At 43.1% G+C, this 268,831-nt stretch overlaps 9 protein-coding genes and 2 non-coding genes across 30 annotated transcripts; 4 read left to right on the plus strand and 7 right to left on the minus strand.

Moving 5' to 3' along the window:
- Window positions 1–5,909: 5,909 nt before the first annotated feature.
- LOC118389032 (ubiquitin-associated protein 1-like) lies at window positions 5,910–41,547 on the plus strand. Its single transcript, XM_035778725.2, has 7 exons — window positions 5,910–6,093; window positions 28,493–28,533; window positions 28,632–28,756; window positions 32,634–33,410; window positions 33,591–33,743; window positions 38,211–38,312; window positions 38,655–41,547. Exons 2-7 carry the CDS (start codon window positions 28,500–28,502, stop codon window positions 38,793–38,795), a joined length of 1,332 nt encoding a protein of 443 aa, XP_035634618.1. The 5' UTR covers window positions 5,910–6,093; window positions 28,493–28,499; the 3' UTR covers window positions 38,796–41,547.
- Window positions 41,548–49,576: 8,029 nt separating this feature from the next.
- LOC118389033 (DDB1- and CUL4-associated factor 12-like) lies at window positions 49,577–73,792 on the plus strand. Of its 3 annotated transcripts, XM_035778726.2 has the most exons (10): window positions 49,578–49,998; window positions 56,547–56,837; window positions 57,018–57,290; window positions 58,663–58,723; window positions 62,879–63,072; window positions 63,186–63,251; window positions 63,519–63,681; window positions 68,195–68,206; window positions 68,794–68,972; window positions 70,760–73,792. In XM_035778726.2, the coding sequence occupies exons 1-10, from the start codon at window positions 49,939–49,941 to the stop codon at window positions 70,916–70,918; spliced, it is 1,458 nt and encodes a 485-aa protein (XP_035634619.1). In that variant the 5' UTR covers window positions 49,578–49,938; the 3' UTR covers window positions 70,919–73,792. The 3 variants fall into 3 exon arrangements, with proteins under 3 accessions (XP_052383299.1, XP_035634619.1, XP_035634621.1); XM_035778728.2 differs by lacking the exon at window positions 68,195–68,206; XM_052527339.1 differs by lacking the exon at window positions 70,760–73,792 and having other exon boundaries at window positions 49,577–49,998; window positions 68,195–68,931.
- A 14,273-nt stretch (window positions 73,793–88,065) lies between these two features.
- Window positions 88,066–135,430, plus strand: LOC118389035 (ubiquitin-associated protein 2-like). Of its 2 annotated transcripts, none has more exons than XM_035778729.2 (27): window positions 88,066–88,192; window positions 93,789–93,926; window positions 98,991–99,068; window positions 99,960–100,070; window positions 115,144–115,312; window positions 115,771–115,911; window positions 115,999–116,065; window positions 116,187–116,290; window positions 121,405–121,463; window positions 122,261–122,331; window positions 123,087–123,252; window positions 125,641–125,932; window positions 126,078–126,334; window positions 126,709–126,902; window positions 127,205–127,478; window positions 127,837–127,873; window positions 127,971–128,139; window positions 128,384–128,414; window positions 128,531–128,807; window positions 128,971–129,062; window positions 129,447–129,497; window positions 132,560–132,650; window positions 132,864–133,244; window positions 133,345–133,449; window positions 133,735–133,805; window positions 134,642–134,824; window positions 135,066–135,430. In XM_035778729.2, the coding sequence occupies exons 2-27, from the start codon at window positions 93,831–93,833 to the stop codon at window positions 135,159–135,161; spliced, it is 3,663 nt and encodes a 1,220-aa protein (XP_035634622.1). In that variant the 5' UTR covers window positions 88,066–88,192; window positions 93,789–93,830; the 3' UTR covers window positions 135,162–135,430. The 2 variants fall into 2 exon arrangements, with proteins under 2 accessions (XP_035634622.1, XP_035634623.1); XM_035778730.2 differs by having other exon boundaries at window positions 115,771–115,860.
- Window positions 135,431–136,304: 874 nt separating this feature from the next.
- LOC118389036 (nucleolar protein 56-like) lies at window positions 136,305–141,621 on the minus strand. The gene is made up of 12 exons (XM_035778731.2): window positions 141,465–141,621; window positions 140,463–140,552; window positions 140,249–140,363; window positions 139,848–140,012; window positions 139,411–139,609; window positions 138,965–139,152; window positions 138,542–138,693; window positions 138,252–138,352; window positions 137,763–137,911; window positions 137,392–137,513; window positions 137,025–137,156; window positions 136,305–136,788 (listed from the first exon to the last, which is right to left on the minus strand). Exons 1-12 carry the CDS (start codon window positions 141,465–141,467, stop codon window positions 136,570–136,572), a joined length of 1,635 nt encoding a protein of 544 aa, XP_035634624.1. The 5' UTR covers window positions 141,468–141,621; the 3' UTR covers window positions 136,305–136,569.
- Window positions 137,249–137,314, minus strand: LOC118389654 (small nucleolar RNA SNORD57). Its single transcript, XR_004826785.1, has one exon. It is a non-coding gene; the product is annotated as a small nucleolar RNA SNORD57 (small nucleolar RNA).
- On the minus strand, window positions 138,782–138,906 carry LOC118389666 (small nucleolar RNA SNORA26). Its single transcript, XR_004826797.1, has one exon. It is a non-coding gene; the product is annotated as a small nucleolar RNA SNORA26 (small nucleolar RNA).
- An 8,612-nt stretch (window positions 141,622–150,233) lies between the features above and the next one.
- On the minus strand, window positions 150,234–160,057 carry LOC118389037 (neoverrucotoxin subunit alpha-like). Of its 6 annotated transcripts, XM_035778738.2 has the most exons (9): window positions 159,706–160,047; window positions 158,647–158,756; window positions 154,830–154,921; window positions 154,394–154,482; window positions 154,160–154,240; window positions 153,895–154,068; window positions 151,953–152,111; window positions 151,316–151,365; window positions 150,234–151,215 (listed from the first exon to the last, which is right to left on the minus strand). In XM_035778738.2, the coding sequence occupies exons 6-9, from the start codon at window positions 154,065–154,067 to the stop codon at window positions 150,641–150,643; spliced, it is 957 nt and encodes a 318-aa protein (XP_035634631.1). In that variant the 5' UTR covers window position 154,068; window positions 154,160–154,240; window positions 154,394–154,482; window positions 154,830–154,921; window positions 158,647–158,756; window positions 159,706–160,047; the 3' UTR covers window positions 150,234–150,640. The 6 variants fall into 6 exon arrangements, 5 of the variants coding, with proteins under 5 accessions (XP_035634631.1, XP_035634630.1, XP_035634628.1 ...); XM_035778737.2 differs by lacking the exon at window positions 154,830–154,921; XM_035778735.2 differs by having other exon boundaries at window positions 154,394–155,247.
- A 10,873-nt stretch (window positions 160,058–170,930) lies between these two features.
- Window positions 170,931–203,128, minus strand: LOC118389038 (retinol dehydrogenase 11-like). 5 transcript variants are annotated; one of them, XR_008144675.1, is made up of 7 exons: window positions 202,753–203,128; window positions 195,041–195,280; window positions 194,120–194,209; window positions 186,897–187,085; window positions 186,386–186,495; window positions 178,529–179,139; window positions 170,931–171,005 (listed from the first exon to the last, which is right to left on the minus strand). XR_008144675.1 is itself a non-coding variant. In XM_052527343.1 (6 exons), exons 1-6 carry the CDS (start codon window positions 202,913–202,915, stop codon window positions 171,435–171,437), a joined length of 972 nt encoding a protein of 323 aa, XP_052383303.1. In that variant the 5' UTR covers window positions 202,916–203,128; the 3' UTR covers window positions 171,339–171,434. The 5 variants fall into 5 exon arrangements, 4 of the variants coding, with proteins under 4 accessions (XP_052383303.1, XP_052383302.1, XP_052383301.1 ...); XM_052527343.1 differs by lacking the exons at window positions 170,931–171,005; window positions 178,529–179,139 and adding an exon at window positions 171,339–171,614; XM_052527342.1 differs by lacking the exons at window positions 170,931–171,005; window positions 178,529–179,139 and adding an exon at window positions 174,565–175,401.
- Window positions 203,129–218,767: 15,639 nt separating this feature from the next.
- Window positions 218,768–227,414, plus strand: tpgs2 (tubulin polyglutamylase complex subunit 2). Of its 5 annotated transcripts, XM_035778744.2 has the most exons (8): window positions 218,939–219,002; window positions 219,189–219,268; window positions 219,453–219,595; window positions 224,925–225,012; window positions 225,122–225,259; window positions 225,488–225,601; window positions 225,820–225,983; window positions 226,750–227,414. In XM_035778744.2, the coding sequence occupies exons 3-8, from the start codon at window positions 219,518–219,520 to the stop codon at window positions 226,966–226,968; spliced, it is 801 nt and encodes a 266-aa protein (XP_035634637.1). In that variant the 5' UTR covers window positions 218,939–219,002; window positions 219,189–219,268; window positions 219,453–219,517; the 3' UTR covers window positions 226,969–227,414. The 5 variants fall into 5 exon arrangements, with proteins under 5 accessions (XP_035634636.1, XP_035634635.1, XP_052383306.1 ...); XM_035778743.2 differs by lacking the exon at window positions 219,453–219,595 and having other exon boundaries at window positions 218,768–219,002; window positions 225,494–225,601; XM_035778742.2 differs by lacking the exon at window positions 219,453–219,595 and having other exon boundaries at window positions 218,771–219,002.
- On the minus strand, window positions 226,226–240,575 carry aqp7 (aquaporin 7). The gene is made up of 6 exons (XM_035778741.2): window positions 239,175–240,575; window positions 234,563–234,689; window positions 234,287–234,424; window positions 233,920–234,038; window positions 230,806–231,023; window positions 226,226–228,098 (listed from the first exon to the last, which is right to left on the minus strand). The coding sequence occupies exons 1-6, from the start codon at window positions 239,298–239,300 to the stop codon at window positions 227,900–227,902; spliced, it is 927 nt and encodes a 308-aa protein (XP_035634634.1). The 5' UTR covers window positions 239,301–240,575; the 3' UTR covers window positions 226,226–227,899.
- An 8,544-nt stretch (window positions 240,576–249,119) lies between these two features.
- LOC118389042 (interferon-induced protein 44-like) lies at window positions 249,120–258,098 on the minus strand. 4 transcript variants are annotated; one of them, XM_052527347.1, is made up of 9 exons: window positions 257,940–258,098; window positions 255,560–255,638; window positions 253,238–253,315; window positions 252,690–252,723; window positions 252,004–252,208; window positions 250,542–250,691; window positions 250,211–250,382; window positions 249,951–250,051; window positions 249,120–249,696 (listed from the first exon to the last, which is right to left on the minus strand). In XM_052527347.1, the coding sequence occupies exons 3-9, from the start codon at window positions 253,293–253,295 to the stop codon at window positions 249,514–249,516; spliced, it is 903 nt and encodes a 300-aa protein (XP_052383307.1). In that variant the 5' UTR covers window positions 253,296–253,315; window positions 255,560–255,638; window positions 257,940–258,098; the 3' UTR covers window positions 249,120–249,513. The 4 variants fall into 4 exon arrangements, with proteins under 4 accessions (XP_052383307.1, XP_052383309.1, XP_052383308.1 ...); XM_052527349.1 differs by having other exon boundaries at window positions 255,560–255,629; window positions 257,940–258,078; XM_052527348.1 differs by having other exon boundaries at window positions 255,560–255,605; window positions 257,940–258,035.
- Between the last annotated feature and the right edge of the window lie 10,733 nt (window positions 258,099–268,831).

Here is a 268,831-nt window from a genome sequence, read left to right on the forward strand (position 1 = left end):
GGCCAGGGCAATGATTTGAGTTGTCAATTAATTTAGGCCTGCTTCCATACCGCCTGCCATGCACTGCACTACAAGTCACAGCAAGCACTGCCAACGGGCTGCACGTCAAACCACAGTGTATTTCCACACACCTCATCCCAGACACACACCTTCACATGAGGAATCTTCTACAAGACTGAAAGTTTAAACATATTGTAGGCTAAAACATTTCCTTGCCAAGATTCGGTTCCAACGGGTTATTGCTGTAGCCTACAGAAAATGTAATCTTGGTTGTCAAATAGTTATAAGATAAAGGATTCACACATGGTTATAAATTACTATTAAAGTACAATAGGACAAACACGCTAGTATAAATGAGACAACAGTTAAGTCATCTACTTTATGAAATTACAGCCTGATGGCTTCCATTGGTGAATTCAACATAACTTGCGCTGCTTTCGTGTGTCTCGGATATTTATTTGTGTCTGTCTTTAATCCTCATGCTTATTGCTTGTATTTCTCATATTGCTTCATAAATTATTAATAGCCTACCTGAGAAGAGAATATTTCATCTAAAAGCTGAATTGCAGTATATACAGTACCAGTCAAAAGTTTGGACACACCCACTCATTCCAGAGTTTTTCTTGATTTTTACTATTTTCTACATTGTAGAATAATAGTGAAGAGATCAAAAATATGAACTAACACATATGGAATCATGTAGTAACCAAAAGTGTTAAACAAATAAAAAATAGATTTTATATTTGAGATTCTTCAAAGTAGCCACAGTTTCCCTTGATGACAGCTTTGTACACTGTTTGCACACCTCCTGTAACGGCTGTTGGAAGGAGAGGACCAAGGTGCAGCGTGGTATGTGTCCATATTTATTTAATGAACACAGAAATAACTACAATAACAACGAGAACAACCGAAACAGTTCTGGCTGGTGCAGACACACAACAGAAAACAACTACCCACCCCCATAGTGGGAAAACAGGCTGCCTAAGTATGGTTCTCAATCAGAGACAACGATAGACCGCTGCCTCTGATTGGGAACCATACCAGGCCAAACACCTAGAAATACAAAACATAGAACAAAACATAGAATACCCACCCACATCACACCTGACCAAACTAAAAATAGAAACATACAAAGCAATCTACAGTCAGGGCGTGACACCCCCAGGCTGTGTAAGGGCTATTTGACCAAGAAGGAGTGATGGAGTGCTGCATCAGATGACCTGGCCTCCACAATCTCCAGACCTCAACCCAATTGAGCTGGTTTGGGATGAGTTGGACCGCTGTCTGAGAGAATACCAAGAATGTGCAAAGCTGTCATCAAGGCAAAGGTTGGCTACTTTGAAGAATCTAAATTATAAAATATATTTTTATTTGTTTAGCACTTTTCTGGTTATTACATGATTCCATATGTGTTATTTCATAGTGTTGATGTCTTCACTATTATTCTACAATGTAGAAAAGAATAAAAACAATGATAAACCCTTTAATGATTAGGTGTGTCCCAGCTTTGACTGGTACTGTATATCGCACATACTGTACATATAAAGAATCAACTATAATACATTTTATAAAACCCAATGGACAATATGCACTATTTAATTTGATTTTTTTGTAAAATGAAAGAATATCAAGAAATATTGGCAGATTATTTTATTCTCTCACACACACAGACACACACACACACACACACACGCACGCACGCACGCACGCACGCACGCACGCACGCACGCACGCACGCACGCACACACACACACACACACACACACACACACACACACACACACACACACACACACACACACACACACACACACACACACACACACACACACACACACACACACACACACACACACACACACACACGAAACACAGCTGTCTATTTAGTTTATTGCGTTGAAGGAGGTGAGGTGTGGAGGTGTGTCTCTCTCTCGACAGTATAAGTAAGAGTTATTCCTCTGGGAAGCCATGCAGACAAAACCCTGACTGGAACTACATCCCAGTAAGTACCCTACTTCTAAATATTCCTTATTTTAACACTTTAATTTAAAAAGAAACATGTTTTTTTTAAAGAGACTTGTAAACGTGATTGATAGAGTTTAACAGATCGCACTTTGATTGAAGTGTTACAGTACTTTGAAGCTATTGGAGACTTTTCTAGGCGTGTAGATATTTCAACATGTCCAGGTGATAACAAGGCTTCACTGGAGCTTGGTTCCCAAGTTTGTAAACTATACCAACCACATAGCCGCAGGTAGTAGGGGTGAAAAACCTGAAAAAAATATATATACAGTACCAGTCAAAAGTTTGGACACACCTACTCATTCCAGGGTTTTACTATTTTCTACATTGTAGAATAATAGTGAAGACAACCAATCTATGAAATAACACATATGGAATAATCCAAAATATATTTGGATTTGTTTAACTTTTTGGTGTGTTATGGGTTATTTCATAGTTTTGATGTCTTCACTATTATTATTTTTATTCTGCATCTCCCCCCTCCTTGATCAAAGCATTGGAAGGAAAGGAAGTCCAGTTTGGCTGATAGTACTATTAAAGGCACAATCTGGGATATTTCCTGTTCTTCAATGGTAATTTCAATTAGCTGATAATGTTGTAGCGGGCTTACATCAACACCCAGCAATCTCGTTAAGAGACTCGGATTGAGACCCCACGAATTCACTATATTGGTGTTAGAAGTGGGATTTTCACCCTGGTAAAGTATGTCCCCAAGGTAGGGCCACAAGGGACTTGTGAGAGTGAATTAAAGGGACATGTTAGTACAAAAACTAACCTGGACCTCTTTGTGTAACGGTTAAGCTATTGGACTAACAGTCGCAGGGACCTGGGTTTGGATTTGAGAGTAGTTATATTTCCTCAGCCCCATGCTTTAACTTTATAACAAACCAAGTGGTGGGGCTGCTGTTGGGCTGAAACACAAAGTCAAGGACTGTGGCTTCAAAGAAATTTGTAGTCGGGATCAGATTAAGATATATGCTTTGTCGCATGTGCTATTTCGTTCTGAAAACGTCATCATGCATAATGCTGAATTATCTCATGGTGATATGCTTTTGCGCAATCTCCTACCCACATTGGATCCCCAAGGTTGGTTTTATAATCTAGTCACTGTTTTATGAAAATTATCAATAAACTCAACGACGTTGGCAATGGGCGCTCAAGGGAAAACTAGCTGTCCTTTCCAGGCCTATAGTGGTCCACGGAAACACTTGACTGACTAGCCATCACATTCTCCTGACCCCAGCTCAGAATATATTTCATGGGCTTAAATAAGTAATGAATCCAGGTTAGGGTGACACAAATCTTATAAAGAAAATGTTTGGGATGATGGACCCAAAAAATACTATACATTGCACTGGGATGTGAAAAAATGTGGTTGAATTGTTTTATGATTTTTTAAAAGAACATTTTGTATTTTCTGAGAGAATGACATTCTTTGTACAATTTCTGTCATGTTTGTGTAATACAAAAGTGTAGCATTTCCCACTTTTTATTATATTTTAGAAAATAAACATGCCGAACTATTATGTGCAATTCAATTGAATGTTTTATCATTTTTATCAGAGAGAATACTATGAATAAAATTGCATGCCATCCTTTTTTACATTTAATTTTACATTTTTATCAACAACAAATATTATATAACACAATATAGAAACATATCTTACAAAACAGTATACCAAATAACAGAGACTAAATGTATACACAGGGGTATACACATTTAAACAAAAATACAGGGTTTGCTTTGCTTTACTGCTTTTCAGACTTTGCAGCATTTTCAGATCCAATTCAAGACCAATTAAAAATATTTTGCCTACTTGCATTTATGTATGTATGTAATACTTACCTTACATAATGAAGAGATTCATTATACACTACATGACCAAAAGTATATGGACATCTGCTCGTTGAACATGTCCTTTCTAAATCATGGGCATTAATATAGAGTTGTTCCCCCCTTTGCTGCTATAACAGCCTCCACTCTACTGGGAAGGCTTTTAACTAGATATTGGAATGTTGCAGCTGGGACTTGCTTCCATTCAGCCACAAGCGCATTAGCGAGGTCGGGCACGGATGTTGGGCGTTTAGACTTGTCTTGCAGTCAGTGTTCCAATTCATACCAAAGGTGTTCGATGGGGTTGAGGTCAGGGCTCTGTGCAGGCCAGTCAAGTTCTTCCACGCCGATCTAGACAGACCCTTTCTGTATGGACCTTACTTTGTGCACTGTGGCATTGTCATGCTGAAACAGGAAAGGGCCTTCCCCTTCCCCTGTTGCCACAAAGTTGGAAGTACAGAATTGTCTAGAATGTAGTTGTATGTTGTAGCGTTAATATTTCCCTTCACTGGAACTAAGGGGCCTATCCTTCCTCCACCAAACTTTACAGTTGCCATTATACATTGGGGCACGTAGCGTTCTCCATATTTGTCCGTCGGACTGCCAGATGGTGGAGCGTGATTCATCACTCCAGAGAACGTGTTTCCACTGCTCCAGAGTCCAATGGCGGCAAGCTTTAGACCACTCCAGCCGATGCTTGACATTGCACATGGTGATCTTATGCTTGAGTGCGGCTGCTCGGCCATTGAAACCCATTTCATGAAACTCCTGACGAACAGTTATTGTGCTGACGTTGCTTTCAGAGGCCGTTTGGAACTTGGTAGTGAGTGTTGCAAGTGTCAGCACTCTGGGGTCCCATTCTGTGAGCTTGTGTGGCCTACCACTTCACGGCTGAGCCTGTGTTGCTCCTAGACGTTTCCACTTCACAATAACAACACTTACACTTGACCAGGGCAGCTCTAGCGGGGCAGAAATTTGACGAACTGAGTTGTTGGAAAGGTGTCATCCTATGACAGTATCACGTTGAAAGTCACTGAGCTCTTCAGTAAGGCCATTCGACTGCCAATGTTTGTCTATGGAGATTGCATGGCTGTGTGCTTGATTTGATACAAATAGCCGAATTCAGTAATTTGAAGCGGTACTTTTGTATATATATTGTATATACTTTGTTTTGATCTACATCCTTATCATCAAACAAAAGTCAAACATTTTTACCATCAAGCCAAACCCGAGCATCAGTTGATCTAAAAAAATATCTTATTACAAATACATTCAAAGAATAAATTACTTATAATTTCATCTTCAATATTGCAGGGCAAATCTCCTACTTCCGAGTTCAGTGGGTTGTTGTTATTTTAGTTATTTTATTTAACCTTTATTTAACCATGCAAGTCAGTTAAGAACAAATTCTTATTTACAATGACGGCCTACCAAAAGGCAAAAGGCCTCATGTGGGGACCGGTGCTGGGATTAAAAATACAAATTAATTAAATAAAAATATAGGACAAAACACATATCATGGCAAGAGAAACAACACAACAGTACATAAAGAGAGATCTTAGACAACAACATAGCATGGCAACAACACATGACAACACAGCATGGAAGCAACACAACATTCAAGACCACTGGAAACTCGGAAAAAAATAGTTCCGACTGGGGAAAAAAACGTTGTGAACAGTCATTCAACTAGGAATTTCAAGTCGGAAACTTTGGCATCTTTCAAGAGCTCCGACTTTCCATCCGGATTATCACCGACTTCATGATTTGACCAAAATGATTATCCCCGAGCTCCCAGTTGTCCCGAAAGCACCATATGCCGCGTTCAGAACAACTGGGAACTCAGAAAATACGAGGTTAGATCACGATGTCAGTGATCTTCAGGTCGGAAAATCGAAGCCCTTGAATTAGGCCCAAGTTCCCGAGTTGGATGACCGTTCACATCGAATTTTCCCAGTCGGAGTTCCCAGTAGTTTTGAAAACTCGGATTTCCGAGTTCCAAGTAGGTTTGAACGCAGTAATATTTATCTTCGGCTGTGTCGTCATGATGTGAAAATGTGACATCAAACAGGAACCATAGGAAGGCTGACAAATCAAGATGGCGTCCAACGATGAGGCAGGAAAGAGATTTCGATTCCAATAAAAACGTACTTCTGTCTAGAGAAAGTTTAAAAACAGTTTTTTTTTTGCCGGGGGTGTAAATACGTTTTTGGAGACGCAAGACGGAGCAGATACTGGTAAGAGGACTCGTGGAAGATGTTATGTCAGTTTTCTTTCAGGGGCGGTGGCAGGGGGAGTGAACGAGTCAGCAGCAGGCCAGCTAGTTAAGTAGCTAACTATTTAGCTAAGATGTGGACATTTGATGTTCTGTATATCTGATTGTATTCGTAACCTAGTTATGTACTTAGTTAGCTATGTGCCATTATTTTGGCTAAGTAACGTTAAGGCCTGCGCGTTAGCTTGGTTATTTAATATCATCCATTTAACGTTGTTACTCGTTTGCCAACTAATGTTAACTGGTCATGAAACTGTTAACATCCCGACTTGCTAACTAACTATATGTCGTCCTCTATGTTAATCTACTCGTCAATTTAATTGTTTTCCAGACATACCCGCCAGGTACCTCTTGCCTTGGTCGCATTACAATGAATCACTCATTCAAAACTAGATAACGCTACCAGTAGCTAACCAGGCCAGGCGGAGCTAGCAAGCTAGCTGTCAAAGTGGCTAGCGGGTTAGCCCTTACTGCACTGTAGCCTACATCATATCTACGTTTTCTACTAGCTTGCTAACTTTACACTGCAGATGTCTATAATGATTACCTAACTGTCACCTTAAAGTTGTAGATACTCTTGCTAACCTCTGATGCAGGTGGCGAGTCATGCAAGTAACGTTATGACTCGTTAAATGTTTCCCCGATGAGCTAACACAGTTAGCTATGTACTTCAAATTTTCAGGTGTTTTTGTTTAGGGTTTGAGTAAACTACACTACACTAAGCTATGTTGCTGTGGTGGACATTGCATTGACTGTTTATAGATAGAACATTCTGGCTGATCGAGCTAGATCTCACTCCATGGTACGCCAATGAGTCCTCTCATGACAAACTGTACCTGGGGGCCGCCTTATGTAACCGTAAAATAAAGGCGATGGGTCTGGGCTTGCTGAACAGTGGTGTGGGTCATTCAATTAGTCTTGCTCCTCTCACTTACTAAACTTTGTGTGTTGATTTCTGTTTATGTGCGTGCCAGGTTTTTACTCAACCCATCCAATCCATCGCCTTGTCAATATTGAAAAACTTCTCAGTAGCCAATAGCCACAGGCCCTTAAACCTCAAGCTATAGGCTACAGCTATTTTGCTGAGTGTAACACATTACTGTCATCTCTAGGGGCCTATTTTCGTTCATAGTAGCCTCCTGCTGCAAAAAGTACATTTTAAGTCCACAATTTGTTGTCAAGGGGATGGAAGCTCAAACTATTAGGAAGGTATGTGGCAGACCAAGAGGTAAAGTAGGTTTTGTAACAGACATTTGCCGTTAGCCTATGTAAAAGTTGACAACAATTTCCATTACTTTCTGATCACTACAAAGGATCTTTCACAATAAAATGTTTTTGTTAGGGACCGGCAGATTTCTTGGTTAGTTTTTTTTGACTGGGGTGAAAATGCAATCACTATACATGCCCTCTCAGTGATGTGGTTAATTATACTAATACTCATACTAATAATATACTAATATATACAGTACCTGTCAAGTTGACTCATTCCTTTTATTTTTTACTATTTTCTACATTGTAGAATAATAGTGAATACATCAAAACTATGAAATAACACATGGAATCATGTTGCTGGTTGAAGTGTGCAAAGCTGTCAAGGCAAAGGGTGGCTTCTTTGAAGAATATAACATATATTTTGATTTGTTTCACACTTTATATCTGAGGTTTCAGAGTTGGTGGAGGAAGTTGTAATGTATAAGTCTATCTAGATTTGATGGTCGCTGACACACTATCTTGGCATAGGTCTGACCCATAGCCCCTCATCAATTGTAGTATTCAAATTGGATTCCCCTCGCTGTCTTGACTTATATACATCTGGTTTTGGGTGTTGTTGCATTAACAATGAGTACACTCTGGATATAAATCTATGAGTCATGGATATCATGGAGTAGTTGTTCAATCCAGCAGTCTGTTTTGTCACAGGTGTGTTTATGAATTTCATACCAAGATCTTACTAAATTGGGTGGTACATTGATTGCTCGTTTTTGTTAATATAGTATTACTCCTGACATCATTAAGAGCATACATTTCCATCTGAGTCCACAAAGGGGCTGTTTCAGTTGAGAATGAAATGAATCTGATATGTGCTGCCCAGTAATACATCTTAAAATTTGGTAGCCGGAGACCTCCTAGACCATAATCCCATGTTAATTTGTCCAGACTCGCCCTTGGCGTTTTACTGTTCCACACACATTGTCTTATGGTCTTGTTAAGGGACATAAAGAAACTATTAGGTAGAGATATGGGTAAAGATTGAAATAGGTACATAATCTTACTCAGAACGTTAATCTTAGTACAGCTAATTCTCGCAAATAATGTAAGAGACAGATCTATCCACCTATTCAAGTCATCCACCACCTTCTGAACCAAGACAGAGTATTTAAGCTTGTACATTAAGTCATTATCAACAATGATTCCTAGATATTTGAACCCCTGTGGCGAACATCTGAAGGGACTTGTTCGTTCGCAGATGCTGTTGTCAAAGCTAGTCAGTGGAAGCATTTCACTTTTGTCCATGTTAACTTTGTAACCCGATATAGAGCTTTATGTACCCAAAAGCGTCTGAAGTCTTGAGGGGTCGGGTCCGAGAGGAACAAAATACTGTTGTCTGCGAACAATGAGATCTTGTGCGTTATCTGGCCCACCTGAAAGCCCTTTATGCCAGGGTCCACTATGGCCTCCGCCAGGGGTTCTGTGGCTAGCACGAAAAGGAGTGGAGAAAGTGAGCAGCCCTGTCTACCTGTAAAGAGTGGGAATATGGCTGACATCATGCCATTAGTGGTGATCTTGGCTTGCGGTTTATGGTATAAAGTGTTCACCTAGTTGACAAACGAAGGACCAAAGTTCAATTCAGCAAGGACATTGAACAGGTATGGCCACTCCAGCCTATCAAATGCCCTTTCAGCATCTAGCAATACTGCTATACTATGATCGCTCCTTCCACTGGCCATGTGAATCACTTTGAATAACCCACGCAAATTATTGGTGGAGGATCTTTTCTGTATGAAGCCCGTTTGATCGGTGTTAATCAGGTTTGGCAAACATTGTCCTAATCTACTAGCCATCGCCTTAGAAATTGATTTATAGTCCACATTGAGGAGTGAGATCGGCCAAAAGGAAGAGCATTGTCGGATGATCTTTATTTTTTGTAGTATAATTGTTATGACAGTGGAAAAGGATCGTCTCCTGGTGATTTGCCAGATTGTAGAGAGGAAATTGCTTTCTCTTCCTGTGTGAGGTAGTTCAATAGTAGGCAGAAATGTGGCTATCATTGCTGGTTCCGTTCTATCAGAAGTGTATAATTTAGATTAGTATTGTTTAAATTAACTAATCATCTCTTCCGGGTTGTGAAACGTTCTGTGTTGATGGTTCTCAAATTCTCCGCTTTTTTCTGCCAGGCTAGGGCTGGGCGTATTTTTACTATATATTTTACTATATTTTACTATATACCGGTATTTATGCATGGACCGCTTTGGTTTTTACTTTACCTTCTATAACGCTATTTTAATGTTTGATTTAAATGTGATACGCTGTGTACAACATCCATTTTTATAGTTTACTCTGCTGCTTGGGTCATCCCTCTCCGCTCTCTCTCTCTCCATGCCGCTTTCCACACAGACCTAGTCCCACCCCCTGTCACTCAAGGAGCGCATTTGTTGTTGCTTGACCACGAGACACTTTCGTTCAGTCTGCATGGTACATGCAGCAATGATGATGACAACAATGTTTCTACTTTGATCTTAATATAAATCCACATGCGTTCTATAATTAGAATATTAGTTTGTTTCTTACATCTGCAAACAGCTAGTTTCTATTTAAGGAAGTTGAGCTAAATCGTGTTGGCCACTAATGCTAATCGCTAGTTAGCTGGCTTGAATTGAACAGTATAAAACAATCCAAATGGAGAAAGACCCATTGAAATCATTTTGAATATATATTGCCACCCTAGGGTCACACACTCCTAAAGCAATTTTAGAACTTTTAATTATCAAAAACATAAAATACCATCAAATTTGGAAAAATACCAAAATATGATATTTTGGCCATATCACCCAGACCTATGCCAGGCCAAGACTTTGTGTTCCCCCCCCCCCAATTCATAATACATTTGCCTAGTTCTAAAAATAGCCTTTTCAGTTTTGTAAGTACTTCAGGTATTATATACTTTATTCACCATGACCGGTATGTTTCTTCAGAGTCAGATTTTTGGTGTTATTTCTGTAGTAAAAGGATTTCATTCTCTAATTCAGAAGTGCATTTTCTTTTTGACCTTTTGGTATAGGACATGATTTGACTCCTAAGAAAGGCCTTTAATGTATCCCAGATTACAAAACTAGAGGGAGAGGATGGACAAACTTTATTTGGTGTTTGATAATTTGACAAAATTCTGCCTACTTCAAAAGACTTGGGTTTAGGCGGCATCTATAGGTCCCTTGAACTCCGCCTGGAATCCATGCTCCTCTCACACGTTCTGTTTGATCTGAGATAGTTCTTGATAAATACTAAGTTTCCACAACTCTATGGGTTACCTGTGTTGATAGGAGAAAATAATACATCTGGGTTATGCGGGCAGGAGTTGAATGAGTCATCCCTATCTTGGGGGTGGAGCTGTCGCCATGTGCCTTTTCAAATGGAAGTCTTTCATAAATGATAATACATTTGGCTGACTTGGTCAATAAGGTTGCTTTAGTTGAAGAGCTATCCAGAATCAAATCCAGACAAAAATCTAAGTCGCCCCAAACTAAGTGTTCCCTGAAATTCCACTACCTTGAGGAATATATCTAGAATAAAAATGATGATCATCATAATTTTTTTATTTTTTTAATTTATTTTTTTAACCTTTTATTTAATCAGGCAAGTCAGTTAAGAACACATTCTTATTTTCAATGACGGCCTGAGAACAGTGGGTTAACTGCCTGTTCAGGGGCAGAACGACAGATTTGTACCTTGTCAGCTCGGGGGTTTGAACTCGCAACCTTCCGGTTCCTAGTCCAACGCTCTAACCACTAGGCTACGCCCATAGGTGCATATACATTAAGGTCCAAGATTCAGAATACATTCTTCCATGGACCACTACTTAACGTCCCAGTGGCTCAATAATGGTTTTCGTTACACAGAAGGGTACATTTGTATTAATCAACACAGCTACTCCCTGTGTCTTTGTTTTATATGAAGAGGCAAATACCTGGTCAACCCATTCCCTCTAACTTTATTGTTCTGCCCCTGTTAGTTGTGTTTCTTGTATAAACGCAACATCCAGTCTTTAGCCTTTTCAAGTACATATGGTCTCGTTTTCGTTTAACAGGTCCATTCAATCCATTAACGTTCAATGATTTACTGTCTTAGCCATATTGTTATGATTTGATTATTTCTATCAAGTCAAAACTTGGTTGTAAAAGTGGGCCAGGCTTTTTCAATAACATTTTGAGGTTGATGTAACAATCATTCAAAAAAGATCTTGCAGTTAAAAGGTACATATATATATATATATTTTTTTTTAATTAAAAAATGAATTGGTGGAATTAACCTCATCAGAGACACTCAAGGGCCCTCATTGTGATTGTTCTTTTTGACTGGGATGAAAGTGCAATCTGCCCGGTCCCTAATAAAAGCATTTGCTTGTGAAAGATCCTTCATAGTAATCAGAGGAATTAACATTTTCAACGTTTAAATAGGCTAACGGCAAATTTCTATTGAACGTCTGATATAAAACCTTATTTTACCTCGGTATGTGGCAGAAGCATTCATTGGAGCAGTTGCTTCTGTTTTATATCTCAGTATCAATTGCACGTTGATATCTGTAATGCTATAGCCTACTTAGGATACAGCTGAAGCAGCACCCAACGCAAACTCCAATCAAATCTGAACATTTAACACACACGCCTCTATTTATAATGCCAAGGATTGTGGCGTGGCGTGTGGCAGAATAACCAATTTACCGGTTTGTGACTTCAAATGCAAATCAAAACACATTTTCACAGAAAAATAACCTCAGGAACAGAAAGAGGAATGTGCAATTACTATGGCAGATATGGTTCTTCAGTAGCGCACTGTCCTTGTTATGCTCTGGTCATGCAGATATAAAAGGAAAGCCCATTACTTCACTGATTTCAACCAATTTTCTTGGGGACTGAAATACTAGGCTATTCCCCAGGATGTCAAAGGAGCACTAATGTCATAAGGGGAGTTTTGTCAGATGAAACAAAGCCTCATTGCTCACTACTCCTACTTTTTAAAAATGTGGATTTGGGCTTGAAATGTGCATTTCTCATTGAGATGTTTCCTGCTCAGTTGCATCTTTGTGAAAGTTCCAATTTCCTTCAGAAAACATCTTGTTTGGGTCAAACATTTTGGGTAGCCTTCCACAAGCTTCCCACAATTAGTTGGGTGAGTTTTGGCTCATTCCTCCTGACAGAGCTGGTGTAACTGAGTCAGGTTTGTAGGCGTCCTTGCTCGCACATGCTTTTTCACTTCTGCCCACAAATGTTCTACAGGATTGAGGTCAGGGCTTTGTGAAGGCCACTCCAATAGTTTGACTTGGTTGCCATTTTGCCTCAACTTTGGAAGTATGCTTGGGGTCATTGTCCATTTGGAAAACCCATTTGCAACCAAGCTTGAACTTCCTGACTGATGTCTTGAGATGTTGCTTCAATATATCCACATAATGTTCCTGCCTCATGATGCCATCTAGTTTGTGAAGTGCACCAATCCCTCTTGCAGCAAAGCACCCCCACAACATGATGCTGCCACCCCCGTGCTTCACGGTTGGGATGGTGTTCTTCGGCTTGCAAGCCTCCCCTTTTCCTCCAAATATAATGATGGTCATTACGGACAAACAGTTATATTTTTGTTTCATCAGACCAGAGGACATTTCTCCAAAAGTGTGATCTTGTCCCCATGTGCAGTTGCAAACCATAGTCTGGCTTTTTATGGCGGTTTTGGAGCAGTGGCTTCTTCCTTGCTGAGCGGCCTTTCAGGTTATGTCGATATAGGACTTGTTTTACTGTGGATTTAGATACTTTTGTACCTGTTTCCTCCAGCATCTTCACAAGGTCCTTTGCTGTTGTTCTGGGATTGATTTGCAATCATCTCTGGTAGACAGAACGTGTCTCTTTCCTGAGCGGGAATGACGGCTGCGTGGTCCCATGGTGTTTATACTTGCGTACTATTGTTTGTACAAATGAACGTGGTACCTTCAGGTGTTTGGTTCATCCTTGGGATCAATTTTCAGACTTATGGAGGTCTACATTTTTTCCCCCCGAGGTCTTGGCTGATTTCTTTTGATTTTCCCATGATGTCAAGCAAAAGAGGCACTGAGTTTGAAGGGAGGTCTTGAAATACATCCACATCTTCAATTGACTGAAAATATGTCAATTAGCCTATCAGAAGCTTCTAGAGCCATGACATAATTTTCTGGAATTTTCCAAGCTGTTTAAAGGCACAGTCAACTTAGTGTATGTGAACTTCTGACCAACTGGAATTGCAATACAGTGAATAATAAGTGAAATGATCTGTCTGTAAACAATCATTGGAAAAATGACTTGTCATGCACAAAGTAGATAACAAGAAATTTGTTAACAAGAAATTTGCGGAGTGGTTCTAAAATGGGTTTTAATGACTCCAACCTATGTATGTAAACTTCAACTTCAACTGTATATGCAGTGGTTGCTCCACTAAAACTTCTGCGATTATGCTGCAGGCTTAGTACTGTACCCTGCGTTTAGTACGGTACGCTGCGTCACCACTTCATTCCTCCAGACCAGCGCAAGGGTGAGTTAGAGCACTGATTATGCTTTTTGGGTCCTACTGTGTCACTAACTGACAATGAATGGGTGACATAAACCTAAATAGAAACTGATAATTGTGCACGACTTCAGTATTACTTACTGAAAGGGCTATTACACTAAGGTTTTTATTATTTTATTTTGTTAGGATTATTTTGCTCTTGCTGTAGTACTGTAGGCCACTCCCGACCGGTCACGTTGTACAGTGTGTGACGCAATGGTCTAAGACACTGCATTGCAGTGCAAGCTGTGTTGCTACAAATGCTGGTTCAATACCTGCGCTGGCCTCGACTGGGAGACCCATGAGATGACTGTAGACCCCCCACCTATGTAAGCACAGAGCAACACTAAGGGACATTGCACAAATAATGCAGCTGACTTGGGAAACGTTCCCGCTCTTCTTAGTTCCAGTCTGCACGTTCAAACTAAAACAATGTAACTAATAATGGCATCTTTATGCTTTCGTTAATAAAATAATAATAAAGACTCTTTCAAAATGCAGATTTATTTTGTTATGGATCCATAATGAATTACTATGGGAATAAATATCACTTAATACAGAAATATTAGAACAAAGTTGTCTAATGATGGTGAACAAATTGTTGCTTACTGGAAAATACTCTTTCAAACACATGTTCATGTTGTACAACGCCATTTTGTCTATTAGCAGGTAGCTGGATGGTAGACTTGCCTAGAAGGAGGGTAGGGGGAGAATTCTAGCTTAGCCAACTTATCGTCAAATGTATTTCTATCACAACCGGCTGTGATTGGTTGCAATTTCAATTTAATCCACCAGAAAAGACCAAAACAAATAATACAACAAGTATTATGTATCACATCGGACCGTGATTGGGAGTCCCATAGGTTGGCGCACAATTGGCCCAGCTTTTATCTCCCTCTTAAAACAGAAATAAATGTATTGGCCTTTGGCCTTTTATTCAGATTACAATCGTTCACTTCCGTATTTTTTAAAACAAAATAACATCATATATAATCAAGTTGATGGCACAGTCATATAGCCGGCACCTACATAAAGCTGTGACTCGCTCATTCAAAAATAAGTACCAACATTCTTTAATGTTTTGGGTATCCTGACCTGGACACCATGTACAGTATTATAATAGCCCATTATGGCCTATTAGAAGGACAATATACCTTTAACAAAAACACTCTGTATTTTTTATACTTTGTGGATGGGGGCTCCCACAGTACAAACAGGTGCAGGTTCTATACCCGTGCCGGCCAAAACCGGGAGACCCATGAAGTGGCTTTTGGTTTTAATTTAGAATTCTCCAATATTCTATGTAATTGATGGCGGCGAGTCACGTCGTATTTTTTGATATACTCTAGGCCTACCGTAGGCAACAGTGTTGAGTAATGTGGTGTAGGTTTTATTTATTTAAAGAGCATATTGAAGTTGGAAGCAATACTACACTGCTCAAAAAAATAAAGGGAACACTTAACCTGTTGATCCTACCCCCTACTTTTTCGAACATTCTGTTAAAAATCGCGCAACATTTCAGCGCCCTGCTACTCATGCCAGGAATATAGTATATGCATATGATTAGTATGTGTGGATAGAAAACACTCAGATGTTTCTAAAACTGGTTAAATCACGGCTGTGACTATAATAGAAATCGAAAAGCGCAGGAAAATCTGATCACTGAAAACTGGAAAATATATCAATGCGCCACTTGAATGTATTGTTGAATAGAAACCACATTACCTGGAGCCGAGGTTGCAATACCTACAGCTTCCACACGATGTCAACAGTCTTGTCATTTGCCTAGGATTTGTTTCTTGGTCAAACGAACAAGAGACAGACCATTTCTTCCGGTTTCCAACAGGATATTTTGGTTGAGATTTACCCGGACATTATTTCGAGACGTAGAGCTATAGAATATACATCGCCCGTGATCAATTTGATAGATTATTAACGTTTACTAATACCTAAAGTTGCATTACAAAAGTATTTCGAAGTGTTTTGTGAAAGTTTATCGTCGACTTTTTTAATTTAAAAATGACGTTGCGTTATAAAACGCTGTTTTTTTCCTTGATCACAGTCTTCATAGATCGATATCTAGGCTATATATGGACCGATTTAATCGAAAAAAAATACCCAATAGTGATGTTTATGGGACATCTAGGAGTGCCAACAAAGAAGATCGTCAAAGGTAATGAATGTTTTATATATTTTATTTCTGCATTTTGTGTAGCGCCGACTATGCTAATTATTTTGTTTGCGTCCCCTGCGGGTCTTTAGGGGTGTTGCATGCTATCAGATAATAGCTTCTCATGCTTTTGCCGAATAGCATTTTAAAAATCTGACTTGTTGGCTGGATTCACAATGAGTGTAGCTTTAATTCAGTACCCTGCATATGTGTTTTAATGAACATTTGAGTTTTAACGAGTGCTATTAGCATTTAGTGTAGCACATTTGCATTTCCAGATGTTTAGATGTTACGCCTGCGTGTCAGGTGGAGGTAAGATTAAACAACACAATGTAACTCCAAGTCAATCACACTTCTGTTAAATCAAACTGTCCACTTAGGAAGCAACACTGATTAACAATAAATGTCACGTGTTGTTGTGCAAATGGAATAGACAACAGGTGGAAATTATAGGCAATTAGCAAGACACCCCCAATAAAGGAGTGGTTCTGCAGGTGTTGACCACAGACCACTTCTCAGTTCCTATGCTTCCTGGCTGATGTTTTGGTCATTTTTGAATGCTGGTGGTGCTTTCACTCTAGTGGTAGCATGAGACTGAGTCTACAACCCACACAAGTGGCTCAGGTAGTGCAGCTCATCCAGGATGGCACATCAATGCGAGCTGTGGCAAGAAGGTTTGCTGTGTCTGTCAGCGTAGTGTCCAGAGCATGGAGGCGCTACCAGGAGACAGGCCAGTACATCAGGAGACGTGGAGGAGGGCATCAACCCAGCAGCAGGACCACTACTTCCGCCTTTGTGCGAGGAGCAGGAGGAGCACTGCCAGAGCCCTGCAAAATGACCTCCAGCAGGCCACAAATGTGCATATGTCTGCTGAAACGGTCAGAAACAGACTCCATGAGGGTGGTAGTATGAGGGCCCGACGTCCACAGGTGGGGGTTGTGCTTACAGCCCAACACCGTGCAGGACGTTTGGCATTTGCCAGAGAACACCAAGATTGGCAAATTCACCACTGGCGCCCTGTGCTCTTCACAGATGAAAGCAGGTTCACACTGAGCATGTGACAGAGTCTGGAGAAAGTTCTGCTGCCTGCAACATCCTCCAGCATGACCGGTTTGGCGGTGGGTCAGTCATGGTGTGGGGTGGCATTTCTTTGGGGGGCCGCACAGCCCTCCATGTGCTCGCCAATGGCCTGACTGCCATTCGATACCGAGATGAGATCCTATGCTGGTGTGAGACCATATGCTGGTGCGGTTGGCCCTGGGTTCCTCCTAATGCAAGACAATGCTAGACCTCATGTGGCTGGAGTGTGTCAGCAGTTCCTGCAAGAGGAAGGCATTGATGCTATGGACTGGCCCGCCCGTTCCCCAGACCTGAATCCAATTTAGCACATCTGGGACATCATGTCTCGCTCCATCCACCAACGCCGCGGTGCACCACAGACTGTCCAGGAGTTGCAGATGCTTTAGTCCAGGTCTGGGAGGAGATCCCTCAGGAGACCATCCGCCACCTCATCAGGAGCATGCCCAGGTGTTGTAGCGAGGTCATACAGGCACGTGGAGGCCACACACACTACTGAGCCTCCTTTTGACTTGTTTTAAGGACATTACATCAAAGTTGGATCAGCCTGTAGTGTGGTTTTCCACTTTAATTTTGAGTGTGACTCCAAATCCAGACCTCCATGGGTTGATACATTTGTGATTTTGTTGTCAGCACATTGAACTATGTAAAGAAAAAAGTATTTAATAAGAATATTTAATTCATTCAGATCTAGGATGTGTTATTTTAGTGTTCCCTTTATTTTTTTGAGCAGTGTATTTGAAGCAATAGCCTACAACTATGTTAGCACAGTTTCGTGCTGCTTTGAGACAATCATGGTGACTGGTGTTGATAAATCAATGAGAATTTTATTTTCACTGTTCTCCGTTTGGGTATTGGTTAGACTTCAATTAGGGTGTAGAAATGTTATGCTCTTAGTGTAAACTTGATTTAACTAGGCAGGTTAGCTAAGAATAAATTCTTATTTATAAGGACAGCCTACTCCTTCACCGTTGGGGAATTGAACCCCGGTCTCCCGCATCCCGCACGACACAGGGATTCTTTAGCTAAATAGCCAAGTACTGTAGTCTACTCCCGACTGTCACGTTGTACAGCTCTATATTTTCCGTTCCATCCTAACGTATACTGAGGGCTTTTCATTTTTCTTGGAATCAAAACACCATAATATTAATCAAATGAATTCAGCAACATCAGTCCCGTATACTATGTTCTTGCAAAAAAAGGTTTTAAATTCTCTAGTACAGCCACTATTGAAGGCTATAAAATGCTTCTCATAGATGCCCTCCGGTCGTCTAACTAGCATTAATGTTACCAGTGGTTCACACTTAAATAACCTGCCATAGAATTCTGCGGCATCATGCAAGCTGCGCTGCAGTACGCTGCAACGTTTAACTTTTTGCGTCGAGCAATCCGGGAGCGTAATCATAGCCTCAAGCTCATTACCATAACGCAACGTTAACTATTCATGAAAATCGCAAATGAAATGAAAGAAATATATTCACTCACAAGCTTAGCCTTTTGTTAACAACACTGTCATCTCAGAATTTCAAAATATGCTTTTCAACCATAGCTACACAAGCATTTGTGTAAGAGTATTGATAGCTAGCACAGCATTAAGCCTAGCATTCAGCAGGCAACATTTTCACCAAAAACAAGAAAAGCATTCAAATAAAATAATTTACCTTTGAAGAACTTTGGATGTTTTCAATGAGGAGACTCTCAGTTAGATAGCAAATGTTCAGTTTTTCCAAAAATATTATTTGTGTAGGAGAAATCGCTCCGTTTTGTTCAACACGTTTGGCTAAGAAAAAACCCCGAAAATTCAGTCATTACAACGGCAAACTTTTTTCCAAATTAACTCCAACATGGCAAACGTTGTTTAGAATGGCAAACGTTGTTTAGAATCAATCCATGTTAGCCTCTAATGATTTTTGTTAGTTAGTTGGATGGCTAGCTAGCTAGTTAGCTAAAATGTAATAGGTCAGATAGGATTTATCTGATATCAGCCTGATTATGAGTGCTGGTGTAGGCCTCGATCAGCATGTTGTTGGTGCAGTACAGGATATTCTAAATCAAAGCGGAATAGACAAAGCATGACTATGTTAGCTAGCAACACGATGAAGGGGTATTTAACATTGTATAGGGTCCCCTGGGAAATGCTGACCAACACCTTTTTAGGTATTATTGTGGAAGGGTATGACAATCTGGCTTATTCATTTGTCATGTCAAACAACAATGTATTCATAGTGCTGCCTACTATATGTGACCGACCGCCTTGGTTCGGTCTTATGTAGCAAAATTTGAAATTGTCTCTGCTTTTAACCAATGTAGAAAACACACAGAGCTACAAAATGGTATATCATACACAGCATTTGAGGAACAATGGGAAAGTTATTCTGCTTCAAAAGTTGATAAACTTGTAACCCCCACTTTGGCTCTTGAATGTTTTGGTACACCTACTGTAGAGCTCTTTGTCTACACCCATTCAGCATTCTTCACAGCCTCTTAAGCCAGCCCCACCCATCTCTTTAAGGATTGTGAGGTCATGTACTAAACAGTGAGTAGTGTAGTAAAGATTTAAGACTAAGTGGTAAAAGTAGTAGCCTGCAATAGGGAACAATTTCAGGTAAACAAAATGTCCAGATAAAAATGTTTTATAAATATTAGATGACGCACTTGTCTAAATTGATGGGTCTTGTGAAAGATATGCTATAACCCCCAGACGCATCTTGCTAAGTGTATGGGTCTCTACAGAAGGTGTAAACGGTACAGCGAACTGGTTCCTTGCATAGTAGCAAAATCAAAAATAGTGTCAATGCCAGTAGAGAAAGAACATAATATACCGTGTACAAGAACAATATAAATAATGAAATCAGTGATATGGTAGATGAGGTAGTTATATCAAGGGAGAAGTGGCTGAGCAGCAGGACAAAAGAGAAATTGTAGCATACCATGTGTGTGTTAGGAGAGAGCCATCGGAATAGAGGCACTGCATAAAGTGATGACTGGGAACTCGCCCCCAGTGATGAACTGGTCTGTCTGAACAAGGGATCTATATTCGGAGATCCTGTTTCTGTCCTGCCCTTGACTTTGGTGCAGGGCCTGAGATGTCCATCGCCTCTTCATCGCAAAATTCCATGATCTTCTCAAAAATATACGTTTGTCTAGCTGTGTCCAGTCCAGGTGGTGCTTGTACATGCAGACCATCTATGGGAGGAAGGATGTCAGCGTTGCGCAGCAGCTGAAACCTGGTCCCGACTGAGTCCAAACGCTCCTTGGAGACAACACCATGCTCCATCCAGTGCATTGAAGCTGTAAAATCATAACTTTACAAACATCAATTCACCTCCCAAGTTTAGATAAGAAGAATAACCTCACGCAATGAAAATGATATTCACCTGAAGTGCTGGTACTGCTTGATCTGTGGCAGCGTCCTGAAGTACGAAGTGAGGTGTTGTTGCCAGCCATAGCTTTCCACCAGCACCATACAATCCTCCAGTCCAATCAGCTGTGGGATTTTGACCCCTGCCACAGTGCTGTCCTTCACAACCCCAGCAATCTCAGTGTTAACCTGGAAATTTCTGAAGTGCTGCTAGATGAGGCTGATGCACCAGTCGGGGGGGATGCATACTTGGTGTGGCCTGTGAGCAGGAAGTGAAGGTCCAGACTGCTGGCGCTTGTGCATGGTCACGATCATCCTCGCAGTGGCAGACCACGTGTAACAACACCTGCACAGGATCGGTACATCCGAACATCACACCTGCGGGACAGGTACAGGATGGCAGCAACAACTGCCCGAGTTACACCAGGAACGCACAATACCTCAATCAGTGCTCAGACTGTCCGCAATAGGCTGAGAGAGGCTGGACTGAGGGCTTGTAGGCCTGTTGTAAAGAAGGTCCTCACCAGACCTCACCGGCAACAACGTCACCTATTGTCACAAACCCACCGTCGCTGGACCAGACAGGACTGGCAAGAAGTGCTCTTCACCGATGAGTCGCAGTTTTGTCTCACCGGCGGTGATGGTCGAATTCACGTTTATCGTCGAAGGAAGAAGTGTTACACCGAGGCCTGTACTCTGGAGCGGGATCGATTTGGAAGGGGAGGGTCCGTCATGGTTTGGGGCAGTGTGTCACAGAATCATCGGACTGAGCTTGTCATTGCAGGCAATCTCAACGGTGTGTGTTACAGGGAAGACATCCTCCTCCCTCATGTGGTACCCTTTCTGCAGGCTCATCCTGACATGCCCCTCCAGCATGACAATGCTACCAGCCATACTGCTCGTTCTGTGTGTGATTTCCTGCAAGACAGGAATGTCAGTGTTGCCATGGCCAGCGAAGATCCCGGAGCTCAATCCCATTGAGCACGTCTGGGACCTGTTGGATCGGAGGGTGAGGGCTAGGGCCATTCCCCTTAGAAATGTCCGGGAACTTGCAGGAAGAGTGGGGTAACATCTCGCAGCAAGAATTGGCAAATCTGGTGCAGTCCATGAGGAGATGCACTGCAGTACTTAATGCAGCTGGTGGCCACATCAGATACTGATTGTTACATTTGCTCTTTAACCCCCCCTCCTTTTGTTCAGGGTCACATTATTCCATTTGTTAGTCACATGTCTGTGGAACCTTTTCAGATCATCTCAGTTGAATCTTATGTTCATACAAATATTTACACGTTAAGTTTGCTGAAAATAAATGCATTTGATAGTGAGAGAACGTTTCTTTTGTTGCTGAGTTTATATTTTGTGTGCATTAATCAGTATAAAGGAGGACATATTGCTTACTTGTTTAGCAAAATCAAAGCTGTAAATGCATCCTGATTTCTTTCCTTGCTGGTTCAGTAGGGCCCACCCAGAGACAACTGTAGGTCTTGACAGGTGGTCTTGCAGTCAGCAACCATCTTCAGCTAGATAGACTGCTCACTGAACAAGTGCTTGGTTGGGCCAGCTCTCTTTTTTTGATGGGAGGCATTAGACCATTATCCTTGTATGACTGGTGGATAGTCAGATGTGTTCTATTGATGCTGAAAGACAGATTCCAGATACAATAGATGGCCGTAATCACCGTCAGACACACCTGGCTAATTTGAGGGGTCATGTTATCATCAAGTGGAGTCTTTTTATTTAGACGTGTAGCTCGCTAGCTAAACAATGAACCATCATCCCAATTTATAGTTTACTAGCAATACAAACCATTTTGTCATAGCTAGCTAAAGTTAACCAAATGGGTCTAATGTTAGCTAGCTAACATTAGGCTATAACTAGCAATGCGAATGGCTTCGAGATACTACTCCACAGATCATGCACGTAATGTTAGCTAAGCGAGCCAGACGCCTAACGTCAGCTAGCTAGCTAACAGTAAGCTTTAACTTGCAATGAAAACAACCTGACAAAATTAGAAACGCATAATGTCTGAAACTGTAGCTAGACTCTTACCCGTATACATGGATGAACACTTCATGGCAGACTGCAACCCCTTTTATTGAATAAGACATGTCATTTCCGGTTTTGTTTGTACAGCTTGCTTGGCCCGTTGTGTCAAGTCACCCTGGTTCACATGGTCTGATTCATTTTCAGAGTCTGAGAGAGCCAGCATGGGAAGCTTGTCCTCCAGAAAGTAGTCCATCACAACCTTTTCCCACTGACCTTTGTTCGATAGCGCCTGATAAATTCAGGGCAGGAATGTTATTGAGAGCCATAGCAATACTTTTGCCGTTCACCATGGCTTAACCTCTTGCTCCTACCTGGCACGCAGGCGTCCCGTCTAGACATCTGGAAATGCAAATGCGCTACGCTAAATGCTAATAGCACTCGTTAAAACTGAAACGTTCATTAAAATACACATGCAGGGTATTGAATTAAAGCTACATTCGTTGTGAATCCAGGCAACAAGTCAGATTTTTAAAATGCTTTTCGGCGAAAGCATGAGAACCTATTATCTGATAGCATTTAACACCCCAAAAGACCCGCAGGGGACGTAAACAAAATAATTAGCATAGTCGGCGCTACACAAACCGCACAAATAAAATATAAAACATTCATTACCTTTGACCATCTTCTTTGTTGGCACTCCTAGATGTCCCATAATCTCTATTGGGTCTTTTTTTCAATTAAATCGGTCCTTAAATAGCCTAGATATCGATCTATGAAGACTGTGTGATCAACAAAAAAAAATAGCGTCTTATAACGTAACGTCATTTTTTTTAATTAAAAAAGTTGACGATAAACTTTCACAAAACACTTCGAAATACTTTTGTAATGCAACTTTAGGTATTAGTAAACGTTAATAAGCGACCAAATTGATCACGAGGCGATGTGTATTCTATAGCTGTCTGTCTGGAAATAATGTCCGGGTAAATCTCAACCAAAATATCCGGTCGGAGACCTGAAGAAATGGGCTGTCTCTTCTTCGTTTGACCAAGAAACAAAGCCTAGGCAAATGACAAGACTGTTGACATCGTGTGGAAGCTGTAGGAATTGCAATCTCGGCTCCAGGTCATTTGCTTTCCCATAGACAATACATGCAAGTGGCGCATTGATATATTTTCCAATTTTCAGTGATCAGATTTTCCTGCGCTTTTCGATGAAATGCACGTTCTGTTATAGTCACAGCCGTGATTTAACCAGTTTTATAAACGTCTGAGTGTTTTCTATCCACACATACTAATCATGCATATACTATATTCCTGGTATGAGAAGCAGGGCGCTGAAATGTTGCGCGATTTTTAACAGAATGTTCGAAAAAGTAGGGGGTAGGAGTAACAGGTTAAGTTATATCTTTAGAAAGAATTATCTACTGACAACAAGCAGCTCATTTTATAGACAGAAGATGTTACACGGCAGACCAATACGTCCAGCACATCAGCCAATCATGGTTAGCGGGACGGTTCCTGTCTTTTTATGTGGCTAAACCAACTTGCCTTGTAATATAACAACTTTATTGGTATTTACAGATGGTTTGATATTAACCAATATGGTATCGGTGTGTCGTCGCCTCTTCGCTGTTGACATTGAGACTGGAGTTTTGCGGCTACTATTTAATGAAGCTGCCAGTTGAGGACTTGTGAGGCATCTAACGTTTCAGTTCCTTGCTCAGAACATGAGAAAATATGAAAGCTGGTGATTCCTTTTAACATGAGTCTTCAATATTCCCAGGTAAGAAGTTTTAGGTTGTAGTTATTATAGGACTATTTCCCTTCTATACCATTTGACCTTTGACTATTGGATGTTCTTATAGGCACTTTAGTGTTGCCAGTGTAACAGTATAGCTTCCGTCCCTTCCCTCACTCCTCCCTGGGCTCCAAACCAGCAACACAATGACAACAGCCACTACATCGAAGCCTTACCCATGCAGAGCAAGGGAAACAACCACCCCAAGGCTCAGAGAGAGTGAAGTTTGAAACGTTATTAGTGCGTGCTAACTAGCCAGCCATTTCACTTCGGTCACACCAGCCTCATCTCGGGAGTTGATAGGCTTGAAGTCATAAACAGTGCAATGCTTGACGCACAACGAAGAGCTGCTGGCAAAACGCACGAAAGTGCTGTTTGAATTAATGTTTACGCGCCTGCTTCTGCCTACCACCGCTCAGTCAGATACTTAGATACTTGTATGCTCAGTCAGATTATATGCAACACAGGACACGCTAGATAATATCTAGTAATATCATCAACCATCTGTAGTTAACTAGTGATCTATGATTGATTGTTTTTTATAAGATAAGTTTAATGCTAGCTAGCAACTTACCTTGGCTTATTGCATTTGCGTAACAGGCAGTCTCCTTGTGGAGTGCAACGAGAGGGAGGCAGGTTGTTATTGCGTTGGACTTGTTAATTGTAAGGTTGCAAGATTGGATCCCCCGAGCTGACAAGGTGAAAATCTGTCTTTCTGCCCCTGAACGAGGTAGTTAACCCACCGGTTCCTAGGCCGTCATTGAAAATAAGAATGTGTTCTTAACTGACTTGCCTAGTTAAATAAAGGTGTAAAAAAAATAGAAGAAAAATGGCAAATCGGCGCCCAAAAATACAGATTTCCGATTGTTATGAAAACTTGAAATCGGCCCTAATTAATCGGCCATTCCGATTAATCGGTCGACCTGTAGTCTACACTGTATTTCTGATCAACTTGATGTTATTTTGATGGACAAGAAATGTGCTTTTCTTTCAAAATCATTGACATTTCTAAGTGACCCCAATCTTTTGAACGGTGGTGTGTGTGTGTGTGTATACATACATTTGAAGACGGAATTTGTACATACACCTTAGCCAAATACATTTAATCCTAGTAAAAATGACCTGTTTTAGGTCAGTTAGGATCACCACTTTATTTTAAGAATGTGACATGTCAGAATAATAGTAGAGAATTATATATTTCTGCTTTTCTTACATCCCATTCCCATCACATTTTTCTTTCATCACAGTCAAGTTTGTAGGCCCCCTTGCTCGCACACACTTTTTCAGTTCTGCACACAAATATTCTATAGGATTGAGGTCAGGGCTTTGTGATGGCCACTCTAATATCTTGACTTTGTCCTTAAGCCATTTTGCCACAACTTTGGAAGCATGCTTGGTCATTGTCCATTTGGAAGACCCATTTGCGACCAAGCTTTAACTTCCTGACAGATGTCTTGAGATGTTGCTTCAATATATCCACATAATATTCCTACCTCATGATGACATCTATTTTGTGAAGTGTACCAGTCCCTCCTGTAGCAAAGCACCCCCACAACATGATGCTGACACACCCGTGCTTTCTGGTTGGGATGGTGTCAGATTATGTCAACAGGACTCGTTTTACTGTGGCAAAAGATACTTTTGTACCTGTTTCCTCCAGCATCATCACAAGGTCCTTTGCTGTTGTTCTGGGATTGATTTGCAGTTTTCGCACCGAAGTATGTTCATCTCTAGGAGACAGAATGCGTCTCCTTCCTGAGCTCTATGACATCTGCGTGGTCATGGTGTTAATACTTGCATACTATTGTTTGTACAGTTGAGCGTGGTACCTTCAGGCGTTTGGAAATGTATCCCAAGGATGAACCAGACTTGTGGAGGTCTACAATTTTTTTCCTGAGGTCTTGGCTGATTTCTTTAGATTTTCCCATGATGTCAAGCAAAGAGGCATCGAGTTTGAAGTTAGGCCTTGAAATACATCCACAGGAACACCTCCAATTGACTCAAATTATGTCAATTAGCTTATCTGAAGGTTCTAAAGCCATTACATAATTTTCTGGAATTTTCCAAGCTGTTTAAAGGCACAGTCAATTTAGTGTATGTAAACCTCTGACCCACTGGAATTGTGATACAGTGAAATAATCTGTCTGTAAACTATTGTTGGACAAATTACTTGTCATGCACAAAGAAATGTTCTAACCGACTTGCCAAAACTGTAATTTGTTGACAAGAAAGTTGTGAAGTGGTTGAAAATGAGTTTTAATGACTCCAGCATATGTGTAAGTAAACTTCCGACTTCAACTGTACACACTTTTAAATTTAAAAAAAATATACTGTTATTATTCCGCACAAACCCTACCACCCCTCCCCCAATTGGAGTCAACTAATAAACAATAACACTTAGGCTTCTACCTTCATATTATACACATTTTACAGACATAATCTATTTTACAATAGTGATATTGTTTGTTTTTAGTCCTTCCTCTATTTCTGCCTCCATCCAGTTTGATTTCTTTTTGTAACTGTACTATTTAAACATTTCTGAACCTATATACATTTTACAGACCCCGTATGTTTTACATTGGTTATCTTGTTTTATTAGTCCCACCCTTCAGCTCCATTCAACCCCTCCCATCTATCTCTTAACACCATCCATTTACCATATATTTTTAAATGGTTAAAACATGATAATAATGGTCCTCCTGAGTATATCAAAAAAAGTTTGGTATACTTCCACTGGTATGCCATCCAGCCCTGGAGTTTTCCCAGCCTTAAAGGCTTTAATTGCATCAAGAAGTTCCTCCTCTGTAATTTGACCTTCACATGAGTCTTTCTGTACAGATGTTCATTTTAAATTATTAATAGGGAAAAAATCCATTCAATTCGCTTCGGTTAGTGGAGATGGAGACTGAAACGAAAACATATTCTTAAAGTACTTCCTCTTTCAAAATATAATTTGGTGACTCATGCGTGACTCCATTTGTGACAAGTTTCAATAAAAAAAAATTGGTAGCATTTATAGGTTTAAGATTGAGAAAGAATTTGGTGCATTTTCCCCCATATTCCATCCAGTTCACTTTATTTGATTAATATATTACACTATCTTTCTTGAATAAGTTCCTCCGTGTCTTTTAGTTTTTCCTCTAACTTATTCTGTGCCTCTATGGTGCAGGTTTTATTTCTAACTGTACTGTTAGTCCTTCAATTTCCTTTGTTAATATGGACTCTTTTGATCTAAATTGCTTTTGTTTTCTAGATGAGTACTGAATTGCATGGCCTCTAAAGGTACATTTTAAAAGTGTCCCATACAATAAGGGGATCTGCTGTACCTATGTTATGTCGGGAAAACGTTGTTTATAACTAGGACAGAATAATATATAACTAAGTTATCATCCAGTAGACTTTGATTTAAATTTCCAATATCCTCGTCCACGTGGAAATTCTGTAAGTGTAATATATATGCCGATTATGTGATGATCCGACCACATTCTGTCCACTATCACCACTTAAACTTTTGGTGCAAGAGAGAATGACAAAGTAATGAAGACGTCTAGCTTGATTAAGCTTCTTAGACTTGCTTTCATTCAGAATCCCATCTATAACTCACATTTCTATGTGAATTTGGTTGGGTTTCCCAAAAAGTTACATATTGCAGCTTTAAACAACACAAAATACCATTTAAATATGTCATCACACAATTTTTCACATATTTGACAGTATGTGTTATTTTAGCTATATTGCCCAGCCTTAATTGGCCCTGTGCACCCGGGGACATGCCACTGTCTGCACAGAGGGGGGCTTGCTTAGCTGTCTTTGAGCTTTTTGGGAGAGGGTGGGCTCACCAGAAGCACGCCACCTTATAGTCATTCTGATGTAGGCAACATGACGGTTGAAACATCTACAGTTTTAATAAAGAAAATAAAAAGATGACTGTGATATGTGGTGTTACCTGATGTTGCCTAACTTTAGTTGAATGCATTGCTCTAGATAAATGTCTGCATTTATGTCATTTAGCAATGTTCAAATGTGATGATGTGCTTATTTTTTATGTATCCAAAACCTGTAACCTTAGCATGATGCAACTCTGGTCAGGTATGGACAGGCAGGGATACAGTTGTAATGGCAGATGTGGTGTTTGATATCTTGTTTTTGTTTCACTGCGTCCACTCATGAGCCCTGTGTGTGTTTTAGACTCTAAATGGCTGCGAGGAAGTCTGATACCCACAACAATGGTGAGTGTGTGTCTCTTTCTGCCTCTTCATTTTCTCCATCCGTCTGCTCATTTTGGTGTAATTTTCATTCAGGCCGCCTTCTCAAACTGTTTTTCCAGGACCCATTAGCTACCTTGATGACGTTCCCTTCAAAATCAACGAGAAGTTCCGCTGCCCTGCCAAAGTGGGGCTTCCCATTGGCATCTGCCTGCCTGACTGTGACACTCTGCTCGCCAATCTGCAGGTAAGTCTTCTGACTTTGACGCGGTTTCATCAAGGGTTTCAATGACTGGGATGCTTGGAATCGCACCCTCTTTATATTAGTCTGGGATCTTTAACGTTAAGAAAAATACGTAACCAAAACACTTAAATTACTCAATATTTCAAAAATGACGCGATTATATATTTTTTTACACAATATTTCAAAAACTACAATCACAGTGTAGTTCACAAAACATTATTTTCTGTGTTATAGCCTAACTAGACGAAAGGCTATAAAGGCCTGGGGAAAGTTGGGTAATTGAAAGGTAGACCCAGCCATATGATGTAGATGCAGAAAACAAACGGCATAGACCTAGTAGGACAATTTCCGTTACAAGTAAGAGCAGTGAAGCGCGAGGCTCAACTTCTCCGCTGTTTTGGTGCCCTCGCTACCGCACTGAACAGCGTGATGAAAACCCATGCACATGCCCAGATACTGTGTGTGAGAGCGAAGTCTTCCATCTCACTCATCAAAATATTGTAGCCTATTCATTGATGCTAACCTGCTTTACTGAAGTTCCGAGACATTGTAAGCCAAGAAATTGTGAGATACAGCATTCTATTGCGAGATGCAGCTTTCATTGCAGATCGGCCTAGTGCACAGTTCTGACTGTCTGCCTGGTGGCCGACCTGCCTATTCTGTGCCCCTCCCCTTTCTCTCCGTCCCTTGCTAGTTCGCTATGAAAGATGCAAGTGTTTTTGTACTCAGAAGTACCACAACTAATTAGTCTCTTCAAAAACACTTAATCTTAGGAATCTTGACACTCAGAGATGGGAGTTGACATTGGTAGTCAACGTGCAAGGAGTAGAGGAATCAATTATTTTGGAGTTGATGTCCACCACTTACAGTGGGGCAAAAAAGTATTTAGTCAGCCACCAATTGTGCAAGTTCTCCCACTTAAAAAGATGAGGCCTGTAATTTTCATCATAGGTACACTTCAACTATGACAGACAAAATGAGAAAAAAACCAACAGAAAATCACATTGTAGGATTTTTAATGAATTTGCAAATTATGGTGGAAAATAAGTATTTGGTCACCTACAAACAAGCAAGATTTCTGGCTCTCACAGACCTGTAACGTCTTCTTTAAGAGGCTCCTCTGTCCTCCACTCCACTTACCCCTATTAATGGCACCTGTTTGAACTTGTTATCAGTATAAAAGACACCTGTCCACAACCTCAAACAGTCACACTCCAAACTCTACTATGGCCAAGACCAAAGAGCTGTCAAAGGACACCAGAAACAAAATTGTAGACCTGCACCAGGCTGGGAAGACTTTACCCTAGAGTAAACTAATGGACAATAACACTAAGGCTTCAACTTCCAGCTTATACAGTTGAAGTCTGTAGTTTATTTACACTTTAGCCAAATACATTTAAACTCAGTTTTTCACTATTCCTGACATTTATCCTAGTAAGAATTCTGTCTTGGGTCAATTAAGATCACCACTTTATTTTAAGAATGTGAAATGTCAGAATAATAGTAGAGAATGATATATTTCAGCTTTTATTTCTTTCATCACATTCCCAGTGGGTCAGAAGTTTACATACACTCAATTAGTATTTGGTAGCATTGGCTTTAAATTGTTTAACTTGGGTCAAATGTTTTGAGTAGCCTTCCACAAGCTTACCAGAATAAGTTGGGTGAATTTTGGCCCATTCCTCCTGACAGAGCTGGTGTAATTGAGTCAGGTTTGTAGGCCTCCTTGCACGCACACCCTTTTTCAGTAATGCACACAGATGTTATATAGGATTGAGGTCAGGCCTTTGTGATGGCCACTCCAATACCTTGACTTTGTCCTTAAAGCCATTTTGCCATAACTTTGGAAGTATGCTTGGGGTCATTGTCCATTTGGAAGACCCATTTGCGACCAAGCTTTAACTTCCTGTCTGATGGCTTGAGATGTTGCTTCAATATATCCACATAATTGTCTTGCCTCATGATGCCATTTATTTTGTAAAGTGCACCAGTCCCTCATGCAGCAAAGCACCCCCACAACATGACCGTGCTTCCCGGTTGGGATGGTGTTCTTCGGCTTGCAAGCTTCCCCCTTTTCCTCCAAACATAATGATGGTCATTATGGCCAAACCGTTCTATTTTTGTTTCATCAGACCAGAGGGCATTTCTCCAAAAAGTACGATCTTTGTCCCCATGTGCAGTTGCAATCCGTAGTCTGGCTTTTGTGTGGCAGACTTGGAACAGTGGCTTCTTTCTTGCTGAGTGGACTTTCAGGTTATGTCGATATAGGACTCATTTTACTGTGGATATAGATACTTTTGTACCTGTTTCCTCCAGCATCTTCACAAGGTCCTTTGCTGCTGTTCTGGGATTGATTTTCACTTTTTGCACTAAAGTACGTTCATCTCTAGGAGACAGAACGCATCTCCATCCTGAGCGGTATGATGGCTGTGTGGTCCCATAGGGTAAATACTTGCATACTATTGTTTGTACAGATGAACGTAGTACGTTCAGGTGTTTGGAAATTGCTCCCAAGCATGAACCAGGTTTGTGGAGGTCTTGGCTGATTTCTTTTGGTTTTCCCATGATGTCAAGCAGAGGCATCGAGTCTGAAGGTATGCCTTGAAATCCATCCACAAGTACACCTCCAATTGATTCAAATGACGTCAATTAGCCTATCAGAAGCTTCTAAAGCCATGACATTTTCTGGACTTTTCCAAGCTGTTTAAAGGCACTGTCAACTTAGTGTATGTGAACTTCAGACCAACTGGAATTGTGATACAGTGAACTATAAGTGAAATAATCTGTCTGTAAACAATTTTTGGAAAAATGACTTGTCATGCACAAAGTAGATGTCCTAACTGACTTGCCAAAACTATAGTTTGTTTACAAGAAATTTGTGGAGTGGTTGTAAAACGAGTTTGTGACTCCAACCTAAGACCTAAGTGTATGTAAACTTCTGACTTCAACTGTACATACTGTGTCCATAAAATGTATATAGTATCTTTTACAATAGTTATCGTTTTGTTTGTTTTTAGTCCCATAATTCAGCTACCTTCAACCCCTCCCATCTATCTCTGAACCCCATCCAGTTTTAAATTTGCCATATATTTTTCAATTATGCTGTCGTGTTTCACAAAAGTTCTGAACCTTTCTTTTCTCATAGTTTCTACAGATTGTAAATTAAAGAAACATTTCTAAGAGTATTATTTATCAATTGACTGACTTTTCAGATCACGCAGCAATAGTTTTGAAAAGTTTAAATGAGAAAGAAATGCAAACTTTGTGAGGTGGAATTGAGGTACGGTAATGGTAGTACTGTTGCAATGCTTAACCATCTGAAAGGGATGCACTGTGAGACCCAAACCATTGCTGACAGCCGTGCAGCTGCATTGTGAATTCTATTGTTTTAACGGAAAACCGATAAACAAATGTCAGTTTAAACATGAAGACATTTTCACACTTGTCACAAACCAGACGGCACAAATTTGACAGATAGCCAGGGGCACACTCCAACACTCAGACATAATTTACAAACTAAGTGTTTGGTGAGTCTGCCAGATCAGAAGCAGTAGATGACCAGGGATGTTCTCTTGATAAGTGTGTGAGTTGGACCATTTTCCTGTGTCAGGGAAAATCTATGGAGTAAAAAGTACATTGTTTTCTTTAGGAATGTAGTGAAGTAGAAGTTCACAAAAATATAAATGGTAAAGCACAGATACCCCAATAACTACTTTAGTAAAGATACTTTAAAGTACTACTTAAGTACTTTACACCACTGCTCATGACTTGACCAGATTCAGCTGGATTGATTAATCTCCATTCCTTTAATCCCATGTCTGCTGCTGCTCACTAACTAGTCCCGGTGGTTCTCTCTTCCCCTCTTCTCTGGGCACTGCAGTATGATTTCTCCCTGGAGAGGCGGAGCGTGCGCTGGGGGGCGGAGCTGGCTGAGGCCCGGGCTGCAGAGGTGGCCAGGGCGGAGCTAGAGAGCAGGGAGCACTCGCCCCCTGCCCAGGACCCTGACGGGGGATCGGCCTGCGGGGGGAAGAGACCATGCCCTGCCGAGGAGCAGGACGCTCTCCCACCCGCAATGAACCCGCTGATGGCCAGCTTGCGCCACAATGCTATTCTCACCCCTCTGCCTGCCCCAGCCAGGCAGACTGCTCCCAGCATCCCGACCCCACAGTACCTTAACCTGGCTGACTTTGAGCGCGAGGAGGACCCCTTCGACAAGCTGGAGCTCAAGACACTGGACGATAGGGAGGAGCTTCGCAACATCCTCCAGAGCCAGCCCCAGCCACGGACTCCATCCCCGCCTGAGGCACCCCAACTCAGGCCAGCATCTCGAGGCAGCACCCCTCCACCCCAGCTCCCCGCCACCAGCCTTCCAGCCAAAACGGTCTTTGCCCACAAACCCAACGGGCTTGTGGTGCTACAGGACATGGACAGGGCCGGGGATCTGGCTCGCGGACAGACAATGGACCCTGACCGTCCCTGCAACATCCGCTCGCTGACCTTCCCCAAGTTGTCAGACCCCGGGGACTCACCTTTTGACTCCTACTCTCTGGCCCCTGTACCACGTAGCCTACCCAACGGCAGCCCACCGGCACCCCAGCAGAAGAGAGAGGAGCCACCCAGTCATACCCAACAAACCCAAAATGGGGCACCAAAGCAGGTGAGCTTTGCACACGCACACATATGCCTTGCTTACTTTCAATTACTGAATGTTTTGCTTAATTCTCTGAAACTTCTCAAAGGCTTTGAGGTTTTATGAACAAGAGGAAGATGTGTGTATATATATATATTTTTTACCCTTCTACAGATATGACTCTACAAAAACTCTCTCCCTCCATAGATAAATGCAGGTCCTCCCCCTCTCCCGTGCAGCGGGGCACTGCTCAGCCTGTCCCCCAGTGAACGGCAATGTGTGGAGACCATAGTGTCCATGGGCTACTCTTACGAAGGGGTCCTGCGGGCCATGCAGAGGCGAGGCCAGAACGTGGAGCAGGTGCGCCCCTCCGATCTCCCTCCTCCAGGCCACAGCAGCCTAAGCTCATTTCTCCATAGAGATCTATTATAAAGAAATGTTATATTTGATTCTGAAGTCACTCATTCACTGCCCATTGCCCCCATGGTTGACTCTGAAATCATCAGGTGCCTGCGTTATGTGATTGTGTGTGTTCACAACATGTGGCTTTAAAGTCCACCAGGCAACAAAATGGGGATGGTGGTTGTGAATAAATCTATTTGAATTTACGTAGCATTTTTTGTCTCGACACCATCCACCACCATGGTTTAATGCCACCCTCAACACTATGATGGCATCAGACACAACAGACATGTTAGGGGCTTGTTAATGGTAAATAAACATTAGCTAATGATGTGGTGATATGCAGTGGATGTTTATGGTAGCTTTCCTGCTAGCTTTATTTGGATACCCATCTTCAAGCATCACTCGGGCGGGGGGGGGACCACAATTATTGTTATTTGTGGTCAAACATGTTGAGGTAATTTAGTGAAGGAAGGAGAATGTGCACTTTAAAAAAAAAAATTTACAGTACCTGGGGGATCGTGATGTGAAAATATATTTTTTTAAATTACATTTGGGAGGTTGTTTAAATGTATTATTTTTTTACCTGGAGTTATGATGGCTAGGTGGGACAAGCACGTTTCAGTCACATACAGTACCTTCAGAAAGTATTCATACCCCTTGATTTATTCCACATTTTGTTGTTACAGCCTGAATTCAAAATGGATTAAAGATGCACTATGCAGAAATTGCTCCGCCATTTCCTGGTTGCTAAAATTCTAATAGTTTGCCTAATTTCGGTTTGTGACAAAAACAGTAAGTATAGTGTAGAAAATAATTGTACAGTCTAAACCAGTGTAAAATATTGTATTTTCAGCTGTTTGGACCTGATGTTCAAGACCGGAAGTAAAAGATGCAAAAACAAAACTTAACAGGAAGCATAGCACACATGCAACAGATTTACTGCTTCTTAGACTTGAGGATAACCGATGCGAATCAAATCAATTTTATATTGGTCACATATTTAACAGATGTTATTGCGGGTGTTAGCGAAATACTTTCCGGCTGTAATAAAATAGCACAAAAAAAACGTGTTTGAGCAAATAATTCAAACAATAACACCCATTATTATCTATCGTGTTGCCTAGTCACTACATACCTACCTTTTTTTATGTACGTACAGTGCCTTTAGAAAGTATTCATACTCCTTGACTTATTACACATTTTGTTGTTACAGCCTGAATTCCAAATGGCTTAAAAGGATTCACACATTACCCCATAATGACAGTGCAAATGTGTTTTGGGATTTTTTTGCAAGTGTATTGAAAATGAAATACAGAAATCTAATTTACATAAGTATTCACATCTCTGAGTCAATACTTTGAAGAAGCATCTTCGGCGGTGATAACCGCTTTGAGTCATCTTGGGTATAGCTATTACATTACTTAGCAAGTTACTTAGTCAATCCGGTTATGGGGAGAGTCAAGTCCAGCAGTTTTACTCACTGCAGGGGATTCAATCTCTTCAATTGAAAAAGCATCTGTCAGCTGTGAGAAGCGGAAAGAACTTGACTATTCCAAAGCAATGAGCCTTGACAACATTCCTGACAGATTTAAGGGATGCTACAGTAATTATCTCACCCCCTGAGTAACTCACATTTTGTAAATCTGTCTAGTGAACTAGAACTTGCAAGGGTCATTCTTCTGTATAAAAAAGGGAGTAAGTTAGGCTGATTTAGTTTCTATGATCGGTCTCAATCCTGTGTATTTTATCGAAGTTCATGGAAAAGATTGAGTCATATTTCCTTACAATACCTACTATATGAGCTCCAATCTGGCTTCAGGAAATCCCATTCCACCGACACTTGCCTACTATACAGTGCATCCGGAAAGTATTCAGACACCTTGACTTTATCCACACTTTTCTACATTACAAACGTATTCTGAAATATATAAAAAAATATATATATAATCTCATGCTACACACAATACCGCATAACGACAAAGCGAAAACAGATTTTTTTTGAAATATTTGAAAATGTAAAAAAAACGTATTTACATAATTATTCAGACCCTTTCAGACCCAAAGGAATTGTCCGTAGAGCGGCACAGACCTGGGGAAGGGTAGCAAAAATGTTCAATTGCATTGAAGGTCCCCAAGAACGCAGTGCCTCCATCATTCTTAAATGGAAGAAGTTTGGAATCACCAAGACTCTTCCAAGAGCTGGCCGCCCAGCCAAACTGAGCAATTGGGGGAGAAGGGCCTTGGTCAGGGAGGTGACCAAGAACCCGATGGTCACTTTGACAGAGCTCCTCTGGAGAATTTTCCAGAAGGAGAATCTCCACAATCATCGCTGCAGCACTCCAATCAGGCCTTTATGGTAGAGTGGCTAGAAGGAAGCCACTCCTCAGTAAAATGCATATGACAGACCACTTGGAGTTTGCCAAAAGGCAGGTAAAGACTATCAGACCATGATCAACAAGATTCTCTGGTCTGATGAAACCAAGATTGAACTCTTTGGCCTGAATGCCAAGCGTCACGTCTGGAGGAAACCAAGCACCATCCCTACGGTGAAGCATGATGGTGGCAGCGTCATGCTGTGGGGACTGGGAGACTAGTCAGGATTGAGGGAAAGATGAACAGCGCAACGTACAGAGATCCTTGATGAAAACCTGCTCCAGGGGGCCCAGGACTTCGAATCGGGGCGATGGTTCCAACAGTACAACGACCCTAAGCACACAGCCAAGACAACGCAGGAGTGGCTTTGAATGCCTCAGATGGCTCAAAGTGGAGGAGAGAGTCTCTCAAATTAAATTGTCTGTACTTAAGATTATCCACAGTATGGTACCTATAACTACTTTAACTTGGTTTGGGATAACCGTAACTATTCCACTAAAAAGAGTGTAACTGACGTTATTTTTACATTTTAATAATAGTATGGGGAATTCAACTTTTTATACTCTGCTGTTTTTTCGGAATAGTCTTCCAAAGAATTTGAGATGTATAACCCCCATATGCACTTTCAAGTACACTGAAGAAATTGCTAAATAGTAGCATGTCTCAAAAGTGAGTCATAAGATTTCTAGTACGTGGGTGAGAAAAATGCCTGGGATAAAAAATAAAAAGTGTACCCCTTGTGGTTCTGAGGACAGAGTATGGGAAACCCTGCAATAGCATGATGCTGCCACCACCATGCTTCATAATAGGGATGGTGTTAGATGGGTGATGAGCTGTGCCTGGTTTTGTCCAGACATAGCGCTTTACATTTAGGCCAAAGAGTAAAATGTTGGTCTCATCAGACCACAATCTTTTGCCTTATGCTCAGAGTCTTCCATGTGCCTTTTTGCAAACTCCAGACGTGCTGTCATATGACTTTTTCTCAGGAGTGGCCACTCCCATAAAGCCCAGATTGGTGAAGTGCTGTGGAGACTATCGTTCTTCTGGCAGGTTCTCACATCTCAGCCAAGGAACTCTGTCGTTCTGTCAGTGGTCATTGAGTTTTTGGTCACCTCGCTGACCAAGCTCCTCCTTGCACGGTTTCTCAGTTTGGTCGGAAGGCCAGCTCTTGGCAGAGTCTGGGTAGTTCCATATTTTTTACCATTTCCAAATGGAGACCACTAAAACTTTCAACACTCAATTGTTTTATACCATTCCTCAAATATGCCTCATCACAATAATATCTCGAATATGTATGGACTTGGTATAGTTTCTGCTCTGACATGCACTGTCAAATGTGGGACCTTAAATAGACAGGTGTTTTTTTTCTAAATCATGTCCAAAGAATTGAATTGGCCACAGGTGGATTCCAATCAAGTTGTAGTGACGTCTCAAGGATCATCAAATGAAATTGGATGCACCTGAGCTCAATTTGGAGCATCATAGCAAAGGGGTTTGAATACTTATTTAAATGACATTTCTGTATTTCATTTTCACTCATTTAGCAAACATTTCTCAATATGTTTTCACTTTGTCATTACGGGATATTGTGTGTGTAGATGGGTGAGGGGGAAAAATCTATTTAGATATTTAGGCTGTAAAACAACCATGTGAAATAAGTCAAGGGGTGTGAATACTTTCTGAAGGCACTGTATCTTAGAAATATTATAACTTTGTTCTGTGCTTCTCTGAGCATGCACTTCGTAGCCTATAGGTTATGGATAATTTCATTGAGACCACACTAAATAGCCTATAGGCGCACTTGTATTGCGCACCCAGCGGCGAATCAGAGATGAGGGGTGGCATCAGGCACACATCTATATAGCCTAATAAGCAACTAATTCTAAAACAGAAATTTAATCAATTACAAAATACAAGACCCTCCCCCATTTTCCTTCAGGTAACCATTCTGTAAATGTTGATTCAGTCCCTTAGCTAGCAGATAAAGTCTGGGCTTACACAGGAAGCCCACACCTAAAGAGCAACAATATCTGTCATCCTGTGACCCAGGTGCTGGAGTACCTGTTTACTCACGCGCGTCTTTGTGAGCGGGGATTTGATCCTAGTGCCATAGAGGAGTGCTTAGATATGTTCCAGAACTCTGAAGAGAAGGTGAGTCCACCCACAGTCTCACTCACTCAATCACTCTCTCACACACACAGAGATGTGCATGTTTATACAGATGCACTCAACATGCAGAAACAAAGATGCTAATAGCCAGCTATCAACTCTTATCTGTGATGTGTTTGAACACAAATGTCGATTGGCCTAAGGTTGGATTCACTTCCAGTTTTCCCTGAACTTGGATACACCAAGCATCTACTGCTCTCCTCCAACATTCTTCTGAAATGTTGTTAACAATCTTTGTTTATTTGATTTTTCAGTTAAATTGTACATAAATAGTCCGTAACAAGAATTCCCAATTACAATGCATATTTTTCATGATTTCCTCAGGCCTTGGAGTTCCTATCGCTGATGACGCGGTTCTGTGAGATGGGCTTTGAGAAGGACACCATCAAGGAGGTGCTGCTGCTGCACAACAACGACCAGGACAAGGCTCTGGAGGACCTCATGTCCCATGCCTCAGCCAGTTGAGCCCCCCAACCATCCACCCTCCAGCCCCAGGCTTGCTTCCTCCCAGTACCAACCGCCCCTCCACCCCTAAACACACACAGTCCCCATGCCCCAACCTAGATACAGCACAGAGGGGAGAACTCCCACCCCACCCAATGTCGCTATGACGTCCGTTCATGACCCCACTCTGGCCCACTCACACACAGTGACTCCAAAAGAGAGACTCCAAGAAATATAGTGAACACGTACACTTCCATAAGTGAGAAATAAGACCTTGTGTTCCTAGAGTTTGGGGCAGTGGGCAAATGGACACAAATGAGCACCTGTGAATTGAGGGGGTTAGTTAGTTTATGCTGACCACATGCCCGTTTTACCTTGTCTGTCGATCACTGTGTGTATGTGTGCGCCATGGTGGTTTGAAGGAGGCTTGAACTTCCCATAGGAGCATATAGAGGTGACCCGATGCTGGACAGCACTTTGGCGGTGTGCAGTGACTCTGTGGGTGAGACTTGGAGGGGACAAAGGACCAATGGACCCAGAACTGTGAGGAACCACTAGCCAGGCTCTACTTTCTACAGATTAACAGTGAACACTGACACTCCCAGCTAACTAAGCTGCCATCATCTGCTATTTAGAGCAGGCCTACAAAATGGTGGAGGGGAGGGGATGCCAAGCGGCCCATGTGTGACTTACTGACCGACCGGCGGCAGAACCTAAAAACGCAAGTGCGCATCATCGCAGAAAAGAGAACTGACTCCAAGAAGTGCCCTATTCCTGCAACTGGCTTTCACAGATCTCATCTTTTCTATGCTGTTACTTTGCTTGTTCATTTGTCTCTGTTAGAAAGGACACACATTCATTTGATTTTTTTTCTTGGTGTCCTTTTTTTTTTAGATTCTCTTTCTTTGCTTTCTGTTTTAGGAAGTGCATTAACAGTAGTTAACTGTTCCTACTACCTGTTGGCTCCTCCTGCACTGGAACAGACTGCAAGGCCAGTGGAGAAGAGATTGTCAATTATTTTGCAGGAAATATAAAACATGTCCAAACGCATACAAGCACCCAATGGCACAGAGATGTGACAAACTGCACAGACACACACACCAACATTAGATATTGACTTATTTAAAAAGTACAGTGATATTTAATAATGAGATCAATATGAAGAAAAAATTCTAAGCAAGCAAAATTATGGTGCTTTGAAGCGGTCCCTATTGGGGTCAGTAGACTGGACAGAGAGACGAGAGAAATTGAAATGCTAGTTTTAGGTTGTTCTGCAACCAAAACTTTTGTGCAATAGATGTTTTATGCACCTTTTTCAGACCCAGTGTACTTTTGGCATCCCTGAGCAATGGGCAAATCCCAAAATGACGGATGGCCTTTGCTGGAGACACGCTCACTGGAGGAGGAAATCGGTAGAAGAAAATATTTGATTTGGTTGTTTGCGGTCATTACTTCCCTCATTTATCGGAGTTCCTGTTTCACTATCAACTATGAGTAGTGTTTGTCTGACTCGTCACACATTCATGCTGGTCTGAATGTGTTTTGCCTCCCCCATGTGTCATGCATAGGAATCTTCCAAGAACAGGTCAGAAGATTAAACATCTTACCAGTTAGATATGAACCAAATTCATCATGGTGATATTTTATGTTCTAATTGTACTTCATTGTAGCTATGTTTTCACCTTGCATCGACCCTTTTGACTACTGATCTGTGTGTATGAGTCTACAGGTATTTTTGAAGTGCCATGATGATGATGCTCTCCATTTCATGTGTGATTCTTGCGCAGAAAAGTATCTCTGCCCTTTCCCAACCGAGCAGCCAGTCGATCCACGCTTCAAGATTACTTTTTGAAGACGACAAAGGATTTCTTTAAAATACAACAGTCTTGATCGTGCTCTGGTAATCAAGGGGAGATCTCTTTTATAGAATTCAACAGTCTTGATCTCCTCTGTTAATCATGGGGAGATCTCTTTAGAATGCATTTTAGATCTTTGGGTAATCAAGTGGATCTTGTGGCATTATGAGATGGACTGAAAAGCAGTACATAGGAACGCGACTGAAAATTGGCACTTCGCTCAGATCTAGTTCTGCCATCAAGACGTGAACGAACAATTGTTACAGGTTGACAAAAATCACATCGGCCTATTATAAGAAGAATCTGGTATTGAGGACATATGTAGAGTTTAATCTTTCTATTGATTGTATGTTGCCAATACATATATGACTGTGTGTGCCCCTTAACCCAGAAGGATCCACTTGCCTGCGGATACTAAAACACCCCAGGTCTCATTATGCGTTATTAGACTGTGAGCATAGCGTCTAAACGCCAGGCCACCTCCAGACTTTGCTCTGAACTAAAGGTGAACTTCAGCCTCCTGATAACTTGTACATTTCCTTTAGAACATGACATCCTCCTTTGGGGAGGGGGGCACAAGAAGCCAAGCCACATAGAACACGTTGGTGGTTGAGAGAACAATAAGTGCTAGCCTTCTTTTCTTTTTTTCATTGTGGACATGATTGGGTCTAATCCTAACTTTTTTTTGTTTACAGTTTTTTTTGTGAGTCAATGAGAGACTTGGGAAGGGCTGGTCTGATATGACGATTCTGGAGTTTGATGTCTTAATGATATGTGGTGTTCCTGGTAGCTCCTGAAAGTTTTTATGTAAAGAAATAATAATAATAATAATCTGTAACCTCCTGAATCATTTGGCAGTTCTTCAATGTGATTAAACATGCACATCTTTTCAATGGTGTGGCTGTTACTATTGATAAGGTGGGTGTCTTGGTGTTTTTTATCAATTGTTATTGGAATTCTAGCTATGGTATGTTTTTCACTTGGTTTGTACAGCAGCACAATGGTTTGGTAGCAATTGTTAAACACATCAACAACCATGCAAAGAGATGATTGTTCCCCTGAGCATTGTGGGTAAAGGTGAGAAACTTCCAGTGGGGTGGTCGGAAAAAAAGAAAAAATAATTGGTGCCTTTTATTTTTGCTGCCTGAGTCAAAGCAGATGGGCTGTTCTGTTCATGTTCTATTACTAACTTTGACATCAGAGCCTGACCTGTACTGTTATATGCCCACTTCCATTTTGGAACCCTTTGAAACTGCCAGTGTGAAAAATGCCTTTTTGTCTTCACGCAGATCTCAAAGAGCTGTATAGGTGGAAGCAATATGATTGAAGCTCAGCTGCCTATTGAGGGGCTGCATAGAGCAATAACCACACTGCTTACCAGTGGTGGAAAAAGTACTCCATTGCTTTACTTAAATAAAAGTAAAGAAACCTTAATGGGAAAAAATACATAAATACTACTTGAGTAAAAGTATCTGGTTTAAAATGTACTTAAGTACAGTGGTGGGAAAAGTACTCCATTTTCATACTTGAGTAAAAATGCTATACATCAAATTCTTTGCATTAAGCAAACCAGATAGCACAATGTTCTTGTTTACTTCTTTTTTAAGGACAGCCAGGCCAGGGGCAAACTCCAACACTCCACATTTGCAAACGCAGTATTTGTGTTCAGTGAGTCTACCAGATCAGAGGCAGTAGGGGTGACAAAGCGTTATATTGATAGGTGCATAAATTGGACCATATTGCTGTTCTGCCTGAGCATTTGAAATGTAACAATTACTTTTGGGTGTCAGAGAAAAAGTGCAGGTTAGTGTTTTTCATCATGAATCTTGTGGAGGCAGCTCTGCAGATTGGTCACTATCTGTCACAGCCACAAAGTCATAAAATCTGAAAACCTAACCTTATCCACACTGCTGACCCTAACCTTAAATTAAGACCAAAAAGCACATTTTTTTGTTTTCCTGAATATTTACAATATAGACAATTTTTGACATTGCAACTGGCCTATCTAAGGGGACATTTCTCAGTTCTGCCTCCAGGACAATACTCATGACAAATGTCAACCTGATGGAAAATGTATGGTAGTAAAAAGTATATATTTTCTTTAGGAATGTTGTGGAGTAAAAAAATATATAAATGGTAAAGCACACAACGACTTAAGTAGTACTTAAAAGTATGTTTACTTGGTTACTTTACACCACTGCTGCTTACACCTACTACTACTTAAGAAACCAGTCTTCTAGGACCTGTGAACACCACAAGTAGCCTGGCCTCAAATCTGTTTGTGCACTTGGCTGCAAAACTCCAATGTTTGTCCATATGCTCTCGGAGCGTTCAGAGCGCACACTGGATGCTCTGGCGGAGGAGTAGGGTTGATTCGAGCTTTCTGACCTCAACGGCAGTCAAGCGCCCAAGCTAAACTTGCTAATGTTGGGTAGCTTGCTAGTTACTTTCAGACACAAATGAGAGAACACCTCACTCCGATCATTTTACCCAGCCTAGCAGAGTTGGCTATACTGTTTATCTCGAGGGTTAATAAGTAACTGTGTTATTGGCAACAACTTCAGTTTTTGAGCCAATGTTTACTGTCATAACAACTTGGTGCTAGGTTCGTAATTTCAATTATTCTGCGCTATGGCACTCAAACTAGAGTGGTATACTACGATTGAAGCTAGATCTAATCCGGCTTTTATAAAGCTAGCTAACTTGGGTAACCGCTAGTGGGCGCTATGGATCACCACTTCTTGAGGAAGACTAGTCAAAACGCGTTGCAGTTGTGCATCTTGATGTTCTCTGCTGACTGCTCCGACATCTATTCCTTTGTAAATATATTCTGTTAATAGTTAACTAAAAGTTTTCATTTTAACGTACCGGCTGCCTACTCCTCATCTCCTCACCTGCCATTTAGGGGCCTCCCACTTCCTTCTTCTGACATGTATAGTTAAAACGTGTCTGTCTGGTGTTTACAATAATACTGCCAGAGCCAATAATACTTGTTTGAAAAAAACTATGTTATGCCTAACTGTTATTTTGATCACAGGCATATAGCCTAGGCAGGCTACGGCTGGGGAACTCTAGGAACTGTGTTATGAACAAAAATATGAACGCAATCATTTCAAAGAGTTTACTGAGTTCAGTTCATATAAGGAAATCAGTAAATTGGGAGAAATTCACTAGGCCCTAATATCCTGTATGTATTACACATGACTACCTTAAAAAAGGTCAATCAGAAAACCAGTCAGTATGTGGAGTGACCATTTGGCTCATTCAGCGCGACACATAGAGTTGCATAGAGCTGTTCAGGCTGTTGATTGTGGCCTTTTGGAGCGTCGTCCCACTCCTCTTCAATGGCTGTGCAAAGTTGCTGGATATTTGCGGGAACTGGAACATTCTGTTGTACACGTTGATCCAGAGCATTCCAAATATGCTCAATGGGTGACATGTCTGGTGAGTATGCAGGCCATGAAAAAAATGTTCAGCTTCCAGGAATTGTGTACAGATCCTCACGACATGGGGCTGTGCATTATCATACTTTAATATCAGGTGATGGCAGCGGATGAATGGCACGACAATGGGCAATGGATCTCATCACGGTATCTCTGGGCATTCAAATAGCCATCGATAAAATGCAATTGTGTTTGTTGTCCATAGCTTATACCTGCCCATACCATAACCCCACCGCCACTATGGTGCAATCTGTTCACAATGTTGACATCAGAAAACCGCTTGCCCATTTGATGCCATACAGTCTTGTCTGCCATTTGCCCGGTAGAGTTGAAACCGGTATTCATCTGTGAAGAGCACACTTCTCCAGTGTGCCAGTGGCCATAAAAGGTGAGCATTTGTCCACTAAAATCGGTTACAACACCAAACTGCAGTCAAGTCAAGATCCTGGTAAGGACGATGAGCACGCAGATGAACTTCCCTGAGAGGGTTTCTGACAGTTTTCAGAAATGATTCTGTTGTGCAAACCCACAGTTTCATCAGCTGTCCAGGTGGCTGGTCTTAGACGATCCCACAGGTGAAGAAGCCGGATGTAGAGGTCTTGGGCTGGAGTGGTTGCATGTGGTCTTCGGTTGTGAGGCCGGTTGGACGTACTGCCAAATTCACTAAAACATTGGAGGCGGCTTATGGTAGAGACATGAACATTCAATTCTTTGGCAACAGCCCTGGTGGATATTCCTACAGTCAGCATGCCAAATGCACCCTCCATAAACTTGAGATATCCATGTCATTTTGTTGTGTGACACAACTACAATTTTAGAGTGGCCTTTTATTGTCCCCAGCACAAGGGGCACCTGTGTAATGATCATGCTGTTTAATCAGCTTATTGATATGCCACACCTGTCAGGTGGATGGATATTCTTGAAAAGGAGAAATGCTCACTAAAATGGGTGGAAGCAAATTTGTGCCAAACATTTTGAGAGAAGCTTTTTGTGGGTATGGAACATTTCTGGGATCTTGTATTTCAGCTCATGAAACCTGGGACCAACATTTTACACATTGCCTTTATATTTTTGTTCAGTGTAGAAAGAATGAGACTAGCTAAATTCTTCATAAACTGCTAGCATGTATTAGCTGCAACTGTCGGCACGTGAGCTAACAACTGTTTAGAGCAGGCTGGTACAGTGGCTCCCTTAGAACATAAGGTGAGACAAGGAACATACAACAATAATTCACTAGGACTACATAGAGAACATAACAAATGCAACTATTTTATGGATTCTCGTGACAATTAAGTGAGTGGCGTCAGTTCAGCTAAACCTAGGGTATGGCAAAGTGGGATGGGTGTTATTTTATTTGGGGGTGGGGTGTTGAGGCTCATTTATTGCATTTCTACACAATTTCAAAACTCTAAAATGGTATTTGGAGAAAAGACATCAAGCACTACTCAACCTCATAAATTGCGTAATTTACTTGTGGAACGGCACATACTGTATGGTGCAACAGGAAATAGATGCATAATACTTGATATCAAGTCATAAGGCTGCATTGGAGACCCGTCATTCAGGGCAGGTGGGGCAGAACCCCACCTCTTTTGAGCCCCATTTAGCTAGCCCCACCTATTTTTTGTTGCCTGTTTTGCATATATTCATATCTGTTTGCAAACAATGTAAAACAGAATATAAATAAAGTGTTAATAAAGCTGCATACAATCATGGTCACTCTTTGGCTTTCTTAAGGCAGCTCCAAAATGTAGACGTTTCAGTTTGGCTCAGTGCTTTCTGCAGTGGAGGGGCAAGTCAGCCGAAAATACAGAGAGTAGGGGTTGGTAATCTACTCTAGTTGCGTCGTGATTAGCTCAGTGTACTGTCACTCATGGGGACACTATGTCACTGCAAGATCTACAGGGAGAGCTAGAAAGTTGAAGCCCTCTTGGGTGCTGCCATAGATTTACATTAGAAGTGCCCATCCAAGAAGGCTCAAGTTCATTGGCCACAGATAAAATGACGTTATATCTACCGGTAGCTTTGATTGGACTGATCATATCAACGTCATACTTTAAAAATCTTAGCTAGTAAACTATACAAGCAGCCATCATCATGAATCACGTCGACATTCTTACTGGCAAATCCTTGCCATTCACGAAAATATAAATGTAATACATCAAAATAAAGATCTCTAGAGATCAGTGTCCCACCCGCGGGACGGTTGAGCTAATATGCGCTAATGCGATTAGCATGAGGTTGTAAGTAACAAGACCATTTGCCAGGACATAGACATATCTGATATTGGCAGAAAGCTTAAATTCTTGTTAATCTAACTGCACTGTCCAATTTACCGTAGCTATTACAGTGAAACAATTCCATGCTATTGTTTGAGGAGAGTGCAGAGTTATGAACTTAAAGTTATTAATAAACCAATTAGGCACATTTGGGCAGTCTTGATACAATATTTTGAACATAAATGCAATGGTTCATTGGATCAGTCTAAAAATGTACACATGCACTGCTGCCATCTAGTGGCCAATGTCTAAATTGTGCCTGGGTTGGAATAATATATTATGGCCTTTCTCTTGCATTTCAAAGATGGTCCAAAAAAATACAAAAAATATTTTTTTCTTTGTATTATCTTTTACCAGATCTAATGTGTTATTCTCCTACATTAATTTCACATTTCCACAAACTTCAAAATGTATCAAGAATATGCATATCCTTGCTACAGGTCCTGAGCTACAGGCAGTTAGAAATGTCATTTCAGGCAAAAATGTAAAAAAGGTGCGGATACTTAATTAAGAGGTATTAAATAAATGTGGTTTCTACTGACAATTGTACTAACTATGGCATAAAGGAAAGAGGAGCGGATAAGAGGCAATCCGTAATTTCGATTCAGACATTTAAGCAAGTCAGGCATGTCAGCTATGTTTTTAAAAAGCCTCAGTAAATGAGGCTGAATGAACTGTTTCGTTGCCAAATAAGTCTCCACTGATAGCCAGGTGTAGCAGTGGTAAGGATTCACTCCATGGTGCTGAAAAGAAAGGTCTGCTGTTGGGACATCTTTATGTAGGCCCTAACAGTTTGTGGGCACCGTTTACAGTGGTGGAAAAAGTACTGAATTGTCATACTTGAGTAAAAGTAAAGATACCTTTCCCAAGTCACCCAGTAAAATTATTTGGTTTTAAATATACAGTGCCTTTGGAAAGTATTCATTTTTCCACATTTTGTTACGTTACAGCCTTTTTCTAAAATGGAATAAATTGATTTTATTCCTCAATCTACACACAATACCCCATAATGACAAAGCAAAAACAGGTTTTTGAAATGTTTGCTACATTTTAAATTAAAAAAATACATTTACATAAGTATTCAGTACATTGTTGAATTACCTTTGGCAGCGATTACAGCCTCGAGTTTTCTAGGGTAGGACGCTACCTGCTTGGCACACCTGTATTTGGGGAGTTTCTCCCATTCTCTGCAGATACTCTCAAGCTCTGTCAGGTTGGATGGGGAGCGTTGCTGCACAGGTTTTCAGGTTTCCCCAAAGATTTTCAATCAGGTTCAAGTCCGGGCTCTGGCTGGGCCACTCAAAGACATTTAGAGACTTGTCCCAAAGCTGAGTGCTTAGGGTCATTGTCCTGTTGGTAGGTATACCTTAAATCAAATTGTATTTGTCACATGCACCGAATACAACAGGTCACCTTACAGTGAAATACTTACTTACATGCCCTTAACCAACAATGTAGTTTTACGAAAAATACCTTAATTTATTTTTTAAAGTAACAAATAATTAAAGTGCAGTAGTGAAATAACAATAGCGAGGCTATATACAGGGGGTACCGGTACAGAGTCAATGTGCCGGGGCAGCGATTAGTTGAGGTGATATGTAGGTAGAGTTATTAAAGTGACTATGCATAGATAAGAGAGTAGCAGCAGTGTAAAAAAAGGGGGGAAATGCAAATAGCCTGGGTAGCCATTTGATTAGATGTTCAGGAGTATTATGGCTTGGGGGTAGAAGCTGTTTAGAAGTCTCTTGGACCTAGACTTGGCGCTTCGGTACCACTTGCCGTGCGGTAGCAGAAAGAACAGTCTATGACTAGGGTGGCTGGAGTCTTTGACAATTTTTAGGGCCTGACGCAACCTGGTATAGGGGTCCTGGATGGCAGGAAGCTTGGACCCAGTGATGTACTGGGCCGTACACACTATCCTCTGTAGTGCCCTGTGATGCGACCAGTCTGGATGCTCTCGATGGTGCAGCTGTAGAACCTTTTGAGGATCTGAGGACCTATGCCAAATCTTTTCAGCCTCCTGAGGGGGAATAGGCTTTGTTGTGCCCTCTTCACGGCTGTCTTGGACCATGTTAGTTTGTTGGTGATGTGGACATCAAGGAACTGTAAGCTCTCAACCTGCTTCACTATAGCCCTGTGCTTGGTCCTCCTTTTCCTGTAGTCCACAATCATCTCCTGTGTCTTGATCATGTTGAAAAAGAGGTTGTTGTCCTGGCACCAAACGACCAGGTCTCTGACCTCCTCCCTATAGGCCGTCTTGTCGTTGTCGGTGATCAGGCCTATGACTGTTGTGTCATCGGAAAACTTAATGGTGTTGGAGTCATGTCTGGCCATGCAGTCATGAATGAACAGGGAGTACAGGAGGGGACTGAGCATGCACCCTTGAGGGGACCCCGTGTTGAGGATCAGTGTGTAGGATGTGTTGTTACCTAACCTTACCACCTGGGGGCGGTCTGTCAGGAAGTTCAGGATCCAGTTGCAGAGGGAGGTGTTTAGTCCTAGGGTCCTAAGCTTAGTGATGAGCTTGGTGGTGGCAGCATCATGCTGTGGGGATGTACCTTCACCCAAGTCTGAGGTCATGAGCGCTCTGGAGCAGGTTTTCATCAAGGATTTCTCTGTACTATGCTCCGTTCATCTTTTCCTTGATCCTGACTTGTCTCTCAGTCCCTGCCGCTGAAAAACATCCCCACAGCATGATGCTGCCACCACCATGCTTCACTGTAGGGATGGTGCCAGGTTTCCTACAGACATGACGTTTGGCATTCAGGCCAAAGAGTTCAATATTGTTTTCATCAGACGAGAGAATCTTGTGTCTCTTGTCATGTTGTGTGTTTTGTCCTATATTTTTAATCCCAGCCCCCATCCCCACAGGAGACATTTTGGTAGGCTGTCATTGTAAATAAGAAGTTGTTCTTAACTGATTTGTCCAGTTAACAATGTTAAATTCAATTAAAAGAATTACAAAAACATAATGTTCTCAATATAATGAGTGGTTATCCTGAGTTGAGTCGAACTAAGAGTTTACTAAAGTTACCTCGCTAACTCCTCAAACCTGCTTTGTAGGCTCTGACTGCTATGAAATCGGCAACCGGAGTAGATTGCCAGCGTGATTTTACTAACGCACGGGAAGAGTTCCGAAGCGTAAGTATGACGTCAATTACAACTGGTTTGTGAACGCGCACGCTTTAGCGTACGTGCACGTTCGACGTTTTTGTTGCTGTTGAATTGTACTGCAGTTGCGCGCGGCACAATATTGTTACGGTTGGTGACGCTGTTTGTAAAGAAAGAAAGAAGGATGGAGAACATATAAAAAGAGAGATGGAGGAGAGCCTTACATTTAGCCTCCACTTAAGCAAATTGTATTCGGTTAAAAGCTAACCTACGCGCGTAGCTATAGTTTTAGTTTTGGAACCCGGAGGGTAGACTAACGTTAGCTAGTCAACATCACCCTATGTGATCTTCCTTCCCCGCCGCATGCTGCTACAGTCAGAGCCAGACAACAAAATAGCTAATCGCCATTATATGACCCAGTACCTAGCGTCAGTATTGCCCTCCATGTGGGTGAGAGGCTTGTGTGTGTCAGATTATGGCGAGAAAAACAGTTAACAGGAAAAGGAAGGCAGGGGAGTCCAAGGACCAACAACAGGTAGGCAAAAACGGTGGCGATTCAGGCAAACCTTGGTTAGCCTGACAAGCTAGCGAATGTTAACATTTTGCGTTGAATGTTTGACTATATGACGTTAGCTAACAGGTTGGAAGTTAGCTGCGTGGCATTATCTATCAAGCATGCTAAAAGGCACAAATTGTTTTTGAAAATGTAATAAAGTAGCTGTACCTTCATAGACGGCTAGGTAGCTACCGGAACTTGCTAAATTACCTTGTTAGCCAATAATGTAACAGCTAGCTAACACACTGGCGAGTTAGCTAACGTAAATTCGCGTTCTCATTCACGATTTCCTTTGACTGTCCCTCCTTTGTTTTTTTTATTTTATTACATTGACAGTTTCCCTAACTTGTTTTTAACAATACATTTAGACTTGTGACGTGTTGGTTAGGTCCAACGTTAGGCCTAACAGTGCCACATTAGGCAATTATGCATTGGATTAACTATTTATTGGGTTGTAGGGGACGGTGAAAAAAAATATTTCATGTCATTCAATAGAGATATACCAGAGTAAAACTGAGAGTAGTGTAAAATAATAGTAATTATTGTTGTTAGTTAGCTAACTTATATCCTATTCGACTGGACTAGGTTGTTGGGTGTTATTATTAGGTAGGTAGTGTTAAAGGGCAATTCCAGCACTTTTAAACGTAATTTTCATAATCTCCAACACACTAAAAAATGCTTCTCTGTGACATCACAGGGTAGAATTCAAAGTAGTAAAAACAGGGTTGTGTATCGGAGGACGCATGACTTTCAACCTGGGTCTCTCCCGAGCCCGTACGGGAGATGAGACAAGATAGTAGCTACTAACAATTGGATACCACGAAATTGGGGAGAAAAAGGGGTAAAAAAAAAAAAGTTGTTATTGTAGACGCGTTTCGAGTATGATTGTATGCAGACTTTCTATGCAAATGTACTTTCATCAAGGACTTAAGAAACCAATTATATCACCTTTCTCTCTTTGTCAGTAATCATTAGTCAGCATCACTGTGTAACATGATCATGATAATGGTCATGATCATACCCTTTCTACTGCCACCGAAGTGTTAACAGGCAATTGTTTTTATCTGTGTGTGATCTATTTCACGTTCTCATATGAACTGCAATCGTGTGTTCTGCTAACTGGAGCATTGCATGGAATAATAAAGTTCTTATTTTCAAAACATAATTAAGGTCTTAAAAATCCATACATGTTCACCGGTCATGCTGAGTTTGTGTACTTCCTTGAGTAAGTACGGGTACCCCCAGTGACAATATTGGTCTGTATCGGTGTAGTCTGCCCTGCCAGTGCTTGTGAACTGCAGCTGTCAAGTCTGAGGTGATTTACAATCTGACAAAAATGTCTATGAAAGTGCAAAACCTGTGTGAAATTATTATTTTTTACCATTTCACATCATGAAAATGAAGTTTAACCCTTCATACAGTAGGAAAGACATCAACGTATTGACATATGTAAATATACAGTAGAGATTAGAGGTCGGCCGATTATGATTTTTCAACGCCGATACCGATTTATTGGAGGGCCAAAAAGCCGAAACCGATTAATCTGACGAATTTTTGGGGAGTGTTTTTTTTTGTAATAATAATGACAATTACAATAATACTGAATTAACACTTATTTTAACTTAATATAATACATCAATAAAATCAATAGTCTCAAATAAATAATGGAACATGTTCAATTTGGTTTAAATAATGCAAAAACAAAGTGTTGGAGAAGAAAGTAATATGTGCCATGTAAAAAAGCTAAAGTTTAAGTTCCTTGCTCAGAACATGAGAACATATGAAAGTTGGTGGTTCTTTTTAACATGAGACTTCAATATTCCAAGGTAAGAGGTATTAGGTTGTAGTTAATATAGTATTTATAGGACTTTCTCTCTATACCATTTGTATTTCATTTACCTTTGACTATTGGATGTTCTTATAGGCACTATAGTATTGCCAGTGTAACAGTATAGCTTCTGTCCCCCTCCTCGCCCCTACCTGGGCTCGAACCAGGAACACATCGACAGCCACATTCGAAGCATCGTTACCCATTGAAAATCTAAAAGCGAGTGACGTTTGATACAGTATTAGCGCACACCCAGCTAACTAGCTAGCCATTTCACATTGGTTACACCAGCCATTAGGCTGATAGGCTTGACGTCATAAACAGCGCTGTGCTTGCGAAGAGCTGCTGGCAAAACGCACAAAAGTGCTGTTTGAATGAATGATTACAGGCCTGCTGCTGCTCAGTCAGACTCCTCTATCAAATCAGACTTTTTCATAACATAATACCACACAGAAATAAGAGCCTTTGGTCATTAATATGATCGAATCCGGAAACTATCATTTTGAAAACAAAACTTTTATTTCTTTGAAATACGGAACCGTTCTGTATTTTATCTAACGGGTGGCATCCCTAAGTCTAAATATTCTTGTTACATTGCACAACCTTCAATGTATGTCATAATTACGTAAAATTCTGGCAAATTAGTTCGCAATGAGCCAGGCAGCCCAAACGGTTGCATATACCCTGACTCTGCGTGCAATGAACGCAAGAGAAATTACACAATTTTACCTGGTTAATATTGCCTGCTAAACTGGATTAGTAGTTATAACTAGAGATTATGATTGATTGTTTTTTATAAGATAAGTTTAATGCGAGCTAGCAATTTACCTTGGCTTCTACTGCATTTGCATAACAGGCAGGCTACTCGTGGAGTGCAATGGTTCGAGCGTTGGACTAGTTATCTGTGCGGTTGCAACCCCTGGGCTGACAATGTGAATCTGTCGTTCTTCCCCTGAACAAGGCAGTTAACCCACAGTTCCTAGTCAGTCATTGAAAATAAGAAAGTGTTCTTAACTGACTTGCCTTTTTAAATAAAAGGTATACAAATATTTAAATAAATAATCGGAAATCTGCGCCCAAAAATGCCGATTTTCGATTGTTATGAAAACTTGAAATCGGCCCTAATTAATCGTCCATTCCGATTTAATTGGTCGACCTCTAGTAGAGGTGATTAGGGATGAGTGAGGAATGAGTCCAGCTAGCTCAAATAAACAAGGGAATGAAATGGGTGTATCAATCCCTGAGTCTATTGTTCATCTAGAGGTACACACTGAGTCTACAAAACATTAACACCAGCTATTTCCATGACACACTGACCAGGTGACAGCCTTGATCCCTTATTGATGTAACTTGTTAAATGGACTTCAAATCAGTGTAGATGAACGAAGGGGAGAAAGGTTAAAGAAGGATTTTTAAGCCTTGAGACATGGATTGTGGTATACTCTGTGGATATACAGTACAGGCAGTTTGTGGGACTGGTAACAAAAAAAAAACGGACTCTCATGCTGTTGAAATGCCGTTCTTGAGGAGAAACCAACCACACAGGATTTGTGTAAAAAAATAAATAAATTAAAGTTAAATATAAGAACTCATTCTTATTTACAATGACGGCCTACCAGGGAACAGTGGGTTAACTGCCTTGTTCAGGGCCAGGATGATAGATTTTTACATTGTCAGCTCGGGGATTCGATCCAGCAACCTTTCGGTTACTGGCTTAACACTCTAACCACTAGGCTACCTGCAGCCCCTAAATACATCTCGCCAGCCAAGGAAGATGAGGTTTGGGTGGCTGCAGGTCAAGTTGTCCACACCCTGGGTTCTTTTGTGGACAACTGGGAGGAGGTACCATTTCATATAGCCTGTGCTGGCAGATTAAAGGGTGAGAGAGAATACAAAGCCATGAGCTTATAAAAAAAACTTTTGGAATTGAGTTTTGAGTTCTTGTTAGTTTATTCTGTTACTCAAGTGATTGATAATAACATTTAATATTTGAAATTAAAAATCTGTCATTCATGATCTGGAATGAAATTCCGAAAACGTAAATTTGAAATGGTGTGCAGTGTCATTTGCTGTCTGTGTTTTGGGAACCTGTCACATCCATAACATTTTCCTCTAGCTTTTGAGGCACTTTTTTTTGTTGCAATTTACCGGACATGCATATACATTGGGTGCATAAAGCATTAGGGCGTCCACTCACGGTGCTCAAAAACACATTTAGATTATTGTAATTCATTTTAACAGAGTAGAAATTAGCCTTAAAAGTTGTAATAATAAAGTAGAATGATCTATACCAACATGACAGGTTTTATTGAAAAGTTGTGCCTTCATCCCTGCTATAAATCATAAATTAAAAATAAGATATTCATTTTTAAAGAAACATTTAACCCAGAAGAGCAAGTCGCCTACACAGTAACTTCAAAATATTGTATATTTGTGAACTCCTGTCTTACAGGCTATTTTATGAACATTTTTAATTAATAAAACACAGCTGTTTTCAAATACAACCTAGGCTTCTAACTTTAATTTAGCCTAGGCATTAACATTTTAATTAGGCCTAAAAAATAACAAAACATGCCTGTTTACGAACACCAGGGCAGGCCTCCCCACACCCATTCCCGCTGCGATTCAGCACCACAGCAGTGGAAAGAGGTCAATTTCGGCAACCACAAAATAAAGAACTGGTAAAACTGATGTTACAGTCAGATTCAATTATGTAAATAAGCAAAATTAATTAAGGCTGGTTCATTAAATGAGAGATTATTTTACAATGCTCCTGTGAAACGAGGCCCTCGCCATGCATTTATGAAAGCACTTGTTTCCAAAGCTCAGATGATATCGCACTCTTATTTAAAAAAAAAAAAAAACATTTTTACAGTTCTACTGGATGATTATAGTAAATGTTGTTTATTGGATACATGACACCCAGGCGGCATATGTGGATATTGCCTAGGGCGGCAGCAGAACTGCTAGGACTGAGCCCGACAAACACAATTTGCCTCTAATTTACTAGCGTTTGCGGCAGACCTTGGCTTTCTCAAAGTTGCTGCTACTGTTGGGAAGTCAAAACTATCCAACTCCTTGGAGCTGCCTTGCGATGCGTATCATTACGTTTACTCTGTTTTGGAGAAAGAATCCCCTCTCAGCGGGCACACTGGAAATGGGGAAAATCCAAACAAGCGTCGTCAATTTTTCCCTTACAAGGACCTCAAGTATTTTGCGTTAGTAAAAATAGAAACACACACCATATACTAATTTCCAGGCAGATTGAGGATTTATTAGTTTATGAAATATAATTGCCTTTGAAGTTGGAGCACATCAACTGGTATTTCCATCAATTAATAAAACAGCATTATTTTGCAATGGATTTGATTTTTTTTCTTCTCCCGGAGAATTTGGCCGACAATTTATTTTAATGGCTTTTTAAAAACAATCTTGGTTTGTGTGTGTGTACGGATCCTGCCTTTTTATAAAGTGTCTCTGAATGTGTGTGTGCGCTTAGATCCTGACCTAGTTGGCTCCTTGTATCTGGGTCAGTGGGCTGGGAGTGATGACCATAGCCTTAGGGGGATGAGTGTACTGTGCATGGAAGGGACAGAGTGCAGCGGGAGGGAGGGGGTCATGGTTGTAAGGAGGGATTAAGACTGGGCAGAGGGATAGGGTTCTGGATTTTTTTAAACGCGAGAAGGCACAGAGGGTAAATGTACCGCATTAAGTAGATTATTATAATTATTTCTATATATATTAAAAATTAACCTAACCTAGGCTGGAGCCTAATTTCTTCCTCTTCCCTGATGGTCTTCTGACAGCTGAGCTAGGGCCTATTGGTGTGTTCAAGACAGCTGTGAACTCTGAAGAAAACGAGCTCAGACTGGGAAAAATCGTGAAGTCAGTGACCTTCAGGTCTGAGAAGTCGGAGCTCTAGGATCATGCCGAGTTTCCAATTTGAAATTCCAAGTTGGATGACCATTCGAAAATATTTTTCCCAGTCGGAGCTTGTTTATTTCAGACTTCCCAGTAGGGGTGTGAACGTCATTTAAAAAAAAAAAACTGAATCGGGATCCTTAATCTGTATGCAAATTGTTTTTTAAATATTTTTAAACATAGATTCATAAAGTAATAGTGGGTCAATTTCCACAACTTCTCCACTGTTTTGGTACCCTGGGTACCACACTGAACAGCTTGAATTTAACTCATGCACATGCGCAAATAAGTGTTGCATCTCGCTCATCTCAATATCCTAACCTATTCATTGATGAAAGGCTCTGCTTTACTGAAGTTTCTAGACCCCACAAGCCAAGACATTGATTCCTGTTTTTGATTGCCGATAGATAGGCCTAATTCACAGTTTTGACTGTCTGCCTGGTGGCCGACCTGCCTTTACTGTGCCCCTCCCCTCTCTGTCTCTTGCTCGCTATGGAAGATGTTTGTATTCTCTGAAGTAATGCAACTAATCAGTCTCCTTTTCACAAAATCGTCATCTTAAGGCGTCTGCATGCTTGCCACCCGAAACAGTTCTCTAGAGTTCGCACTGATTTTAATCCCCAACTAACCCATTTGGTGGAAACATACCACTGGTCGGAAAAAATGTGGATAAAAATCTGTCGCCAATTGGATGGAAATCTAGCTACTGTACTTGATTTACATGGTGTTCATCTCATTTAAGCCTTGTTAACCTTTATCATTTTCTCTCCTCTGTCAGGTGGGCTGGTGCCAGTCTGCATACAAGCGGGCACGCGTGTCTTCCTCGTCCCGGCATGCCCAGCAGTGGTGGCGTAGTCTGCGCTCGGTGGTGTACGCACTCCAGGGCCGTGAGATTCGGCCTCAGCAGCAGCATGAATGGCGTCTCCAGCGTAGCTTGCAGGGCTTTGCTGCCGGCCGCCTCCCGGGCCTCCTGAAGGAGCGGGAGTTCTCCCTGGGCCGCCTCAACAAGGTGTTCGCCTCGCAGTGGCTCAATCACCGCCAGGTGGTGTGTGGAACCAAGTGCAATACGGTGAGAGACTGCCCTCTCTTACTTTACTCTTTTTTTTTTTCTTCTTTCAAAAAGGAATAACTTTAAAAACATTTCCTGTTAACTGGAGTACCTTGAACTGACCTATTATGAATAAAAAGGACATGATTCCAGACCTTGTGTTATGTCTCTAATGAAAGGTTTCTTTCCTCCTATCCACAGCTATTTGTGGCAGATGTTCTGACAGGGAAGATTACACGCATCCCCATGCTGAAGGACCGGCAGGGCCAAGGAGGTGGCTCCGGGGGTGTTGGGGGGACAATAGGGGCCCCCTTCCTCGGAAGTGGCTCAGTGTCCGGGCTGGATCAGCAAGGCTGTGGGATCCACGCCATCGAGCTTAACCCCTCAGGCACTCTACTGGCCACGGGCGGAGACAACCCCAACAGCCTGGCTGTCTACCGTCTGCCCACCCTGGACCCCGTCTGCGTGGGAGATGTGAGTGGTGGCTGAGACAGCCTAAAAGAAAGTCTGATCATACAGGGTCTGACATCAACAATGGCCCGCTGGCCCGGGGCCAGTAAAAACATGTTTGGGCAGTCCATTTTGTCAGTCACTGACCCGATTGTGCCAGTAATTTCTCAGCGCGTTTTGGCGTTCCAGTTCGACGTTTACCTGCTCTGTCGCAGTCTGCCAATGAAAACCATTGAAGACTAAATACGGACAACTCTTGTATTTGAGCAATATGAATGGCTGTTTATTCCACACTCCTCGCGAGTCACCTTCTTGAGCATTACATGAGTTGATGCATTCACAAGGCATACGCAAACTGTCCAGAGTAAAAAATAAATAAAAGGCGCTCATCAATCCACTCACTGAGCTTATTTATTTTAGGGAAAGTGATTTACAAAAATAAAATAATTGATGCTGTTGATAGTCTGCAAAAATAAAAAGCTAAAATTAGACTATTGCATTGATTCTTCTGCCATTGTAATCCTTGGCTGGGCCAACGTCCAAACAACGTTTAAAAAAAATATATATATATATAATTTTCTGGATGGACAAATGCTTTCAGTGTAAACTTAAACGACTAAAACCAGATATAAAGTATGCCGAAAAGATAATGGACCTACGTTTTTAAATAATATAATCGTTGAAAACTAGCAATCACCAAAATAAATGTTCAGGGAGAATTTAAAACTCAAAAAATAATCAATTTAGCTGTATTTTACGTATGAGCAAAAGAACACCATGGCAAAATGCATAGAATTGCCAGGAACTATTTTTAAAACGGCAACATTTTCTCTCAGCTCCAAGGCAAATTTATGTAGAATTGCAGGAAATTGGCTTACCATGCTACAATTTCTCTACACTGCCAAGATGGGGCCCTCTAAAATGTTCTCACATTTTGCTGGTCCAACTATGCTCATTGCCACACCCACCACCTAACCCATTTTTTATCCTGAGAAAAATATGTACTTTAGGTAGTTATCGCTTTTGAAAAGCCCTTGTCTTAAAAGGGGAAACGTCCTATTTTAAAATGACATACTTTAGAGACGAATGTTAATCCAATTAATACAACAATTATTTAAGAATGTCTTACATTGCTAAATTATATTATACCGCTTTTTAATATACCATAACTAAATGTAGCCTATTACTAGCTGAATGAAACAAGCATGTCAACAAATGTATTTATAAACCACCCAATGTCTTGGCCAGTAGAAATTCTGTTCGTGCTATTAGATTTTTAGCCAACTAGCCTGGCGGACCAGTGAGGGAATAAAAGTAAATGTTGGACCCTGTCATACAATTCCTGGAATACAATGAAAACATTTTTTATTTCATGGGAGGGTTCTCTATTTTTCAGGATGGCCATAATGACTGGATCTTCTCCATTGCATGGATCAGCGACAGCATGGCGGTGTCTGGTAAGTGTTAAAGGTCCAATGCAGCCGTTTTTATCTCAATATCAAATACTTTCTGTGTAATTAATTACCTTACTGTGATTGTTATCAATGAAAACGGTCAAAAGTAATAAACAAATGGCTTCTTAGCAAAGGGTAATTTCTCAAGCAAGAATTCTGCTACGATTGTCTGGTGGTGGTCTGAGTGGGGAGGGGAAAACTGAAAATTAACTGTTGTTGCCAGAGAGCTTTGGAATTCTCTTTCTTATTGGTCTAACTTGTTTACTGCATGGTGATGTCACCATGGAAGGTCTAAACTCCATTCCACCAAAACAGGCTGAAATTTCAGGTGGTCTTTTCGAACAGCTCTTAAATTAAAATGGCATTATCATAATTTTCACAATTTCACATTATTATTCCAATCTCCGTGTGGAAATGTATATGAAACACAGTAAAAATGACAATACAAACACAGTAAAAATGTTGACTACACTAGGCCTTTAAATGGCACAGATTGCACTTACTGAAGTCCTACATCTTACGCGAATGCTATTTAGAGACTTTTTAAAAATGTTTATCTTTACGTTTTTTTGTACAGAAAGTTGATACTATTGTCACGTATGACCGCCAAGAACTTTTGGACGTCGTATCGACAGTTACTATCCTCAATTTCGACTTCAAATCTGACTTCAACTCAGACTCCGCTGTTCACACAGGACGCTAATTCCTTTGTTTCATGGGCTACCAAAACGCCACAGGCGATCATGAAACAGTCTACAGGGAGGTAGTCAGACTTGGAAGTGTGGTGCCAGGACAACATCAGTAAGACCCTGCAGCTGATTGCGGACAACAAGAGAAATGCAGGGCTGTAGTGGAGCGGGTCGAGAGCTTCATGTTCTTTGGCGTTCACATCACTAAGGACTTAACATGGTACACACACACCCGCACGGTTGTGCACGACAATGCCTCTTCCCCCACGAGGAGGCTGAAAAGATTAGGCATGCACCCTCGGACCCCCAAAGTTCAACAGCATCTGACTGGCTGCATCACCGCTTGGTATGGCAAATGCACTGCCCTCAACCTCAAAGCAAATCACTGGGCCGATTTCTTTGCCATCCAGGACTTCGATATTAGGCTGTGTCAAGAGGAAGGCCTGGAAAATTGCCAAGAACTTCAGCCACCCAAGACTGCAAACAGTACCGGAGCATCTGCTCTCAGGCCAACAGGCTCGGAGACAGCTTCTACTCCGAAGCCAAAAGACTGCTAAATAGTTCAATGGACTATTTGCATTGACCCTATATTGCAGTGAGTCTACACTCACAAAACTATTCACTACATGACCAAAAGTATGTGGACACCTGATTGATTGGAAGCACAGAATCATCGTTAATGTCATTGTATGCTGTAGCGTTAAGATTTCCCTTCACTGGAACTCAGGGGCCTAGCACAAACCATTAAAAGCAGCCGCAGACCATAATGCCTCCTCCACCAAACTTTACAATTGGCACTATGCATTCGGCAGGTAGCATTCTCCTGGCACCCGCTAAACCCAGATTCGTCTGTCGGACGGCCAGATGGTGAAGCGTGATGCACCACTCCAGCCAACGCTTGGCATTGCACATGGTGATCTTAGGCTTGTGTGCAAGTGTGCAGCCATGGAAACACATTTCATGAAGCTCCCGACTAACAGTTCTTGTGCTGATGTTGCTTCCAGAGGCAGTTTGGAACTTAGTACTGAATGTTGCACTTGGCGGACCCGTCCCGTGTGCTTGTGTGGCCTCGCACTTCGGTGCTGAGCCGTTGTTGCTCCTAGAGGTTTCCACTTCACAATAACAGCACATACAGTTGACTGGGGTAGCTCTAGCAGGGTAGAAATTTGACAAACTGACTTGTTGGAGAGGTGAAATTCTATGACTGTCACGTTGAACGTCTCTGAGCTCTTCAGTAAGGACTTTCTACTGCCAATGTTTGTCCATGGAGATTGCATGGCTGTGTGCTTCATTTTATAGACCTGTCAGCGATGGGTATGGCTGATAAATCCACTAGTTTGAAGGGGTGTCCACATACTATTGTGTGTATATAGTGTATACTCACACACTACACTGACACAAAACCCACACACATTCACATAGACTACATATGTACAAACACACACACCATATGCTGCTGCTTACACTTATATATTCTGGTGCCTAGTCACTTAACCATCCCTTTTATGTACATACAGTTGAAGTCGGAAGTTTACGTACAGTTTACGTACACTTAGGTTGGAGTCATTAAAATCAGTTTTTCAAACACTCCACAAATTTCTTGTCAACAAACTATAGTTTTGGAAAGTTGGTTAGGATATCTACTTTGTGCATGACACAAGTCATTTTTCCAACAATTGTTTACAGACAGATTATTTCACTTATAATTCACTATATCACAATTCCAGTGGGTCAGAAGTTTACATACACTATGTTGACTGTGCCTTTAAACCGCTTGGAAAAATCAAGAAAATGTCGTCATGGCTTTAGAAGCTTCTGATAGGCTAATTGACATCATTTGAGTCAATTGGAGGTGTACCTGTGGATGTATTTCAAGGCCTACCTTCAAACTCAGTGGCTCTTTGCTTGACATCATGGGAAAGTCATAGGAAATCAGCCAAGACTTCAGAAAAAAATGGTATACCTTGACAAGTCTGGTTCATCCTTGGGAGCAAGTTCCAAATGCCTGAAGATACCACGTTCATCTGTACAAACAATAGTACACAAGTATTAACACCATGGGACCATGCAGCCGTCATACCGCTCAGGATGGAGACATGTTCTGTTTCCTAGAGATGAACGTACTATGGTGTGAAAATCAATCCCAGAACAACAGCAAAGTACCTTGTGAAGATGCTGGAGGAAACAGGTACAAAAGTATCTATATCCACAGTAAAACAAGTCCTATATCAACATAACCTGAAAGGCCGCTCAGCAAGGAAGAAGCCACTGCTCCAAAACCGTCCTAAAAAAGCCAGACTACGGTTTGCAACAGCACATGGGGACAAATATCTTACTTTTTGGAGAAATGTCCTCTAGTTTGATAAAACAAAAATAGAACTGTTTGGCCATAATGACCATCATTATGTTTGGGGGAAAAGGGGGGATGTTTGCAAGCCGAAGAACACCATCCCACCGTGAAGCACGGGGGTGGCAGCATCATGTTGTGGGGGTGCTTTGCTGCAGGAGGGACTGGTGCACTTCACAAAATAGATGACATCAGGAGGAAGGAACATTGTGGATATATTGAAGCAACATCTCAATACATCAGTCAGGAAGTTGAAGCTTGGTCGCAAATGGGTCTTCCAAATGGGCAATGACCCCAAGCATACTTCCAAAGTTGTGCCAAAATGGCTTACGGTCAACAAAGTCAAGGTACTGAAGTGGCCATCACAAAGCCACGATCTCAATCTTCTAGAAGATTTGCGGGCAGAACTGAAAAAGCATGTGCGAGCCAGGAGGCCCGCAAACCTGACTCAGTTACACCAGCCCTGTCAGGAGGAATGGGCCATCATTCACCCAACTTATTTTGAGAAGCTTGTGGAAGGCTACTCAAAACGTTTGACCCAAGTTAAACAATTTAAAGGCAATGCTACCAAATACTAATTGAGTGTATGTAAACTTCTGACCCACTGAGAATGTAATTAAAGAAATAAAAGCTGAAATAAATCATTCTCTCCTATTATTCTGACATTTCACATTCTTAAACTGAACTGGTGGTCCTAACTGACCTAAGACAGGGAATTTTTACTCTGATTCAATGTCAGGAGTTCTGAAAACTGAGTTTAAATGTATTTGGCTAAGGTGTATGTAAACTTACAACTTCAACTGTATCTACCTCAAATACCTCGTACCCCTGCACATTGATCTGGTACACCCTGTCTATTGCTTCATTCTTGTGTATTTTATTCCTTGTTACTATTTGTCATATTTTGTAACTCTACATCATTGGGAAAAAAAATCTTAAGCAAGCATTTCACAGTAACGTCTACACCTGTTGTATTCGGCGCATGTGACCAATAAAATTAGATTTGAAGTGACAAATTGCCACCGGGAGAACTTCAAACTTTTGTTCATCCTCGATAGTTTTTCATGTATATAATGCCTCCATATGAAATCCACCAACTAATAATATGCTGCTACTCCCCAGGGTCCCGGGACGGTTCCATGGGACTGTGGGAGGTGTCCGAGGGGGTGCTGAGCCAGGCTATGAGACAGCAGGATGAGGAGGGGGTCCCCTGCTACTCTCATATCTCCCACCGTGCCCTGGAGGACATCCCCAAGGAATACACTAACCCGTACAACTGCAAAGTGAGGGCCCTTGCCTTCAACAACAACCACAAGGTCAGCCACACCACCCTCCTTGCCTTCAGAGACAAACCATTGCCTGTGTTCCCCGGTACACATCTGTGTTGTAATTGGAGACCTACATGCTAGCTCTTCTCACTTTTTCTCAGGAGCTTGGTGCAGTGTCCCTGGATGGCTATTTTCACCTTTGGAAGGCAGAGCAAAACTTGAGCAAGGTCGGTTTGAGTATCTCAGGGTCCGCTCTGCTTATCAATGTTTGCTTTGTTCTGTGACTGTACTTGCAGACTTTGAAGATTATGAAGACTTCTTTGGTGTCCTCATAAGTCAGTGTTGAACCCTACTGCATTTTGTTGAATGTCCTCACATACCACAAAAAAAACAAATGTTTCGGGTCAAGACGATTTGTATGCATGTTTGTCCTTAGGGCTGGTCATATAGCTCAACATGGCTGTCTAACAAGTCAATATATCTGTTGTCCATAGCTGCTGTCAACGAAGCTGCCTCACTGCAAAGAGAATGTGTGTCTGGCGTATGGTCAGGACTGGTCGGTGTACGCAGTGGGCTCTCAGGCCCATGTGTCCTTCCTGGACCCCCGCCAGCCCACTCACAACATCAAATCAGTCAGTTCCCGGGAGAGAGGAAGCGGTGAGGAATTGACACCACACTACACTGTTTGATACTGACATACACACATATGCAAATGCACATACAAAGGGTGCATTAATGGATACAGTGCATTTGGAAAGTATTCAGACCCCTTGACTTTTTCCACATTTTGTTAAGTTAAAGATTTATTCTAAAACGGATTAAATCGTTTTTGTCCCTAATCAATCTACACCCAATACCCCATAATGACAAAGCAAAAACTGTTTTTTTAGAATTTATATATAAATCAATAAAAATGAAATCACATTTACATAAGTATTCAGACCCTTTACTCAGTATTTTGTTGAAGTACCTTTGGCAGCAGTTACAGCCTTGAGTCTTGAGTATGACGCTACAAGCTTGGCACACGTGTATTTGGGGAGTTTCTCTCATTCTTCTCTGTAGACACTCTCCAGAGATGTTCGATCGGGTTCAAGTCCGGACTCTGCCTGGGCCACTCGAGGACATTCAGAGACTTGTCCTGAAGCCACTCCTGCGTTGTCTTTGTTGTGTGTTTAGGGTTGTTGTCCTGTTGGAAGGTGAACCTTTGCCCCAGTCTGAGGTCCTGAGCTCTCTGGAGCAGGTTTTCATCAAGGATCTCTCTATACTTTGCTCTGTTCATCTTTCCCTCGATCCTGACTAGTCTCCCAGTCCCTGCCACTGACAAACATCCCCACAGCATGATGCTGCCACTAGGGTTGCAAAGAGTCGGAAACTTTCCGGTAAATTTAAGCCCTGGAATTTGGGGAAGTTTGCTTAAATTCATCAAAAAAGTTTGCTTAGAACAGTGAACCTTTTTTTGTGGGATACACATAAGGCAATTCTAGGTCTTGTGGCATATTTTGGTTAAACTATCCCCAATTCAATGGAATTGCAACCCTCTGCATGCACAGTGCATTCTTCCATCACATGTACAACTGATTCTCAAGATCTTGCACACTAATGAGATGCTATTGAGCCCACACTACTGCACTGTCTGAGCCAAGGACTATATGCTTTCTGGTAAGTTTTGATTACAATACTGGTTGGGGTGAATATATTTTATATGATATACATTTTTGTTAACTACTAAATAGTAGCCTACAGCAAAGTGTGTTTCATTTAATTTCTAACTTGTTAACAATTTCTGCCAGTTAGTTTTTGCTACCATGTTGGTTTTATCTTGCATGAGGCTTTTAACTGAGTGTTAATTGACCCGTTTCCATACACGTTTCATTTTAAAAACCATTTATCTTACAAATGAGCTGTTTAATAGAACTGCTTAACTATTTATCTGAATGTGGAATTGTATTTGTTGTTTTTTAAACTTAAAACATTTTTTTAATCTTTACAGGAAAATGTCACACACTATCTGATGTGTGGAGACATTTCACTGCAGCTAATGTATAAGGAAAAGCTGTATACATTTGCAAATACTGTGCCAAATCATATGTGAAGAATGCAACAAAGATGCAGAATTATCTGGCCAAGTGCATAAAGTTCCCTCAGCGCTCACAACAAGCAACCTCTGACAGAAGTCCCTCTACTTCTATTCGAGGTGAAAATGATGAACCAGACACCTTATCGATAGCAACAGCTCATGGTCCTCCTGGAATAAGATTTTTTATTGACTCAACGGAGGAACATAGTCAAAGAAATGCTGATGAATGTCTTGCTCAAGCTGTGTATGCAACTGGTTCATGCAACTGATGCACACAGGCAATGTGTATTGGAAGAGATTTCTGAATGTTCTTCACCAGCATACACCCCTCCAACCAGACATGCTTTATCTACTCATTTGCTGTATGCAGAGTTCAAGTGAAGGTCAATCAAATCATAGACAAAGCTAACTGTATTGCAATCATCTCTGATTGGTGGTTGAATGTTCGTGGGCAAGGAATAATTAACTACATCATCTCCACCCCTCAAACAGCATTCTACAAGAGCACAGACACAAGGGACAACAGACCCACCGGTCTCTACATTGCATATGAGCTGAAGGTGGTCATCAATGACCTTGGACCACAGAAGGTATTTGCACTGGTGACCAGACAATGCTGTGAACATGAAGGCGGCTTGGTCTAAAGTGGAGCAGTCCTGCCCTCACATCACACCCATTGGCTGTGCTGCTCATGCATTGAATCTGCTCCTCAAGGCCATCATGGCACTGAAAACAATTGATACACTCTACAAGAGAGCTGAGGAAATGGTTAGGTATGTGAAGGGTTATCAAGTTATAGCAGCAATCTACCTCACCAAGAAAAGTGAGAAGAATAAGAGCATCACATTGAATTTGCCCAGCAAAACATTTTGGAGTGGTGATGTCATCATATTTGACAGTCTCCTAGAGGGGAAGGAGTCGCTCCAAGAAATGGCCATAGCACAGTCTGCCGATATGGACAGCCCCATCAAGAGGATCCTCCTGGATGATGTATTTTGGGAGAGAGTGGTAAGCAGCCTGAAACTCCTGAAACCTATAGCAGTAGCCATTGCACGGATTGAGGGAGACAATGCCATCCTGTCTGATGATCAGACTATTCTTGCAGTTGTAAGAGAGAACACGTACTGCCCTGCCCACTTCACTGTTGCTCCAAGCAGAGGAAACTGCAGTTCTGAAATACATCAAAAAGCGCGAAGACTTCTGCCTGAAGCCCATACATGCCGCAGCGTACATGTTGGACCCCAAGTATGCTAGCAAGAGCATCCTGTCTGGAGCATCCTGTCTCGAGATCAACAAGGCCTATAGTGTCATCGCTACCGTGTGTCGCCATCTTGGCTTGGATGAGGGCAAGGTTCTTTGCAGTCTGCATCTCCATTCCAAGCAAGGGCTTTGGAATGGAGATGCAATATGGCAGTCATGCCAACATGTCTCATCAGTCACCTGGTGGAAGGGACTTTGTGGATCTGAGGCTCTTTCCCCTGTTGCCTCCGTCATCCTCCAAATCCCACCAACATCAGCCACCTCAGAGCGCAACTGGGCCTTGTTTGGGAACACACACCAAAGCACACAACAGGCTAACCAGTACAAGGGTTAAAAAATTGGTGGCCATCCGGGCAAATTTGAGGCTTTTTGAGTCTGACATCGAGCCATCCTCAACAAGGTTGGAAAGTGACTGTGAAAATGAGGCCTCAGGGTCTGATGTTCAAGAGGTGGACATTGAGGAGGTCCAGGGAGAAGACATGGAAGCCTGAGAGGAAGACAATCGAAACTTTAGTTTCTAGACTATCATTTTACAGATGTATGTTGAAAAATGTTTTTGGGGAGATGCGATGGATCATTGGGGATCATTCAATATTCCCTTTTATTGTTCAGTGAAATCATCCCATGTGACGAGTCAACTCATTTAATTAAAGTTGAATTCGTTTTTAAAAATTTCTATTGGAAGGATTTAATCATTTGCGATTTTGTCTATTTATGATAAGGTAAAAGGTTTACGTTTCTGTCTCCATATGATATAGTAAATATGTCCAATGCAAAAAACATTTATATTTAAATGGTATTAATATTTATTTGCATATTTTTCCGTTAATTCCCATATTCCTGTTAATTCCCATGGAAAGTTTCCACCTCTGAATATTCCCAAAATGTGCAATCCTAGCTGGCACCATGCTTCACTGTAGGGAGGGTTGCCTGGTTTCCTCCAGACGTGATGCTTGGCATTCAGGCCAAAGAGTTCAATCTTGGTTTCGTCAGACCATAGAATCAGAGAGTCCTTTAGGTGCCTTTTGGCAAACTAAGTGGGCTTTCATGTGCCTTTTACTGAGGAGTGGCTTCTGTCTGGCCACTCTTACCATAAAGCCCTGATTGATGGAATGCTGCAGAGATGGTTGTCCTTCTGGAAGGTTCTCCCATCTCCACAGAGGAGCTCTGGAGCTCTGTCAGAGTGACCATCGAGTTCTTGGTCACCTCCCTGATCAAGGCCCTTCTCCGCTGATTGTTCAGTTTGGCCAGGCGGCCAGTTCTAGGAAGTCTTGGTTGTTCCAAACTTCTTCCATTTAAGAATATTGGAGGCCACTGTGTTCTTGGGGACCTTCAATGCTGCATAGATGTTTTGGTACCCGTCCCCAGATCTCTTCTTCGACACAATCCTGTCTCAGAGCTTTACGGAAAATGTATTCAACCTCGTGGCTTGGTTTTTGCTCAGACATGCACTGTCAACTGTGGGTCCGTACATACACAGGCGTGTGCCTTTCTAAATTATGTCCAATCAATTGAATTTACCACAGGTGGACTCCAATCAAGTTGTAGAAACATCTCAAGGATGATCAATGGAAACAGGATGCACTTGAGCTCAATTTTGATTCTCATAGCAAAGGGTCTGAATATATTTTCCCTTAGTCATTGTGGGGTATTGTGTGTAGATTGATGGGGGTGGGAATTTAATCAATTTTAAAATAAGGCTGTAACGTAACAAAATGTGGATTAAGGGAAGGAGTCTGACTACTTTCCCGAATGCACTGTATGTAAACAACACAATAGCATACAAATGTTCTGTCAACTTTCTTTAATTTTCATTTCATTTCATTTCTCCAGAGGCAACACGAGGTACTACAAACACATTCCACCAAGAAGCAAAACAAAACCCAAACATTCTCCAAGACCCGCCCTGCACTTATGCTGCCTTCAAGTGGTGTCGGAATTATGTGGAAATATGACTTTCCGACTCAGAAATGTCACTTGAATGGCCTTCCAAGTCGGGATTACGAGTGGGAAAGTTGGGAGAAAATTATGATACCAGAGTTAACGACTTGTGGCATTACTTCACTGACCTTTCACCTTTCAACCAAAGATAAAACTAAGCAATTTACATTATTGGTGCATTATTTCATTGTAAATAATGGAGATGGTTTGGTTGTATTCTAAACGTAAGAAAAGCTAGCTAAATTATTATTAGCCACGTTAGCCAGCTAGCTAAAATCTCATTGGTTGAAGGGTTCTTTTGACTTCAAAAGCACTTGAAAGCACTCATGTTGGGAAATACGAGATTCCGGGGAGCATTTGAATGCGGCATTACAAATAAGTGCAGAGGCAGTACTTTTGAACGGAAAGTTAGTGATAGCTTATTTTTTTTACATTTATGAAGCTATTAAAAGCGAGGTTTAACTTGTCTGTGTGTTTGCTCTCCTTCTCAGGCATCCGCTCTGTGAGTTTCTATGAGCACATAGTGACAGTGGGCACGGGACAGGGCTCCCTGCTGTTCTATGATATTAGAGCCCAGAGGTTCTTGGAGGACCCTTCCAGCCCGGCCGGCGGGTTCCGGCAGCGCCCAGGAGAGGGCATTCTTAAACTCACCACAGGGAAGGGCTGGCTGGTACGCTTTATTTATTCCACTTTGTAAAGTATACCCCTCTTAGCAGAACACGTCAAGTTGAAAGTTCCTATTACTATACTGAACAAAAATATAAACACAAAATATAAAGTGTTTGTACCATGTTTCATGAGCTGAAATAAAAGATCCCAGAAATCTTCCATATGCACAAAAAGGTTATTTCTTTCAAATTTTGTGCACAAATGTGTTTACATTCCTGTTTGTGAGCATTTCTCCTTTGCCAAAATAATCCATCCACCTAACAGGTGTGGCATATCAAGAAGCTGATTAAACAGTATGAGCATTACACAGGTGCGCCTTGTGCTGTGGACAATAAAAGGCCACTCTAAAATGTGCAGTTTTGTCACACAACATAATGCCACAGATGTCTCAAGTTGAGGGACCATGCAATTGGCACGCTGACTGCAGGAATGTCCACCAGAGCTGTTGCCAGATAATTGAATGTTAATTTCTCTACCATAAGCCGCCTCCAACATAGGTTTAGAGAACTTGACAGTACAGACAATCGCAGGCCATGTAATCTCCACATCGGGCTTCTTCACCTGCGGGATCGTCGAGGCCAGCCACCCGGACAGTTAAGGAAACGGTGGGTTTGCACCACCAAAGATTTTTGCAGAAACTGTCTCAGGGAAGCTCGTCGTCCTCAACACTGTCTTGACCTGACTGCAGTTCGGCGTTGTAACAGACTTGTGGGCAAATCCTCACCTTTGATGGCCACTGCCACGTTGGAGAAGTGTGCTCTTCATAGATGAATCCCGGTTTCAACTGTACCGGGCAAATGGCAGGCGTGTATGGCGTTGTGTGCGTGAACAGTTTGCTGATAACTTTGAACAGAGTTCCCCATGGTGGCGGTGGGGCTATGGTGTGGGCAAGCATAAGCTATGGACAATGAACACAACTGCATTTTATCAATGGAAATGTTAATATCGTGACGAGATCCTGAGGCCTATTGTCGTGCCATTCATCTGCCGCCATCACCTGATGTTTCAGCATGATAATGCACGGCCCCATGTCGCAAAGATCTGTACACAATTAGAGGAAGCTGAAAATGTCCCAGTTCTTCCATGGCCTGCATACTCACCAGACATGTCACCCATTGAGCAGGTTTGGGATGCTCTGGATCGACGTGTACGACAGCGTGTTCCAGTTCCCGCCAATATCCAGCAACTTCACACAGCCATTGAAGAGGAGTGGGATGACATTCCACAGGCCACAGTCAACAGCCCGATCAACTCCATGCAAAGGAGATGTCGCGCTGGACAAGGCAAATGGTGGTCACACCATGTACTGACTGGTTTTCTGTGTTCTGTGACCAACAGATGCGTATTCCCAGCCATGTGATTACGGCCTAATGAATTTATTTGAATTGACGGATTTCTTTATATTGACGTTAGCTCGTGTCTCCATAATGACATGGTATAGCATTTCTAGATTGAAACAGTATTGTCATGAAACAGAACATATTTATGAACAGCTTATTTAAGATTTAAACAAAAAGAAGCTGTGCTTTTGGTGGAAAGCTGGGTTGAAAAACTAAGATCTTCTGGTCAAACTTTGCAATAAACTTATACAGGATATATTTAAACATTCTGGAAGTAAACTGTTAAGTGACACCTCACCTCAGTGATTAGTGTGTCTTGGACCTGCCTTGACAAGATGTTGGCACAAAACGATAAGAATAATTTCTCCCTCAGTGTTCTCTTCCTCTGTTTTTCTACCATCCTGTCACACCCTCCCTCACACCTGTTTCTCTCTCTCTCTTCCCCCAGAATCACGACGAGACGTGGAGGAGCTACTTCTCGGACATTAACTCGTTCCCCAACGCTGTGTACACACACTGCTACGACGATTCTGGCACCAAGCTGTTTGTGGCCGGCGGACCGCTGTGCTCGGGCCTTCACGGCAACTACGCAGGACTCTGGAGCTAGCCTTCTCTCGTGTCTCGCCATCTCTCCTTACCCCACCCCAGTCCCCCTCTTTGCTCCTCCTTTTGGTGTTACACTCACTGTCATCCCTTCAGTGTTGTCCGTCCCTCCCCTCACCAACATGTATCTCATCACCATCTCTTTGTTGCATCCCTCCATCCTCCCTTGCACTTTGTCCTGTCTTCTTTCAGTTCCCTATTCTCTGCTCCCCTTTTGTTTTATATATATATATATATTGATGATTAACCAGTGATGTTGTAGCGAGCTGGGAGGTCTGCCTCTGAAAAACTCAAATGAAAGTGTAACGTTTTATTACAATTTTCAACAGTCACATACTCCATGGATTGGACAGTTTTTGTTTTTTGTTTTTCCCTAAGGAAAGTTGTTTCCTTTGCTTGACAGTTTCCTTGCGTGGACATTCGGGAGACTTTTCCCCTTCTCTCTCCAAAAAAAAGGGGTATGATAAAAGAGGACAATAAGTTCTTAAGGATGGAACAAACAGGAGAATACTTACACTTTTCTAAGAAACTTAGAGAGGACATGCTCATTGGCTGGTACTGGGCCACCCTGTGCCATGGCAACTAAAGAGCCATAGCGATGGAAAAACTATCCAATCAGACGTAAGGTGAGAAGAAGCAGTGGATTAGTACAACCAATCAGATAGCCCCCGGCCACTTCTTTTTTTGACTGATGTGAAGGAGGGATGACTGTAGATTCTAAATGCCACATAGGTGTTCTGCTCTGAAATAATCATGGAGACTGCTTATTTTATTTAGATTCTGACTGATTTGAAAAACTTAGTTGTTATTACCTTTATTATTTATTCCCCCCCCCTCTCATGATCACCCTTAGCTATGGTCTTAGGCAGGGGTATTCAACACCAGTCCCGTGCGGAACGCAGTGTCTTCTGGTTCTTCCCCCAGTTAGTGGTCTGGTCATGTCAGTAGTTGTCCAGGGATTCCCTTTGACTTTTGATAGGCCACGTGGAGTTGTTGGCCTTTTGCTGAGACATTCCCAATAGTAACGGGTCTGGGCCCGGTTTCCCCAATGTATCTTAAGGCTTGGTTCGTTGTTTGAACCTACGTAGGAGCATTGTTAAATGTCTGACCTGTTTCCCACAACCATCGTTACTGACGTTGCACTGGAAAAGGGTAGTTATTTAACGACCACTCATAGAACAGCAAAGTGCGTCTTTTTAAATGTTTTTTTTGCCCTTCCGCGTCACTTCTTTATACACAGATCTCCGCTCAACACAAAATCAAGATGTTTATCTGTCTTTCTGTTACCACTGATAACTTCAGAACGAATGTGACTACAAATACAAAGTTGCCAATGCCTTTGCAATTGTTACCAACAAGAGAAGATATAAGATTCCGAGATGTCTGAGTTAAATGATAAATATATTAGGCTACACATAGACCTATCTATTGACATTTCTTATCAATTGAGTTTAGCTATTTATATGCTACTTTACATTTTCTGCCTCAATAGATTTAATGTGTAGTCTACATTAGCGCAATGATTTCAATAAGTATTTTATTTTTGGTACCTTTACCCCTTTTTCTCCCCCAATTTCATGATATCCAATTGGTAGTTAGTCTTGCCCCATCGCTGCAACTCCCACTACGGACTCGTGAGAGACTACGGTCGAGAGCCATGCGTCCTCCGAAACACGACCCTGCCAAGCCGCACTGCTTCTTGACACACTGCTCACTTAACCCGGAAGCCAACCGCACCAATATGTCGGAGGAAACACCGTTCAGCTGACGACCGAAGTCGGCTTGCAGGCACCCAAGGAGTCGATGGAGTGCGATGGGACAAGGAAATCCCGTCCGGCCTAACCCGGACGATGCTGGGCCAATTGTGCGCCACCTCATTGGTCTCCCGGTTACGGCCGGCTGTGACACAGCCTGAGATCAAACCCGGGTCTGTAGTGTTGCCACTAGACCACTGCACCACTTGGGAGGCCCATGATTTCAAATCTTGATTTAGTGCATTATAGGGTAAGCATTAGAATAAGCCTCCTCAATGTTTGTAGCCATAGGTGATCTCTAATAAGAGCTCATCCATTGTCAGTATTGTGGAATAATTTGAATGGTATGATTTGAAAGGGAGAACGCTGATCCGAGAACAGCGCTGTCTTTATTTAGATCATATCCGTATCAACACATGCCTCAACGACGCACTTGGCGAATGTTATCTGCTTGGTGTTTTGGGAAACTCATGTTACATCTTTGGCTGTTTTGTAGGAAAGCTGCATCGTTAAAACATTATGTTCCTTTGCTATTGGGAAACCTGGCCCTGGACAAGTGCATAGGGATTAGGGGTTGGAGTTGATTACCTCTAGAGGCACCATCGTTTTTGTCACTTGTTTCTATACGTATCAAGGGATGAGTGTAGCTTCTCTTTTCCTTGTGTGAAGGACAGGGTAGATTTGAGTTAATTTGTTGCCTTTCTCTAGTCTTTCTGTGAAAGACTGTCGCATGCTGACATTATTTAGCTTTTTTACATGGAACTTTTCTTAAGTGTTCATGATCATGCGAGAACAAAAACGAGACCCCAATTATGACTATAAGTTGAACAAATAAATAACCATCACTTTTAAAGAGTGTTTGAGATGTGTGTGTGTGTGAAATGCATAGGGTCAAATGCATACATTTTTATGTATATGTTTGAGGAGGTGTGGACTGACCTTTGCCTTTACTTTGGTGGTGACCTATTTTATACACACCTCGTGAATGTTTGTTTTGTTTTTTTACAAATGACTAAACCTGAGGATATTGTATGATATCAACAACAGCCAAAACACCATATTAAATCTTCAAAGAAAATAATGATACAAATAAAGTATATTGATGTAATATTTATCTTATTTCATATGGCTGTTTGTGTGGTTTATTTGATGTGTGCAGCATTGCATTTCTTTCATCACTCATTGCTGGTCATTGAGCGACCAATGCAGTAGGCCTACAGTTGCCAGAAGAGCAAATATAAATGCATTTGTCATTTCTTCATAAACAATAGGTGTAGACTAACAGTGAAATGTTAAATTACAGGCCCTTCCCAACAATTAAGAGAAATAATAACACAAGTAATAAATGCATGAGTAACGATGACTTTGCTATATACACGGGGTACCAGTACCGAGTTTGTGTGCAAAGTAATTGAGGTACACTGAACAAAAACGTTTCGGGGAGTCATACTGAGACCATGGTCTTATTTACAGATGAGCCTTAAATTACAGGAAGTACACACGTTAAATACAAAATGCGAGCAGAAAGAAAAACTTGGTCATAATAAATAAACATCAGTGAAGGTCCTCAAATCAGCTTTGTGAATTGTCCCAGACTTGCAGTGGTTCCCAAACTTTTTATAGTCCCGTACCCCTTCAAACATTTAGCCTCCAGCTGCGTACCCCCTCTAGCACCAGGGTCAGCGCACTCTCAAATGTTGTTTTTTGCCATCATTGTAAGCCTGCCACACACACTATACGATACATGTATTAAACATAATGAGTGTGAGTTTTTGTCACAACCCGGCTCGTAGGAAGTGACAAAGAGCTCTTATAGGACCAGGGCACAAATAATAATATGAATAATTTTGCTCTTTATTTAGCCATCTTACATGCAAAACCTTATTTGTTCATCAACAATTGTGAATAACTGCAATGTTGGGTTGTATTGGAGTCTTAAATCATTTAAATAATTTTCCACACATTCTGTGCTTGTATTTAGTTTTCATGCTAGTGAGGGCCGAGAATCCACTCTCACATAGGTACGTGGTTGCCAAGGGCATCAGTGTCTTCACAGCGCTAATTTCCAAGGCAAGAAACTCTTTGAGCGCATCCCTATCCAGAAATCTGGCAGTGGCTTCTGATTTAAATTCAATTTTCACAGAACTGCTTGTTGTAATTTCGATGAGGATCTCTTGTTCAGATATTGTAAGTGGACTGGAGGCAGGGCATGAAGGGGATAACGAATTCAGTTTGTGTCGTCCGTTTCGGGAAAGTAGCTGTGTAATTGCGCACCCAGCTCACTCAGGTACTTTGCTATATCACATTTGACATTGTCCGTAAACTTGAGACATTTGCATACAAAAAAATCATACAATGATGGAAAGACCTGTGTGTTGTCCTTGTTAATACAGACAGGAAAGAGCTCCAACTTCTTAATCATAGCCTCAATTTTGTCCTGCACATTGAATATACTTGTGGAGAGTCCCTGTAATCCTAGATTCAGATCATTCAGGCGAGAATAAACATCACCCATACAGGCCAGTCGTGTGAGAAACTCGTCATCATGCAAGCAGTCAGACAAGTGAAAATTATGGTCAGTAAAGAAAACTTTAAGCCCGTCTCTCAATTTTAAAAAGTACGTGTCAATACTTTGACCCTTGATAACCAGAGCACTTGTTGTAAAAGCATAACATCGTTGCTGCCCATAATGCAGAAAATACACAAGAGTTCATGGGCCTTGCTTAAGTATCCAAAAATGTCTTTCAAGCTGTCAGGCATTCCCTAGGCAGCAAGAGCCTCTTGGTGGATGCTGCAGTGTACCCACGTGGTGTCGGGAGCAACTGCTTGCACACCTGTTATCACTCCACTATGTCTCCCTGTCATGGCTTTCGCGCCATCAGTACAGACACCAATACATCTTGACCACCCAAGTCCATTTGATGTCACAAAGCTGTCCAGTACTTTAAAAATAACCTCTCATGTTGTCCTGGTTTCCAGTGCTTTGCAGAAGAGGATGTCTACCTTAATTGACCCCCCATAAACGTACCAATACCAAGAGCTGTGCCAGGCCCGCCACATCTGTTGACTCATCCAGCTGTAACGCATATAATTCACTGGCTTGTATGCGAAGCAGTAATTGTTTCAAAACATCTCCTACCATGTCACTGATGTGTTGTGAAACAGTGTTGTTTGATGAAGACATTGTCTATAGTTTTTGGGGACTTTTCCCCCAGCGTTGTCCAAGCCATATCCGCAGGAGCAGGAAGAATTAAGTCCTCCACAATAGTATGGGGTTTGCCTGTCCTTGCGACTCGGTAGCTCACCAAATAAGATGCTTCTAGGCCTTATTATTAATGGTATCTATTGCTTTTATACAGTTGAAGTCTGAAGTTTACATACACCTTACCCAAATACATGTAAACTGGTATGATGGTAGCCATCTGACAGAGCTGGTGTAACTGAGTCAGGTTTTGTTGGCTTCCTTGCTCGCACACACTTTCAGTTCTGCCCACAAACTTTCTATAGGATTGAGGTCAGGGATTTGTGATGGCCACTCCAATACCTTGACTTTGTTGTCCTTCAGCCATTTTGGCACAACTTTGGAAGTATGCTTGGGATCATTGTCAATTTAAAAGACAATTTTGCGAAGTGCACCAGTCCCTCTTGCAGCAAAGCACCCCCACAACATGATGCTGCCACCCCTGTGCTTCATGGTTGGGATTGTGTTCTTTGGCTTACAAGTATCCCCCTTTGACCTCCAAACATAACGATGGTCATTATGGCCAAACAGTTCTATTTTTGTTTCATCAGACCAGAGGACATTTCTCCAAAAAGTAAGATCTTTGTCCCCATGTGCAGTTGCAAACTGTAGTCTGACGGTTTTGGAGCAGTGGCTTCCTCCTTGCTGAGCGGCCTTTCAGGTTATGTCGGTATAGGACTCATTTTACTGTGGATAGCAATACTTTTGTATCTGTTTCCTCCAGCATCTTCACAGGGTCTTTTCCTGTTGTTCTGGGATTGATTGGCATTTTTCACACCAAAGTACATTAATCTCCATGAGACAGAATGCGTCTCCTTTCTGAGCGGTTGCGTGGTCCCATGATGTTTATACTTGCGTACTATTGTTTGTACAGATGAACGTGGTATCTTCAGGCGTTTGGAAATTGCTCCCAAGGATGAACCAGACTTGTGGAGGTCTACAATTTTTTTGTAGCAATTTTTCTTGGCAGATTTCTTTAGATTTTCCCATGATGTCAGGTAATGAGGCACTGAGTTTTAAGGTAGGCCTTGAAATACTTCCACAGGTACACCTCCAATTGACTCAAATGATGTCAATTAGCCAATCAGAAGCTTCTAAAGCCATGTCATCATTTTCTGGAATTTTCAAAGCTGTTTAAAGGCACAGTCAACTTAGTGTATATAAACCTCTGACCCACTGGAATTGTGATACAGTGGATTTTAAGTGAAATAATCTGTATGTAAACAACTTTGTGTCATGCACAAAGTAGATGTCCTAAGCGATTTGCCAAAACTATAGTTTGTTAACAAGAAATTTGTGGAGTGTTTAAAAAGGTTTTAATGACTCCAACCTAAGTGTATGTAAACTTCCGACTTCAACAGCATGCTTAAATCATCAGACTTATTTTTATGAGCTCTAGAGAACAGCATATACTGTATTTAGATTTACCTGTATTCATTACTAATTTCAGGTCAATAAAAGTTTTTCTGTAATATAATGAATGCAGACTAGTTCAGTTAGAGCCTGGTCGACGGTTGGGGCAATAGCATACACAACAGTGTCATCGCCATACAAGTGCAGGTTACAATTTTTTACAGATTAGTCGATATTGTTCATGTAAACAGTAAAAAGTACAGGACCCAGAATTGACTTCTGTGGAACACATTTTGTAATATCCAGGAAACCTGATTTAACACCATCAGTAGATATACATTGAGTACCATACGGTATGTCAAGTCATTTTTAAACCAGCCTCTGATTATCAGTGAGTGATCAACAGTATTGAAAGCCTTTGACAGGTCAATGAAGAGGGCAGCACAATGTTGCCTTTTATCCACATAATTTATAACTAGGGATGCAGCAGAGATAGTGCGATGACCTGGTCTAAAAACCCGACTGATGTACATTAAGAATACATTTCAATGATAAGAAAGTTCTTAGCTGAGAATTAATCAAAGATTCTAATATTTTAGCTAGGCAAGAAAGTTTAGAAATAGGACGATAATTATTTAGTTCACAAGGGTCACCACCTTTGTGAAGGGGGAGTGCATTGGACGCCTTTCAAACCTTGGGGATAGTACTAGATATACTGTAATCGTCAGGTAAAAAATATGATTTATAAAATTCAGCAATCTGGGGCAGAGAGCTGCAGCAAATTGGATCAAGCATATATCAGCTGCAGTTGATTTTCTTTTTACATCAATCTTAAGCAAGGCATCTAGCACATCACAGATAGTAAATTGTTAAAATGAAAACAAAGATTGACTAGAGGTTGACGGGTTAACCGCCGAGTCAGCTAGAGGCTGGCAGAGGGAAGAGTAGTCAATTGACACTGTTTCTCTCAAATTAAAAACCTGCCAAGATAAAATGATGATTAAAAGCGCAACTTATCCCATTCTTCCCAGTTATGATGCCAGAGTCAGACAGAACTTGCTTAGGCAGGAAAGGAGAGGAATCTGTACGCTTCAGTGCATTTACTGTTTTCCACCAGCAGAGTCAGCTATAGAGGTTCAAAAGTATCTTGATATACAGTACCAGTAAAAAGTTTGGACACATTTACTGATTGCAGGGTTTTTCTTTATCTTTACTATTTTCTACATTGTAGAATAATAGTGAAGACATCAAAACTATGAAACAACAGCTTTGAACACTCTTGGCATTCTCTCAACCAGCTTGAGGAGGTAGTAACCTGGAATGCATTTCAATTAACAGGTGTACTTTGTGAAAAGTTCATTGTGGAATTTCTTTCCTTCTTAATCCGATTGAGCCAATCAGTTGTGTTTTGACAAGGTAGGGTGGTATACAGAAGATAGCCCTATTTGGTAAAAGACCAAGTCCACGTTATGGCATGAACAGCTCAAATAAGCATAGAGAAATGACAGTCCATCATTACTTTAAGACAAGAAGGACAGTCAATGCAGAAAATTTCAAGAACTTTTGAAGTTTCTTCAAGTCTAGTCACCAAAACCATCAAGCGCTATGTTGAAATTGGATCTCATGAGGATCGCCACAGGAAAGGAAGACCCAGAGTTAATTAGAGTTAACTGCAGCTCAGATTGGAGCCCAAATAAATGTTTCATAGAGTTCAAGTAACAGACACATCTCAACATCAACTGTTCAGAGGAGACTGCGTGAAGCAGGCCTTCGTGGTCAAATTGCTGCAACGAAACTACTACTAAAGGACACCAATAAAAATAGACTTGCTTGGGCCAAGATACATGAGCAATGGACATTAGACATGTGGAAGTTTGTCCTTTGTTCTGTTGAGTCCAAATTTGAGATTTCTGGTTCCAACCGCTGTGTCTTTGTGAGATGCAGAGTAGGTGAACCAATTATCTCTGCATGTGTGGTTCCCACCGTGAAGCATGTAGGAAAAGGTGTGGGGGTGCTTTACTGGTGACACTGTCAGTGATTTATTTAGAATTCAAGGCACAATTAACCAGCACAGCTACCACAGCATTTTGCAGTGATACGCCATCCCATCTGGTTTGCGCTTAGTGTGACTATCATTTGTTTTTCAACAGGACAATGATCCAACACACCTCCAGGCTGTCTAAGGCCTATTTGACCAAGAAGAACAGTGATGGAGTGCTGCATTAGATGACCTGGCTTCAACCCAATTGAGATGGTTTGTGATGAGTTGGACCGCAGAGTGAAGAAAAAAGCAGCCAACAAGTGATTAGCATATGTGAGAACTCCTTCAAGACTGTTGGAAAAGCATTCCAGGTGAAGCTGGTTGAGAGAATGCCAAGAGTGTGCAAAGCTTTAATCAAGGCAAAGGGTGGATACTGAAGAATCTCAAATATATTTGTTTAACAATTGTTTGGTCACTACATGATTCCATATGTGTTATTTCATAGTTTTGATGTCTTCACTATTATTCTACAATGTAGAAAACAGTAAATATAAAGAAAAACCCTTGAATGAGTTGGTGAGTCCAAACTTGTGACTGGTACTTTTTGACTTGTACTATATCTCCAGTATTTACTGAACAAAATGATATACACAACATGCAACAATTGAAAATATTTTACTGATTTACAGTTCATATAAGGAAATCAATCCATTGAAATATATTCATTTGGCCCAAATCTATGGATTTCACATGACTGGGCAGGGGTGCAGCCACGAGTGGACCCTGGAGGACATATCCCACCCACTTGTGAGCTAGCCAATCAGAATGAATTCCTCCCCTCCCACCTCAGACGATCCCGCAGGTGAAGGAGCCGTATGTGGAGATCCTGGGCTGGTGTGGTTACACCTGCTCTGTGGTTGTGAGGCTGGTTGGATGTACTGCCAAATTCTCTAAAAAGACGTTTGAGGCAGCATATGGTAGAGAAATTAACATTCAGTTCAAAGCCCCTGTGGACATTCCTGCAGTCAGCATGCCAATTTCACACTCCCTCAAAACTTGAGACATCTTTGGAGTGGCCTTTTATTATCCCCAACACAAGGTGCACTTGTGTAATGATCCTGCTGTTTAATCATCTTCATTATATGCCACCCCTGTCAGGTGGATGTATTATCTTGGCAAAGGTGAAATGCTCACTAACAGGGATGTAAACAAATGTGTGCACTAAATGTGAGAGAAATTAGCTTTTTGTGTATATGAAAAATTTCTGGGATTTTTTATTTCAGATCATGAAACATGTTGTATTTATGTTTTTGTTCAGTGTAGATACAATGCCTTCAGAAAGTATTCACACTTCTTTACATTTTCCACATTTTGTTGTGTTATATATAGCCTGAATTGAAAATGGATTAAATTGAGATTTTGTGTCACAGATTCTTTTAGTTTATTAATTTAAAATGAAAAGCTGAAATGTCTTGAGTCAATAAGTATTCAATCCATTTGTTATGGCAAGCCTAAGTAAGTTCGGGAATAAAACATTTGCTTAAGTCACAATAAGTTGCATGGACTGTGTTTAACATGATTTTTGAATGACTACCTCATCTCTGTACCCTACACCCAAATCAAATCAAATTTTATTGGTCACGTACAGATGGTTAGCAGATGTTATTGCGAGTGTAGCGAAATGCTTATAGTGTTGCAAAATGCTTATTTATACACATATAATTATCTGTAAGGCCTCTTGGTCGAGCAGTGAATTTCAAACACAGATTCAACCACAAAGACCAGGGAGGTTTTAAAGAAGGGCCCCTAAAAAAGCAGACCTTGAATATCCCTTTGAGCATGGTGAAGTTTTAAATTACACTTTGGATGGTGTATCAATATGAGGCTGAAAGATACAGGCGCCCTTCCTTACTCGGTTGCCGGAGAGGAAGGTAACCACTCAGGGATTTCACCATGAGGCCAATGGTGACTTTAAAACAGTTACAGAGTTTAATGGCTGTGATAGGAGAAAACTGAGAAAACAACCTTCTAGTTACTCCACAATACTGACCTAATTAATTGTGAAAATAAGGAAGTATGTTCAGAATAAATATATTCCTGTTTGCAAAAAGGCACTAAAGTAAAACTGCAAACTATGTTCTGAATACATATCTAACACAACACATCACTGAGTACCACTCTTCCTGTTTTCAATCATGGTGGTGACTGTGTCATGTTATGGGTATGTTTGTCATCGGCAAGGACTAGGTTTTTTTATAACAAAAAAAAATAATCGGAAGAGAACTAAGCACAGGCAAAATCCTAGAGGAAAAGCTGGTTCAGTCTGCTTTTCAACAGACACTGGGAGACAAATTCACCTTTCAGCAGGACAATAACCTAAAACACCAGGCAAAATATACACTGGAGTTGCTAACCAAGATGACATTGAATTATAATTTTGTCTTGAAAATCTATGGCAAAACTTGAAAATGGCTGTCTAGCAATGATCAACAATGAACTTGACAGAGTTTGAATAATTGTATAAAGAATAATGTGCAAATATTGAACAATTCAGGTGTGGATAGCTCTTAGAGGCTTATCCAGGAAGACTCACAGCTGTAATCGCTGCCGAAGGTGATTCTATCATGTGTTGACTCAGGGGTGTGAATACTTATGTAAATTAGATTTTCAATACATTTGCAAAAATTTTGAAAAACATGTTTTCACATTACTATCATGGAATATTGTGTGAGATGGGTCAGAAAAAAATCTATTTAATACATTTTGAATTCAGGCTCTAACACAACAAAATGTGGAATAAGTCAAGGGGTATACTTTCTGAAGGCACTATATGTACATGTAAAGTGACTAGGCAAGAGGATAGATAATAAACAGTAGAGTATGTGATGAGTCAAAAGAGTTAGTGCAAAAAAGTTGAGATGCAAATAGTTAAATAGTTAACCAATAGTTTACCCGGACTAACTATTTAGCAGTCATAGGGCTTGGGGGTGAAAGCTGTTCAGGGTCCTGTTGGTTCCAGACTTGGTGCATTGGTACAGCTTGCCATGGGGTAGCAGAGAAAACAGTCTATGACTTGGGAGGCTGGAGTCTTTGACCATTTTTATGGCCTTCCTCTGACACAGCCTAATATAGATGTCCTGGAATGGCAGGGAGCTCGGCCCCAGTGATATACAGTGCCTTCTGAAAGAATTCATCTATATTTCCATTTCTTTAGGTTCCAACCTTACTCTAAAATTGATTAAATTGTTTTTTTTCTTCCTCATCAAGCTACACACAATACCCCATTATGACAAAGTAAAAAACAGGTTTTTTGAAATGTTTGCAAATGTATATACATTTCAAAAAATGAAATATGCATAAGTATTCAGACACTTTACTCAGTACTTTGTTGAAGCACCTTTGACAGCAATTACAGCGTCAAATCTTCTTGGGTATGACACTATAAGCTGGCACACCTGTATTTGGGAAGTTTCTCCCATTTTTCTCTGCAGATTCTCTCAAGCTCTGTCAGGTTGGATGCAGAGTTTTACTGTACAGCTATTTTCAGATCTCTCCAGAGATGTTTGATCGAGGTCAAGTCTGGGCTCTGGCTTGGCCACTCAACGACATTCAGAGACTTGTCCCGAAGCCACTCCTGCGTTGTCTTGCCTGTGTGCTTAGGGTCGTTGTCCTGTTGGAAGGTGAACCTTTGCCTGAGTCTGAGGTCCTGAGTGCTCTGGAGCAGGTTTTCATCAAGGATCTCTCTGTACTAGACTCTGTTCATCTTTCTCTCGAGTTGATTCTTGGTTTCATCAGGTCTGAGAGCCTTTAGGTGCCTTTTGGCAAACTCCAAGCGGGCTGTCATGTGCCTTTTACTGAGGAGTGGGGTGCAGCTGTATAATTTTTGGAGGATCTGAGGGCCCATGTCAAATCTTTTCAGCCTCCTGAGGGGGAAGAGGTGTTGTTGTGCCCTTTTCACAACAGTATTGATGTGTGTGGACTATTGATGTGTGTGGACCATAATCATTCCTTAGGGATGTGGACACCGAGGCTCTCGCCCCGCTCTACTACAGCTACGTCGATGTGGAGGGGGCCGTGCCCCACCCTTCCTTTCCTGTAGTCCACGATCAGCTCCTTTGTCTTGCTGACGTTGAGGGAGAGGTTGTTCTGCTAGGCTGTCTCATCATTGTCGGTGTTCAGGCCAACCACCGCTGTGTCGTCAGCAAACTTAATGATGGTGTTTGAGTCGTGCGTGGCTAAGCAGAAGGGGCCCCCATGTTGAGGTTCAGCATGGCGGATGTGTTGTTGCCTACCCTCTCAACTTGAGGTCGGACCGTCCAGGATCCAGTTGTAGAGGGAGATGTTCAGTACCAGGGTCCTGAGCTTAGTGATGACCTTGGAGGGCACTGTAGTGTTGAATGCTGAGCTATTAGTCAATAAACAGCATTCTCACATAGGTGTTTCTATTTTCCAGGTGGGAGAGGGCAGTGTGGAGTGCAGACAGGTTACCTTGGTGTTCTTGGGCACAGGGACTAAGGTGATCTGCTTGAAACATGTAGGTATTACAGACTGCGTCAGGTAGAGGTTGAAAATGTTGGTAAAGATACTTCACAGTTGTCCGGAACAGCTGGTGTTCTCATTCATGGGTTAGTATTGCTTGCCTCGAAACGAGCATAAAATGAATTTATGCTGTCTGGTAGGCTTGTGTAACTGGGCAGCTTGCGGCTTGGTTTCCCTTTGAAAGCCATGATAATTTGCAATCCGACGAGCGCCACAGTCGGAGTAGTAGCATTCAATGTTAGTCCTGTATTGGAATTGTGACTCTTTGATGGCTCGGTTCTGGTTGGGATATTGTGACGACCCTCCCACTCGGTCTGCCAAATTCTTTCTCTCTGCTCTTGTTTCCCTTAATAGGATGTCGGTGGGCGGAGCTGGGAGAGTTGTCAGCGAAATGGGACACACCTGGGCTTGGGTGTGTCCTGGGGATAAACACACCTTTCCCCCATACATCAAGGAGACTCTCTCCATGCAGATACACTGTTGTTTTTGGTTGCGCACCAGCTGTTGTTAACAAAGAGACACACACCTCCCCCATTAACCTTACCCAAATCTGCCATTTGGTATTGACAATGCATAGAAAAACCATCTAGAAGTAAATATTATCCATGTTCTTGTTCAGCCACGACTCTGAGAAAAATAGAATATTAGTCAAGAACGAAGCTCTTCCAGTTTGTTCTCTAGTGATTGTACGTTCGCCAATAGAACGGAGGGTAGAGGGTGTTTAATTACTCGCCAACGTAGTCTTGTCAGGCAGCCCTCTTGTTTGCCTCTCATGCGCCGTCTCTTCCTCTTTCAAGTCCCGGGATTAGGGCCTGGTCTGGAATAAGCAGTACATCCACAGCTGCCGACTCGCTGAAGTAGAAATCTTCATCCAAATTGAGGTTAGTGATCGCTGTTCGGATGTCCGAAAGCTGTTTCCTGTCATAGGAAATGATGGCGGAAATATTATTTACAAGAAAAGTTAAAGGTCAGCATAAAAATACACACAAAATAGCATAATTGGCCAGGAGCCCGTAAAACGGTTGCTGTCTACTGCAGCTCCATCTTCATACCAAAATGGCTGCTGTGGCTACTGCTAGCTAGCATGAGGATGAAAATGGGAGTTTTCATAGAAAACTGGTAGTAGTTCAATCTTCTTGATGTATAAGTGTGGATAAAGGTACAATTTGGAGTACAATGGCATATCCCATCACTGCATTGAGGTATGTTTTCCGATCTATATCTTGCGTTAGCTCCAAGATGTCTTTGATGTAACCTACCCATTCATAGAAGCCAACTGCTTAAGCGCCTATTGACTGTAGTATCTTCTTTAAGGGGGTGCTCTTTCGTTAAGAGTCCTGACACTCTGTCTCAACGTTAACACGCATCGCTTGCACTACTGTTTTGGAGACATAAGGAGCATATCTTTCATATTAGCGAGGAAAAATGTACTTCAATAAAAATATACACTTGCTGTAGCATTTGTAGCACAATGGGTCCTGTATCCACACAAAAATGTTTAGAAAAGACATACGACAATGGAATGTAAGAGGAAGAATTTAATAGCATTCTCCAAGATATACATGCTCAGACTACAACAAAAAGAAGTCTTGAGGAACCTCTTAAATGGCTAAAGTGTCTGTGCAATCTTGCTAACTGGCTACTGCAACAGTGCATGTTTTGGGCTTTTTGGCCCATTAATGGAAAAGGTGAGCACATGTTGTATAGAGGAATGTACATCAGACATGATTTATGACAACATTTCTATATGCCATGAAATTAAACATATTTCAAATCAAATCAAATTGTATTTGTCACATGCACCGAATACAACACATTACAAGCCCTTAAATAACAATGTTTTAAGAAAAATACCACAAAAAAAAATAAAAAATAAAAGTAACAAATAATTAAAGAGCCGCAGTAAAAGAGAAGTATCTTAAAGTAGACAGGAAATCAGATCCATATTACTGCACAAACTTTCCATCTACACGTCACTACCGGATGATTGCATTTACAATCAAAGGTGATTTTGTGCAATTACTAATCAGCTTCAACCTGGAGAACAACACGGTCCTTGGAGTGTCTGCTGCTGCCATTCATGGTGACATGACAAAGGACACTGCACAGAGTAAGATCCAACAATACATCTGTATCGATCTATCTATCGATCACATCTACTTGTTTTGTCTATTCTTTGGGCAGGAATTCCTGATGGTCCGGTGCAGCTGATCTTTATCTCTCCTGAAAGCCTGTTCATCGACCAGTGGTGGTCCTGGCTGAGGACCATCAAGGACATGATTTGCCTCCTGGCCGTGGACAAGGTGCACTGCATGACATTTAGAGTAAAAAAATAAAATAAACATATTGATGTCATTTGTCTCTTGCAAGCACACCATGCAACTCAAGTACATGCAGTAACTGTAAACACTTAACACATTCTTTGACACCCTAATTCCCACCCCTGCAGAGAACTATACCTAAGCATGTGACATCTTTCAATAACATACCATTCTTTATTACTATTAATGCAATGGGTTTCACCAAAGTAACACTGGTTTCAGATAACCGGTAATACTGTATGTACGCACACAAACATAAAAAGGAGAGCCCAACAGCTAAATCATACATCACACTTAAAAACAACATTGGAGAGATGTAATTGTTAAACAATTTAACTGCATCACAGGGGCGAATCCTTAAGGGAGACATATTTGAAGGTGCCTGCCGTCAGGGTCATCTTAATAGCTTGTTGCCCAATTCTGATGCTCACTGTCACAGCCACAGAGGCAATGGTGGATGACATGATAGAAAAGATGAATCTCCCCGTGTAGTCTGTAGTCTGTAGTCTGTAGTCTGTAGTCTGGCTGGATTGTCTCGGTTCTTTCCAACAGGTAATAATCTATGCGTTTACAATTTCCATGAAGAAATGCAATGGCAATATAAGGAATGCAGTTGTTTAATTGAATGATCATCTCTACAAAGTGTTCCTACACATAGCCAAAGTCCAGTTTGTAACATGCTCCTTCGAATGTGTGTTTTTATTCGATATTATTACATTTGGTGGCCTTTTACATTTTACTGACATGTACAGGAGTGGCAGATGGCCATATACGCTTCCTCTCACATGGCACCGTTTTACTGTGTAGGAGTGCGAGGCACTCAGGACAAATGAATGTCCCATGGGTAGGGGACACATTTGGAAAAACTAGTTTAGCAGTCCAGGGACTGGCTACTGAACCAAGACTGCACCTTTTAAAAAGCCTATGTTTCTTCTCAAATTCTCTGCTTCGGTTGCAGCAATTGTTTGAGGAAGACTTTGAAGAACACAAAAATACGTATACAACAAGAAATGAAAACACGTGTAAATAAATAGAAATGAGAAAATATGTTATGAGAAAAACTAAAAATATACTATAATAAATGACGATATCAGTTTGAGTTTGGTCTAGGATGCTATAGGGATGCTAGGATACTCTAATATGCACTAGAATTGAGTAGGGACAGGTGCTGCATTTTCTTTCACCTTTTGTACAGAGTGGTGCAACGTGATGATGTCATTGGAGAAGTTTGCTTCACAAATATCTGGAGGCACCAGGTAGGCACACACGTACAGCCATGTGGATCTGTGCAAAATTGCACAGTAAGTGTAGATTTTGTATTTGAAAGATTATTTCTCGCTGATATTAAAGATAAAGAGCATGAGTGACCAAGAAAAATGAATTGGTACAGTTTAAGGCCAAGTGGCAAACAATAACGCAGGCGCTAGGGATAGGGGTATGAGCATGCAGATCTGGGCAGATGAGATGTTATTTTTTGTGTGTCTGTAAGTTGTTGTTCGTATGTATACGTTTGTATCTGGAGTGAAACCTTTTTTTAAGATAAGGGGCATATCAGCATATGTTTTGAAAACCCGTTTGAAATGGATGATTATTGACGTTTCTGAAAATAAAAACACAGTGTCGGAATTGTAGTTCACATGAAGCCAATAGTGGGTGAATGTAAGGGCTGAAAACCCTACAAACAGAGAAGGGTTTTCAAGAGATAAATCTTACCATGATTGCGTTCAAACCCCATTGCAGCTCAGTGTAAACAAGCATAATGATAGGATCTGTATCTTCTGGTAAGTCCTACAGTACATTATGAAGTTCAATTAATTGCACAGACAGGGTTTCTGTCACGAGCTACATAAGCTAATAAGTGTTACTGACCAATTATTCCAAGTGTACATAGGTGGCCCTGGCTATAAAAAAATATTTAAAAATTGTATTAAAGACTGTCGAATCGATCGCTTGTTGTGAATGTCAATGACCCCAAGAGGACGAAACACGCGCGTCTGCGCAGTTGTCTCTCACGACCACAGAGGAGAGCGACTACAGCAACGCCGTATATCACGTGACCTTGTGCTGGCTGAGTGAATCGTGTTAGCAGGTAATAAAAAGCAAATCTCGTTCAGGCGCTCAATGTTTTTCTTTATACTTGAGCCAATTTGAACCCTTGCATAGTCTTGTCCCTCTTGAAGTGTAATGTCACCGATGCATTTACCTGTTTACACCAGCTTTTCAGTCTTTATTTCGTTATTTTCTTTTGGCTTTTTCCCGACAAATAATGTCGGGGGTTGGATTGTGTGCTGTGTGGCCATTTTCGTTAGAATTGATAAAGCTTTGTGGTTAGCTAGCATGTTATGATACCCGAAGAACGGCTGTTTATGATTGACCCTTGGGAAGAACCCCCGTTAGTAACGTTAAACATTCAACGTGTGAGCAGGAATGTCAGCCCGTCGTGTTTTGGTATCTTATCTGCCGTAGATTGCCTAAACTGCATCGCTAACTAGCTAACGTTAGCTAGATACTTCGCTAGCTAGGACAAAGGGGTCCCACTGTCGGTCACTTTTGTGTATTATTTGTAATTTACAGTAGGACTAAAATCCACGCCAGTGGTATATTTGAAACGCGCGCCGTTACATTTCAGTTAAAAACATTATCAAAAGTGTCAAGACAATTAAACAGTTAAGTGATTGTAAATGTCATATAAAGGCATGCGTTATTTATCATTAATTATAACTTAGCTAAATATTATGGCAAGCTATCCATAACACTTTAGTCTATTGTTTGCACACATTTGACGGATTCTATACCAGTGTTATATAAACATTTATGCATGTTTACTATTCGAGTGTGTTTGTCATATATTGTGTAGATGAAAAAGGTTTTATGAGTAACCAGCTAGAGGATGATGCCAATCTCTGTAGCTGCGGTAACTTGTATTATTGGACAACAGCAGGGAAATCTCTGTCGAGTTGACACAATATCTCATTACATTGTATTGCATGGGAATGCGCTCAAATGAGATTTGTAAACAAAAAAAAAATATAGGCCCTGGCTGTCTTTTCGGTAGTGTATTGCCTTCGCAAAGTCAACCTAATGTTGATGCTGCTGTCATCTCAGCAACAGATCAATAATCGAGCCCGTGTTTATTGTTGCATTACTGGAAGTTGCCAATGGCAGCTATGGTCACTTCGCCACTGACCTGCAGCTGCATTGTCCTCAGATATGAACCAGGCAGAGTAATGTGTGATCTTCTCAGTTTATATATTGTAGTTTTGGACGTGTGCATACAGTGCATTCAAAGTATTCAGACCCCTTGACTTTTTCCACATTTTGGTACATTTTGGTACCTTATCTTTTTCCACATTTTGGTACCTTATCCAAAATTGATTTAAATACTTTTTTTCCCTCATCAATTTACACACACTACCCCATAATGATTTTTTGCAAATGTGTGTATATATATGTATTTACATAAGTATTCAGACCCTTTGCTATGAGACTTGAAATTGAGCACATGCACATCCTGTTTCCATTGATCTACAACTTGATTGGAGTAAGCCTGTGGTAAATTCAATTGATTGGACATGATTTGGAAAGGCACACACCTCTCTATATAAGGTCCCACAGTTGACAGTGCATGTCAGAGCAAAAACCAAGCCATGAGGTCGAAGGAATTGTCTGTATAGCTCTGAGACAGGATTGTTTCAAGGCTCAGATCTGGGGAAGGGCATCAAAATATTTCTGCGACATTGATTGTCCCCAAGAACACAGTGGCCTCCATCATTCTTCAATTGAAGAAGTTTGGAACCACCAAGACTCTTCCTAGAGCTGGCCGCTTGACCAAACTGAACAATTGGGGGAGAAGGGCCTTGGTCAGAGAGGTGACCAACAACCCGATGGTCACTCTGACAGATCTCCAGAGTTTCTCTGTGGCGATGGGAGAACTTTCCAGAAGGACAACCATCTCTGCAGCACTCCACCAATCAAGCCTTTATGGTAGAGTGGCCAGACAGAAGCCACTCCTCAGTAAAAGGCATATGTCTGCCCACATGGAGTTTGCCAAAAGGTCACCTAAAGGACTCTCAAACCGTGAGAAACAAGATTCTCTGGTCTGACGAAACCAAGATTGAACTCTTTGGCCTGAATGCCTAGCGTCACGTCTGGAGAAACCAGGCACTGCTCATAACCTAGCCAATACCATCCCTATGGTGAAGCATGGTGGTGACAGCATCATGCCGTGGGGATGTTTTTCGGGGACTGGGAGACTAGTCAGGTTTGAGGGAAAGATGAACGGCGCAAAGTACAAAGAGATCCTCTATGAAAACCTACTTCAGAGTGCTCAGGACCTCGGATTGGGGCGAGGGTTCACCTTACAACAGAACAACGACCCTAAGCACACAGCCAAGAAAACCTAGGAGTTGCTTCGTGGCAAGTCTCTGAATGTCCTTGATTGGCCCAGCCAGAGCCCAGACTTGAACCCGATCGATCGAACATCTCTGGAGAGACCTGAAAATAGCTGTGCAGCAATGCTCCCCATCCAACCTGACAGAGCTTGAGAGGCTCAGCAGAGAAGAATGGGAGAAACTTTCCAAATACAGGTGTGTAAACACTGGTCCAACTAATCGGAAGCCACATTTCAAGATTGTTTTGATCACGCAGACTGAAATATGTTCCAGTCAGCCTCAGAGAACAACATTGACCTACACGCTGACTCACTGAGTGCATTTATAAAGAAGTGCGTTGGAGATGTTGTACCCACTGTGACTATTAACACCTACCATAACCAGAAACTGGATGGCGGAATTCGCGCAAAACTGAAAGTGTGACCCACCACATTTAACCATGGAAAGAGGTTGGGAATATGTCTGAATATAAACCGTGTAGTTATTCCCTCCTCAAGGGAATCAAACAAGCAAAATGCCAGTACTGGGCTAAGGTGGAGTCGCAATTCAACGGTGCAGACACGAGACGTATGTGGCAGGGTCTACAGGAAATCACAGACTACAAAAAGAAATCCAGCCACGTCGCGGACACTGACGTCACGGTTCCAGACAAACTAAACACCTTCTTTGCCCGCTTTGAGGATAATACAGTGCCACCGTCGTGGCCCGCTAATAAGGTCTGTGCCCCTCTCCTTCTTCGTGGCTTATGTGAGTAAAACATTCAAACATGTTAACCGTCGCAAGGCTGCTGTCTCAGACGGCATCCATAGCCGTGTCCTCAAAGCATGTGCAGACCAGCTGGCGGGTGTGTTTACGGACATATTCAATCGCTCCCTATCCCAGTCTGTTGTCCCCACATGCTTCAAGATGGCTACCATTGTTCCTGTATCCAAGAAGGCAAAAACAACTGAACTAAATGACTACTGCCCCGTAGCCCTCACATCCGTCATCATGAAGTGCTTTGAGAAGACTAGTCAAGGATCATATCACCTCCACCTTACCGGCCACCCGAGACCCACTTCAATTTTCATACCGCCCAACAGGTATACCGCCCTATCCCATCTGGACAAAATTAATTCCTATGTAAGAATGCTGTTCATTGACTACAGCTCAGCATTCAACACCATAGTAACCTCCAAGCTCATCAAGCTGGAGGCCCTGGGTCTCAACCCCACCCTGTGCAATTGAGTCCTTGACTTTCTGACGGGTCGCCCCCCCCAGGTGGTGAAGGTAGGAAACAACGTCTCCACTTTGCTGACCCTCAACACAGGGGCCCTACAAGGGTGCGTGCTCAGCCCCCTCCTGTACTCCCTGTTCACCCACGACTGCGAGGCCATGCTTGCCTCCAAGTCAATCATCGAGTTTGCAGGTGACACGACAGTAGTGAGCTTGATTACCAACAACGACGAGGGCACTTGGAGTGTGGTGTCAGGAAAAGGAGATGATCGTGGACTTCAGGAAACAGCATAGGGAGCACCCCCCCTATCCACATCGATGGGACAGCGGTGGAGAAGGTGGAAAGTTTTAAGTTCCTCGGCGTACACATCACAGACAAACTGACATGGTCCACTCACACAGACAGTGTGCTGAAGAAGGCGCAACAGCGCCTCTTCAACCTATTCAATAAAAAACACCTCAGGAGGCTGAAGAAATTCACCCAAATCCCCGACAAACTATTAGAGATGCACAATTGAGAGTATCCTGTCAGGCTGTATCACCGCCTGGTATGGCATCTGCACCGCCCTCAATCACAAGGCTCTCCAGAGGGTGGTGCAGTTTACACAATGCATTACCGGGGGCAATCTACCTGCCTTCCATGACACCTACAGCACCCGATGTCACAGGAGGCCAAAAAGATCTTCAAGGACATCAACCACCCGAGCCACTGCCTGTTCACACCGCTACCATCCAGAAGGCGAGGTCAATACAGGTGCATCAAAGCTAGGACTGAGAGACTGAAAAACAGCTTCTATCTCAAGGCCATCAGACTGCTAAACAGCCATCACTAACTCAGAGAGGCTGCTGCCGACGTGGAACCCCAATCACTGGCCACTTTAATAAATGGATCACTAGTCACTTTATACAATACACTCTAAGTAATGCCACTTTAATAATGTTTACATATCTTACATTACTCATATCACATGTATTTTATACCATCTATTGCACCTTGCTTTTGCTGTTCGGCCATCGCTCATCCATATACTTACATGTACATATTCTCATTCACCCCTTTAGATTTGTGTGTATTAGGTAGTTGTTGGGGAATTGTTGGATTACTTGTTAGATATTATTGTACTGTCGGAACTAGAAGCACAAGCATTTCGCTACACTTACATTAACATCTGCTAACCATGTGTATATGACAAATAAAATTTGATTTGATTTAGCATCATACCCAAAACTAATTGAGGCTGAAATCGCTGCCAAAGGTGCTTCAACAAAGTACTGAGTAAAGGATCTGAATACTTATGTAAATGTTCTATTATATATATATATCATTTTTTAATTACTATTATATATATATATATTTTATACATTTGAAGAAAAAATCACCATGTTTTTGCTTTGTCATTATGGGGAATTGTGTGTAGATTGATGAGGGGGGAAAATGATTTAATCCATTTTAAAATAAGGTTGTAACGTAACAAAATGTGGAAAAAGTGAAGGGGTTTGAGTACTTTACGAATGCACTAGAGCTAGCCCATTAATGGAATAAAGGAGCCTAATGTTATTCATTATAGTCAAGGACCCAACACGTTCTGTTTAAAGACTTGTCTCTAAGCCAAAACAGTCAAATACTAAATACAAATCTAGCTAAATGTGAATTGATTCTCAATTATGGTAAGGTTCTAGAAACATAGATAAATCCCTCTACTTTCATATCACGTCAAAATAATTTCACCAATGCAAAATACACATTTACTATACACTGTTTCAACAGTTGCAACCGACACTCAGGATTGCACAATCCCTCCAACCGTGTTGATGTGGGGACGTGGTTGATACAGGCTACACATGAGTATATACACACACACACACACACACACCAGGGAATGCATTTCAGCTCAGAAGAAACTACAAAGGGAATCGGGACTATTTGAACAACCCAGGCCTAACGTATAACAACAGACCTATTTGTCTTATCTTATACCTGCCTGCAGTGAATAGGGCAAATACCGTAAGTGACGTTATTCATTTTGATCCACCCCCCACACACCAACCCCCCCTCCCCCCTCCCTCTCTGTCTTCCAGATTTTTCTATTTTGTACATACATTGTTTTGTATATACTGTATATGATGACATCGTTGGGCGGCGACAAAGCCCGGGGCACTCGGGACAAAGCGCTGCCTGCTGCCACACACGCAACTCAACCACAGAAACAGCTCCAGGTGAGTGACACACACGCAACCAGTATTTTCCACTAGCGCCGGTTGTCGGCTATACAAATGATTTGCAGACTCATATTCAGCCGTGTACATTTTCCACTTAACTAGGCTACTTTTCAATTGGCTTCTTAAAAATAAGTCTGCAGAGGCCTCCCCTGCTAGATCAAATCATATGTTATATGTCACACAGGCTATATACAGGGGGTCGAGGTAATTGAGGTACAATGTACATGTAGGTAGAGTTAGAGTGACTGTGACTGAATATGCATCTTCTAGCAATCTATTAATAGGATAGGCGCCTGTCAGTCACGAAGTGAGCGATGACAGGGAAACACTGCCTCTCGGCATCTGGGTGTGTGCGCTGTGGTTGCAATCATATTTATTTACACTGAGGGAGAGGGCGTGAATTTACAGGTCCCATATAATGTGGTGACAATGAGTCAATCCACTTAGACTATTGTTTTTCTGGCACATTCATTTATTGTCTTTCGCGTGCAGGGTCCAACATTAACAACGCTGGCCAGTAAAAACGTTGGGCCAGTGGATCTCGTTAGTCACTGCTTGCAGGACCAGTAACATTTCAGCACAGTTTTGCATTCCGGTTCAATATTTACCTGCTCTGTCGCAGTCTTTCATTGAAGACTACACACACGAATGTCATGCTACACTGAAAAAAATATATAAACGCAACATGTAAAGTGGTCCCATGTTTCATAAGATCCCAGAAATTTTCCATACGCACAAAAGCTTATTTCTCTAATTTTGTGCTCAAATGTGTTTACATCGCTGTTAGTGACCATTACTCCTTTGCCAAGATTATCCATCCACCTGACTAACCCTACCAACAGCTCTACACCCCTGCAGCAACTTGCCCAAGACCCCCCCCACACTTCTCCAAACCCCCCACACTTCTCCTTCACCCAAATCCAGAAGGCTGATGTTCTGAAAGAGCTGCAAAATCTTGATCCCTACAAATCAGCTGGGCTAGACAATCTGGACCCTCTCTTTCTAAAATTATCCGCCAAAAATGTTGCAACCCCTATTACTAGCCTCTTCAACCTCTCTTTCGTATCGTCTGAGATCCCCAAAGATTGGAAAGCTGCCGTGGTCATCCCCCTCTTCAAAGGGGGAGACACTCTAGACCCAAACTGTTATAGACCTATATCCATCCTGCCCTGCCTTTCTAAAATCTTTGAAAGCCAAGTTAACAAACAGATCACCGACCATCATCTGCACATTTATTACTCCAGTGTTAATGCTAAATGGTAATTATTTTGCCTCTATGGCCTATCAATGGCCTTTACCTCCCTACTCTTCTACATTTGCACACACGGTACATAGATTTTTAAAGTGTGTTATTGACTATACATTTGGTTATGTGTAACTGTGCTGTTGTTTTTGTCACACTGCTTTGCTTTATCTTGGCCAGGTTGCAGTTGAAAATGAGAACTTGTTCTCAATTGGCCTACCTGGTTAAATAAAGGTGAAAAAAAGGTGTGACATATCAAGAAGCTGATTAAACAGCATGATCATTACACAGGTACACCTTGTGTTGGGGACTTTAAAAGGCTACTCTAAAATGTGCAGTTTTGTCACCCAACACAATGCCACAGATGTCTCAAGTTGAGGGAGCATGCAATTGGCATGCTAGCTGCAGGAATGTCCACCGGAACTGTTGCCAGAGAATTGAATGATCATTCTTTTACCATAAGCCGCCTCCAACTAAGTTTTAGAGAATTTGGCGGTGCGTCCAACTGGCAGTGGTGTAAAGTACTTAAGTAAAAATACTTTAAAGTACTACTTAAGTCGTTTTTTCGTGGTATTTGTACATTATTTTACTATTTATATTTAACTACATTCCCAAAGAATACGATTGACTTTTTACTCTATACATTTTCCCTGACACCCAAAAGTACACGATTCATTTCAATGCTTAGCAGGTCAGGAAAATGGTCCAATTCACGCACTTATCAAGAGACCATATCTGGTCATCCCTACTGCCTCTGATCTGGCGGATTAATTAAACACACATACTTAATTTAAGAATTTGTGTTTGAATGTGCCCCTGGCTATCTGTAAATGAAACATTTAAATAAAATGATGCCGTCTAGTTTGCTTAATATAAGCTATTTGAAATTATTTATACTTTTACTTTTGATACTTAGGTATATTTTAAACCAAATACTTTTAGACTTTTACTCAAGTAGTATTTTACTGGGTGACTTTTCATTTTCTATTAAGGTTTCTTTACTTTTACTCAAGTATGACAATTTGATACTTTTTCCACCACTGCCAACCAGCCTCACAACTGCACACTACATGTAACCACGCCAGCCCAGGACCTCCAAATCCGGTATTTTCTATATGAAGTCTATCAGGACTTGCCAGACGTTATAGTGAGTTACTCGTCAGTAACCTACCGAATTGCATCGGTACGAGAACTGTTCATTTAGCTACCTAATTTGCATACTGATAGACGTTTTTGTGATTTTTCTGCAGATAAATTGTGAAAACATTTGATGAAGATGGTGAATCCTAGACTAGTGGAGAGAGAGCATCAGTTTGGATTGAAGTTTTTAAAAGCTAATGGTACTTAGTTGTGGCCAAATATATTGGCACCCTGGCACTTTTCTTAAATCATTCCCTATTTTTTCTGAAACAAGTTAAAATTGAAAAACACTTTTGGTCTCCACACCTTGTTATTGGAGTTAAAACATTGCACAACACATTTTATTTTTGGAAACTTAAGTTGGCTATTTTTAATTTAGAAAATAAAGGCATGGACAAGGCTCTCCAGAGGGTGGTGCTGTCTGCACCACCCTCTGGACAAAATTATTGGCAAGATGGACAAAATTATTGGTGCCCAGGAGCTACCACTTAGTTGCACAGCCTTTGGCCAAGATAACTGAGAAAAACATTTATTGTAGCCATCAATGAGCCATTACTGGCAAGTTGGCCCACTATTCAGCAGCAAACTGCTCAAATGTTTCGATGTTTGAGGGATGCCTTCAACCAACTGATGTTTTCAGATCTTACCACAGGTTTTTGGATGTGATTCAAATCTGGACTCTATGCTGGCCATGTCAGAGCAGTCGATAGTTTCATCTTGAACCGTTCCTGGGTGCTATTTGATGTGTGTTCAGGGTTGTTGTCTTGCTGGAAGACCCACAATCTTCAATGGAAAAACTATTTTTGGACTGGGTTGAACATTGGACTCAAACACTTGATAATCAGCTGATTTCATGATGACTTGTGTACGTTCAAGGCCCCCAGTACCAGAGGTAGCAAACAACCCTACAACATTATCAAACCTCCCCATGTTTTTTTGTAGGGGTGGGGGGGGGGGTATTTTGAGGGTATGCTTAATTTGGTCATCAGTAGAACGGTGCAGCAAGCTTATTTGAGGCTACAAGAAGCATTTGTTGGCAGTTAGCTTGGCCAAAGGCTGTTCAACCAAGTACTAGCTCCGAGATGCCAATAATTTTATCCATGCCATTTGTCTTTATTTTCTAAATGAAACATTTAAGCTGAAGGTTACAGAAATAACAAATGTATTCTGTAAAATGTAGAAAATCCAATAAAGTGTGGAGACATTTTTTTTCTTCAGTTTAAACTTCATTTATAAATAAGAAATTATTTAAGAAAAGTGCAAGGGTGACAATATATGTGGCTGCAATTGTATATGGTATTTTGAAGGATATTGATATATACAGTGCCTTCAGAAAGTATTCACACCCCTTGACTTTTTCCAAATGTTGTTGTGTTATAACCTGAATTTAAAATGGATTAAATTGAGATTTTTTTTCACTGGCCTACACACAATACTCCATAATGTCAGTGGAATTCTGTTTTTAGAAATTGTTACATATGAATTAAAAATGGTAAAATGAAATATCTTGGTTCAATAAGTATTTGTCATCAAGGGTGGCTACTTTGAATAATCTCAAATATTTTTTGGGTTTGTTTAACACTTTTTTGGTTACTACATGATTCCATATGTGTTATTTCATAGTTTTGATGTCTTCACTATTCTACAATGTAGAAAATAGTCCAAACAAATAACCCTTGAATGAGTAGTTGTATCCATACTTTTGACTGGTGCTGTATATGTTTTGTGCTCTATCACTCCCCTATTACTAACTACAAATGATCTATAACTGGGCTAATAACTCACTAACCAGCAAAGGATATGAACAAACCGTCTATTTGCATATAGGCCTACTGGAGCTCTGATTGTTTATGCCGCACCGGTCTGTGTAGAGTATGGGCGAAGTAGTGCATGTTAATGCAGTAGAATCCTACTCCGATGCGTTCTGCATTGAACAAAATCCCTTGCATAGTTTTGTTTTGCATTGAAAGTGGCTAATATTGTCCTGATTCGATCACAATTGCCACAGTAAAGGGAAACGTTGATAACTCTAGAACAGTGGTCACTTTGAGTCAAAATGCAAGGCGAGATTAACTGCTCAGATTTTCTTTTAAAATTATTTAAAAACACATAAGTGTTGACAATGGAGCAGTCAACTGCTGCTTTCTCTTTAGCAAAGCCCATGTTTAACACCTGCTTCATTCTTCAATCATACCTGTCTTGCAGTTAGCTGAGAAAATACCTCTCAAAAGGAAGGTTGAAGCCGATGGAAGTCAGGACGTAAAGGATTCTTTGAAGGCCCAGTGCAGTCAAAATGACGTTTTCCTGTTTTTGTATCATATTGTACAAGAGCTGATGAAACTAACACTCGAAAAGTGTGAAAATGTGATCAGTGTTATTTCAGGGTTATTTCCTGATAGTTGCTGGTTGAAAATGCAATATAGCATTAGAATGTACCAGAGGCCACCAAAATAGAGCTTGTTTGTCAAACATTTCTTAACCCGGGGGACAAGCCCCTCTGGACCCAGCCCGGCTGGCTACTTTTTCTTTGACATGCACACAGTACAACTTGCTCAATGCATGGGTCTTCAAGTGGTAAATCATATCTCCAAAACAATTCTTCTCCCTCTCCTTCTCTCCTCCCTCTGTTCCTTTCCTTCTTCATATCCTCCCTCACTTCCTTCTCATCTATTTTGCAGGCGACTGCAGAGCAGATCCGACTCGCCCAGATGATCTATGACAAGAATGATGCTGAGTTTGAGGACAAAGTGAACCAGGTGAGTGGGTGGGAATTGCAGAGGCCATTGTGACAGCTCTGAATGATGGCCTGTGTGTGTTGGGGTGTGTTTCACATTAAGAGAGAATACCCGTGACTGCATGTGCTGGGAAAAGGCAAGACCACACTTATAATTTAGGAAAAAAACAAAATATTATAATATAACTTCAGGGTTTTCACCTCAAATCTAAGACCCTCTCTTTTTCTAATACTGACTGTTAGGCTATGACAGATTCCCCCTCCCCTTCTGTGACTATGTACACAGCTTATTGGTGTGTATGTGTGTGCTTGTGTGCGTGTCTCAGTGTGTGTAGTGTATTTGTATCAACGGTCTGTATAGACAGTGTCATTGTACACGGAGTATACAAAACATTAAGAACAGACAGACCACATGAATCCAGGTGAAAGCTATGATCCCATATTGATGTCACTTGTTAAGTCCACTTCAATCAGTGTAGATGAAGGGGAGGAGACAGGTTAAAGGAGGATTTCTAAGCCTTAAGACAATTGAGACATGGATTGTGTGCGCCATTCAGAGGTTGAATGGGCAAGACAAAAGTGCCCTTGAATGGGGTATGGTAGTAGGCCCACCGGTTCGTGTCAAAAACTGCAACACTGCTGGGTGTTTTACACTCAACACGTTCCTGTGTGTATCAATAATGGTACACCACGCAAAGGACGTCCAGCCAACACAACTGTGGGAAGCGTCGGAGTCAACATGGGCCAGCATCCCTGTGGAACGCTTTCAACACCTTGTGGAGTCCATGTGCCGATGAATTCAGGCTGTTCTGAGGGCAGGGGGTGCAAGTCAATATTAGCAAGATGTTCTTAATATTCTATTATGTTTCATTGGATTCAAATAAAGCACTCAGGGTTGTATGTATGTCCACAGCTGATGGAGGTGACAGGAAAGATCCAGGATGAATGCATGGTAGCGCTCCACGACTGCAACGAAGATGTCAACAGAGCCATCAACTTCCTCCTTGAGAGCACCTCTGATACGGTAGGGCAGAGGGGACTGACGTTAATAACGCTACCTTTTCAAATTCCTTCAGCCACTTTCCTTCGGGTGGCTAGTCATCGCTAGCTTAGCGTCGCTCAGTCACCTCAACTTCCCTGAGACCTGGGTCGTATTCATTAGGCACCAATGGAAGAAAACTGACTGAAAAGGGAGGGACTAGCCTACCTGAACTTTTCTGTTTTCTGGTTTAGTGATGCTCATTGTTGACTCATGAGAGTGGAGTGGCTGGTGGTAGCATGGTATGGAATCTAACCAGTTGCTACATAGCTTTTTTGCACTGACTCGATGTACACTCGATGGACTCTCACACATACTAAGCTGACACTCCAACACACAGACACACACATAAAACACACACACATGCATATTGACGCACATGTACAGTGCATTCGGAAAGTATTCAGAGCCCTTGACTTTTTCCACATTTTGCTATGTTACAGCCTTATTCAGAAATTGGTGAGAAAAACACTAATTTAATCCATCTACATACAATAACCCATAATGACAAAGCGATAACAGGTATTTAGAATTTTTTGCAAATTTATAAAAAAATAAACATAACTTATTTACTTAAGTATTCAGACCCTTTGATATAAGACTCGAAATTAAGCTCAGGTGCATCCTGTTTCCATTGATCATCCTTGATGTTTCTACAACTTGATTGGAGTCCAGCTGTGGTAAATTCAATTAATTGGACAAGATTTGGAAAGGCACACTCCTGTCTATGTAAGATCCCACAGTTGATAATGCATGTCAAAGAAAAAACCAAGCCATGAGGTCGAAGGGATTGTCCGTGACAGTATTGTGTCAAGGCACAGATCTGGGGAAGGGTACCAAAAAATGTCTACAGCGTTGAAGGTCCCCAAGAACACCGTGGCCTCCATCATGGTTAAATGAAAGAAGTTAGGAACCACCAAGTCTCTTCCTAGAGATGTCCTCCCTTCTAAACTAAATAATCAGGGAAGAAAGGCCTTGGTCAGGGAGGTGACCAAGAACCCGATGGTCACTCTGGCAGATCTCTAGAGTTCCTCTGTGGAGATGGGAGAACCTTCCAGAAGGACAACCATCTCTGCAGCACTCCACCAATCAGGCCTTTATGGTAGAGCGGGCAGATGGAAGCCACTCCTCAGTAAATGGCACATGACAGCCTAAAAGCACCTAAAGGACTCTCAGACCATGAGAAACAAGACTCTCTGGTCTGATGAAACCAATATCAAACTCTTTAGGCCAAAATGCCAAGCGTCACATCTGGAGGAAACCTGGCACCATCCCTAAGGTGAAGCATGGTTATGGCAGCATCATGCTGTGGGGATGTTTTTTCAGCTGCAGGTACTGGGAGGCTAGTCAGAATTGAGGGAAAGATGAACAGAGCAAAGTTTATTATTTATTTCACCATTATTTAACCAGGTAGGTCAGTTGAGAACAAGTTCTCATTTAAGTATAGTAAGGTCCGTGATGAAAGCCTTCTCCAGAGTGCTCAGGACCTCAGACTGGGGAGAAGGTTCACCTTCCAACAGGAGAACGACCCTAAGCACACAGCCAAGACAACGCAGGATTGGCTTCGGGACAAGTCTCTGAATGTCCTTGAGGGGCCCAGCCAGAGTCCGGACTTGAACCCGATGGAACATCTCTGGAGAGACCTGAAAAAAGGTGTGCAGCGACTTTTCCCATCGAACCTGACAGAGCTTGAGAGGATCTGCAGAGAAGAATGGGAGAAACTCCCCAATTACAGGTGTGCCTAGCTTGTCGCATCATACCCAAGAAGACTCGAGGCTATAATCGCTGCCAAAGGTGCTCCAGAAAAGTACTGAGTAAAGAGCCTGAAAACTTATGTAAATGTGGAATTTCAGTTTTTTTCTTTTTGCTTTGTCATTATGGGGTATTGTGTGTAGATTGATGAGGACAAAAACAATTTGATTAATTTTAAAATAAGGCTGTAACGTAACTAAATGTGGAAAAAGTGAAGGGGTCTGAATACTTTCCGAATACACTGTACATTCATATTCCTTCACACATTTCACATACGCTGCTACTCCTCTCTGTTTATTATCTAGGCATAGTCACTTTATCCATACCTAAATGGGTGCATTACTTCAATTACCTCGACTAACCCCGTAACCCTGCAAATTGACTTGGGAACGGGTACCCCTTGTATATAGCCTCGTTAATGTTATTTGATAGTGTTAATATTTTTCCTTTAGGTTATTAGTAAATTGTTCGTAACTTTTTTAAAACTCTGCATTGTTGGTTACGGGCTCGTAAAGTAAGCATTTCACGTTAAGGTCTTCGGAGCGTGTGACAAATACCTTGATTTGATCTACATCTGTTAGAGTTGGAGCACAGATCTGATAGGACGGAAATATGTTCTCACGTTTTGTAATGGGACAGATGACATAATGTACCTAATACAATACTTCTATCTACAGTGGATTGAGTCAGCTTTAGGCAATGGATCTCTTAATGACCCTTGACACATCTCCATCCAATCAAGCCCAAGGATGCTGTGCACATTGCTATATCTATCCAAGGAAACTGAAAATAGGGGCTAGTGCCAACTGTGCCAGGGGACTTGTCCAGTTGGGTGATTGAATAAAGGCATATTGTGATTATTATTATTATTTATTTTACAGAAGGACAATGGGAAAAGTATTATGGCCTTTGAATCTAGGATGTACAGCACTTGTCACTTGTTCTGTCAGCGCCTGAGTCAGTAGTAAAATAATAGAGGCGTTTCAGAGGAGAGCACCGCAGCACAGAGATCTCCACCCCACCACAGTTATGCTCTTGTTGTTTCTTGGAAGTCCTGAAATAGAAAGTGGGTAATTTTGCTCCTATGTATGTAATCCTCCAATGATATAATCAGCTACTGCTGCCTGCCCTGTGGTCATTCATCCTTTGATATGTCAATGACATTGTGACACTGCAGTAGGAGGAGTACATATCCATTATTAATTTGACGTTGCCTAGTTCAAGCAGTTGTAGGATCTGACTTAACTTTTACTCCTGCAATCTGTAGGTATTTTCCACTCTTTCCTCTCCTAGCGCATCTCCCCTCCCGTTCGCTCACCTCCATTTCACCCCCCTCTCTCAAAGTCAATTAGGATCAATAAGGAGACATCAAAAGTCAGTGGCTTTCCCTCGCCCGCTCTCTCGCTCTCTCCCTCGCAAGCTCTCGCTCTCCTCGCATCAGGCCAGCTCTCTCCCTTGTCCGCTCTCTCGCTCTCTCGCTCTCCCTCGCCCGCTCTAGCTCTCGCTCTCCCTCGCCCGCTCTAGCTCGCGCTCTCCTCGCCGCTCTAGCTCTCGCTCTCCCTCGCCCGCTCTAGCTCTCGCTCTCCTCGCCCGCTCTAGCTCTCGCTCTCGCTCTCCCGCTCTCGCTCTCCCGCTACATTTAGAAAAGTCTCAGAGACACAAGCTCTCGCTCTCCCTCGCCCGCTCTGGCTCTCGCAATTAGGGTTTTCTCCCTCGCCCGCTCTAGCTCTCGCTCTCCCTCGCCCGCTCTAGCTCTCGCTCTCCTCGCCCGCTCTAAGCTCTCGCTCTCGCCTCGCCCAAAAAATGGCTCTAGCTCTCGCTCTCCCTCGCCCGCTCTAGCTCTCGCTCTCCCTCGCCCGCTCTAGCTCTCGCTCTCCCTCGCCCGCTCTAGCTCTCGCTCTCCTCGCCCGCTCATTGCCCCGCTAAACCTGAAGCTCTCGCTCTGACAGTCCTCGCCCTATGAGGCTCTGGCTCTCGCTCTCCTCGCCCGCTCTAGCTCTGCTCTCCCTCGCCAATTCTCTAGCTCTCGCTCTCCCTCGCCCGCTCTAGCTCTCGCTCCTCCCGCTCTAGCTCTCTGTTTTTGAAGGCTCTCCCTCGCCCGCTCAGCTCTGTCGCTCTCCCGCTCTAGCTCTCGCTCTCCCTCGCCCGCTCTAGCTCTCGCTCTCCTCGCCCGCTCCTAGAAAAGTAGCTCTCGCTCTCCCTCGCCCGCTGACTAGCTCTCGTCTCCCGCCTAAGGCCCGCTCTAGCTCTCGCTCTCCCTTAATAGTTAAAAGCCCGCTCTAGCTCTCGCTCTCCCCCCGCCTTTTCTCCCGCTGCCTAGCTCTCGCTCTCCCGCTCTAGCTCTCGCTCTCCCGCTCTCGCTCTCCCTGCGCCCGCTCTAGCTCTCAATCAAGCTCTCCCTCGCCCGCTCTAGCTCTCGCTCTCCCTCGCCCGCTCTGAAGCTCTCGCGCTCTCCCAACAGATGTCGCTCTCGCTCTCGCTCTCCTCGCTAGGCCGCTCTAGCTCTCGCTCTCCCTCGCCCGCTCTAGGCTCTCGCTCTCCCTGGGTGCCCGCTCCTAGCTCTCGCTCTCCTCGCCCGCTCTAGCTCTCGCTCTCCTCGCCCGCTCTAGCTCTCGCTAAATTCAACCTCGCCCGCTCTAGCTCTCGCTCCCCCTCTAAGCCCGCTCTAGCTCTCCTCGCCCGCTCTAGCTCTCGCCCTCCCGCTCTAGGCTCTCGCTCTAGCTCTCGCTCTCCTCGCCCGCTCTAGCTCTCGCTCTCCTCGCCCGCTCTAGCTCTCGCTCTCGCCCAGTGCTCGCTCTCGCTCTCCGCTCAGACCTCGCTAGAAACCCTCCCTCCCTGCGCCCGCTCTCGCTCTCCCTCCCTCGCCCGCTCTAGCTCTCGCTCTCCTCCCTCGCCCGCTCTAGCTCTCGCTCTCCCTCCCTCGCCCGCTCTAGCTCTCGCTCTCCCTCGCCCGCCCGCTCTAGCTCTCCTCGCTCTCGCTCTAGCTCTCGCTGGGCCTCCCTCCTCGCCCGCTCTAGCTTCGCTCGCCCGCTCTAGCTCTCGCTCTCCTCCCTAGCTCTCGCTCCTCCATGGAGATGAACCAGAATCGCCCGCTCTAGCTCTCGCTCTCCTCCCTAGCTCTCGCTCTCCTCCCTCGCCCGCTCTAAACAAAGCTCTCGCTCTCCTCGACCAGTCCCGCTCTAGCTCTCGCTCCCTCGCCCGCTCTGAGCTCTCGCTCTCCCTCCCCTCGCTCGCTCTAGCTCTCGCTCTCCCTCGCCCGCTCTAGCTCTCGCTCGCCCGCTCTAGCTCTCGCTCTCCTCCCTAGCTCTCAACCTCTCCCTCCCTAGCTCTCGCTCTCCCTCCCTAGCTCTCGCTCTCCCTCCTAGCTCTCGCTCGCCCGCTCTAGCTCTCGCTCTCCTCCCTCGCCCGCTCTAGCTCTCGCTCTCCTCCTCGCCCGCTCTAGCTCTCGCTCTCCCTCGCCCGCTCTAGCTCTCGCTCTCCTCGCCCGCTCAATTTTGCTTTCGCCCGCTCTAGCTCTCGCTCGCCCGCTCTGAGCTCTCGCCCGCTCTAGCTCTCGCCCGCTCTAGCTCTCGCCGCCCGCTCTAGCTCTCGCTCGCCCGCTCTAGCTCTTGCTCGCCCGCTCTAGCTCTCGCGCTCTAGCTCTCGCTCGCCCGCTCTAGCTCTCGCTCGCCCGCTCTAGCTCTCGCTCTCCTCCTAGCTCTCGCTCGCCCGCTCTAGCTCTCGCCCGCTCTAGCTCTCGCTCTCCCTCCCTCGCCCATTTGCTCTATGCTCTCGCTCTCCTCCCTCGCCCGCTCTAGCTCTCGCTCTCCTCGCAATTTTGCATTTTTGAGCTCTAGCTCTCGCTCTCCCTCCTCGCCCGCTCTAGCTCTCGCTCTCCCTCCCTCGCCCGCTCTAGCTCTCGCTCTCCCTCCCCTCGCCCGCTCTAGCTCTCGCTCTCATATTTTAATTCCTCCTCGCCCACGCTCTGCTCTGATTCGCTCACCTCCCTCGCTCTCGCTCTCCCTCCTGTTCATCAGACCCCGCTCTAGCTCTCGCTCTCCCTCCCTCGCCCGCTCTGGCTCTCGCTCTCCCTCCCTCGCCCGCTCTAGCTCTCGCTCTCCCTCGCCCGCCCGGCTCTCGCTCTCCTCCCTCGCCCGCTCTAGCTCTCGCTCTCCCTCCTCGCCCGCTCTAGCTCTCGCTCTCCCTCCTCGCCCGCTCTAGCTAAAAACTCGCTCTCCTCCCTCGCCCGCTCAGCTCTCGCTCTCCTCGCCCGCTCAAAGCTCTCGCTCTCCTCGCCCGCTCTGGAAAGCTCTCGCTCCCTCCTCGCCCGCTCTAGCTCTCGCTCTCCCTCGCCCGCTCTAGCTCTCGCTCTCCCTCGCCCCGCTCTAGCTCTCGCTCTCCTCCCTCGCTCAAAAGCTCTACAGCTCTCGCTCTCCTCGCCCGCTCTGAAGCTCTCGCTCTCCCTCGCCCGCTCTAGCTCTCGCTCTCCCTCGCCCGCTCTGGCTCTCGCTCTCCCCTCGCCCGCTCTAGCTCTCGCTCTCGCTCGCCCGCTCTCGCCCGCTCTAGCTCTCCCTCGCCCGCTCTAGCTCTCGCTCGCCCGCTCTAGCTCTCCTCGCCCGCTCTAGCTCTCGCTCGCCTCGCTCGCGCTCTCGCCCGCTCTAGCTCTCGCTCTCGCCCGCTCTAGCTCTCGCTCTCCCTCGCCCGCCTGCTCTAGCTCTCGCTCTCCTCGCCCGCTCTAGCTCTCGCTCTCACTCGCCCGCTCTAGCTCTCGCTCGCCCGCTCTAGCTCTCGCTCGCTCCGCTCTAGCTCTCCCTCGCCCGCTCTAGCTCTCGCTCGCCCGCTCTAGCTCTCCCTCGCCCGCTCTAGCTCTCGCTCTCCTCGCCCGCTCTAGCTCTCGCTCTCCCTCGCCCGCTCTAGCTCTCGCTCCCTCGCCCGCTCTAGCTCTCGCTCCCTCGCCCGCTCTAGCTCTCGCTCTCCTCGCCCGCTCTAGCTCTCCCTCGCCCGCTCTAGCTCTCCCTCGCCCGCTCTAGCTCTCCCTCGCCCGCCTAGCTCTCCCTCGCCCGCTCTAGCTCTCCCCTCGCCCGCTCTAGCTCTCGCTCTCCTCGCCCGCTCTAGCTCTAGCTCTCGCTCTCCCGCTCGCTCTAGCTCTAGCTCTCGCTCTCCTCCCCGCTCTAGCTCTAGCTCTCGCTCTCCCTCGCCCGCTCTAGCTCTAGCTCTCGCTCCCCCTCGCCCGCTCTAGCTCTGGCTCTCGCTCTCCCTCGCCCGCTCTAGCTCTAGCTCTCGCTCCCTCGCCCGCTCTAGCTCTCGCTCTCCCTCCCTCGCCCGCTCTAGCTCTCGCTCTCCCTCCCTCGCCCGCTCTAGCTCTCGCTCTCCCTCCCTCGCCCGCTCTAGCTCTCGCTCTCCCTCCCTCGCCCGCTCTAGCTCTCGCTCTCCTCGCCCGCTCTAGCTCTCGCTCTCCCTCCTCGCCCGCTCTAGCTCTCGCTCTCCTCCCTCGCCCGCTCTAGCTCTCGCTCCCGCTCTAGCTCTCGCTCTCTCGCCCGCTCTAGCTCTCGCTCTCCCGCCGCTCTAGCTCTCGCTCTCCTCGCCCGCTCTAGCTCTCGCTCTCCTCGCCCGCTCTAGCTCTCGCTCTCCTCGCCCGCTCTAGCTCTCGCTCTCCCTCGCCCGCTCTAGCTCTCGCTCTCCCTCGCCCGCTCTAGCTCTCGCTCTCGCTCTCGCTCTCCCGCTCTAGCTCTCGCTCTCCCGCTCTAGCTCTCGCTCTCCCGCTCTCGCTCTCCCTCGCCCGCTCTAGCTCTCGCTCTCCCTCGCCCGCTCTAGCTCTCGCTCTCCCTCGCCCGCTCTAGCTCTCGCTCTCCCTCGCCCGCTCTAGCTCTCGCTCTCCCTCGCCCGCTCTAGCTCTCGCTCTCCCTCGCCCGCTCTAGCTCTCGCTCTCCCTCGCCCGCTCTAGCTCTCGCTCTCCCTCGCCCGCTCTAGCTCTCGCTCTCCCTCGCCCGCTCTAGCTCTCGCTCTCCCTCGCCCGCTCTAGCTCTCGCTCTCCCGCTCTAGCTCTCGCTCTCCCTCGCCCGCTCTAGCTCTCGCTCGCCCGCTCTAGCTCTCGCTCTCCCGCTCTAGCTCTCGCTCTCCCGCTCTAGCTCTCGCTCTCCCTCGCCCGCTCTAGCTCTCGCTCTCCCTCGCCCGCTCTAGCTCTCGCTCTCCCTCGCCCGCTCTAGCTCTCGCTCTCCCTCGCTCGCTCCTCCTCCCTCGCCCGCTCTCGCTCTCCCTCCCGCTCGCTCTAGCTCTCGCTCCCTCCCTCGCCCGCTCTGGCTCTCGCTCTCCTCCCTCGCCCGCTCTAGCTCTCGCTCTCCCTCGCCCGCTCTAGCTCTCGCTCTCCTCGCCCGCTCTAGCTCTCGCTCTCCTCCCTCGCCCGCTCTAGCTCTCGCTCGCCCCCGCTCTAGCTCTCGCTCTCCTCTCCTAGCTCTCGCTCTCCCTCCCTCGCCCGCTCTAGCTCTCGCTCTCCCTCCCTAGCTCTCGCTCTCCTCCCTCGCCCGCTCTAGCTCTCGCTCCTCGCCCGCTCTAGCTCTCGCTCTCCCTCGCCCGCTCTAGCTCTCGCTCTCCCTCCCTCGCTCGCTCTAGCTCTCGCTCTCCCTCGCCCGCTCTAGCTCTCGCTCGCCCGCTCTAGCTCTCGCTCCCTCCCTAGCTCTCGCTCCTCCTAGCTCTCGCTCTCCCTCCCTAGCTCCGCTCTCCCTCCCTAGCTCTCGCTCGCCCGCTCTAGCTCTCGCTCCTCCCTCGCCCGCTCTAGCTCTCGCTCTCCCTCCCTCGCCCGCTCTAGCTCTCGCCCGCTCTCGCCCGCTCTCGCCCGCTCTAGCTCTCGCCCGCTCTAGCTCTCGCTCGCCTAGCTCTAGCTCTCGCCCGCTCTAGCTCTCGCTCGCTCTAGCTCTCGCCCGCTCTAGCTCTCGCTCGCTCTAGCTCTCGCTCGCTCTAGCTCTCGCTCGCTCTAGCTCTCGCTCGCTCTAGCTCTCGCTCGCTCTAGCTCGCCCGCTCTAGCTCTCGCTCGCTCTAGCTCTCGCCCGCTCTAGCTCTCGCTCGCTCTAGCTCTAGCTCTCCCTCCCTCGCCCGCTCTAGCTCTCGCTCTCCCTCCCTCGCCCGCTCTAGCTCTCGCTCCCTCGCCCGCTCTAGCTCTCGCTCTCCCTCCTCGCCGCTCTAGCTCTCGCTCTCCCTCCCTCGCCCGCTCTAGCTCTCGCTCCCTCCTCGCCCGCTCTAGCTCTCGCTCTCCCTCCTCGCCCGCTCTAGCTCTCGCTCTCCCTCCCTCGCCCGCTCTCGCTCTCCTCCCTCGCCCGCTCTAGCTCTCGCTCTCCCTCCTCGCCCGCTCTAGCTCTCGCTCTCCCTCCCTCGCCCGCTCTAGCTCTCGCTCTCCCTCGCCCGCTCTAGCTCTCGCTCTCCCTCCCTCGCCCGCTCTAGCTCTCGCTCTCCTCCTCGCCCGCTCTAGCTCTCGCTCTCCTCCCTCGCCCGCTCTAGCTCTCGCTCTCCCTCGCCCGCTCTAGCTCTCGCTCTCCCTCGCCCGCTCTAGCTCTCGCTCTCCCTCCCCTCGCCCGCTCTAGCTCTCGCTCTCCCTCGCCCGCTCTAGCTCTCGCTCCCTCGCCCGCTCTAGCTCTCGCTCTCCCTCCCTCGCCCGCTCTAGCTCTCGCTCTCCCTCGCCCGCTCTAGCTCTCGCTCTCCCTCGCCCGCTCTAGCTCTCGCTCTCCCTCGCCCGCTCTAGCTCTCGCTCTCCCTCGCCCGCTCTAGCTCTCGCTCTCGCTCGCCCGCTCCCGCTCTAGCCTCCCTCCTCGCCCGCTCTAGCTCTCGCTCGCCCGCTCTAGCTCTCCCTCGCCCGCTCTAGCTCTCGCCGCTCGCTCTCGCTCTCCCTCGCCCGCTCTGGCTCTCGCTCTCGCTCTCCCTCGCCTGCTCTAGCTCTCGCTCTCCCTCGCCCGCTCTAGCTCTCGCTCTCCTCGCCCGCTCTAGCTCTCGCTCGCCCGCTCTAGCTCTCGCTCGCCCGCTCCTAGCTCTCCCTCGCCCGCTCTAGCTCTCCTCGCCCGCTCTAGCTCTCGCTCGCCCGCTCTAGCTCTCCTCGCCCGCTCTAGCTCTCGCTCTCCCTCGCCCGCTCTAGCTCTCGCTCTCCTCCCCGCTCTAGCTCTCGCTCTCCCTCCCGCTCGCTCTCGCTCTCCCTCGCCCGCTCTAGCTCTCGCTCTCCTCGCCCGCTCTAGCTCTCGCTCTCGCTCTCGCCCGCTCTAGCTCTCCTCGCCCGCTCTAGCTCTCCTCGCCCGCTCTCTCTCGCCCGCTCTCGCTCTCCCCGTCTCTAGCTCTCCCTCGCCCGCTCTAGCTCTCGCTCTCCCTCCTCGCCCGCTCTAGCTCTAGCTCTCGCTCTCCCTCGCCCGCTCTAGCTCTAGCTCTCGCTCTCTCGCCCGCTCTAGCTCTAGCTCTCGCTCTCCCTCGCCCGCTCTAGCTCTCGCTCGCCCGCTCTCCCTCGCCCGCTCGCTCTAGCTCTCGCTCTCGCTCCGCTCTAGCTCTCGCTCTCCTCGCCCGCCCTCCCTCGCCCGCTCTAGCTCTCGCTCTCCCTCCCTCGCCCGCTCTAGCTCTCGCTCTCCCTCCCTCGCCCGCTCTAGCTCTCGCTCTCCTCCCTAGCTCTCGCTCTCCTCCTCGCCCGCTCTAGCTCTCGGCTCCCTCCCCTCGCCCGCTCTAGCTCTCGCTCTCCCTCCCTCGCCCGCTCTAGCTCTCGCTCTCCTCCCTCGCCCGCTCTAGCTCTCGCTCGCTCCCTCGCCCGCCCGCTCTAGCTCTCCCTCCCTCCCTCGCTCGCTCTAGCTCTCGCTCTCTCCCTCGCCCTCCCTCGCCCGCTCTAGCTCTCGCTCCTCCCTCCCCCGCCCGCTCTAGCTCTCGCTCCCTCGCCCGCTCTAGCTCTCGCTCTCCTCGCCCGCTCTAGCTCTCGCTCTCCCTCGCCCGCTCTAGCTCTCGCTCTCCCTCGCCCGCTCTCGCTCTCGCTCTCCTCGCCCGCTCTAGCTCTCGCTCTCCCTCGCCCGCTCTAGCTCTCGCTCTCCCTCGCCCGCTCTAGCTCTCCCTCGCCCGCTCTAGCTCTCGCTCGCCCGCTCTAGCTCTCGCTCTCGCTCTCCCTCGCCCGCTCTAGCTCTCCCCTCGCCCGCTCTAGCTCTAGCTCTCGCTCTCCTCGCCCGCTCTAGCTCTCGCTCTCCCTCCCTCGCCCGCTCTAGCTCTCGCTCTCCTCCTCGCCCGCTCTAGCTCTCGCTCTCCCTCCTCGCCCGCTCTAGCTCTCGCTCTCCCTCCCTCGCCCGCTCTAGCTCTCGCTCTCCTCCCTCGCCCGCTCTAGCTCTCGCTCTCCCTCCTCGCCCGCTCTAGCTCTCGCTCTCCCTCCCTCGCCCGCTCTAGCTCTCGCTCCCTCCCTCGCCCGCTCTAGCTCTCGCTCGCCCCTCCCTCGCCCGCTCTAGCTCTCGCTCCTCCCTCGCCCGCTCGCTCTAGCTCTCGCTCTCCCTCGCCCGCTCTAGCTCTCGCTCTCCCTCCCTCGCCCGCTCTAGCTCTCGCTCCCCCCTCGCCCGCTCTAGCTCTCCCTCCCTCGCCCGCTCTAGCTCTCTCTCCCTCGCCCGCTCTAGCTCTCCCTCCTCGCCCGCTCTAGCTCTCGCTCCCTCGCCCGCTCTAGCTCTCGCTCTCCCTCCCTCGCCCGCTCTAGCTCTCGCTCTCCCTCCCTCGCCCGCTCTAGCTCTCGCTCTCCCTCCCTCGCCCGCCCGCTCTAGCTCTCGCTCTCCCTCCCTCGCCCGCTCTCGCTCTCCCTCCCTCGCCCGCTCTCGCTCTCCCTCCCCGCCCGCTCTCGCTCCCTCCCTCGCCCGCTCTAGCTCTCCTCCCTCGCCCGCTCTAGCTCTCCCTCCTCGCCCGCTCTAGCTCTCCTCCCTCGCCCGCTCTAGCTCTCCCTCCTCGCCCGCTCTAGCTCTCCCTCCTCGCCCGCTCTAGCTCTCCCTCCCTCGCCCGCTCTAGCTCTCCCTCCCTCGCCCGCTCTAGCTCTCCCTCCCTCGCCCGCTCTAGCTCTCCCTCCCTCGCCCGCTCTAGCTCTCCCTCCCTCGCCCGCTCTAGCTCTCCTCCTCGCCCGCTCTAGCTCTCCCTCCCTCGCCCGCTCTAGCTCTCGCTCTCCCTCCTCGCCCGCTCTAGCTCTCGCTCTCCCTCCTCGCCCGCTCTCGCTCTCGCTCTCCCTCCCTCGCCCGCTCTAGCTCTCGCTCTCCCTCCCTCGCCCGCTCTAGCTCTCGCTCTCCTCCCTCGCCCGCTCTAGCTCTCGCTCTCCCTCCCTCGCCCGCTCTAGCTCTCGCTCTCCCTCGCCCGCTCTTGCTCTCGCCCGCTCTAGCTCTCGCTCCCTCCCTCCTCGCCCGCTCTAGCTCTCGCTCTCCCTCCTCGCCCGCTCTAGCTCTCGCTCTCGCCCGCTCTAGCTCTCGCTCCTCGCCCGCTCTAGCTCTCGCTCCCTCGCCCGCTCTAGCTCTAGCTCTCGCTCTCCTCGCCCGCTCGCTCTAGCTCTCGCTCTCCTCGCCCGCTCTAGCTCTCGCTCTCGCTCTCCCTCGCCCGCTCTAGCTCTCGCTCTCCTCGCCCGCTCTAGCTCTCCTCTCCCTCGCCCGCTCTAGCTCTCGCTCTCCCTCGCCCGCTCTAGCTCTAGCTCTCGCTCTCCCTCGCCCGCTCTAGCTCTCGCTCTCCTCGCCCGCTCTAGCTCTCGCTCCCTCGCCCGCTCTAGCTCTCGCTCTCCCTCGCCCGCTCTAGCTCTCGCTCTCCCTCGCCCGCTCTAGCTCTCGCTCCCCTCGCCCGCTCTAGCTCTCGCTCTCCCTCGCCCGCTCTAGCTCTAGCTCTCGCTCTCCTCGCCCGCTCTAGCTCTCCCGCTCTCGCTCCCTCGCCCGCTCTAGCTCTCGCTCTCCCGCTCTAGCTCTCGCTCTAGCTCTCGCTCTCCCTCCCTAGCTCTCGCTCTCCCTCTCCCGCTCTAGCTCTAGCTCTCGCTCTCCCGCTCTAGCTCTCGCTCTCCCGCTCTAGCTCTCGCTCTCCCGCTCTAGCTCTCGCTCTCCCTCGCCCGCTCTAGCTCTCGCTCTCCTCGCCCGCTCTAGCTCTCGCTCTCCCTCGCCCGCTCTAGCTCTCGCTCTCCCTCGCCCGCTCTAGCTCTCGCTCTCCCTCGCCCGCTCTAGCTCTCGCTCTCCCTCGCCCGCTCTAGCTCTCGCTCTCCTCGCCCGCTCTAGCTCTCGCTCTCCCTCGCCCGCTCTAGCTCTCGCTCTCCCTCGCCCGCTCTAGCTCTCGCTCTCCCTCGCCCGCTCTAGCTCTCGCTCTCCCTCGCCCGCTCTAGCTCTCGCTCTCCTCTCGCCCGCTCGCTCTCGCTCTCCTCGCCCGCTCTAGCTCTCGCTCTCCCTCGCCCGCTCTAGCTCTAGCTCTCGCTCTCCCTCGCCCGCTCTAGCTCTCGCTCTCCCGCTCTAGCTCTCGCTCTCCCGCTCTAGCTCTCGCTCTCCCGCTCTAGCTCTAGCTCTCCCTCCCCCGCTCTCGCTCTAGCTCTCGCTCTCCCGCTCTAGCTCTCGCTCTCGCTCTCCCGCTCTCGCTCGCTCTCCCTCGCCCGCTCTAGCTCTCGCTCTCCCTCGCCCGCTCTCGCTCTCGCTCTCCTCGCCCGCTCTCGCTCTCGCTCTCCCTCGCCCGCTCTAGCTCTCGCTCTCCCTCGCCCGCTCTAGCTCTCGCTCTCCCTCGCCCGCTCTAGCTCTCGCTCTCCCTCGCCCGCTCTAGCTCTCGCTCTCCCTCGCCCGCTCTAGCTCTCGCTCTCCCTCGCCCGCTCTAGCTCTCGCTCTCCCTCGCCCGCTCTAGCTCTCGCTCTCCTCGCCCGCTCTAGCTCTCGCTCTCCCTCGCCCGCTCTAGCTCTCGCTCTCCCTCGCCCGCTCTAGCTCTCGCTCTCCTCGCCCGCTCTAGCTCTCGCTCTCCCTCGCCCGCTCTCGCTCTCGCTCTCCTCGCCCGCTCTCGCTCTCCCTCGCCCGCTCTCGCTCTCCCTCGCCCGCTCTCGCTCTCCCTCGCCCGCTCTCGCTCTCCCTCGCCCGCTCTCGCTCTCCCTCGCCCGCTCTCGCTCTCCCTCGCCCGCTCTAGCTCTCGCTCTCCCTCGCCCGCCCGCTCTAGCTCTCGCTCGCCCGCTCTAGCTCTCGCTCGCCCGCTCTAGCTCTCGCTCGCCCGCTCTCGCTCTCGCTCTCCCTCGCTCGCCCGCTCTAGCTCTCGCTCGCCCGCTCTAGCTCTCGCTCGCCCGCTCTAGCTCTCGCTCTCCTCGCTCGCCCGCTCTAGCTCTCGCTCGCTCTAGCTCTCCCGCTCTAGCTCTCACTCGCCCGCTCTAGCTCTCGCTCGCCCGCTCTAGCTCTCGCTCGCCCGCTCTAGCTCTCGCTCGCCCGCTCTAGCTCTCGCTCGCCCGCTCTAGCTCTCGCCCGCTCTAGCTCTCGCTCGCCCGCTCTAGCTCTCGCCCGCTCTAGCTCTCGCTCTCTAGCTCTCGCTCGCCCGCTCTAGCTCTCCCTCGCCCGCTCTAGCTCTCGCTCGCCCGCTCTAGCTCTCGCTCGCCCGCTCTAGCTCTCGCTCGCCCGCTCTAGCTCTCGCTCGCCCGCTCTAGCTCTCGCTCGCCCGCTCTAGCTCTCGCTCGCCCGCTCTAGCTCTCGCTCGCCCGCTCTAGCTCTCGCTCGCCCGCTCTAGCTCTCGCTCGCCCGCTCTAGCTCTCGCTCGCCCGCTCTAGCTCTCGCTCTCTCGCTCTAGCTCTCGCTCTCGCTCTCTCGCTCTAGCTCTCGCTCTCTCTCTCAATTTTTAATTCAATTTCAATTTAAGGGCTTTATTGGCATGGGAAACATATGTTTACATTGCCAAAGCAAGTGAAATAGCTAATAATCAAAAGTGAAACAAACAAAACAAAAAAATTATAGGGAACATTACACTCACAAAATATCCAAAAGAATAAAGACATTTCAGATGTCATATTATGTGCAAATAGTTTAAGTACAAAAGTGAAAATATATAAACATAAATATGGGTTGTATTTACAATGGTGTTTGTTCTTTACTTTTCTTGTAGCAACAGGTCACAAATCTTGCTGCTGTGATGGCACGCTGTGGTATTTCACCCAATAGATATGGGAGTTGATCAAAATTGGGTTTGTTTTCAAATTCTTTGTGGGTCTGTGTAATCTGAGGGAAATATGTGTCTCTATGGTCATACATATTCTCTCTCTCGCTGTCTTTCGCTCGCTCTCTCGTTCTCTCTCTCGTTCATTCTCTCTCTCGTCCTCTCACTCTCTCTCTCGTTCTCTCTGTCGTTTCTTTCCTCTCTCTATCTCTCTCTCTCTCAGACCTCATGGGAGACAGTTGGGAAGAAGAAACCCCTAGCGAAGGACGGCCCGACAGAGGGCAAGGAGAACCGGGAGAAGAGAGGAGGAGAGCGAGAGGGCAGCAGGGGCCGCGGAGGGAGCAATCGGAGAGGCAGGGGGGCCAGCAACCGCAGCCGCCAGGTTGAGAGAGGTTAGGGGGTCACGGAATAAAATTCTATGCATATGTTAATGAACAAGGCACTATAACACTAGGTCTAATTGATCACCTAAGAGCCAGGAAGAATGAGAAGTCAGTAAGCTGTCGAGGATTTGAGTTATTCAACCATGGTGTGGTTAGTACATTTACAGTTAGTGTGTTTATTCTCATTGGCGGTACTTTAGATTAGAGAACACTACATAGAGCACTTACTAAGAATGAATAGCCAGCCAATTTGTCATTAAGCAATTAGTTTGTCATCAATGCACTATTCAGCAGAATTGCTTACTAGGCAGCACATAGCTTTGTACTGACCTTAATCACTAAATCATCTCTCTGTTGGTCTCTCCCCACTTCTCTCCTTCTCTATCGCTATCCCTCTCTCTCTGTCTCCCTCTTTGTCCCTCCCCACCTCGCTTTCTCGCTCCTTCGCTCTCTGTCTCCCTGTGCAGTGCGGCCAGAGGAAAATGGTGTGGAGGCGGTCCCTGGCCCTTTGGACAGAGTGTCAGAGCGAGGTCGCAGGGGGGGAAGAGGGGGTAGAGGTGAGTGTCAATTAGTGGCACTTTCTCATATGTTCCAGTCAACACTCCCAGGTAACTTAAGTGCTCTCTTAACTTCACACAATTTTTCTGGTGCCATGCTTACTATGTGTTGACGTTGTGCGGGTCTGTGTGCTTCAGTCGGATCTGGAGGCAGAGGAAGGGGCAGGGCACCAGTGGGTAGCAGGTTCTCAGCCCAGGGAATGGGGTGAGTTCTGTAATACACAAACAAACTCGTACACACACAACTGTCCTTTTCTGGTTCCTCGTACACCAGTTCTTCTTAAACCTAAACTTCACCTACCCTCATCCTCTCTCTCTCTCCTCAGGACCTTTAACCCAGCAGACTACACCCCAGAACAGGGGACAGGGACCACACAAGGTGACGCTTGGGAGTCAGGGGCCAACAACAGCAACAGCACAGACGGGACAGGTGAGGCTTCACACAGAGAAGGATCATGAAACTCTCTGGGTTCTTCAAAAAGTAGTAGTGTTCTTCGTTTTGCTCTACGACCCCCACAAGTCTGAAGTCGGTACTGCCGATCTGCCGACTTCTGTCTATAGCGTCCGAACAGTTTCGGCTACACACGAATATGACCCCTCTACGGAAAGATGAGACTCTCAGGAACACTTACATGTAAGTTGTTTTGCTCTAGGACGCTCACAAGACTAATCTGAAGGTAGCCCGGTACCAGTTTAAAAAGTGAATGGAAGTATACACAGAGTACACAAAACATTAAGAACACCGGCACTTTCCATTACATAGACTGACCAGGTGAATCCAGGTGAAAGCTATGATCCCTTATTGATGTAACATGTTAAATCCACTTCGATCCGTGTAGATGAAGGGGATGACACAAGTTCAAGGAGGATTTTTAAGCCTTGACAATTGAGACTTGGATTGTGTATGTCTGCCATTATGAGTATGAATGGGCAAGGCAAAATATTTAAGTGCCATTGAATGGGGTATGGTAGTAGGTGCTAGGCGCTCCGGTTTGTGTCAAGAACTGCAACGCTGCTGAGTCTTTCACGCTCAATAGTTTCCCGTGTGTAATCAAGAATGGTCCACCACCCAAAGGACATCCAGCCAACTTGACACAACTGTGGGAAGCATTGGAGTCATCATGGGCCAGCATCCCTGTGGAACGCTTTCGACATCTTGTAGAGTCCATGGCCTGATGAATTGAGTCTGTTCTGTGGGCAAAGGGGTGGGGGGTGCACCTCAATATTAGGAAGGTGTTCCTAATGTTTGGTGTACTCAGTGTATATGGAAGTACACTACAAAAGTATGTGGACACCCCTTCAAATGAGTGGATTTGGCTATTTCAGCCACACCCGTTGTTGACAGGTGTATCAAATCAAGCACACAGCCATGCAATCTGAGAAGAGCTCAGTGACTTTCAACCTGGGACTGTCATAGGATGCCACCTTTCCAACAAGTCAGTTCATCAAATTTCTGCCCTGCCTGAGCTGCCCCGGTCAACTGTAATTGCTGTTATTGTGAAGTGGAAACGTCTAGGAGCAACAATGGCTCAGCCTCGAAGTGGTAGGCCACATAAGCTCACAGAACGCGACCCCAGAGTGCTGAAGCCCCTAAAAAGCGTCTGTCCTCGGTTGCAACACTCACTACTGAATTCCAAACTGCCTCTGGAAGCAACGTCAGCACAAGAACTGTTCTTCGGGGAGCATCATGAAATGGGTTTCCATGGCCAAGCAGCCACACACAAACCTAAGGTCACCATGCGCAATGCCAAGAGTCGGCTGGAGTGGTTTAAAGCTTGCGGCCATTGGACTCTAGAGCAGTGGAAACGCGTTCTCTGGAGTGATGAATCGCACTTCGTCTGGCAGTTCGACGGACAAATCTGGGTTTGCCGGATGCCAGGAGAACGCTACCTGCCCCAATGCATAGTGACAACTGTAAAGTTTTGTGGAGGTGGAATAATGGTCTGGGGCTGTTTTTCATAGTTTGTGCTAGACCCCTTAGTTCCAGTGAAGGGAAATCGTAATGCTACAGCATACAGTGACATTCTAGGTGATTCTGTACTTTCCTGTTTCAGCATGGCAATGCCCCCGTGCACAAAGCGAGATCCATACAGAAATGGTTTGTTGAGATCGGTGTGGAAGAACTTGAATGGCCTGCACAGAGTCCTGACCTCAACCTCATTGAACACCTTTGGGATGAATTGGAATGCTGACTGTGAGCCAGGCCTAATCCCCCCACATCAGTGCCTGACCTCACTAATGCTCTTGTGGCTGAATGAAGTCCCTGCAGCAATGTTTCAACATGTAGTGGAAAGCCTTCTCATAAGAGTGAAGGCTGTTATAGCAGCAAAGAGGGGACCAACTCGATATTAATGCCCATGATTTTGGAATGAGATGTTCGGCGAGCAGTTGTCCACATACTTTTGGCCATGTAGTTTAGTGCACTAAAAAAGGTGTGGGTAAATTTTAATTAAAAAAAATCATTATTTTCTCTCAGATATATACAGACACTTCAAAACAAACTTCCTTTTGATAATTGTTTTTGACCATCTGTTTTGCCATGTATTAATCTGTTATTGAATGTGTTTCATTTGGCTGATAGCAGTAAGGCCAAATTCAATGGTTACTTATTTATTTTATACCTAAAGGGGTCCTAAAATTCTAAATCCTTGACATGACCATCTTAAAACAATTCCAGATGTTAGCTTAGTAGGAGGAAACCATCTCAATTGCATTTCCTTGATTCGTCGCATCCTCTCGTCTCTGTCTCAAACCCCATTAAATGAGGTCAGAGGTCCCTCTAGGGCTGTGGTGGTCACAAAATGTTGTCAGCCAGTGATTGTCAAGCAAGTAACTGACAGTCTCACGGTAATTGACCATTAATCAACATAAACACATTTAGCATATCCTGGCTTCCACACACAGCCTACAAGCCACTGATGCAGACCATTGGAACATCTACATTTTAAAAAGTGTAATAAATCCATATAATATAGCCTACACCTTCATAATAAATCCATTATTTATTTTAGACAGGTCTAAAGAAGCATGATATGAAGAAAGTGTAGTCTATTTCAGAAGAACAGAATAGCATTATCGGAGTTGTCCTTATGTTGAATAGAAAGGATATTTTCTCCAAATGATTTGAGGGAGTGCGCACATGCGGCTATTTTGTATTGAGCCGTTAACAAATAAGTATTCCTATATGCTTAATTTAGAGTTACATTAATAACTTTAGTTGTTCTACAAACGTTGGCCTATATGTTCAGATTTGTAATACATTGTAAGGCCACTCTAATGATGATTTGAAAAAAGTTGCTTGAAAGGCATGAGTTTTACTTTGTTTTTTTTGTGCAGGCTGTACACACTACATCATTCACAATTTGACAAGCACTTGATAATGCCTAGAATTTCACTGCGGCATCCCCTTTTGTGTGGCCATAATGCACCCTAAAATAATCCATGCCTTTTACGGCCAGTGGCCGTTGTCCCCTTCTCCCTGAGTGCTACGTGCTCCTAATCACCTCTCACTCACATGGCTCTCCATCACGTGATCGGGTCTTTCTTACAGGCTACAAGTGAAGACAGACACACATCGGGAATGCAACTGCGCACGTCCTTGTCCAATTCCGAGGTGCATATTGAAGATGTTGGAAGAACTGTTCACATTTACTTTTCGTCAGTCAACAAGATGAGTAGGCCTAGCGAAAAGCAAAAGCACTAGACTATGTCAATCTACTATCCCCAATAGTACAAATGTTGACCTATTCTAATCTGTGTGAGAAATAAATATTCAAAATATATAGTCTGGGACAGTTGTGGGATGTGATAGATCCCAAATTAATACAACCACTAGCATCAACAAAAAAAACTTTTTTTACGCAATGTGGCTTACCCAACAGAGTAAGTGCTAGAGGCGTCACTACAGATCCGGGTTCGATCTCGGGTTAGGGAAGGGTTTGGGGGATGTCCTTGTCCCATCATGCTCTAGCCACTCCTTGTGGCGGCCGGGCACATGCACGCTGACTTCGATCGCCAGCTGTACTGTGTTTCCTCCGACACATTGGTGTGGCTGTTTTCCGGGTTAAGCGAGCCGTGTGTCAAAAAGCAGTGCAACCTTCGCCTCTCCCGAGTCCGTACGGGAGTTGCAGCGACGGGACAAGACTGTAACTACCCATTTGGATATCATGAAATTTTGGGGAAAAGGGGGGTAAAAAGTGCTTTAAAAAATGTAAGAAAACATTGCAAATGGAGAACACTTTTCCAGTGGTTCATTTTCATGCCAGTCAGAGATGCTATTCTCCTGTTATAAATATAAGCAATGTGTTTAATATTAGGAAAAATCATAAATAAATATAGTAGGCCTACCCTATAGAAAGCTGATGGGTCCTCCTCTTTTTAATAGTGGCCATCCCTCTGTTTTCTCACACAATTGCATAGCCTATACAAATGTTGTTACAACATGAGCTCATGGGCTCTCATTAAGTTTTTGATTAGATTTGCATTGACGTCAGAGTGATTAGAGGGACAATAGAGTGCTGAGTACCAGGCAGTTAGCAAGTATGGTAGGCTACTAATGACCATCAGCAGCATCAGAGCTTGGATAAACCTAAATACCATGACTAAACGGTCACGTGGAATTTGACTGCCTTCGTAACCGCCAATGTGGCGGTAATACGGTCACCGCAACAGCCCTAGGTCTCTCCCCTCTCAACTTCTTATCCAATGGGTTTTGAGACAAGGAGAGAATGTGAAGATTCAAGAAAATGCAATTGTGATTCTCCAATTGTTTCCTCCATTTCTCACATCCACTCTTCTCCCCCAATGTGCTTTGAGAGGAAGGTTCATCCCTTTGGGCTCCAATGCACTTTTGAGGAGAGGCAAGGAGTGGAGGAATCAAGGACCGAGGAAGCAAGCATTTGCCGGCTAATTTTCAAACTCTGACATGCAGACCAACGCTTAGTGTTTACTGATTAATTTCATTATTGATTATTATTAATATTGTCAATGATTTTCTTGACAAAACGCATTGTATTATGTTATTATATCAACCGAAATTAAGAAGCTGTTTGTTTAGCATGGCTATAAATGAGAGACGTTGACTAAATGCATAAACAGTCCTTGCTTCTAGGCAAGACAAAGAAACCTGCGGTGTCCATATTTCCAGTGACATTTTGAATCACATATAGATGTTTTGTTGTTGCTAGGTGGAGTTATGGTCTCATTGTGCCTATTTAAACTTTTATTTTTGTAACTACACGTGAAGCTGTATATCAAACTATTTTGAAATGTTTACCCTAATGTCACACATGGGCCCCTTTTATTTATAGAAAGACCCATTTTCTCTTGTATAGTTTTCTGGAACGTTTTGACCGGTAGGTGTTCATTGGCCAGGATGTTTTATTGTTGTATTTCTAATGTGGCACTGTAGACTGTTGCTAGGGAAATGTCCCTAGCAATGCCGCTGAATTACAGTCCATGTTCACAAACGCCTCTCCAAGAAGCCCTTTGTGTTGTTTCCATTCATCTCTGAGCTCTGCCCCCTCTCTGGTGTGCTCCCTGCAGTGGCCTGGAGGAGTACTCTGGAAGACTGGGCTGCTGAGGACTGGAGCGAAGAGATGAGTGTGAGTCTGGGTAATGGGGACTGGGAAGTAGTAGTGGTCAGGGGGTGGAAGGAGCTTTGTCTTATGTTCACATTTTGGACGCTTATTTTCCAGATGGAACACATACATGACCAGGGCTGTGAAGTGCGACCACCGTATGCGAACTCAAATTTTAAAATGGGAGCACCAGTGTTCCTAGAAAAATCACCCACATAATTTGTGTAACCTTTTGTATTACCTCATTAGCGAGCTAGCTAACAACCTGGTAACATTATCAGTATATCCAAACATTTGAGGGCACAGGAAGGACGGGAAAGGGATAGCTTCTTCAGGAGATCAATGATCATAGCAATTAATGAATGACAGCTCTTGCATGTTGTCGTCACAAATGTTCTTAAAGAGATGGTGTACAATTTTCAATGTAATGCATCTCAATAGGAAAATGGTTATTTTACATAATGTAGAAACCAACTATTCCACAAATGACTTTTTCATTTAAATTACATTTGAGCTTTATATAATAAACAGATGTATTTACAGGGTTACATATTCGTTTTTAGGGAACAACATGTGCTTCAGAAGTAGCTGGAATTCATATAGGCTGTATCTCAATCGATTTAACAAAAATGTATTTTCTGGTGCTCCTGAACTTTATGTTCTCTTTACCTTTTTAAAGTGGTGAGCACCAGTGATATCAATTAAATGTTTGAATTTAGTTCATACAGTGTGACTTCAAAAGGTTTAACAAAACTATAGTTGGCCTTATGTCTCACAACTTGGTCTATTACATTTGTCAATAACTCTCTGTCTCCCCTCAGCTCTCCGAGACCAAAGTGTTCACCGCCTCAAGTGCACCTGCACCTCAGAACCACCTCACACCTGGGCAAAGGTAACTCCCAGCTCACCATCCGCACGACTAGCTAGGGCACCCACCCGTCACATATCAACACTGCTTTTTAGGCCTCCCGAGTGGCACATTGCAGTGCTAACTGTGCCACTAGAGATGCTGGTTCGAGTCCAGCTAGCTGCGACAAAGAGACCCACAGGGCAGCGCAAAATTGGCCCAGCGTCGTCCGGATTAGGGGAGGGTTTGGCCGGCAGGGATGTTCTTGTCCCATCACACACTAGCTACTCCTGTGGTGGGCCGGGCGCAGTGCACACTGACACGGTCGCCAGGTGTACGGTGCTTCTTCCAACGCAATGGTTCGTCTGGCTTCCGGGTTAAACGGGTGTTGTGTCAAGAAGCAGTTTGGTTGGTTGGGTTGTGTTTGGGAGGACGCACTGCTCTTGACCTTCGTCTCTCCCGAGTCTGCACAGGAGTTGTAGCAATGGGACAAGACTGTAACTACCAATTGGATACCACGAAATTGGGGAGAAAAAGGGAGAAAATACCAGCCCAGTGGTACACAAAATAACAGCTTGACCTCTTTGCCAGTTTTATTCCATGGAGTGATATGTTTGGCCCAGCTGCTTTGGTAGATACATTTGGATGTGCATAATAAGTAGGAAGGACGTATGGATCCTTCCCTTGAGACATGGTTCCCGTTATGACTGTGTTAATTTTAATCAGACTTTCCCTGTAGTGGGTATGTGTGCAATAGAAATAGTATCATGTGTTGTAATAATGATATGTGTCTCCTGTAGTCTGGACCTGCCCTCTCTGCTGCAGAAGCCAGTGGGAGAAGGAAGAGGAGGAGGAGGGGATGCCCCCTCTACACAGAGCCTGGTTTTCACCAACTCCCACCATCACTCCCCCCGCAACGGGTCGGCCATTGGCACAGGCAGCACCAGCTATGCACACGCCGCCCTGGTGAGCCATACTCGTGCCCTTTAAAACCTTTCAGATACATACACCATATGACCAAAAGTATGTAGACACCTGCTCGTCGAACATCTCATTCCAAAACCATGGGCATTAATATGGAGTTGGTCCCCCGTTTTGCTGCTATAACAGCCTCCTCTCTTCTAGAAAGGCTTTCAACTAGATGTTGGAATATTGCTGCAGGGACTTGCTTCCATTTAGCTAAAAGAGCAGTAGTTAGGTCGGGCACTGGTGTTGGGTGATTGGGCCTGGCTCGCAGTCAGCGTTCCAAAGGTTTTCGATGGGGTTGAAGTCAGGGCTCTGTGCAGGTCAGTCAAGTTTTTCCACACCGATCTCGACAAACCATTTCTATATGGACCTTGCTTTGTGCATGGGGCATTGTCATGCTGAAACAGGAAAGGTCCTTACCCAAACTGTTGCCACAAAGTTGGAAGCACAAAATCGTCTAGAATTACATTGTATGCAGTAGGGTTAATATTTCCCTTCACTGGAACTGGGGCAGGTAGCGTTCTCCTGGAATGCGCTGAACCCATATTCGTCCGTCAGACTGCCAGATGGTGAAGTGTGATTCATCACTCCAGAGAACGCGTTTTCACGTTTTCACTCCAATGGCAGCGAGCTTTAGATACTCCAGCTGACGCTTGGCATTGCGCATGGTGATCTTAGGCTTGCGTGTGGCTGGTCAGCCATGGAAACCCATTTCATGAAGCTTCCAACGAGTATTCTATGCTGGTGCCATGTTGAAAGTCATCTGAGCTCTTCAGTATGGCCATTCAACTGCCAATGTTTGTCAATGGCGATTGCATGGCTGTGTGCTCAATCTTGTGGCTGAACTGGCCGAATCCACTACTTTGAAAGGGTGTCCACATACTTTTGTATATATATTGCCTTCGAAAAGTATTCAGACCCCTTGACTTTTTCCACATTTTGTTACGTTAAAGCCTTATTCTAAAATGGATTAAATAAAAACTAATGACAAAGCGAAAACAAGTTTTTAGAAATGTTTGCAAATTTATTACAAATAAAAATCAGATACCTTATTTACATAAGTATTCAGACCTTTTGCTATGAGACTAGAAATTGAACTCAGGTGCTTCTTGTTTCCATTGATCATCCTTGAGATGTTTCTACAACTTCATTGGAGTCCACCTGTGGTAAATTCAATTGATTGGACATGATTTGGAAAGGCACAGACCTGTCTATGTAAGGTCCCACAGTTGACAGTGCATGCCAGAGCAAAAACCGAACCATGAGGTCAAAGGAATTGTCCGTAGAGCTCCGAGACAGGATTGTGTCGAGGCACAGATCTTGGGAAGGGTAGCAAAACATTTCTGCAGCATTCCAGGTCCCCAAGAACACAGTGGCCTCCATCATTCTTAAATGGAAGAAGTTTGGAACCACCAAGACTCTCCCTAGACCTGGCCGCCGGGCCAAACTGAGCAATCGGGGGAGAAGGGTCTTGGTCAGGGAGGTGACCAAGTACCCGATGGTCACTCTGACAGAGCTCCAGAGGCCTTTTTGGTAGAGTGACCAGACGTAAGCCTCTCTTCAGTAAAAGGCACATGACAGCCCGCTTGGAGTTTGCCAAAAGGCGCCTAAAGACACTCAGACCATAAGAAAGAAGATTCTCTGGTCTGATGAAACCAAGATTGAACTCTTTGGCCTGAATGCCAAGCAACACATCTGGAGGAAACCTGGCACCATCCCTACAGTGAAGCATGATGGTGGCAGCATCATGCTGTGGGGATGTTTTTCAGCGGCAGGGACTGGAAGACGAGTTAGGATCGAGGGAAAGATGAACGGAGCAAATTACAGAGAGATCCTTGATGAAAACCTGCTCCAGGGTGCTGGGGCGAAGGTTCACCAAGTCTCTGAATGTCCTTGAGTGGCCCAGCCTGAGCCCCGACATGAATCCAATCGAACATCTCTGGAGAGACCTGAAAATAGCTTTGAAGCAACGCTCCCCATCCAAACTGACAGAGCTTGAGAGGATCTGCAGAGAAGAATGGGAGAAACTCCCCAAATACAGGTGGGCCAAGCATGTAGCGTCATACCCAAGAAGACTTGAGGCTGTAATCGCTGCCAAAGGTGTTTCAACAAAGTATTAAGTAAAGGGTCTGAATACTTATGTAAATGTTGATATTTCTGTTTTTTTATTTTTATATAAATTGCTATAAATTGCTTTTTTTGCTTTGTCATTATGGGTTATTGTGTGTAGATTGATAAGGGGGGGAACGATTTAATCAATTTTAGAATAAGGCTGTAACCTAACAACATTTTGATAAAGTCAAGTGGTATTTCCCTTAGTTTGTTGCCATATTTTACTTGTATTAACATAGGCCCCCATTCACTCAACTCTCTCCTTCTGTCTGCCAGTCGTCAGTGCTAGGGGCAGGTTTCGGGGACCTGGGCCAGTCTAAGAGGAGTCAGTCCAGTCCGGGGGCCCAGATCTTGGAGCAGCTGAAGGGCCCGGGCCTGGGTCCTCTCCCATCCTCCCAGGCAGCCCCCCCTCCCAGCACTCAGGGGGCCAGTAACACCTCTCTGGCGAGTAGACTCCCAGGGCTAGGAGGAGCCGCCCCTGTTCTCCCACCGCCTTCCACTTCAAGCTGGGATATCAAGGTCCCAGAGCCCAGCGCCACATCCTCCTCACACACCTCCCACTTCAGCCGTGAGTAACACAGATTAACCAAAATAATCTATAATTTCAAATACCTGGCATATTGTTTTTTTTTTTGTTTAAATGGCCATGTGTCTGTATGTAGTGGTTGAGTCCGTATGCCTGACTGATCTGTATTTGTGTGTTCGCCCTCCAGGGGACTTTAAGCTGCAGCCTGAGCCATCCCTGGTGCTGAGCCAGCTGGCCCAGAGACACGGCGCCCCCTCTCTGCCCATTGCTCGCCAGCCCAGCCCAGCCCAATCTCCCTCCCCCATCCAGGGACCCCCCCTGGCCACCATCGGTGCCAAGCCTGCCCACAGCGCCGGGCCGGACACTCAAGGCAGCAACTCGCTGCAGCAGCACCGCATTCCACAGCTAAAGGCCCAGAAACGAAGGATACCTCCCACCTCTAAGGTAAAAGGAACCACAGACAAATATTTCCTCGATTCCCAGTGTGAGGTCAAGGAATCAAGGACAGGAGGAATCAAGGAAAGAATTGGGCTTCACCCAGTGTGTAGGACAGGAATGGTCAACCTTGGCTATCAAGGTTCTTGTTTTAGGCCAGTACAAACACATCTGATTGACCTAATCAAGGTCTTGATGCTTAATTGGTCAATTCCCAGCATTGAAGAGCACCGCTCTAAGGGTGTTTGAGGGGATTGGCGATCAAGATTAGCAAATCTGTGCCGATCCTGATGATTCTCTCAAATGCAAGGATTGTGAATAATAAAGATGCTGTTTCCCGTCAATAAGTCCCCTCTGAGTAACAGCTTTCCCCTCCACTCCAGATCCCCTCGTCGGCGGTGGAAATGCCTGGCTCTGCCGACGTCCCCGGTCTTAACGTTCAGTTCGGAGCACTGGACTTTGGCTCGGAGGCAGCCCTGCCGGACTTTGGCCCCGTGGAGACGTGTGTCACCGGGGGCTCCAGGGAGTCCACCCCGGCCCCACAGAGCCAGACCAGCCTCTATTCCAATCCCCTCAGGTGGGTCACATCTCCACCGCGGGTGTATTCTGGGAGGTGAAAGTTACAGACAGAAAAAGTAACCAGTTTACATGATTCATGACACATTACATGACACATTTCGCCTTAGACAGTCCGATCTCTTCAGCACAATTTCTTGTGTATATTCTTTTATTTTGCACTCCTGAACACACCCCAGGGGTGGTCAACAGATTGAAGACCATGCTAGCTCACCCTAGAAGTCCATACGAAGTCTTCTTATTATACATTTTAAAGTGTCTCGACATAGTTTAACTAAAACCTCCTTCTCGGTTTGTCTCCAGTGAATCTATGAGCACCCCTCTTTCCGTCCCCCTCCCTCTCTCATCCTCTGAGCCCGTCTACCACTCCCCGTCGGTGCCCATGCCCAGCCTGACCCCCTCCTCTATGGGTACAGTCAGCTCCTCCACTCCATCCTCCTCCATCTCCTCCTCGGTGCCCTCCTCCTCTTCCACGTCTCCCTTTGTCTCAGTGGGGAGCGGTTATGACTGTGGGCCCGTGGCCCCTCACTCACACCTGGCCTTCTCCCAGAGCAAAGAGGCACCCGGGCCAATCATGGTGAGTCTAAGTTTGGCTAGTGTAAGCCATAACGAACACACTGCAGGCCAACAGTATTCATTAGGTACCAAATGGAAGAAAACGTCCAGAAACCGGGATAGACTACCTGAACTTGTCCTATAAGAATCGCTTGTTTTTGTGTTCTGTTGCAGAAGGTTTTGGCTATGGTGTTCCCTAATGAACAAGACTCAGGGCTCCCACACAGTCTCAGTGTCCTGGGTTGTGCAATAATGAGACACATAATTTGTTGTGTATGAAATATGAATGATAAATGCATTTCGCAATGTTGGGATAATAAAGTAAAGTTGACATGGGTGAAGAATCCAATGTTTCATTAGTCGTTTGCTCGTCTCAACAGAACGGTCTGAATGGTGTGAGGACGTCTACTATGGACCGTAAGTTACACATTTCATTCATTCTGTGCTGCTCTTTTTGTCAGTTGACCTCAGGATGTGTGTTTTTTTAATTGATTGTTTCCCTCTCTCTCACCAGCTTCGTCAGCCTCCTCTACGCCAAAGCCGGAGTCTCCCTCTCTGAGCATCAGTACCAGCAGTGCCCCTGCCCCCTCTGCCCTCATGCCCTCCTCCATACCCTCCCACAGCTCGGCACTCCCCAGTCTGCCACACGACATGCCCTCTGCCAGCCTGGCACCACTCAGCAGGTAACACGCACTTGCCTTTACGCACTTGCCTTTACGAACTTGCATTGACGTGAGTTAGAGATAATTTATACATACAGAATTCCAAGTTTTGCCGTTATAGGCTAGAAATGGTTACTTTCTTCGGTCAATTTATAGATACTGGATTGTAAATATATCTAAATCAAGAGCAGAAGGCAAATGGGGATATTAAGGACATTCATTAATGTATCTCTCTCTCTCTCTCTCTCTCTCCCCCCCATTGTAGCCATGGCAGCGGTAGTCATTCCTCTCTCACTGTGAGTACTGTTCAACACACAGACACACGCGCTTCTTTTAAGAGATACCATACCGAGTACAACCTCCTCTGTAACTAACTCTCTCGGTTTCTCTCACTCTACCTTTCTCTGTGTAGTATACCAGTGTAGACAGTAGTGTGAGCTCTCTGGCACCCTCGTCTGGCTCCTACTCCTCTGCCCCAGCCCAGGCCCCAGCCCAGTCACTCCACCAGGTCAACAGCGGCATGGCTCACATCATGGGCACCATGAGCCACATGAACAGCATGGTCAGTAGCATGGGTGGCAGCGGGCATCACGCCAGCCAAGCACTGGGGCTCAGTGCCAACGGGACCACGGCCCAAGCGAACCTCTCCTCGGCCCCCAGGACCGCACCGCTGCTCTCCTCCTCAACTGGTACACACAAACATGCATGAATATACGCACACGCGCACGCATACATGTATACACACACTCGTACAGTCACGTTCACCTACATGTTAAAACACAAACGTAAAGACTATAAGTGAAACTGTAATTCTGTCTAGATAGCAGTGTGTTTTGTTCTTGTGTTTTTCAGGTAAAGCTCCTCCTAACCTGTCTCAGGGGGTTCCCCCACTACTGCCCAACCAGTACATCATGGGCCCAGGAGGCCTGCTGCCTGCCTACCCGGTAACTATTGTGTCTGTTTGTGTGTCACTCTCTCTCTCCTGGCCTAGTGGTTAGAGCGTTGGGCCAGTAACTGAAAGGTTGCTGGACCAAATCCCCGAGCTGACAAGGTATAAAAATCGGTCTTTCTGCCCCTGAGCAAGGCAGTTAACCCACTGTTCCCCGGGCGCCGAAGACGTGGATGTTGATTGTGGCAGCCCTGCGCACCTCTCTGGTTCAGAGGGGTTGGGTTAAATGCGGAAGACACATTTCAGTTGAATGCATTCAGTTGTACAACTGACTAGATTATGCCGCTTTTTCTTTCCCTGCGTTCAAAGTAAAGAAACCTATTTTGTTATTTGGGTGTATGATCCATTCAAGTGACTGTATTTGCCATGTGTTCCACAGCAGATCTACGGCTATGAGGACCTCCACATGCTACAGTCCAGACTGCCTATGGTGAGTCTCAATGATTTATATATGCACTGATGACTGACAGGGGGCGCTGTTTAAGCCACCGTGCCTCCATCTTGGCACTTCCCCACATATGGTTTTTGTGAGAAGTATTGCATGTCATGTCTCAAAATCGATATCTATCTCACCTCTATATTGTTTTATGTCCTCCGGATTCGAGAAGAAAGATGAGTTCAACAGGGAGCCTGTCAGTTGGCGTTAATTCTCACACAGCATCCAGCCTAGCTGATGCAAATCTATTTTCCAGATTTGTATTTTTACCACTTTTTTTGGTCTGATTTAGTCACCCAATTTTGTCCATCCTACACGGGTAGAAAAAAATAAAGATAACTTTTGAACGGATTATGATAGAGACATTTTGGACCATTGGTTTTCTTAGAGGATTATCTACACATCATTTTACCGATTGGTCAAAATATGTGTTTTTGATTTAACACCCTACTCTACTAGTCTGTGTACCAATCTTTTTAGCTAACAGAATGGCCTTTCGGCAATCTCAACGTTCAGTATAGGGGGATTTACGGCGCAGTTTCTGATTGGCAGTTAAAAGCAACCTATTTTACATGGCAACGTTATGGAACATGGGGTGTGTGCAAATTTGGCACAATATAGAATTTTAAGAACAACAATTAACAATACCGTTATAACGGGGTGTGGTTATTACCTTGTGAGAAGGCGGTGTCAATGCAAAATCATGTTGTTCAAAGTGGCTAGAAAGGACTCCGTATTGAGAGAGAGACAGCGAGAAATAATGATACAGAAAATACTGTATTAGTCCATAAGATTCAATCGAGCTACGTTTGCTTCGCTTGCATCCTATTCACGAGGACTAAACGCAAAACTGCCACTTGTCATTCCTCGTGTTTCCTGATCGGGACTTGCTTACACTTTTACAATTGTGTTATGCTCACTTCAGTTATGTTATTTTTCTCTCCTCTAATTAAGAGATTGAATCCAGACAGGATGCTTTAGGAAACTTTCTGAATGGACATTAGTTTTTCCAAACTTCCCCCCGGTAATTCTGATTTTTTTTGTTCTTCATTCAATTGAGTCGACGATGAAAGCTTGGTGGTTTTTAATCTATGCATGAAGATAGTTCAACATCACGTCTGGACGATAAAAGGCTACACTGATCACTCGTGCTTGGCTGACAAACGTCTAGGAAATGTGATCCTAATCATTATTTTTGCGATCCACGTTAGACGTCACTGCTAATGATAAGGCTACCTGCTGATGTGAGCTGCCGGACAGTGCGCGTGCACTTGGAAATGCGTTTATGGATGAGAACGCGAGTTTGCCATTTCCGAAAAGTAGCTCCAGTCCCTGCTTGGCAATCCGTTGCCTAGGTCAACAGCCAGGGTCTCAAATAGGCCTAGGTACTACACTTTTTTATTATTGTACATTTAATTAAACTGACACATTTGGTGGTGATCGTCTTCAATTCATTGGCACATCAGACAGACCCTGTTTTTGTCTCTGGATGAATTGCACAGATGCTGATTGCTTTGATTCAGTGTAGTAGTCAAGGCCCCCAAAAAATATAAATATAAATATATATATATATATATGCTAGTATAGTTTAATAGCCCAGCCTAATTCACTTGTAACTTACAGATCTGTTCCGTTCTTGCACAATTCAAACTCTGGCATCTCCATTGGCATCTCTCTCTTCCATCCTCTCTCTATTTCTCTTATAGCTCCTGAACCAGTAGCCTATCACAATGCATGTCCCAGAAGTAGCAATATATACTGAACAAAAATATAAACGCAACATGTAAAGTGTTGATCCCATGAGCTGAAATAAAAGATCCCAGAGATTTTCTAAATGCACAAAAAGCTTATTTCTCTCAAATGTTGGTGCACAAATTTGTTTTACATCCCTGTTAGTGAGCATTTCTCCTTTGCCAAGATAATACATCCACCTGACAGGTGTGGCATATCAAGAAGCTGATTAATAAGCATGATCATTACAGAGGTGCACCTTGTGCCGGTGACAAAAGACCACTCTAAAATGTGCAGTTTTGTCACACAACACAATGCCACAGATGTCTCAAGTTTTGAGGGAGTGTGCAATTAGCATGCTGACTGCAGGAATGTCCACAAGAGCTGTTTGCCAGAGAATTGAATGTTCATTCCTTTACCATAAGCCGCCTCCAACGTCGTTTTAGATCCAACCTGTACTCACAACCGCAGACCATGTGTACCCACACCAGCCCAGGACCTCCACATCCGGCTTCTTCACCTGCGGGATTGTCTGTGGAGGGGTGCCGAGGAGTATTTCTGCCTGATAGAATGCCAAGAGTGTGCAAAGCTGTCATCAAAGCAAAGGGTGGCTACTTTGAAGAATCTCAAATATAAAATCTAATTTGATTTGTTTACCACTTTTTTGGTTACTACATGATTCCATATGTGTTATTTCATAGTTTTGATGTCTTCACTATTATTCTACAATGTAGAAAATAGTCAAAATAAAGAAAAACCCTTGAATGAGTAGATTTGTCCAAACTTTTGACAGGTACTGTATAGATTTGAGGATTTGGAGGATTTGCTTGCTGGATATAAAATAAGCTACAGTGTTCACACTGTGAACTGGCGGTGAAGTTTGAATGGCGAGAGCTTCTCTGTTGTGTTTTGATCACATTGGCTGGTGGTAATGCAGTAAAGGGGAATCCGAATCCGATGTTTATGTTTACAATGAAATGTATAAGGTTAGAATGCCCAATGTTAGAATGTTTCCAATGAAATTGATGAAATAAGTTAGAATGTTTTCCTATCGGTCTAATTTGCATAAACATTGTGATTGGATGATAGCTGTGAGGGTTATCGAATCAGAATCAAATCCTCCGATCTCAAGTTCATTAATGATAAATGTTCATATTTAAAGATAACCGGAAGGCCAGTCTCTTTGGCAAAGAGACAGGAGTGGCAAGCAGTGGAACGTAATAGCTGAACAGACACTGCAACCAGGCTACTACTATACTGCCATTCATTCCAATTAGACAGATTTGGATTTCTACGTTTCTGATCTGGTCTCTCTCTGCGTAAAGCCCTCTTTGCAGGATTACTACGGAATCACATTCCCTGGTCCCGCAGCACTCTCTGGCAGAGATGGGAGCCTCGCCAATAACCCCTACTCAGGTAAGCAACTCTAGCAGCGCTAATGTCAAACCCTTTTTGTCAACTGTTTTTAAACTTTTGGAACTGGAATGATAAACTAGCTTCACAATATTTCCATGACTATGGAGCTGAGGGGGATAAAAAAAAATGAAAATACGATCACACACCCCTGGAGCACATCTTTACCATGTGTTACGCTTTCCGTAATCTTCCCTCCTCTCCCTTCCTCTGCAGGTGAAGTCACAAAGTTTGGCAGGGGTGACTCCACCTCCCCTGCGCCTAGCAGCTTGTCGGCCCAACAGCAGCCCCAACAGGGCCAGAGCCAAGGGCAGAACCAGGCCCAGCCACAACCCCCCCAGCCCCAGCCTCAAGGCCAACCCCAGGGCCACCACAACAGCCAGCAGCAGCAGGCTTTCCTCCCGCCAGGCTACAGCTACACAGGCCTGCCCTACTACCCCGGGATGCCTGGCGCTGCCTTCCAGTACGGCCACACCATGTTCATGCCCCAGGGACAGGGGCCAGCCAAGCAGCACGGTGTGGGTTTGGGAAACCCCTCAGCCAGCCCCTTCCAGCAGCAGCAACCCAGCGGCTACGGCCAGCACACCTTCAGCTCAGGTTGGTTACCGTGAGAGAGGGAGACACACACACACCAACAATCTAGTTGACCACTGTGGAAAAGAGATTTGATGTCAGTATGTTGTTGTTTTGGTCTCAGGGTATGAGGACCTGACCCAGGGCCAAGCAGGAGTAGACTATAGCAAGGGCTATAGCAACTCCTCCCAGAGCCAGGCCAAATCTGCTGCTACAGGCCCCGGTAAAGGTACATCACCCTCCCATTAAATCTTGGTCATCTGACCCCATATCGTTACCATGCATGAACGGTTCTAACTCTTGTGGTATTTTTTAAAATGTATTTCTATTATTAAAAATTTGAACTTGCCTGATGAAATAAATCAATATTGCCATTTCAATGACATCTGATACATTTTTTCATCAGTATTGGGCAAAAGTCATAAGCTGTCCTGATTTTAAGAGGCATTAAGTCATGCTTTTGACTGTGATACAAACGTTTGTTCAACTATTTAAATATTTTATCGTATGCTAGGCGGCATATCTGTGACGTCAGGCAACTCCGGGGTCCCAGAAATCAGTGGAAGTGTTTACAACAAGACCCAGGTGAGATGTTTGTGTTTCAGAATTGTATTTATACTGAACCAAAATATAAACGCAGCAGTTTCTAAGATTTTACTGAGTTACAGTCCATATAAGGAAATCAGTCAATTGAAATAAATTAATTAGGCACTAATCTATGGATTTCACGACTGGAAATATAGATATGCATCTGTTGGTGACAGATACCATAAAAAAGAAAAGTATGGATCGGACAACCACTCAGTATCTGGTGTGACCACCATTTGCCTCATGCAGCGCGACACGTCTCCTTCGCATAGAGTTGATTGTGGCCTGTGGAATGTTGTCCCACTTCCTATTCAATGGCTGTGCAAAATTGCTGGATATTAGCGGGAACGGAAACGCGCTGTCGTACACATCGATTTAGAGCATCCCAAACATACACAATGGGTGACATGTCTGGTGAGTATACAGGCCATGGTAGAAATGGGACATTTTCAGCATCCAGGAATTGTGTACAGATCCTTGCGACATGGGGCTGTGCATCGTCATGCTGAAAAATGAAGGTGACGGCGGCGGATGAATGACGCTACAATGGGCCTCAGGTTAATTTCAGCTCATGAAACCTGGGACCAACACTTTACATGTTGCGTTTATATTTTTTCCATTGTACATCATTACGATACCCATTAGTCCATCAGGGCTTATCTCCCCGGGATCATACACTAACACAATACTCTCTTATCAGTTATGATTTCAATTCTAGTCCTTTGCCAGAGCTTATTAACTGTGTTATGGTATTTTTTTTCTCCATGGTCGTTTTTTCCCCAGATAAATCTAATCACTGACCTTGACTTTGCACTCCAATTGTCCGTTTCCAGTCCTTTGATAAGCAGGGTTTCCATGCGGGGACTCCCCCTCCTTTCAACCTGCCTTCGGCTATGGGGGGTCCTGGAGGGGCCCCGGGTGGCTACGCTCCCGCCCCCTTCCTCCACATCCTGCAGCCTGCCCACCAGCAACCCCACTCTCAGATGCTGCACCATCATCTGGCCCAGGACGGACAGGTAACACATTCACCCAGTCTACAACCTTGTGTTAACATGCCACTGGTTAGATCAGTGGTGGGCAATCCTACCCTGTGCTTGTAGGCTTTTGTTCCAGCCAAGCAGTAACACCTGATTCTACTCAAGTCTTCAATCAAGACTGATTTGGTTAATCAGTTTTATTTCAACAAAAGCCTGCACCCACACGAGCCATCACTTTGCATGCCTATATCAGTGTGGTGACGCTGTCCTCTGTCTCTAGGGAGGTCCTAGCCAGCGAGGCCAGTCTAGCAGCATGCAGCAGAAGAGCCAGGTCAACAAGTCCAGCTACGGCAGCTCCCCATACTGGGGCAACTGACAGGGCTGTGTGTGTACACACTGCATCATACCAGGGGGGGGGAACAAAAGTACTTTACAACACCAGGCTAAAACACACTAACCCCCCCCCAATATTCCCCTTTAAAAATGTATGGCTGTTGTATGTAAAAGATATTTATGTATGTATTTATACAGTATATATGTATTAGTAGGACATGAAATTTGGTTTAGATTTTTTTGAAGGATAGGAATCAAATATCATGAAGTAATTATGAAGTTGGTGAATATAAAGTACTTGAACCAGAACAAGCGTGGATGATTTTTTGTATGCACACATGAACCTGATGTACATTACGGCTAAGCATAATATCACACATCTCCGAACTCTTCTATTGAGGGTAATTGATAGCTTGATTCCCACCTTTCATACAGCAAGCTCAAAGTATTGGCGTAGAGTAATTCTCGTTACTCCAGCACTTCAGATTTGAAATGACTACGGTTAAAGTGCAAATTACCCTCAGCTTTAATTAGGGTAATTTTCCCCCATTATAACACAGGACCAAATTCACATTAATGTATTTGATCCCATATTCCTAGCACACAATTACATCAAGCTTGACTGAAAATGAAAGCCGTTTTGTCCCAATACTTTGATCTCACTGCAATTGGCTTATAGAAAACATTCCAGTGTGGAGTCTCACAGGTGAAATCTTGCCCACTTAAAATGATCTGACCTTATTTTCACCCGAAAGGCATATTCTTCAGGAGAATGTGCACTATGGTACAGAAAAATGCATAATTGATGTGCCACTAGATGGCATCAAGACTGCCCAAATGTTCATAATTGTGCACTCAATAGCACGGTATTTCACTGTTAATTTAAGCTTCCTGCCCATGTCTTGGGAAAATGTGAGGTTAGATGCTTTCACGGCGTCACTAACATTCCATTAGCTGTATTCAGCGAGACCTCATCTACAGGGCAGCAATCTCAGATAAGCAAGCGGGATCTTTCATTGAATTTAAGCGTTTCACCAATTTCAAACCATTCTGATTGATAGGGGTAAATTGACAAAGTAATCAATGCATAACTTGTTTAGACAACTATCCCCTTCTACATCAAATTGGATGCAATTCTAGCCACACGTGGAATTACTTCAGAGACAACAGGCGGGTCCACGTGAGAAATGGTTGAAAGCACATTTATATTGAACAGATTTTATAGAAAATGTCCATGAAAGTATTTACATACAAGTGTGATCATTATTACATTATCAATGCGCTGCGCTGAATATTCACCTCCCGTTGAGGCTAGGGAGCGGAAAGAATCAAAGTGAGAAACTTGATTACACAAGTCAACCTCTTGAATCCAAAGCTAAAAAAATACGATGGCAACAAAACTGTACAGAACGTCAAAAAAAAAAAATAGAAGTCTCGGCCAAATCGGCTATTCAGTCCTTTTTCTTCCTCTTCTTTTTCTTCTCAGTCTGGGGGGTTTCTGGAGCCTCCTCAGCCACTGGCTCCACCTCCATCGCCTCACTCTTTCGTTTCTTTTTCTTCTTGGCCGGAACATCTCCGTTCTCTGCTGTTGAAGCCTCTTCCTCCATTTGAACGGCCTCTGATACCGGCTTCTTTTTCTTCTTCTTCTTTGCCTCGCCGTTCTCAGTCGCCTAAAGACATAGATCATTACATTAGGATGTTTCAGAATTACTCCATGGTCTACGCTCATTTCCGAATTGTAATGTCCGACTCACTTCAGTGATTTGGGCCACTGTAGGGGACCAGCCAATGGTTCGGAGTCAAGTTAGTTTAGCATGTCGTACACTGAGACAGAACCATGTGGAAGGGTCAAATCTCAAATCAAAACATGCCTTCAGTTAGACTGGACAGCTGAAGCAATAATTACCCCTGCCTCGCCATCACCCACTCCCTCTTCGCCGTCACCAGTGGAGAGGGCTGCCAGCTTCTTCTCACGCTTCATGCGTTTCTTCTCCTTTTTTGCCAATTTGATCTTTATCTCAGCTGCCACCTCTCCGGCCTAGGAGGGGGGTAAGCAAAACAGCATGGTTATACTTCTAGGAGACTAGCCACTTAGGGCTGCTAGAAGCAGTGGAGATGTGCTTTAGTGCAGTGTCAGGCTCATTAAATCAGTAAACCCCCACATTTGAGTCAGGGAAAATGTTGTCATCACTCACAGCAAATAAGCTAAACATCTACGAGGAAGTACTAAATTAATGCTGACAAAACAAGACCCCATTTCAATGTCAGCGCACCTGTATAACAGCCTCTTTCATAACGTCCAGGTTCTTGCGAGGCGCCTCTCCCGTCTCGTAGAACGAAAGGCGCTCCTCCACCTGGTCACGCAATTTGTCACCAAACACACAGGTGGGCACATCTGTCAGATTGGAAAGAAATTCAATTACACAGTTTGCCAGCAGGGGGCACCAGCAACAATACTCAAGACCTTAATTTTGCTCAGTAGTTAACTCATCACCATCATACACCCGGAGGTGGATTACTGTTGACGAAAAATAAGAACATCATCGCAAATAATGCCAGACGGGACATAGTGAACAAGGTCACGAAACAACCTTTTTAACTAAGCCACTGCTCTCCTCATGGTTAAACCCCACCTATCACTCACCAGAAAAGGCATCAATTCTTGAGGCGATTGTGCACTTATTGGCCAGGTAACGAGAGATACGCCCTTTGTTCTTGGCTGCAGCACGACCAATGAAGGTTGAGTGGAAGATGAGGCCATACTTGGGGGTGTTGCCACGAGTCTTCAGAGCCCTGTGTGCGGGGAATGGCTGTTGGGTTACCAGTTTAAGTTAACTTCGCTATGGAAACAAATGTTTCCCCAACAGATAAGTGTTGATTACTCAATTTGTATTGTTGTCCTAATTCGAACAAAAGTACAACCATAACCCCTTTATCATGGCCCAAGACTAGAACAAAGTGCCAAGTAATCTACCTCTTAGTGCCCTGGGCGGCTGCTCAGACTGTGGGGGTGCGTAACGGAGAGAGAGATCACCCCGAGGGGGTCACACCCAGTCACCCTTCTCTGCTCCGCCCCAGCCCTGCCATCACAGCAGCCGCCAGTTTCCCCAGCAGGGGGGGGGTGCCCCAGTACCTGAACAGGGCCTTCTCAGCACCCAGGATCTGCACAGTTGAAGCTGGGTACTTGGCCAGGTTGGTTAAGCTGCCGGCGTGGGAGATCAGGCGTGCTCCCACCTAGGGGGAGGGGGAAGAGACAACATGTCAGAAGTTGGTCGGTGAACATGTCACTGGTCACAGAGGTGTCAGGGACAGTCAGCACCGATGGAAGACTCAACATTACGAGTTCAGGGGATTGACAGATTTGGTATAAACATCATTTAGTCCCGTTAGTGTGAAGTGGACAGTTGTAAGGTCACTACATACCACATCTCCTATGAGTGCAGCCAAGTTGGGGGCCACCTGGCCCATCTTGGAGTGAAGGTACTCCTGGAGCTCCAGCCTGTAGGCAGCCAGTGAGACCACGCGGTTAGAGAACCGCTCAATGTTGATCAGGTCAATGGGAGAGATGTCCATGCCTACAGAAAGGGAAAGGCCGAGCGGCAACGTTGATACCGGGGACACGGGCGTTCATTGTACAAACACCAGTGAAGACTGAAATATACATTTTGTATCTCCCGACAGGATCCACAGGAAGGATTTGAGCCTTCACTACAGGTTTATGAGAGAACTATAATAATCTACCCCTCTGTGTTGGTCATATAGGACACCTCAAAGTCCTAGATGGGCAAAAAAGGGGTTGTTTTTAATACCCGCATATAATAGAGACAGTGTGGGACATGTACTGACCCATAGAGCTGCGGGAGGCCTCCAGGATGGACTGGGCCTTGGCACTGTCCATCACCACCTCTTCCATGCTCTCCAGACTTTCCTCGCTCAGCTCCTTCCGGTTGCCAATCAGCTGGGTCATCTTGCAGTATGTAGAGTTATCCGTCACTATCTTGATCAGCTCCGGGAAATGGTAGCCATACCACTCACTATAAACCAGGAAAGAGGGAGCAGAAGTTGGGAATGTTTGGAAAATCAAAACCACCAGGTTGAGGGCATAATTTATATTTATACTGAGGGACCGTCAGCACCGATGGAAGACTCAACATTATGAGTTCAGGGGATTGACAGATTTGGTATAAACATCATTTGGTCCCGTTAGCAAGTGTGTCAGTGGATGGTTGTTGGTCTACTACGTACCACATCTCCTTTGAGGGAGACTTGGCAATCAAAGCAGCTGTACCTACCGCACACGCATGGAGAAGGTGTTGATGTCCTTGTCCAGTTGGTCAAGAAGGGCAATGGACTGGATGATCATGTTGTCAGACCTGTTGACATTGAACTTGACCTTGGCCCTGGAGTAGCTGTGGCCCAGCCCTAGCTGGGCCTTGGAGGCAGCCTGGGCAGTCAGCCCCTTCACCAGGGAGTGGAAGTGGAGACGCACACCTTCAGGTGAGAACAGTAAGTGACTGAGTATGCAGGGGGGTGGTATTTACACAACCTGGGTCATTGGCACTGGCGGCCGTTCAGATTTTCAGTATAAACCGTCACGAGGGTCAGGGATTGATTTACTTGACATCACCACAGGCCAGACATCCCCAGCTACACACTGTCTACTGGTCAACATAAATGATGACGCCCCCCCACCACAATAACTTGTACTGTAGCCCAGTTGAGTACTCACCCCTCAATAGCTCTGCCACCACTCCTCCAGTCTGGATGGCCAAGCCCAGCTCTTCTTGCAGAGCTCCTCCTATCTTGGCATCACCTACCCCCAGCATTGCCTTCTTCTTGCCCCCTATTGGAAGGTTAGTCTCCAGGAACAGCTTCAGGTCAGCATGGACCACACCTGAAACAATTACAACATTTTGAATTATAGACTACAAATAAGAGTATTATTAGTTGGGGGTGTGTTAACATACTGGCTAATGCCATCTGGTATAATTAATATAGCCAGGCCCAGAAGTTCAGGTTTGATGATTGGTGTCCGCACAGTCATTCAGAGGATTGACAGATTTTTGTATAACATCATCACATCTGAGCTTGGAGTACAATTGAGTAAACAAAATAAAGCAACCAACTCACCTTCTGATATGGCATTAATATTATCTAGAGCAGCCTGGGCCGACTTGAACGGGAAAAAAGCAGCTAGGCTCACCATGCCATTGAATTTCCCAATGTTGAGAACACAGTCTTCAACCTGGGGAGAGGGCAGAAATATTAACTCCCCAACATCAACGAATATGGGTAAACCTGGGTCAAATGTCATGATATTTGTGGATGAATTGTTTATTCGTACCTGAGGCAAAAGCATGCCAATCTCTTCCACCTCCTTAACAACGAAGAGCGCATACCCTGCTGCGTGTTCGAACAGCACATGCAACAGCACCTGTGGAAGAGATACGCATTAGGTTACTACACTTTATATAACTAGCTACATATTAAATATACGACAGAGAAAAAACATGACTGAAACCAAATGATTAAATCACTATGGAGGTAGCGAAACGCGTTAACTTGTTTAAACACGTGCGTGGGAGATAGAGCGCTGCCGCACGCGTGTATGCAGCCATGATGGAATTAGCCACGTGGTGCGTAAAATTACTGCAAGTGGTCAAATCAAACAATGTTAGGCAAGAATAGTCATTTCACATGTGGACGACACAGCCGATGTGATACGATACAGGTCATTGATAGTATTTCCCAAAAAGTAGCGTGAGCCTCGCTTAACTCCCGTGCCAAATACTTTACCAAGACGAGCGCCAAGCCACGTGTTGTATGTGACCAACACGCAGTAACCTTACGCACTTTGTAAAGGGATCTAAATTAGACGATAACCGTGTATCACAAACGTTCATAAAACGTGTGTTCGGTTATCTATTTGCTTAATATGTTCATTAAGTGATAGTCACCCATTTCCTTTCGCAAAATCAGAATTTTCACTGAGACAGAGGCCTACCATCGAGGCTGCCAACATCCATTTCCCCCACCTCTCTGCTGGGAGCACTAGCGAACGTAAGCCACTGTAGTTCGCCAGTAATTACTGCATACAATAGTTACATGTTTTACTATGACACATTACGAAATCACTTAACTTGCAAGCTCGTCAACTTCCCACCCTGAGATTGAATCTATATGCCAAATAAGTTAGCTAGTTAGCTTAGCTAGTTCAGCGTTGAAAATGGTAGTTTTGCCACGAACATCTTATTATTCTAAGCATGTGTAACCACGAATATTAGTTATTTCTTGGTGTTTAAATGGTTAAACATCCAAATGTCGTGCAAAAATATCAAAATATTACCATGATTGAAAAATATCAGCTGCGACACACTGGACGTGTCCTTCCCTCTGCTGCACGACTGTAGAAAGACTTCACTTGCTTTCCAACACCCAGCCACATGACTGAAGTACCGTGGGGTCGACATTGTATCGCGAGATTAACGAATTTAGCATAATGTCGGGCACCACTTGTTGATTGATTGATGAGTTGGGATTTCTGTATACGGTCTGTGGTTGGGATGCTGCGAGGTTTACCATGGGCTTTATGCATGATTGCAATGGGTTGTTATATAATGTAGTATAGCCTATGTGTACTAAATGTACTAACCATTCTGATTACTGGCTTCCAAGTAGTCCTATATACCCTGTTTATTCCAGGCACTACAGACTTCCAGGTACTGTGCATTCGGAAAGTATTCAGACCCCTCTGACTTTTTCCACATTTTGTTACATTACAGCAGGGGTGTCAAAGTCAAATGGACGGAGGGCCAAATAAAAAATTTAGCTACAAGCCGAGGGCCGGACTGTTCGAATGTTCATTGAAAATTTTTTAAATGACGCATATAGTCTAGTGAACCTAATTGAACCTACTGAAAACCTAACAAATATATTCCAATATGATCAGATAAATAAAGCAATATTTTCTTATGGCTCTGTCAGTAATCTTTAATTTTCAACAGACACAAAAGACAAATTTCCTTTATATAAAAATCCCCATAACATGAACATTAAATGAAAGAAACCGGTATTCAAGGCACCATCAGTAGCCTATATTTTCTATTTTAGCAAAAGTGGGCTAAATTTACTTCAAAGAAAAAAACAATAATAGCAATTTTCTATCATCCACTCAACTGAAATATTTTTAAAATATAATTGGATTGAAATACAATAAAATAAAGTGCAAAAATCTATTAATCAAAAACAACACTTTGTTTAAGGAGAAGTAACATGCAGTGAAAACAAATATTAAACTTTAACTTTTAAACTTGAACTGAGTAAAAACTCTAAATATGTGATTGCACAGTAATGTTCACTTGTTTGAGGTTGAGGGTGATACTTGGTGGTGTCCCATCTTTTCCACAAGTTCATCAATGTTCGGGGTAAGGCTCTGAGCTGAGGAAATCCTCAGAATTGAGTGGAGGTGTTCAGCAGTAAGTCGACTTCTGTGTGATGTTTTGTTCAAGTTCATCAAAGAAAACAGTTGTTCACACAGGTATGTGCTGCCAAACATAGACAACGTTTGAGCAGCCTGGATGCGCAGCTGGGGCATTGTGTCGGGGAGGAAACGGGCGAACTCCGCAGCACCCACTGCCGCATATTTTGCCCTCAGTGCATCATTGCATTGGAGGTCAATCAACTCCATTTGGAGGTTTGGTGGTGAGCTTTCCACGTCAACAGCAAATGGGTTACCGAGCAGTTCCAACCTGCTTTTTGTGCTTCAAAGTCAGCAAATCGGCGTCGAAAGTCAGCGGCAAGCATACCTATTTTATCAGCCAACTGTGCGCTCGGGAACGCACTGGTAGAGAGCTTCTCTTTCATGGTCTGGCAGCTGGGAAAGTGGCTCAAATTTTCTTTCCGCATCTGCGTCTCCCACAGAGTCAGTTTGGTTTTAAATGCCTTCACTGTACTGTACATATCAGAGATGACACGATCCCGACCCTGCAGCTGCAAGTTCATTGCATTCAGATGACTCGTAATGTCACACAGAAAAGCCATTTCACACAGAAACATTTCGTCTCGGAGTTGTGTTGTGTCTTTCCCTTTGCTGTCCAAGAACAGACAAATCTCCTCACGAAGCTCGAAACATCTTTGAAGCACCTTTCCCTGGCTTAGCCATCGCACCTCTGTGTGATAAGGCAAATCACCATGCTCCGTTTCTAACTCCGTCAGAAATGCCTTGAACTGGCGGTGATTCAAACCTTTGGCTCTGATAAAGTTAACTGTGCGCGTGATGATGCTCATTACATGCTCCATTTTCAAGGCTTTACCGCACAACGCTTCCTGGTGTATGATACAATGATAAGCTGTCAGCTCACCTGTCGCGTTTTCCTCTTGCATCTTTTCCCGTATCTTCGCCACCAGTCCGCTCCTGTGTCCACACATCGCAGGTGCTCCGTCGGTTGTCAAACCCACAAGTTTTTCCCAAGGCAGCTCCATCTCATTTACACATCTTGACACCTCTTCATACAAATCATGCCCCGTAGTTGTGCCATGCATAGGACGTAAAGCCAAAAACTCCTCTGTCACGCTTAGGCTGGAGTCCACTCCGCGGATGAAAATTGACAACTGGGCAATGTCAGAAATGTCGGTGCTCTCATCCACAGCCAAGGAATATGCAATGAAATCTTTTCCCTTTTTCACAAGCTGCTCTTTTAGATTGATGGACAACTGGTCTACTCTCTCGGCAATGGTGTTTCTGCTCAGACTCACATTTAAAAAGAGTTGCCTTTTTCTGGGCAAACTTCGTCACAAACTTTAATCATGCAGTTTTTGATGAAATCCCCCTCCGTAAATGGCCGGGCTGATTTAGCGATCTCTTCTGCCAAAATAAAACTGGCCTTGACAGCAGCCTGGCCTTGTGATTTGGCTTTTTGAACAGAGCCTGTCGAGATTTGAGGCCTCGTTTTAATTCCTCTGCCTTTTGTAGCCTTTGTTCCATGTCCATATTCTTGTTTTTGTCCGCGTGTTTCGTTTCATAATGTCGTCTCAGATTATACTCTTTCAGTACCGCCACACTTTCTCCACACAGAAGACACACAGGTTTTCCAGCTACCTCCGTGAACAAATACTCCGACTCCCACCTTGTTTGAAACCCCGGTTCTCAGTGTCCACCTTCCGTTTTGCCATTTTTGATGGGTATCTGAAAGTTAATTTTACTGTGATGCTGACAACTGCTGTGCCAATAAATATTGAAATGAAGCAGCCTACTGCTCGGTGCGTCACCGTTGCATTGTGGGAAATGTAGTATTGGTGCGTGTAAAAGATCTGCGGGCTGCCGGCTTGCTGCGGTCTGCGGGCCGGTTCTAATAATAAATCAAGATCATCCCAGGGGCCGTAAAAAACCTTCTCGCGGGCCGGATGTGGCCCACGGGCCTTGACTCTGACATATGTGCATTACAGCCTTATTCTAAAATGGATTAAATAAAAACATTTGTCTCATCAATATACACACAATACCCCATAATGACAAAGCAAAAAAACGTTTTTTTAAGACATTTTTGCAAATGTTTTAAAAATAAAAAACAGAAATATCACATTGTCATAAGTATTCAGACCCTTTACTCAGTATTTTGTTGAAGCACCTTTGGCAGCGATAACAGCCTTGAGTCTTCTTGGGTATGATGCTACAAGCTTGGCACACCTGTATTTGGGGAGTTTCTCCCATTCTCTGCAGGTCCTCTCAAGCTCTGTCAGGTTGGATGGGGAGCGTAGCTGCACACCTATTTTCAGGTCTCCCAGAGAAGTTTGATCAGGTTCAAGTCTGGGCTCTATCTGGGTGACTCAAGGACATTCAGAGACTTGTCCCAAAGCCACTCTTGCGCTGTCTTGGCTGTGTGCTTAGGGTCGTTGTGCTGTTGGAAGGTGAACCTTTGCCCCAGTCTGAGGTCCTGAATGCTCTGGAACAGGTTTTCATCAAGGCTCTCTCTCTACTTTGCTCTGTTCATCTTTCCCTCGATCCTGACTAGGCCCAGCCCCTGCCGCTGAAAAAATTCCCATAGCAAGATGCTGCTACCACCATGCTTCATTGTAGGGATGGTGCCAGGTTACTACTGAATATAAGATCAGCGTCAACTCACCATCAGTATGACCAAGAATATGTTTTCCGCGACGCGGATCCTGTGTTCTGCCTTACAAACAGGTCAATGGAATTGATTCCATGCAGCGACCCCAAAAAACGACTTTGTAAAAGAGGGAAACGTAGCGGTCTTCTGGTCAGACTCCGGACACGGGCACATCGTGCACCACTCCCTAGCATTCTTCTTGCCAATGTCCAGTCTCTTGACAACAAGGTTGATGAAATCCGAGCAAGGGTAGCATTCCAGAGGGACATCAGAGACTGTAACGTTCTCTGCTTCACGGAAACATGGCTCACTGGAGAGACGCTATCCGGGGCGGTGCAGCCAACGGGTTTCTCCACGCATCGCGCCGACAGAAACAAACATCTTTCTGGTAAGAAGAGTGGCGGGGGCGTATGCCTCATGACTAACGAGACATGGTGTGATGAAAGAAACATACAGGAACTCAAATCCTTCTGTTCACCTGATTTAGAATTCCTCACAATCAAATGTAGACCGCATTATCTACCAAGAGAATTCTCTTCAATTATAATCACAGCTGTATATAACCCCCCCCCCCCAAGCAGACACATCGATGGCTCTGAACAAACTTGATTTAACTCTTTGCAAACTGGAAACCATTTATCCGGAAGGCTGCATTCATTGTAGCTGGGGATTTTAACAAAGCTAATCTGAAAACAAGACTCCCTAAATTTTATCAGCATATCGATTGCGCAACCAGGGGTGGTAAAACCTTGGATCATTGTTACTCTAACTTCCGCAACGCATATAAGGCCCTGCCCCGCCCCCCTTTCGGAAAAGCTGACCACGACTCCATTTTGTTGATCCCTGCCTACAGACAGAAACTTAAACAAGAGGCTCCCACGCTGAGGTCTGTCCAACGCTGGTCCGACCAAGCTGACTCCACACTCCAAGACTGCTTCCATCACGTGGACTGGGACATGTTTCGTATTGCGTCAGATAACAATATTGACGAATACGCTGATTCGGTGTGCGAGTTCATTAGAACGTGCGTTGAAGATGGCGTTCCCATAGCAACGATAAAAACATTCCCTAACCAGAAACCGTGGATTGATGGCAGCATTCGTGTGAAACTGAAAGCGCGAACCACTGCTTTTAATCAGGGCAAGGTGTCTGGTAACATGACCGAATACAAACAGTGCAGCTATTCCCTCCGCAAGGCTATCAAACAAGCTAAGCGTCAGTACAGAGACAAAGTAGAATCTCAATTCAACGGCTCAGACACAAGAGGCATGTGGCAGGGTCTACAGTCAATCACGGACTACAAGAAGAGACCCAGCCCAGTCACGGACCAGGATGTCTTGCTCCCAGGCAGACTAAATAACTTTTTTGCCCGCTTTGAGGACAATACAGTGCCACTGACACGGCCTGCAACGAAAACATGCGGTCTCTCCTTCACTGCAGCCGAGGTGAGTAAGACATTTAAACGTGTTAACCCTCGCAAGGCTGCAGGCCCAGACGGCATCCCCAGCCGCGCCCTCAGAGCATGCGCAGACCAGCTTGCCGGTGTGTTTACGGACATATTCAATCAATCCCTATACCAGTCTGCTGTTCCCACATGCTTCAAGAGGGCCACCATTGTTCCTGTTTCCAAGAAAGTTAAGGTAACTGAGCTAAACGACTACCGCCCCGTAGCACTCACTTCCGTCATCATGAAGTGCTTTGAGAGACTAGTCAAGGACCATATCACCTCCACCCTACCTGACACCCTAGACCCACTCCAATTTGCTTACCGCCCAAATAGGTCCACAGACGATGCAATCTCAACCACACTGCACACTGCCCTAACCCATCTGGACAAGAGGAATACCTATGTGAGAATGCTGTTCATTGACTACAGCTTGGCATTCAACACCATAGTACCCTCCAAGCTCGTCATCAAGCTCGAGACCCTGGGTCTCGTCCCCGCCCTGTGCAACTGGGTACTGGACTTCCTGACGGGCCGCCCCCAGGTGGTGAGGGTAGGCAACAACATCTCCTCCCCGCTGATCCTCAACACGGGGGCCCCACAAGGGAGCGTTCTGAGCCCTCTCCTGTACTCCCTGTTCACCCACGACTGCGTGGCCACGCACGCCTCCAACTCAATCATCAAGTTTGCGGACGACACAACAGTGGTAGGCTTGATTACCAACAACGACGAGACGGCCTACAGGGAGGTGAGGGCCCTCGGAGTGTGGTGTCAGGAAAATAACCTCACACTCAACGTCAACAAAACTAAGGAGATGATTGTGGACTTCAGGAAACAGCAGAGGGAACACCCCCCTATCCACATCGATGGAACAGTAGTGGAGAGGGTAGCAAGTTTTAAGTTCCTCGGCATACACATCACAGACAAACTGAATTGGTCCACTCACACAGACAGCGTCGTGAAGAAGGTGCAGCAGCGCCTCTTCAACCTCAGGAGGCTGAAGAAATTCGGCTTGTCAAGAAAAGCACTCACAAACTTCTACAGATGCACAATCGAGAGCATCCTGGCGGGCTGTATCACCGCCGGGTACGGCAACTGCTCCGCCCTCAACCGTAAGGCTCTCCAGAGGGTAGTGAGGTCTGCACAAAGCATCAACGGGGGCAAACTACCTGCCCTCCAGGACACCTACACCACCCGATGTTACAGGAAGGCCATAAAGATCATCAAGGACATCAACCACCCGAGCCACTGCCTGTTCACCCCGCTATCATCCAGAAGGCGAGGTCAGTACAGGTGCATCAAAGCTGGGACCGAGAGACTGAAAAACAGCTTCTATCTCAAGGCCATCAGACTGTTAAACAGCCACCACTAACATTGAGTGGCTGCTGCCAACACACTGACATTGACACTGACCCAACTCCAGCCACTTTAATAATGGGAATTGATGGGAAATGATGTAAATATATCACTAGCCACTTTAAACAATGCTACCTTATATAATGTTACTTACCCTACATTATTCATCTGATATGCATACGTATATACTGTACTCTATATCATCGACTGCATCCTTATGTAATACATGTAACACTAGCCACTTTAACTATGCCACTTTGTTTACTTTGTCTACATACTCATCTCATATGTATATACTGTACTCGATACCATCTACTTACTGTATGCTGCCCTGTACCATCACTCATTCATATATCCTTATGTACATATTCTTTATCCCCTTACACTGTGTATAAGACAGTAGTTTTGGAATTGTTAGTTAGATTACTTGTTGGTTATTACTGCATTGTCGGAACTAGAAGCACAAGCATTTCGCTACACTCGCATTAACATCTGCTAACCATGTGTATGTGACAAATAAAATTGGATTTGATTTGATTTGAGGTTTCCTCCAGACGTGACACTTGGCATTCAGGCCAAAGAGTTCAATCTTGGTTTCATCAAATCAGATTTTATTTGTCACATGCACCGAATACAACAGGTACACAACATTTACATTTACATTTAAGTCATTTAGCAGACGCTCTTATCCAGAGCGACTTACAAATTGGTGCATTCACCTTATGACATCCAGTAGAATAGTCACTTTACAATAGTGCATCTAACTCTTAAAGGGGGGTGAGAAGGATTACTTATCCTATCCTAGGTATTCACCTTACAGTGAAATGCTTACTTACAAGCCCTTAACCAACAATGTAGTTTTAAGAAGAGTCAAGTAAATATTTACAAAATAAACAAAAATAAAATATTAGAAAAGTAACACAATAAAATAACAATACTGAGGCAATATACAGGGGGTACCTCTACCGAGTCAATGTGCAGGGGTACAGGTTACTCGAGGTAATTTGTACATGTTGGTAGGGGTTATGTGACTATGCATAGATAATAAACAGTGAGTAGCAGCAGTGTAAAAACAATGGAGGGTTGGGTCAATGCAAATAGTCTGGTAGGCCATTTGATTAATTATTCAAGCAGTCTTAAGGCTTGGGGGTAGACGCTGTTAAGGAGCCTTTTGGACCTAGACTTGGCACTCCGGTATCGCTTGCCGTGCGGTAGCATAGACAACAGTCTATGACTTGGGTGACTGGAGTTGTTGACAATCAGACCAGATAATATTGTTTTTCATGGTCGCAGAGTCCTTTAACTGCCTTTTGGCAAACTCCAAGCGGGCTGTCATGTGCCTTTTACTGAGTGGCTTCTGTCTGGCCTGAAGGGTGGAGTGCTGCAGAGATGGAGCTTTGTCAGAGTGACCATTGGGTTCTTGGTCATCTCCCTGACCAAGGCCCTTCTCCCCCTATTGCTCAGTTTGGCCGGGCATCCAGCTCTAGGAAGTCTTGGTGGTTCCAAATTTCTTAATTTAACAATGATGAAGCCACTGTGTTCTTGGGGACCTTACATTTACATTTAAGTCATTTAGCAGACGCTCTTATCCAGAGCGACTTACAACCTTCAATGCTGCATACATTTTTTGGTACCCTTCCCCAGATCTGTGCCTCGACACAATCCTGTCTCGGAGCCCTTCCTTCGACCTGGTGGCTTGGTTTGCTCTGACATACACTGTCAACTCCGGGACCTTAATATAGACAGGTGTGTGCCTTTCCAAATCATGTCCAATTTATTCAATTTACCACAGCTGGACTCCAGTCAAGTTGTAGAAACATCTCAAGGATGATCAATGGAAAAGGGATGCACCTGAGCTAATTTGAGTCTCATAGCAAAGGGTCTGAATACTTATGTAAATAAGGTATTTGTGCTAAAATGTAAAAAAAAAAAAAAAAAAAAAAACATTTTTGCTTTGGTTGTGTGTAGTTTGATGAGGAAAATGCTTTATTTAATCCATTTTAGAATAAGATCGTAACGTAACAAAATTTGGAAAGTGATAGGGTTGGAATACTTTCCAAATGCACTGTATATAACACATCAGGACAGCGACAAAAACTGTTGAATTTCAGCACCATGCTGACACTGGTTGGGTTAGTGGGAGCTAAAGATTCTGCGATTCTAACAGTCTACTGATTGTCAACACTTGAAATGAAGGGGATAATTCAAATAGAAGCAAGTGTCTTTTAATCCATTAAAAAAAAATGTTAATATGCATTTTCACAAACACGCAGAAAAGTTACCTAGTGCTTTACACTGTGCATATGCTATGAGATAACACAAATATTTATTTACAAACAGACATGGCCAAATCATAGGCAAATTAAAACCCTTGTCGCTGTCATATAAAATAACTTTACACCACCGAATTACCATTTCATTCTTTACGTTTCTATGACTGCAACAACCAACAGTTGTTCTTTATTTTAAACCCAAAGTTACAAGCTAACTGTCAATGATGGAAAAAATAATGTCCCATTCAACTTTTCCATCATTCAAATTCAGTCATGAAAATGTAATAGAAAAGGCTGTGAAACAAAATACCCTCCAACATAAGGAATTGTACCTTATCCAAGACTATGCAGGATTTTCAGCTGGCACTGGACTACTGGTAACCGCAAGGGACACGGATGAGTCCATTAATGTGTCCGTTACCCCAAAAGCTGGGTAGAAGGGCTCAGTGAATTTGGCCTGGAATGTGTACAGACGGGTCATGGTGTCAGAGGAGACACTGTAGAAGGACAGAGTGCCATCTGGCCAGTCCAGATATACTCCTTCTCTTTGGGGATCAGGTCTGGTGGTTGGGTAAAGAATATGATTCTCTTTATTATTGTGGCAGGCAAGGTAACGGTTCTTTTCTTCGAAGAACATACACCAAGACCTGTCATTGGCTCCCAGCTTACAATCTGTTGCCTTTCCCCACCTGCTAATACATTTATATGCCACAATGTCACAATTCCCAATCAAATCTGCCTCCCAGTAATGCCGTTTGGTCAGAGGCGCTCTACACAGCACCTGTGGCATTTCCTCAAATCTCTGTGGGTTATCAGGATATGTCTGTTCTTCATCCACCCAGGTTAGCTTTCTGTTTTCCTCAATCAGTGAGAAAAATTTGTTTTGTGTGTTTGGGTCCAGAGTGACTTCAGTGGCATCTGGAGAAGCAAGAGAAGTCAAAGGAGAGAGAATATTATCATAACCAGTGGGTCAATAGCAGTTGTATTGAATTGCAATATCATTAGCAAAGACACTTACACTTCTTAAGCAGCTCCGGTTTAAACCACAACTCTTCATTTTGGTTCAAACTGTAGGAGAGGCAAAATAATAGTTAGTGAGGGACACCGCCTGTGGTGTAAGGACACTTGCCTAGGTATTACTCATTCGAATCTACCTCAACTGGGTTAACCCTATTGGAGTAGTTGTTTACAAGTTTTCCTACGGGCTGGGAGACCCTGGTTTGAGTCCCGGTTTTTGCTGTTTGCTACAGTATGTAGAGCAGCAATGAAGCAACACAATATCAGGACCGGTCTGCTCTCAGACCAACAAGAGAAATGCAGTGATTCCTCAAACAGTCAGTTATGGCAGTGGTTACAAGACTGGTGCACAAACAAAGTATATCATTACAAAAGTCGTAGATTCTTCATTATATTCAGTAGCTGTATAAAGCTGCACGGCTGTTAACTTGTCGTGAATGTTTATAATGACTAGTATATGCCCAGAACCATTCTGTTGATGGTGAACAAGTCAGGCAGGGGTATATAGAAAAGCAACTTTTTACTTAATGACACATTTTTGGAAGGAAATCTATTTGAAATATATTGTAATTATAGGTAATATTTCATAGAAATCTGGAGAGAGTGGGACTAAGACAAGTTTGGCACAGTTAGCATACTTGAGTTTATCCAGTCTACAGTATGGATCTGCCAGTCTAGCAGAGAGCAGCTTCACTCCTGAGTCTCCTAGGTGATTGAAGCTCAGGTCCACCTCTCTCAAATGGGAAGGGTTAGACCTCAGAGCAGAAGCCAGAGAAGCACAGCCTTCCTCTGTGAAGCTGCAGAATGACAGAATGCAGAGAGAGGTCATGATTTTACAACCAGACTGCTGGAGGTTGAGTGCAGGGCCTTGAAAGCCTTCAGAGAAGGCCTTAGAATATACGGTTCCTTCAGAAAGTATTCAGACCCCTTGACTTTTTCCACATTTTGTTATGTTACAGCTTTATTCTAAAAATTGTTTCCCCCCTCATCAATATGTTACACTACCCCATAATGACAAGGCAAAAACAGGTTTATAGAAATGTTGGCTAATTTATTAAACATTTAAAACGGAAATACCGCATTTACATGTATTCAGACCCTTTACACAGTACTTTGTTGAAGCACATTTGGCAGCGATTACAGCCTTGAGTCTTCTTAGGTATGACACTACAAGCTTGACCCGTATTTGGGGAGTTTCTCCCATTCTTCTCTGCAGATCCTCTCAACCTTTGTCAGGTTGGATGGGGTGCGTTGATGCACAGCTATTTTCAGGTCTCTATAGAGATGTTCGCTTGGGTTCAAGTCCGGGGTCTGGCTAGCCCACTCAAGGACATTCAGAGACTTGTCCAGAAGCCACCCCTGCGCTGTCATGGCTGTGTGCTTAGGGTCGTTGTCCTGTTGGAAGGTGAACCTTTACCCTAGTCTGAGATCCTGAGCACTCTGGAGCAGGTTTTCATCAAGGATCTCTCTGTACTTTGCTCAGTTCATCTTTGCCTCGATCCTGACTAGTTCCCCAGTCACTGCCGCTGAAAAACATCCCCACAGCATGATGCTGCCAGCACCATGCTTCACCGTAAGGATGGTGCCAGATTTCTTCCAGATGTGACACTTGGCATTCAGGCCAAAGAGTTCAATCTTGGTTTCATCAGATCAGAGAATCTTGTTTCTCATGGTCTGAGAGGCTTTAGGTGCCATTTGCCAAACTCCCAAGTGGGCTTTCATGTGCCCTTTACTGAGGAGTGACTTCCGTCAGGCCACTCTACCATAAAGGCCTTGAATGGTGGAGCGAAGCAGAGATGGTTGTCCTTCTGGAAGGTTCTCCCATCTCCACAGAGGAACTCTAGAGCTCTGTCAGAGTGACCATTGGGTTCTGGTCACCTCCCTAACCAAGGCCCTTCTCCCCCTATTGCTCAGTTTGGCCGGGCAGCCAGCTCTAGAAAGAGTCTTGGTGGTTACAAACTCCTTCAATTTAAGAATGATGGAGGCCACTGTGTTCTTGGGGACCTTCAATGCTACATACATTTTTTGGTACCCTTCCCCAGATCTATGCCTCAACACAATCCTGTCTCGGAGCTCTACGGACAATTCATTCGATCTCATGGCTTGGTTTTTGCTCTGGCATGCACAGTCAACTGTGGGGCCTCATATAGACAGGTGTGTGCCTTTCCAAATCATGTCCAGTCAATTGAATTTACCAAAGGTGGACTCCAATCAAGTCGTAGAAATGTCTCAAGGATGATCAAGGGAAACAGGATGCACCTGAGCTCAATTTCGAGTCTCATAGCAAAGGGTCTGAATACTTATGTAAATAAGGCATTTCTGTTGTTTAAAAAAAACTTGTTGTAAAAACCTGTTTTCGCTTTGTCATTAAGGGGTATTGTGTGTTCATTGCTGAGGATTTTTTATTTATTTAATCCATTTTAGAATAAGGCTGTAACATAACAAAATGTGGAAAAAGTTAAGGGGTCTGAATACTTTCTAGAGGCACTGTATATAACACCAGTTTTAAAACATATTATTGTGAATATTATATTTCTGTAAATGTAGGCATCTCTTCCTTTGTCCCCATGTATTTCCCACCTCAGTATCTCCAGTTTACAGTGTGGATTTCCCAGTCCAGCAGAGAGCATCTTCATTCCTGAATCCTGTAGATCATTGTTACTTACGTCCAGCTCTCTCAGGGGAGAGGAGTTTGAGCCGAGAACTGAGCCCAAAGTGTAACAACATGTTTCTGTCAGAGAACACCGACTCATCCTAAATGAGAAACGATGATACATAAAGACATAACAACATATTAACAGGTTATGTAAAAAAGTGAGAACAAAATCACAATCATTCTACAGACCTCAGTTTCTCCAGTTTACAGTGTGGATCCTCCAGCCTAGCAGAAAGCAACACAACGCCCAACCGGTAACTTCTGTGCCCCCTGTGGTAATACAATAAAATACAAAAATGATTAAGGATGAAAACGAAACTTGCACAACGACACAAAAAGCAAACAAAGGCCAATTTATGGCAACCATTGCACAGTTCACAAGGCATGCGTCAGGCAATACTTTCGACACAAAATGTAACTTACAGATTGCGGCTGTAGGTGGTGAGCTCACTGGCATTAGAGCAATAATCAAAGACGTACAAGACGATTCTGTGAATTTACAGCTTGAGAGTCTACAAAGAAAGAGACATCAAGTGATTAAATACAGGTCGTCTTACTCTATTGTTGATTTATTTCAGCAAAGAAAGCATATGTGTGAAGTGAACATGAACACAAAGCATGTACACATTTAATGACATGCTTTCATTACTGTGCGTGTCCATTACTGTTTGATTTCTCAAAACATGCTCTCAGGGTGACAATTTGAAACTTTGTTGAACAGTTTGTTAGTCACTCTTTGGGGGTTGTTATCATGATATCCTATCTGGACCTCTCCAAAACAACTGACCATAGTGTTTACAGTGTGGAGGTTTCAATCCAGCAAAGAATAACATCTCTTTGTCATGAAACGCAATATTACTCAGGTCCAGGTCTCTCAGGGGTGAGTCTGCAAACTGGAGAATGGAGGCCAGGAATTCAAAGCACTGACTTGTGAGTACAATTCCAGACAATCTGCAAGAATAGAGAAAATACAACTCATATAACCTGTGAGGTTATGTTACGTCGGGGTCTCTTAACCACTGTATTGTGAATTATTTGGACTTTCCAGGTAAGCCATTGAGAAATGAAATCCCAGTGCTTCTAACTAAAAAGGTATACAAAAAAGGCCCCCGGCATTGCAAAAAATGTCAATTTATGATAATACAAATCTGAACAAGTTGCATGTCATAAAAATTGGATAAATACTTATTTATAAGGATGTGGTATGTGTGAATTCTGCATTAATACTTGCATTGCCTTTCTGCGGTTTCTCACATCTGGAAGCAGTCTCAGATGACCTGTGATAAAAATTGTATTGGAGGATCGCAGCCAACTGAAAGGTGCATACACCGCGCACCCTACTGTACTGGGGTGTGAGACCGGTCACAGCCTCCCAATACATAGATATTCTCTTATCTGACCCTGTGTTTCTAACCAAATCAAATAAAGCCCTACAAAGCTTACTACTTCCATCCCCCCACCGAAATCCCATCCCAACCCCTCTGACCCTAGCAAACTAACTCTCTACGTCATAAAATTCACAACATAATACTACATGTTCAACCGTTTCTTTTACCATAAGCCCATCTCACATACCAGTACCATGGTTCCCTATCAATTTCAGAATAATTCAATACCATATGTCCTAATCTCATCCTAGACAACGTAACGTCCTCTTTTCTGTTCCCATTACATTTTCTCTCATACAGATTTCCTTGTTCTATAAAACTGTCTCCCCTTTACCACTTGCATCCCATTGCCTCTGACAACAATCCAACAGTGTTTGATATGAATGTTTTACTCTCCTCTCCCTAATTGCACCTGTAGGCCTATATCCACAAAATAATTTTTCACTGCTTTCTTTGCTATTTTATCTACTATATCATTCCCATTGACTCCTTTATGAACAGGAATCAAACTAAATTGAACCTCTATCGCATTTCTTGTTAACCCTAACGACATAGTCATTATTTCTATCCATAAATCCTCACGCTCCAATTTCCCAGATCTTAGACTGCACAAAACTGATGTAGAACCTGAACATATTACTGTTCTTCTTGGTTGCCCCTCCTCGAGCCATTGCAATCCAACAATTATAGCCACCATTTCTGTTGCATATACAGATAAATAATTTGTTGCATGGATTAACATTGAACTCAGGAATACACCTGCTCCAGTCTTCCCATTCATGGAATCATTTGAACCATCTGTGTATACTGCCAAGCAAGAATAAAACTGGTTACCAATATATTGATCCACTATTGTTCCTATATTTTCTTCAAACCACTGTTTCTTTTCTTTGATCAGGCTAAGATTAACATATGGCTTTGTATAGAACCATGGTGGCACATTTCCTATTGCCACAGATGGCCCTATATCAAGGTACCTGAGTCCATATTCATCTACCCTTTTCCCAATCTCTGGGCCAAATCCCCTCTTTTGATACTGTTTATATACCGAGCAGTCTTCCAATACTACTACTGTAGGATGATCTGCCTTGAACATTTCTTTAACAATGTGCATTAGAAAGAGGCAATTATTTAACTAGAGTTTAGTAAACTGAGCAATGCATAAATAGTCGCCTCTTTACAAAGGCACATTTTTAAAACTGTTTCAAATGAAATCACGCTGCCAGATTACAATAAGATTAACGAGTTCTGCAATCTGCACAATGTTTTTGCACTATGAAAATGTTGCCCTCAATCTAGTACCTTCCAATTATCACAGTCATCAAACTAAATACTTATGATACTTCTTACTCATTAGCTACTCTACAAGGTAAAATGTTCATTGAAATGTCTCTCTTGTTTCAGTAGTTTTCATCTTCAAAAATAATAATAATTCAATTAAGTTTCATTTTTTGTTGATTTAAATGCATTATGAGTGGATGTGGGAGAAACACCATAAAGTGTCCTCCAAGTTTGTGTGGTAGTGCGCTTCAGAAAGGATGTGTTTTAGGTCTCCGGACACTGAGGACTGGCATTGTGGATGACCTCCAACTCACTGCAGAGAGAGTGAGAGGGAGGAAGGGAGAGCGTTTAACCAGCACGCACGCACGACAAGGGTAGCATTTTATGATAACACCTGGTAATAAAACATTTGATGGATTAGTAAATAGTTTATTCATCATTAATTAAGCTATTCCTACATTTAAAAATGTATTAAACTATTGTATGAAACTAACAATACGGACAAAACACAGAATGTTAAAGAAAATGTACTTTCTTTGCTACATCTGGAAAATGTAAATATTTCCTTTAACATTCGGGCTCTATTTTAACAAACCTAAAGCAATGGTAATTTTATGCGCTATAGGTTTGGGGTGGGGGGGGTGTCAGGAATATTTAAGATATTTTCACAACCAAAATTATGCTCGCAGTAGCTGGCGGTGGCTCGAAAGGGCTGGGTTTTGATGAATTAACAAGTTGTAGGTGTGTAAGAAAGTGCTCCATGGCCAAATATGTGGTAGCATTAAGTTGTGTATTTACGGTCTTATGTATTCAGATGTCATCAACTACAATTCGAATGTTATCCATTATAGCCTAGTTTGTTAAATAGCCTACAGAAATAAAATGTAGGCCTATCCCATATTTGCTAAATATGTTGAACATGTTTGGAGTCCACATTGGTCTAAGTAATTGCATGGCGTCATTTTGGAAATATATTGTTAAACATAGCATTTGCACTAGAGGAGGCTGGTGGGAGGAGCTATAGGAGGAAGGGCTCATTTTATTGGCTGGAATGGAATTAATGGAACGATGTGTTTGATACCGTTCCATCTATTCCATTCCAGCCATTACAATGAACCCATCCTCCTATAGCTCCTCGCACCAGCCTCCTCTGCTTCACACTGACATAGATAGGCCTAATGTAAAAAGCTTTTTTGTCTGAGCCATGAAAATGCCAATTGTTATCAATGAGCAAGATTACATTCAATATTGGTAAGACCTAAAAAGACAGATAATAGTTCTAATCAAATTCTAATAAAATGAGACCACTTGTTTTAAAATGATCTCTGTCTAAATACAGTAACGGGCACCATAATTGCTCCCCGTGGGCATATAATATTAGGCCTAAAACAACATAAACAACCAAGGGTTTTTTCTGACAAGTTCAGTGCTGAACCTGGCATAAGGGGAAAGGGGAAATAGAAAGGGAGATACCTAGTCAGTTGTACAACTGAATGCCTTCAACTGAAATGTGTCTTCCGCGCCCTCTGTGTTGTGTCCGTATTATTTTACTGTTGATAAGCGAGGCATATTTCAGGTCATTTTGAGCCCTTTGTGGAGCATCAGCTACTGCTGGAATGGCTACTTATGGCATGGCCAGCCTTAAGGTTTTATCAGGTATCAGTCCTCACTTTAGATCCTTGCCTGCAAAAGACTTAACTAATGATTAGCAAATGCTTTGTAAGTAACCCTATCAGGGTTTTGTAAGTAACCCAACTCTGTGTCCACAGTTAAACGAGACTGGGTCTCTCAGCCCATGCTCACACACTGGACAGACTAGACCAGCCCTCAACTCACTGCAGAGAATAATAGAGAGGGTGAGACAAGCAATTATATGCGTGTTTGTGTGCCTCTTTCTATTTTGGTTAGTCAGAGGTAATTATAGTGCATTGTGAGATTTTTATTTTTTTGTATAAATGCAGTTACTCTCTTCTCCAGTGGGTGTATCATCAGAGTACAACAACCCACCTCCTTTTCATCTCCCTCTCTTGCTCCAGCACCTGATCATTGCTGCAACTCTTTTTATCTTGCTCCAGGTCATCCAAGAGGTCAGAAAGGGAGTGTGCCATGGTGACAAGCTGAAACAAACACAGTAATATCATAGCCATCAGTTTGATTTAGTTTTGACATGCAGTACATTTCACTTCAGGGCATCTAAACAATCCCTTTTTATCTGTGCCTCTTGAGATTTACAGTACATAGGATGCAGAGCTGTATTATCTTTGAATATCTAACGCAATACTGTAGGTCAGGTTAAATATTACTTAAACGTTTCACCTGAGACAGGTATTTGCTCAGGGTGTACCCTATAACCTATGTACATGCTAAGAACGTCACAAGCTATAGAAGGCAGATATTACATATTTTGGGTTGTGTCATGTGGGTTGCTTGTTGTTATGCAACATTTACTTATTTCTGTTCTAGTTTCACCTATTTTCGTAATTTTATTGAGGAAATAGGTTTTTATGGCTCACATCTCTTCCTGGCAAAGAGTTTGTTAACTAGTACTGTTATTGTACCCCTTATGAAAAAAGATTACAGTCAGAGTCTAAGTTAGCAGCAAATACCGCGTCCAAAATAACACCACTTTTTTTTACTGCAGTCATTTTGCAGTGTAACTGTAGTATGAGTGCAGTATAACTGCAGTTATTCTGCGTCCAAATGATCACAGTCGACTGCAGTTACCGCACTTTTACTGCAGTTTCTGCAATCTCTGTTTTAAGGGATCGGTCAGTAGGTTGGTCAAATGAGTCTGTCAAATGACAGGTAACAGCTTTACATTTTCTACTTCATTTTTTCGGAGAACTTCTACTTAACGTTACATAGTTGAGGTATTACTACATTATTTCGACGACAGTGATACGTGCTTCATAAAATAAGGCCAGTAACCTCTTCAAATGATACCTTCCAGTCCAACCCGCCATTTTAGAATGTGCCCACAACGTATTTTCAAAAAACAAAAGGTAGCCTAGTGAGTCTTCATATAGAAAACATTTTTCAGTTTCAAGTAAGAAAACAATAACTCACCAATACGTGAACAGTTTGTTCAAACAATATTTGAAAATAAACAACGAAGACGAGTAAACATTTCGACTGCTTGAATACAGTCCTGCAATTTGTTTGTTGTTGGGCGGCCCGACCAATGGAGTTAAAGTTGTTGTGATGGGTCGTTCGCGAACGACTCGGCTCTAAGAGTCGGCACGCATATCAGAAGAGCCGAATCTATTTATAAAACAATATATAAAAAATAAAGATATGAATAATCAAAACATTTAAATGAATAGAATTAACTAATTCAAAGAACGAAAAATTTTATAAAATAATAATAGGACTAAATGCTCAAGCTGTCTGCTCAGAAAAAGAGCATCATCTGTGTCAACCAATGAAGCAAACATGCGTGAGGGAGGGCGGAGCCAACTCACTCACAGTCACACACTTAGCAGCCGAGGAGAAAGGGAGGAGAGAGAGGAAGGACAGCTGTGAAAACAACAGCTGGAAAATTAGTCGGAAGCACAGTAACATTTGGATGCATTTTAATAATGTAGACAATGTTAGAGCACAGTGTAGAATTAGCCGATTCTACGCACAAGCTACACCGGCATATGCGAACTGTGCACCCAACTGTGAAGCCAGCTGAAGCAGAGCTTCGAGAAACTAGCGTGCCTCCTAGTGGTAGTAGTGGAGCCAGCACCTCCACACGTGGAGATACATCCACTCAGTCAAGTAGGCCGACTCCGCGACCCACAGCAACGCAGTCTTCTATGGACCAGTTTATGCCAAAGTATATGTCTGTAGCAAAACAAGGCCAAATTGATATTGCATTGGCTAAAATGATTGCCACTGATTTCCAGCCATTTTCGATCCTGAAGGACAGGTTTTTAGAAATTATAGCAATAGTCTAAATCCAAATGTAATAATATAATAACACAATTCCAAGCAGGAAAACCCTTTCAAAATCACGTATTCCATAACTGTCAGAGAGCACACAGGCTTCAGTGAGGGAAAGAGTCCAAAAAAGCTACTGCAGTTTGCCTTACCACTGACTGCTCGACATCAAGGGTAACCACTTCTTACATGTCGGTTACATGTCACTTCATTGAAGATTTTTCGATGCCTAGCTGTCTTCTGGACTGCTTTGAGTTCAGCGACAGACACACCTCAGAGAACTTGGCAGAGGAACTGTTGAGAGTGGCCAGAGAATGGCAAGTAGATGAAAAAGTGGTCTGTTGTGTTAGCAAAAATGCAGCTAACATAACCAAAGCCATGATATTTTTTTAAAAGGCCCCGTCATCCATGTCTTGCCCACACAATCAACCTGATTGTAAGATATGCTCTGAAGGTGATGAAGCCCATTGTGGACAAAGTGAAAGTAGCTGTGGAATACTTCCACAGGATCACAGTGGGTGCTAAAAAACGAAAGTCTACACAACGCCAGATGGGGATGCCTGAGCTGAGGCCTAAACAAGACTGCTCTACAAGGTGGAATTCAACATTTTATATGTTGAAGCGATTTCTTGAGTCAAAGGATGCCATCATCTCCACCCTGGCCATTGCCAATGCACCTGTTGATGCTCTGAACCATGGGGAATGGGAGGTGACAGAGTTGATGGACACCCTTCTTTCATCAATGGACAGAAAGTTCATCAGAATAGAATAGAATCACTTGCTATCAGAAACCGCTGCACTTGACCCCAGGTTTAAGAAGTTAGCCTTCAGTGATGCCAGAGCGATTGATGATGCTCTTAAAAGAATAACCTCAGCAGCAGGGAGGGACAGCCCCAGCAGTCAGCTGGCTCAGGCACCAGGGCAACAGGAAGAAGAGAGAGCAGATGGAGCAGAAGCACCAGCAGTAGTGCCACAAACGTCTGCTGTTTGGATGCTGTTTGACGAGAGAGAAACTGGGGATGCAGCACGAAGGAATCTCTCAGCAGATGCCATAATGGAGGTCCGATCCTATTTGGAGGAGCCCCTCCTGCAGATCCTCTGAGCTGGTGGAAGAACAAGGCCTCTCTCTACCCGCGGTTACTAAAGTCATGACACGGAGACTGCATAGTGGCCACATTCGTTCCCTCTGAGAGGGTCTTCTTGAAAACGGGACAAATAATTACTGAGAAGAAACCGCACCAGCCCCTCGAAAGTTAGGCAGCTTGCATTTCTGAATGCAAATCTCTCATAAAAGCAAAATATGGTCAGCATTTCTGTGTGCTGCTGGTTATAACATGGCAATAAAGAAGAGAGAGAAAAGAGGGACCATTTTAATGTTTTAAGTGGGATGCTGCAGTTTAGCACATTGTTATTTATTTTTCTTTGATATGGTGCAATATTCTATTGTTATGTTGTTCAGATTGTATTAGTTTTGTATTGTTACATTTATATGCACTTTGTTTATATACATTAAAAAAGTTATACTTTAAATACAAATGTTTAAAAGCATTATTTTGATTTTGTTTTTAAATACAATGTGGTTAAGGTAGAATATGATTTCATATCATCATTTAATTCGAATTATTCTAACACCAATCATAGTCAAACTATCGCAAACTGTTTGACTTGAAAAAAAATACAAAACATTTATTTTTAAAGAGCCGTTTGGGAGCCAAAAGAGCTCACTGAAAAGAGCCGGAATGCCCACCAATAAATTAGTTAGGTCATTCTCATTGAAAGCAAGTCTACGCCGTATATCTATCTGTACCATGTGCGGTATTTCTATAAGTCCCGTTCTTAAATGTCGTGTTTGCATCTTTTACTTTGGTTTTCTACACCAGCTTTAAACAGTAGTGATGTTTGTGAGGGTTGATACCAGTGTGGTGAGATTATTGGTGAGGAGTCGATAATCGATTCCTCGACTCCTTGCCATTCGACTCCCGGTGTCGACTCACATTTCTGGGTGCCAAGCTTTGATTCCGCTAGCAATCGACTCCTAAGATTCCATATTTTTGCACCGGGGGAAACTATTTGCTATAGTCTATTTCGAGAACACAAACTCTCGCATCTTTCATGGCAAAGAAAGAGCAAATTAGCGAGGGAGAGAGAGAGAGAGATGGAAGGAGGAGTTCCGCCAGGTATTGGTAGGCATGAAGGCATCAGAGCAAGTGAGCGGAGTTGAGCGGTTGGAAATCCCATTGCTCACGAAGCCTCCATGTCCGTTTCTACAATCTGCTATAAACATCTCCGTGTTCACAGGAAGAAAAAAAACTCCCGCTCCAAATTGGCTTACATTAATTAAAATCACAATTTAACCAACACCCATCTATTTTTATGAATTCCTGGACCCACTAATTGGTTTTTATGTATTGAAACCAAACCATATGATTTTGAATGAAAAGTATTTAAATTAACATGAGAAGGTGAATGTAAGAAGCAAGCATAATTTCAAAGGGGGGTACATGCCAGCAAAGCCATTAGACAACACTAAACAAATTAATTGCACGAAAACGGTGGCAAACTGTTAGGGCCCACTTAAAGCTGTCCCAAAAGCTGTTCCAACATATTACCACCACTACACCTGGCTATCAGTTGAGCCTTGTCTGGCAGCGAAACAGTTCAATCAGCCTCATTTACTGCCTTTTAAGAAAACAGCTGATATGGCTGACATGCTTAAACAAATGTAGTTTCTAATGACAATTGAGATGTACAGCTATGGCATAAGGGGACGACAAGTGGATAAGAGCCAATCTGTAATTTCAATTAAGACATTCATGAGCGAGCTACGGACGTAGGACGTACTCAATATAACTATTTGTTTGCACTTTTGAAATGTACAGTGACAGAATTCAGAACATGGGTCGTTCTTTCAGTGTTCTCCCTGTACCAAGTCAGAACCGTAGGATAAATAAAGGGGGTTAAATCAAACAAATTATTAGGGTGAGGCACATGGGTTACTAACATCTTACTACACAACATACACTTAGTATTACTTTCTTAGCTACAGTATACATATCTCCCTGGCATATTACATAATTTATGCAGCAGCGTACAATACATTTTTGGACTTGTTGTGCTGTGCTCACTTGAACAGGAAGATGGCATTTCACAACACCCACAATAACATCTGCTAAATACAGTGGCAAGAAAAAGTATGTGAACCCTTTGGAAATACCTAGATTTCTGCATAAATTGGTCATAAAAATTGATCTGATCTTCATCTCGGTCACAACAATAGACAAACACTGTCTGCTTAAACTAATAACACACAAACAATTATATGTTTTCATGTCTTTATTGAACACACAGTGTAAACATTCACAGTGCAGGGTGGGAAAAGTATGTGAACCCTTGGATTTATAACTGGTTGAGCCTCCTTTGGCAGCAATAACCTCAACAAAATGTTTTCTGTATTTGCGGAACCTGCACAACGGTCAAGAGGAATTTTGGACCATTCCTCTTTACAAAACTGTTTCAGTTCAGCAATATTCTTGGACATGGTTTTGTTTGATTTTACCATGTGTTGACCATTCTGTGTAGTTAATGTGTGGCCAATTTGTGGTCAGAGGGAGCTGGTGTGCAGAGTGTTGGCACTGCTACTTCCTACCTGATGGGTAAATAGACATCACTTCTACTTTTCCAATCAATCAATGAAGATTATTATTTTTTTTTTACATCAGCAGTTTACACAGTGCTTTTACGGTAACCTGGCCTACACCAGAGAAACCCGAACAATACAGGGCACCACTTCTACTGCCATCTATTTCTCCCTGTGTTATGTCATATCCTGTTCTTGTATAGGCACCTGGCCAGCCGAGTGCAGGGGGGCTCTCCCGTCAACATGAGGCTCCTGCTGCCCCCGCCCCAAATACTCACAGACACACACACACACACACACACACACACACACACACACACACACACACACACACACACACACACACACACACACACACACACACACACACACACACACACACACACACACACACACACACACACACACACACACTATTAGGAATGTTTCCCTATTTACATGCTTGGTTGTATGTGTGTTTTGTGTCAGAATAGAGGGAGGATAAGCCAGTGTTTGAGAAGAGGCGTCTGATGGAGGGGTCTTCATGGGCCCAAAAAGTTGGACTCATTCCAAAATGGACCTGGGGCTTTCCCACCCGGACCTGATATGCATAAATATATTTTTTAAATATGCAGACAAAATGTAAGGATGCTGGAGAAGTGCTTGACGCCATCTGTCAAGAATGGTCGAGGCAATGTGATGGTCTGTGGGTGCTTTGGTGGTGGTAAAGTGGGAGATTTGTACAGGGTAAAAGGGATCTTGAAGAAGGAAGGCTATCACTCCATTTTGCAACGTCATGCCATACCCTGTGGACGACGCTTAATTGGAGCCAGAGCACAGCTCCAAACTATGCAAGAACTAATTTGGAAAAGAAGCTGTAATCTGGTATTCTGTATATAATGGAGTGGCCAGCACAGTCACCAGATCTCAACCCTATTGAGCTGTTGTGGGAGCAGCTTCACGATATGGTACGTAAGAAGTGCCTATCAAGCCAATCCAACTTGTGTGAGGTGATTCAGGAAGTATGGGGTGAAATCTCTTCAGATTACCTCAAGAAATTGACAACTAGAATGCCGAAGGTCTTTAAGGATGTAATTTCTGCAAATGGAGGATTCCTTGACGAAAACAAAGTTTGAAGGACACAATTTTCATTAAAAATCATTGTCAATGCCTTGACTATATTTCCTATTAATTTTGCAACTAATTTCATGTATGTTTTCATGGAAAACAAGAACATTATTTTTTTTGTGTGGATTTTACCCCTTTTTTCTCCACAATTTCATGGTATCCAATTGTTACTACTCTCTTGTCTCATCGCTACAACTCCCGTACGGGCTCGGGAGAGACGAAGGTTGAAAGTCATGCGTCCTCCGATACACAACCCAACCAAGCCGCACTGCTTCTTAACACAGCGCCGGGGGAAACACCGTGCACCTGGCAACCTTGGTTAGCGTACACTGCGCCCGGGCCGCCACTGAAAGTATTCAGACCCCTTGACCTGATTCAGAGTGTGAAAGACACATTTCAGTTGAATGCATTCAGTTGTACAACTGACTAGGTATACCCTTTTCCATTTTTCCACATTTTGTTATGTTACAGCCTTATTCTATAATTGATCAAATCATTTTTCTACTCATCAATCTACACACAGTACCGCATAATGACAAAGCAAAAACAGGTTTTGAGATTTTAGAAAACAGAAATACCTTATTTATGTAAGTATTCAGACCCTGTGCTATGAGACTCGAAATTGAACTCAGGTGCATCCTGTTTCTATTGATCATCCTTGACATGTTTCTACAACTTGATTGGAGTCCACCTGTGGTAAATTCAATTGATTGGACATGATTTGGAAAGGCACAAACCTGTCTATATAAGATCCCACAGTTGATAGTGATGTCAGAGCAAAAACCAAGCCGTGAAGTGGAAGGAATTGTCCGTAGGGCTCCGAGACATGATTGTATCGAGGCACAGATTTGGGGAAGTGTATCAAAACATTTCTGCAGCATCGAAGGTCCCCAAGAATGCAGTGGCCTCCATCATTCTTAAATGGAAGACGTTTGGAATCACCAAGATTCTTCTTGGAGCTGGCCACCGGTCTAAACTGAGCAATCGGGGAGAACATTTACATTTTCATTTAAGTCATTTAGCAGACGCTCTTGGTCAGGGAGGTGACCAAGAACCAGATGGTCACTCTGATGGAGCTCCAGAGTTCCTCTGTGGAGATGGGAGAACCTTCTAGAAGGACAACCATCTCTGCAGTACTCCACCAGACAGAAGCCACTCCTCAGTAAAAGGCACACGGCAGCCCGCTCAGAGTTTGACAAAAGGCACCTGAAGTCTTTCAGACCATGAGAAACAAGATCCACTGTTCTGATGAAACCAAGATTGAACTATTTGGCCTGAATGCAAAGTGTCACGTCTAGAGAACCTGCCAGCGTCCCTGCGGTGAAGCATGGTGGTGGCAGCATCATGGTGTGGGGATGTTTTTCAGTGGCAGGGACTGGGAGACTAATCAGGATCGAGGGAAAGATGAACGGAGAAAAGTACAGAAAGATCCTCGATGAAAACCTGTTCCAGAGCACCCAGGACCTCAGACTGGGGCAAAGGTTCACCTTCTAACAGGACAATGACCCTAAGCACACAGCCAAGACAACGCAAGAGTGGCTTCGGGACAAGTCTGTGAATGTCCACGAGTGGCCCAGCCAGAGCCTGGACTTGAACCCAAATGAACATATCCGGATCTTCAGAGAAGAATGGGGGACACTCCCCAAATACAGGTTTGCGTAGCTTGTAGCGTCATACCCAAGAAGACTCAAGGCTGTAATCATAGGGGGAAATCCCAGGGGGGACGGGGGGACACGACCCCCATCTTGGGAAAAATAGGATTCCCCCCCCCCCAATATATCACTGTAAACATAACTATGTAATTTCAATAATATTAATAATACGCAATGAAAGCACTTGTGCTGATTATAGACACTTAATAGTGTGTTTTTAAGTTTCAAAAGATTGCTACCCCCCGCCCTTTGCCTCACAATGGTAAACTGATAATAGCAAAGATTATAGCAAACACCACAGAAACGGAATTGGTGCTCGCTAGCATTGCAAATCCAGCTATTGTTGGAAGCCAGCCAATATGAAACAAACTATATTAAAATGACAAAAGGTTGCAGCATATGTTGTGTAAATGGTGAACTCATACAGCTGTCAATTCTTGTCACTGCAATTCGTTTCACATTTGCTAGCTACCTTTTAGATCGAAGCCCATATAGAATAATAGAAGATAAGATGATAGAAGCCCATCTCCTACTGTAAATAACCTACATACGGTATGTGTGTGTGTGTGTGTGTGTGTTTGTGCAGCTTGCCAGGTAGAAACATTTCAGAAAAAAAACTAAAAAGTCAGACATAAGAGTATTTTTCAGTACACCAAAATGCAAGACTAGTTGATAAAATGTTCATGAGAAAGAAGTGAAATGCTAATGGAAAAGTTCCACAATGATGGCATTAGGCAGATCAGTCAACAGAGGGCACACAGACAGCAGAGCTGGGGACAGATGGGCAGGGACAGACAGGCAGAGCCAGGGAGTCTCAGGTAAGTTTGTTGAGTCATTTGTTTGGCAACATTATGAAAGGTTCTACATTTTTGTGACTTGTAAAATAGGGACATAATTGGAAAATGCCATGGATACCCCCACTCTCAACTTAAACTGGTGACTGAACTAAGATTTGTTTAAGGCAATGGAATTGCTGTTCTGATTAATTGTGTAGTTTTGGGTACTGGTAGTTAGGAGTACGGCAAACACCTTATTTATTTTCTAGGAGACAAACTGTGAGGCAGTGAGGGTGGTGAAAGGGAAAGAGCCAAGGAGAGAGACTTCAGAGGACAGTGTCACAGCCACGGCAGGACCAGGTGTCAACCTTGTTGCCAGCTGCACCAGTATAGGGGACAGTGTCACAGCCACGGCAGGACCAGGTGTCAACCTTGTTGCCAGCTGCACCAGTATAGGGGACAGTGTCACAGCCACCGCAGGACCAGGTGTCAACCTTGTTGCCAGCTGCACCAGTATAGGAGACAGTGGCAAAGCATTGTCCAGTTACTTCAGTGATGGCACAAAACCATATCAGCCACACCCACAATTTATAGAACCTCAAACTCTTGCCAACAGAGTGTTGACGTTTCAAGAGAGATGGTTTGGTGATTTCCCCTGGCTACATTATAATCCATCAATAAAAGGAGTTGTTTTCACTGTAAGGGTTTTCAAGCCATCCATCTTTTGGCCAAAGAGCGGATGCTGCCTTCATTAATGCAGGATTTAGGAACTGGAGAAAAGCCATTGTAAAATTCACAGCACATCAAAACTGCCAAACCCACCGCCACTGTGTAACTGTAACAGCACACCAGCTAAATCCAATCAGTGTCCAGTTATCCAGTGCGTGGGGTAAACAGCAGAAATGACAAAAGCTACCTTGCACTGTATGAGAAAGCAACAACATTGATTGAATTCATTGAGACACTCAATACGATTTGCTGGCAAAGCAGTGGATCACTATAGGACAGAATTTTTTAAAGTGTTGGATGGTGTGGAGGTTCAGTTTGGTGAACGTTTTGACCAGGACAGTCTAAACATTCTGTCAAATTTGGAAAGAGTGCTTCTCACTGGGGAGTTGGATGAGTCTCTAGATCAGTACCCTGAGCTGAACATAGATTCTCTTTCAGTGCAGTTGCCTCTCTTTCGCAACAAATACCCCTGTAGCAGCAGTTGAGAGGCAGTAGAGGTCCTCAGGAGGCTTCCAGTGGAGGTGCGGGGGTTGGTTGACCAAGTTAAGGTGCTGATCAGAATTGTCTGTAATGTACATAAAGACAGGCTGGATAGTCTTGAGAGAAAATATCTGCCAGCAATTTGTTGGATCCATTGAAACCCTCAAACATATGTTCGGTTCTTTTGTTCAGTAGTGTGTATAGCAGTGGTTCTCAACCTTTTTTAGTACTGGAAACCCTGCATATTTTGAGGAAATCAGGCAAGGTTTTGAGTAGTCCTCAGGGACCTCCGCCCCTCTATATTATATGTAAAGTTAGTGGAATCCTTGTGCTGCTGAATACATTCATTACACTTTTTTTTATTTCATGGACCCCTTGCCATTACACCAGGGACCCCTAGGGGTCCACCTACCCTGTTTGAGAACCCCTGGTGTAAAGTATAATATTTGTCATTTTGTTTAGTCGTTTTTAGTACATGACAGTACACTTACTAATTATTTATTTAATTTAAAATGGCATACTTTTAAATTACCTTCACTAGGATAGGATAAAGTAATCCTTCTCACCCCCTTAAAAGATTTAGATGCACTATTGTAAAGTGGCTGTTCCACTGGATGTCATAAGGTGAATGCACCAATTTGTAAGTCGCTCTGGATAAGAGCGTCTGCTAAATGACTTAAATGTAAATGTAAATACTTTGTGTGACATACTTGTCCATAGTTGTTGTTTGAAGAGTTGAGACACTGACGGAACAATAACTAAGTATTTCTGAAGGATATTTTGGTTGATTTGTTTGGGTTTTTCATTGAAGTAGTTATTTTGCTTTTAGAACTGTACTTATTCTGAGTGTTTTGTTCTTGTAAAGATGTTGTAATAGACTCAAACCAGTGGCACATATTTAATGACTATATAAATGAATCAGAAAAAGTTAAATAAAAAGCTCAGTTCAGTGCGTAGACCAACTTTGTGATGGTTCTCAATGGAGATTCTTTGAGATGAGATCGCACCATGTTCATTGTATTGAAACCTGCACCCAAACAGTGTACAGTACCATTACCACCCCTGCTTGGTATTGCTGGTTGTAAGTACAAATACCCTTTTTTTTTACCTTTATTTAGCCAGGCAAGTCAGTTAAGAACACATTCTTATTTTCAATGATGGCATGGGAACAGTGGGTTAACTGCCTGTTCAGGGGCAGCAAGACAGATTTGTACCTTGTCAGCTCGGGGGTTTGAACTCGCAACCTTCCGGTTACTCGTCCAACACTCTAACCACTAGGCTACGCTGCCACATACTTACTGGACTGATAAGGAACACTGCCATAACTATTATTAGTAGTAGTAGTATTATAATGATTTAAACATTTTAACAAGTTGGGACAACCGTTCATTTAACTACTGTACCTATCAATTATCCTGTAGCAGTAATTATGGTTCCTCAATATACATTTAACATATTACTACGTAGGCTATGTGTTACAGCACTACTTTTGGTGGCCCCCTCAGGAATTACTCTTGAGAACATTTAATGTAATTGTCCCCTCCAAAGTTGATATCAGATTTTCGCCCCTGGCTGTAATCTCTGCCGAAGGTGCTTCAACAAAGTACTATTTTTTATAATTTTGCAAAAATGTATGAATATATGAATGAAGGAAAATGATAATTTCAATAACGCTTTGCTTGTCTTGTGAAATAGCTGTGTATCCAGACATGTCTCCCACTTCCATACCACATCCTCTAGATGACAGCGTCTATGTAATGTGAAGAAACAACCACTCATTGCTGGTAGTAAGTTTATTGACAAAATTCCCACTTCACACACAGCTACGCATTAACATACACACACACCTCATAGTTAGGGCCCTGTCTTTTGGTTAATCACATCACATGACCTGAATTTTAACCATTTATATTTTATTTAACTAGACAAGTCAGTTAAGAACAAATACTTATTTGCAATGATGGCCTACCAAAAGGCCTCCTGCAGGGCTAGGATTAAAAATAAATGATATAATATAGGACAAAACACACATCCCGACGAGAGACAACACTACATAGAGACCTTAGATGAAAACAACATAGCACGGCAGCAACACATGACAACTGTCCCCTTATTTTATTATATAAAAAATATATATATTTTTTTATCTCAGATGGTCCAGCACCATCCTCTGACAATTGCTTTCATTTGTGGTCTACTTCTCATGTATGGAAAAGGTTTCAAATAAAGGTTACAATTCCAGGTCATATGAGATGATCAACCAAAACGCAGGTCCCTACTCACAGGGAAGGAAAATACAGTCAGCTGAAAATATCACATGACCTACGGCAAACATTATTGGTGTGTCTGAGCTGTTAGGTGACTACAATACTGAAGACGCACAAATAAACACAAAAACTTTATATGTATCCTTCATAGATTATAAAACCTTACACTGTATTTTACTTGTCTGCTATTGAATAAAACACTTGAAGACAAACTCTCACTCTCTCAGAACTTGGATGTCAATCTCTCGCAGAACTCAAAGACCTTTACTGCGAGGGTGGGGTCTCGGGCCAGGGGAGCAGGGAGACTCAGGGAACAGTCGCTGTCAAAGTACTTCCCTGTTATTCCCTCCATCTCCATGGCAACCGCACAGTAGATGGTGCTCACTGCCCCTTCCTCAGAAGACTGTGTGGACAGAGATGGGAGAAGGTGAGGTAGTGCTAGTAAATACCCTAACTGCCAGTCAATAGCGCAGTGCTTTGTTTTGGTGATATGCCAGGAAATAAGTCTTCCTTAATATGTAACTTTGACAAGGAAACTCAGAATTTTGACAGATTCCCCTTGTTGATTTCAGGGAAATCTATGAAAAGTGTTGTGAAACTGCTAGAAATTCAATTTTTCAGACACACTCACTCTACTCCTTTTCACACTGGTTTATTCTGTCTTTAGATGTAAGATCTCTATTCAATCTATCGCTGAATTTAGTATTCCAACTTGATTTCCATTACATTTCAATGTTCCCGCATTAGCGGAGACTGCATTCAAGATAAACGCTGCATATGTCGGCGCAATCGGAAATTACCTTCACATTTCTATTGTACAAATCTGGAATGATTCAGCAATACAGATTGAATAGAGCCCTAAGAATTATTTCTGGACAAACTCAACAGCTCTTACAAGGTGGGATGGCACACACACACATACAGCCAAAACAGTCCAAATTCCACTGTCACGGTTGGCCAAAACAGTCCAAATTCCACTGTCACGGTTGGCCAAAACAGTCCAAATTCCACTGTCACGGTTGGCCAAAACAGTCCAAATTCCACAGTCACGGTTCATGTGAACCCAGAGACAGAAATAAATGCTGTAGTCATTACCAACATGTGGTAGCGTTTACAGTTGATCTTATGGTTTATTGAGTGGATTTGTTTTTTTCCATCTCATTCTGTGGTGTGCCGCTGTTTTGTTGGGTCCCCACCAGACCAGGGCAGAAAACAATTGTATTTTGTAGTTTATTTGAAAATACAAACTTTTGAAATACTCAAGGTAGTGGAATATAGCTTATATAGAGTTTCAACTAAAAGGCAACTATTTTCTTTAATATTCAAATGCAGGTCTCAGAAAAATAAAATAATATTTGAAAGTATTTCAAACACTTCTCAGAAAACCAAATTATATTAAGGTATTTATTTATTCTCTTTGTAGAAAAAAAAAACATTTATTTTATTTTATTCACACCAGATACAAACATCAACTTACAGACGCACACAAACAACGACTACATTTCATCTGCCCAGACCCGCATGCTCACACCCCTATCCTTAGTGGGCCACATGGCCTTAAATTGTATCAATTTGTCTTTCCTCAGTCACCCATGCTATTTCAATAATAAATAATTAGATTTTCCTATTGCGTTAATGATTGGAGATTGATTTCCATGTTTTTTGTATAATTTCTTTCTAGATGAGAAGAGAATCAGTCCATCAACCAGTCCATCAGTCCATATCTCACTACACCCCCATATGACATGTCTTGAAATATGCAGACAGACGGATTAAAAGGAAGTTCACATTGTAATACTTCTGACAGCCAACTTTCTAGCTCCGCCCATAACTTTTAGGAAAACCCAGAAAGTATGGATTATTGAGTCGTTGTTAGTTTTACACTTAAGACATGACTCTGCTGTTGTGCTGTAGAATTAGTTCATTTTGTCTCTTGTAGAATAAATTATATACATTAGTTTATACTGGATTAAGCGTACATTTTCATTAACTGTCATTTAGTTAATTATGCTCCAACATTCCCTCTATCCTGTGCCAACATCAATTATTTTTAAGTCTAGGTTCCAATAGTTTAAAAGAGATTGTCAGCTGAATATGCTCTTTTGCAAGGTTTTGTAAGTCTTACCTATCACATGAACATCCTTTTCTGACTCAAATAAGATGTGTGTTACAGCACTACTTTTGGTGGCCCCCTCAGGAATTACTCTTGAGAACATTTAATGTAATTGTCCCCTCCAAAGTTGATATCAGATTTTCGCACCTGGCTGTAATCACTGCCGAAGGTGCTTCAACAAAGTACTATTTTTTATAATTTTGCAAAAATGTCCTTATTTGGCAGAGCCAATGGCATAGTCCCAAAAGTGCAAACTTTAGCCACGGTTGGAACTTTTTTTTAGACTAGCTTAAATGTCTTAATACTTCATTTATTTTCTTTTGACCATTTTAATATATATATAATACGCTGAGTCTAAAAATAATTTGGAACATCTTGCGAATATTGAATTGTACCCCCTTTATCCCTCAGAACAGCCTCAATTCGTCAGGGCATGGACTCTACAAGGTGTCGAAAGCATTCCACAGGGATGGTGGCCCATGTTGACTCCAATGCTTCTCACAGTTGGCTGGATGTCCTTTGGTTGGTGGAACATTCTTGATACACACAGGAATCTGAGTGTGAAAAACCCAGCAGCTTTGCAGTTCTTGCCACACTCAAACCGTTGCGGCTTGCACTCACTACCATACCCTGTTCAAAGGCACTTAAATCTTTTGTCTTTCCCATTCACCCTCTGAATGTCCGACATACACAATCCATGTCTCAAGAAGGCTTAAAAACCCTTAATTAATCTGTCTCCTCCCCTTCATCTACACTGATTGAACTGGATTTAACAAGTGACAAGTGATATGGGATCCTAGCTTTCACCCGGTCAGTTTGTGTTCCTAATGTACACTCAGTGTATGTATAGTGTGCAACGTATGTACAAACTTGGTACTACTGCAACTGTGTACTACTGTAGGTAAAAACACAAAGCAGGTACAGTGCTTAAAGGTATTGAGGCTGTAACATGTTTGTGCTTTCTCTTCCTCAGCCAAATGACAGAAGACCAACGGAGACATCAAAGCTGCCAATCTACTATAATTGACCAGTTTGTTTCAATTATATGCATGAAGGAAAATTATCATTTCAATAAAGCTTTGCTTGTCTTGTGAAATAGCTGTGTATCCAGACATGTCTCCCACTTCCATACCACATCCTCTAGATGACAGCGTCTATGTAATGTGAAGAAACAACCACTCATTGCTGGTAGTAAGTTTATTGACAAAATTCCCACTTCACACACAGCTACGCATTAACATACACACACACCTCATAGTTAGGGCCCTGTCTTTTGGTTAATCACATCACATGACCTGAATTTTAACCATTTATATTTTATTTAACTAGACAAGTCAGTTAAGAACAAATACTTATTTGCAATGATGGCCTACCAAAAGGCCTCCTGCAGGGGCTAGGATTAAAAATAAATTATATAATATAGGACAAAACACACATCCCGACGAGAGACAACACTACATAGAGACCTTAGATGAAAACAACATAGCACGGCAGCAACACATGACAACTGTCCCCTTATTTTATTATATAAAAATATATATATATTTTTTATCTCAGATGGTCCAGCACCATCCTCTGACATTTGCTTTCATTTGTGGTCTACTTCTCATTTATGGAAAAGGTTTCAAATAAAAGGTTACAATTCCAGGTCATATGAGATGATCAACCAAAACGCAGGTCCCTACTCACAGGGAAGGAAAATACAGTCAGCTGAAAATATCACATGACCTACGGCAAACATTATTGGTGTGTCTGAGCTGTTAGGTGACTACAATACTGAAGACGCACAAATAAACACAAAAAACTTTATATGTATCCTTCATAGATTATAAAACCTTACACTGTATTTTACTTGTCTGCTATTGAATAAAACACTTGAAGACAAACTCTCACTCTCTCAGAACTTGGATGTCAATCTCTCGCAGAACTCAAAGACCTTTACTGCGAGGGTGGGGTCTCGGGCCAGGGGAGCAGGGAGACTCAGGGAACAGTCGCTGTCAAAGTACTTCCCTGTTATTCCCTCCATCTCCATGGCAACCGCACAGTAGATGGTGCTCACTGCCCCTTCCTCAGAAGACTGTGTGGACAGAGATGGGAGAAGGTGAGGTAGTGCTAGTAAATACCATAACTGCCAGTCAATAGCGCAGTGCTTTGTTTTGGTGATATGCCAGGAAATAAGTCTTCCTTAATATGTAACTTTGACAAGGAAACTCAGAATTTTGACAGATTCCCCTTGTTGATTTCAGGGAAATCTATGAAAAAGTGTTGTGAAACTGCTATAAATTCAATTTTTCAGACACACTCACTCTACTCCTTTTCACACTGGTTTATTCTGTCTTTAGATGTGAGATCTCTATTCAATCTATCGCTGAATTTAGTATTCCAACTTGATTTCCATTACATTTCAATGTTCCCGCATTAGCGGAGACTGCATTCAAGATAAACGCTGCATATGTCGGCGCAATCGGAAATTACCTTCACATTTCTATTGTACAAATCTGGAATGATTCAGCAATACAGATTGAATAGAGCCCTAAGAATTATTTCTGGACAAACTCAACAGTTCTTACAAGGTGGGATGGCACACACACACATACAGCCAAAACAGTCCAAATTCCACTGTCACGGTTGGCCAAAAAGTCCAAATTCCACTGTCAGTCAAAACAAATTCCACAGTCACGGTTCATGTGAACCCAGAGACAGAAATAAATGCTGTAGTCATTACCAACATGTGGTAGCGTTTACAGTTGATCTTCTGGTTTATTGAGTGGATTTGTTTTTTCCATCTCATTCTGTGGTGTGCCGCTGTTTTGTTGGGTCCCCACCAGACCAGGGCAGAAAACAATTGTATTTTGTAGTTTATTTGAAAATACAAACTTTTGAAATACTCAAGGTAGTGGAATATAGCTTATATAGAGTTTCAACTAAAAGGCAACTATTTTCTTTAATATTCAAATACAGGTCTCAGAAAAATGAAATAATATTTGAAAGTATTTCAAATACTTCTCAGAAAACCAAATTATATTAAGGTATTTATTTATTCTCTTTGTAGAAAAAAAAAACATTTATTTTATTTTATTCACACCAGATACAAACATCAACTTACAGACGCACAACAAACAACGACTACATTTCATCTGCCCAGACCCGCATGCTCACACCCCTATCCTTAGTGGGCCACATGGCCTTAAATTGTATCAATTTGTCTTTCCTCAGTCACCCATGCTATTTCAATAATAAATAATTAGATTTTCCTATTGCGTTAATGATTGGAGATTGATTTCCATGTTTTTGTATAATTTCTTTCTAGATGAGAAGAGAATCAGTCCATCAACCAGTCCATCAGTCCATATCTCACTACACCCCATATGACATGTCTTGAAATATGCAGACAGACGGATTAAAAGGAAGTTCACATTGTAATACTTCTGACAGCCAACTTTCTAGCTCCGCCCATAACTTTTAGGAAAACCCAGAAAGTATGGATTATTGAGTCGTTGTTAGTTTTACACTTAAGACATGACTCTGCTGTTGTGCTGTAGAATTAGTTCATTTTGTCTCTTGTAGAATAAATTATATACATTAGTTTATACTGGATTAAGCGTACATTTTCATTAACTGTCATTTAGTTAATTATGCTCCAACATTCCCTCTATCCTGTGCCAACATCAATTATTTTTAAGTCTAGGTTCCAATAGTTTAAAAGAGATTGTCAGCTGAATATGCTCTTTGCAAGGTTTTGTAAGTCTTACCTATCACATGAACATCCTTTTCTGACTCAAATAAGATGTGTGTTACAGCACTACTTTTGGTGGCCCCTCAGGAATTACTCTTGAGAACATTTAATGTAATTGTCCCCTCCAAAGTTGATATCAGATTTTCGCACCTGGCTGTAATCACTGCCGAAGGTGCTTCAACAAAGTACTATTTTTTATAATTTTGCAAAAATGTCCTTATTTGGCAGAGCCAATGGCATAGTCCCAAAAGTGCAAACTTTAGCCACGGTTGGAACTTTTTTTTAGACTAGCTTAAATGTCTTAATACTTCATTTATTTTCTTTTGACCATTTTAATATATATATAATACGCTGAGTCTAAAAATAATTTGGAACATCTTGCGAATATTGAATTGTACCCCCTTTATCCCTCAGAACAGCCTCAATTCGTCAGGGCATGGACTCTACAAGGTGTCGAAAGCATTCCACAGGGATGGTGGCCCATGTTGACTCCAATGCTTCTCACAGTTGGCTGGATGTCCTTTGGTTGGTGGAACATTCTTGATACACACAGGAATCTGAGTGTGAAAAACCCAGCAGCTTTGCAGTTCTTGCCACACTCAAACCGTTGCGGCTTGCACTCACTACCATACCCTGTTCAAAGGCACTTAAATCTTTTGTCTTTCCCATTCACCCTCTGAATGTCCGACATACACAATCCATGTCTCAAGAAGGCTTAAAACCCTTAATTAATCTGTCTCCTCCCCTTCATCTACACTGATTGAACTGGATTTAACAAGTGACAAGTGATATGGGATCCTAGCTTTCACCCGGTCAGTTTGTGTTCCTAATGTACACTCAGTGTATGTATAGTGTGCAACGTATGTACAAACTTGGTACTACTGCAACTGTGTACTACTGTAGGTAAAAACACAAAGCAGGTACAGTGCTTAAAGGTATTGAGGCTGTAACATGTTTGTGCTTTCTCTTCCTCAGCCAAATTACAGAAGACCAACGGAGACATCAAAGCTGCCAATCTACTATAATTGACCAGTTTGTTTCAATTATATGAATGAAGGAAAATGATCATTTCAATAAAGCTTTGCTTGTCTTGTGAAATAGCTGTGTATCCAGACATGTCTCCCACTTCCATACCACATCCTCTAGATGACAGCGTCTATGTAATGTGAAGAAACAACCACTCATTGCTGGTAGTAAGTTTATTGACAAAATTCCCACTTCACACACAGCTACGCATTAACATACACACACACCTCATAGTTAGGGCCCTGTCTTTTGGTTAATCACATCACATGACCTGAATTTCAACCATTTATATTTTATTTAACTAGACAAGTCAGTTAAGAACAAATACTTATTTGCAATGATGGCCTACCAAAAGGCCTCCTGCAGGGGCTAGGATTAAAAATAAATTATATAATATAGGACAAAACACACATCCCGACGAGAGACAACACTACATAGAGACCTTAGATGAAAACAACATAGCACGGCAGCAACACATGACAACTGTCCCCTTATTTTATTATATAAAAATATATATATATTTTTTATCTCAGATGGTCCAGCACCATCCTCTGACAATTGCTTTCATTTGTGGTCTACTTCTCATGTATGGAAAAGGTTTCAAATAAAAGGTTACAATTCCAGGTCATATGAGATGATCAACCAAAACGCAGGTCCCTACTCACAGGGAAGGAAAATACAGTCAGCTGAAAATATCACATGACCTACGGCAAACATTATTGGTGTGTCTGAGCTGTTAGGTGACTACAATACTGAAGACGCACAAATAAACACAAAAAACTTTATATGTATCCTTCATAGATTATAAAACCTTACACTGTATTTTACTTGTCTGCTATTGAATAAAACACTTGAAGACAAACTCTCACTCTCTCAGAACTTGGATGTCAATCTCTCGCAGAACTCAAAGACCTTTACTGCGAGGGTGGGGTCTCGGGCCAGGGGAGCAGGGAGACTCAGGGAACAGTCGCTGTCAAAGTACTTCCCTGTTATTCCCTCCATCTCCATGGCAACCGCACAGTAGATGGTGCTCACTGCCCCTTCCTCAGAAGACTGTGTGGACAGAGATGGGAGAAGGTGAGGTAGTGCTAGTAAATACCCTAACTGCCAGTCAATAGCGCAGTGCTTTGTTTTGGTGATATGCCAGGAAATAAGTCTTCCTTAATATGTAACTTTGACAAGGAAACTCGGAATTTTGACAGATTCCCCTTGTTGATTTCAGGGAAATCTATGAAAAAGTGTTGTGAAACTGCTAGAAATTCAATTTTTCAGACACACTCACTCTACTCCTTTTCACACTGGTTTATTCTGTCTTTAGATGTAAGATCTCTATTCAATCTATCGCTGAATTTAGTATTCCAACTTGATTTCCATTACATTTCAATGTTCCCGCATTAGCGGAGACTGCATTCAAGATAAACGCTGCATATGTCGGCGCAATCGGAAATTACCTTCACATTTCTATTGTACAAATCTGGAATGATTCAGCAATACAGATTGAATAGAGCCCTAAGAATTATTTCTGGACAAACTCAACAGTTCTTACAAGGTGGGATGGCACACACACACATACAGCCAAAACAGTCCAAATTCCACTGTCACGGTTGGCCAAAACAGTCCAAATTCCACTGTCACGGTTGGCCAAAACAGTCCAAATTCCACAGTCACGGTTCATGTGAACCCAGAGACAGAAATAAATGCTGTAGTCATTACCAACATGTGGTAGCGTTTACAGTTGATCTTCTGGTTTATTGAGTGGATTTGTTTTTTTCCATCTCATTCTGTGGTGTGCCGCTGTTTTGTTGGGTCCCCACCAGACCAGGGCAGAAAACAATTGTATTTTGTAGTTTATTTGAAAATACAAACTTTTGAAATACTCAAGGTAGTGGAATATAGCTTATATAGAGTTTCAACTAAAAGGCAACTATTTTCTTTAATATTCAAATACAGGTCTCAGAAAAATGAAATAATATTTGAAAGTATTTCAAATACTTCTCAGAAAACCAAATTATATTAAGGTATTTATTTATTCTCTTTGTAGAAAAAAAAAAACATTTATTTTATTTTATTCACACCAGATACAAACATCAACTTACAGACGCACACAAACAACGACTACATTTCATCTGCCCAGACCCGCATGCTCACACCCCTATCCTTAGTGGGCCACATGGCCTTAAATTGTATCAATTTGTCTTTCCTCAGTCACCCATGCTATTTCAATAATAAATAATTAGATTTTCCTATTGCGTTAATGATTGGAGATTGATTTCCATGTTTTTTGTATAATTTCTTTCTAGATGAGAAGAGAATCAGTCCATCAACCAGTCCATCAGTCCATATCTCACTACACCCCCATATGACATGTCTTGAAATATGCAGACAGACGGATTAAAAGGAAGTTCACATTGTAATACTTCTGACAGCCAACTTTCTAGCTCCGCCCATAACTTTTAGGAAAACCCAGAAAGTATGGATTATTGAGTCGTTGTTAGTTTTACACTTAAGACATGACTCTGCTGTTGTGCTGTAGAATTAGTTCATTTTGTCTCTTGTAGAATAAATTATATACATTAGTTTATACTGGATTAAGCGTACATTTTCATTAACTGTCATTTAGTTAATTATGCTCCAACATTCCCTCTATCCTGTGCCAACATCAATTATTTTTAAGTCTAGGTTCCAATAGTTTAAAAGAGATTGTCAGCTGAATATGCTCTTTGCAAGGTTTTGTAAGTCTTACCTATCACATGAACATCCTTTTCTGACTCAAATAAGATGTGTGTTACAGCACTACTTTTGGTGGCCCCCTCAGGAATTACTCTTGAGAACATTTAATGTAATTGTCCCCTCCAAAGTTGATATCAGATTTTCGCACCTGGCTGTAATCACTGCCGAAGGTGCTTCAACAAAGTACTATTTTTTATAATTTTGCAAAAATGTCCTTATTTGGCAGAGCCAATGGCATAGTCCCAAAAGTGCAAACTTTAGCCACGGTTGGAACTTTTTTTTAGACTAGCTTAAATGTCTTAATACTTCATTTATTTTCTTTTGACCATTTTAATATATATATAATACGCTGAGTCTAAAAATAATTTGGAACATCTTGCGAATATTGAATTGTACCCCCTTTATCCCTCAGAACAGCCTCAATTCGTCAGGGCATGGACTCTACAAGGTATCGAAAGCATTCCACAGGGATGGTGGCCCATGTTGACTCCAATGCTTCTCACAGTTGGCTGGATGTCCTTTGGTTGGTGGAACATTCTTGATACACACAGGAATCTGAGTGTGAAAAACCCAGCAGCTTTGCAGTTCTTGCCACACTCAAACCGTTGCGGCTTGCACTCACTACCATACCCTGTTCAAAGGCACTTAAATATTTTGTCTTTCCCATTCACCCTCTGAATGTCCGACATACACAATCCATGTCTCAAGAAGGCTTAAAAACCCTTAATTAATCTGTCTCCTCCCCTTCATCTACACTGATTGAACTGGATTTAACAAGTGACAAGTGATATGGGATCCTAGCTTTCACCCGGTCAGTTTGTGTTCCTAATGTACACTCAGTGTATGTATAGTGTGCAACGTATGTACAAACTTGGTACTACTGCAACTGTGTACTACTGTAGGTAAAAACACAAAGCAGGTACAGTGCTTAAAGGTATTGAGGCTGTAACATGTTTGTGCTTTCTCTTCCTCAGCCAAATTACAGAAGACCAACGGAGACATCAAAGCTGCCAATCTACTATAATTGACCAGTTTGTTTCAATTATATGAATGAAGGAAAATGATCATTTCAATAAAGCTTTGCTTGTCTTGTGAAATAGCTGTGTATCCAGACATGTCTCCCACTTCCATACCACATCCTCTAGATGACAGCGTCTATGTAATGTGAAGAAACAACCACTCATTGCTGGTAGTAAGTTTATTGACAAAATTCCCACTTCACACACAGCTACGCATTAACATACACACACACCTCATAGTTAGGGCCCTGTCTTTTGGTTAATCACATCACATGACCTGAATTTCAACCATTTATATTTTATTTAACTAGACAAGTCAGTTAAGAACAAATACTTATTTGCAATGATGGCCTACCAAAAGGCCTCCTGCAGGGGCTAGGATTAAAAATAAATTATATAATATAGGACAAAACACACATCCCGACGAGAGACAACACTACATAGAGACCTTAGATGAAAACAACATAGCACGGCAGCAACACATGACAACTGTCCCCTTATTTTATTATATAAAAATATATATATATTTTTATCTCAGATGGTCCAGCACCATCCTCTGACAATTGCTTTCATTTGTGGTCTACTTCTCATTTATGGAAAAGGTTTCAAATAAAGGTTACAATTCCAGGTCATATGAGATGATCAACCAAAACGCAGGTCCCTACTCACAGGGAAGGAAAATACAGTCAGCTGAAAATATCACATGACCTACGGCAAACATTATTGGTGTGTCTGAGCTGTTAGGTGACTACAATACTGAAGACGCACAAATAAACACAAAAAACTTTATATGTATCCTTCATAGATTATAAAACCTTACACTGTATTTTACTTGTCTGCTATTGAATAAAACACTTGAAGACAAACTCTCACTCTCTCAGAACTTGGATGTCAATCTCTCGCAGAACTCAAAGACCTTTACTGCGAGGGTGGGGTCTCGGGCCAGGGGAGCAGGGAGACTCAGGGAACAGTCGCTGTCAAAGTACTTCCCTGTTATTCCCTCCATCTCCATGGCAACCGCACAGTAGATGGTGCTCACTGCCCCTTCCTCAGAAGACTGTGTGGACAGAGATGGGAGAAGGTGAGGTAGTGCTAGTAAATACCCTAACTGCCAGTCAATAGCGCAGTGCTTTGTTTTGGTGATATGCCAGGAAATAAGTCTTCCTTAATATGTAACTTTGACAAGGAAACTCGGAATTTTGACAGATTCCCCTTGTTGATTTCAGGGAAATCTATGAAAAAGTGTTGTGAAACTGCTAGAAATTCAATTTTTCAGACACACTCACTCTACTCCTTTTCACACTGGTTTATTCTGTCTTTAGATGTAAGATCTCTATTCAATCTATCGCTGAATTTAGTATTCCAACTTGATTTCCATTACATTTCAATGTTCCCGCATTAGCGGAGACTGCATTCAAGATAAACGCTGCATATGTCGGCGCAATCGGAAATTACCTTCACATTTCTATTGTGCAATCTGTAACGATTCAGCAATACAGATTGAATAGAGCCCTAAGAATTATTTCTGGACAAACTCAACAGTTCTTACAAGGTGGGATGGCACACACACACATACAGCCAAAACAGTCCAAATTCCACTGTCACGGTTGGCCAAAACAGTCCAAATTCCACTGTCACGGTTGGCCAAAACAGTCCAAATTCCACAGTCACGGTTCATGTGAACCCAGAGACAGAAATAAATGCTGTAGTCATTACCAACATGTGGTAGCGTTTACAGTTGATCTTCTGGTTTATTGAGTGGATTTGTTTTTTTCCATCTCATTCTGTGGTGTGCCGCTGTTTTGTTGGGTCCCCACCAGACCAGGGCAGAAAACAATTGTATTTTGTAGTTTATTTGAAAATACAAACTTTTGAAATACTCAAGGTAGTGGAATATAGCTTATATAGAGTTTCAACTAAAAGGCAACTATTTTCTTTAATATTCAAATACAGGTCTCAGAAAAATAAAATAATATTTGAAAGTATTTCAAATACTTCTCAGAAAACCAAATTATATTAAGGTATTTATTTATTTTCTTTGTAGAAAAAAAAAACATTTTATTTTATTCACACCAGATACAAACATCAACTTACAGACAGACGCACACAAACAACGACTACATTTCATCTGCCCAGACCCGCATGCTCACACCCCTATCCTTAGTGGGCCACATGGCCTTAAATTGTATCAATTTGTCTTTCCTCAGTCACCCATGCTATTTCAATAATAAATAATTAGATTTTCCTATTGCGTTAATGATTGGAGATTGATTGATTTCCATGTTTTTTGTATAATTTCTTTCTAGATGAGAAGAGAATCAGTCCATCAACCAGTCCATCAGTCCATATCTCACTACACCCCCATATGACATGTCTTGAAATATACAGACATCCTTTGCACCTCCTTATTTCTATCTCTACTTTGCACATTCTTCCACTGCAAATCTACCATTCCAGTGTTTTACTTGCTATATTGTATTTAATTCACCACCATGGCCTTTTTTTGCCTTTACCTCCCTAATCTCACCTCATTTGCTCACATTGTATATAGACTTATTTTTCTACTGTATTATTGACTGTATGTTTGTTTTACTCCATGTTTAACTCTGTGTTGTTGTATGTGTCGAACTGCTTTGCTTTATCTTAGCCAGGCCGCAAATGTAAATGAGAACTTGTTCTCAACTTGCCTACCTTTTTTTGTCATTGTTTCTTTTTAATAAAACCCTCTGATTGATATTTATCAAGTATGGTAAGACTTTTGCCATTCTATTGCTTATTAGCTTTGTTTTTATTTAATTGTCACAGTTTATTAAACTTGTGTCTATAATTATTAGGGGACTCTCCAGATGGTCTTGGTTTTAATATAACTGAAATAACTGTTTGAGACATAGAACTATAAGTACTGAATTGAGTGACATGTGTTGTCATTTGTGTAAAAAGGGGTGCTACTATGTCTCAAAATGTTGTATAGAATTCTATGGGAAAGCGAACCAGTCCTGGTGCTTTTCTCCGGGTAAAAGTTTTAACAGTATGTAATATTTATTTTGGGGTGATCTCTGTTTTCTGTAAATTGCTTCACGGTTCTTGAGTCTCAGAAGGCTATAAGGTCCGTCCAACTGCTGTTTCATTCGGATTTAAATATATTTTAATAGAAGCTTATAAAATGCTCATTAATCACATTGTTGTTTTTGTGAGAGCTGCAAGATATTTACCAGGTTTATTTGCTATTAAGTAATATGCTTTATTGGAGTTTGACCTGTAATTGTTGGCTCTCTTCAAAAGTAAAAAAGACTGTATTCTTGCTTAAATTCAGAAATTTGATTTTCTTCTTTATCTTGTAAAGATTTATGGTCTTTTTCTAAGATAGAAATAAATAAAAAATAATGAAAAAGAAATCACTTAATCAGATTTAGATTTAGCCAAGTATTAGATTATCACTGAGATTATCATTCCATAATGTATGCCTTAAAGACATCCCAGATTATATCGGGGGTCGGCTTTTCTCTATGTCTACATTTGTAATGGCAACGGCCTCTATTTTTCCAGACATTGCGCTAACACTAATTAGCATTGGCTCATGAAACTACCTCTAGCTTCCTTCATACTGGACACAGAGACATACAATTTGTATCCACGAGTTAATCGGACTCTGGGTAAGTATATGAAGGAGTACGCCTTTAAGTGTTGAAAGAAGACTAAATATCCCAAAACTGCCTTTTTGAATCAACTACAGCCACGGTAAGTGGAACATCTGAGTAAACTATCCCTCTATACTCGGTGTAATGTGTGTTTGAAACAAGAACACTGAGCCTCAGATGGTCAAAGAGGTTCAAAGTTGTATATGCAAAGCATCCAATGTTTGCAAATGGCTTCGAATTATTCTTCAGTAGTTTCAGGTAACATACAATTAATTGCAGCTTTCAACCTTTTCAGTGGCATGTTGAAAGAGTCATACATCTGTACAAAAAATCATTGGTTAAACTGGCTCAGCTGGAAATGATCTTTAAAAAGCGCACTGTCGGTTGTCAGGTGCAGTAAGTCTCTTTAGTTCCCCTGTGAATGAAGTGAGACCTAACACATACATGCTACAACCAGGACCATAACAATAACAAATCTTTATATCTCACACATTTTCTTCCCAACTACAGACCGTCTCAGAAACACACTTTTCCCGGAATTTAGTCAAAGGAGCGATGTCGACAAGCACATTGCACATGAATGTGATATCCACAAAAAGCAGGGAGATTGCCTTTCGAAGGTGTGTTGTCATTTGTGCACCGCTGAAATGCATCTTTGAATGAATCCCAGCCTTTCGCTCTTTCAGTTCAGAGAAAAGTAAAATATTGATTGCAACTTCATTTCACAGTACACTATTTACTTGTTATTTGGAAACTACTGCATAAAATGATAATTATTACATAATAACATATAAGTGCCAGAAATGGTTTCTTACTTAATAATACCAGCTGAAACAGGATGGTAAAATAAAGTGTTAAACAATGTACTGTATGAATGATTTTCACCAGGGTGTTATGATTCAAAATGTTCACCTTGAAGAAGAAGATTCCGATCATGTTGAAGAGGAACCGAACCATGAAGTTATAGTGTCTCATCATTTCTGTCTTTACCAACCCGGGGTGGACGGAGTTAGCTGTCACCCCTGTGAGACACACACACACGCACGCACACACGCACGCACGTTCACACAGAAGAGATTATAAACCACACAAAAGCCCAGAAATCCATGCCCCTCCTTTACCAGGAATCTGATTTCATGGGAAGTGTGACACACATGGGAAAACTCCATCTCCAGCAGCTCCAAAGAAGACATTTGGTGCATTTCATTACATCACCACATTCCCCCTTTCAAGACCATTCAGAAAGGATGCTCATTGAAAAATGTTACTCATCTACAAATACGGTTGTTTTAGCAGCTGTAAAATAAGTATGGCTACTATGTGCTCGAAACAAGAATTTGATAATCGAATAGCCAAACCAGATGTCATCAACACTCCTACTCTGAGATGCTTTACTAATACTGTCCCAGGCCTTCATACCCACCTGTTCCCTCTTGCCTTCGCGCCAGCTCGTTAGTGCAGATGACGTTGTGCAGCTTGGTGTGGTTGTACACACTGTCCATAGTGTAGCCCAGGTTCTTGCCCTTGAAGTGCGAGAAGTCGACCATACCCTTCCAGTGGTTCATGGATGACACGTTGACGATGCGTGCCGGTGCTGATTGCTTCAGCAGGTCTGGATGGAGGGGAGAGGGGGAGAAAAAGAAGAGGAAGAGGAGGGAGAAAGGGGAATGGGGGAGATGGAGGGAGGAGAGATGAGAGAAGAGTAGTAAAGTGTGGAATGTAACATGAGATAACTGGGACAATGTTACACACAGTAACCTACTGTAAGGTTGAATAGATATAAAACAGGTAAAGTAACAAAATGCACAACACTCACAAAATACAGCACTAGAATACACTCTTGGAAAAAAGGTGCTATCTACTGTAGAACCGGACATGGTTATTCGGCTGTCCCCATAGTAGAACCCTTTGAGTAAAAATGTTTGGTTCCAGGTAAAACCCTTTTGGTTCCAAGTAGATGCATTTTGGGTTCCATGAAGAACCCTTTCCACAGAGGGTTCTACAGTGCAGTGAAAAAGTTTCCTCTTTCTTATTTTCTCAATTCTTGCATATTGTTGATACTGATACAGATCTTCAACTAAAACCTAATAAGATAAAGGGAACCTAAGTTTACAAATAACAAAAATGATAACAATTTTTATTGATTTAATGAACAAAGTTCTGCCACACCCAATTCCCCTGTGTGAAAAAGTAATTGTCCCTTTACGCTCAATAACTGGTTGTGCCACCTTTAGCTGCAATGACTCCAACCAAATGCCTCCTGTAGTTGTTAATCAGTCTCTCACATCGCTGTGGAGGACTTTAGCATGCAGAACTGCTTTAACTCAACAACGTTTGTGGGTTTTCAAGCATGAACTGCTCGTTTCAAGTCCTTTGACTATGCCAACTTCATATTTGTTGTTTTTTAACCATGTTCATTTGTTAAATTTCACCTTTATTTAGCCAGGTAGGCAAGTTGAGAACAAGTTCTCATTTGCAACTGCGACCTGGCCAAGATAAAGCATAGCAATTTGACACATACAGCAACACAGAGTTACACATGGAATAAACAAAACATTTAGTTGCGAAATAGGAAGCCGATTCTAGATTTAATATTGGATTGGAGATGCTTAATGTGAGTCTGGAAGGAGAGTTTACAGTTTAACCAGACACCTAGGTATTTGTTGTTGTCCACTGTCATGTCTTTACTGTCATTAAATTGAAGACTTAGTTTTTATCAAAGATTCTCTGTAATTAGTATTACGCGATAAACTGATTAATCATGGAACTGTAATTAAGTCGGGGCACCAAGGAAAATATTCAGATTAAAGTTATAATTTCCCAATATAACCTTTCAGATATCTGATCCATAGTCTTCTGATTAATGAATTATTTACTTTACCTCACGTTAGTCTCATTCCAAACGTCGTAAATTGTTGGTTATCTGCACAAACCCAGTCTTCACTATGAGTTATCCATTCATCAATGGTTTTAAATCATTTATTTTTTACTAACTAAGTAATTCACAGAAATGCATAAACAAACAGTAGATAGTTACAATGAATGATAGGAGAATGTGCCCTAGTGGGCTAAACCGGCATGGCGGCTTGTTAGACAGAGGGGAAGTGGGGGTCGACTAAGATGAGACACTACAAAGTTGATAATTATAACAATTGAAATGCTAATCCTTTGCACATGAACGCTCACTCATTCGGGAACAATTGCAATCAATATATATATTTACACTCAGTGTGTCGTCGAGATCTTTGTTGAAAAGTTAGTTTCGGATCTCTCTCTCTCTCTCATATATATATATATATATATATATATATATATATACTGCTCAAAAAATAAAAGGGAACACTTAAACAACACAATGTAACTCCAAGTCAATCACACTTCTGTGAAATCAAACTGTCCACTTAGGAAGCAACACTGATTGACAATAAATTTCACATGCTGTTGTGCAAATGGAATAGACAACAGGTGGAAATTATAGGCAATTAGCAAGACAAGGAGTGGTTCTGCAGGAGATGACAACAGACCACTTCTCAGTTCCTATGCTTCCTGGCTGATGTTTTGGTCACTTTTGAATGCTGGCGGTGCTTTCACTCTAGTGGTAGCATGAGACGGAGTCTACAACCCACACAAGTGGCTCAGGTAGTCATCCAGGATGGCACATCAATGCGAGCTGTGGCCAGAAGGTTTGCTGTGTCTGTCAGCGTAGTGTCCAGAGCATGGAGGTGCTACCAGGAGACAGGCCAGTACATCAGGAGACGTGGAGGAGGCTGTAGGAGGGCAACAACCCAGCAGTAGGAGGGACAGGAGGAGCACTGCCAGAGCCCTGCAAAATTACCTCCAGCAGGCCACAAATGTGCATGTGTCTGCTCAAACGGTCAGAAACAGACTCCATGAGGGTGGTATGAGGGCCCGACGTCCACAGGTGGGGGTTGTGCTTACAGCCCAACACCGTGCAGGACGTTAGGCATTTGCCAGAGAACACCAAGATTGGCAAATTTGCCACTGGCGCCCTGTGCTCTTCACAGATGAAAGCAGGTTCACACTGAGCACGTGACAGACGTGACAGAGTCTGGAGACGCTGTGGAGAATGTTCTGCTGCCTGCAACATCCTCCAGCATGACCGGTTTGGCGGTGGGTCAGTCATGGTGTGGGGTGGCATTTCTTTGGGGGGCCGCACAGCCCTCCATGTGCTTGACAGAAGTAGCCTGACTGCCATTAGGTACCGAGATGAGATCCTCAGACCCCTTGTGAGACCATATGCTGGTGAGGTTGGCCCTGGGTTCCTCCTAATGCAAGACAATGCTAGACCTCATGTGGCTGGAGTGTGTCAGCAGTTCCTGCAAGAGGAAGGCATTGATGCTATGGACTGGCCCGCCCGTTCCCCAGACCTGAATCCAATTTAGTCTCGCTCCATCCATGCTTTAGTCCAGGTCTGGGTGGAGATTCCTCAGGAGACCATCCGTCACCTCATCAGGAGCATGCCCAGGCATTGTAGGGAGGTCATACAGGCACGTGGAGGCCACACACACTACTGAGCCTCATTTTGACTTGTTTTAAGGACATTACATAAAGGTTGGATCAGCCTGTAGTGTGGTTTTCCACTTTAATTTTGAGTGTGACTCCAAATCCAGACCTCCATGGGTTGATACATTTGATTTCCATTGATCATTTTTGTGTGATTTTGTTGTCAGCACATTCAACTATGTAAAGAAAAAAGTATTTAATAAGAATATTTCATTCATTCAGATCTAGGATGTGTTATTTTAGTGTTCCCTTTATTTTTTTGAGCAGTGTATTTATATATATATATATATATATATATATATATATATAGAATGGATATTTCGGCAGTTGTTGTTCTCGTGTTAGACTAGTAATTCATATCAAAGACTTGTTCTTATTCTGTCGGTATCGATAGTCTAAGAGTTTAACCACGTGGTATGGTTAAAAGATTCAGCAATGGTCTACAACCTTTGTCCTCCCGTGATTGAGAGAAACATGGTCTACTTAGAATTTCTCAAAGTTGGGTTTTATTCAGAATTGCAGAAAAGGGGCTGTCCCAGGATGCCTGACCCTGACTGGGCTCATGGGCGGTCCTCTGATTTAGTTAAACTCAAAAGGGAATTGGAGTTTCCTTCATTAAACAGTCCAAAATCACATTACACAATTTTACAAACAGTATCATCCTCACTCATTCATCTTATACAACAATTAGATGTAAACCTCATATCTGAGGCTATTATGTAAACAGCATTATGGTAATGTGGCTGCACCGTCTCCCATGAGCTTCCCCAAGTTGTAACAAACGGACCAGTTCGTAGCTGGATTCTTCACCGATCTTTTATACCTTCTCCGGAACGTAAACGTTGTTCGGACCTCAAGTTCTGTGAGGTGGAAGAAATTCCTTTGTTCTCTATGAAACTTCACTCTATCTCTATACTGTGTGGCCAAAAGGAGATCCTCACTCTCTGACCACAGCAGCCTAGTTAAAGGATGCAAGGGGAGGCAGGGAGAGGAGGAAGGGGCTTGCTTTACCCAAAGAGGGCAACGTCATGACACCATGTATTCTAAGTCGGAGCCGTCCAGAGTAGTGATGCTGGACGGGCGGGCAGATGCGGGCAGGGATTGAATGAATGGAGAGTTGTATGGCATTGAAGCTCGTCTGGAGGTTAGTTAACACAGTGTCCAAAGAGGGGCTAGAAGTATACAGAATGGTGTCGTCAGCGTAGAGGTGGATCAGAGAATCACCAGCAGCAAGAGCGACATCATTGATGTATACAGAGAAGAGAGTCGGCCCAAGAATTGAACCCTGTGGCACCCCCATATAGATTGCCAGAGGTCCAGACAACAGGCCCGCCGATTTGACACACTGAACTCTATCAGAGAAGTAGTTGGTAAACCTGACGAGGCAATCATTTGAGAAACCAAGGCTGTCAAGTCTGCCAATAAGAATGTGGTGATTGACAGAGTCGAAAGCCGTGGCCAGGTCTATGAATACGGCTACACAGTATTGTCTCTTATCGATGGCGGTTATGATATCGTTTAGGACCTTGAGCGTGGCTGAGGTGCACCCATGACCAGCTCTGAAACCAGATTCCATAGCGGAGAAGGTACGGTGGGTTTCTAAATGGTCAGTAATCTGTTTGTTAAGTTGGCTTTCGAAGACCTTAGAAAGACAGGGTAGGATAGATATAGGTCTGTAGCAGTTTGGGTCTAGAGTGTCACCCCCTTTAAAGAGGGGGATGACCGCGGCAGCTTTCCAATCTTTGGGAATCTCAGACGATACGAAAGAGAGGTTGAACAGGCTAGTTATAGGGGTTGCAACAATTTCGGCAGATAATTTTAGAAAGAGAGGGTCCAGATTGTCTAGCCCGGCTGATTTGTAGGGGTCCAGATTTTGCAGCTCTTTCAGAACATCAGCAATCTGGATTTGGGTAAAGGAGAAATGGTGGGGGCTTTGGCGGGTTGCTGTGGAGGGTGCCTGGCAGTTGACCGGGGTAGGAGTAGCCAGGTGGAAAGCATGGCCAGCCGTAGAGAAATGCTTATTGAAATGCTCAATTATAGTGGGTTTATCGGTGGTGACAGTGTTTCCTAGCCTCAGAGCAGTGGGCAGCTGGGAGGAGGTGCTCTTATTCTCCATGGACTTTACCATGTCCCAGAAGAATGTTCATGTAGACTTGATTGTGTGTTTTGGATCACTGTCTTGCTGCATGACTCAGCTGCGCATCAGCTTCAGCTCACAGACAGATGACCTGACATTCTCCTGTATAATTCTTTGATACAGAGCAGAATTCATGGTTCCTTCTATTAAGACAAGTTGTCCGGGTCCTGAGGCAACAAAGCATCCTGAGTGGCATAGTGGTCTAAGACACTGCATTGCAGTTCAAGAGGTGTCACTACAGTCCCTGGTTCAAATTCAGGCTTTATCACATCCGACTGTGATTGGGAGTCACATAGGGCGGTGCACAATTGTCCCAGCGTCGCCGGGTAGGCCATCATTGTAAATAAGAATTTGTTCTTAACTGACTTGCCTAGTTAAATAAAGGTTCAATGAAATATATATATATATATATATATATATGAAAATCCCCAAACCGTCACACTACCACCACCATGCTTGACAGTAAGCAAAGATTAGACCTAATCCCAATTGATATGTGGCAGGATTTGAAATAAAGCAATTCTGCATGCAAGAGTGGGAGAAAATTCCTCCACAGTGATGTGAGAGACTGATTAACAACTCCAAGAACCGTTTGGTTGGAGTCAATTGCAGCTAAAGGTTGCACAACCAGTTATTGAGTATAAGGGGGCAATTACTTTTTCACACAGGGGTATTGGGTGTTGCATAACTTTGTTTATGAAATAAGTACGTAATTGTTGTGTTATTTGTTCACTCAGGTTCCCTTTATCTAATGTTACGGTCAGTATCAAAAATATTCAAAAATTGTTGGGGAATAATCAGAATTAGTTGGTAACATAGGTAAGATGTTTTATATTCATCATATGTTTGTAAGTTACTTCTCATCAGAATGTTTATTTTTGTATAATACTGTGGCCGGGTTTGCAGTTATCTGTTCTCTGTCAGGACTAAGTTACTTGGGCCGGAGAGAGGGGAGAGGTCAAGCGTGTATCTCTTGGCTCCACAATGTCTGTGTGCCAGTCAATGTGTCTCTGTGATCTTGTCAAGATAGGGTGGATGTGATATATGTCTGTTGATATGAGGATTTGTTTAGGGTTCTGAGTTTAAGAAAATAACATAGTTTAGGAGACAAAGCTGAATGATAAATTGTGGCCAATGCTGTCTGGCTATGTGTGTCTTTGCTATAAAGGATCTCAGTTGCAATGTGTAAGGGACTCTCAGAGAATTCATTTATAGTCACAGGGTTGTGATGGAGCTCATATAATTAAAGATGGACTTTGTAATAACTCTGACCTGTGTGTGGTTTGCTCTCATGATTTGGTAAATACAGGAAATTTCCACGACAAAATTGATAAAACACAGAAAGGGGGCAAATACTTTTTCATGGCACTGTCACGCCCTGATCTGTTTTACCTGTCCTTGTACTTGTCTCCACCCACCTCCAGATGTCGCTCATCTTCCCCACTTATCCCCTGGGTATTTAGACCTGTGTTTTCTGTCTGTCTGTGCCAGTTCATCTTGTTTGTTGAAGTCAACCAGCACCTGCTATTCCTCTGTCTCGCTTTTTCCTCATCCTTCTGGTTTTGACCCTTGCCTGTCCTGACTCTGAGCCTGCCTGCCGTCCAGTGCCTTTACCCCTACTCTAGAATTCCAACCTCTGCCTGACCTAACCCTAGGCCTGCCTGCCACCCTGTACCTTGGCCCCACTACTTTGGATTATCGACCCGTCGTTTGCCTGCCCCTGTTGTTGCAATAAACATTGTTACTTCAGCAGTCTGCACTTGGGTCTTACCTGAAACCTGATAGGCACTGTACATGGAACCCAAAAGGGATCTCCGATGGGGACAGCGGAAGAACCCTTTGAGAAACACTTTTGTCTAAGAGTGCATAGGAACATATTTGTATAATAAGCCTATAGCCGTGGCCTGTGTAACACTGCAGTAGTTGCACACAGAGCTCCAGCATTACAGCAGGGTGAGGTATTAGTGGGATATGTTGTATCTTACCCAGAAGCAAGTTGGTGAGGAGGAAAGGGCCCACATGGTTGGTAGCGAAGGACACCTCTAGCCCATCTGAGGTGATATCTCTAGGCAAGCCTGTGTGCAGACACAATATAACCAAACCAAGGCACACCCATACATATTTGAAAATATGTATTGTATATACAGAAAGCATTACTAAAATATGTGACAAGAAATGCTGTGAATGCATTTTACTTTGGGCACAAAAGGATCTGCATGTCGCAAACAGACATAGATCATGAATGGGAATTTGTAAGCCAAATTGTAATTGGGTGGAATGGCATGTTACCATCGTTATTATCAATCAAGAAAAGCTGTTCGTCTCATGGACATTCTTATTGGGTACTGACTCGAAATGACAACCGTGCTTTGGTAATCTTACCCCAGACCTAAAGACTTGCATTAACTCCCCTCATGCCCAGTCTTCAGTCTTATGGCGTGTAGACACTCTTGATTCAAACCTAGTTGATCACACTAGTGTGATGGCTGTTGATGTCCACCCATGGCTACCTGCATCTTAGCCTGGAATCCAGAGTGAATATCGCTCCCTTTCATGACGGTTCTGCTTCAGGTGAATATTGAAAATGTAGCGATATTCAGTGTGGATTTCAGGCTATAACTGACTCTGGAACCAATGTCCACCTGAAGCCCTGGCATTGTCGACCAGGATGTGGATAGAGCTCCTTCACTGGAACAGTAATACATTGTGAACGATATTCAGTGTGGATTCCAGCCTAAGTGTGTATTCCAGGCTAATCTGGAACCGATGCCCACCTGAAGCCCTGGCATTGTCGAACAGGATGTGGATAGAGCTCCTTCACTGGAACAGTAATACAATGTGAACGATATTCAGTGTGGATTCCAGCCTAAGTGTGTATTCCAGGCTAATCTGGAACCGATGCCCACCTGAAGCCCCGGCGTTGTTGACCAGTATGTGGAGCTCCTTCTCCTCTCGCAGGACACCGTCTGCGAACGCCCTCACCGACGCCAGGGACGAGGTGTCCACCAGACGCAGGTGCACGTCTGCATTCCCACTCCGCTTACGGATCTCATGCAGGGCGACGCTACCGCGAGCCTCGCTCCGGCACGCCATGATAACACGAGCCCCGCGCAGGGCAAAGTCAAGGGCAATGAACTTCCCTATCCCTGAGAGTGTGATAGGTGAGGTGGTGGGGGTGGGGTGTAAGAGGAAAGGAGTTAGGGAGAAAATGAGAGAGAAAGAAGAAGTAGAATGAGAGAGGGAAAGAGTAGGAGTGGTAGAAAAAGAGAACGAGAAACAGAAAGACGGGGGAAAGGGAATGAGAAAACGGGATAGGGGAGTAGAGGGAGGGAGGTTAACAGGGTTAACGTAAACTCACCCCATTCTGTACAATTGTGCGCAACAGTGACATTCAGACGAGGCTGCAAAGAAAACTAATGGGACTGTGTTGACTTTAAAATCGGGGGTGTGAACTAGGTTTCTATTCAAGTGTTGATCGACATGGTAATGGATCTATAGTATTGGAGAAAGGTTGAAAAAACTGACCCTTTGTTACATCGTGACGTACATGCCGTAGTGTACCGCACGCATAAAGAAACTATTTCTGTCTTACAATCTCTCTCCACCAGGTGTAGCACTTCTCTTATTGTTTAAAAACAAGAAATGGACCGTGACGGGGGTAACGGGGGATACCAAGTAATTCTTTGTGTCATCCCTGCAAGCGATCATGGCTCTGAAAGCTGCTGTTTACTTCTGAAGATCACTTTAGCACTGCCCTAAAAACCTGCTTCCAATTGACACAAACCTTCAAATAGGTATGTAGTGACACATTATATAAACTTTTTAATAGTGTTTTATTTACATTTTGGAGGTGATAAGTTGGGACAGATCGAATGAAAAAAGCAGTTTTACCACAGAACATGTCTCCTTCTCACTCCCACGCATTAGTTTTGCTTTCCCACCTGCCATTTTTTAAACCTCATAGAACTCCCCATCCCGGATCCGGGATCGTGACTACTGCTCAAGCTCATTACCATAACGCAACGTTAACGATTTCTGAAAATCGCAAATGAAATTAAATAAATATGCCTGTTCTCAAGCTTAGCCTTTTCTTAACAACACTGTCATCTCAGATTTTCAAAATATGCTTTTGAACCATAGAAAATCAATAATTTGTGTAAGAGTGTTGATAGCTAGCTTAGCATTTAGCATAGCATTTAGCAGGCAACATATTCACAAAAACCAGCAAAGCAATCAAATAAAATAATTTACCTTTGAAGAACTTCAGATGTTTCAATGAGGAGACTCTCAGTTACATAGCAGATGTCCAGTTTTTCCTGAAAGATTCTTTGTGTAGGACAAATCGCTCCATTTTGTTACTACACATTTGGCTACCGAAACGAACCGAAAATTCAGTCACCTACACGTCAAACTTTTTTCCGAATTAACTCCATAATATCGACCGAAACAATGGCAAACGTTGTTTGAATCAATCCTCAAGGTGTTTTGTCAAATATCTCTTCATTGATATGCCTTTCGTGGAAGCATGGTTTTTCTCAGAATCCCATGGAAAAATACCAGCAGCTGAGTTTTGCGCACCAATTTCCACGCAGGACACCGTGCGGACACTTGGCAAATGTAGTCTCTTATGGTCAATCTTCCAATGATATGCCTGCAAATACGTCACAATGCTGCAGACCCCTTGGGGAAACGATAGAAAGGGTAGGCTCATTCCTGGGGCATTCACAGCCATATAAGGAGACAATGCAAAACGTAGCTTCAGAAATCCTGTTCATTTCCTGGTTGCAGTAACATCTTGGTTTTGCCAAAGGTTGTGTTCTAGGGCACTCACAGTGAAAATCTTTGCAGTTCTGGAAACGTCAGAGTTTTTTTTCCAAAGCTATCAATTCCATGCATAGTCGAGTATCTTTTCGTGACAAAATATTGCGCTTAAAACAGGCACGTCTTTTTATCCAAAAATGAAATACTGCCCCTAGAGTCTTAAGAGGAGACACAATGGAGCTCACTGCCTTCTTGAATCGAGAATGGGCTTGCCTCCGCTGTACCCGCACCCCACCATACCCCTGTCTGCGCATTATGCCCTGAATATATTCTACCATGCCCAGAAACCTGCTCCTCTTATCCTCTGCCCCCAACGCTCTAGGCGACCAGTTTTGATAGCCTTTAGCCGCACCCTCATACTACTCCTTCTCTGTTCCGCGGGTGATGTGGAGGTAAACCCAGGCCCTGCATGCCCCCAGGTACCCTCATTTGTTGACTTCTGTGATCGAAAAAGTCTTGGTTTTATGCATGTCAACATCAGAAGCCTCCTCCCTAAGTTTGTTTTACTCACTGCTTTAGCACACTCTGCTAACCCTGATGTCCTTGCCGTGTCTGAATCCTGGCTCAGGAAGGCCACCAAAAATTCAGAGATTTCCATACCCAACTATAACATCTTCCGTCAAGATAGAACTGCCAAAGGGGGCGGAGTCGCAGTCTACTGCAGAGATAGCCTGCAAAGTAATGTCATACTTTCCAGGTCCATACCCAAACAGTTTGAACTACTAATTTTGAAAATTACTCTCTCCAGAAACAAGTCTATCACTGTTGCCGCCTGCTACCGACCCCCGTCAGCTCCCAGCTGCGCCCTGGACACCATTTGTGAATTGATCGCCCCCATCTAGCTTCAGAGTTTGTTCTGTTAGGTGACCTAAACTGGGATATGCTTAACACCCCGGCAGTCCTACAATCTAAGCTAGATGCCCTCAATCTCACTCAAATCATCAAGGAACCCACCAGGTACAACCCTAACTCTGTAAACAAGGGCACCCTCATAGACGTCATCCTGACCAACTGGCCCTCCAAATATACCTCCGCTGTCTTCAACCAGGATCTCAGCGATCACTGCCTCATCGCCTGTATCCGCCACGGAGCCGCAGTCAAACGACCACCCCTCATCACTGTCAAACGCTCCCTAAAACACTTCTGTGAGCAGGCCTTTCTAATCGACCTGGCCCGTGTATCCTGGAAGGACATTGACCTCATCCCGTCAGTTGAGGATGCTTGGTCATTCTTTAAAAGTAACTTCCTCACCATTTTAGATAAGCATGCTCCGTTCAAAAAATGCAGAACCAAGAACAGATACAGCCCTTGGTTCACTCCAGACCTGACTGCCCTCGACCAGCACAAAAACATCCTGTGGCGGACTGCAATAGCATCGAATAGCCCCGTGATATGCAACTGTTCAGGGAAGTCAGGAACCAATACACGCAGTCAGTCAGCAAAGCTAAGGCCAGCTTCTTCAGGCAGAAGTTTGCATCCTGTAGCTCCAACTCCAAAAGTTCTGGGACACTGTGAAGTCCATGGAGAACAAGAGCACCTCCTCCCAGCTGCCCACTGCACTGAGGCTAGGAAACACGGTCTCCACCGATAAATCCATGATTATCGAAAACTTCAATAAGCACTTCTCAACGGCTGGCCATGCCTTCCGCCTGGCTACTCCAACCTCGGCCAACAGCTCCGCCCCCCCGTAGTTCCTCACCCAAGCCTCTCCAGGTTCTCCTTTACCCAAATCCAGATAGCAGATGTTCTGAAAGAGCTGCAAAACCTGGACCCGTACAAATCAGCTGGGCTTGACAATCTGGACCCGCTATTTCTGAAACTATCTGCCGCCATTGTCGCAACCCCTATTACCAGCCTGTTCAACCTCTCTTTCATATCGTCTGAGATCCCCAAGGATTGGAAAGCTGCCGCAGTCATCCCCCTCTTCAAAGGGGAGACACCCTGGACCCAAACTGCTATAGACCTATATCCATCCTGCCCTGCCTATCTAAGGTCTTCGAAAGCCAAGTCAACAAACAGGTCACTGACCATCTCGAATCCCACCGTACCTTCTCCGCTGTGCAATCTGGTTTCCGAGCCGGTCACGGGTGCACCTCAGCCACACTCAAGGTACTAAATGATATCATAACCGCCATCGATAAAAGACAGTACTGTGCAGCCGTCTTCATCGACCTCGCCAAGGCTTTCGACTCTGTCAATCACCAAATTCTTATCGGCAGACTCAACAGCCTCGGTTTTTCGGATGACTGCCTTGCCTGGTTCACCAATTACTTTGCAGACAGAGTTCAGTGTGTCAAATCAGAGGGCATGCTGTCCGGTCCTCTGGCAGTCTCTATGGGGGTGCCACAGGGTTCAATTCTCGGGCCGACTCTTTTCTCTGTATATATCAATGATGTTGCTCTTGCTGCGGGCGATTCCCTGATCCACCTCTACGCAGACGACACCATTCTATATACTTTCGGCCCGTCATTGGACACTGTGCTATCCAACCTCCAAACGAGCTTCAATGCCATACAGCACTCCTTCCGTGGCCTCCAACTGCTCTTAAACGCGAGTAAAACCAAATGCATGCTTTTCAACCGATCGCTGCCTGCACCCGCATGCCCGACTAGCATCACCACCCTGGATGGTTCCAACCTTGAATATGTGGACATCTATAAGTACCTAGGTGTCTGGCTAGACTGCAAACTCTCCTTCCAGACTCACATCAAACATCTCCAATCAAAAATCAAATCCAGAGTCGGCTTTCTATTCCGCAACAAAGCCTCCTTCACTCACGCTGCCAAGCTTACCCTAGTAAAACTGACTATCCTACCGATCCTCGACTTCGGCGATGTCATCTACAAAATGGCTTCCAACACTCTACTCAGCAAACTGGATGCAGTCTATCACAGTGCCATCCGTTTTGTCACTAAAGCACCTTATACCACCCACCACTGCGACTTGTATGCTCTAGTCGGCTGGCCCTCACTACATATTCGTCGCCAGACCCACTGGCTCAGGTCATCTACAAGTCCATGCTAGGTAAAGCTCCGCCTTATCTCAGTTCACTGGTCATGATGGCAACACCCATCCGTAGCACGCGCTCCAGCAGGTGTATCTCACTGATCATCCCTAAAGCCAACACCTCATTTGGCCGCCTTTCGTTCCAGTACTCTGCTGCCTGTGACTGGAACGAATTGCAAAAATCGCTGAAGTTGGAGACTTTTATCTCCCTCTCCAACTTCAAACATCAGCTATCCGAGCAGCTAACCGATCGCTGCAGCTGTACATAGTCTATAGGTAAATAGCTCACCCTTTTCCACCTACCTCATTCCCATACTGTTTTTATACTGTTTTTATTTATTTACTTTTCTGCTCTTTTGCACACCAATATCTCTACCTGTACATGCCCATCTGATCATTTATCACTCCAGTGTTAATCTGCAAAATTGTATTATTCGCCTACCTCCTCATGCCTTTTGCACACATTGTATATAGACTGCCCATTTTTTCTACTGTGTTATTGACTTGCTAATTGTTTACTCCATGTGTAACTCTGTGTTGTCTGTTCACACTGCTATGCTTTATCTTGGCCAGGTCGCAGTTGCAAATGAGAACTTGTTCTCAACTAGCCTACCTGGTTAAATAAAGGTGAAATAAAAAAATAAAAAAATAAAAATCATGCAGAAACAGGCGGCGTGGTGGTCTCGGCATGAAAGGGGAGAAATTGTGCTTTACAATGGTATTGACATTACAGTTGATCTGGAAGTATGACATTTTCTTGGCGCTAAAATAAGGTCAATTGTACGGACCAAGGCGATGAACAAAAGTGAGTGAGTTGACGTTAGTGATAAAGACACTCAAGCAGGACAAAACAAAGTTCAAGAGAATTTTTTTGTTGACCAAATTCGACACTCACTGGCAGGGGCGTCGCCAGGGATTTTGGGCTCCATGAAAAGTTACTTTGATTGTTTGTCATTTGAAATTGCATGGTTTATAAATATTCCTGGCCCAGTGAGAAAGGCCACTGCTGAAAAGGTGAACTTGTAAACCATGCCCTATTATTTATTAAATGCTGAAACTAGCCCTTCTGTTTTGGTCTTCACTTCACTATGCATGTTCATCCTAGTTACAAATAACCTGTCACGTTTCCACCTCGTGACAGTTTCCTTCACATGAAACTTGGCACTTCTGAGTTCTGAGCTAACTGACATGCACAGCTATTGTTCCAAGTGTTTGTCTATAGCTCGGCTTCCATCCAATTGATGACAGATTTTAATGCAAATATTCTAAAATCTGCATTTATCTGTAATATGCGCATTTTACCACCAGAGATGTTTCCATCGAATTGACTTGTGGACAAAAGGCTGTGCGTGATGACAGAGTGCACATTAAAAAATAACTTTTGTGGTTAAATTCCCATTTATGTAATAAAAAATAGTTAAATAGCTTTCATTTGATTTTCAACTCTGATATGAATAATGTAAGTTAAGCAGGTTCCTGGAATAAAATATACATAGAAATAAACACTCACAAATACAATTTAAATAAGGGGCAATGTTCAAATGAGGATGTGTTCGCATCATCACAAAACCCACCTTTTGAAATATTTTGTTTTGCCAACATTTTTAAAAGTTTACCTTTAAATGTGATGTTTCCATCAGGCCTACTGTGACATTTGTTTAGCAGTGTACTTTACTTGCATAAAGGTTGGATGGAAACCTGGTTTATAACCAAAGTTAAGTACATGTTGGATAAAAACAAGTGTAATGACAGGCCTGATGGAAACAGCAAATGTGTCGGGAAACTTGGTAATCGTTCCAAATGTCGACAAAACAAAATATGCTAGACAAGGTGGGATCTTTTTGTGGCTATAGCTACATTTCCATCCAATTGGTGACAGATTTCCATGCTGAATATTCTAAAACAATATGCACATTTTCCCACTAGAGACTTGTTTCCATTAAATTGATTCGTTGCAGACGAAAGGCTGTGCCTGATGACGTAGTGAACATAAAAATACTAATTCCCATGAACCGAATAAAAAAGACAAGTTAAATCGGTTTCCATCGCATTTTCAACTCTACTGATGGTTTTCTCACAAAATAATGTGCCATTATAGCAAGGACCTTGATGCTTTTTTCCAATAAATATCAAGGGTGTTTTTCTGGTGATTTGCTAATCGATGCTTGGCTGCCATTTGACAAATAAAAAATAATATCGCACTTCTGTCGATAATAATCTCATAAATGTAGGCTGTATGTGCGCATATCTGCGCCGTGCTGGCTAGAGCGCGCGTGTCAATACCAGAGTGGGCACATGAGCTAAAATGCAAAACTGTCAGTAGAGTTTAAAAGGAATGGAAACCCTCCCCCACGGACAAAAACATGTGGACATACAGGAGAACTCTCACTTTCTTCAAAAGCGAGATTCCAAAAGCATGCCATTAACTAAAATCCGAAATCTATTCGAGACATTTTGAGTGGGGGCTGGGGGGTGAAAAGTGAGGGAAATGCGTCATGTCAAGAGGTATTTCCCCACTGGACAAACACTGGTTAAATCATAGTTGTTTCCACATCCTTTAGATGAAATTGAACCAAAGTGAATATAGATGCTGAATTGACGTCTGTGCCCAGTGGGTTACCAATTATGATTTAAATAGTATTTAGATTTGGTTGTATTACCATTTGGTTTAGAGTTTTTGTCTGTGCACTTGGTGGAAAAATATAATTATTGAATCAAATTGACTGGATAAGCCTATCCAAGCAAAACAAGTATATAGCCCATGCCAAGTGGCACCATACAAAACAGTTACCTGTGTTAGCTCCAGTAACTATGGCTGTCTTGCCCTTCAGTTGCACCAGACAGGCGCGCGGATCCCACGACCCTCTCCGCTGTGATCGCAAGACAAGTCCCAAAATCACCGTTGATACAGCCCACAACGGGTGAGAGAAAACATCAGTCCAAACCAAATACATTTTAAAATCCACCGAGCCCCAAATGCAGAACGAAAATGTATCTGGATACAACTTTGCAATTGTCAGTCAGGTTGAAGCAGATGTCTTTTTATTGTCAGATTTCTGAGGGCTATTTGCCAGTATCCACATAGAACGATTCAAGTCAACACCTTGAAGTTTTCCCCAAAGTCGATGTTGCCACTGAGTGTACGCAACATTGGGAAAACCGGCTCTTTAAATCAAATCATATCAAATCAAATGTTATTGGTCACATACACATGGTTAGCAGATGTTACTGCCAATGTAGCGGAATGCTTGTGCTTCTAGTTCCGACAGTGCAGCAATATCTAACAAGTAATCTAACAATTCCACAACAACTACCCAATACACACAAATCTAGGTAAGGGATGGAATAAGAATATATACATATAAATATATGGATGAGCAATGACTGAGCGGCATAGGTAAGATGTAATATATGGTATAAAATACAGTATATACATATGGGATGAGTAATGCAAGATATGTAAACATTATTCATGTGGCATTATTCAAGTGACTAGTGATCCATTTATTAAAGTGGCCAATGATTTCAAGTCTGTATGTAGGCAGCAGCCTCTCTATATTAGTGATTACTGTTTACCTTCTTTGGGATAGGGGGCGGTATTTTGACATCCGGATGAAAATCATGCCCAAAGTAAACTGCCTGCTATTCAGGCCCAGAAGCTAGGATATGCATATGATTGGTAGATGTGGATAGAAAACACTCGAAAGTTTCGAAAACTGTTAAAATAATGTCTGTGAGTATAACAGAACTGAAATGGCAGGCAAAACCCAGAGGACAAACCAGTAGTTTTTCTAGGTGGCTCCCATTTTGGCTGTAGTGTTTCCAAGCGCGTGAATGAGAGCGCGTTCTTTGATATTTTTCTCTGGTAAAGACAATAACGATTCTCTGTCTTAAATGTTATTGTTTATTTAGGGCTAGCGTCCAACTAATCCGCAAGAAGTTAACAGTCTGATGGGCTTGAGATAGAAGCTATTTTTCAGTCTCTCGGTCCTAGCTTTGATGCACCTGTACTGTCCTTGCCTTCTGGATGGTAGCGGGGTGAACAGGCAGTTGCTCTGGTGGTTGTTGTCCTTGATGATCTTTTTGGCCTTATTGTGACATCGGGTGCTGTAGGTGTTCTGGAGGGCTAGTTATTCAGCCCAACAGGATGCTCTCAATTATGCATCTGTAAAAGTTTGTGAGGGTTTTAGGTGACAAGACAAATTTCTTAAGCCTCCTGAGGTTGAAGAGGCGCTGTTGCATTTTATGCAAATAAGTATCTTACAAATTCTTAGAAATGGGCAGAGTGTTTTAATTGAATTGGTTGATGAACATATAGGAATGAAATTCCATAAACAGGGGTTGAGACCCAGGGCCTCAAGCTTAATGATGAGCTTGGAGGGGACTTTGGTGATGAATGCTGAGCTGTAGTCAATGAACAACATTCTAACATAGGTATTCCTCTTGTCCAGAAGGGATAGGGCAGTGTGCAGTGTGATGGTGATTGCATCGTCTGTGGACCTATTGGGGCAGTATGTAAATTGAAGTGGGTCTATGGTAAGGTGGAGGTGATATGATCATTGACTAGTCTCTCAAAGCACTTCATGATGACAGAAGTGAGTGCTACGGGGCGATAGTCATTTAGTTCAGTTACCTTTGCCTTCTTGGGTACAGGAACAATGGTGGTCATCTTGAAGTATGTGGGGACATCAGACTGGGATAGGGAGAGATTGAATATGTTTGTAAACACACCAGCCAGCTGGGCTGCGCATACCCTGAGGACACGGCTAGGGATGCTGTCTGGGCCGGCAGCCTTGTGAGGGTTAACACGTTTAAATGTCTTACTCATGTTGGCCACAGAGAAGGAGAGCCCACAGTCCTTGGTAGTGGGCTACATCGGTGGCACTGTAATATCCTCAAAGCGGGCAAAGAAGGTGTTTAGTTTGTCTGGAAGCAAGACGTTGGTGTCTGTGACGTGGCTGGTTTTCTTTTTGTAGTCTGTGATTGTCTGTAGTCCCTGCCACATACGTCTCGTGTCTGAGCTGTTGAATTGCAACTTCACTTTGTCCCTATACTGACATTTCGCTTGTTTGATTGCCTTGCGGAGGGAATAACTACACTATTTGTATTCGGCCATATTCCAGGTCACCTTTCCATGGTTAAATGCGGTGGTTCAAAATTGAGTCATGGTCAGATTTGCAAAAAGGAGGGCGGGGGAGGGCCTGGTATGCATCCCGGAAGTTATAGTAGCAGTGATCCAATGTTTTGCCAGTGCGGGTACTACAATCTGCTACATACAATATGCTGATAGAATTTAGGTAGTCTTGTTCTAAAATTTGCTTTGTTAAAATCCCCAGCTACAATAAAGCAGCCTCAGGATATATGGTTTCCAGTTTGCATAGAGTCCAGTGAAGTTCCTTGAGGGCTGTCGTGGTATCGGCTCGATGGGCGGCGGGGGCGACATACACGACTGTGACAATAACCGACGAGAATTCTCTTGGGAGATAATGCGGTCGGCATTTGATTGTGAGGAATTCAAGGTCAGGTGAACAAAATGACTTGAGTTCCTGTATGTTGTTACAATTACACCATGAGTTAATCATCAAACATACATTCCCACCCTCCTTCTTCCCGGAGAGATGTTTATTTCTGTCGGCACGACGCACAAAGAATCCCAATGGATGTACCGACTCTGACAGCATATCCCGAGAGAGCCATCTTTCCATGAAACAGAGTATGTTACAATCCCTGATGTCTCTCTGGAAGCAATCCTTGCCCTAATTTCGTCTGCCTTGTTATCTAGAGACTGGACATTAGCGAGTAATATACTTGGAAGCGGTGGGTGGTGAGTTCGCCTCTGAAGTCTGACCAGAAGGCCGCTCTGTCTTCCTCTTCAGCGGTGACGTTGTTTTGGGTCAGCCTCTGGAATCAGTTAAATGCCTTGGATGGTTCAGACAAAGGATCCACTCCAATTCGTATTACTGGTTGTATATTGTAAGACTCCAACCATCTGCCTCCTGTGTCTGCATCTGGGTCTCTCCTTGTGCCATGATACATATAGTTTAAGTAAGAGCAGTGCTGGGCCATGTGAAAGATGTGCTGCTGTCTATACAGTCCTGTAGGTTTTTGTTCCAAACCTAATCTAGCTCACCTGATTCTAATAATTACCTGGTTGATAAGCTGAATCAGATAGTTACAACTTGGGTTCGAGCAAAAAGGTAGTTATCCAGGAACAAGGTTGGAGAGCACTAGCAGTTACTGTACTAGATATTTTGAATTGCTGCTGATAATTTTTCTGAAATTTTCTGCTGATAATTTTGTCAATAGTTAGCTAGTAGTGAGGAAAGGATAAAGCAGGGGTTCCTAAACCTTTTGTCCTGTAACCCCATTTTGATATATAAAAAAACATTTGTTACCCCACTATGTCAAGTTATTTAATCAACTGCCAATGTTTACTTTTTAAAATTTGTGGTCTATTACAGTCTATTACAAATCAGTCTGACAGTAGTTTTGACAGTATTTCAATCTGAAGGAAGTAAATCCAATTTTGGAATGCTTGTGCTTCTAGTTCCGATAGTGCAGCAATATCTAACAAGTACATCGAACAATTCCCTAACAACTACCTAATACACACACATCTAAAGGGGTGAATGAGAATATGTACATATAAATATATGGATATGGATAAATGTATTAAAATTTTGATTTGGGTTTCTCATTTTGTTCATTCCCAGAAGCACACACCGCCTCATAGAATATTCATGAGGCTTAGGGGCTGTGTTTACAGCCTAGGTTGGCAGCACAAAGAAAGGATTAGACTATTTCTCAAAAGTACTGAGTTAGGTAGGATGATTTAGAAATGTGGAGCTAATGTTGTAAACCGTGATTGACCACACACTCCAGCACAGTAGGTGGCAGCATGCACCTTAACGTTTGTTTATGGACCGCCATTATATCATATAAGAAGAAGATGATGATGATGATGAAGAAGAATTAGACTGTGTGAGTGTGACAGGAAGATAAAAATACTCATCTTAGCTGAGATGCATAATATATTATGAAGTTAGCATGCCAATATAACAAACTCAACAACAACTGAACAAAGTTGGGTTGCACTAGCTGGCTACTGACTAGCTAGCAGGCTGGCATACTAGCTCTAACTGGTTACTGGCTGTAGTCATGCTAGCTAGTAGTAGCTAGTGGAAGTAAGTTAGTCCCTTAACCTGCTATAAGATTAAGCTGCTTGCTACTTGCTGCAGAAAGGTCAGCTTAGCTAGATCTTTTGCCGGCTGATGATGTTTATTGACTGAGTAATAATGAACAGCGGTTACTGTAAATGGTTACCCATCTGGCACTTGGCTATGCTTACATATGCAACAATATCTAATTAAGCTATAGTCACGGCTTACATGTTTGTGTGTGTGTTCTGAATGTTCCGTAAATTAGAAATAAGCCTTTTTATTGGTATGGGTATATGTCACCAAGATCCTTTCCTGCTCACTGAAAGGTAGACGTAGGCAATACTCTTCAATTGTGAACATGACTTTTGCAGTAGTCATGTTCGAGGTTTAAAAAGGCTTCTAAAGTTTGGAATTTCCACTTTAAAATGTCAGACTTGATTTGTCCTAACTAAAACGTATCAACCCTTAGGAAAATTACAATTAATTATAATCCACACAATAATTAAATTTTTCTGTTTCTGCAGGATTCTTTTCCTGCTGTGAGAAAATGATCAAACTAAGATCCTACATCTGTACATACTCCCTGTTGATAGGTTGATGATCAATGATAAGGAATCAGTCTAATATTACTTACTGATCGCCCCCGCTCACTCACTCACTCACTCGCTCACACACACACACACACACACACACACACACACACACACACACACACACACACACACACACACACACACACACACACACACACACACACACACACACACACACACACACACACACACACACACACACACACACACAGCGACCAACCGACAGGACCATTCACACAGTTCAGTCACTCAGCCCAATCCAGTGGAAATTATGCTCTCAAAGTCCTGTATACTACCACCTCCCACAACACCCTGATGAAAATAAACCTGGCCCCATGACTGTAAGTCTGCATATCTCTCCAACCCTGCTGTACCCAACTGTGCTGAGACAATATGACTCTAGAACAGTTTTATACTATTTTAAATGGAATGCTCAACATTGATTAACTTTCTGTCTGTCTCTCTCTCTCTCTCTCTCTCTCTCTCTCTCTCTCTCTCATTTCAATTAAAAGGGGCTTTACTGGCATGGGAAACACATGTTAACATTGCCAAAGCAAGTGGAATAAACAATCACAAATTGAGTTAACTCTCTCCCTCTCCCTCTCGTCAATCCTCACAGTTCACTCACAGATGGTATGTACAGTAGGCTGGTTGATGGCACCTGCAGGCCTGTTTGAGGGACAACCGGACAGAATATATCAGAATTCTTGGACTTCAGCTGAGACCCTCCTCTCCATCTCCATCCTTCAAGGAAAGTCTCTTCTTTATACTTCCTGTTAGGCATGATGCTCACAAGGTGTGTCTCTCCAATTTCTCTCATGGCGTGTGGTATTATCGTGCTATCGCTTTCTCTCCAGGATACATTAGGGGAAGTTGTTATGCTGTTGGTCAACTGCCTTATCCCCCTCATACTGAATTTTGCTCACACTTGTTCAACTGCCCTTTGATTAAATCGGTTTAATTAAATGTTTACATTTGCTTCAAGTGTGGTTTTTACTGAAAGTTGACAGATTGGACTTGGAGAGATATGGAGAGGTGTGGGTGTAGGGGGAGAGAGAGAGTGGATAGATGGGTGTAGGTTGAAGAAACCCCCTATCCTCCTGCCTTCCTCTCTTCTCTTGATAAGTAATGAAAGTGACTGTGACCATCCACTTCAGCTAGCATTTCCTGTTTTTAGGCCTGTTTACATTTTTCAAGGTAAAGCTTTGGATGAAGTGTCAAAAATGTGACACAGGCTGGATTATTATGCTTATGTATGTGTTGGTACTGTCTGTTCAATCAGGTATGGAATATTCTTAAATCTGACATGGGTTGAAGTTACCAATATTAATCCTGCGTCAAGTCTCATATGGCTGAATTGTAGTGCATTTACAGAATAACCTGTGTTGTACAATTTTCTATCCACTAGATTGTACTAATGTGCTGTCACCTTCAAAGAGGTCTAATGTGAGTTTTTCTATTCACCCTTCAAGTACTGAGCAAATGTCCAAATTAATGAAATTCCCTGAATGTTGCGTTTATGATTACTAGATATGACTGGTTGTGATCCAGTCACATGTGACATGCAAAGTCCAAGTGTCATACAAAGCGGGTCATGTTGAGACCCCAACTCCTGTCTGTCGCTCACACCATTAAATAGCTTAAACATATACAGTTGAAGGTGTGGTCTGTACCTTCTGAATATTCCCTTTTGATTGCACAAATATTTCCATTTGTTCTCTCAGAATTACTGCCACAGATTTATGTTAGATACTCAGGCACTGGCTCATTGGAAGAGAGAGGGCTTGAGGCTACAGCCCACTAACAAATGACCAGCCAGGCCACCACACACACCTGCAGTACACTCCTCTCCCCGGCCCTACTTACTTACATGCACACAATTCAAGTCTGTATTCACAAAGTGTCTCAGGGTAGCATTGCTGATCTAGGATCACTGACCAGGTCCCTCTATGTAGTCAGCAGTTGCACCTGCTGTTTCAGCTCTGAGCACCGGACCCCTGATCAACTTCCCATTCTAGGAAAAGTCACATCTAATAAGTCATTGTGGAGATGACATAATTGTCTTAATATTGAATCGTGTCTTGATGACATTTTATGATAGGGAATATCATTCTGATTCGGACTCCTCGCACCTGTTTCTTGTGCCACAGTGTACAAAATGATTCATGCCTATGCAGAACTAAAAGTCCTCAGCATTGACAACCAAAGGAATGTGTGCTTTCATGTATATGAATAAAGAGCTTTGGCATTCTTTTCAAAATTTCAGAAAAATAACAATTTATTTCAGCCAAATTGCTTGTATTAGCAAGGAGTTAACCCTGGAGTCCATTTGAGACCTGAATGTAGGACCTTGAAATGACAGATGACAAGTGTACTAAACACAAACACGCTGCATTAAAAATAAAGGCAGTCATACTTTTTTATCACTATTTTTTTCTTTGTTTGAAAAAGATGATCAGAAAACAGTGTATTATATAAATAATAAATGGTACAGCTCGTTTGATTTACACAGGTTAGTAGAATAAGGAAATAATTAAATGTTTTTACAGAAACATGATTCATGGTACTCATGGTCATCAGTTGAAGTCAGGTGTAATGAGTGTTGACAGTATGGTTCATAGTTATGTTATTAGTAGCTTTTAGTAAGCACTCTAATTAAGTGATAATGCCAGAGAAGCCGGTGTTTAGAGGATAAACTATATTGGCATGGGTGTTGTTAGGCCCGAGACGAAGTCGATTAATTTATTCATACTATTTCATCCTTCCACAAGATATAGTCTAGGGTTGCTAGAGACGCGACCCAGTCGTTTAAGTCTTTTTGTTCTGTATCTATGGACGCGACCCAGTCGTTCATTCGAAATGTTCAAATGCCATACTGGCTAGCAATGTTCGTATCTCTTGCTTGCTATCTAGCCAACTACGGCTAACTTACAGTCAGGTAAAGAAGTGCAGCCAGAATAACAGCAAATTAGCTGCATTTGCATTTGTTTAAGCTGTTTTCTAGTGACATTTATTTGGATACACCCATAACAATGTGCCAATGAGGCGCAATTTCGCCTGGCATAGAACATGTGCTCACTCATTAGGACACGGTTGTTCTGAGGAGCTAGCCAACACAGCTACAGTAACATAATCACTTCAAACTGAAGCTGGAAAGACGGCAAATTAGCTTTGTTTCTTTTTACCTTTTTTGAAATGACCTTTTTTTTTGTATATGTCCATAAAAATGATGCCAGCTGATTCATGATTTAGACTAGCTGAGAAACACTGCCTGCCTGCCTGTCTGTCTCGTCCCGACTCCCAACACGTTCATTACTATGGGAGAGCAGAAGATCAAATTTGAATAATGAAACAATGTTGAAAATGTCGGAGAGACAGACAGCAAGGTTTACACAAATCTCTGCTGTTGAAAATTGAATGTTAGTCTAAAATAAATGTGAGATAATGTCTAGATGCTTTTAATAATGGTTGGGCTGAGACAGTGGATTGCGCAGTCAGATAGAGCAGAATAAATATACATTTTAACGTTATAGATTTAGCTTGGTGGCAATTTGTGGATTAGACCCATTCATACAATATTTTAGTACTTTGACGTTAACGTTTCCACACAAGGTCACACTGTTAATACGAGTGTTGACAACATTTGCTTTCTATTGTTTGCGCTTCCTAAGGGAACAGAGGGATGAAGCTTGGGACTGATATTCAATTTGAGGTCACCATTCCTCTCTCCCCAGCACATCTGGTGTTTGGGTCAAAGATAAGATGTGTCCTTAGTGTCATGAACTAAAACAGGCTGTAAGATACAGTGGAACATTTGGAACAGAGGTATAAATAATTGAATAGGATACCATTTTGTCAACCTGACATGACAATTTCCAATTATTATTTCTCAATTCGATACATTTGGAATAACAAGTGATTTAAGTAAGAAAGTAATTTCATATAAAAATTACTTGAAACACTGTCCAAATTGAAGTAAGTAGATCCAAATAATGATGGCTGTGGGTAACAAAAAAAGAAAGAGCTGATAGGCACCAACCTTTTGCAGGTTTCATTTAAAAAAAAAAAAAAAATCATACACACAAAATATAGAATAAAGTTGTTTAAGCTGAACCTTTAGCTATACGTCAATGCAACAGCTCTAGATGATAAGATTCCAAGTGAAAGGAGCTCTGGGATTGTTAAGTTTAGTAGGTGGTTATTTTGCTTAATGGGACCCTGTATCACTTGATGTGTCTCCAGTATGATTATGCTGTATGTACGCATAGTTTTATCGAGGCTTATTGCCAAAATGCAGTAAGCTAGATTGGAAAAAAGGAAGGAGGTACTTAGGCCTAGTAGTACAGAATATTGCATTTTTAGGACTGATCAATATTGAGAATGTAGCTTTTTTAGGACTGATGAACATGTAGCATAGAGTTTAACAATGATTCTGTATCTCTCCCTTTGAAATGCTTCCTGAGGCCTGCACATGTAAAGGTACTCGAATCTGGCCATTAAGGGAGCTCCCAAATTAAGAAAGGCCTGGCCATGTTTGTTTCTGCCCCTACTTTTTACCCCCACACACCTACAGTTGAAGTCTGAAGTTTACATACACTGAGGTTGGAGTCATTACATCTTGTTTTTCAACCACTCCACAAATGTCTTGTTAAAAAACTAGGGTTTTGGCAAGTCGGTTAGGACATCTACTTTGTGCACGAAACAAGTAATTTTTCCAACAATTGTTTACTGACAGATTATTTCACTTATAATTCACTGTATCACAATTCCAGTGGGTCAGAAGTTTACATACACTAAGTTGACTGTGCCTTTAAACAGCTTGGAAAATTCCAGAAAATTATGTCATTGCTTTAGAAGCTTCTGATAGGCTAATTGACATCATTTGAGTCAATTGGAGGTGTAACGATGGATGTATTTCAAGGCCTACCTTAAAACTCAGTGCCTCTGCTTGACATCATGGGACAATCCCCAAAACATGTGCAGACCTCCACGAGTCTGGTTCATCCTTGGGAGCAATTTCCAAACTCCTGAAGGTACCACGTTCATCTGTACAAACAATAATACATAAGTATAAACACCATGGGACCACGCAGCCATCATACCGCTCAGGAAGGAGACACATTCTGTCTCCTAGAGATGAACGTACTTTAGTGCGAAAAGTGCAAATCAATCCCAGAACAACAGCAAAGGACCTTGTGAAGATGCTGGAGGAAACAGGTACAAAAGTATCTATATCCACAGTAAAATGAGTCCTATATCGACATAACCTGAAAGGCCGCTCAGCAAGGAAGAAGCCACTGCTCCAAAACCGCCATAAAAAAGCCAGACTACTGTTTGCAACTGAACACGGTGACAAGGATTGTATATTTTTGGAGAAATATCCTCTGGTCTGATGAAACAAAAATAGAACTGTTTGGCCATACTGACCATTATCTTTGGAGGAAAAAGGGGGAGGCTTGCAAGCCGAAGAACACTATCCCAACCGTGAAGCACGGGGGTGGCAGCATCATGTTGTGCTTTGGGTGCTTTGCTGCAGGAGGGACTGGTGTACTTCACAAAATAGATGGCATCATGAGGCAAGACAATTATGTGGATATATTGAAGCAGCAACTCAAGCCATCAGTCAGGAAGTTAAAGCTTGGTCACAAATGGGTCTTCCAAATGGACAATGACCCCAAGCATACTTCCAAAGTTGTGACAAAATGGCGTAAGGACAACAAAGTCAAGGTATTGGAGTAGCCATCACAAAGCCCTGACCTCAATCCTATAGAACATTTGTGGGCAGAACTGAAAAAGCATGTGCGAGCAAGGAGGCCTACAAACCTGACTCGGTTACACCAGCTCTGTCAGGAGGAATGGGCCAAAATTCACCCAACGTATTGTGGGAAGCTTGTGGAAGGCTACCCAAAACGTTTGACCCAAGTTAAAACATTTAAAGGCAATGCTACCAAATAGTGATTGAGTGTATGTAAACTTCTGACCCACTGAGAATGTGATGAAAGAAATAAAAGCTGAAATAAATAATCCTCTCTACTATTATTCTGACATTTCATATTCTTATAATAAAGTAGTGATCCTAACTGACCTAACACAGGGATTTTTTACTAGGATTAAATTTCCGGAATTGTGAAAAACTGAGTTTAAATGTATTTGGCTAAGGTGTATGTAACCTTCCAACTTCAACTGTACCTACACTCACAACCCACCCGTCTATACTTATGAATATGTGTCAGTGCTGTTAATACCGTGTCTGTTTTATTGTGTGTAGTTTTCTTATTTGGTTTTAGCAGGATCTTCACGGGTGAGAAAGGATTCACCTTAAAGGACACGCAAATACAATTTTCTAAAGTATCTATTGTCTGAATTTTGGATTCACAGATTTAAGTTCAAATTAGATTTTTAAAAAACAGATTAAAAAACACCTTATGGAACAGTGGGGACTGTGAAGCATAACAAACATTGGCACAGACACATGTATACACACACACACACACACACACACACACACACACACACACACACACACACACACACACACACACACACACACACACACACACACACACACACACACACACACACACACACACACACACACACACACACACACACGCACGCACGCTCGCACGCACTTGTCATACACATGGATTCAGAACTGAAGATATGTGGTAGGGGGAGAGGATGAGCCTGAGGGCAAAAGATGTGTTATGAAATCTGTGAATTTATTGTTACACATGTTTTTAAAATTGTATAAACTGCCTTAATTTTGCTGGACCCCAGGAAGAGTAGCTGCTGCTTCGGCAGAATTTATGGGGATCCATAATAAATACAAATACAACTCTCTCCCAACACAATTTCCTCCCAGTTCACACCTTTAATTTGTTTCATTCCCATTGGAACGATTTGGAAACAAAAATGGAAGTAATGTAGTAACCAAAAAAGTGTTAAACAAATCAAAATATATTTTAGATTTTAGATTACTCAAAGTAGCCACTCGCAAAACACCAGTCTCAACGTCAACAGTGAAGAGGCGACTCCGGGATGCTGGCCTTCTAGGCAGAGATGCAAAGAAAAATACATATCTCAGACTGGCCAATAAAAAGAAAAGATTAAGATGGGCAAAAGAACACAGACACTGGACAGAGGAACTCTGCCTAGAAGGCCAGCATCCCGGAGTCGCCTCTTTCCGAATGCAGTGTATTGTTTCTGCAATGAATTATAGATGCCAAATGAACGGCCACAGATAGAACAAAAAAAATGGTGTTGTTTAGAAGGAGTGCATGGGCGAATTGAATTATTGCACACGCGCATTTCACAGAGTAGGCGTTCCCTAACAGAAATATGCTAATAAATGCTAGAACGCGCCAATAGGAGCTTGTTTGCTTCCATTGGAAACAACATGCTAAGGTCTATCTTGGGTTCATTATAAAAACTCTTGGAATGGCTCTTTCACCGATTCGGTTCCCGACGTTCTCCAAAAGGATCTGTACAAAAAGAACCGTTTTTTAAATTAAATTTTTTATTTAATGTTTATTTAACCAGGTAGGCCAGTTGAGAACAAGTTCTCATTTACAACTGCGTCCTGGCAAGATAAAGCAAAGCAGTGTGACACAAACAACAACACAGAGTTACACATGGAATAAACAAACGTACAGTCAATAACACAATAGAAAGTCTATACATAGTGTGTGCAAATGAGGTAAGAATAGGGAGGCAAGGCAATAAATAGGCCATAGTTGCAAAATAATTACAATTTAGCATTTAAACAATGGAGTGGTAGATGTGTAGAAGATGAATGTGCAAGTAGAGATACTGTGGAGCAAATAACAATACGGGGATGAGGTAGTTGGGTCGTCTATTTACAGATAGGCTATGTACAGGTGCAATGATCTGTAAGCTGCTTTGACAGCTGATGCTTAAAGTTAGTTAGCGAGATATGAGTCTCCAGCTTCAGTGATTTTTGCAATTAGTTCCAGTCATTGGCAGCAGAGAACTGGAAGGAAAGGCGGCCAAAGGGGGAATTGGCTTTGGGGGTGACCAGTGAAATATACCTGCTGGAGCGCGTGCTATGGGTGGGGGCTGCTATGGTGACCAGGGAGCTGAGATAAGGCGGGGCTTTACCTAGCAAAGACTTATAGATGACCTGGAGCCAGTGGGTTTGGCGATTAATATGAAGCGAGTGCCGGCCAACGAGAGTATACAGGTCGCAGTAGTGGGTAGTATATGGGGCTTTGTTGACAAAACAGATGGCACTGTGATAGACTGCATCCAATTTGCTGAGTAGAGTGTTGGAGGCTATTTTTAAATGACATCTCCGAAGTCAAGGATCAGTAGGATAGTCAGTTTTACGAGGGTATGTTTGGCAGCATGAGTGAAGGATGCTTTGTTGCGAAATAATTTTGGATTGGAGATGCTTAACGTGAGTCTGGAAGGAGAGTTTTCAGGTGAGGCAGTCATTTAAGAAACCAAGGCTGTTGAGTCTGCCAATAAGAATGAGGTGATTGACAGAGTCCAAAGCCTTGGCCAGGTCAATGAATACGGCTGCACAGTATTGTCTTTTATCGATGGCAGTTATGATATCGTTTAGGACCTTGAGCGTGGCTGAGGTGCACCCATTACCAGCTCGGAAACCAGATTGCATAGGGGAGAAGGTAGGGTGGAATTCGAAATGGTCGGTGATCTGTTTGTTACCTTGACTTTCGAAGACCATAGAAAGGCAGGGTAGAATAGATATAGGTCTGTAAGAAGAGCGGGATGACCGCGGCAGCTTTCCAATCTTTGGGGATATCAGATGATATGAAAGAAAGGTTGAACAGGCTCATAATAGGGGTTACAACAATTGCGGCGGATAATTTTAGAAAGAGAGGGTCCAGATTGTCTAGCCCTACTGATTTTTAGGGGTCCAGATTTTGCAGCTCTTTCAGAACATCAGCTATCTGGATTTGGGTGAAGGAGAAATGGGGGAGGCTTGGGAAAGTTGCTGTGGGGGGTGCAGAGCTGTTGACCGGGGTAGGGGTAGCCAGGTGGAAAGCATCGCCAGCTGTTGAAAAATGCTTATTGAAATTCTCAATTATCGTGGATTTATCAGTGGTGACAGTGTTTACTAGCCTCAGTGCAGTAGGCAGCTGGGAGGAGGTGCTCTTATTCTCCATGGACTTTACAATATCCCAGAACTTTTGGGAGTTTGTGCTACAGGATGCACATTTCTGTTTGAAAAAGCTAGCTTTTGCTTTCCTGTGCCTGTGTATATTGAACTTCCCTGAAAAGTTGCATATCGCGGGGGCTATTCAATGCTAATGCAGTACGCCACAAGATGTTTTTGTGCTGGTCAAGAGCAGTCAGGTCTGGAGTGAACCAAGTTTGTTTGAGAACGACCCATCAACTAGTGGGGGATAGAAGAAGGATGCCAGATTGGCATACACTGAACAAATCTGATTTTTTAAAAAAGTGGATATTTGTCAAATCCGTCATGATTGATATGTTGTAAAAGGCCCACAGTGTGAACATGTATTGCGGTTGACATCCATACAAGCATTATACTCAGAATTTGTTACCTCAACATAGTGTGAAGTACACATATAAATATTAGCCTAAATGTAGGAACATTTTGCTAGGGTGCAATGAGGAGATTTGGAATCTTTCCCCCACACATTTCCTTGGCATTTTCATTTTTGGGGTCAAGTTCCATTGACCTCTTCACCCATCTATGCCAATTTTAAGATTAGTTCATGCTTTTAAAACTACATTACATTTCAAATTTGTGGTAAAGAGGTCAATCAAACTGGAATGGAATTGCCATGGAAACGTGTGGGGGAAAGATGTGAGTATCCTCATTGCCCCCCAGAAAAATTTGCTTACATTTATTTTGTCTATTTTATATGCATTTCACACAACGTTGAGATAAAAATGTTAGTATAATGCTTGTATGGATGTCAACCCCAACACAGGTTCATGTCATCGTTACCAATCAACTGCATTACAGTTAAAAAGTACTTTGACTACCACCACCGATTTATGTACGCTAGCTATGCAAACCAGTTTAGAATTGGGTTAGAATTTAGCAGTCCCTTCTTCAAAACCTTAAAAAGGACAACTTCTACATGTTATGTAGCGAAAACAGCCAAATATATCCATATCTGGCTTAAGTAATGTTAGGATTGCGTAAATTCAAATCTGGTATCAGGATAAATATAACAATGAGTCACCGATTTTATACTATGTATTTTTTATTAGCTAAGTAATAAATGGCAAATGCAACTTTCGTATATACGGGCTCACTGTAATACCACGCAGGGCAGAACAGAGAACTGACAAGACGTATGTAAAACAGTATTCTTTATACTGTGATAGACAGTTCCAACACGTCTGTTGGCCTATCACAGTAGAGACTGGGCGTGGTTTAAATTTGCTCAGCCTATTGCAGGCGCTCAGGCGGGTCCCCGCCTCTTGGCGCTTCTGTTGATAGATGTGAAGAACATCCAGGCTCTCATGCTCCATACCGTTATCTCGCACCTGGCTCCTGTTATCTAACAAAAGACCGCTTGTTCTCGCAACACCACGCTCTGAATGTGCCACCCCTAACTCATTGCACAGTTCCTGTCTTTTTTCCATCATGAGAAAGGCCCATGGCCCTGAAGCTTTTAACAATGTTTCAAGTCAGCTATGTTGCATAACACATACACACATCCACACAAGCCAACAGCAGATAATATTCAATCATATATATGGTAATGGCTATAATGGGAAACACAGGATCCAACAGTAACGACATTGTGGGCCTGTTACAATACATAAATCATGACGGATTTGACGACTTTGTTAGATCACATTTGTTGAATGTGCGGCAATCTAGTCAATGCCTTCTATTTACTCTATGATCACTGAGAGGAGCTTACAACCAAGTTCTGTCTCGTGCAGTCCAACCCTCGCAGGCCCAAGAGCCTGTGTAGGGAGCTGTGGCGTTTTTGAATGACAATGAATGAGATGTTTTTATGCTTTTTGTTGTTGTATGTGTGGATTCATGTTTTTCCCTTCTCCATAATGAATGTACTTTCTTTTTGTCTTCACCCCGTCCAGTTGGGGGCGGCAATACATCAATAATTGTGGTGCACCATAACATCTCAGAGAAGAAGATAATCTGCGACTCCTCCAGAAAATGAACTGTTAGATGGATTATATTAATATTTCTCTGCTGTGATTTCTAATTATTGAAATGGAGGAGACAAAGGAAGGTTTAACATGTAAAGGGGTCGCTGAAAGGCTGACACTCGGCATCACCAGAGTACTTGGTAAGCATTCATTTTCGCTGGCTAGCTAGCGTTTGATTCAGCAAGCCTGTTGTGGTTGCTGCTAGGCTAGCTAGCTCGCTAGAAGCCTGTTTGGGACGTCCTGTTAGGATTTTTTTCTTCTTTATTGCATTACAGTTGTGGCTAACATTAATTGTCATGATGCTGTATAATATTTTGGTGTCACAGAGAGTATGCCCGGGGTGATGGACGTGCGTTTTGTGGAGAGGGAGCCTGCAGAGAAGCGATGCCTGCTGTCATGGGAACAGGTAAAAACACAGGCTGGCTGCATTTCAATACTAAAATCTCTCCTCTCCATCACGTCAGTGTAGGACAGGTGAAGGAGAGGGAGAGAGGTGCTTATCCCGGTTTGGGAGGGAATTCTGTGTCAATCCATTTGAATTCAATCATTTTTTGATAGCATCACTTTTTGACAGCAACATAACTTTCCAGACATATTTGCCCATGGAAGAAGTGGTCAGAAAGTGACTTAATGGACCCAGCCCAAAGGCCGGCAGATGACGATATTGAGTTGTCATCTTACATTCAAATGCATTGTATGCAGCCTGCAAAACATCAGTATCCCTCGTGGACCGGTATGTACTTAAAACATTATCCATTCAGGCTGCATAGGCTTTGATTTCCTCAGATGGATACTTTGGAATTATACCAATGAGATATACCAATGCGAAGTCTATGGCTAACTATAATGGTAGTTAGCATTTGCCAAACCACCTCTGACGAATGCCTTCATACTGAACATAGGCATATAAAGGTATCCACGATTTCATCTGACACTGGGCAAGTAAATAAATTGCCTCATTGCCAAAATCCCTTTAACTCTGTAATGGTGAGAATGTGGAAAATAATTGGAAAATATGCATACTTTCCTTATGGAACACCATTTTCCACCACCATGCTATAGTGGCTAAATGCTAATCCCGGATGTTGTCTTTCATTTTCAGGCAATCAAGTTGCAGCAGCAGGCCTGACAACCTTTGAACATACTGTAGCTTGGAGTGAGATTGTGAATGTCATTGGCTCCACCCCAAGTCCGTGTTCTGACCAAAGCAATTAAACAGATAATACAATCCCCTGAACACAAGATTATATAGTTCAAATCTGCCCCTACACCCAACCCAAATGATATTTCAATGTATCCCCCCTAGAATCAGTTACACAGTTGGGTTCACAATCTGTCTAGGCAAAGATATTGTTCATAATTAGACAAATCAGGTCACCCTACCAAAATGATATGCTAATAAGGCTGACCTAAAAGAGGCAGAACTCATGGTCTGATAGTTTCAACCTGATTGGCTAAACGTGATACACAACATCCGGGATTAGCATTTAGCTGAAAATTGTGTTTCATAAGGAAAGGACGCATTTTCGGCCTTCTCGCCATTAAATAAAGTTGAGGAGGAAATCGAAGCCTATGCAGCCTGAATGGAGAATGTTGGTTCCAGTGGTTCAAATGAATGTTGGAACATTGGGTGGTTTGGGTGGTTTAGGTTTAATTTTCCATCCTTTGTGGGCTGTGCTTGTCAAGCAGCAGAAGGGGGCATTTGCCGATGCATTGTTAGCCGATAGCTTGCAAAGTAAACATCAGGCTATCGGTAGAAACTTTGTACAGGTATTGTATTTCCGGCGCCGACAGAGATGGCCGCCTCGCTTCGCGCTCCTAGGAAACTATGCAGTTTTTTGTTTTTTTACGTGTTATTTCTTACATTAGTACCCCAGGTCATCTTAGGTTTCATTACATACAGTCGAGAAGAACTACTGAATATAAGATCAGCGTCAACTCACCATCAGTACGACCAAGAATATGTTTTTCGCAACGCGGATCCTGTGTTCTGCCTTACAAACAGGACAACGGAAGGGATCCCTTGCAGCGACCCAAAAAAACGACTCCGAAAAAGAGGGAAACGAGGCGGTCTTCTGGTCAGACTCCGGAGACGGGCACACCGTGCACCACTCCCTAGCATTCTTCTTGCCAATGTCCAGTCTCTTGACAACAAGGTTGATGAAATCCAAGCAAGGGTAGCATTCCAGAGGGACATCAGAGACTAATATTCTTTGCTTCACGGAAACATGGCTCACTGGAGAGACGCTTTCCGAGGAGGTGCAGCCAACGGGTTTCTCCACGCATCGCGCAGACAGAAACAAACATCTTTCTGGTAAGAAGAGGGGCGGGGGCGTATGCCTTATGGTTAACGAGACATGGTGTGATGAAAGAAACATACAGGAACTCAAATCCTTCTGTTCACCTGATTTAGAATTCCTCACAATCAAATGTAGACCGCATTATCTACCAAGAGAATTCTCCTCGATTATAATCACAGCCGTATATATCCCCCCCCCAAGCAGACACATCAATGGCTCTGAACGAACTTTATTTAACTCTTTGCTTTGCAAACTGGAAACTATTTATCCGGAGGCTGCATTCATTGTAGCTGGGGATTTTAACAAGGCTAATCTGAAAACAAGACTCCCTAAATTTTATCAGCATATCGATTGCGCAACCAGGGGTGGAAAAACCTTGGATCATTGTTACTCTAACTTCCGCGACGCATATAAGGCCCTGGCCCGCCCCCCTTTCGTAAAAGCTGACCACGACTCCATATTGTTGATCCCTGCCTACAGACAGAAACTAAAACAAGAGGCTCCCACGCTGAGGTCTGTCCAATGCTGGTCCGACCAATCTGACTCCACACTCCAAGACTGCTTCCATCACGTGGACTGGGAGGGCAAGGTGTCTGGTAACATGACCGAATACAAACAGTGCAGCTATTCCCTCCGCAAGGCTATCAAACAAGCTAAGCGTCAGTACAGAGACAAAGTAGAATCTCAATTCAACGGCTCAGACACAAGAGGCATGTGGCAGGGTCTACAGTCAATCACGGACGACAAGAAGAAATCCAGCCCAGTCACGGACCAGGATGTCTTGCTCCCAGGCAGACTAAATAACTTTTTTGCCCGCTTTGAGGACAATACAGTGCCACTTACACGGCCTGCAACGGAAACATGCAGTCTCTCCTTCACTGCAGCCGAGGTGAGTAAGACATTTAAACGTGTTAACCCTCGCAAGGCTGCAGGCCCAGACGGCATCCCCAGCCGAGCCCTCAGAGCATGCGCAGACCAGCTGGCCGGTGTGTTTACGGACATATTCAATCAATCCCTATACCAGTCTGCTGTCCCCACATGCTTCAAAAGGGCCACCATTGTTCCTGTTCCCAAGAAAGCTTCATCATGAAGTGCTTTGAGAGACTAGTCAAGGACCATATCACCCTACCTGACACCCTAGACCCACTCCAATTTGCTTACCGCCCAAATAGGTCCACAGACGATGCAATCTCAACCACACTGCACACTGCCCTAACCCATCTGGACAAGAGGAATACCTATGTGAGAATGCTGTTCATCGACTACAGCTCGGCATTCAACACCATAGTACCCTCCAAGCTCGTCAACAAGCTCGAGACCCTGGGTCTCGACCCCGCCCTGTGCAACTGGGTACTGGACTTCCTGACGGGCCGCCCCCAGGTGGTGAGGGTAGGCAACATCATCTCCTCCCCGCTGATCCTCAACACTGGGGCCCCACAAGGGTGCGTTCTGAGCCCTCTCCTGTACTCCCTGTTCACCCACGACTGCGTGGCCACGCACGCCTCCAACTCAATCATCAAGTTTGCGGACGACACAACAGTGGTAGGCTTGATTACCAACAACGACGAGACGGCCTACATGGAGGAGGTGAGGGCCCTCGGAGTGTGGTGTCAGGAAAATAACCTCACACTCAACGTCAACAAAACTAAGTAGATGATTGTGGACTTCAGGAAACAGCAGAGGGAACACCCCCCTATCCACATCAATGGAACAGTAGTGGAGAGGGTAGCAAGTTTTAAGTTCCTCGGCATACACATCACAGACAAACTGAATTGGTCCACTCACACAGACAGCATCGTGAAGAAGGCGCAGCAGCAAAGGAGGCTGAAGAAATTTGGCTTGTCACCAAAAGCACTCACAAACTTCTACAGATGCACAATCGAGAGCATCCTGGCGGGCTGTATCACCGCCTGGTACGGCAACTGCTCCGCCCTCAACCGTAAGGCTCTCCAGAGGGTAGTGAAGTCTGCACAACGCATCACTGGGGGCAAACTACCTGCCCTCCAGGACACCTACACCACCCGATGTTACAGGAAGGCCATAAAGATCATCAAGGACATCAACCACCCGAGCCACTGCCTGTTCACCCCGCTATCATCCAGAAGGCGAGGTCAGTACAGATGCATCAAAGCTGGGACCGAGAGACTGAAAAACAGCTTCTATCTCAAGGCCATCAGACTGTCAAACAGCCACCACTAACATTGAGTGGCTGCTGCCAACACACTGACACTGACTCAACTCCAGCCACTTTAATAATGGAAATTGATGGGAAATGATGTAAATATATCACTAGCCACTTTAAACAATGCTACCTTATATAATGTTACTTACCCCACATTATTCATCTCATATGCATACGTATATACTGTACTCTATACCATCGACTGCATCCTTATGTAATACATGTATCACTAGCCACTTTAACTATGCCACTTTGTTTACATACTCATCTCATATGTATATACTGTACTCGATACCATCTACTGTATCTTGCCTATGCTGCTCCGTACCATCACTCATTCATATATCCTTATGTACATATTCTTTATCCCCTTACACTGTGTATAAGACAGTAGTTTTGGAATTGTTAGTTAGATTACTTGTTGGTTATTACTGCATTGTCGGAACTAGAAGCACAAGCATTTCGCTACACTCGCATTAACATCTGCTAACCATGTGTATGTGACAAATAAAATTTGATTTTGATTTGATTTGATTTAAACATAGCGGTAAGCAGACCTAATGTACTTTTCTCCAACCAACGTAGGCCTACCTAGTGAAGTTATTTAACTATATGTAACAGTATAAGTTTAGACCATCCCCTCGCGCGAACCAGGGATCCTCTGCACACATCAACAACTGACACCCACAAAGCATCGTTACCCATCGCTCCACAAAAGCCGCGGCACTTGCAGAGCAAGGGGAACTACTACTTCAAGGTCTCAGAGCAAGTGACGTCACCGATTGAAACGCTATTTAGCTCGCACCACCGCTAACTAAGCTAGCCGTCTCACATCCGTTACATATATCCCCTATTCAACATTGCTTTTAAAAGTGTAGTGTTTAATCACAGTTGCTGCTGACAGACATGAAACAGTGATTTGATGGGCCACGTTTCGTATTATGTTACGAATTTCCAAATGCACTAAAGGTTATGACTTTGCCAAACGTATGATATGTTACAAATTCTAGCTAGGTGGCTAACGATAGCTAGCTGGCTAACATTACCTAGGCTAGGGGTTAGCATCAAGATTACATTTAGGAGTTAGGTTAAAGGGTCTGGGGAAGGGTTAGGGGAAGGTTTAGAGCTAGGAGAAGGGTTAGCTAACATACAAAGTAGTTGCAAAGTAGATCAAAACTAATAAATTGTTGAAAAGTTGCTAAACTGTCAAAGACCAGACTGAAGCTACAACCTAGGCAGATTTGTTTTTGAGTTTACGCACTTAAAAAAAAAAGAAGTGTTTTTTCTTACGAAATTCTAAAATAATTTTACAATGCTGTTTTGTAAGCCCTTAAATTATATAACTCTCAACCATTTCTATTTTCCAGTGATGAGATGTCTCATGGTAGGGTGTGCAAAATGGGTCAAATTTGAGCACATTTATCTCTTGATTCAGTTCCAAATAGTCACATTTTGATCACTTCTACAATGGGCAAATATGTATGGAATGTTTTGTTCAAATCAACAGGGGTGCTGTGAAAAAGTGATTGAATTTAAATAGATTTACCCGTCTGTGTTGACATTTTTTGTGCGGTTTACAGAAAAATACCTGTGTTCTGCCCGAGGACCTCCGAGACTTTTATCTCACAACGGATGGTTTCACCCTTACCTGGAGTGCCAAACTCGAGAGTAGGTAACCCTGACAGTGACACATTCAGCCCCAAACATCCATAGAAGAACAGACAACTGAACACTATCTGTTCTTCTCTCTGTGACACTCTTTCCTATATTGTACCAGATGAATCTGTGCCTTTAGGATGCATGGTGCTCAACGGTGTGGCCAACCTGCGTCCTCTTTGCCAGTCATCGTCAGTGTTCTCCCTCCCCAACGCACCCTCACTGGCTGACCTGGACTGGGACGAAGAACAAGTTGAAGGTGACACGACCTCATTCAGCTACTTAGGGGATTCTTTAGTTTCAGCCTCCAATGTTATTGTATACTGAATCTTCTACCGATGGGTTCCTTGTCAAAATGTTGGACATATTGTAGAATACGGGGCATTGAAGCAAATGTTCCATAAATTGCTACGTCATGTATAGATAGGCCTATCTAGTTAACATAGTAGGACACACACAGACAATTCACACATTCTGTTTTCCTGAGAGTCAGAGTGTGGGCTGGTGGAGCCCCATTTTGATTCCAGGAGCCGTATCTTTGAGCTGGACCCCTGCAGTGGGAATGGCAAAGTCTGCCTGGTCTACAAAGACTGCACAGAAGGTACTTTCTCATTTACCCATGTGATATGCCACATGCACTGTGTGTGTATAATATCATCAAAGAATAAGAGAGGAAGACAATTTCCGTTTGCCATATTTTACACCAGACTTTATGAAAGTTAGAATGTTAAATTGATTTTGACTGGTTAATATTCATGGGAATGTGCCCATAATTATTTCATTCCCCTTGCTCTCTGTCCCATGGCTGTTTGGTTCCAGGTGTGGTGGCCCAGAAGTGTGAGGTGTGGTTCCTGGATCGCTCTCTGTACTGGCACTACCTAACACCCAGCTTCACCGCCTACTACCGCCTGATGATCACCAACTTAGGCCTGCCAGAGTGGCAGAACGCCTTCACCCCCTACGGCCCCAGTCCCCAGGCCAAGGTAATACACCGTTACCTCCTAGAAGGAGCGAGGCTGGGGTTATGGGATTTTGTTGGAATTGGGACAAAATTTAAGAGAATACATTGGGTGTCTAAGAGCACTTGAAAATAATGACCATTGTTCTTATGTTATTGCATGTAGATGTCATTGTAACACATCTACAATGATATGTATTAGAGGCCTACTACCATGTATGTAAGTAAAAAACTAAATCAGCACAGCCAAAAAGGTGATCCATTACATACAAGGTAAACACAGATTGTATTGTTTCTTTCAATGTACAATATATAGTCATGTCAAACATAGCAGACCCCAGTTAGGCTATGTATCATCACTTTCTGGCCACATAAGCTAAAACAAATAAGTCAGGGCCTAGAACTAAAGTGTTTTGACTGAGGTATGTTGTATGTTGACCCCCAAGCTCTGACCCAATGGAGGGGTCATTAAGTGCATTTGTTTCATTGCCCTGCCCTACCTTGACTAGGTCTCACAAAAACAATATGAGTATTTTAGTCATTTAAGTGTATCCTAAAATGAGTTATACTGTAGTAAGCAACTTATAAATGTGTAGCTATACTTTTTGATTAGACAACTTCACAATAAGGTTTGTTATATATGTTTAAAACAAGTCCGTCTCATGAAAGAGATTTCTCTCAGCACGCAAACCTAAATAAGTACAGCTTAACAGTAGGATATAATGCCATGAGTTTTTGTTCGGTTAGTTAGTTTACCCATTGTGCTTATGTCATCTATATCTCCCCAACAGCAGTGGGCGTCTCTCTACCAGCCCCTGAGTTTCCACTGTGAGCCCAGTATGGCCGACCTCACCGGAGATCCGCCTGTCAACAAGCTGGACCCCAGCAAAGCCTTCCGGGGCAAAGCAAAGCTGCCCGCCCCGAAGAAGAAACAGTCGGCTCAGGGAGGGGTGGGGGGCACTGCCAAGGGGCAGGGGAGCTCGGGGAGGCATAGTGGGGGCAGGCGATAAGGAAACTTCCCCTCCCCCACCCCCCAAAAAATACATATTCAATGGGCTATGGCAGTGTTTCCCCTGCATTTGTTTCTTGGGTGGGTTGAAAAGTGCCCGGAAGCAACATATCTGGCTGCTACCATTCAGAATATTGAAGCTAACGATCTATGTGGTAGCTAATGGGGCTACAGCGCTTGGCTTCTCAAGTAAGTAATGGCAGGGAAACGGTAGCTATGTATTATACCACTATAAATGCTTCTTCTCCTCTGTGTGTGTGTGTGTGTGTGTGTGTGTGTGTGTGTGTGTGTGTGTGTGTGTGTGTGTGTGTGTGTGTGTGTGAGACATGTTTTTTCTAGCAATGCTGCTATTCTCTGTGAAGCCTTGTAGGCCATCCTGTTGATCCTATTTATTTCCCCTTTGTGTCTATGGCTGTATGTATTTCCCATTAAAGGCAGATGAGAATCGTTTCGGTTAAACCTGTGTTATTGTCGATGGCCATTTTAATGAGTCCAGATTTCCTCCAGTGTCCTCAGATGTGCTGCATTGTGCTTTGAAACCGAAACGAGCAATGAGCACCAATTACATTCTTGACATAGTCTCTTGCATTTCGTCATCAGTTTCAAGGCTCCATAGTTCTATTGGTTGAGGGGTAAGCTGATCCTAGACTTGTACCTACAGGCAACTTCTATATGCAGCTTTGACTTCTGTTAGAGGTGGGTCTCATTCATCCTTAGCCTGGGAGCCAAACTGAATTCATGCTCTGTTTCACAGTTGTTTCACTTTCACAATTCATTCTGTCACTTGGACTTGGACCGTCGAGAATGTAACCAGTCCAGTCAGTGTCCTCTCAGAACAACATCCCCAATTGTTTGCCGATGTTTCTGTTCCATTGGATCCTCCTCCAGTTACTTTGGGTGTAGCAAGTGTGCGCACACATAGCTGGGGTGCCTCACACACACACCTCTGGGCTGAGGTTTTTCTGCATATCCAGAGGCGCAGCCTCCTCCTCTGCCTCGTCCTCTATCTCCCTCCTGTGTTCACAGGGGGAGGGGTGGTGCAATTCCACAAAGACCTTGTAGATGGAAGCCCCTGTGACTCCTCCCACCATGGGGGCAAGTACAGGTACCCACCACCAGCCGTTACCTGCCCTGCACAACAGACAGAGAGAGAGACAACAGTGTGGAGATTGGTTACATTGGTCAAAGTCAGTCAAAAACAAACAAAAATAGCTTTGGGGAGTTTTGTCCTATTTAATTGTATGCTGTATTATTTGGCAGCCCTTGATCAGAATTCAGTCCATTGTCATTTCAAGCAGGCACTCCCGTAACAGGCCTATCAGAATTCCTGATTGACAAGTTTTCCTGATTATCACAGTGGGCTTGTTTGACATTTCAGCTGACATTGAAGGTGACCGTAGACTGACTGATCTACAGAAAACATTTTTATTTGTAGATCAGTCAGTCATAATTTACCCAAAATGCGTCACGTCAGTTGCAATGTTGAACAATCCCAAAATCATTTGAACCATATCATGAGAGGGACTTCTTTTTTGTGGCCAGTGAGATTGTGGCCAGTGAGATCCAATTAGATGCCATAAGTGGGTGAGATCAAATCAGATGCCACAACAAACGGGCACAGCTCTTTTCCTGTTATCTTCGGAACAAGAGGACAGAACAGTACAAAGAAACATGAAAAAGAAGTGACTGGCTAGGACAGAGGAAATCATGCAGATTGGCATGGGAAACCAGACTGTCCACTCCAAAATACCTCTACTGCCCTGTAATTGACCCCTGAACCACTGAACATTCTACCAACACCACCATCAACACCTGGCTAAACTCTGAAGGCAAAACGTGTGAATGTTGCTAATCCAAAACACCAAGGCAGTCTTAGTCCTGCCAGTTTGTTGATATACAGTACCTTAAGAAAGTATTCTCACACCCCTGCTTTTTCCACATTTTGTGTTACAAAGTGATATTAAAATTGAGTTAATCATCTTTTTTTTGGTCAAATGTCTACAGAGAATTCTAATATTTGTTAAATGTTTTATGATAAATAAAACATATTGATTAGATAGCATTCAACCTATAAATGTTACAATCACCTTTGGCTGTGAGTCTTTCTGTGTAAGTCTTTAAGAGCTTTGTACACCTGGATGGTACAATATTAGCCTATAATTATTTTCAAACTTCTTCAAGCTTTGTCAATTTGGTTGTTGTTCATTGCTAGAGAATAATTTTCAGGTCTTGCCATAGATTTTCAAGTAGATTTAAGTCAAAACTGTAACTCTGCCCCTCAGGAACATTCACCGTCTTCTTGGTAAGCAACTCCAGTGTAGGTTTGGCCTTGTGTTTTAGGTTATTGTCTTGCTGATATGTATAATAAATAAATAATAATAATATATGCCATTTAGCAGACGCTTTTATCCAAAGTGACTTACAGTCATGTGTGCATACATTCTACGTATGGGTGGTCCCGGGAATCGAACCCACTACCCTGGCGTTACAAGCGCCATGCTCTACCAACTGAGCTACAGAAGGACCATATGTGAATTCATCTCCTAGTGTCAGATGGAGAGCAGACTGAACCAGGTTTTCCTCTAGGATTTTGCCTGTGCTTACAGTGGCTCAATTCCATTTCTTTTGTATCCTGTAAAACCTCCCAGTCTTTAACGATTACAAGCATACCCATAACATGATGCAACCACCACTATGCTTGAAAATACGGTACTCAGTAATGTTTTGTATTGGATTTGAACCAAACATAATGCTTTGTATTCAGGCCAAAATGTGAATTGCTTTGCCAATTAATGAATTAGTGTTACTATAGAATTATATATTTCTTTGCCCTTTCGTCAATTGTTTTTGCAGTATTACTTTAGTGCCTTTATGCAAACAGGATGCTAGTTTTGGAATATTTTATTCTGTAGATGCTTCCTTTTCATGCTGTCAATCAGGTTAGTATTGTGGTATAACTACAATGTTGTTGTTCCATCCGCAGTCTCCTCTTATCACGGCCATTAAACTCTGTAACAGTTTAAAGTCAACATTTTTTTACCTTTATTTTACTAGGCAAGTTAGTTAAGAACAAATTCTTATTTTCAATGACGGCCTAGGAACAGTGGGTTAACTGCCTTTTCGGTGGCAGAACGACAGATTTTGTACATTGTCAGCTCGGGGATTTGCAACCTTTAGGTTACTAGTCCAATGCTCTAACCACTAGGCTACCCTGGCGTCCCATTGGCCTCATGGTGAAACCCCTTCCTCTCCGGCAACTGAGTTAGGAAGGACACCTGTATCTTTTTAGTGACTGGGTGTATTGATATACTTTTGATGGTGTAATTAATAACTCCACCATGCTCAAAGGGATATTCAATGTGTGCTTTTTTTATGCATCTACCAATAGGTGCCCATTTCTTTGCGGGGCATTGGAAAACCTGCTCTGTCTTTGTGGTTGAATATGTGTTAGAAATTCACTGCTCGGCTGAGGGACCTTACAGAAAATTGTATGTGTGGGCTAAAGACACAAGGTAGTCATTCAAAAATAATGTTAAACACTATTATTGCACACAGAGTGAGTCCATGCAACGTATTCATGTTTGTGACTTGTTAAGCACATCTTTACTCCTGAACTTATTTAGGTGTGAATACTTTCTGAAGGCAGTGTAAGATAAAAAAAAAGCCCTTGCAAGACCAGCAGGCAAGGTTGGGGTCAATTCACTTTTCAATCCACTCAGTTCTGAAAATGGCCAATTCACTTTTGAATTCATAAATTGAATATCAAATAACTCATTCACTGAACCAAAACTGAGAACTGAATTGACCACCACCAGGTTTTACTCCCCTCCAGTCTTACCGGAACACCTCTGGCCCCCAGCCAGCTATAGCGGTGAAGATTCGAGGTCCCAGGTCGCGGCTAGGGTTGATAGCGTATCCACTGTTGCTCCCCAGAGAGACTCCTATGAGCAGTACCAACAGACCCACAGCGATGGGCTCACCCCCCGATGGAGCAGGCTGGTTTCTTTGGTCAGACAGGGCCATCAGGCACAGCAACAACATGGCCGTGCCGATCACCTGGAACACACACAGCGAGAAAGCGAGCATTAGGTTAATATGTCTACTGTCTGTGAGAGTAAAACAACCATGATTGACACTATGGGACCAAATCAGACTTAGGAAATGTATGCCTTTTTTAAGCATTCTGATTTAAGCACTTCTCAGTAGTTGGTATTCAGACTTACCATAATCATGAGCATAACATGGTTTGCGGGTGTGGCTCTCTTGCACACACTGAATACATTTGATTCGATCCAACAAAACACACCTACTGAGTTGGCCAATTTGATCAGTTTTTCTTCAATATGTTTTTCTGTTCATCTTAAGCAATCCATCTAAATAATGTGTACCTTTTAATTTGAATATAATCGGCACAACATTACAATGCAGCCTATGAAAAATGCTTTCAGAATGGATATCAATGAAAGATAGCCATCAAAACATGCATATTTATCTCTGTTCATGGCAACTGAAACCTTGTTTTCCGGGCTCTGACACACCAAACAAGGTTGTCGAGTGGAGAGCTACAGTAAAAAGGGCACTTGGGGGGGAAAGTGGGCTGTCTCTTTTGTGTTTAGACACAAAACAATGTGTTGTAGCACGGGGGAAAGTGTTCTGACAAAATAGACATGCTCCTCTTGCAATTTACGTCGGGTGAAAGGTCTTTAGCCCGAGAGGGGGAAGGGCCGGACACCATATGAGCTGTGCTCTGCTCCCATTTGCCACTGTGGAAGGACCCCTGGGACGGTCTCCCCCTCAGGGGAATCGTTGGGGTGTGACCTCAAAGCGGCTGCTGCGTAGGAACGTCTGACCCAGTTTCATCTGCCTCTAGTCTGAACACTTACTTGTGGGTAAGCAGTCTGCTGGGCCTGGTGCCCCTGGCGGAGGAGTACTGGCCTCTTCCTGCTGAGGAGGCACGCTGGCTCATGGCTGTGGAGGTTGGACCGGGGTAGGACCCGGGTTGGCAGGGCAGGCAGAAGCTGGAAGCTTCTCCTTCTGCTCTGTACAGTTCCAGTCAATAGGGCCAAACAGTTCCTTTGGCTCAATAGGAGCATCCAGGAAGTCTGCCGTCTCCCCCGTGAGGCTGGACAGGTTCAGCCGCAGGACTCTATCCCCCACCACTGCGAGGCGAATGACACGCCCACAGCCTTGGATAGCACCCGTGGAGGCACGGAGGTTGAGGTCTGAGACGACACAGATCTCTTCCCTGAGCAATGGGTTGGGCTCGTTCTTGTTCAGTTTTTGATATACCATCAGTAGAGTGGTGACGTTCAGTGAAGCAGGTAGTTTAGTTACAGCTAGCCGTGTGGCGCTAGCTGAACCAGAGACTGAGAGTAGTTTTCACTGTGATGTCAATCCTCTCTATGATAAGCTGCTGTCCTACGCTCGGCGATGGATTCTTTGACGGTCCACCTGTGGACAAGTTAGCAGGAAAGTAGAGGTCCAAGTTGAGGAGAGTAGAGGATATTACTGAGGAGAGTAGAGGATCTTAATAGAATCTGTGAGGAAGATGAAGTGAAGATGGGAGCAGACTATAGCCCCTTGAATAGGAAGTCTATGACAGACCTTGTGTGATTGGATCTTCATAGACTCTGCCCCTTCCTATACTCCGCCCCTAACGAGACGTTACCCAAAGTGAGAGACCAAACAAGTAATTGTAATAGAACTGTGTGATGACATGGCCAAGTATTGCGCCATGCGTCAGGTTCAAACTGGTCCGTCACTCCATAAGGATTTAATTAGCCTACATGTTTAAAAAAATACATACCATTATTAAACATGTTCAACTATTACTAGAGATCCTCAGCAACAACCACACGGACGTGACAGCGTTTACAGAGGAAGCATATGAAGGCAAATAAAACAATGCGATTCAATTGAGGGATGTAATGTAATGAAATGAAGGAAACTAACATTAAATCGGCAGTTAAATATGTGTGGTTATTACTGACATTTGATAACATGATAGAAATAGTAGGAACCAGAGAAGGTTGAGGCATATAATTCAAACATTCGAGAGTGCCCAAAGGTTCAATTTGGTGTCACTACCATTGTGCATCGTCATCACATGCTCCAGGCTGCAGTCGCCTACCCATTTGGCTTGCATCTCCAAGCTTCATAACTGCAAGTTATAAAGACCATACAATTAAAATGATGCATAACGTCACAGAATGTTGTACTTCGCAGTGGGAAAAGGGCAGAAATTCTTGTCATGTTTTTAGTTTGCTTCTATGACTGGTTTCATTCTCCAGCGATCTGAGGGAAAAATCATCTTCTTTTTTTTTTAACCCTCTTCTCCAAACAGATTGCTCATTTACCTAGCTCGTATCAATTGCTCTCATCAATTTATAAATTACAGTGCATGAAGAAAAGGGGTTATTTATATCTGAAAAAAAAAAATTAAGTATGAGTTCCACTTGGAACGAACAGGTTCGCTCGACCTTGTCCATGGTTTCCTCAAGCGCAAATGTGGTGGAATTTTGAGCGAATTAAGTCAAGGTCAGAATACAGATATCTGTAGACACACCTCTACCACACCTCCATTTCTGTGATCTCCACCCCAAACGTATAGCTAGCTGGCTGGCACATGCGTTTCCCCACGCTCAAGTTCAAGGTCAGACTACGCATTGAGAGAAAAGTGCATAAAAAGGAAATGAAGTTCCATTTACGTGCACAAAACTCGGGTCTGAATTCCCCCCTATGTGCTTAATACCTGGACGACACACAATTAACACACACACATACACACACACACACTTGGTGAGAAAAGGGAGAGATAGCTTGAGTTGTCCTCCGTCAGTGGGAGATGAACGTCCACAGTAAAATGTAGATCAGGGTAAACTGGCTTGACAAACCAATTCAACAGGTGTCTTTATGGAGTAAAATGGGGTTGAATGACCCGTTTCATGCTTACCTGGTCTAAGAATCCAGCATGAAGCGAGAGGTAGGGTGCTGGGTAGGTAGCAAAGATCCCAGCGGTAGCCTTAGGGCCAGACACAGTCAGATTCCCTCCACAGTAGTGGTATATGGCGTCTGGAAATACAGTGACAAAGCAAGTTTCACAGCATTGCACAGCGCCTCATAACCATATTCAACCAACACACTACTACTATCTGTAGGTTTTCAAGTGTTAAGGTTGGGAAATGTACATGTATCTCAAACAATAACATTGAAACAAACATTTCTGGCCCTCATAGTGACGTTTAATGCACACAAGCATCGTACTGGCTGTATGATTTCCCAAAGTGAACTGGTCTTCTATGTTGTCATTCTGTCTTTACCATAGTAAAGGGAGTATATGGTCCCAGCAGCCAAGAAGGAGCCTATCAGCTGACTGAGGATATAGACGGGAAGCATCCTCCAACCCAAACGACCAAAGAGACACATGGAGAATGATACTGCTGCGTTCATATGGGCACCTAGGAGGTAGAGGAAGAGAGAGAGAGAGAGGGAAGTATTTTCCTTTTGCACTTAAATGTGCTGTTATAAGAGGCACCATACATGAAAACGATTTCAACCTTTACCCATGTCAAAATGAGTGGTGTTGTGTTATGTACCTGAGACCCTCCCGCCAATATGCACTCCCATAGCCACGCCCAGGCCGAAGCCCAGGTTGACACTAAGGTACTCTCCGAACGCACCCCGTCCAGTCACGACCTGTGCCACAGAGCCCAAGCCAAACACCTTGAATATAAACACAACATGAACACAACCTGTCAAAAACAGACGTCCACAGAGGCAGTGGGAGAATTGATTACAATAATTTATTACAGCTGTGAATACATCCAAGCTGGTTTGTGGGTCTACGTAATGTATTCCTTCTGGTGCATTTGGATTCACTTAACTCAATTAAACAAAGAATTGCTGTTAAAGTAAAAACATGTAATTTCATAAAACATCCAACAAGCTTTGTCACAAGTTTCAATTCCCTCATTAGGAAATGTGAATGAGAGCTAGATTTGGGTCTTGAATGCGTCTTTGACGTGAGTGTCTCTTGCAGAGGCGTCATGCCCATAGGGGGCACAAGAGCACATTCCCCCTCAGATTTGTCCAGTTTTATATTTTTCTGATGTAAAATTAATTATTAAAGTTCAACATAATTATTTATAAAATAATAGATCTGTCAGCGGTATTTTGTGGAGGAGCACACTGACTGGACCAGGCAAAGAGTACCCCCATTCTCCCTAGTAAGTGTTTCCTTCCAAGGTGCGCCATGGAGCAAAGACACAGCATTTGATTTGATTTTAGCTGCCGATAATGGGCAGGAGTCACAGGAGGTATGTTTGTAAATGAATTTGATCAAGCTATGTCACCTATTGATTCCTTTTGATTCATAAATTAAACAATTTTATTTTTATTTTTATGTAATACAAGACACCTAGCCATTTTATGGAGTTGGTTTTAGTTAGATAGATTCCCAATCTCCCAACCTCATAACTAGCAACCAAGTCATTTCAGGCTACCAATCAACTTAGGGTAGCTTGTCTAACGGTATCTTAGCTGGCATGCTGCGGGCAAAGTTTCTAGACTTTAGGAAAGTGTACAATTACTTAATGTACCCAATAAGAATCACATTCCGTTCAACCTTTTATCCAGATTTTAGGGGGATGCAGACAGTTCAAGAGGTATGCAGAAAATATTTGGTTTAAATTTAATCTGCCACCTTATGATATTATCATGACATCTGTGTGTTAATTATTATTCCATGACATGTGCCTGTATTGACGTGTGGTCGCATGTACTGTGTTGTAATTTGGATGTGACATTTTAGGCATGCTATTGCAGTATATTTAGATGTGTAATTTACAACAGTCAGAATGACACCATCATTAAAATGACAGTTGAACAGGTACATTTATTTTTTACAGCGGAGAGGAGGTGAATGAGCCAATTGTAAACTGGGGATGATTAGGTGACTGTATGAGGGCCAGATTGGGAATTTAGCCAGGACACCAGGGTTAACTCTTACTATAAATGCTATGGGATCTTTAGTGACCACAGAGAGTCAGGACACCCGTTTAATGTCCCATCCGAAAAACAGAACCCTTACAAAGGGCAATGTCCCCAATCACTGCCCTGGGGCATTGGGATATTATTTCTAGAGCAGTGGAAAGGGTGACTCCTACTGGCCATTCAACACCACTTCCAGCAGCATCTGGTCTCCCATTCATCGACTGACCAGGACCAACTCTGCTTAGCTTCAGAACAAGCCAGCAGTGGGATGCAGGGTGGTAATGCTGCTGGAAAAGATGTATCCTTGGATAACCTATGGAGAAAAATATACATTTTTCTTTTTACATAGAATTAGGCAGAATGATTATGGCTCTAGATTCCTGGAAAAAACATTTTCAGGTGTTTGAAAAATTCTCCAACATCCGACCTCAACCCTCACGTACTTCGTTTCTACTTTCACTCTGCCAAAACAGCACACAGTTACAGTACTCACCCTTCTAAATAACTTGAAACGGTCTAACCAGGTCTTGTGTCTGGATGTAGCCTAGACTAGCTAGCAAGCCAGCTAACTTCTTTCGCCAATCAGCTTCAGCCAGCCAACTTTGGATAGCCTAGTGGCGCTAGTTAGGGACCGTCAATAAATTATACAATGTAAATGGGGCAATATTTTAATGTTGCTCATCTTTGAGCTGTATTTGTATCTGAATTTCTACAAATAATAGTTGTTTGAGGTTTTTAAGTCACAGAAATTTGGAGCTATTGACATTTAAAATGACCGTCCCATCTACATTGTGTAATTTACTGATGTTCCCTAACTAGCCCTCATAAGGATATCGAATGTCAAACCAAATTGACCATGGGCATTAGGATGGGGTCGGGTGCAGCTGCGCTCCGAATTCATGATTATTTGTTTGCTGCCAGTTTTGGGTGTGTGGGCAAGATTGAAATAACCCCAACCCAAGGAAAACTGTTATCGTACCCTTGATTCCGTGACATACTTTCCCCCCCTAATTATCTCACAAATCTCAGTTTTGGATGAGACTGACTTTATGAACAAAATGATCCTATTTACACTCTGTAGTCAATTTTGACACTAGAACAAATAAATCGGAATAATAGCAATGGCCGTTTTCTACTAGAGAAGTTGCTCTTTAAGACATTTAAGGTAATTAACACGTCTTGTCCTATAAACCTGTCAACTCATTTTGAGTGATGTACTTAATTAGTTATAAGAATATAATCAGTTTAGGCCTTAGGGGGATGGGATTATTGTATTAATATTGTATCGTATGTAGGTTAATAAAGTGATGACCTACTTCCAACCCACACGCATGCCCCAAGGTCACTCTTTTGGATCAACCCGCCAAAAATACTTTACCTGGTTACTAGTAAATTCGTTTTTGAAACCAAATATATGATTCTGTGTCAACTGTTTAATTGGATAATTACCAAATTTATATTTCAAGTTGCAAACTATTTATTTGAACACTCATAAACCTAATAAATAACTAATATGAATTAATATTTCATCTAAACAACACATTTTTTCATCTTGTTTCAAGTTCACTTTTTAATTTGGAATTACCTATAACATTTTCAACAATTGGGTTACAAGCAATTAAATAATTCCCTGTAAATCAAGATATTAAGTTGGTTGAAAATAATGTTTCCACATTTGGTAGCCACAATATTTATTTTACCTTTATTTAACTAGGCAAGTGAGTTAAGAACAAATTCTTATTTTCAATGACGGCCTAGGAACAGTGGGTTAACTGCCTGTTCAGGAGCAGAACGACAGATTTGTACCATGTCATAATATCATAATCAAGCATTGTGTACAGTAACATAGAAATCATATCAGGCTCTTTTATATGAAATATAATTATGCCAGCATGATTACAGATGCTATTGGTGAAAAAACGACTACAAAGACCAGATTAACTGGAATGACATTCACTCTCACTGGTGTGCAAAAAGAACCAACTGAAAGCCACAACCCAAACAAGCCACGCCTCCAACTCTTCTGATAGGCTGCTTCCGCTACATTTCCCCCAATGCTATTCGCATGAGGTGTTGAAAGCAGTTAAGAACCTTTCAATCAATTTAAAAAATCACATTGATTTGTCAAATTTGTTATTTGATTTCAGACAAATTTAATAGAAAGTGTCATTTTCAATCATTCCAATCAGTAAAAGCACTTAAGATTAACAACAGCATCGTCCCATTTTGTTGTGTCGGTAAGTCACAAAGGAAAGGGAAAGCTCCTTATACAATTACTTTATAGTAGTAAAGACATTATCACACTACTACCACGTGTGTGTCTTCTGTCTGTGTCCTAAGCTCTAAGAATAGAATTCGTTTTCAGGCATGTGACAAACATGCAGCGTGTGTGTGTGTGTGTGTGTGTGTGTGTGTGTGTGTGTGTGTGTGTGTGTGTGTGTGTGTGTGTGTGTGTGTGTCTGACATGTTTTTTCTAGCAATGCTGCTATTCCCTGTGAAGCCTTGTAGGCCATCCTGTTGATCCTATTTATTTCCCTTTTGTGTCTATGGCTGTATGTATTTCCTATTAAAGGCAAATGTGTGTGTGTGTGTGTGTGTGTGTGTGTGTGTGTGTGTGTGTGTGTGTGTGTGTGTGTGTGTGTGTGTGTGTGTGTGTGTGTGTGTGTGTGTGTGTGTGTGTGCGTGCGCGTGCGCGTGTGTGTGTGTGTGTGAGAGAGAGAGAGCGTGCATGCGGCCAACTGGCCAGCCGTGTTATCACAGGGTCAAGCGCATGACAGTGACAACCAATGCCACATGATAAGCATCTACATGGGGAGCGTATTGCAACATGCAATTTGTATGAATATTTCTAAGCAGAATCACAATTGAGTGGAAATCTATCAATCAATATAGACACTAGTAGTAATACGAGTAGTAATAAACTAGTAATAATAAATACCTTTAAATACAACATTTTATTTATTCATTTATAATTCTTGTACTTTTGGAAATATACATTTTGCTCCGTGCATGTGTGAAGCGTGTGACGTAAAACGCCTCCTCTTTTCTAATTGGCTAAGCAGATGGTTACGTATCCGTTTGTCCGTGAAAATACGTTAACGGTCAGCGTCAACGATCAAATCAAGGGGCCAGTCCGGCCTTGACCTTAAGAAGTGAGAGGTTGATGTTGTCCTCTAACCCTTTCTCTCTTTTTCTCTCTCTCTATCTTTCTCTTACCATCATGACATAGGTGCTGAGGGTTTCTGCGAGTCCCACTCGAACACGTTCATTTATCACCCAGATCTTGGAGAGTTTTCTACTTCTTCCATGCTCTTGAACGCTCCCCTGCTCCATCGCATGCATCTTATTTCCACAGAGTCACACTCAAGTTTGCCGTCCTTTGTAGGTTGTCAAGGTATCCGGAAGAGTTTGGGCTACGACCCTCAAAATCGCAATCGACACACAGCCTTGTTTATATCTCTTTCTCTTCCCACTTCTCTTTCTCTCGCTTCCTTTTGGCTTGTATTTTATGGCCTCTCCCCTCCCACGCCCTCTTTCCTCCACACACAGACACACAAACACACAGTCACACACACTCCCTACAATGGACCTATGTCTGGGAGGGGTGTATGCTTAAGGGGAGGGGTAGAAAAACAGGCTGGCTTGTCACAGAAAAATCTTCCAACTCAAATGTGCTGAATACAACAGCTGTTGACTTTACCGTAATACTGCATGTTTACTTAGGAGCCCTATCCCAACAATGCAGAGTTAAAAAAAATATATATATTTATATATATATATATATATATTTAAAAGAGGAATGAAAATACACAACAATTAAGCTACCAGATCACTGAGGTAGATATGTACTTGAAGGCATGGCATAGATAATAACAAGAGTAAAAAAGGAACAGAGAAGCAGCAACGTTCTTTGATGAGTGTGAAAGTATGTGTGTGTGTGTGTGTGAGAGAGTGTCAGTGTGGTGAGTGTGTGGGTGGAGTCTTATGAGTGTGCATAGGGTCAAACAAGGTCAATGAAGATCATCTGGGTAACCATTATGATTAACTATTTAGCAGTCTTGTGGATAGACGCTGCCACGAATCCTGTTGGGCCGAGACCCGATGCTCCGGTACCACTAGCCGGACGGTAACGGGGAGAACACTCTATAGATTGGGTGGTTGAAGTCTTTGGCAATTTTTCAGGCCTTCCTCTGACACCGCCTGACATAGAGGTCCTGTAAGGTGATGTATTGGGCCGTCAGCACCACCGCATTGCGGTCAAGGTCGGTGCAGTTGCCATACCAAGCGGTGATGCAGCCAGTCAAGATGCTCTCAATGGTGCAGATGTAGAACTTTTTGAGGATCCATGCCAAATCTTTTCAGCCTCCTGAAGGGGAGGTGTTGCCGTGACCTCTTCGCGACTGTTTGGGTTGGCCCGTCAGGAAGTCCAGGATCCTGTTGCAGAGGGAGGTGTTCAGTCCAAGGGTCCCGAACTTGAGCTTGGAGGGGACTATGGTGTTCAATGCTGAGCTGTAGTCATTGAACAGCATTCTCGCATAGCTAGTCCTCTCAGGTGGGAGAGAGCAGTGTGAAGCTCAAAACAAGTTTATTCACCCAAAGGGTCAGACAGCTGAGCAGACAAAGACATGTTCACACGAGCACTGGTATTTAACCCGTCCTCCTATGCTGAGTCTCCTCCTTACACATCTGAACAGCCAATACACATCTGTTGCTAGACAGAACTTTAGTGATATTGTCAAGGGTGTGCGCAACTGGTTAACTGAAGTCAGGTGCAGGAGAGCAGAGATGAGTGAACAGGCACACTTTATTTGGCAGAAGGAAAACAGTCAGACGCAACTGCGTAACGGCACTCCCGTCAAAGGCAAAAGCGAATAGCGCACTCGTCACACAAATAATGTACAGCATACAATACCACGGGTTCCAATCAAGACCCGGCGAAAAACCAGCATGAAGCGTCATACATGACACGTAACGAACAATTACACACACAGACATGGGGGGGGAACAGAGGATAATATACACGTAGAGTGATGAGGGGATGTAAAAGCAGGTGTGTGGAAAAACAAGACAAAACAAATGGAAAATTAAAGGTGGAGCGGCGATGGCTAGAAGATCGGTGAAGTTGACCGCCGAGGGCTGCCCGAACATGGAGAGTAGCCGACTTCGGCGGGAGACAGATATCTGTTCTTCCTCACTTCATCTGACCTGACCTCGGCCCAAATTTCTCACTCCTCTCCAACTCACGGCTGTCCTGTTGACTTGTACCAGACTGTGGCCCTTCTCCTTTCCATAGGCTCCCTGATGTCTAGCAATACAATTTTCTGACAGAATATAAGCATTCTACATTCCCCACTTTCCTTCAGCAACATGAATAAGGATATTTCATATTTTCAAGTTTAGAAGTCAGAACCCATCAGTATTGATTTGTGACATGACCAGCCTTTAAAAGCACTTAATGATTACAGATGGGAGTGCTATGGGACGATAGTAATTTAAAAGCAGGTTACCTTGGAGCTCTTGGGAACAGGGACAATGGTGGTCAGTTTATAGACATGTTGAGATTATAGACTTGGACAAGAAGACATTTAAAATGTGCGTTAGGACACTTACCAGCTAGTCTGCGCATGCTCTGGTAATGCACCCTGGTATTCCTTCGGGCCCAGGGCTAACCTGTTTAAAGGTTACTCACATCTGCCACGGAGAGCGAGATCACACAGCTGTCTGGAACAGCAGGGGCTCTCATGACTCAGTGTTGTTTACCTCGAAGTGAGCATTAAAGGCATTCAGTTTGTTAGAGAAGTCTGTGCCACAAGGCAACTCACGGCTGGGCTTCTCTTTGTAATCCGTAATCGTCTGCAAGCCCTGCCACATCCAATGAGCGTCAAAGCAGGTGTAGTAGGATTCCATTTTATTCCTATATTGTCCTTTTTCTTGTTTGATGGCTCGTCAGAGGGCGTAGTGGGATTTATTGTATGTCCGTGTCCCATTCCTTGAAAGTGGTAGCTCTAGGTTTTAGCCCAGCACGTTGCCAAATTAACTGTTTGACTACTGGTTCTGTACCACAGAGTGTTATAATGCATGTTACAGAATAGAGACAATATAGAATAGAGACATAATTGAGTTTTACTTCTATCATGATTGTATGATATACTGTATGCACTATTAGATATTACTTTCCTCCTGATCTGAGATCAGATATGAAATCATCAAGAGATGTCCCACTGGGAACACCACATAATTTCAACTAGATAATTGGGTAATATTTGGTTGAGACATTGATCAATGAGATAACAACCTATATTCACCCAGTAATGAAGACAGCCAAAAGTTAGTTGATTTTCCAATGTGTTATCACTATGCCTACAAGCATCTAAGAGCACAACCAAATTCCAAATGGAAAAACGATGTCTGATCTTTGGTTTTAGTTGTCACCCAAATGTCTATCACTGTTCTTTCAATCATTTAAAAGTTAAAAAGTTCAAATGGGAATACAATGTCGTATATTTTGTTTATTTATACAACAGATGAATGTGTTATCACTGTGCTTCATCTAATAGCTGAAGCAAATGGCCTGGATTGCAGTTGAGATTACATAAAAAAGTACATGGTGCAAGTGATCATTGCCATACGAGATTCTGCACAGATTATTATAGCAATTGATCTGCACAGACCTGTGACGACCTACAGTACACATGCTACCTCCAAACGCTTTATAGGATTACATAAGAAGACATTTATAGTTACAGTAACCTGAAAATGGGCTATTGATGTGTTACTCATTTTAAGGTTAATGTTGATATTGTGATATTGAATTGTGTGTTGGGTTGTCAATGCAACCAAATATCAACATTAGTTCCATCTGTGCCAATGACCTACTCTGACTTTAATTCCAGTTTTTCTACAAATTAATAAGTGATTCGCGTGTGTGTGTGTGTGTGTGTGTGTGTGTGTGTGTGTGTGTGTGTGTGTGTGTGTGTGTGTGTGTGTGTGTGTGTGTGTGTGTGTGTGTGTGTGTGTGTGTGTGTGTGTGTGTGTGGTATGACCCCATGATGTCTGGGCGCTCAGCCAAGAGCTGATAGAAACTAACTACTCCTCTTAGCTTAACTGGAGACAGAGCAAAGTGTTATACAGGGATACGGCTGTTGTTCTGCTTGGAGCCTGTTTCTGGGCGAAAGGTTCATGCTTGTGTGTATGTGTGTAGGGGTAGGACCATACATCATCTGGGCCGACAGTCAAAGGTGCTTGCTTGCCCAACTTGGGGGAACCGTTGAGCTAGAGGAAGTACGTCTGGAGTGACTTCCTGTCACTTAGGCACCTATTGTCCTCCCTCAGTTGCGACAGAATGAGACAGACAACCTTTTCATTGTAGCCTGTACCCCGTAACCCAGTTTCGTCTCTCACCACAAACACATACATAAGGTCACGTGTTTTCCTGATGCTTGTATAAGACAGCTTGACTATATAAGGCTTCCGGACTCTTTGTGTGTGGTGTGACCAGCTCCCTTATTGCAAGAAGTTTATTAATAAAAGTTATACCTTGATTGATTATTGACCTTGCCTCTCCTCATTATTACATTTGAATTAAAGGTAGAATTTCCACCACAGGCCTGGATATCCAGGGGCCCCCATTGATGTTTTTAGTCACTCATATCATTAACATGTCATCATAGCAAAATGTGTAGAATTGCAGAAAATTAGCTTTTAAACTGAAGAGAAAAAATCTCTGCCCTTTGGCAAAATGTGTCGAATTGCAGAACACTTGCTTTAAAACGGCAGGATTTTCTCCACACCTCATGGCAAAATGTGTAGAATTGCAAGAATTAACTTTATGTAATGTACCTTTTTATCCCCAACATCAAGAGGGGGCCACTAAAGTGTTTTACCCGCAAGGTGGGGGGCAAAAGGATAGGACTGGCCTTGAATCAATTACCCAACCAAGGTAGGCCCCCCCAGTTACCCAAATGTGCACTCTACCTCCTCTCCTACTCTAATGATTATCACAGCTGCAGTAGGCTACAGACCAGACCACAGGCTCCTGTGGTTGGCGGCTGCAGTAATAATAAATAAATAAATAAAATAAATATTTTATAAATAAATAAAATAAATAAATATATATATAAATATACTACCAGTCAAAAGTTGACACACCTACTCCTTCAAGGGTTTTTCTTTATTTGACTATTTTCTACTTTGTAAAATAATAGTGAAGACGTCAAAACAATGAAATAACACTTATGGAATCATGTAGTAACCAAAAAAGTGTTAAACAAATCTAAATATATTTAAGATTCTATATCATGTTTCAGGGAAGACCCAGATGCAGACAGTGTTGAAGTAATAACAGTTTATTGCTAGTACAGGGGAAGGCAAAACGACAGGTCAAGGGCAGGCAGATGGGCGGCAGGGTAGCCTAGTGGTTAGAGTGTTGGACTAGTAACCCGAAAGGTTGCAAGTTCGAATCCCCAAGCTGACAAGGTACAAAAATCTGTCGATCTGCCCCTGAACAGGCAGTTAACCCACTGTTCCTAGGCTGTCATTGGAAATAAGAATTTGTTCTTAACTGACTTGCCTAGTAAAAGAAAAAAAAAAAGAGGTCAGTAATCTGTATATATCTATACTGTATATATTGCCAGGGTTGTTCTGGTTTTGGTCACTAGATAATAATATATAATATATGCCATTTAGCTGACGCTTTTATCCAAAGCGACTTACAGTCATGTGTGCATACATTCTACGTATGGGTGGTCCCGGGAATTGAACCCACTACCCTGGCGTTACAAGCGCCATGCTCTACCAACTGAGCCACAAAAGCACAATAGATGCCCCCATTGTGCTTTTTGACCCTTTTGTTTTCCCTTGTTCCCAGTTATTATTTGCACCTGTGGCTCGTTTCCCTTGATTGTATTTAAACCCTTAGTTTTCCTCAGTTCTTTGCTCTGTGTTTGAATGTTAGCACCCAGCCCCAGCGATGCTGTGAAATTTTGTTGCGCCAGTTGGACGTGCTTGTGGTACTGTTTTTGTTCTTGTTGATTTATTTTTGATAATCTTTTGAGGCTTTTTTTCTGCTGTACCTACCACCTTGTGGATTTACCTTTTGACTTGGAGGTTTACCTTTGTTCTCTTGGAATTACTTATGACGTTGTGAATTTATATTTTAGCCTGAAGAACTTTCCTTTTTACTTTATTAAAACACCGTCTCAAGTACTGCTGTGTTTGCTTCATCTTCTGGGTTCTGCCAACCTATTAGTGGCTCAGTTTGCTAAGTGACTGTTTCTCACACCGGAGACCCGAGTTCGTAACCGGGTCCTTACATATATGCCTTGTTAGGGAGATTAAATAATCATACTTAAGGTGTTATGTAGTCAAAAAAGTGTGTTATTGCTGACAATATTGTGTTTATGTGATGACACATCTTCACTATTTACTTCACAATGACAGAATAAGGGCCATAAATATTCAAGTGTATGTCATCAGAAACATTCAATTCCAATTCCAGTTAACTACATAATGATATTACATGTCATTAGACTTGGTTAGGGGCACATCTTATATATTATTATTATATTATATTATTATTATATATTATCTAATGTACTTCTATGTTCATCCTTCGTACTGTTTGAAATTTTTTACACTATGTTTAGAATTGTGATAAAAAAAAATGCTTATTGTCATGTTAGTATGCATCAAATAACTATTTGCATCAGAAAAAGGAACCCTCAAATGCGCGCACAACTACTTCTTGGTCTCAGAGCGAGTGACATCACAGACTGAAACACTATTAGCACGCTAACTAGCTAGCCATTTCACATCGGTCACACTCAGCCCCATTTGGACCTTTTCCGCAGCAACCAGTGATCCGGGTCAACAGCATCAATGTAACAGTATAGTCCCTCTCCTCGCCCCAACCTGGGCTTGAACCAGGGACCCTCTGCACACATCAACCACAGTCACTCACAAAGCATCGTTACCCATCGCGCCACAAAAGCCACGGCCCTTGCAGGGCAAAGGGAACAACTACTTCTAGGTCTCAGAGCGAGTGTCGTTACCAACTGAAACACTATCAGTGCGCACACCACCGCTAACAAGCTAGCGATTTCACATCGGCCACACAAAGCTGGCCAGCTCTTACTTCATACTTCAGGTCCCTTGGGGAGACCTGTCCTGTGGCACTGAAGAGTATTTTTGAGTATGAAGAAAAAACGGAAGTTGCTGAGATTTATCTGTGCATTTTCCTCAACTTGGGGTGTGTATTTGACCAACTCGTAAAAAAGCTGGAGGAAACAACGCTCTGCATCACAGATGTTTACAAGGAAGTCCAAAAATTCAAAATGAACGGAAACAGGACAGCTTTTTTTGATACCAGATCAAGCAGCTGATGGACAAACAATTGTCAGCACAAAGATCCACACAGCAACAGGACTTTGAAGTTCTATGACACTGTGATTACATACATTGACAAGTGGTTTGATTTCTCACCAGAAAATGTAATGTTGAAACTGAAACAGATCGACCTCTATGAGGAGCTCTCCTTCACTGACCTGGAGCAGGTGATGGTTGCCCTCAAAATGACAGAGACAGTCAGTATGGACCAACTCTATGAAGAGGATAAGTAATCCTTCTCACCCCCCTAAAAGATTTAGATGCACTATTGTAAAGTGGCTGTTCCACTGGATGTCATAAGGTGAATGCACCAATTTGTAAGTCGCTCTGGATAAGAGCGTCTGCTAAATGACTTAAATGTAAATGTAAATGTAAGAGGTTTGTGATTGCTGGGAGGAAATACAGAAAGACAGACAGGATACCACAAAATCCACCAGTGAGCAGTGGGTGGCAGTTTTCCAAAACCTCAGGAAAGCCAACTTGATCAACATGTTCAGGATTGTCTCATTTGTCCTCAGGCTCAAGTGCCTTTGTAGAGAGGATTTAGTCTCTGATGACCATTAAGTGGTCAGACTCAAGAAACAGATGCAGCACAGAGTTGATCAAAAATGAACTTATGCGGCCTCCTGGGTGGCGCAGTGGTTAAGCTGTACCACCAGAGACTCTGGGTTCACGCCCAGGCTCTGTCGCAACCGGCCGTGACCGGGAGGTCCATGGGGCGACACAATTGGCCTAGCGTCGTCTGGGTTAGGGAGGGCTTGACCAGTAGGGATATCCTTGTCTCATCGCGCACCAGGAACTCCTGTGGTGGGCTGGGCGCAGTGCGTGATAACCACAGTTGCCAGGTGCACAGTGTTTCCTCTGACACATTGGTGCTGCTGGCTTCCAGGTTGGACACGCGCAGTTTGGTTGGGTTGTGTATCAGAGGACGCATGATTCTCAACCTTCGTCTCTCCCGAGCGGGAGTTGTAGCGATGAGACAAGATCGTAGCAACTAACAATTGGATACCATGAAAAAGGGGGTCCATTTTTTTTAAATTAAAAAATGAACTTCAAATATCTGTGAACTGTAACTGTAAGGACTTCTCTCTGTCAATGCAAAAGGACAAAGGACTGCTTGAAACAGTCAAGAGCAGCAAAAAATATACATGGGAAAAGTAGACTTGGTGAGTGACTCAAGCCCCTCTTCCTCTTGCATTTGAAATGTATATATATTTTTTGCTGTAAAGGTCAAAATTTTGATTTCTTTGATAATTTATTTGGAGGTTTATTCACATAGGTTTACATGATGATACAGTTTTAGTAAAGCTATAGACTAAATGGAATATATAAATGTTTTGCCTTTCCAATTGAATACACTGTATATTCATTCATTCATTCATTCACAACACCATACCCACACTGCTGTGGCACCGCCACCTTTTGTCCCTTATTTGGTCGAGAGAAAGTTGGCAACAGCATATTTCTCTCAAAGAATATTGAACCAATTAAAAGTGCAATGTCAAATCAAATTCAAACATGATTTGAATTGCAATTAAATATGTATTCGCTACAATACTCTTGCATGTTCTGATGGGACAGGACGCTTGTTACTTTTAAGTAAGGTTACTGTTTTTTTACTTAGGGTTGAGAGTGTAGTGTGCACTCAAACCAGCGGTGGCAGCGATACGCCAAGTAGGCGTCCATCTGCCAGAAAGACCGAGACAAATGTATTACCAGAGACGTCACCGGTGGGGCTTTTTGAATCGAGATTCCCTAAAAACGCGTCACTTCGATAAGGGTACGATTTACGCAGCAGGTTAAGAGAATTAACATTGTAGGTTAGGAAAATTGGGTTAAGGTTAGGAAAAGGGTCATCGCTGACCGGACTGTCCGTCAATTTGTGGTGGACGGTGCATCACAGGCACAAACTGCATAGCGCTGCAAAGCTGAGAGTCTACTGCAGCCATAGGAAGTCTCATCATTCTATATCAAATTTAATTTTAAAAACACAATTTGAAGATGTGATACAAAACCACTTTGTGTTCTTCAAATGGAGATAGAGACATCAATGAATGAGAGCAGTGCACCAGGAAATTTGTCAGATTTTCAAACCACTAGTTTTATACCAAATTATTACAGTAAATTAGGCAGCTGAAATCTCAGCATATCAATTGTCATTTTCCATGAATTGGTTGTTCATAGCGAATGAAATTAGAATATATATATATATATTTTCATACTATTTACTATAGCAGTGCGTGCTAGTGCAAAAAGTTAATACAAATAATAAATACCCCCAAAAAGCAACAAAACCGCTTTCTAACAGTATACGGCATTAATTGGTACTGTTCATGGTCCTCCCATGAAGATATGTTTAATACAACCATCCACTTCACATTAACACTCAACAGGTTAACTAGCATAAATTCACCATAATTTACGGTATTTAATCTGCCTATAAACTCTGCATGATTTTCCACGTTGTGCTGGCTGTACAACATCATAAACCATCGCGTGACTCCAAGTTTACTTCGATATGACTGTTATTATAGCAATATTTGCACTTTAATGCGTTTCCACTACAATTGTCGCATAATTTATTTCACAGACCACCAAAATGATCCACCCTTGTGTAGTATATTTTGTTTTGTCGACATTGGGAAATTTTACAGACAAATTTTCCGCCGTTTCCATCAGGCCTATCATGAGTTTCTTTATGCGTCAGGTAATTCATCCCCATGAAATGGTTGGATGGAAACCCGGTTATAGAGAGAAAGATGGCGATGTCATCAATAGTAAATATTTAAAAAATTATTTATTTAACTTAAAATTTACCTGGAAATTAGGTCAACTTAAGCAGAAATGGTACACACAAAAATGATACAACAATAATGTCACATGAAATTAATGTTACAGCAATATCAGTAAAACAAAGTATAGCTTAAAATCAGTTTGTCATCTAAAGAATTCAGTGAAGGATGCTAGTTTATATAACACAATTGTACACTGTTGGGTGTTGATGTTAAAAAGTAGCATATATGCACAGCAGTGCTTAGTTTAGTTGAAAGATTTTCTTGACACACTAAAATGCATACTCACTCAAAATACATTTCTCACAGAGCCCCAGAAAAACATATTTAGGCCAATTTATTCCAATCTTAAACTGCAGGGCTCACTGTTAATACTCATTCTATTTTTGAATTGCATGTTGTTGGAGGTTCCAGAGGTAGTCGTTGGCGAAGTTCATAATCTGAGTCATGGCGTTCAGTATCAGGATATCCATGTTGTTATCCAGCATCCCCTCCTCGTGGTAGTTCTTCACCGGCAGGATGCAGTTCATGGGAAGGCCGAGCTCATTACTGCAGATCTGCATCTGAAAAACGTTGGAGACAAAAAGGACTGGATCAGTTTTGCTTGAGTGATGATTGAATCATGTCAGCACAACCAAGATTTAATGGCCGACTACATTGCAGACATTGCATTGCGTCAACCGATGGTTGCGATGCAACGTCATCAACTGTGCAGTTGAGCATCAGATTGCCTCATCATGTTATATGGTTAGCTGACATGTTAAACACTTGTCCAGGCAATGTGACATTTGTTCAGGTCTGAGGTCATGTGATTTACCTTCTCTTTGATCGCCTTGCTGTAGAAGATTCTCTTCACATCCTTGTTCACCAGCTCACAAGCCTTGTCTGGCATGGTCATGACAACAACTTGAGGAATTTCTGCAATAGAAATGAATATTTAATGAATAGAAGGAGTAGCATAAGTAACACTATCATGTAATAGTGAAAAGTCAAGAGCTACAGCTGAAAGGTGACAACTGATACGCCAACCATAGTTGTAGTTTCTATTGAGAAACAGAGTTTAAAGAGCTTACTTACTTAGTCTGCTGGCTTCTGCCCTGATGTTCTTCATCTTGGCTATGACATCCTCTGACATGCGAGAGATTTTGTCCGCTGACACAATACTCACCAGGCAGTGAGTTTTGTCACTTAAGCTGGGATTCTGAATGAATTCCTTTTTTTGGTCCGATAATGGGTGGAAAGGATTGAACTGACCAAGAAAATATAAGATTTGTTAGTGTGTGTGTGTGTGTGTGTGTGTGTGTGTGTGTGTGTGTGTGTGTGTGTGTGTGTGTGTGTGTGTGTGTGTGTGTGTGTGTGTGTGTGTGTGTGTGTGTGTGTGTGTGTGTGTGTTTGACTTTTACATTACCTCATAGCCCTCTGGTAGATGGCCCTTCAGAGCATTGATGATGTCATCAGGGTGCAGCCCGTTTTTTTGTGTTTCCAGACCCATGACATCATTGAATGCAAAGGGAAGACGTTTTTCACCTGAACGGCCTTGAATGTAGTGTGTGTCATACTGAAAATAAATGTTTTATTTAATAACATTTGTATGGAAAGGATAAATACCCTCACACTCAGAAACATGAAAAGCATCCCAAACTGAGGCTCAGAATCATCAAATATATACACTGAGTGTCCAAAACATTAGGAACACCTGATCTTTCAACCAAACTCTACCTACAGTACATATACATATTACCTCACTTACCTCAATGCCAAGAGTGTGCAAAGCTGACATCAAGGCAAAGGGTGGCTACTTTGAAGAATCTCAAAAATAAAATATATTTTGATTTGTTTAACACTTTTTGATTACTACATGATTCCATATGTGTTATTTCATAGTTTTGATGTCTTCACCATTATTCTACAATGTAGAAAATAGTAAAAATAAAGAAAAACCCTTGAACGAGTAGGTGTGTCCAAACTTTTGACTGGTACTGTAAGTATTCAGACCCTTTACTCAGACCCTTTATATAAAATTGATTTAGGGCACAATGCCCAGAAATGTGCTAAAAGGTGCATAGAGTAAAAATGCAAGACCAACGTTTCGGTTTTTAACTCAAAGGATATAACTATACAGTAGAATACATATTATAAACTGGGTGGTTCGAGCCCTGAATACTGACAGCTGTGGTATATCAGACCGTATACCACGGTTATGACAAAACATTTATTTTTACTGTTCTAATTATGTTGCTAACCAGTTTATAATAGCATTAAGGCACCTCGGGGGTTTGTGATATATGGCCCTTATACCACGGATAAGTGCTGTGTCCAGGCACTCCGCGATGCGTCGTGCATAAGAACAGCCCTTAGCCATGGTATATTGATCATATACCATACCTCCTTCGGCCTTATTGCTTAAATATACAATTTCTACTGTGTACATGTCTACTTTGTATTCTACTGTGTAGTTACATCCTTTGCATTTATCTAGGCTTGATTATGTTATCAACTCATTTATGTTTTTTTATAGCCAGATTTGTATGCTTTCATTTGCCTTGTCCATTTCCTTTATACACCTTTTCATATAAAAATGTGTAAATGATATAAATTTGTCTCCATTTTTTATTTGAAGTTTCCAACTGTCTGAGTGTACTTATACTTTCCATGGTCCTAATTTTGCAAACCTACGCCCCTGTGATTGACTACGTTTTGCATTTAAAACAGCGCAGACAACCTCTCTTTGTTCCTGTAAGTCCCTCTTCATGTCTCTGCCTGTTTGTAGCTCATGAAATACTGTGTCTTAGTGTACCAGGATATATTAGGTAGCCATATTCCATGCCTGCATCGTGTCTGTGTTAAATGTATTTGGCACTGCAGCTTACTGTCAAGGTGAAGCTTAAGCCAGAGGCAGCAGCTACCAGGGCACCACTTGTTGTCCGATTTTGGAAGACATTGTTGACTGAGTTGATGAAGCTGGACTTTCCTGCACCGACTGGTCCATATAGCAGACATCTGAGCTGACCCACGTCAGGATCACTCAGTTTAAAGCTCCTCAGATCATCCACCATACGGTCTCTCTCTACTTTACTGTCAGAGACAATGAAGAGCACCTGTTACTTCTTGTTTTGTTTACCTGGCCATTGTTTCCAAATGCTAACCTTTTCCCATTTGTGGCACAGATTCAATGCAAAACAGTTGCCATAGACTCCTTATAATTATATACAGCGAAATTGCATCAAGATAACGCCAGGACTTAATTGATTTAAGATGGTGGGAAACTGATATCTGCAATTTAGCATAGCACACTATAGACACAACACAACCCTTGATAGTGCAGCGGTCTAAGGCACTGCATCTTAGTGCACGAGGCATCACTACAGACCCTGGTTTGATTCCAGGCTGTATCACAACCGGCTGTGATTGGGAGTCGCAATTGTAGGCCGCAATTGTAAATAAGAATTTGATCTTAACTGACTTGACTCGTTAAATAAAATGTTAATTTTTTTTTTTTTTTAAACATTAGTTTTACTTTCATCCTCCATATTTGGTGAGTTGGTACAGTACTTACCTCCAATGTGTTTCCCTCCATTCTTTGTCAAATTCTGTGTGACACACATAGAACACATCTAGATTAAAATCACTAAACTATTGTTTTCCCACATTCCAGTACCCACCATCTCTTACTTTCAAATGTTGATTACAATGACACATAGATATAATGGAAACTTACTCATTAATTAACTAAGCAAGTCAGTTAAGAACAAGTTCTTATTTACAATAACCCACTGCTCCCCAGTAGGCCATCAACTCCCTTGCTCAGGGGCAGAATTACAGTTTTTTTTACATTGTCAGCTCGAGGATTCGATCCAGCAACCTTTCAGTTACTGGCCCAACACTCTAACCACTAAACTACCTGCCACCCCTACAGGGCATGTACTATGTAAGAAAAGCCTTGTGGCTGTGGTCAATGCATGCGCTAAAACGGTGTCTGCAGGTTCCCAGAACAAGTAAAAAGAATTGGGACTGATGCACTGATGCACATGTGCTTGAACAGAATTTGCACTCACACAGGTGTTGACTGTATTTTATAGATAAGATAAGTAAGATATCTCTTACCCTTCTTTGGTGGGGGTGGTGGTGGTGTCGGTGCTGGTGTTGATTCTCCTCCACCCATGTTTGCTTTTCTAAGAGGGACTGTAACAGGGTTGGGGTCAATTCCAAATTCATTAGAATTTCAACATTCTTTCAAGTTATTGAATTGGAATTAGACTGTTTGGACTTGAAATGTTGTACAATTCCAATTCATCAGTAGAATTGAATTCAATTGGAATTCAGTATGTTTACAGTTCCTAGTTAATGGAATGTGTCAAACATTGACTGCAGGATTTGTTTGAAATACTTTCAACTTGTATTTTTATAGTTCCAGTATAGGTAGGCTGTTGGATTAGTCACATGAATTGTTGTGACCTAATACAGAATTGGGAATTGAATTATTGTAATTTACCTAACATTGGAATGGAGAGGAATTGAATTATTTCTGAATTTAAAGACTGACCTGGAATTTGAATTGAATTAAATATAATTTACAGAGATTTAATTAGTGGAATTAGAGGCTCAGTGCAGTCAACTTTAGTGTGCTGTGTTATATATATATATATATATATATATCCACACTATGAGGTTGGAATAATACGGTGAAATTGTGAAAATTATGATAATGTCCTTTAGTGGAAGGCCAATTGAAATTTCAGCCTGTTTTGGTGGGATGAAGTATTGGCCTGCCCTAGTGACATCCCCAGGCGGGGGACGTTTTAAATTAGTTAGTAGGTCAATAACAAAGAGCATTCCAAACCTCTCTGCCAATAACAGATAGTTTCACCTCCCCACTCCCATACAGTCCTATCAACATTTTAGCTTGAGACATTTGAATTGAAAACAATCACAGAAAGGTACTTAATTGTAAGCCAGAAATGATTTGACTGTGAGATACAAACAGCTGCATTGGACCTTTTAACTCAACCCTGTAACATAAAAATACTATTTGGGTTGAATAGTATGTCATGTCTGCACTGCAGCTATTAGGGCTGGGTGGATACCAGTATTACAATATTTTTTCCACGGCAAAAATGAAAATACGAAGCAGACCAAACTCTTTGGTCCTTTAAATACCTGCTGTATGTAAGATATTGTGTGCTATAGTTGAAAAATAAATAGCAACATAAATTATGTTTGTTTCCAACATTAGGGCTGTTTTCCTAAAGAAGTTTAATCCAAAGCATATTAATGCCCATGATTCTGGAATTAAATGTTTGACGAGTAGGTGTCCACAAAGATTGGAAACTGTTGCAAATGATGTTAAATGCATTAATACAATCAGTACATGTACAACATATGTGGAACTGTCCTTTAACTGCACTCAAACTCTTTTTGAAGATCTACAATGAGAAAAGAGGACAGTTCAGCCAAGTAAATAATTATCCTTATGAGATGGTGGAAAAGGTAGCTTCAGACATCGAGAAGCTACTGGCCAAGAAACGCAAAGCACTTGATGTAAGTCAGCAATTTGACTTCTATTTATTTCACAAAAAAACACTAACAGCCAGTTGGACGCACTGCCAAATTCTCTAAAACGATGTTGGAGGTGACTTATGGTAGAGAAATTAACATTCAATCCTCTGGTGACAGCTCTGGTGGACATTCCTGCAGTCAGCATGCCATTTGCAAGCTCCCACAAAACGTATGGCATTGTGTGACAAACTTCACAATTTAGAGTGGCATTTTGTTGCCCCCAGCACAAGGTGCACCTGTGTAATGATCATGAAGTTTAATCAGCTTTTTGATATGCCACACCTGTCAGGTGGATGGATTATCTTGGCAAAGGAGAAATGCTCACTAACAGGAATGTAAACAAATTTGTGCACAAAATTTGAGAGAAATAAGCTTTTTGTGCGTATGGAACATTTCTGTGATCTTTTATTTCAGCTCATGAAACATGGGACCAATACTTTACAAGTTGCGTTTATATTTTTGTTCAGTATATTTAGGAACACAAAATGCCTCCCAAACCAGCTTTTCAAGTGTTTGTGAAAGCAAAGACAGGTGGAAGTTACAATTCAATTTGTGTTTCAGGAAACATTTATTTTTGTATAATTATTGTATAGTTTAATATATGTCTAGGAAACTGCCCCATAATGTAGAAGATGTATAGGAACAATAGAAGACAAGGTTACAGATTTCCTTTGTGCACAAAGGACAGCTTCTACAAACATTGCAGTATAGCAATGATTTATATTGCTTTTTATATTTGATTTTTCCTTTTGCAATGCAAATATTGTACTGTATATTGATCAGGTCCTCTACCAATTTTTCCTATCATCAGAATAAATGGCTTATAAAAGATAATTTAAAAATGTATTAAAAAAATGTGAATAGACTTACCTTGTTGGTACTAGGTTCCTCCTGAGACTGAGACTCTGATGTTGTTCTGAAAAAAGGATTTCACCAGCACCTATTTATACTTGCACAAGAGAAAGTGAAATTCAGGTGAGGAGGACTGTCTAGCTTTCCTATTTCTCTAGCTATTTCTTGTAAATGGGGCCATTATAGTAATAGAGGGACCATAGTTTTACTTTCAATATAACTCTTTCACTTTTATTTTACAAATAAGAGCAACAGGTGGTTATGTGGTTTAGACAGAAAGACAAACGCCCAGCTCTTATAGTCTTCTAAACCAATTACATTTCTATGAAGTCAGACCATTTATGAACACAATTGTTTATCTTTTATCAATGACATTACAAGTGAGAGAAGGTCAGTGAACTATTAACAAATATTTGCAGTATTATATTATGCAAACTGCTGTCATAATATGCTTATGTTTCTCATCATACTTGTGTGGTTAATTTGTCCTGAAACTCCCAGTACCGATAGAGTTCATCCAGGCTACTTTAGAAATTAGCTTATGAGGTGAAATGGAACCAGAACCACCCATGTCCTCCGTCCTCTGCGAGCACTATGAGGTAGAATAGAGCTAGCAACCAGCATAGCAACCAGAATAGCAACCAGCATAGCTACAGACGCTTTGGTTCATTACGTAGGCCGGTCAGGATTTGACAGGTTCTAGCAACGGCACTAGCAACAGACGCTAACAGCTAATTGAATCCCGTTGTGACCCAGGGGTGGAAACCATTTGGCAGTGGACATTATTTGACAAGGCAGGCCCTGTCATAAATAATGTGATTAGCATTTTTTGTTTAAATATCCCACCCATTCAACTAGAACTATTCAAAATAAAGGGCAGGACCTTTTTTTTCTCTGTTCTCTAACCTGAACCTGCAGAGGCTGGCCAGTGAAGCAGAACGTGTCCAGTGAGACCATCCCTGGCACGACAACATCAAGGTAACACTACTGGCCGCCTCACTTCGCGTTCCTAGGAATCTATGCATTATTTTATTTTTTTTCAACCCCATCGAACACCATTGGGATGAATTGGAACGCCAACTGCGAGCCAGGCCTAATCGCCCAATATCAGTGCCCGACCTCACTAAGCAAGTCCCCGCAGCAATGTTCCAACATCTAGTGGAAAACCTTCCCAGAAGAGTGGAGGCTGTTATAGCAGCAAAGCGGTATGCCATATTAATGCCCATGATTTTGGAATTTAATGTTCGACAAGTAGGTGTCCACAAAGATCGGAAACTGTTGCAAATGATGTTAAATGCAGTAATACAATCAGTACATGTACAACATATGTGGAACTGTCCTTTAACTGCACTCAAATTGATGTCTATTTTCTTTAAACTCTTTTTGAAGATCTACAATGAGAAAAGAAGGCAGTTCAGCCTATTAAAGAATTCTCCTTATGAGATGGTGGAGAAGGTAGCTTCAGACATCGTGAAGCTACTGGCCAAGAAACGCAAAGCACTTGATGTAAATCAGCAATTTGACTTCTATTTATTTCACAAAAAAACACTAACAGCCAGTTGGACGCACTGCCAAATTCTCTAAAACGATGTTGGAGGTGACTTATGGTAGAGAAATTAACATTCAATCCTCTGGCGACAGCTCTGGTGGACATTCCTGCAGTCAGCATGCCATTTGCAAGCTCCCACAAAACGTATGGCATTGTGTGACAAACTTCACATTTTAGAGTGGCATTTTGTTGCCCCCAGCACAAGGTGCACCTGTGTAATGATCATGCTGTTTAATCAGCTTTTTCATATGCCACACCTGTCAGGTGGATGGATTATCTTGGCAAAGGAGAAATGCTCACTGACAGGAATGTAAACAAATTTGTGCACAAAATTTGAGAGAAATAAGCTTTTTGTGCGTATGGAACATTTCTGTGATCTTTTATTTCAGCTCATGAAACATGGGACCAATACTTTACATATTGCGTTTATATTTTTCTTCAGTATATTTAGGAACACAAAATGCCTCCCAAACCAGCTTTTCAGGTGTTTGTGAAAGCAAAGACAGGTGGAAGTTACAATTCAATTTGTGTTTCAGGAAACATTTATTTTTGTATAATTATTGTATAGTTTAATATATGTCTAGGAAACTGCCCCATAATGTAGAAGATGTATAGGAACAATAGAAGACAAGGTTACAGATTTCCTTTGTGCACAAATTATAGACAGCTTCTACAAACATTGCAGTATAGCAATGATTTATATTGCTTTTTATATTTGATTTTTCCTTTTGCAATGCAAATATTGTACTGTATATTGATCAGGTCCTCTACCAATTTTTCCTATCATCAGAATAAATGGTTTATAAAAGATAATATAAAAATGTATTAAAAAAATGTGAATAGACCTACCTTGTTGGTACTAGGTTCCTCCTGAGACTGAGACTCTGTTGTTCTGAAAAAAGGATTTCACCAGCACCTATTTATACTTGCACAAAATCAAGTGAGGAGGACTGTCTAGCTCTCGTATTTCTCTAGCTATTTCTTGTAAATGGGGCCATTATAGTAAGAGTTTATAGTAATAGTTTTCCTTTCAATATAACTCTTTCACTTTTATTTTACAAATAAGAGCATCAGGTGGTTATGTGGTTTAGACAGAAAGACAAACGCCCAGCTCTTATAGTCTTCTAAACCAATTACATTTCTATGAAGTCAGACCATTTATGAACACAATTGTTTATCTTTTATCAATGACATTACAAGTGAGAGATGGTCAGTGAACTATTAACAAATATTTGCAGTATTATATTATGCAAACTGCTGTCATAATATGCTTATGTTTCTCATCATACTTGTGTGGTTAATTTGTCCTGAAACTCCCAGTACCGATAGAGTTCATCCAGGCTACTTTTGAAATTCGCTTATGAGGTGAAATGGAACCAGAACCACCCATGTCCTCCGTCCTCTGCGAGCACTATGAGGTAGAATAGAGCTAGCAACCAGCATAGCAACCAGCATAGTGACAGACGCTTTGGTTCATTACATAGGCCGGTCAGGATTTGACAGGTTCTAGCAACGGCACTAGCAACACACGCTAGCAGCTAATTGAATCCCGTTGTGACTCAGGGGTGGAAACCATTTGGCAGTGGACATTATTTGACATGGCAGGCCCTGTTATAAATAATGTGAATATCATTTTTTGTTTAAATATCCCACCCATTCAACTAGAACTTTTCAAAATAAAGGGCAGGACCTTTGTTTTCTCTGTTCTCAAACCTGAACCTGCAGAGGCTGGCCAGTGAAACAGAACGTGTCCAGTGAGACCATCCCTGGCACGACAACATCAAGGAAACACTTCTGGCCGCCTCACTTCGTGTTCCTAGGAATCTATGCAGTATTTTGTTTTTTTTACGTGTTATTTCTTACATTGGTACACAAGGTAATCTTAGGTTTTATTACATACAATCGGGTGGAACTACTGGATATAAGACGTCAACCATCATTACGACCAGGAATACGACTTTCCCGAAGCGGATCCCACCACACAGGACAATGGATCGGATCCCAGCCGGCGAACCAAAACAACGACACCGTAAAAGGGGGCAGACGAAGTGGTCTTCTGGTCAGGTTCCGGAGACGGGCACATCGCGCACCGCTCCCGAGCAGACTACTCGCCAATGTCAAGTCTCTTGACAACAAGGTTGATGAAATCCAAGCAAGGGTAGCATTCCAGAGAGACATCAGAGACTGTAACGTTCTTTGCTTCACGGAAACATGGCTCACCCAAGACACGCTATCTGAGTCGGTACAGCCAGCTGGTTTCTTCACGCATTGCGCCGACAGAAACAAAAGTCTTTCTGGTAAGAAGAGGGGTGAGGGGTATTCCTTATGATTAACGAGACGTGGTGTGATCATAACAACATACAGGAACTCAAGTTCTTCTGTTCACCGGACTTAGAATTCCTCACAATCAAATGTTGACCGCATTATCTACCAAGATCATTTTCTTTGATTATAATCACAGCTGTATATATTCCCCCCCAAGCAAACACATCGATGGCCCTGAATAAACTTTATTTGATTATGTAAACTGGAAACCACATATCCTGAGGCTGCATTCATTGTAGCTGGGGATTTTAACAGGGCTAATCTTAAAACAAGACTCCCTAGATTCTATCAGCATATCGATTGTGCTACTAGGGCTGGTAAAACTCTGGATTATTTTTATTTGAACACTCCGTGACGCATATAAGGCCCTCCCCCGCCCTCCTTTCGGAAATGCTGACCACGACTCCATTTTGTTGCTTCCAGCCTATAGATAAACTAAAACAGGATGCTCCTGCGCTCAGGTCTGTTCAATGCTGGTCCGACCAATCTGATTACCCGCTTCAGATTGCTTCGATCACGTGGATTGGGATATGTTCCGCATTGCGTCAAACAACATTGACGAATACGCTGATTCGGTGAGCGAGTTTATTTGCAAGTGCATCGGCGATGTCGTACCCATAGCAACTATTAACACATTCCCAAACCAGAAACTGTGGATTGATGGCAGAATTTGTGCGAAACTGAAAGCGCAAACCACTGCTTTAACCAGGGCAAGGTGACCGGAAACATAACCGAATACAAACAGTGTAGCTATTCCCTCCGCAAGGCCATCAAACAAGCTAAGCGACAATATAGAGACAAAGTAGAGTCGCAATTCAATGGCTCAGACACAAGAGGTAGGTGGCAGGGTCTACAGTCAATCATGGACTACAAAAAGAAAACCAGCTTCTCGCGAACCAGGATGTCTTGCTCCCAGACAGACTAAACAACCTCTTTGCTCGCTTTGAGGACAATACAGTGCCACTGACACTGCCCGCTACCAAACCCTGCGAACTCTCCTTCACTGAAGCTGACGTGAGCAAAACATTTAAACGTGTTGACCTTCGCAAGGCTGCAGGCCCAGACGGCATCCCCAGTCGCGGCCTCAGAGCATGCGCAGGTGTGTTTACAGACATATTCAATCAATCCTTATCCCAGTCCCCTGTTCCCACATGCTTCAAGAGGGCCACCTTTGATCATGTCCCCAAGAAAGCTAAGGTAACTGAGCTAAACGACTACCGCCCCGTAGCACTCACTTCCGTCATCATGAAGTGCTTTGAGAGACGAGTCAAGGACCATATCACCTCCACCCTACCTGACATCCTAGACCCACTCCAATTTGCTTACCACCCCAATAGGTCCACAGACAACGCAATCGCAACCATACTGCACACTGCCCTAACCCATCTGGACAAGAGAAATACCTATGTGAGAATGCTGTTCATCGACTACAGCTCAGCATTTAACACCATAGTACACTCCAAACTCATCATTCCACCCTGGGTCTCGACCCCACCCTGTGCAACTGGGTACTGGACTTCCTGACGGGCCGCCCCAGGTGGTAAGGGTAGGTAACAACATCTCCACCCCGCTGATCCTCAACACTGGGGCCCCACAAGGGTGCATTATGAGCCCTCTCCTGTACTCCCTGTTCACCCACAATTGCGTGGCCATGCACGCCTCCAACTCAATCATCAAGTTTGCAGACGACACTACAGTGGTAGGCTTGATTACCAACAACGACGAGACGGCCTACAGGGAGGTGGTGAGGGCCCTCGGAGTGTGGTGTCAGCAAAATAACCTCACACTCAATGTCAACAAAACAAAGGAGATGATTGTGGACTTCAGGAAACAGCAGAGGGAGCACCCTCCTATCCACATCGACGGGACAGTAGTGGAGAGGGAAGTAAGTTTTAAGTTCCGGCGTATGTTCCGGCTACACATCACGGACACACTGAATTGGTCCACCCACACAGACAGCGTGGTGAAGAAGGCGAAGCAGAGCCTCTTCAACCTCAGGAGGCTGAATAAATTTGTCTTGTCACCAAAAGCACTCAAACTTTTACAGATGCACAATCAAGAGCATCCTGGCGGGCTGGTACGGAAACTGCTCCGCCCACAACGTAAGGCTCTCCAGAGGGTAGTGAGGTCTGCACAACACATCACCGGGGGCAAACTACCTGCCCTCCAGGACACCTACACCACTGGATGTCACAGGAAGAGCATAAAGATCATCAAGGACAATAACCACCCGAGCCACTGCCTGTCCACCCCGCTATCATCCAGAAGGCGAGGTCAGTACAGGTGCATCAAAGCAGGGACCGAGAGACTGAAAAACAGCTTCTATCTCAAGGCCATCAGACTGTGAAACAGCCACCACTAACATTGAGTGGCTGCTGCCAACATACTGACTCAACTCTAGCCACTTTAATAATGTAAAAAATTAAAAAAATGTATCACTAGCCACTTTAAACTATGCCACTTAATATAATGTTTACATACCCTACATTACTCATCTCACATGTATATACTGTACTCTATACCATCTACTGCATCTTGCCTATGCCGTTCTGTACCATCACTCATTCATATATCTTTATGTACATATTCTTCATCCCTTTACACGTGTGTGTATAAGGTAGTTGTTGTGAAATTGTTAGGTTAGATTGCTCGTTGGTTATTACTGCATTGATGGAACTAGAAGCACAAGCATTTCACTACACTTGCATTAACATCTGCTAACCATGTGTATGTGACAAATACAATTTGATTTGATTTGGATTTTATTTGACTGTAACATACCCTACCAGTAGACTGTCTGCATTTGTAATGTATAAAATATTCAGCAGGGGGTCATGATACTAAGCACATCCCCTATTGATGTATTGATTATATCAACAGTAAATGTTCACCCAACCATCATTATACACATTATACACAAGTCATCAATGACCTCCTCACCGCTGCCGATTCTGGTGCCCTCAACATCCTGATTCTGACTTGATCTAGGTGCCACCTTTCACACTGTGAGCCATCATATCCTACTCAGCAGGCTGGAGGGTCTGGGTGTTGAGGGCACTGTAGTCTCCTGGCTACAATCCTACCTCACCAACCGGACCTTCTACATCTCCCTCAATGGCCACATCTCAGACTCACTGCAGTTACACTGGGTGTGCCCCAAGGCTCTGTGCTGGGCCTCTTACTCTTTACCATCTACATCCCCCTTTGGTCAGATCCTCTGTCACTTCAACCTTAACTTGCACTGCTATGCTGATGACACCCAGATCTACCTAGGCACCAAATCCCTCCTCAACCCACATTGAATCATGCCTCTGCAATAAAAACCTGGATGCAACAAAACTCAACAGTGCTATGTGTTTTGTTTATCTGCAGTGAATCCCATGATTCCCATGCCAGAGTGAGTGATGTATGACTATGACTAGGAATGAAAGTAACTTTCAATAGATTCCCTGGTTTTCCTGAAATCCCGGTTGGCAGTAGCCCGGCATCAGGAGGGAATAAGCAGGAAATCCGGAATCCTCCAACCGGGATTTCTGGAAAAACAGGGAATTAATTGAAAGTTCCCGGAATATTGCAACCTTAACCATGACATTATTACCAAAGAGTTCAAACTATGCTAACATGCTAACTTAAAGTGACTGATGATACAGGCATGGAGACTTTTTTATAACGATGCATCAAAATTGAATTTATGGTATCCATGTTATGAGTCTGATAAGGGATTATGCCGCACATAAAAACATTTTGAACATTGTTCTTTAATCAAAACTGTTATAAAAGAGATGCCAGTGTACTAGCTACTCATTCAAATTACAGGGGAAACGCCTAAGTCCACAACACTCCCAAATAACACTATACAACCAAAGGCACATTTTAAGCCTTTTGAATGGAATACATAACTTACTCGGATGCATTTATGGAGATGCCCTTGTTGGTAGTTCTGAGTAGATTAGGTGTCTAGATGGAATGGGCAGACATTGGGCAGATTGTTCTGTACAGCACTTTGAGATATCAGCTGATGTACGAAGGGCTATATAAATACATTTGATTTGATTTGCTAAAACGGAACTCCTCCTCATAGGCACCAAATCCATCCTCACCAAAGTTGGCACCCTCATCATTGACGACACCACTGTCTCTTCCTCCCACCAGGCGCGCAACCTTGGCACCATCCTGGACTCCACCCTCTCCTTTGACCACCACATCCAGCAGACTGTCAAATCCTTATTATTTAACCTCATTGCAACATTGCTAAAGTCAGGTCTCCTCCCGTCTCGACCACTTAACTCTCAGGCTTCAACTTAAGCTCCCTCTATAAGCTCCAAATGGTTCAGAACTCTCTAACTTTATTTAGGCAAGTCAGTTAAGCACAAACTTAACTGACTTGGGCCGTTATTTTCAATGACGGCCTAGGAACAGTGGGTTAACTGCCTGTTCAGGGGCAGAACGACAGATTTGTACCTTGTCAGCTCGGGGATTTGAACTTGAGGTTACCAGTCCAACACTCTAACCACTAGGCTACCCTGCCGCCCCTGAACTCCTGTCTCCCTGTCTCCCACTAGATTGAATACAAGATCCTCCTCCTGACCTACAAAGCTCTCCACCACCTTTACCCCCCCTTCTTCTCCCCTAGCAACCCACATGCTCACTCTGTTCCACCACAGCAGGCCATCTGGTTGTCACCAAGTCCAAGCTGCATAGCTTCGGTGACAGGGCGTTTTCAAGGGTTGCTCCATGGCTCTGCTCCATGGGTCTGGGCCTGGTTGCATAAAACACCATTAATGTTAACAGTGCTGCCAACTCTCACGCATTGGGCATGAGACACATGCACTTGACCCTCTTCTCACGCTCACTTGCCACACCTCCTATTTCTCACATATTGAAACAAGTTATCCAGTGTATCAATCCGCAACTTTTCAACTGTGACTCTAAATTATTTTGAAATTGGAGCCTGATATTCTACATCACAAGCATTGTAACTTCAGCAGCTTCGTGATTGCTCATGCTGTAAACACAGTCCAGTTCAAAGTGAACAGCACAGATCCATTTATGGCAATTATTTGTATATAGGCCTACTGCATCTCTGATTGGTTATTCCACAGTGCAGGGAGTCAGGAAGCAGGTGCAGAAGGTGAGTTTAATAATAATAAACATGACGATAATACAAAACAAGAGATGCATACTAAATGTAACCAAAAAAACAATAGTGCCTGATGACAGAGGCTACTAAGGGCTATATGAAGGGAGAGTAATCAGGGTGGTGATGACGTCCAGGTGTGTGTAATGATGGGGAGCAGATGTGCACAATGGTTACCAGGTGTGCACAATGTGGGTTGCCAGGACCGGTGGTTAGTAGACCGGCGACGTCGAGCTCCGGAGGGCGGGAGCAGGAGTAGTCATGACAGCTGGCATTCGCAGATTCTGTTGTTACGATCCTGAAGTTGCCGGTAGGTAATAGGCTACACCAGGCAACCTTTTCCGTTTGGAGTGCCAATTTTCTTACCATTTATACCGATCTGCGTGCAAGTTATAATTTTCATATGCACATTTTCGTGGAACAGTTTCAATCAATTTACAATAAAGTCTTTATATCTCAAAATCATTAACATGTGGTTAATCAAAATTCTAAAACTTCTATTGCCATTGACAACTATGTAAAAATAGCCTACATAAAGACAACAATTAAAAACCTTGCAGCCTGCAGGTAGAAAATATCCCGCTAAAAGCAAATTTCATATAAATCACTAATCGCTTCGCATGGCTTGTCTGCAAGGAACTTGAAACATTATATCAAACTTTGAACTTTTGGGTCCAGCATGAAGCTCACACTAGTAACTTGCAACATTGGCTAAAATATTCTGGGCCCTCTATTTGCATCAGGGATAATAAGTAATCAGGTAGGCCTATTTTATGATGTTTCCACCGGATCAGAGCATTACTATTTTTTCACTTTCACGCTGAGTGGTTATCAAAAGAGAGCTGGAAAGATTTTTCAAATAGGCTACATTGAGGAACTATTGTCATTCCCAATGGATCTAAAAACAGACTTTGTTTACTTGTTGTTTGAGGTGAAGAAAAATTTACTTTGAGAAGCTTTGCTCTGGTGGTAAGTTTTATATTGTTTTAGTTTTTTATTTCACCTTTATTTAACCAGGTAGGCTAGTTGAGAACAAGTTCTCATTCACAACTGCGACCTGGCCAAGATAAAGCAAAGCAGTGGGACGCAAACAACAACACAGAGTTACACATGGAATAAACAAATATACAGAAAAAAAGTCTATATACAGTGTGTGAAAATGAGGTAAGATAAGGGAAGTAAGGCAATAAATAGGCCATTGTGGCGATATAATTACAATTTAGCAATTAAACACTGGAGTGATAGATGTGCAGAAGAGGAATGTGCAAGTAGAGATACTAGGGTGCAAAGGAGCAATATAATGTGTAACAGTATGGGGATAAGGTAGTTGGATGGTCTATTTACAGATGGGCTATCTACAGGTGCAGTGATCTGTGAGCTGCTCTGACAGCTGGTGCTTAAAGTTAGCGAGGGAGATATGAGACTCCAGCTTCAGTGATTTTTGCAATTCGTTCCAGTCATTTGCAGCAGAGAACTGGAAGGAAAGGAGGCCTATAAGGAGCATTTGGCTTTTGGGGTGACCTGTGAAATATACCCGCTGGAGCGAGTGCTACGGGTGGGTGCTGCTATGGTGACCAGTGAGCTGAGATAAGGCGGGGCTTTACCTACCAAAGACTTATAGATGACCTGGAGCCAGTGGGTTTGGCGACGAATATGAAGCGAGGGCCAGTCAACGAGAGCATACAGGTTGCAGTGGTGGGTAGTATATGGGGCTTTGGTGAAAAAACAGATGGCACTGTGATAAACTGCATTCAATTTGCTGAGTAGAGTGTTGGAGGCTATTTTGTAAATGACATCGCCGAAGTCAAGGATCGGTAGGATAGTCAGTTTTATGAGGGTATGTTTGAGCATGAATGAAGGATGCTTTGTTGCGAAATAGGAAGCTGATTATAGATGTAATTTTGGATTGGAGATGCTTAATGTGAGCCTGGAAGGAGAGTTTACAGTCTAACAGGCCCTCCGATTTGACATACTGAACTCTGTCTGAGAAGTAGTTGGTGAACCAAGCGAGGCAGTCATTTGAAAAACAAAGGCTGTTGAGTCTGCCGATAAGAATGTGGTGATTAACATAGTCGAAGGCCTTTGCCAGGTCGATGAAGACAGTTGCACAGTATTGTCTCTTATCGATGGCTGTTATGATATCGTTTAGGACCTTGAGTGTGGCTGAGGTGCACCCATGACCAGCTCGGAAACCAGATTGCATAGCGGAGAAGGTACAGTGGGATTCGAAATGGTGGGTGATCTGTTTGTTAACTTGGCATTTGAAGACCTTAGACATGCAGGGTAGGATAGATATAGGTCTGTAGCAGTTTGAGTCTAGAGTTTCGGCGGATCATTTTAGAAAGAGGGGATCCAGATTTTTCAGCTCTTTCAGAGCATCAGCTATCTGGATTTGGGTGAAGGACAAATGGGGAAGGCTTGGGCAAGTTGCTGTGGAGGGTTCAGAGCTGTTGACCGGGGTAGCCAAATTCTCAATTATTGTGGATTTATCGGTGGTGACAGTGTTTCCTAGCCTCAGTGCAGTGGACAGCTGGTAGAAGGTGCTCTTTATTCTCCATGGACTGAAAAAACAAACTAGTTCCTCACAAGTGTACTGTAGCATAGGTTGTTGTGGTCCGCAAACAACGTGTCCGCTACAACAATGATAACAGTAAAAGACTATAATAATATACACTGCTCAAAAAAATAAAGGGAACACTAAAATAACACATCCTAGATCTGAATGAAATATTCTTAAATATATATGTAATGTGTAATGTCCTTAAAACAAGTCAAAATGAGGCTCCGTAGTGTGTGTGGCCTCCACGTACCTGTATGACATCCCTACAACACTTGGGCTTGCTCCTGATGAGGTGGCGGATGGTCTCCTGAGGAATCTCCTCCCAGACCTGGACTAAAGCATCTGCAACTCCTGGACAGTCTGTGGTGCAACGTGGCGTTGGTGGATGGAGCGAGACATGATGTCCCAGATGTGCTAAATTGGATTCAGGTCTGGGGAACGGGTGGCCAGTCCATAGCATCAATGCCTTCCTCTTGCAGGAACTGCTGACACACTCCAGCCACATGAGGTCTAGCATTGTCTTGCATTAGGAGGAACCCAGAGCCAACCGCACCAGCATATGGTCTCACAAGGGGTCTGAGGATCTCATCTCGGTACCTAATGGCAGTCAGGCTACCTCTGGCGAGCACATGGAGGGCTGTGCGGCCCCCCCAAATAATCTTGCACGCCCAATTTTTCAGCTTTTGATTTGTTAAAAAAGTTTGAAATATCCAATAAATGTCGTTCCACTTCATGATTGTGTCCCACTTGTTGCTGATTCTTCACAAAAAAATACAGTTTTATATCTTTATGTTTGAAGCCTGAAATGTGGCAAAAGGTCGCAAAGTTCAAGGGGGCCGAATACTTTCGCAAGGCACTGTATATATATATAGTAGTATTCAGCCCCCTTGACATTTTCCATGTTTTGTTATGTTACATCCTTTTTCTAAAATTAATTACATATTTTTTCCTCACCAATCTACACACAATACCCCATAAGGACAAAGCGAAAACAGTTTTTTATACATTGTTGTATAAAAAAAAACCTTATTTACATAAGTATTCAGACCCTTTGCTATGAGACTTGAAATTGAGCTCAGGTGCATCCTGTTTCCATTGATAATACTTGAGATATTTCTACAGCTTGATTGGAGTCCACCTGTGGTAAATGCAGGTCTCACAGTTGACTGCACATATCAGATCAAAAACCAAGCCATGAGATGGAAGGAATTGCCCATAGAGCTCCGAGACAGGATTGTGTCGAGGCACAGATCTGGGGAAGGGTACAAAACATTTCTGCAGCATTGAAGGTCCCCAAGAACACAGAGGCCTCCATCATTGTTAAATGGAAGAAGTTTGGAACCACCAAGACTCTTCGTAGAGCTGGCCGCCGGGCCAAACAGAGCAATCGGGGAAGAAGGGCCTTGGTCAGGGAGGTGACCAAGAACCAAAGTTTCTCTGTGGAGATGAGAGAACCTCCCAGAAGGACAACCATCTCTACAGACATTTACATTACATTTAAATCATTTAGCAGACGCTCTTATCCAGAGCGACTTACAAATTGGTGCATTCACCTTATGACATCCAGTGGAACAGCCACTTTACAATAGTGCATCTAAATCTTTTAAGGGGGGTGAGAAGGATTACTTTATCCTATCCTAGATATTCCTTAAAGAGGTGGGGTTTCAGGTGTCTCCGGAAGGTGGTGATTGACTCCGCTGTCCTGGCGTCGTGAGGGAG

Source organism: Oncorhynchus keta, chromosome 10 (assembly GCF_023373465.1).
Source record: "Oncorhynchus keta strain PuntledgeMale-10-30-2019 chromosome 10, Oket_V2, whole genome shotgun sequence".
NCBI lineage: Eukaryota > Metazoa > Chordata > Actinopteri > Salmoniformes > Salmonidae > Oncorhynchus > Oncorhynchus keta.

Bases quoted from the DNA above. Each gene is read 5' to 3' on its own strand.
- LOC118389033 (XM_035778726.2), top strand. From the start codon at position 49,939: ATGGCGAGAAAAACAGTTAACAGGAAAAGGAAGGCAGGGGAGTCCAAG. The intron at 57,291-58,662 runs GTGAGTGGTGGC...TCTATTTTTCAG, and splicing joins ACCCCGTCTGCGTGGGAGAT to GATGGCCATAATGACTGGAT. The intron at 63,252-63,518 runs GTCGGTTTGAGT...TGTTGTCCATAG, and splicing joins CAGAGCAAAACTTGAGCAAG to CTGCTGTCAACGAAGCTGCC.
- LOC118389032 (XM_035778725.2), top strand. From the start codon at position 28,500: ATGGCTGCGAGGAAGTCTGATACCCACAACAATG. The intron at 28,534-28,631 runs GTGAGTGTGTGT...CTGTTTTTCCAG, and splicing joins GTCTGATACCCACAACAATG to GACCCATTAGCTACCTTGAT. The intron at 38,313-38,654 runs GTGAGTCCACCC...TGATTTCCTCAG, and splicing joins TCCAGAACTCTGAAGAGAAG to GCCTTGGAGTTCCTATCGCT.
- tpgs2 (XM_052527346.1), top strand. From the start codon at position 221,206: ATGGTTAACGAGACATGGTGTGATGAAAGAAACATACAGGAACTCAAA.
- LOC118389036 (XM_035778731.2), bottom strand. The intron at 140,013-140,248 runs GTGAGTTGGTTG...TAATTGTTTCAG, and splicing joins TATTAATGCCATATCAGAAG to GTGTGGTCCATGCTGACCTG. The intron at 138,694-138,964 runs GTCAGTACATGT...CCCTTTCTGTAG, and splicing joins GGCCTCCCGCAGCTCTATGG to GCATGGACATCTCTCCCATT.
- LOC118389042 (XM_052527347.1), bottom strand. From the start codon at position 253,295: ATGGGTGGAGGAGAATCAACACCAGCACCGACACCACCACCACCCCCA. The intron at 250,692-252,003 runs GTAAGCTGCAGT...ATTTATTTTCAG, and splicing joins GCTTAAGCTTCACCTTGACA to TATGACACACACTACATTCA. The intron at 249,697-249,950 runs GTAAATCACATG...AACGTTTTTCAG, and splicing joins GCAAGGCGATCAAAGAGAAG to ATGCAGATCTGCAGTAATGA.
- LOC118389035 (XM_035778729.2), top strand. From the start codon at position 93,831: ATGATGACATCGTTGGGCGGCGACAAAGCCCGGGGCACTCGGGACAAA. The intron at 115,313-115,770 runs GTTAGGGGGTCA...CTCCCTGTGCAG, and splicing joins CAGCCGCCAGGTTGAGAGAG to TGCGGCCAGAGGAAAATGGT. The intron at 133,450-133,734 runs GTACATCACCCT...ATCGTATGCTAG, and splicing joins TGCTACAGGCCCCGGTAAAG to GCGGCATATCTGTGACGTCA.
- aqp7 (XM_035778741.2), bottom strand. From the start codon at position 239,300: ATGCATGCGATGGAGCAGGGGAGCGTTCAAGAGCATGGAAGAAGTAGA. The intron at 234,425-234,562 runs GTACATAACACA...TCTACCTCCTAG, and splicing joins TATTGGCGGGAGGGTCTCAG to GTGCCCATATGAACGCAGCA. The intron at 228,099-230,805 runs GTAAGACTGGAG...TCTGTTGTGCAG, and splicing joins TGGGGGCCAGAGGTGTTCCG to GGCAGGTAACGGCTGGTGGT.
- LOC118389037 (XM_035778733.1), bottom strand. From the start codon at position 154,091: ATGTATCATCGTTTCTCATTTAGGATGAGTCGGTGTTCTCTGACAGAA. The intron at 152,112-153,894 runs GTGGGAAATACA...GTCATTCTGCAG, and splicing joins TGTAAACTGGAGATACTGAG to CTTCACAGAGGAAGGCTGTG. The intron at 151,366-151,952 runs GTATGCTAACTG...CCTCTCCTACAG, and splicing joins TGTAGACTGGATAAACTCAA to TTTGAACCAAAATGAAGAGT.
- LOC118389038 (XM_052527343.1), bottom strand. From the start codon at position 202,915: ATGTATTTGGTTTGGACTGATGTTTTCTCTCACCCGTTGTGGGCTGTA. The intron at 194,210-195,040 runs GTGGGCATCGGT...GTCTGCACACAG, and splicing joins CAACAACGCCGGGGCTTCAG to GCTTGCCTAGAGATATCACC. The intron at 187,086-194,119 runs GTAAGATACAAC...CCCTCCATCCAG, and splicing joins CCTCACCAACTTGCTTCTGG to ACCTGCTGAAGCAATCAGCA.